General features: G+C 38.7%; 1 protein-coding gene across 1 annotated transcript; it reads left to right on the plus strand.

Annotated features, from left to right (window-relative positions):
- Positions 1-23,398: 23,398 nt before the first annotated feature.
- Positions 23,399-209,336, plus strand: OCA2 (OCA2 melanosomal transmembrane protein). The gene is made up of 24 exons (XM_050334190.1): positions 23,399-23,502; positions 41,446-41,735; positions 62,462-62,560; positions 63,164-63,352; positions 66,894-66,951; positions 67,847-67,919; positions 72,885-73,042; positions 74,217-74,299; positions 74,647-74,800; positions 89,337-89,408; positions 90,261-90,326; positions 91,417-91,473; positions 94,646-94,770; positions 97,704-97,842; positions 106,322-106,454; positions 118,206-118,353; positions 119,948-120,005; positions 121,391-121,499; positions 135,428-135,555; positions 141,632-141,691; positions 142,226-142,330; positions 156,224-156,317; positions 170,281-170,374; positions 208,793-209,336. The coding sequence occupies exons 2-24, from the start codon at positions 41,467-41,469 to the stop codon at positions 208,878-208,880; spliced, it is 2,559 nt and encodes an 852-aa protein (XP_050190147.1). The 5' UTR covers positions 23,399-23,502; positions 41,446-41,466; the 3' UTR covers positions 208,881-209,336.
- The last annotated feature ends 79,022 nt before the right edge of the window (positions 209,337-288,358 follow it).

Raw genomic sequence — 288,358 nt, forward strand, 5'->3', positions numbered from 1 at the left:
CCATTGTTCCTAAGGCAGCTGTTGTCAGTAAATGGTAAATTTGTTCTTGGATACCTGGGAAAAAATTTTGAGGAAGTTTAAGGGACAGGTGTCATCAAGGACCTGAATGTGAGTCGAAGAATATGATGATGCTTGCGTAACATATTGTTGCTGAGATTAGGTCATCTTACAAGGCTTGATCATGACACACTGTGCATCCAGAGTGGCCTGTTTGAATAAGTGATCAAAGTCAATGGCCTTTGGGCAGGTATTATGTGTTGACCACACAATGTATGCACTACTTTTTCAGTGTAGGAGAATGAGATTTAGTTGTGCCAAGGCACTGATATTTTACTTCAAAATCCAGTAGTAGGTGACATCATACCATTGCTTCATTAATTATCAGGATAGATACATGTGGTTATTTAACATTTTACTCTTCTGAGTGGATTAATGTGTTCTATAGTGTGTGCATTTGACTTCTCTTCCAACTAGATTTAAATATTAGATATGGTTACTATTATTTCAAAGTACTCATGAGACAAAGTTGATATTTCAAAATAGTGGTGAAACTATCTATTTGTTCTTAAGATGTCAGAGTTTTGAAATATCTTGGCTTTAGACGCCTCTGTTTAGTGCTGAAGATCTCTTGCAGTAAGTGCTACTGTCCTGATCTTCTGTCTCTTTGGAGATTCCAGAGTCAGGCCTGTGCTCTGTCCTCCAGATTTACTCTGTCTGCTGATGAAAAATGCTGTATCTTTTTTGAGTCTCAAAGATACAAAACTCAAAAAAACCTTAAGCAACCTCTTTTATCTTTGCTGCTGAATTGAATTTCCCCTGGGGGTAGAGAGTGGAGAAACTAGTACAGAAGTGCTCATGTGGTCATCTGTTGCCCTTCTCTGTGGTAACACTGGAGCCCTGTAGGCATCCAGCTTGATCAAAGAGATTCTGTAGTCAGCTTTTCAGGAAATGCGATGAATGAGTCATGCCCAAACCTCAGTCCAAGTTCAGTTGCCATTCTTGAGTTTCAAACCCCATTTCAGGAGCATATGGACTACTATAAGATGGAGAAGCTTATAACTTGCTTCTAGGAAAGCAAAAGAATGTAAAGAGTTTTTCTCCCAAGAAAAGGTAAAAGGAAGTATCGTTTATATAAGGAATCTGTTTGCATTGTTAATTAGTGAACTGCATAAAAGAAGTTTCTTAAGCTGCCTTATTTGGTTTCCCATCCTAACAGAAGAGTCTCAAGACACCTTTTTACAGTGGGATGCTTGTCATCTGTGGTCTGACTTACAGCATTGCATAGATCATCATGTTGGAAGGGACTTCAAGGACCATCTGTTCCAACCTTTATTGGCAAAAACACGATCTAGACAAGATGGTTCAGCATCCTGTCCAACTGAATCTTAAAAGTGTCCATGTTAGGGGATCTGTCATTTTTCTGCAGAGATTGTTCCATGAATAACTTTCCTCTTCAGTCTAATATGAATCTCCACAAGGTTAACTTGTATCCATTGCCCCTGGTCTTTTCCATGTGACTCCTTGTAAGAAGGAGTCTCTCTCTTCTTTGTAGTCACCTTTTATATACTGGAACATGGTGATAAGGTCTCCCCAAAGCCTTCTTTTCTCAAGGCTGAACAAACTTCTCTCAGCCTTTCCTCACATGGCAGGCCTCCCAGCCCTCTGATCATTTCTGTAACCCTTCTCTGGACCTTCTCCAGCCTGTCCACATCTTTTTGCATAGTAGGGTGTGCCCTCACAGGTGTTGACTGGGATAAAGACTACATTTGTCTCTGCTGGTGATGTCCGTGTTGATGCAACCCATCAAGGTTCTTGTTAGCCCACCTCTGGGTGCAGCCTGTCAGCCATTTCCCCACCTACCACATGAATCACTTCTCTATACCCATCACTTTTTCTAGGAAGAGGCTGTGGGAAACCATACCAAAAGCCTTGGAGAGATCCAGGTAGACAGTGTCCACCACTCGGCCCACATCAACCAAGAAATTATTTTGTCCTAAAAGGTGATCAGGTTTTTAAAGCACGATTTGCCCTTGGTGAATCCGTGCTGGCCTTATCAAATCATGGGCCTCATCTGATTTGTGATAGCCCCTGGAAGCGCTGTTTCATAACTTTCCCAGGGACTGAAGCAAGACTGCTGATCCTGTAATTTGCTGGATCATCCTTTTAAGCCCTTCTTTTAGATGGGGTGACATTAGCCTTCTTGCAGTCTTCTGGATATCCCCTGATCTCCACAATTTCTCCAAGATTATGGAGAGTGAGCCCACAACAACGTCAGCCAGCTCTCTTAAACACCCTTGGGTGGATAATGTCGGGGCCCATCAATTTGTAGGGGTCAAGCTCCTGTAACAGTTTCACACCCAACTCTTTCTTCACTGATGGTGAGTCTGTGTTTGCATCAACCTGGATTTTTGTTCCCAAGGCCAAGAGGCCCAACAGTGCTTCTAAAGACTGAGGTGAATAAATTGTTGAGAACCTCTGCCTTTTGAGTGTTGCTAGTGACTAATTCACCTCTCCTGTTGAACAGCAAGCCAGTGTTTTCCTTCTGTTTCTGCTTGTTGTTTACACACCTGAAGAATCTTTTCTTGTGGTTGTTGATTTCTGTGGCCAAGTTCAGTTCAAACAGAGCTTTTGTTTTTCTAACTGTACCTCTGCAAACCCTGACAATGCCCTTGTAGTTCTCAATGGGTATCCACCCATATTTCCTATAGCCTATAACCATCCATTTTAATCTTCAGTCATGTGAGTTATCCCATCATGTTTCAGTTATTCCTGTGACATAATAAATTTCTAACTGGGTGTGGAGCTCCAGTTCCTTGTGTTTGTACCCCAGGCTGCATGCAGTGGTATAAATACACTTGAGGTGTTGGTCCTGAGGAACATTTGTCACTGCTCTGGTTGGCCTGGCTTATTCTCCAGTTGGTTGTGGTGGTTTGAGGGTTGCCACTGTGGACTTTACCACCTGAGTCCTTCAGTTTAAAGCCTGCTTCACCAAGCTGCCCAGCCTTCTGCCAAAGATTCTTTTGCCTTTTCTAGACAGGTGGATCCCATCCCTCCTTAATAGGCGATAGTATTTCTGAGCAGCCAGTTATTGTTCTTGAAAAAACCATTATTTCAAGTGGTTAAAAAATGGGATTTGCTATTAATGGGCTTTTAGATGCAAATTCCTAGTCTAAGAAGGAAAAGGACTCAACCCTCAACAAGGAGTTTAGGGGACACAAACCATTTATCATGGTTTACGTTCCTTAACATGTTAGTCAGAGAAGTCTTCAGCATATATAGGTACTTGCCCTCCTTGCAAGCACCTTAATCAACAGACTTAAGTGCAAAACTAAATCATTCAGTACTCTTCTAGAAAAAGTGGAAAGAGTGGATTCCAGAGATCTCATTGACAAAATATTTTCTTTCCCCTTTTAGTTTAAAGAAAACTGTACAGATGTAGAGTTTCCTGTAGATGTTGTCTTTCAAGGTTAATTTGATGAACCTTATCCTTAAAAAATTTGGTGTGAACTAAAACATGTCACTGTGATTCTTTTACCTAAGTGGGGTTGAAGGTGTGAAATTAGTGGAAAAAATATTCTATCGTGGTGTCATGTCCTTATCTTCAGTGAAAATTGCAGTAAAGCAACACAACTGTGAATGTGACACACAAACTATTTATGAATTGGTGCTCCTGATACTGGGAAAAGATTCTGCTGATTTATGCGTGTCTCAAATTTGAATGCTGCTGGTGTATCTGCAAGGTTCTTCAGCTTTGCATTTAGTCATCTGATGGCCAGCAAGTATGATTATGCAAAGATTCTCAGAAACACAGAGTAGAATTGTCTCGGTTGTCTCCTGACTGTGGTCATCCTTGATCAGCTCTCTCCAGTGAGTTTGCATGTGGTGGACTAGCAGCACGACCTGAAAAAGGTTTCAGCAGAAGCATTTTGAGAAGTCTGTTTGGAGGACATGGATATAACATAAAGGAGGACGTGATATGGAGAACATGATATAAAATACTCTGAGATTCTCTTTTTAAAGTGGTCATTGTTAAGTGAAAAGAAACTTAATGGGCACTTGCATCTACTTAGTATTGATGATAAACCTTAATAGGGATGGGTTACAGCACTTTTAGAAAATAAAGTCCAAATTAGGAGTATAAACTTTCTTTTTTCCTTGTGACAACTGGTAAGTGTGCAAGAGCAAAAAGTGCTGATGTTTTTTGGTCTTAGTGGTAGGCTGAGCATTGTTATCCTGTTTGGCAGCAACTCACAGGGGGGGAAAAAAAATTGTGAAATCAAAATTTTACAGGTAAAGCTTCAGGAAAATCATTAAGGTCCCTCCTAAACTGGAAAGACTTTTGAGCAAGACTGCCACACATGTCCTTTCTGGTTCTGCTGCTTCTAACATTTTTCATTGGTTCCATCACACTGACCTAGAAACACTGTGGAGAACAGGTACCATGTCCAAAATGAAGCTGGTAGGAGAACGGCTGTCTGACCTGAGCGATGCAGAAATCAATGTGTTACAAAGTGCTGTGCACAGCAGGAGAAAGAAATCAAATGCATGAAATACTTGTGTTGGGAGACTGAATGAGATTTGGGCTGGCTTGAGTGAGTTGGTCTTCCTCCATGCTTCTGCAGAGGACAGGGGGGAAAACTGACTGGAAGGAAATGATCTGTGGAGTGCAAATGAGGCACATTCTTTCCTGTGATCCTAGGGACTGCTGCTTCCTTGCAGAGACACTGACCAGGCTCCAATCTGTGGTACTTGTGGTACGAGTAACCCATGTGGAATACTGCCCAGCAACCTTTAGAATTTTTCATTTTGGAACAAAGGAAGACATTCAAGTTGCACATGTGGACCTACTGTACAATGAGTTGTCGATAGCAGTAGGGGAGATGGGGGATTTAGGCTGGTGGTACCCAGGGAATGGTCATGTTGCCTCTGTCCCTGCAATGGAGTGACAATTTAATAGCACAAACCTGTTGCATGATGGAGCAAACCACAATCCCTAGAGGAAGAAATTATACTGTACAATGGCTGGTATGGTCTAGAAGCCAGATACCTGGGAGGATATTGGTCTCCCTGGGTGTGTGTGACCTTGACAGAGTGACAGGAATGTGGTGGGTTATTTTGACTGCTACAGTATTTTTAAGAGATGTTAAGAGTGTGGCTGTCTCTTCCAGCCCCCTTGACCCAGGACCCTCCTGCCTGAACTCTGAGGGACCCTGGGGCAGCAACGTGGCTGCCTCTTTCCCCTTTGCAGGTTCAACCAGTGGTGAAGCTGTGCGTGTATCCCAGAGACACACGCTTGGGCATGGACACTCACAGGACACTGACACAGCCAGTCCCACCCAGGAGGTAAAACCCCGCCTGTTCCAGCAGCTGATGTCAAGACCCCACTTGTGCCAGCAGCCAGCACAACGTGCCACACACACTCACACAGATCTCACTGGTAGCTGGCACTCAGTGCCTGTGGCACACGGGCATGTAGGATAGCAAGTGTTGCCACGCAGAGAGATAGGAAATAAAAGATTCAATAAAAAGGGATAAGAAGACAGGACAAACTGCAGTGAAATTGGTTTTGACTTCAGTCCTGGGTTTGCTTCCCGGTCTGGACTCCACAAATGAAACTGCCTGCATGCTGCAGGATGTCAGTACCATATTGATACTGTGTTTCCAGGATGGTCTTGCATGGTCCCAGGCAGTTTGCAGTACTGATAAAATACCCGTTTATAGGCATGACCAGGGAGGAAAAGCTTGTGGGAGATTTTTAAGCTTCCTCTGTGGTTAAGGCATAGGACCAGGAGTCAGGAGATCAAAGTTTCTGTGTTGCACAGAAAAGCTGTTTCAACACATAGGCTGCATTGATGAAAGCGATCTCCAAGGAGAGTTCTTTGATGCAACCGAGGCTTCGTTCTTGCCCTCTGTATCACCTCCTCATCCCTTATGGAGTGGTAACAATTGCTGCTAAGGCCTAATGGGAGATGGTAAAACAACTCTCTGTGGCACCTCTGGGAGATTCAGGTTCCTTTATGGTGTCAAAACAACCCTGAGGCAGTAGCATTTGCAGGAGTAGTCAGTGCCCCTTCTACCTAGCCTAAATCCACTTTTCCTGCTGCTTTCGGGAAAGAGGTGAATTGAACATACTGAGCACTCATTTACTGACATGACTAGTTTTGGGTTCATTTAATGAGTTTTCATTAACTTGTTTGTTGCCTGATGAAGACAGCAGTTCCTAATAATATCATAATGATGGTACTGCTATGTTGGGAGCAGTTCCAAAGTATCTGCTCTGGTTTAATCATCAACTAGCCTGAAAAGCCACCCTGGGGATGACCATCTGCTCTGAGAAGGACCTATACTATATAGGGGTGGGATTTTGGCATGAGAGAAAACTTTCATCTGGTGAGTTACGAGTTGTCATGAAGTGAAATGATGCTTTCCTACCCCTAAGATGGAGTTAGTATTCTCAGCGTTGAGCAGTCCTGAGCACCCTATGTGACCAGATCCACCCTTCAGAGATAAGCATTTGCATGTAACTCCGAAATGCCAGGTTGGCCATGGTCCCTGGAGATCATCCCTGGTGATGGTGCAGAGCTGTTTTCCTTTCGATATGGCTTTTAGTCTGATGGAGTTACATCAGTGGAGAGTAAAACGTCAGAAACAAAACCTGAAGTGAGATAAAAGTGAGTGTCTTGTGAAATGCACTCTCCTCTGTTCAAGTCCAACGTGGAGAAAAGGATTTATAATGAGATGTTCTTACAGGTGAGCTTATGAGAGACAGCTCTGCTTTAAAGAGTCTGGAAAGAAAATTCTTTTCACCAGTTTGGCAAATGCTGAGTTAAACCCTGTAGAGATGGACATGTTTTCTGCTCAACCAAACCAACACAACTGAGTCTGTGAATTAGAGCTGGGACATGTTAGGTAATGTGTAATAATGTTATAACTTTCCTAGCAGAACTATGTATCAAGTATGTGTGTATCATTAATTATAATTACATATTGCCATTAATTATACACTATATATGGGAAAAAAATGGGAGAGAAATACTTAACTTTGATGGGAAGAAAAAACCTTGTGAACCACTTTTAAACTTTACTGAAAAATCATAGCAGTCAAATACCTCCTTTTATGAAAAAATTCAAAAAACTTCCCAGTTTGACTAAATCAGTTTTGTCTCCATTACAGACATCATTCCCTGCCTTGTACACAGAAATAATGACTCCATAGCCCCATTTAAGACTGAGTTTTGTCTCTGCGTGGGCACGAGCGTAACTGTCCTGGAGTAATTATTTTTCTGGTACCACTTGAGACCAGACCAGTGCAGGATGGGAAAGTGGAGAAGGGGCATATGTGGTTACTCTGGAATACATGTGGAGGCTGGCATAGGTGCAGAGAGATAGAGAATTTTGTGCCATTCAGTATTTGTTTCTGTATGTAGATGAGAAATCCACACAGATAAAGGTTTATTTTTGTAATTGCCTCAGCTGAGTTGTGATTAACCCTAAGGATATGGGTTGACTTTTGAACATGAAACTCCTTTTGTGAAATAAGTACTGTCTCATGCTTCTTTTGACGTGGGTGCTCCTGCACAAAAGGGCGTTTGCTCTTGTATTTGCATCTTCTTACACAGAGAGCAATGTGACGGCCCTGATAGACCTCTCAGTATCACCTAGACACTGCTGTCCTTGTGCCCCTGAAGCAAGGTATAGATGTCCAGTGGCTCCCTGGCCCGTGCAGATGGGCAGCATTTGGCATGTGAAGCAACTGCAACTGCCAGGGGCTATGGCCAGGAGCGGGAGCAGTGTTGGAGGGGGAGCAGTGTCGGGCAGGCAGTGAATGCCACCCTTCAGGGCCCAGAGCTAAAAGAGTACTGTTGTTATCTGCATCCCTCCCTGGCCACATCCCATGACCTGTTGCGTGGAGCCTTTCAGAGTGGATCCAGGCACAGACAACAGGGCCGGGATATGCGTCTGTCTCCTTGACAGCGTGCGCTGTGAGCAAGGAACAAAAGTTCATGGATGCTCTACTCTTCCTGTGGGCCATCCCACTGCTGCTATAGAGTGTGGGGTAGGTTTGTTTGATAGCACTGGGGACTGAATGAACCACTAGTTCTCTCTTAGCCTCAACCTGAAAGAAAAAATCATGGGGTTGCCTGCCAGAGTTTTCCTCTCTTTTTTTCTTGCTGCAGCCCTGCCTGGAGGGGTTGCTTGTTCCTGTGCTTTGGAAATCGAATGTTTCATTAAAGTTTGATGGTTCATAGAATCATAGAATGTTTTGGGTTGGAAGGGACTTTAGAAATCACCTAGTTCCAATCCTCCTGCCATGGGCAGGGACACCTTGCCCAAAGCCCCATGCGACCTGGACTTGTTAATCAAGTTTGCTTTGTTCAGCTCTGACGTACACTGGCACAGGCTTCTCAGATGGTCAATTCAAAATGGCAAATCAATATCGAACAGCTAGCTTGCCACTGAGTGGTCAGTGTTGCTGGATAATGGTACTGTTCCTGTTTACCAACCGCAGAGGAAGTCTGCCAGTTGTCACCCTTACTACAGCTAGATGATTTGTAGATATAAGCTATTGACTAGATTTCCCTATCACCTGACAAAAGTTATGCTGGTTCACGTTGGTATTCAGCAAAGGGGTGTTTTTGCTTCTGTGTTTTCAGCAGCTCTGCTTGCTCGTGCTTCTCTCACCATCCATGCAGACAGGCCCACACAGGGGTAGGACACAAGAGGAGGAGCCAGGAACAAACAAGTAGAAAACAGGAGAAAGGAACAGAAGAGACGGATAAAGAAGGAGTTCAGCCACAGCTGGACTCAGGCTTGTCTGAGCCTGGTGTGCGTTTGCCCAGTGCAGCTTTGGGAAACACGGAGAAACAGCAGAACAGCCTCAGGGTGATGTGTGTGGACACCTGCCTTAAGGGGAAAAAATTGCTCCTGTTTAGAAAGACTCCTTGCAAAGGTATCTCCCTCTTCCCGTGCATTGTGCACAAGAGGTAGACCTCTCCCTCCGGAAGAATGCTCAGCTGTGTCACCTAAGGCTTCATCCCCACTAAATCCAGGTGTCTACGCTGAAGGTCTCCACCTGCGAGCACAGTGTCTGTTCTCTCTGTTTTGGGATGTGGAGGCCTATTTACTCCAGCTGATACAGTCTGGAGAGTTTTTAATCTCATCCTGCAGTGGACAGCAAGGCCGTGATTGGGTGTTCCTTCTGAGAGTCTGCTGACTGCACTGACCCTTCACCTCCAGGGACTACAACTGGGAGTTCAGACCTGTGACTTCTGCATAGACACTTAAAATTTGCCAGAATGCACCTGTCCCTACTGTAGGCTGGGATAATTTGTCTATTCAAAGTGGCTGTATTGTTAAAGTTTAGAAGAGCGGCTGGGCTGGACACCCAGTTTTCACACAGCAAGGGCAGCACAGTGTGGGAGGTGAATCAGTGGGTGGAGAAGTCGCCCCTTCCACCAGTGGAGGGCACTCCTGATGGGCTTCCCCGCCAGCCCCTCCCTCCCCGGGGGCTGGGTGGGCAGTGCTCGCCTGCCTGGAAAGCCCATCAGGAATGCAAAAGCCCCTTTCTGCTGGACTGAGCTGTGCAGGTTTCACACAACAGCCAGGCTGCTGCTGGCACGTTACTGCCGATTGAGAAATTAGTCTTTCCTCCACCTCTACAGCAGGGACTTGTTTACGTGGGCTATAATCTTATCTATTTACCTATCCACTTATCTGTTTATCTCAACTTCAAACCCGTAGTTTTCTCCATAAAAACCTTGATAGGAGGTGTTGGAGTCCCTGTTTTTGGTCTGAAAAGACAGACAATCAGAACCAAGCCCAGTCTGCTACCCACCTCTGGTGAGTCCTGTGGAAACCAAGAAGTTTAAAAACTCTGTGTTATAAAAATGGTAAGTTCAAGTCCAAACCCCAGTTAGCTCCTATTTCTCTGTACAGGCTTATAGACATGAAATCCTAAATCAAACTGAGTAACATCACAGCTTTCTCTTTGCAGTCTTTTCTAGATGTGATTTCATAAGTAACTAGTATTTCTTTTAATATCTTTTTGTTCCCATTACAGATTCTTCTGCAAGTGCAAGGCATGATCTTCCACATGGTACATCAGCAGCATGTTCAATGCATTCTTTTCAGAGACTTGAAGCATATGCTAAACACCACTTTCTCTAGTGCAAATATATCATACTTCTTTGCTTTTTTCCTTGAATTTACTCATGGAATTAGGGAAGAAAAATATTTTTACTGGTAGTATAAGCACATTCAACAACATTGCGTCTCCAGCTTTCACAATTCCAGCATATTCCTGCAATGAATGAGAATGTCACAAACGTTTGCTATGAACATGGCAAAGGCCACAGAATTCCACATGCCAATAGCCTGCCACTGATTTGGAGTGTTTCTGCCAACTCCACTGTCCATGTGTGTGCTGGAGTATGGTCTTCAATGCTGGGTTCACTCCTGAGAGCCTGAGCCTTCTCCAGCCTTTCAGTTTTCACCAGGATCTTTTCTGTTGGCACCTCTCCTTCTGCTTTCCAATGTTAATTTGTAAGCCTGTTGGTCCCAGCTCTCCACTGGCTGTATTTTCCCCTCCACCTCTGCCCCTCAGCCATCCTTTGATTGCCTTGGTAGGCACAGACTTTTCAAACAACTGACTGGACTTACTGTATTGCTCCAGCCACTATACTCCAGCCTCTGCACTGATACCTGCTTGTCTATAACCCATAAAGTTATTCCCATCCTTTGTGTTTCTGCCACAGCTTTTGTCAAGACCTGGTTGCTGGTTCTGCAGCTCCATGAGACAAGCCCTGCCTAGTTGTGCACACTTTTGATGAAGTTCCTATTGCTCTTACTTCATGGATCTAGGAAAATAATAATAAATTCTAGATACACTTTTCCTCCCATTTCTCATCTTGCTCAGACATCAGCCTCAGTTTCTCAGGACATAACTCAGGGTACTGAAGTGCATCTGGTGTCTTCTCCTTCCTAACCATGGAGTCTTTCAGGTCTGCTCAGCTGCTGTTTGCACAGGATCTGCAGATAGCCTACTTCTGAAACCCCTTTCTGTCATGAGGTGCTCATCTGTTTCCCACCCCTTTTTTTTTTTTTTGTCCCATGCATCCTGAATGTCTCAAGTTCACCTTTACCTGTATTGTCTAAGGATACTTTAGCTTCTTTTTCTGATGCTAGACAACCTTCTTCTGCTGCTGCAGACTGGTGAGAATCACTTCATTTAATTTCTTCAGTACTCATCTGGATAGACTTGACTCTTCCAGGGCTTTCATAATCTGGGAGGGAAATGCTGCAGCTTCTTCCAGCTTGGAGATGTACATAGCTTCAGTAAGCCTAGAGGAGCACAACAAGTCCATGGCATCAGCAAGAGTTTGTAGCTTCTGTGTGCACAATGGCCTACAGCATATCACAAAAATTAGTGACACAAATTACCAGGGAATGCCCTCACTTCTATGGCAAGTTAAAGGTTTATAGGAAACAGATGCAAATGCATGTCTCTAATTTTCTCTAATTAATTTCCTCTAACTAATTCTCTGGATTTCTGCCTGGCCTTCCACTGTTAATATGGCTATCTCAGTGATGTAGCACAAGTCTTCATGGAAATGTAGTTTAAATGAGGTAATGGGTGTTTGGTGAACTCTTACAGTAAATAGAATAGTCTGCGTCCCTGTGATGTGTGCCCCCTGGAAAAACTACAATTTCTATACAGATCAGTGATGTCTTACTTGCTCCTTATTCTGTATGCTCTCATCTGTGTTTTACATCATCTGTAAGGAGGGAAACTTCGTCTTTTTCTAAATTTTTACAGCATCTCCAGCTTTGGGATCCTTAGCCATGGCTGAAGCATCTAAGCAGTAGAAACTCAAATATATTATAAAGCTGAAGGTGAATAATTTATCTTAATAAAGGGATTATTTTTTTTAAAATCAGAATAATCTTTAAAATAAGAACTGGTTTTACTCTTGTGCATAAAATGGAATGGAAGAGCACCTGTATGTTTATAATCCACTGTAAATATTTTCATGACATTTAGGTTTTCTGTGATTAAAAAGGTCTGTCTCACGCTGGCAGATCTATTGCCACACGACAGCACTCAGGGAGTAGTCATACTGTGATACTGGGGATAGGTGCAAAGATGTTTGCCTTCACAAAACATGAACAGGCACTTCTTGAGTTACAGGGGTGTAAACAACTTCCTGTATCTTAAGCTATTGCCACCTTGGTGTTTGTAGACAATCAGATTAAACTGGAACCTGTTTTACAATAAAAGAGCATCTATTATGTGTGCTCTACAGCCTATGGGGAAAAAACCAAACCAAAACAAGCTCTGAAAAACACACTTTTGGACAATTAAGTACCTCCAGCAACAGCACAAATGGTACAATTTAGTAGAAATTGGTCCACCTTATTCCGTTTCATCACCAGACTCTTACAGTAAGCACCTCTCCCTAACAACAAGGGAGACAAACCATAGATGTGCATCCGTGATGCCCATCAGATGAGAACATTGGAGATAAGTATTCATGACATCATGGATAATCTGGAGGGAGCTGGAAGTGTTGATCTCTGATTTGAATCTTAGAAGGTCAAAAGTGGTTACTCATCTTTCAAGAACAATTTCTTCTTCAGGAAGGCTCGGCTAGCAGAAGCCATCATTGCTATTTAATAACGTGCAGTTCTTCGAGGCAAAATGTCAATAGCACCACTCTCTTTGTGAAGAATGATTGTTGTATAATTTTTCCGTTGTGTTATTCTGCTTGTAGCTATGAAATTAATGTAGCATCTGTTTCTCCAGTTGGCATATACCAGTATGTAGAGTGCAGATTATATTATCTTTTATCAGTGTTTTTGTTCGATACAGACAAAAGAGTTTGGCTGGTGTGGTGCTTAATTATCATCACATTGAGCACTGCAGTGGGATTTGTAAATCTTTGAAATTCCAGGATAAAGAAGAGAATGAGTGTTTGTCAGGATAATATTGTTAGTAATTTCTGATGGCAGAAAAAGTGAATTTCCCACCTCCCAACCTCCAAAAATATCACCAGATTTTCATAGTGAGAAGTGTTCTTTTATAACTTCTTATAACAGAACTTATCTGTTCTTTTATAACTTCTGTGGCTCTGTTCTCCTGCCTCCTGCTGAACTCAGGGGAGTGCCTGAAGTGTCTGCTCAGTGAAGCTAATCATGGTCTGTGTACTCTTTCTCTCTTTGACACTTGTTACAACCATCTCAGGCTTCAGAAGAGCTGTGTTTGGGCAGAAAGTAACGGGTGCTGGGAGTAAGTCGAGTTCCTCACTGAAATCACATGATGGCAAATCTGGGAATTCCTGCTTCATTTATGAGTGTGCACAGAATGCAATGTCACTCTCTCCCCATCCAGAGATGCTTACTACAAAGAACTGAACTGAATTCCACAGCGACAAAGTCGTTTACCCAAATAAACTCTCTCATCAGAAAGCACCGGGATCTTGTGGCTCCCTCAGTAGATGCAGGTCTTTTATTTTTAACATCTGTGCACCTTCTTCTTTTTTTTTTTTTCTTTTTTCCCATTTTGTAGGTTTTTATTTTCAAACAAAAGAACCGCTTCAAGAATTCTTCAAAAGATCAGGTAAAATGCAATTGTTCTGCAAGAAATGTTTTTCTTGAACAGTTTAATGCAGTTCTGTTATTTTGTGAGGATATATTTTAATATGTTTAATAAAATATTACTTATTAAAAGTAAAACTTTGCAATTAATGCAGGGTCTCTGGACAGTGTTTATGTGTTCCTGAGTGTTCAGCATTTTAAAATATCAGTGAGACACATGGAATTTATATTATAATAATTTTTTTTAAGTTAAGTTCCCTTTTACCTTTACATTGTCTCAAAAAATAACCTTTTCAAGAGTATTTAATATTTTAAAGATTGTTCTAGCTTTCTTTAGATTGTAGATTCTTTAGGGTCTCAAACTTATTGCAATTGGTAATGTACTTTTTTTCTTTTGCCCCTCATATTCAATTTATGTGTAAGGGAAGTAGTTCAGTCTTTCTTTTTGGATTAGATGTTCTGTAATGAAGCTTCATATTCAAAAAGTATGTTTATATCTGTGTTCAGAGCTAACACACTGATGTTGTGGAGTGAATAAATCTCTCAAGTAAAACGATTTAATAAAAAATGAATGACTTTTCTGAAGCATTCCTTTGCATGGATTTTACCCATGTTGGCTATATTTGTAACAAGCTGTTGTGATTTTTCCAGTCACCTTGCTGTAGTAGTCTGCCAGCAAGAGAGCAGTCTGCAGACCAACAATGGGCTGGTCTGTTCTGCTCAGCCCTGTTCTTGCTAAAGGAGGAAAAGGGTAAACCTGCCCCGCTGCCCAAGAGCTTGAGGTTTTGTAAATAGCTACGAATGTTTGGTTTTCAATGAAACTTAGGGCAGGAGGCCAGGGGATTAGTCCCTTAAATGTAGTTATATAACTGTTTAATGGGGAATATTTATATGTATTTTTTTTAGAATAAAATCTATTATTCATACGAATTAGGTGTTGAAGAGCTGCAACTTTCAAGAGTTGTGGTTCAGCTAACATATAGAAATCTTTTTGTTTTTCTTAATACAATCATAGATGAAAACCAGACAACTTCTACCTGAACTCTCACAGGAAGTGCTGGTCTTCTCACATGCTGCCATCAGAATTCTTAATAGTTAAGAGGGCAACTCCTGAACTGCTGCTGAAAGCTTAGCTTTCAATGCAGAATTTGATCTATTGGTAGAAGGCTAATTTGGACCTCATCAGTTCTCCCTTGAGGCATCCATACGCTTTCTTGTGAGTTAAGCAGGTCACCGTAGTGAATCCAATCCAGAAGAATTGCCTGTGTTACAGGTTTTTCCTACAGCTAAATCTAGGGGAAGAAATAGTTCCTCACTGCAAAGCTTTCAGACGCTATTTAAGTAGAAACAGGAAAAGTTCAGGCTTGTGGCATAATGTCAAGGGACAAAAAGGGTAGGAGAGAGTATTAGTCTTAAGGGATTTTACCTTCAGAAGGTGTGTTAAATAAAGCTATAGCCTACTAGACCCGAGAAAGTTAAATTTTTCCCCTCTTTTTCACTGATAGAGAAATAAAGTACAAAAGAGATAAAATGTATCACAGAAGAAGAGCCTTATAAGTCTGAGACAATGCAACAACTATTGCTATAATGTTTCCCAATAACAATAGCTGTAAAATACTGAGAAAAAACTCCACAGACTAATATGCTTTGTTTCTTTTATTTTTTTTTCCCCCTTCATTCTGGGACTAGTTGCTTTTGCCAGATCACATTTTCCCTTGAGGATTAACTTTGAACTGCCAATTAAAAGTTATTACTAAATCCTGTTACAGCAGAAAGCCTTCAGGTTCATACAGTTAAGATTTAGCCATTGCTCTTTCACAGAATAGATTAAACTGCTGGGATTTTGCTAAATTGCTTTTGTAATTGTGTACATTTTGTTGAATAGCCACATAGCCTGTATATTTTTTAAGGGAAACGATTGGAACTCTATTAGTTTCAACTTATTTCATTCCATCAAAAACAAAGGGGAAAAAATTGAGCAAATATTACCACAGTGTTAATAGTGCAATAAAGGTTGCCTATTGATACAGTGATGACCCGGATTCTTCTTCAAGAGCTTTAGAGAACCCTGTCAGCCTGTCCTACTTAGAAAAGCAAATTGCTGAACTCTGTGTAGCAAGGGTTAGATGACCTTTCCTACAATTTTTGGGCAAGGGAGACAGAATACTGCAGTAATCCTACTGTTTCCAACAGGCACACTGTGTGTCACTACTCTGAGCAGGGACAAACGGAGCATTATCTCAGAAACCTCAGACAGCTGTGTGGTAATGATTGGCAGATGTTTACTTTTTTTAATGTGGTCACTGTAGTATCATCAGTTGCTTTAAAATCTGTGTGTCCAGCTAGGAACAGATCAAATAGGAAAAAGAAATGAATCCACTGATATTTTATTTTGCCTGAGAGAAGAAAAAAAACATTCTGTGTCCATTAGAAAAGCTGTGTAGTGCTGCCAAAAGCATCCATTTGTGCTATGCTGAACATAAAAATGTATTCAGCCATAAATCAACATTTAGGTTTTCATTTTCCTCTCATTTCCATGCCTTAGCCCTGATCCTGTGATCTTGTTGAAAAGACTGAATTTCTTGATCTCTGCAGGAATATAACTGCACACAGCATTCTCCTGTCAAAAAGAGCAGAAAAAGGATGTCTTTTTAGATGAGAAATGATAAAAAAAGCCCAAAATAAAATGTGTTCCTGTTCAGCAAGTGAAGGGATGAACCTGAGTCTTTGCAGGGTACAATGTCTTCTGGATGATTAATGACTTTTTATTGCATGCATTACCTTGTTTTGAAGTCATCTTCATGACACCAATCAAAAGAAGTCTTAGACTTCAGAAATCCTTCTGCGACATTCAATGGGTTTAGGTACTAAGTCTGAAGTATTTCAGGAGCCTATAAAAAAGAGCAAAACAGGTACAGAAGAGGGGACTTTGATAATTGGTAGCATCAGCCACTGTGGGGATTTGTGGGGCTTTGGACTTCTCAGAGAAGATGGCTTTTAAAATGAACCATCAGTAAGTGCAAAAATTACCCTATCCAGGGACTACTGAAGTGTCATAAAAGCCTCTCATTATTTACATGGCACAGGATAAGGAAGGGCTTGAGAACTGTCCTCTGCAGTTTTTTAGTCTACTTGCCATTCCCTAGCCATCTTCACACACAACCCCTTCACCCCTCCACACTCCAGTCTCCATTCCTCAACAGCAGATATCCTTATCTTCTTTCATGGTCATATGTCACTTCAGAGGCTTGCAGTGTCAGTCAGCTCAATGCTGTAGAGGTCTCATTTGATGCTCATTCCCTTTTACTGATTTGCATAAACTCATGAATTTTTTACTCTCTTGGGAGGGCTAATTATTGTTGCATTTATTTGATCTATGACACTTCCAGTACACCCTGTGGATGCTGTGCTTGAATTTACATCTAACCATTTCTCTTCTCTGACATCAACTGCTTATAGCGGAGAACTTTACCTTTTTTACACATATCATTACAGTTACTGGTTTAATGTAACATAGAAGATCATTCTGCTGCATTTCTGTGTTAATTAAATAAAGCATCTTGGCATGATGAGTCTTACAACTTGTAATTTCTAAACTGACAACAGCATTGATTATTCTTTTTCAATAGACTGGGCTATGGTCGCTCTTGTTGCTTCCGACAAAGGGACAGTGGTTTTTCTTTTTCTCGTTTCATTGTTTTTTGGGTTTGTTTTTTTGCATTAGTTTCCAGCTATGGAATTCTGCTCAGCTCCAACAAAACTGCCTTCTGTTATTATTGCTGTGGTCTTGTAGCTTGTAACTCAGCCACCAGAGCTTTGGATTTGGAGAATGAGGTAGAGCCTCATGCAGCTGTGCTGCAGTTCTCAGCAGCCTCATGCTGGGGTGCTCCCAGGTTTCCCCAAATCCAGAGGCTTACTCTGGTCTCAGGCATTTTATCAATCTGTATAGTATTTTCTTTTCCATTGTTCATGGGATAATTTGTTAAAAATCTCATTTCTTTTCACCTGTCATCAGACCAGGAGACTTGAAGCATACATTTTCATCCCAGACCAGTGGCAGGAAGCCAGTACAGTTACATGACTTCTTTTGGATTTGTGGATTTGAGATTAGAGTGAATTTGTTAATTACTGTGCAAGGAAGCAGCTGTCCCATATGGTGTGAGGCACAGCTGGGATGTACTTTGTGCTCTGCAAGGAGCAGCAGCAGGATGAGTGCAGTGAGTGCAGCGAAGTGCAGTTCCAGCTGCACGATGTGGAAGCTGCTTCAGTGGGGGTGCTGGGAAGTTTACTGGTTTGTTTGAAACTAAATCAAAGCAGATATTAAAGTGTGACATCTGGTGCCAGATCCTGTTTCTTGAAGTGTCATAAAGGGCATTTATGGGTGATTTTTCCTCTAAAAGAGGTCCTCTTTCAGAGAAGTAGTGGAATGCAGCATTTTGTAATTGCTTCCCCTAGAAATACAGTTTTGCTATGGCTTTATTCGTTTATAAATTCACAATTAGATTTTTGAGCAGGACAGCTGGATTAGTTAAACTGCTTTGTGAATACTTTGTTTTATTCATTACACAAGCATCACAGATATGTAAGATTTTTCCACTTTCTTGGAAATAGGGCAGATACAAGGTGGAAAATGCCAGAAGATATGCCAAGTAAGATGGACATACTTTAAGAAAGAAATCTGGAAGACACAGAAGCAGGCTATCCCTCTGTGCTGAAAGATGAGCTGGTGAAAAAGACAACCAGCCTGGCTGGGGAGGGAGCTTTTTCAGGAACTCAGGGGGAGAAAAAGGGTGTATCATCTTTGGAAAAAGGGGCAGGCAACTCAGGAAGTGTTAAAGGATGTTATTAGGTCATGCAGAAAGAAAATTAGAAAGGTGAAAGCTCAATTAGAACTTAATCCGGCCAGTTCAGTAAAGGATAATAAAAAGTGTTTTCATAAATACATGAATAGCAAAAGAAGGGGCAAGGAAAACTTCCATTCTTTATTGAACATGGTGCATAATATAAATATCAAAGATGAGGAAAAGGCTGAGGTACTTACTACCTTCTTTCCCTCAGTTTTCTACAATAAGACAGGTTGTTCCCAGGTCAGCTGGCCTTCTGAGCCTTCTGAGGGATAGGGAGCCAAACAGCTCCCCTGTAATCCAGGAGGAAGCAGTTAGTGACCTGCTGAGCCACTTGGATCCTCACAAGTCCATGGGACCAGATGGGATCCATCCTAGGGTGATGAGGCAGCTGGTGGAAGAGCTCGCCAAGCCACTCTCCATCATTTACCAACAGTCCTGGGTCACTGGGGAGGTCCCAGGTGACTTGAAGTTGGCCAATGTGACACCATCCATAAGAAGGGCTGGAAGGAGGATCTGGGAATCTGTGGGCCTGTCAGCCTGACCTCAGTGCCCAGCAAGGTTATGGAGCAGATCATCCTGAGTACAATCACACAGCACCTGCAGGAGGGATGGGGAATCAGACCCAGCCAGCACGGGTTTAGGAAGAGGCAGGTCCTGTCTGACCAGCCTGATCTCCTTTTATGATCAGGTGACTCACCTGGTGGATGAGGGGAAGGCTGTGGATGTGGTCTATCTGGACTTCAGCAATGCCTTTGACACTGTCTCCCATAATATAGTCCTGGAAAAGCTGGCAGCCCATGGCTTGGACAGGGGCACTCTGTGCTGGGTTAGGAACTGGCTGGAGGGCCGGGCCCAGAGAGTGCTGGTGAACGGGGCTGCATCCAGCTGGCGACCGGTCACCAGTGGTGTCCCCCAGGGATCAGTGTTGGACCCAGTCCTCTTTCATATGTTTATTGATGATCAGGATGAGGGGATTGAGCAAATTTGGCAGATTGGCACCAAGTTGGGTTGGAGTGTTGATCTGCTGGAGGGTAGGAGGGCTCTGCAGAGGGACCTGGACAGGCTGGAGAGATGGGCTGAGACAAACAGCATGAAGTTCCACACGAATAAGTGCCTGGTCCTGAACTTTGGCCACAACAACCCCCTGCAGTGCTACGTGCTGGGGACAGAGTGGCTGGACAGTGGCCAGGCAGAAAGAGACCTGGGGCTACTGATTGACAGGAGGCTGAACATGAGCCAGCAGTGTGCCCAGGTGCATCAAGAAGGCCAATGGCATCCTGGCCTGCATCAGGAACAGTGTGGCCAGCAGGATGAGGGAAGTGATCCTTCCCCTGTACTCAGTGCTGGTGAGGCCACACCTGGAGTGCTGTGTCCAGCTCTGGGCCCCTCAATTTAGGAAGGACATTGAGGTGCTGGAGCAGGTCCAGAGAAGGGCAAAAAGGCTGATGAAGGAACTGGAGTACAAGTCCTATGAGGAGAGGCTGAGGAAGGTGGGATTGTTTAACCTGGAGAGGAGGAGGCTCAGGGATGATCTTATCACTTTTACAATTATCTGAAAAGAGGTTGTAGCCAGGTGGGGGTCAGTCTCTCCTCACAGGCAACTAGCAACAGGACAAGAAGCCATAGTCTTAAGCTGAGCTAGGAGAGGTTAAGTTTGGACATTAGGAAGAAATTCTTCACAGAAAGTGTGATTGGACATTGGAATGCACTGTCCAGGGATGTGGTGGAGTCACTGTCCCTGGAGGTGCTTAAGAAAAGATTGGATGTGGCACTTAGGGCCATGGTCTAGTTGATAAGGTGGTGTTTGGTCATTGGACTCAATGATCTCAGAGGTCTTTTCCAGCCTAACTGATTCTATGATTCTGTAAGTACCAACTGGAGAGATCACAGAATCAACTGGGTTGGAAAAGACCACTGAGATCACTGAATCCAACCCATGATGATGCAACTGTTCAGGATCTAGCACTACAGACTACTGTCAAACTGTTACTGCTCCTAAACTGCAGCTTCTCTTAAGTCAGACATTAATCACAGCCTATAGGCATGAGTGTAGTTGAGGCAGTAACTCGTCATCTACTTCATCTATAAAGATGTCATCCAGTAATTTTACAATTATGAAGGAGCTATTTTAGTGTTTGCACACCCATGTCTAGTGATTTATCTTTACAAACTATGTCTGTTAATTTTGGTCTTTGTGGCTCTTTACAAGGACACTTAGTTATAGTTTCTAGTACAGTTCATGCTATAGAAGCCACCACAAATTTCACAACACTGTGGAGATCTCACAATAGATGGGTAATTTAGGAATTTGCTTTAATCAAGCTATCTGGACTTCTGGAGGCAGAAATACTTGTCAAAATATTATCACTTATCATCAGTAATGTTCATACCATGAAACACTTCTGAAGATCTGCCATTTGTATTTAGGAATGTACGCAGGAAGATCTGTGGTTAGGGAGGCTCTTTAGAGCAAGAACAGTTTCTACCTGTCTGGTAGCTCTGGCAATATGGGTTGTTTTTACCTTTTCAAAGACAAAATTTATCTTCATAAATATCAGTTAATTATCTTCTAATTTCCTGATTAAGTAATTAATCTTTCTTGCTCTGTCTCACCAATAACAGGGAGAATTTTACTTGGCAGTCGGGAAGAGCCATGGGCTAATTACAGGGCGTTGAATACAGATATCACTGCAATTGGAAAAAACCCCAGAGTAAGCCGTGGGATGTATGTGGATAGACAGCTGTGTGCTTCAAAGCTAAAGCTTCTGAAAATTGGTCCGGGGGGGGGAGAGGCAGAAACACTTCAGCAGCACTTCTGTAGGAAATGAGACAGCTAAACACACTCACTAATAGGTAAAGAAAATTTATTGGGAGAGCTTAAAATTCTCTTAAACATGGCTTGAGCTTCAGCCATAGACCCGATTTTTTCAACAATAGACCCTGTTACAATCTGTTGAAAGCAAGAGCCCCTTAAGTGTTTGTTTGTTTTCTTTTTTCGTGCTGGTGTTTTATACTTGTTTTCATAACTTTTAATACTTTTTTTTTTCAAAATTTGCAATCTTGTGGTTGTATGCCCTTGCTTCATTTATTTTAAAATTTCATAGTGCACTGAAAGGGGCTAATTTAATATATAAACCCGTGTCTCACCCTGCAGATACAATTTCTTGTTGAAATTCTTTTTCATGGAGTGTTACACTAGGAAGCTCAGAGCACAGGAGAGACTAAGCCCATTAATGGCTCTTCCTGCAGCAGCTCGAGGGAGACTCTGGCAGAGCAGAGAACCAGTGTGTTTCTGTAAGTGTGTGAGGGGAAATAGGGGGTCTGTTTGTACATCCTCACTTCTTCCTGCAGTGGGTATTGGGTTTTGTGTCCAGCTGCTCCCCAGACTGTTGGTGTCTGACCAGGAATGCCTCACTGCTCTCTGAGGAATTTTACATAATGGTCTGGCTGGTCAGCTGAGGGATGAGCGTCAGTCAGCCAAGTGCTCTGGCTGCCGTCATGTGCCTTGGGGCCTGGCCCTTGCCTGGCATGCCTATGTGTGGTTTCAGGTGGTGGCTTGCAGATATGGGGTGGACGATAAACCTTTCAGAAGTGTCTTGATACAATAAGGAACTACATTAGTTTTGAAAACTGACCTTGTGAATTGATAGGGAGATATCCCAGTTCTGCCTAAACCCTTCGGGAAAGCGGATTAGGTGAGTGGTCCTCAGACACTCTGATGTTTCACAAACATTTATGATTGGTGTTGAGGTGAAATAAAGAATTCAGGAATAGGAGGCAGATGAAGACTCCCTGAAGGACAGTTTGGTTGTTGTTCTGAGCTTGGCCCTGAGATACACAAGCTCCATATCTGTGTCTCTCAGGAGCCATAACCTACCAGCTATTGGGAGCCCATTCCCTTCTTATGTTGGGTTCACATACTCAGCCAGCTCCTGGTCAAAAGATTGGGCTGCTTTGGGTACCCCAACTGATAGTAGTGTGGTCTGTCATTTGCCTTAGCTAACCTTGAAACCAGGCCTGGCTTCAGCAGGGACTGGACTAGGTGATCTGCAAAGGTCCTCCCAACCTGGACTGTTCTGGATTCTGTGTCCTCCTTTGCAGTGGGGTTTCAGGTAGCTTCAGATCTTCCACCTGAAGAAAGAAAGGGAAGAAAGAAATTTCAAGCTGTATCTTACCCACAGGAAATTAGTGCCCTGACCACAGGCTGACCAGTGTCCTTTTCCCTGAATCATGAGATACACAGAAACTGGTGTGGTAGACCAGTTTATTGAAACTGGTATAGCTCCAATAGCTTGTACTGGTAAATATTAGCAGTAGACTATCCAAGGTCAGGTCAAATATTGGTCTGGTGAGACATTCAGATACAGATAGTTTTGGATCAGAGATTATGCCTTAACTTTAATCTTGCTGCATTTCAGCAGCAGTGCTGTGGTTCTTACTCCACACACCACATCCTCACACGACTGTGTACCCTAATGACAGCCTTACAACCTAATGTACATGTGTTGCACTAGAAATATTTTTGCAAAGATTTCTGTAACGCTGACTTTAACTGAGGAAGGGAATGAAAGGAGAATTTCTTGTGTCATTGTGTATTTGCTGTTTCGTGAGGCTGCAGGCTTTTCATTTCAAATGCAAGTTTGGGCAACAGTTAGTGCATTGAGCCTGCCTCCGAGCAATTTTCCTAGATGTGTAAAAATGAAAACCAGGAAATGAATGGAGTTTAAAACAAGTAAATATGAATTTAGAATGAGAGAAGCATCTTCTTTGAAAAATCAGATATAACAGTCACACATACACAGCCCCTTGCAGTTAGAACTCTTGTTTGTTTTAAGAATCTAAAGGCTGTTGCTCTTTGTCTGTAACCTCAGTGACCTATGATGTGTTAGCATTTCTCAGAGAGGGACTGTCAGGCTGTTAGGGAGCATTCTTTCCCTCCTGAGCATTGTACAGTGCTGTAACATTTTTCTTCTGAAGAAGGAAGCTGAGTAATTTCAGTGAACAATATCGGCTTTGATATCAATGAATAACCTAATGTGGGGCTTTTTTTGAGTACCATGTGGTAAGAAATTTTCTTCTTTTCCCCTTGATTTTTTCTGTGCATTGTCCTTATTAGCTCCCAAGACCCACTGAGCAGTGAACTTTTTCAGACTATCCATGACAGTTTTTTCTGGATCTGCCCTGGTGGAGAGGATGACTTGTTTCAATCCATCCTTGAGGACAATTATTCAGGTGTTCTTAACTAGTGGTGACTATAGTTGCAAGTTTGTCTTTGCATATTTTCTCTTTGGCATGTGGGGCTAATCTTTCACCCATTTTCCTTTCCTCCATTTGATGTAACTGTTTGTAGGTGCTGGTTCCAGTCTAAATGGGTGCCTTTTAAGGTGCAACAGAAGTGTGTGTCTGAACTGAGTCTTCACACCACCTCCCTGTGCTGTGCTTTGGTTTGTGTAGGGGAACAGTCTCAGAATGCACAAACTTTACCTCCAGCTGAAATTAAAGCAAGAGATGCGTTCTCATCGCTGCTGGGTCCACAGAACCAGAGAAGGGATGGTCTACACTAATGCTTTCTGAAATGGAAATGGTATGGACTTGAGGTCCTCAGCACCAATCCTTCACCTATAAATTCTTGCCTATTCATGCCACAATACAGATGTGGCTACCAACACAGATGTAGCCACAGACAGCATGGAGAGCACTTTTGTCTTCTTTTATTACTATGGAACAATAGAACCAGGGCAGAGTAACCTTTACTAGGTCAGTTGTTTAATATCTCTATTTGGCCATGTTGACAGCAGTTTTTCCTTCCCTTCTATGCTGTCTGTGTGTGAGGCACTCAAATGCAGCTAATGTTTCAACTTCTAATCAAAAACCAGGCAAACTTTGCTTTCTAGTGGCATTGGATGCTTTAGTTAGGGGCCGAAAAGTCTCTCAATATTCTAAGTGGCAACTGGCAATCAAAAAAGTAGCATAACTTCACACACAATTGCACATAAGCTTGGTCTGGTGTTGAGTATGGACCTACGTATCTGGAGACTCTCCTCATACACTCCTTTTCCTGTTTTCAAGGAAATTCTCAGCAGATAAGTACTAATTTATGCATCACTTGGTCACTTCAGCCATCATGGGACATCTTTGGTGTTGTGTACACTCCAGCACCCATGTGTGCCAAATACACGAAGGCTATAACTTCAGAGGGTATATCTTCATAAAGGCTGTGTGGTCACAAAGCCCCAAGAATATAATTTTCTGTGCATCTGATTTCATACATAGCGCTTTCCTTGTCTTGGATATACGAGCTATTCAAGCCTTAGAACCCAGTGTGTTTGGTAAGGTAAGTGGTAAGGAGTCATTCTAAGTGACATGCCTGATAAGATCCTGATGAAACTCCTGCATTTACTGAAGATTGTATGACTGAGGATGTCAGCAGTCATACTGTTTTCTCCATTCCCTCTCACTGTTCCTCACAGCTCCCTTTTGCATCTCTTTCTTGTCTTTTTGCTTATTGCTTAGTTGGGCTCACCTATCACATCACCCATGCTTCAGCTTCACGAACTTAAATGGTCCAAATCAGATAATAGTAAACTAGTTCATTTACATGCATGTGGAAAACACAATGAAGCTTGGTGGTTTTAGTTAAAACCATTCCCTCTTGTTCTATCACTATCTGCTTGTGTAAAAGTCTCTCTCCACCTATTTTATAAGCACCCTTTGAGTACTGAAAGGCTGCTATAAAGTCTCCACAGAGCCTTCTCTTCTCCAGGCTGAACAATCCCAACTCCCTCAGTCTGTCTTTAGAGGAGAGATGTTCCAGTCATCTGATAATCTTTGTGGCCCTCCTCTGGACTTGCTTCAACAGGTCCATGTTTGTCTTGTACTGGGACTCCCAGAAATGGATACAGTACTCCGTGTGGGGTCTCTCAAGAGCAGAATACAGCAGGGACAGAATCACCTCCCTCGACCTGCTGGTTATGCTCCTTTTGATGCAGCCAAGGATGTGGTTTGCCTTCTGGGCTGCAAGAGCACATTATTGACTGAAGTCTAACTTTTTGTCCACCAGAACCCCGCAGTCCTTTTCTGCAGGGCTGCTCTCCATGACTTCTTCTCCCAGTCCGTGTTCATGTCTGGGATTGCTTTGACTTGCTGAAGTTCAGGAGGTTCTCATGGGCCCACTTCACAAGCTTGTGGAGATCCCCCTGGATGACATCCTTTCCTTCTGCTGTGTCAAGTGCACCACTCAGCTTTGTGTCATTGCAGTCATCCCACACTGCTGAGGGAGCAGTCGATCTCATTGTCTTTGTCATTAAGAAAGATATTGAAGGGCAGAAGATATAAAGTTATATGAGAAAGCAGCTTGCCATGAGCTTTCTACCTGTACTCTGACTGTTAAAAGGAAGAAAAGCCAGTCTATGTTCCTTTTCCAGAACCCCTTATTATGCCACACAGAGAATTAAAACCACAGAATGATTTTAATTCTCTTCTGCAAGGCTGTTGGACTATCCCTTCTTGTGCTGCAGTAGAGCACCTGTGCATGTGTGGGTGCTGGGGGCAGGAGCCTGAACCCAGTGAGCTCCTCTTGGGCAGAAGGGTTCCTTTTAGCAGCTTCCCAAGAAGCAGGGACTGAGGCCTTTCAGATTTGAAACAAGAGTTGGGCTGATGAGAGGAACAAAGGTAACTAAGTCCCTCTTTGACATGGCCTACTGGAAGGCATTTTTGCAGATTCAGCATCTTGGGACTGGTAGGGGAGGCTTCAGGCACCAGCAGTCATCGTCATCAGCTTTCTCCTCTACAGGGAAGGTGAGTGAGCTGCTCCACTGAGGCTGAAATCATGGGGGTCAAAGACACAGAGACATCCTGTTGGCCACAGGGGCTCAAAGGGAAAGAGCAGACTCATTCCTCTCCTCCCATGGAGGGTTTGTTTTGAGAGTCTTCTTTTATTGCTGGAAAATCCAATTAAAATACAATGTCTGGCTAAACTTGGTATCTTCATCGCAGAAGGGTAATAAGCTCTTTTCATTTTGTGTGTCTCTCAGCTAATGAGTTCTCCTCTTTTATAGAGAAACTCTGAAGACAGATTTATGTTATCTTTTTTATTATTATTAGAAAGGTAAAAAAAGATAGTCTGAATACAGTACCTCTCAGACACCCTGCCCATGTCAAGGGCTGCCAAAGCATGTAGAGTGTGATTACAGCTTCCTATTTCATTGCTGAAGTGGCTCTATAAATAACAGTATTAGATGAAAAATTGCTGGCAGAAGGATTGCTTTTAAAGCATGAAAATGTACTGAAAAATACTCCATAACTAGATGCTTTTTTTCACCTAAGCCTCCTAGAGGCTTTATAGGTCCAAAAGGAACAGATTACTGTAAGGATTTTTGAAACAACTTTTTTCTACTGTGATAACCATTTCTGTTTTCCCCAGTTGTTATCAAAGATCTGCAAAGCCAAGGTCTGAAAAACCAAATTCCGGTTGATACCGAGACTGATTTATTTCCTGAACTGAAAAATTAACCTCAAATGAATTTGAGATCCTGGACCAAAAAGAAATCTGTGCAGCCAGACTTTGATAGCATTTGGGGCTTGAGGGAGAATCTTGACTCCATCTCTCACATTGTTATCACACATTTGCACATTTCAGCCAGTTTTCCAAGATGTGGACTGAGCAGTGTGCCTTGTCTGACTAGATGTCCCCCCGATAACTCTCGACAAGAAGACATTACCAGGCTGCTGTCCTCGGTATTTTGTTTCAGTACTTAATCAATGTGATGACGTAAAAAAAAAAAAAAATGTAGGCTGTATTTCCTCTTTGAATTTATCTGGCTTCAGCTTCCAGCCTTTACTTTTTGTTATGCCTTGTCCCCTAAGTTCAAGCACCTTCACTCTGTGAAAGTGGCCTAGCAAATGAGTCATTGCTCCATCTTTTTTTTTCCTTTTAAAATTGGGATAGATGGAATACCTTTGATCTCTCTTTTAGTAAGGCAGTTCTCCAGCCCTTGAATTATTTTCATCAAGATTTTTTTTCTGTACTGCCTCCCTTCTTCCAAACTCTATTTCAAAAGTGGAGCTCCAGAATTGTACCCAGAACTTGGTGGGTAACAAATTCTTGCATGGAGGGGAAAAAGCAATCTCAATTCCTGCCCACTGTTTGGACTTGCCTTCAAGGGTTGTATTTGTCCTTTTGCCACGTGGTGCAGGTGATTGTAGGCTTGCTTTGTCTGTTAAATGCTGAAGTGTTTTTAGGACCACAGCTCTTTGCTATATAACTTCAATTTTTTTTTCCTGTAAATAGACTGCCTTCGTCATTCCTAGACCTATTATTTGCATAGGTCTGTTTACAGAGCTCTTTGCTCAGAACGGGCCCAGATCACTGCCTTAAAAACAGTTTACAGGTATAAAACATTCAAATGACAATGCTGTTCTTTAAGTAAAGTATCTCAATAATTTTTGGGCATATAAACCTCAACTAGAGATGCCTGTGTTTTCCAAGAGAAATTTCTTACACCAGTTCCAGCAATACTTGGGCTAAACAGTTGTTACTGTTTATCCTTAAATTTTGAAAGGAACAAAGCTACATGTTCTTTTACAAATATTTTATATCTGTTTATCAGTCATTCACAGATTGTAGGCAGCTTTTCCCCCCTTCATGTGAATTGGTTTTGTTTAGCCATATATTATTCTCTGCTCTATAAATCAACCCAGAGCTCCAACAGTTTGTCTTTCATGCAACAGAGAAGAAACCAATTAATTTTTTGATAATCAGACTATTCTGCCTCTACCTACAGAGTGCTTTAATGTACTATTAAAAAAAAATAGGGTCATAATTTTGGATGCAACAAATTTCATGAACAGTTTCAAAAAATTTTAGACATTACTAAGCAATACATTAGTTGAGCTAAAATTCTGAGCATCAAAGAGAATTGATTTGCTTTCAAATAACTGATATTTAGCTTTAAAATACAGACTACTTGGCTGTCAGAGAAAACTAATTATTTAGAATTTTTTGTCGCTCTATTAGCTCAGAATTATTTCTGCTGTGAGGAAACTTTTGCAGAACTTCGATAAATCAGAAGAAGACTCTTTTATCTAATGATTATCGATAATCTAGCAATTGTCTTGTTTGAAGCAGAAGAGACAAATGTTTGCAGTTTGATAAGAAATTCATACATATCTTTGAATAGTTCATAATATCTTCAGATCTCCTGAAGTATGATCCATGATTAAATTAAAGACTTTAGGATGCACAAAATTATCTAGTCTTTGTCTTTTGTTTTCTTATGACTGCTAGGTTAAGATTTACAAATTTCATCAGGAAAAGAAAAATCCCTATTCTGTGAACTTCAGAGAGACAAATTTATCTCTTTGAAGAAAATAGTCCTTACTCCCACCAACACTACCATTCATTTACACCACTTTGACAGTGAAAATAGGATTTAGGGTAAGTGCAAATATATCTTGCTCTAGCTATATGGTTGGGAATAGAGTAATTAATGTGAGTGTCAGCCCCTACCGTTTTGTCTCCTTTCCCCTTATTTGTACCTGTGTCCCACAGTGAGAAGAGGATGACATCTCCAGAATATAAGGATAGGGACAAAGAGCAGAGTGACAGCAATTGTCACACCACAAAGTGATAGTTTCTTCCAGCCCTCTGTTGAGCTCTATAACCTGCAAATTATATTTTCCAGGGGCTATATTTCAGTAGGGATTTTTTAAAGTGATAACGTGAAGTTGGAGAGCTAGAGACAGAGATAAAAGCTCTAGAAATAAAAAAGTTTTTGAAAGCCTGGAGCTGGCTGTGCCCACAGGTCTGCCCTGACACAAAATGTTCACAGTGCTCAGGCATGCTCAGCACAACTTGCTTGCAGCTGTTGTGCTGCCCTGCACCACAGCCAGAATCACTGTGGGATGTTTTCACTCTCATCTGAACTGTGAGAGGCTGAAAAACTTAGAAGAAAGGGAAAGGTGGGTGCACATCTCCTTCCCCACTCTGCTTAACTTCCACTTACTCTGTTGGTTGATTGTGAGTTTTCAGTTGTGTAAGGCTGTCATGTCACGTTGGACTTAGCATCTGAAAGCCAAAAATACTCGAGGGGCTGGAGGATCATGTGGCTATTCTTCCAGCCAAGTTTCCCTCAGATCTTTAAGCAGCTGCTTCAGAAATGCATTCTTGCTGCAGACCTTCTGGAGACTTGGAGGGATTCACATAAGGGCTCACTAATGACTCTTCTGTGCAGTGAACTTTGTGCCCAGGAATGCACTGTCTTCCATGAGTGCCAAAAAACACAGTCGCTCACTGGGGGCAGTTTGCTTAACATAATCTGAACAGAGAGGCCACCCTTGTTCCCCTTTCAGGCAGACACACTCAGGTGTGCTCTGACACATAGGCTGAAGATGTTGAGGAACAAAGGCTGTTACTGTTATTACTGTAATGTACTTCCTTGAAGGATCAAAATAACTTACAGCTTTGTTGAATGAAATCTGATGGACAATGTTATTTGGCTGACAAAGCACACCTTAGCCCTGAGACAAGCCTAAATGCATAGTAAAGCAGGGAGCAGAAAATTCCATCTTGTCTCCAGCAGCTACTAGGCTATGGCTTCCCACCCCCTCCTCTTAGATGCTTAAAGCAGTTCCCAGTTGCTGGAACACTTAAGTTCTTTCAACACTTTGGAGATTTTGTTGCTCTTCCCATTTACTGCGATACAAAAGTTCTGTTTCTGTGCTGTATTTGAAATATCTTCTTCCCAGGGGTACCTAAATACAATAATTCACAATTCACCCAAATATAATAATCGCATTCCCACGAGCATGAGAAGAGCATTGGCCATGGTGAGAAAAACACTGTGGTCTGCAGGGAGCAGTCCCAGAAAACAGAAATACACCAGTGTCAGCACTGCTACTCATAGACCTCTTCTTCTGATGTGGATTGGGGCTGGTCTAGTGTCCTTCCCTTTCCACGTTTCCTCTGCTTGAGCTGCCAACTTGACAACACGAAGGGTGCAATTTCTTTGTGTATTTTTGACCTTCTGGCCATGAGATTGCATCACTTAGGTTTACCTTGGAGTCATGAACTTGGACAACTTCTTTTGTAACCAAACCTCTCCCACAATCTAAGCATTTCAAACCTCTGTTTTCGTCTTTGAAAGGTGGGATACAAAGCTGCCTGAAGTCAATGGAAGGACTCTCACTAGCCTCAATGTATTTTGGATAAAGCCCTAAAGCGCAGCTCACATTCCATACATTTTATCTTGGATTTGGATTTTCATAAGCTTTAACACTCCAGAAAGCTGCCAGCTTCACAAATCTACATCCCATAGTACGTGTTTTCGGCTTCTTGGTTTTGTAAGAATGCTTTAATGCTGAGAGAACTGTTAATTTGTCAGGACTATAACATGAACCAATGAACTCAGCAGCACAGAAACATCAGTTTTCACTGAAGATGCTGTGTGTCCTTCTAGTGCTTGAACATTTGCACATAAGAAATATGAATGTACATAATAGAAAGCTCATTTGCAATGAGGGAGGTAAAGAGAGATGTACAGCAGGAGGGTGCTAATGGTGCGCCCAAGTCCAGAAAAGAAACTTGTGAATGCATCTGCTCTCATTTTTGCTCTTGCTTGCTCAGTGTAGGCTCAGTCTGTTTTTAATTCATACCCCAGAGCAGGTTATTAGAATAGCACTGAAATTTCTAATCCAAACTGAGACTTATTAGCTCAATCAGTTCTGACCCTGTCCTGGCTAAAATCAAAGCAAAACTTTGATAGGAACAGAACCAAATCCCTTTGGCTGTCTGGAAAGAAGAAATACTAATGATGTCTGAAATCAGTACAGCTACATCCATTTACAGGGTCCCTATCTGGCTCCTGGAGTGCTTTGCTCTTTGCCATGACTGTCTCAGAAGAGTGATATTTTTGCATTCATTGCAAAAATAAAAGTAAAACAGTGTCCTGTGGTGATAATTAACTTCTGAATATAGCCATGAAACTGTTTAGTACAGGAAGGAAACAGTTCTTTCAATAAATAAAAAGAAGTTTTTATAAAGTAAACAAACATTTTTTTTTGCAAACTTTTTAAGCATTGAATATGGAAATGAATATATACAAAATTCTTCACTGCAGGTAAAAATAACATGATTCGTTGGCACTGGCCATAATACATCCAAGATAATTAAACCAAAGAGGGGACATTAAGGGAGCTAGTTAGGTAAAAACTCCAGTCATATTTTCAGGCTATGAAAATTTTGCAGTCATTTTCAAAAGTATACTTATATAGTCAAAAGTAGTATGCTCCTTTGTTTACAACTTGAAGTTGCTGCACCAATGGGATTTCACAAACCCAACTCCAGTCTGATAATACTAGGGCAAAGAGATTAGCTGAAAACTTCAAGTCTATCTCACTGTTACTTCCATTCACACTTGGGTCTCCAGGAAAAGGATTCATTCTGCTTTGCTGCATGTTTGCAACAAAGGAGGAACCATCAGTATCATGAACTCTACTCTTCTGCACCTGCTGGTGTTATCTCTTTTCCATGGTACAGCTGCCAAGGCATATGGAGGCTCTAGTTCCTTTGTGCAAAGAGACTCCTTATCATCATCTTTTCCAAGAAGTAAATTTAGGCTAACAGCAGAGGAGAAATGTGACATGAGCTCTCGCTTATTGTCTATCAGTATTCTGGCTGCACCTGCAGTTTATCAAGTTAAACATACGAAAGATTGACACTGTGGGAATAACAATCATCTAGACATGTCATTCAGGTGGCAGTAACACATTTTTTTCCTGCACTTTGTTTTAGGGAACTTGGTGTTCAGCCTGAAAGTCTGTAGAATAGTTTGTTACACATCTGTAACATTTATTAGTAGAATGTGGGCGTAAAGCTAACAAAAATCCCAACCCTTGATATAGGTATTCTTTTTTCACTTTACTCCCTGATTTATTTATTTATTTCTGGGAAAAAAAAGCTGAAACTAACCAGGCTTATTTTAATGATTTTAAAATAGTGTCACCTAATCAATGCCTTCCTACTGTCTTGCTCATTACTAAAAAAGGAAGCTATAAAAACCTTCATTTGCACCCAGTAACAGGATAGAGCACGGCTAAATAGTTAGTTTGACATGTTTGAAGGATAAAGAACCTAAAGTAAAGTAACGTCACCAGTCTCTAATAATCAGCAAAGATCTGTTGGAAAACATTTCAGGTTTCAGAGTAGTCCTTCCTCACAGCCTTTCCTGTCTGGGTTGTTTTCATCCTGTACTGTGTTTGCTTATGGCAGCTGGAAAGACTGCAGACCCTTACAGAGGCTGTTGGACTGGGTGTTTTTTGCTCTTCTCTACCTCAAGACATCAAGAGTTACCCACAGAAGCTCTTCATTGTGAGTTGAGGTCTCACTGTCTTCCCATGATCATGCAAGAAAAGGTTATGAAGTGCAAAAGAGAAGTATCAAGCTCTCAAAAGTCCTCTAGCAGAGCTATAATGCTAAAATTTTACTCATTTGCGTGAATAATTTCACTTTCTTGCACAGAAGTGCCATGAAAGGCCCTGGTCATCTCAGCAAGCTATTTATCTTTCTTGAGACAAGGCATTTGCTGTTGATCTCATTTTAAAGGGAATACAGAAACATTATGGCATAAAAAGCAACTCTCACAGTTTAAGGAGAGAAGAAAACCCTCTCTAGGTTTACACTTGGGTCGTGACAGGAAGGAGACTGAGACTTTTTGCTTTCAGATCTGCCTGATTTCTCAGCATCTTTTCATCAGAATAAGCTGCACATGCTGTAGGGTGTCTAGCTATATTTTGCAGGTGTCTTCTAGGGTTTTTTTCAAAGTAAGACCTAAGTCCAAAAGAGTCTTTCAAAGTTGCACCATCCTCCTTCTGTTACAGCCTACTTCTAGCACAACTCCCTGAATCTCCAGGCTCCTAAATGTAGATAGTATTTAGCAGCTTTTCCCTCCTCTTTGTTTAAGTTGTGGGCACTGTTTTGATTCCAGTGAAGGTGCCTCACAGGTCCTGTGCACAGATCATGTAACTATCACACTGGAATAGCATTGGCAGAATAAGTTGTTCAGTGGCTTGTTGTGTTAACATTGATGTTCACCCTCCCTCCTCCTTTACTTGCTCAGTTTACGAGCAAGAAGTCTACTTCAGTGTATGCACTGGTTCAGTGATATGACAGCATTCAGCAAGACAGCATTCAGTAAGTCTTTGAAGGTCCAAGCCTCTGAATTGCTCCCAGTAATTGTACAGCATTACTCGGTGCTACAGGTTTCATGTTCCCAGTGACTCCAGTCCTTAATGCTAAGCTAGTGGTGTTTCTGGAAATGAGATCCCCAAAGCTGAGATGTCTTTACAACACACCGTGTCTTTACAGCATCTCCCTCTGCCCAGGTCTCTTGGTGGTCAGGGAGAGGTACAGACACTCCTAAAGCATGGTGCACTGACCCTGTCTCAGGGATCCACTGCAGCACGAGTCAGATGGTGGCTGTGTGGTCAGTGTCTCTCTCTCTCTCCATGGGTTCTACAGGGACCTAGGAGGTAAAAGTGATGGTGAGGGAGAGGCTGACATTACAACATATTGCAATTTGCTTATCTGTATGTGATTAGACACTTTAAAAGTCTGTCTCTTCATTTGAATGAGTTTTGTAGTGACCTTTCTGACAGATGTAATAAGAAAGGAAAAAGGAAATTACTGTTTAATGTAGGTTTTATCTGGATTTTTTAGCTTGTTTGATTGTCATTATGCTTACAGTGCTCCCTGTTCTTGATGTCGAGGCTGGTAGCTCTTCACTTACATTTTTCCTTCAGCAAAAGCTCCTTCTAAAGGACTCCCAAACCAACTCCTTAAAATAAACACTGTGCAAGAGCCGAGCACTGGCACATAGACAGGAGTAGAGATTTTTCTTTTAAAAAAAAAGTAATCCTAATTTATGAGGATCTTTTGCATAGGATAATGCTTACGTGGGGAAATGAATCTTTGAACCGGATGATCACTTACTGCCCAGACAATGATGGGAATCTGTACCATCTTCTGTTGAACCAGATGAGACTCCCTAAGAGGTAAATCCCATCTGGAGTACTGCGTCCACTTCTGTGGCCTCTTACATAAGGAAAAGGACCTGTTGGAGCAAGTGCAGAGGGCCATAAATGTGATCAGGGGGTTTGCAGCACCCTGCCTATGAAGATAGGCTGACAGAGCTGGGATTGTTCGGCCTGGAGAAGAGAAGGCTCTGTGGAGACCTTACAGCACCTTCCAGTACCTAAAGGAGTTCCAAGAGAGTTGGAGAGGGACTTTGTATATGGGCAAGCAGTGATAGGACAAAGGGGAATGGCTTTAAACTGGAAGTGCGTTTAGATTAGATATAAGAAAGAAATTCTTTATTGTGAGGGTGGTGAAGCACTGGAATAGGTTGTCACAAGAAGCTGTGGATGTGCCATCCCTGGAAGTGTTCAAGCCCAGGCTGGATAGGGCTTTGAACAGCCTGGTCTAATGGAAGGTGTCCCTGCCCATGGCAGGGGGCTGGGTTGGAACTAGATGGTCTTTAAGGTCCCTTCCAACCCAAACTGTTCTGTGATTCTATCTGTGAAACTCTTAAGGTCCATCTGGCCTGACTGCTGTAGTCTGTGCGTGAATCACTGCTGTTGCTTCCCTGTAAGACGCTGACAAACCACCTCCTATCACACCTGCACAGGACGGGACGCCCTGTCAAACCATTCCCGCATCTGCAGAAACAGCTTCTGCTGACTAGTTACCGATGTTTTACCCACGCACAATTAGGCGAATGCTGCAGTTCCCCCCGGCCCGGGGGCGCGGACCCTCCTCTGTCACTTGTCTTTAAAAACGGGACTCGCTAGTAAGGAGGTTTTTTTCCGGGGAAAACGCGTTCCCGGCCGGCGGTCAGGCAGCCGCTAGGCGGCAGCCTGTGCCCGCGTATGGCCTGCAGGGGGGTTTCTCCACAATGTTACTTTTTTTTCTTTTTCTTTCCTTTTTTTTTTTTTTTCCCCTTGTGGCCTTGAACATTGTCTCTCCTCTTAAGCCATTTGAATCACGTCTGTACAATAAATCCCTGAACTCCCTCCATACACCCTGTTACCAGCCAAGCCCAAAGCCATCAGCTTTCCTCAGCATCCCCCCCCCGGTGCAGACCTCCCACTTGCTCATTCTGACTCTCCATCCCAATTCACTCCCTTTCCCACCCAGGACTTTCTACCCCAGCCACCCTCTCACTGCAGTGAGGACCTTCATCCTGCAAGACCTCTGTTCCCATATCTCCCCCGAGTTCCCGTATCTCCCCCAAGACTAGGAGGCAGTCCCTAGGAGGCAAGGCCATGTCTCCAGGCGCAACAGCTGCTGGATTGCAGCATCGTCAGCTGAGTGTAGAGGAGATTGGGAATTTCACCATTTGCAGGGGCCAGGTTTTGACTCTGAGTGCAGCAAGTTTTCTCCTGTGTCCTGTTATGCTCAGAGTCCTCAGGTGAAGCTGTGGTGCTGGATCCTCATCAGGCTTGTTGAGCTCGGTGAGCAGAAGGGAAGGCAAGCAGCCCAGACACTAGCAAAGTCAAGGTCTTTTGTGTGCACCAGGGGCTGCTGCCATAACACAGCGGTAAGGTCTGAGCTTCTGCTTTGAGCATCAGGATCAAAGAAGCACTGCCTGAACAGCAAGATCTGAACAGCAAGGTGTCAGAACTCTAGCTGAGCTGGGAAGTCCCTAAGAGCCTTGCTCCAGCACAGGCTGCCTCCCAGCTGCAGGAAGGCAATAAAGTGCAGCAAAGACCATCTTGCCCCAAGATTTAGGGTCTTCTGTTAAATTCCTGCAAGGTGCTGTAGCTGGATCCTTTTCTCACTTTACCAGACACATGAATGTCCATCCCAGATGAACAGCATAAAATGTGAGGCCATAGAAGATGGCTCGATGCTGCCCCACATCCAGCAGGTCTGGCCATGTAACACATGGATCAGGAAAATGTTTTAAGGCAAATATCCTCCTAAGGAACCCTTGCTAAGGAAATGCAGCAACTTGCTGAAAGTTTTTAAATTCTTCCAGTTTGTAATTGTGATATTTTAAACACTTTACAACCAGATGAGAGAGAATATAAGGTATCTGGGCTTTAATTGTTTAGTGTGCCTGGGAACCACCACCTGGGAATAGCTTTTCTGGGGACAATTTGAAGCAATTTCTTTTTAGGCAGATCAATGGAGACAGCTTCTTATAGCCCATCACTCCACTTCCACCTGCTAAACAGCCTTCCCCACAACCCTGGTCCAAGAATTAATGGAGAACTTAAGTGGGGAGTCCTAATCATCTTCATGATTAGGACATGAGCTTCAGGGAGTCTTATTTGTATGTTTAGTGTATAATGATAAAGGTCTATTGCTATCATTCCTCTTGCCACTGATGGATGGCAAGACAACCCCAAAAACATGGAAGAGTCAGAAGTACCAACCTGATATAGCCTGTCCTGCAGCCCCACTCTGTACAACATAGTCTGTTGTCTTCCCAGTTGGTCATACAAGAGGGCTGCTCTGCACAGCATTATTCTGTGCAATCCCTTATGCTACCCTATGGGATAATGGGGATCATATATGTAGGATAGGCAGGGGTTTTTGTAAAACAGCATTACTGGAAGGGACTGTGAAATCCTGGATATCAAAGGGATTTATATGCCCAAACCAGTCTTGCTGCCTTCCTACAGCTAGAAACACTTCCAGTTTTAAAGAGAAAATACACCAATTAAGAAATACAAAGAATTCTTTTTTCATGTTGCAACATTAGACCCTTCAGTACCCTTCCTTTACTCAAAATAAATAAATATGAATTCGTGTGTTTTGACAGTGGCTCTGTGTGTGTGTGATTTTAGATTGTGACTCTAGGGATAGGTTTTCAGCTGAGTTTTCATCTACCTGTCCCCAGGATGGCAGGGCCAGGGATACGGATGTCAGTGGCCATGCAAAGACAAGCCTGTGATGGGAGGATTTCTGAGCTGTGGTACTGAAGTCTTACTCTCTTTCTCCAGGCCTCAGGCTAAGAATAACAACTCACCTCTGTGCTGCTGTGACCACTTGCAGGTGTCTTTCCCACGGGAGGCCAGTATATCACCAACTGTCTGACTTGTGAGGAAGCTGTTGGGAGATGCATACATGGAGGGAGATGTATATATAGGATATATGTGTCCCTCCTTAGCTAGTAGCTTTTTAGATTTTGAGTTTCTGCCTGATAATGGGAAGGTGACTTAGTGCAGAGGAAATTTTTTTCCCCAGTCTTGGTGGGAGAAGGGCTTTGCTAAATAAAAAGATGGGTGAGACAGGAAACATGATATTCCTGGGCATTACCCAGAGCAGTTGTGATATCTCGTAGCCTCATGGACCATAAGATTCAATTCTTAATTTTTGATTGCAAAAATGCTATGCTGTGCTTATTGATGCCCAGGAAAATAATGTTTTAAATGATGATATATTACCAGATACATAGTTCACCTGCAACATTTTGCTTTGCAACCAAAAAGCAGGCTACACAAAGCCTCTTAAATAAAATAACATACCCTGTTTATCTTACTTGCACCTAAAAGTTGAAGAAAAAATTACTTTTCCACTAATAGTTTTAAAGTGGATGCTCAGCTGCTTGGGCTGGGATGAAAAGGATAAAAAACATGGCTTAAATACTCTATTAGCTGTTTTTTTTTTCTTTTCTTTCTTTATTAGCCCTGTTTTATACCAACACAAGATGGATGGTTGCTAGATCAATATGTAGTTGTGGCTAAAAAACCCTTGCCGATGCATAGCTCCAGAATGTACCCAAAATGAACTTTTCTTGGTTAAAATCTCTCTGTACCTTCCCATGACAATATCTCACCTATGCCTAATTGCTGATGGAGGCATTGCAAGATGAGAAAAAGAAAAAGAAAAAAGAAATAACAGTGAAGTTTTGCAACTGCAGACAAATGTGATCATTTGAGAATTTCTTGAATGGTAAATGCAGTGATGTCTTAGAAGCTAGGATACCATGGAGATAGTTGCCTTAGCAATGTTTTAGCCATGTAGATAATCACAATCAAACCTGTCTCTTGTGGCAAAATGATGCTGCATTATTTTATCTTTTTGCAAAGCTTTTGTGAGTGTGCAGTAATGCAGTTTATGAGTTTTAATCTAGATATCAGATTTTCTCTCAAGCTTCTTTTCCTTGCCATTCTTCATTTTTTCACTGATGTTAATTCTGAAAATAGATGTCTTTCACGCTAAGGCTTTGTGCATATGAGAGCCTGACTGATTTAGTCCCTGTTCACCTCAAGATAAAAAAAAAATCCCACTTATGAGTTGAGAAGCAATCAATTTTAAAGGTTGTATTCAGGTTTTCATCTTTTAAAAACTAGTACAGCCTGAGTTGCTGTAGGTTTAATTTTTCCATAGCATGACATCATTTAAAAAAATCTGTGTCTTTTCACAGCAGGCACTCAGACAAACCAAATGTAATGAAAAATGGAATAAGTAGGCAGATATCTCTCTTATGATTTACAGAGTATCTGAATAAAACCAGTTTGTAAATATATAAAATGATATTGAAGACAAAAACATATATCTCTTCTACTTGGAGTTGGAAGTATTTGCATTTCTAAGTTATTTATTAGGAAGGAAGGAAGGCAATCTGCAATTTTAGAACAGGCAAAACCACTGCCTGGTAGGGAAGCAGGCTACCAGCAATGACAAGAAAGTGTTGGTGGGGCAGCGGTGGCCTCTGTGTGGTGTGTGTTGGCCCTCCCAACACCTCCAGCTTTAGATTCCACAGTGCTGGAGTGGCAAACCTGGCTGTCCCAGGCTTTCACGCAGGATTTTGTCTTGGATTTCAAAAGCTCTGTGATCTTCAGGCCATGGAGAAGCCCTGGACTGGCTCAGTGACAGTGTTTGGTTTTACTTCATCCATGTTTGTGCTCCTTACACCAGGTGAGAAAAGGGCTTGTCCCCTTATGGAAATATCGAGAGGAGAGTTATTATCCATTAAAAATCATGGTGTCTTTAGTATTTCTTGATATATGCTAGCCAAATCTAAAAGTGGGAATGCTCTGAAGCCAATAGCTGCTACCTTCTTAATTTCAGTAATTCACCACACTCTCCCTACCTTCCCTTTCATTTTTCTCCCTTTCAAGAAAATTAAGAAAGCACAAGTCAAAAAAGGCTTATTTATGTTGATCATTTCCAAACTATTAAACATAGACTTGTAGAGAAGCTCAGGTTGGAAGGGACCTCAAAAGATCACCTGGTCCAATCTTTTGTGGGAAAGGGAGCTTAAACGAGATGATTTAGCACCCTGATCAGTCATGTCTTAAAAATGGCCAGCAATGAGAGCTCTGCCTTATCCCTGGGAAGTTGTTGCTGTCATTCTTACTGTAAAAAGTGTCTTATATTGAGATGAAACCTATCCTCATGCAACTTGCACCCTTTGCCTCTTTTTCATGTGGCTCCTTGTGAAGAAAGGGCCTGTCCTCTTTTAGTCGCTTTTTAACTACTGGAACATTACAATGAGGTTCTTTTGAGCTTTCACTTCTGCAGGGGGAAAATACTTAAATCCTTTAGTCTTTTATCCAGCCCTTTGATCATTTTTGTGGTCCTCCTTTGGACTCCTCCAGTCTGTCCACATCTTCTTTGAATTGTGGGGACTAGGACTGGACACAGTACTCCAGCTACTGTGCAATTATGGGAAGAGTCAAGTTTGTCAATCTACTTGTAAGGATAGATGAAAAAGACTAGGATGTATGAACTAAGGGCATTGAGAATAGAAAGAAAAAGAAATGCAGGACTGGGGAAGGAAATGTCACCTCGGGAATTTCTGATTCAGATTTGGCTAGCAAGCCTGCCTTTGCTTGGAGCCAAGACCTGTGTTTGTGGTGGCTTGTATGTGCAGTCTTTTTTCAGAAGCCTCCATTACCTTCTAGCCTGTAAGGCCATGAGAGCTTAAATCTGCACAAAATCATAATTAGCTCTTTGTTATTTCTGTTTCAAGTGATTTCTCCTACTGGGACTGAAGCAGAGCCTATTACTGTGCTATTTTTGCCCCACAGCCCTGCAGGTCTACCTGTGTGTCCTGTGCTGAGATCTCCACAGGGAGGAGCAGGTATGTGCTCGGACAAGGCTGTGCTCCCCCGCCATAGGGATGTTGGAGGCTGACAGCCTGTTTCCTGAACTCTTGCTGTCCCCTGCAGTGGCTTTGGTACTTTATGCTGAAATATTCCCATGATTAAACTCCACAGCATGGGTTTAAGACAGGTTGATCTTTAACTCACTCATCAGATTGGATTTGTGCACTTTGTCGGATTCTGAAGTGTTTTTTATAAGTTTTAACACTGAATTTTAATTATGAGAACATAAAAGCTTTTTGACTGTTATGCACTGGTTTTTGTTGCTATAATCACCACTAATAATCATATAAGAAAACCTAATTTTCATCAAGGTTTGATTCACATTTCATAAATGCCCCTGGCAACTGCTGGAGTGAGTATCTGCACTCTGCTTAACAAGGGGCCATCATCCAAAGCAGATCAGCAGCATGACAGGGCTTTCCAATGGAACCTGGGGGCTGGGAGGAGAGCAATGTCTTCCATGAGACTGCTGCCACTGCAGCTGCTGGAGAAAAGCTGTGTGAAGCAGGTGTAAAGCAAGGTGGTGAAGCAGGTGTAAGCTGGGAAGATGTTCTGCAGAGATGACTATTGTGCCACAGATGCAGAGATGATTTTGGTTTATTTTATGGGACAAGTCAGTGCAAGTCAATGGGAAATTTGTGGGTAGACATGAAAAAAGTAGAAGACCCGTGTCTTTATTTGTTTCAATACTTCTTATAATGGTTAATTTTGAAGTTGCAAAGATGTTTAAAACATTGGAAATATTGCTGGTGGAAATAAACCAACAGGAGAAATATCCAAAGATACACTCAAAAAAATCTTCTCCTTGGCATTTTTAACACGCTTGCACTGAAGTAAACATTGAGTCAATTCAATTTAATCCTAATATATTTGTTTTCACTTTCTTTAGGAGAACGCCCACCAAGGACAGATGTACTTGGATAACAAATATGACAGTACAATTTCTAGACAACAAGAGATGGAGCTGAATCAGACATCTTCACATCAAACCAATTTATCTGAAAAGGTGGCAGCCAAACCAGTGACCAGAAGTTGCAATGAGCTGCATCTACTAAAAGAGTATCATGGCATGGTAGCAAGTCTTGGAGAGCCACAGAACCTCTGTGAAAAATCAGCAGTAGGGGAGGATGGCTGCATTGCTCTGGAGAAGGATTTCACTCCTGTGCCCATGCAGGGAAGGTAAGAATAAGGACAAAGAGAATATTTTGTCTCCAAATCCAAATTAATTTTTATTTCCTTTTAGAGCAGACATGTACATTCATTAGGTGAGTATTGTTTCTCTCACCCACATGGAGAACTGGAAGCTTAATGGGGCATCAGAGCAGTTGTAATTGCCATGGAGGGGTTGTGAATCACTGGATTTCTAAACAAATCCCAGCTTTATTAGCAGACATGGGCCAATTTTGCTCTGTTTTCAAGATCAGACAGTTGGCTTTTCTTCCCTACTTGGTGTCAGAAAACACAGAGGCATTTCTCACATCGCACTCCTTTACCTGGTTCAGAAAAATGCATCATAAAGCCATAAACTGAATCATTACAGCTAAGGTTGTGAACACTAAAGTGACACTAACAGCCACTAATGGCATCAGCTGTGACTGCTGACACACCACCTATCAAGTGTACAAGGTGTGTGTGCTCCTCATGTATCCTCTCCTGCATCAGCAAAGGTGCAGATTGGTGGGCAGAGGTGCTGATCTTTCCTGTTGTGACAGATACAACATCAGCAATTCTATTTGTAAGTATTTAGAAATATTTCATAGACCCGCAAATATTTCAGGTGTTTTTTGAACATTTCTTTTTCATCTGTTCACTTTGTTAAACCCCTTTGGTGGCAGGATGGAGCAAGCTTTGCGCCAGCAGCAACCACAGTGAGTGGAAGGCAGCCAGGGTGGACTGTCAACTTTGCCAGGTAGTTTTGAGAATTTTTAGATGTGATTTGACAGAGCCTAAAGTGAGAGAAGTGCTGTACCTAATCCCAAGCTCCTGCAGAGCACAGGCCTTGAAATGGTGCCTGGGGATGTCTGCATGGAGCAAGATGGCTTACATTGCAGGGGTGAGTAGAGTGCCAGCACAATTTCTGGAACCCGATGCTGGAGAATTTTGTTGCATGGCTACAAATTATGAAAAAACAGGGTAGATTTCAAAGCAGTTTAATGTTTAAATCAGATTTTTTTAACTAATTAAAATTAAATAAACACTAAAATACGATTTATTTAATGACACAATTAAGGTGAATTAGAAGTGTAATGCAGATAAGAATCCTTGGTTTTACCTGTAGTCAGCTAGAATTTTTATGCAAACCCCAGAATTTTCTTTTGTTTCTTCTCTCCTTCCCTCCCTCCTCATCATGTGGTTCTTCATAGCTGGTGGGAGTTGTAGTCCTGGGGCTCCCCCCCAGTTCTGGAGGGAAATTTCTTCTTGTTGATCCTTAACTCTTGCTCCTCCAGTATTGATTTTTCTTGGTTTTTTTGGAGATGAAACTTAACAGGCTCTTCTTAGCATATATTTTAACCAATATACATTAGGTGCAGTTAAATTACTGATGTGACCTCTATGACCCCTCTAGTATGACCCTTAGGCCATTGGGACTACTCAACAAAATGTAAATAAAAACATGGATGAACCTTTGTAGACTCACTAATTGTTTGATTAGTTTCATTAGAATGAGAATTAGCTTTTAATGTAAATTGTTCTTTTGCTTGTAAAGAAAACTATTCATGATTAGAAAAGAGGACACCAAATCCTTTTATTTTTTTACCCATTAAGAGGTTCACTACATTGGCACATCTGTATGGTTTGTTTTAAAGTATCTACTTAGTGTAAATTGCTGAATTATCTGCCAAAGATAAGGTTCCTAGGTTCTCTAAATTGTTCAAATGTACACCGAGACAAGACTTTCCAAAGAAACTATTTAACAGGACAAGGGATTTATCTTGGTCTCTAAAATTACCCTTAAAAAGAGTGTTCTTGAGTTAAGTGGGGCCCTTTTTCTGGGGACATAGGTATCCACCCCATTCTGGACTGAACATTTCCATTTGACTGCAGTACAATCCTGCAGGTATTTTGTGGTCAGTCCATATTCTCTCTGGCTGCCTGCTTGTCAAAATGCCTTCTCATTTACTTCGCATATTGAAGCTCAGTGCCATCTGACTCCAGCTTTTACTGCATTGCCTTAGGCTCTGGTGGCTCTGTATGAGGAAGTCTGGACCATCTACACTGAGTCACTTCAATGCCTTGTCTTTCCAGAGCATCCTTCCCCCTGAAATAAGCCTGTCTTGCCTTCTTGTGAGCAGCCTACTTCCTTCAGTCCTGCTCGCTGTGGGAAGTGTAGGCATGCCTCTCTGAAGTGGACTATGAATGAGCTTCAGTGGCGTTCAGTTCTGCAGGAATGCACCTGGCCTAGGTGTATGTTTGCACTGATTTGTGGTGTAGTTTGGACTATCAAAAATGAAGGTTTTAAAGTACTGAGAAATGCCAGCGAAATCTGTACTTTGATTTTTCATTTCTCTCATTTTGCCAGCCTTTAAACAACGGTGTGACCAGGATCTTTTTTATTGCAGTTGTATGAAAGTGACTTTTATAGTCAATGGACATTGACTGGTCCAAGCCAATTTCCCGAGCCCCTTACCTCGGAGGAAGATTCCACGCTGCTTTGTGGCAGCATGGGCAGTGCTCTTCAGGTCAGCACTGACATCTTCAAAGACACAGGCTGCTTCCTTTCATCATGTCTCTGTAAGTGTGGGATGTGGCCTCCAAAAAGCCCCTCTGATCTTATCATCATCAATGGGAAAAACTTAACAGCATAGCTTTATATTAAGCAAATCTGAAATCCTCCTTTGTGATCCACAGGAAGGGATGAAATCAGATATTTTTGACTTAGAAGTTCTTGAGTATCAAGGGCCTCTATAGAAATGAGATGAATAGGAATTCTTAATCCCATGTAAGCAATTACTTTGCGTTACTCCAGTCCTGTGTGATGAATTTGGATGAATTTGGCTCTAGAATTTACTGGTCATTTAATAGGATAGTCCTTGGAAATTTTTTTCTTTATTCTTTTGCTGCATTTAAATAAAGATAGCTATGTCATGCCATCTTTAATCTATATCTGAGTTTTTTTTAGACATGTTCTGTGTTAATATATTATGATATGAGATTTAAGTACCTTGAGAGCTAAAAATCAACCTTCAAAGCACTTGTCCTCTTTACTTCTGAGTAAATTTGAACGTAATTGTTGCCTGTTATTAAATCTGCTCTTCACTCTTGTGACCAGTGACAGGAGTCGAGGAAAACAGCATGAAACGGAGTCAGGGGAGGTTTAGGTTAGATATCAGGAAAAGGTTTTTCACCCAGAGGGTGGTTGAGCACTGTAACAGGATACCCAGGGAAGTGGTCACAAAGTGTTTGGACAATGCTCTGAGGCACACGGTGTGACCCTTGGGATGATCTGCGCAGGGCCAGCAGTTAGACTTGATGATCCTGATGGGTCCCTTCCAACTCAGCATATTCTATGATTCTATGATTAAGAAGATTCATCTATGGGATAATGGAAATTATTTTTTTGTTTGTTTGTTTTTGAATTTGCTTGAAATTGTTTTTCCTCAAGCGAAACTATTTGTTTCAGCATTTCTCCTGTCCCTCAGTTTCACTTATGTAATGCTCACTTACTAAAGAAAAAGTTAAAAAAATCAACCAAATCCAACTCTTTCTTTGTCCTGAATCTGTGGATCCAGAATCAGTAGGGAGATTGGTCTGCAATGAGAAGATCAGTGAGCTAAAAATGTCTATTGAATTCTTGGTTTGTAGCAATACAATGGAAAGATTGCAATTGTATTTCCTGTTAGTTGGAGAAACTGGGAGAGGATAAGCTATGTATTGTGAAAAGTCAATATGAGAGTGAAGTTATGCCTTTGGCCTTGAGGGATTATAAATATCAATTTTGATTTTTAATTATGTTGATGTATTGCTACTTTTAAAAGACGTTTATGAGATTTAGAATTAGATGTCAAGAAGACATGGTTTCTGTCTAAATAAGTAAAATTTATGTGACAATTTAAAAGCTTCTTCAGACAGGGGAAAAGGCTAAAGGAAAAAAAAACTCAAAACCAATAAAACCACATTTTTGTGTATCCTAAGACTAATTTTGATCTTTGGCTATTAGAGAAAATTGGGATCATCTTCTGTTCAACAGTCAAACAGGGAAAATACCATTTTCACATCATAATTGCCTGTTTGTGTGGGAACCATTCTGACTTTTCATGTCAACCACACAAACATTAGATAAGAGTTCAGGACAGACAGATGACTTCACAGCAAACTGCCACCTTCATCATTCTTATATGACTCGTGGTGATCTTACTTGCTGCCTATATGATGGCACTTCTGACTTTCCATTTCTTGTCAATAGTGAATGTTTCTGAGTTTTGATTCCCCATGGGTATCTCTAAATGCTATGACACTGAAAATATTAAAAAAGTTTTAAAGTCACAACTTTGCTAATTCATTTATTTTGATTCATTTGGTTTTAAATACACTCTCTCAAATATTTGTTGCTTATGTGGAGGCATGTGGCTCCAACACAGCTTGTCATGAGCAAACTGTGTAGGGGCATGGGACTGCTGAGACACTCTTAGCTTGGGTTAGAGCTCCCTGCTGTTGCCCCTACTGTGTCATAAAATACCATTCCAAACCTACAAAGCTCAAAAGAAACCGTAAGCAGTTCTAGCAAAACTTTAGGTTGAATGGTTGGAACTATAACAGAAAGACCACATTATGCACAGTGGGCAAACAAGTTATTGCAAGATTCTGCTGCCCCATTTTAATTGACTGTTGCTCCATTTCCTGGGAAAAAGGCATCTTGCAGTGGTAATAGAAGGAAGAGTGAAAACTGGTTATACGATGTAACTTAAGGAGAGGATTTGACTTCATTTGAGTGAAGGAACTCTGTTCAGCAAAAGACTGATTTTAACATAGTTTTTGTTTTTAATGAAACATACAGAAACAGTCCTCACTCATAATAAGTTTTCTTGAGTTCAAAGTTATTTAATTTCTTTATTGCTGTGTATTATTCATCATCTCAGTGCTTATTTCTTATAATTATTCATGGTATCTGACATTGGTCATGTAATACAATTTCTGTTCTGCCACTGACAAACTAAAACCATAGAGCTCCCGTGCAGCCACTCAAATGCTTTTTGATTCTGACAAAACATTTTGTAAACAAAACCCTGCCATTTTTAATGTTTTGTCTAAGTGTTCTGTTGAAAGAAACAGGGGGTACTAATTAACTGCTTCACATTTTTCTGATTATTAGGCTAAAAACTGAACTCAGCACTCAGTGAAAAACTTGCAGCGTACTAACCTCCAAAGATCAAATGTTTCAACTGAGCCCCTATGACATTGCACAAAACTGTTCAATTTGCAAGCAGCTGCTCTTTTCCTATTAGTTAATAATATGGTTATGTGGGGTTTGTCATTGCAAGATGTCTTAGGTCAGTTGTGGAAAGATGCCAGGAACATACAAGATGCAATCCTCTTTGGGCATGGACAGCTCTTTCCTCATGTAAACCTCTCTTTAAACAAGGAAAGGCTTTTAATGCCAGCAATGCTTTTTTTACATTGAAGGGTTAAGCCAACCAGTCAGTCAGACTTTGAAAAGAAATGTATTGCACAAGGACAGTCACAGCTGAGCAGGATGACATGCCTGGGGCTTAAATAGCTGAGGTGAGGAGTAGCTAGCCATGTAGGATGAAGCAAATAACTCACATAGTATCTCTCTGTGAAGCTTTTTCATTGAAAAATTGTTTTGTGTGCTTCGTTCCTGGCTGATGTGCGTGTGTGCAGGTGGCAGCTCTGACATACTAAATAATTTGCAGAAATGATAACTTTACATTAGCAGGTAGTCAAATTATACTAATTAATAAGATTAATTAATAATTTATGAGATTTCAATTTTCTACTATGTAGATATGCAAAAGTTTTATGTTAGGAAGAACAATTGAGTCTTTGCTGACAGAGACTAGGAAGAAGGAAAATAAAGCATTGGAAATCCATGGTCCTTACATATACCACTGCATCAGGTGGCCAAGGGGACAGCCAGCCCCTGCAGAGCTGTTGTTAGGCAGTAAATGGTCTGCACGAAACATGACAAATTTTCTGTGGGCCTAGACTCTGTGGCTGAAGGATAGAACGAGACAAGACCTGAAAGTGAAGCCAAAAATAGTCGAGAATGGGACTGATGCAGAAATTTTGGGTCATTTAAATTTAAGCCGTGAACCTCAATGAGCCTGAGGTAGACCAGAAGCCCACTGACTTTGCAGAGCATAGAGGGAGAGAATACAGGACGAGAGCAGCTTTATTTCATGGTACAATCAAAAAAGAAGTAGTGCTAGTGGGACTCCCTTACTGAGAATGTTCCACAGGGGGTGAATGTGCAATCTCCACTCAGCTCTGAGGGGTATTAAACACACACCTCCTAGCTCTTGAGTAAAATGTATGGGTCACCAGACTCCAAGGCAATCTTTTTTTATTTTCTTTTTCAATGTAACATCTGAAATACATAATAAAACATCAATTGAAGCAGCAACTGTAACTCACATATTTTATTTTCTAAGAAACTTTCTTGATAATCAGCTCTTCGGATTTTGTTTTTGTTTTTATTATTCTATTGGAAATATAAGGGCCTGAAGGAAGAACAGAGGAAGGGTTTGCAGTCTGTCCTAACAGTCAGGGTGATCAGCTGAGAGCTTGGTTAGCTTAGCTCATACTGAGCATTTGACCAAAAAGATTGCTTCAGCCTCTGCCCAAACTGCTGGAAAGCTGCTGTTGAGGGAAGAGACAGGACTCTGAGACACAGGTGGAAGAAGAAGCATTTGAAAGGAAATATATCAATAAAATGCAGAGACAGTAGGAATACTTGGAAGGATGAATGGGAACCCTTCCACGCAGCTACAGAAGGATACTGGGTGAAGGTGAAATATCAGGAAATACAGAGTGAGAGCAAGGTGTAGTGAGCTATGGAGTGAATTAGATAAAAGCAAGTTAATGTTGTTGTTGTAAGCCAGACTTTGATACAATCAGTCCTGGGAGATGATAAAAAATCCTCAACTCCACTCAGAACTGCAGATAAAGACAGTGCATGAACCTGTGAATCCCAAACCTAGAGGCCAGACAGCCGAGTTAGCAGCATTCCTTGCTTACCCTGCCTTACACTTTGGTCTTCCAAACAAACGAAAAAATGACATGTTAGCAAGATAAAAAGATGGAAGGCTATGATTCCTCATAGCATAAAACAATCTCACCTTGCAAGGGCTACAGAAAGAAACTGTTTCTTCCTTTCTTTTTTTCTTTTCATAGCTTACTGCTAAGAGCAGATGTTTTAGAACATAGTTCTGCTGGTGATAGGGATGTTTCAATCTGCCCAAAACTTTAAATGTCTCTCCTGTTAGAATTAATTAGCGTCAGAGTGTTTTGTCCTCTTGTGTTAGAAGCACTGGAAATCATTCATCAACTGCAGCAAAAATTTCCCGGATAACGATGGTCATGCATTTTAGAACTGAAGTTCATGTTAAATTGAATGTAGTTGATGGAAAAATAGATTAATGCAGATGGAATAAATTAGCCAGTGAAGTAAAAAAAAAAAAAAAACTAGGGTCACATTCTGTAGTCTGGCAAATCATATGGCTCTTTTAAAAACCTGCTATTCATAAGGAGCTCAAGTGATTTACTCTCTGAAATACAGAAAAAGCTGATAAATGAGTCCCCAAAGTCCTTACAGACAGTGACCAAGCAAGCAATTCCCTGCTTCATAGGGGCTAATGGAGCTACAGGAGCAACCTGCAATCATTGTGCTAATGGACCAACAGCACACAGAGACCACACAGAGCTCTGTCCACAGCAGGTTGGAGCTAAGTCAAGGACAGCACTGTTATCTGGGGCCAACGCTGTCAGAATTGGGTAGGTTCAGAAGTAAAGCACTTGGGTTTGTTTTTTTTTTGTTTTATTTTTTTCCCTTGTACATTTTTATATGATTTCTTTTGAGCAGGATGAAATAGGAAACAGATTGGCAGTTACAGCCACTCAGTTTCCAGAAGCTCAGCTGAAGCTACTGAGTCAGTACTCTTTGTGAATTAGCAGCATCCAGAAGCAGCTGTGAAAGGCTGAAGGCTTTTGCTCCCACTTTCAGAGCTGCTCTCTTTTCTGTGCTAGTCAATAAGGACAGTAAACACAGACCATCTGCCATTCACTCCCTGGTATCCTTGAGCTGAGTTTCTGTAAGGACTCCCTTGCCCAACACGGAGCTCTGTCAGTGGGGGATTCCGAAAGCATCTTTCTCAGATGGCCATGCTGGCAGCTACATTGAACTGATATGTCTGGCAGGGCTTTGTACTTGATGTTTGAGGAGGAAGCACTAGGCTTTTGAGGAATTTATTGTAAGAAGTATAATCCTGGTTTAATACAGTACTTTCTTGGGCAGGATAGGTAAATATTTTGCAGAGACTTTTCCACTCTTGTGTTCTTAAAAGTAGTTTATTTTCTCTGCTGCTGAGAAAATAAAAAAGTAAAAGCAGTTTCAAATACTGTTTTGTTTCTGATCTTTCTGGAAGTGATAGGATTCACTCTACCTCTTCACCCATATCAGTGACATGTGACCTGCAATCCTCTTTAGGAATCTATTGACAGCTGGTTCATCTTGTAAACCTCTTACGATGAAAAGCATAAACCTGAATTTAGCGAATCTGTCTGCTAAAAAGAATAGTAAAACCAGAATGAGGGTAACAAGGAATACCCTTCTGTTTTCTCTGATGTGTCTCTAATCTTCTAAGCTAAAGGAGAAAGGCTATGTTGTAATATTATATAAATATGCATTTTTTTGTTGCATCCATTGGCAACATATGTTTTCTTTGCTCAAGCAGACAGGATGGAGAATAGAGAATTCTGTCTCTTTATATTTGCTAAACTCTGTGTGAACCTGGGAAGATTTAGGTCATACACAGAATGCTTTGAGATGATCAAAATTAAGTATTGACACTGGCTTCCATATATGTAATGGAATTTATTTACCTGTACCCAAAGTTAATCATCAGGATCCTATCCATGCTGCATATGTACCTCCTCAGGAATGAAGTCTTCAGGGTGTTATGGGCTGCATCACATTCAGTGTTCATTAACAAGAAAGTTGCAAGTAGGAGCATACTTTGTCCTGTTGTGGTTACAGCACTTGGTTATGGACCAAAATAAATTAATACATAAACTGGAATAACACTTCAGAGATGAGACTGTAACATACTTCTTGCCATGAGGAAAAAATGCTGATGCAGTCCACCCTTTCTAAATCAATGTCCTCTTAAAATTTTGTCTATATATGCTTTTGTCTCAAGTTAAAATCTGTTCTTTTAGCTCTGCTGTGTGTCATGATATTTTTTTCTCTCCAGCCATACTTTTTCCTAATGCTACTGAAGGAGATAATTCCTGTAGCTTTAGTTCTTCCACTATTCTAATTAACTTTCATGTTCAGTAATCTTAAAATAGTACAAAATTATACTTTTCTCTGTGAAAATGTGGTATGGACCTCTGCTTCTCATAAGAATTTATCTTTGTTTGTTTTTAAAATGTTTCTTTGCAATTGTAACCTACTTTTAAGTGCCATGACTCAAACATAATTCCATTATTTGGGCTTTAAACTGTCATTTTTATGTAGAGGAAAAAACATTATTCTGTGTTGATTCTTGAGGTGCAGAAGGGCTACCTCTACAGTAACTTTTTTTAAAAAAATGTCTGATTATGGGCATTTCAGTGTCCTCTTTTGTTGTTGTTGTTGTTTGTTGTTTGCTTTGTTTTTGTTTTGTTACTTTGTTTATTGTTCTGCTGCTTGAATATCCACTTTTTTCCTTTGCATTTCCATATGGTCAGAATATGCTTCAGTTTTCCTTATGTCACATTCTGTGGATAATTTTTTTTTGCAAAGTGCCTGTGCAGAATGTATTAAAAAAAGACATTTGCTGATGCAGCAACTGTTTACAACAGTTTCTGGAGTTGTCTTATTGAAAAAAATATATGTGAGATGCTGTGTTTTGTTAGTTCTTTTTCTTACACTTCAGATTTCTCTTATTAGGAGGAGCTGTTGGTTCAAGAACACTAAACCTTTTTGATCCATTTGAGTTGATAATCAAATAGCTGCATAACTGTCTGGTCCAATACATGGAAAATGACAAGATTTTCTTTTTTCAAATTTAAATACTTTTTTTTTCATCCTTTTAAGAATGCTAACAGGTGTTTTTGATTGAAAAACTGGTAAATTATTCAGGCACTGTATTTGCTTGAGGAATCAAAACACCTGTAAAATTTCTTCTATCTTTAACTCTCTGTAGCAGCTGTGCTCCGCAGCATCTCTGGTGGTACAGAAGCTGCTGACATAACCATGTCAGGATGGGCTTTCCCCTTTTCTGCAGATAATCCCTTGCTGAAGAATTTTCTTTTAAAGTCAGGGGCACTGACACTTTCCCTTTTCTACTTTTTCTTTGGGAACACAGACTGAAGTTTTATTGATGTAACCTCATTCCTGGATGGCCAGGAGCTTTCATGTGTATGTGAAGAGTTATTGTCCACATGGTTACTGAGCACAATCCTATCTAATTTTTTTTGGATGATCGATGTCCAGGATTTATTTAGCTTTGGTACTGTCCTGATTTTTAGAATACACGTAGCCAGTAATATGGCATTTATCATCAAGACTGTGCTATTTCAGGAGCAACATGGAAAGAAATCACCTCTGTGAGACTATGGAGTAACCAAAGTTACTCCATTCTGTATAGGGCCAAAGGGAATGCAGTGCCTGAGAGGAAGGAGTGGCATCTGTGTGACTGGGAGGGAAGAAGTGCTATCAAGAAGTGTGATGTACAGTTAAACCATGTTGCTGGAACAAAGCCATCTGCCATGTAGGAAACGGAATTTCTCTCTGAACACTGAGAGGCATAATTTTGTGGGGTTTTTGTCTTTTCAGTGCACAGGAGTATGTTCTTACCTGGACAAAGATAGATCTTGAATCAGGAGGAAGGAAAGCTGAAATGTCATTATTATTCTTTGGTTTTGTGGTCAGTTTCACCACTTGAGAGGAGACTTCCTGGATGTAATTTGCATGCTACTTTTCGTGAGACAATAAAAGTCTCAGAGTTTCTTTAGAATTCATTATTTATAATCCTTGGTTTTTGGTTTGATTTGTTTGTTTAGCTGTTGGGTTTTTTCCCCTTCTTTTTAATCTGAGAATTAAGTTGAATATGCTTATGGACTCAAATTTTCTGTTTCAAATTTGTCTCCCATCAGCACTGAATCAAAAATCTATGTTTTAAAGCTGTTTGCTAACACAGATTGGATAGCTTCTGCTCTGATGTTTTAGCCTTAAGGTCCTACAAATACTGAAGGCCTTTAAGGCCGAAAAAGATATCTGGTAGCAGAACAGAACCCAACAACTGTCAAATGAGTTTCCTGAAACTCGTAAAGTCCATGTTGATTACAACAACCCTAGGGCTGTTGCAGGGAAGAGCACCATCTTTGTGAGATAAAACTGCATTTATTCTTCAATGGTTTCACTGAATATTCTGCAAATGTATGAGAAAATATTGTGTTGTTATAAGCTACCTTTTTATTCAGTTGGGTTTCTTTAATTTGTTCCTCTGGGATTTTCAGTGCTTTAAAAATTTTTCTCTTTCATATAAATCAAGGTGGAATGCAATACCAATGATGTGGAATTACTTTGTTTTAGAAGTTACTTGTTAGGCAGTTATGAGTAAGTCATATTTGGAAGGACTTGTTGATGGTTTTTTTGTATACCTAATTTACCTAATTCAACACTGACTGATTTTTTTGTTGAAAAGTCTTCCTTATGAAGAAGAGATTTAATCTTAAAAGGTACATGAAAAAAGGTACTTTTTAGTATACTGTAATACAGACATTGTTTGTGTAAGGCTTATATATTATTTAGTGAAGAAGTCTGTTATCTCAAAGTTAATTCCCCAGGTTCCTTGTATAGTCAACATGAGAGATGGGGAGGATGAAAATTATTTGAAGAGATCTCTCTCTTGCCAGTGACTGTAATTATCCTAGACCAGACTTTTAAATGACAAAGGTTATATGAATAACCTCAGTGTCTTGTGCTCAGCCAAACCTGAAATTTTCAATAACTCCATTAATAACTAAAATAATTTAAAAAGTAAATATAATAGAAGGACTTCCAATACAGTTAAAAAAATACCCATTACTTTATCAGCTTTATAGTGTTATTTCAAAATTTGGCAGCTATATCTCCCCCTAAAAATTATTTATCTGAAGATTTTACTGCTCTTTCTTCTCTGTCTACTCTATTTCATGCCCTTTCTTTGAAGCAAATTTTAGCATTTTTGCTGGGTCTAGTCCACCGAGATCAGGATATACATAAAGACTACGTAAGTTGTCCTAGTTATATTGCAATACCTCATGAGAACCTGACTATTTAACTGAAATTACCATGCTTGAACTTTCCTTGTTTCATTTCATTGTGACTAAAGGACAAAATACACATCCCAGTAAGCTTACAATAGTTTGGATCAATCATGTGTTTGTTTTTTTTTTTTAAAACAAAGCTTAATTTGAGGACTACTTGTTGGTTTTAAGACGTATGGTGGCCTGTTGCTTGCCTTCACCTTCTCTCTTTAACACCTCTCCAGGCACAGAAATCAGCCACATTTTTTCATGTTAATGAGCCTCTTTTTGTAGATGTCTGGCTTCCTCTTTTTTTTTTTAACTCTAAGCAAGGGATACAATTTTGTTTTTACTGGCAAATTTACTTTCTTATATAGAAATTGCAGTTATCAGTAATGTTATCCAAATTCCTGGTATGAAACATATGGAACTGCAATTTTCAAAGAAGTGTTTAAAAAGAGGAAAAATAGAGTCTTCACTTACTTCACGGCTCACAAATTACTCTTTTCAGTCTCCAAGACCAGGGTGAGTGGCATAAGAATATATTATGTGACTATGCAAGGCCAGAAGCATAATTACGTGTGACAGCTTGTCAGTACATTAATTGGATTAAGGAAAATTTTATCAAAATAATCCTGTTTTACGGTTGTGCACGAAACTGTTCCCTCATCTCAGAAGGGGTCTGTGATCTTGCTTTAATAATGATTCCTTTTCTTGTATCATTCTTCAATTCAGCTAGTCTGTAAGTAAAACCTGAACATATGTTCCCCCAAACCTTTGAGACTACAACATCGTATCACTGTAATTCTTGAAGAATAAACTCTAGAGATGGTCACATAATTCAGTTTTTTCTCAGACCTATCCCTCTGTTCATGTGTCCATCATCCAAGTGCCCCATATTGCATCTTTAAGAGAGTCTGTTCAGATATAAATTCAAAATATTAAGTTGTAACCAATTTCTTAATGTTTGATATTCTTTAAATTGCCTCAAGGGTTAGAAAAATATTTGATCCCCCTTTATTTGTCATAAATTAAGTTAGCAACAGAGCTGGTTGAGCTAAAACCCATCATGAATGCCAAGGAAAAATGCTGGCATTTAAAAGCCAAGTCTGCAAATTATGCTAAAGAATTACAAGTGCAATCGTGCTTTAAGTGTTGATAAATTGCTTCCCTATTGTAGATTCATTTTTCGATATGACTTGCAGCATTTGCAGATAATTCCTCTTAAAAGGTTATCTGTTTAACCCACAGAGAAATGGGGGTTTGGAATTTGGACCACTACCCAAACTGGCTACTGCTGCCTTTTTCAAATTTGCAGCTTGCTGGCAGTTGCTAACAGCTAACTCTTTTGGCAGCACCCGCTTCTGAAAACTATTTTCTCCATCAGGCTGTCTGCAGTTTTCCATGTGGTTTCCTGTAGCTTTCCAATTTTCTTTGCTGAAGCAGAAAATGTAGAGGAGGAAACAGCAGACACGCTTTTCAGCACAGCTTCTCACTCCTTCAAATGGCAGCCTTTTGACCTGCCCTGTCACTGTGGTCCTGCTGGATAGTCATGAAGGTCTGGGTTGGCCTGGGTGCCCATCTTGTCTCTGAGCCCTTGCTGAGTGTTGTGGGACAGACCCAGGCTAGGAAGGTCACTGCCCTGCCAGACCCACGCTCACCCTCTGCCCCTGGCTCCCTCCCACAGGGCAGCCAGACCTCGTGGTATCCTGACATGGGAGCAGAAAATGTGTGGAGAACAACTTAGTCCTCTTAGGTAGAGTCAGAGGAGCTTCAGGGCAGCTTAAGTGTTAAGTTCTTTGTTTTAGATTCACCCACTGCAATGAGGTCCTAGTCTGTTAACTACCTCCCAATGTCTTCTTGATGAAGACCTTCCTGACAGAGGCAGACAAAGACTCTTGAGGTACGTTACCAAGTCATGAAGATATCTGAAAATTTAATTTTGTTTTTTTCAGGAAAGTGCTATAACCCTACAAAGCCCAATTTGGTTTAAAAAAGGAACCACAGGAAGTACTCTATTTTTCAAGCTGTCTCTGAACTTAAAATTGCCCTTGCAGAACATGTGCACTCTCCAAATCCATCAGAAGTGAATGAAGCAAGCATATTGTGTGTGCCCTAGATAAGGAAGCATTTCCATCTAGGATAAGCTCAGCACACATCTTTCTTAAACATTTTCTTTAATTACTCGGGGTCTTAGCATGGAATACACTTATTGATTTGGAATCATAGAATCACTGAGGTTGGAAAAGACTATTCAAGTCCAACCGCTAATCCAACCCTGCCAAATCCACCACCAAACCCTGTCCCTAAGTGCCACATCTACGTCTTCTAAATACCTCCAGTGGTGGTAACTCAACAGGTTCTCTCAGCAGCCTGTTCCAATGTTTGACAACCCTTTCTGTGAAAATTTTTTTCCAAATATCCAATCTAGACCTCCCCTGAAACAACATGAGGCCATTTCCTCGTGTCCTGCCACTTTTTGCCTGGGAGAAGAGGCCAATGCCACCTCACTACAACCACCTTTCTGGTTGCTGTAGAGAGAGGTAAGGTCTCCCCTGACCCTCCTTTTATCCAGGCTAAACAACCCCAGTTCCCTCAGTTGCTCTTCATAAGACTTGTGCTCCAGATCCTTAATCAGCTTCTTTGCTCTTTGGACATTTTCCAGCACCTCTGTGTCTTTCAACATGAGACCTGTCTGTTGCTGTACTCTCACAGTGTCTTGCTGTCAGGTAGTGCCAGTGCCAGCCCCACACTATCCACCTCTGGGGATCCCTCTGGGGAATCTTGTACAGCCCTGTCTAACAGAAAGGAAAGTCAAAGAGAAAATGAGTCTATGTTAGGTAATGCTTTCATTGCTAAATTTTTCTGACATCTTAATGGTGCATGCTTTTAAAGGGTCTGAAGGTTATTTTTTGATTTAGGTGAAGCTACATAAAGCAGTCATCAGAAAACATCTGGAGCCTGTTTAGAGAGGTGAGCTGGGGAATCTTTGATCCCTCCCTTGGCTCCGAGTATATCAGCTGACCTTACTTCATTTGCGATGGGTAGTCATAACAATTTCTGCATGACGTCCTACCACTGAGGAGAACACATCACGGAGGGTTGAGTCTCTGTGTGGGCACATATATATCATAAGGTTGATGGAGGTATGCATGCATGCAGCTGCTTAGCACACAGTACATGTAAATGTTTAAGAGCTGAGTGTTATGATGTTGGTCAGCACAGTTTGTACCATGTAACTGACAAATAACCCAATCTGGTGGGAGAATGTGCTTCAAGTGCAGTCAAAACTGGTGTGAGGTTTTCTTTGTATGTTTGTTTTTTTTTCTTTTAATTCTGTTTTTCAATTTATTTGTGCATTATGCTTGTTTACAGATATGATAAGAGTAATCAGTTCAGTACATACGATTTAGTATAAATGTTCCCTATTCGGGGAATAGGAAGATTGTGAAATGAAACTTTAGCCTAAAAGAATGTAGAAATGATAAATCAAAATCATGCTGTTGTAACTAGTCTCCTGCACGATTAATTATCTCTCATATTCTTACTCTGGACTTCTCTTCTAGGAAACTTTGATTAAATTGTTGTATTTGTTATAACCTCTTGGCTTCGTAGTGTTTCTGAGCTTTTGTGTAAGAGGCAACCTCATGCTTGTAATGGTTTTAGTGATTACTGATTCAGGGAAGCATGTTAACTCTTTTTTCCGTGAAGAGATTCCACTTTTAATATTTTTTTATAAGTTGTGTTCAAAACTACTGTCTTGCATAATACATATGATTCTATACTCACATCTTCTTCAGTTCTGACCAAATCTTTTCCATGGAAGTGAGAATTACTGGTTTCTGTTGTCATAGAAATGACTCTCTTACTGATAGTTGTGTGCACAACGTGGCGTATGGGAGATGAAGCATTATACTAGCCGATTTTTAAAATGTATTCTTTTTATTATAAGGAGCGAAAACTTATGATGATTTATCTTTTCAATACAAGGCAAATAATAGGTTCCAGTCAAACCTTGTGATTATTTTAAGTGTTTGCAGTCTAACTAGGATGAGTATGGTCTTTTCCTTTCTCAGGTTTTTGTTTATTTCTTTTGTTGTCCTTTTCTGTGGTGCATTTGGGATTGAAAGGTTGCTTATGGATGAACATCAGTGCCACTACAAAGCCTTCCTTTTCCTTTTGTTTAAAGTGGCGGGTGTAAACACATTAGCAAATGCTTGAAAATGTGGTCAGAGGGCAGATCTAGGGCTCAATGGCTGGAATTAAGTTATCTCTTTGCACTTCATCTGAAATCCCCTGAAGATTTTGCAAGTTATCACCTACAGGTAATGGGAAACAGTGGTGTATTGTAGGTGAAAATTGCAGCCCTCTGACTAATATCTAAGGAGTCATCAGCCCATCAGTGGGAGCACTGGAGTTGCCCACATCTATTCCTTTACCTCTCCAAAGAGCCAGGAGGGCAGGGGGAAACTGCTTCTCCTTAAACTGCTCAAAAGAGTATAGGAAATTGAAGGTCATATCTCTGGTGTACAGCTGTAGAGAAGTATGAAATGCCACCAAAAGGGTGTGACCCTCATTCATCCACAGGAGCAGTGGCACAGCTACAGGTTTTCAGGGCTTCTACAATAGTTGCCCAAGGCTTGCAATTGGACCCTCACTTAATGCTGTGGGTGAGGTTCTTCTGCAGCTGCTGTCAGGCAATTGGAACTTCACCTGTGGACATCTCCATGACTTAGCAGAACATGCTGTATCATCTGGGGTGGGACAGCCCTCCTACAATGCTGTTTCTTACTCTAGGTTACTATGGAGACAGAAATTGCAATTTCTTTAAGGATTAGGCATGGGAAAGTATGTCTTGGACTGCAAGAAACCAACTCAGAAGACATGCTTCCTTGGAACAAACCTGTAGTCTTGCAGAGAGCACCAAAATCTGTCACAGCAGCAGCCATGTGGTTAAGAACACAATCTTCTGTTAGAAAGATTCCTCTTAATTAAAAAAACAACCCATGCCCAGCAGCATTAAATGTGAGAATGAATGTGCCCCAAGCAGTGGTTATATAGCAAGCAGAACATGCTCTTTTTCTGATGTCAGTTCTACATGGATCTTTCTTTGTGACTAATGTTTTGCAAGTCTTTGAAGAAGTCCTTGTCAAATACTTTTTTCATACGGTTTGATTTTAATTTTCTCCCATAATTTTCAACGGAAGTGAAATGAGAATGTTAGTTTTTTGTGTGTGTGAAGATCTGTGCATATCTAAATATAAACGTATACATGTGTAAATGCAGTCATTTCACATTTCTTCTGAGCAACCTGATCCAGTTGAAGATGTCCCTGCTTACTGTAGATGGGATTGACTTAATGACCTCTGGTCATGTAACCATGGAATGGTTTGACCAACTCAAACTATTCTATGATTCTCATATATGATGTATGTATGATTCAAATATATGATTTTTGGGTGTGAACCACAAGAGAAGAGTGGTGAACACAACTGGTGTCCAGCTAACCAGCTCCTCACTCTCACATAGTATAAATGCAGAGCAGTCTTCTCATGCTGTGAACAGTCCTACCCACAATGGGTGAATGAGCTGACCTGGTGATTAACCTCTTGGTAATGCTGTTGAATCGCTCAATAGACACGGATTGCCTGTGGGTATAACCAAATTTTCCAGGTACTTGATTGCGAAGAAACATTCAAAGTGTAAATTGATCCCATGTTTTGAATTGTGTCACACTGGTTTTTTTTCCTTATTTACAGTGTCGCAATTACCAGCTACTTGCAGTGTTGAGGGGCACCAAGAATGATGCTAAGAGGGTTTTTGAGCACTGTAGACTTGTTCCTCTATTAGCGGGCGATCCTTGGGCCTTTCTATGCTTTTCTTGAAGATGATCTTTGTTATCTTTGGATTAGGTGGATGATCAAACTGCACCAATAGCATCTCTGCAGAAGTATGAGGGGCACAGAGGGGCTTGCATTAGGCTCTCTGTTCAGGGATGACTTTCATTTTTATAATCCATGCTATTTTTGAATGATGTTTTTCCAACTTTTCTTTCTAGAGCTTTCAGCCTTTAAGATTCTTTTATTCTTTAATTAGCTTTATTGTTTATATTGCTCTCATTCTCTAATTAGAGTAATCACGTCATGGGGGAGTTAAGGCTCTTCTGCTTTTTCTCTAATTATTTTTGTTTTGTCAAGCCTGGCTGTTTCCTGCTGCTTATTCTTGTCTATGTATTTTTATTCTCTGCAAATTGATGTTGTCATGCACTAATTGTTTTCACATTATCTGAAGACCTTTTCTGTTTTTTCTGTCTTCATCATTCTTGGACATCTGGTCAGCTCCACAGTTCCATTTAAAAGTAGGAGATAACATACCAGCAAGTGGGAGTAATAGAAGTTCAAAAAGAAAGTGAAGGTGAAGTCTTTAACTAGCCTTCTGGATTCTTCACCTCAGGTTCTGTAACTTAAACCACCTTCCACCAAACCTTTGTCCTCTCTTTCTGGTTGCCATTCCTGTGGTTGCTTTGACTTCAGCACTTTTTGCGTACTGGTCATTCAGAGTAGTTGTGAAGAGCTGCTGAGGTGAGGATTGTCAGTGGATATATATGTGCCTGAGTAATACAAAGCAGTGTTGGTACCAACCCCTAACAAGTGGAAGAAAATGAAAGTTTTTGTAGAAAGTTTTCTGGTTAATAGTCTTGGAATTTGCACATGTCCTAGGAGGAAAAGTAGACAAGTCAGTGTGGAAAGGTTAATAATGTACACAATGTGAGATTAGATCAGAACAGCACAGAGTATATATTATTTGAAACCTTTTTTTTTTTCCCCTGTGGAACAAGTTTTGTTTAAAAGCAGAAACAGCTAATTGGTCTTCGCATGCGTTAGCAATTCTGATGGTGGACCTTAAATCTGTGCATTCAGAAGTTTATCACGATTGCCCCCTTTGGGTGCAGACTGAGTATAGCAGAATGCTGGGATTAGCCAGGAGCATATCAGCAGCTCTCGGTGAGCACACCTTTAAAGTCCTGATGGCATTCTTGGTATCCTTATGCGTTCCATTCTGTAAAAGCTCTAGGTAGCCATTCACATCTAAGACCATGATAAGATTAGAACAGCACTTGCTTCAAAATCAGAAGTTTCTCCACTTAAACATCTTTGTGTGAATGTTACTCTCCTTTTTAAAGATGTGATAGTTTCAGAGTATGCGATCATCTCTTCACAGATGCAGTGTCCGTGCAGTGACACTGACAGCCTGAGTTGTAATCTGCCCAACATTTGACCCGAGGTCCTGGATAATTCAATCTCTCTAACTCGTTTATTCTCTTCTGTTGAGACTGAAAAGATGGGGCTTTCAGCAGAATTTGAATGAGCGTTGTGGCCACTCAAGGTTGAAATAACCATATCCAGTTGCTCCACACCTGGTGTGTCTTCTGAATGAAAACATTACCGAACAAGCAAGTTGAAGCATTAACTGGAGGTTTTAATTTTTTAATTGTTAATTTTACAAAGTTTTACACACATCTTTACAAATCGCAAGGAATTTCTGTCCTCCATTGTGGTATAAAGTCAAATACACAAATCCTTCTTTTTGGACTGGCCTTATATTGAGAAGAAATTGAATTAACAGTCACCTCTGTTTATTTCTTTGGTTGTCTATGATTTTATAATGTCTTTTCCCTCACAGTCCAGCAACAGTAGAAGAAATTTCAGGTTTCCTCTACGTGTCTTCCTTTAGGTACAGACATTTTGACTGTATGTCTAGGAGATTTCTTTGAGGCCTTCTGGTGGTGGGTGGCTGCAATTTTGAACAAAAATAAATCTGAGTGTGTCCGAATAACACTGATTTTGATGGGAAATGTCTCTGAAAGAGCCAGGTCTTGGGAAGATGGTCTAAAATGACTGTGATTGCCCTTGATTGTCTTCAGATGTTTCTCAAGCTTTGGCATTTATGCTTTAGCAAAAGGCTTTTTAGCAATGCTAAGCTGCAATATGGCAAGAAGTAGCTTAGGCTCCGTTTAATTATGTGCAGTACTAGGACCAAGAGTTGACAGAAACTGTTTGGAAGGGATTGTGCTGCAGGAATGACATACTTGTATTAAGATAAAGTTTTCTTCCCTAATACCAAGAGTGCCAAGGTTACTGTAGAGATTAGTGGATTTGTAAATGGTGATCCATGTCTGAAATAACATTTATGAGAAATAAATTATCCTTTTTTTGTATATTTTCGGAAGCACATTAGTGTAAACTTATGTGAATGAGTCCCCGGTGAGCATAAGGAGGTAACTACCATGTCTAGTTCAAACTTAATGAAAGCCCTAATTTAGGTGAACACCATTGTTAGAGATTATTTGACTAATTAGATGAACTTACAGAAAAATGTTCCGTAGAACTGTAGTGAATCATTTCACTTTAGACTTATTATTCTGTTTTGGTTTTTTTTTTTCCCCTCCAAAGATATCACTTCAATTTTTCAAAATTATTCAGCTCGAGGTCAAAAAACACTGGCTTTACAGAGAAGACACCACTGCTGAAGGTTTCCTCAGAGGAAAATGGGTGAGTTACTTTCATTTTACTCAAAATATTTTTTCCTAAGCTCTCTTCTATTTAATTGTATGTGGTTCGTTCTTATATCCTGACACAAAACCTGCTGGGAAATAAAGTGAATGACAGGGGTTGTAAGCAAAGAATTACTCTGGAGGACCTTGGGAGGAGAGAAGAGGCTGTAAATAGGGAAGGATGTAGTATCTGAGGTCAGGGTGATTAAAGAGATTGATAGGCAACTGCAGGTTGTGTGCTCTTATTTCCTCCACGTGGTATTACATCAGGTGCACTGAAAGACACAGCAGAACTGTAAGAAAGATCCTAATAACATGATTTTCACACCAAATCTTGAAGCACTTCTGCCTGGTGTATCAGAGAAGTGATTGTCTCGGGCACACCAAAATGTCAAGGGTTCTTTGTTCTTGCTCTGCCATCTACCCAGCGGTGTCACCAAGGGGAGCTCAGTCTGTACTGAATAATTCTCTTTCTATGAATTTTTCCATTAAAATCTATCAATCACACTGAACACAAGGTTTTGCAAGGTCAGTTGCATCTACTACCTGTTGAAATAAAACACTGTTTTGTTTTATTATGTTTACTGAAAATGTGTGACAGGTTGCAGTGCGTGGCTCTTCATAATCCAGATTTTACCACAGACGATGATTCATGGGACAACAGCTCTGCAGAGTTTGAGCAAAGGTTTCAGTTGGAAAGTGAAATGACAAGTTTTTCCAGATCTGCTTCTTCTGAGAAATATGAAATCTTGGACAACCTTCATGTCAAGTTCAATTTATCAAAGATGAGGTCTGACTTCAAACATTCATTTATTTCTTTTTCCTCTTATATATATAAATATATATATTTATTTCTGCAGGTATTAGCTTATAAGCTGAGATGTCTAGAAAATGATTTATTTACACAAATTAATAAAATAGTTCTCTGTATTTAGACGTTATTTTGCCACTGATAATTATAAAAGTAAACCCTGTTGAAATCGGTTACAGTCTCTACCTAATGATTAATAACTCCTTGTTCTTACAAGCATCAGTCATAGCACCTATCCTAAACTGCAATTAAATACCTTCTATATTACTTTTAACATTTCTTTGAAACTTCTTAAAAGCCCCTTGGTTTGATTCCACAGCTTTTTTTTTATCTTCAGTTTTTTGTTCCTTCATTTTAAATAAAATGTGTCTCTAAAAGTTTTTTTGTATTCATTATAGTAGCTTTTCACATATACACAAAACAAATATAACTTAGCTTTTTTCTGTCTTGAACTACATTAACATATTTCACTCCTTACCTCAAAGCAGTTTTTTACCTCATTTAAGCATGGAGGAAACTGCATCTGTTAATATATTAAAAGACAGCAATGTGATAAGACCTTAAGTGCAAATTTTCACAGGATATTTTTACTGGGGATTTGACAAGCAGAACCTTTACTCTTGGGTTTCCCACTGCCCCTTCCAGGGTTTCAAGGGTTTTTCTAGCTTTGTTTGGTGTCTGCAGCTAGCTCTGCAGATTTTCACTGGAGCCCAGCACTGCATGCCCCCCTTGTTGATCCGTGGAGCCTTTCGAGCGAGATGTCAGTGCATCTTTTCCCTATCTGTGTGTTGTCTTGGCTATTCACAATTGCTTTCCTCCTTTAATTGTGCATATGGTTTTGTGTGGAGTGCTGCTCTCCTGCACTGCTGCTGAACAAATGGAGCAGGAGAATTTCAATGACTGCAATTAGTGTAATACGAACGTATGAGCAGGAGTATGGCAGGTGTCTTTCTTCACATTCATAGTAGATTTCCCTGGTATTTGATGGAACAAAGGTACTGATTATGAGTGTGTACTCCGTCGTTTCCTGTACAGCATAGGCTTGTAATCTGGGGAGGAGCACATTCTTCTGGCAGAACTTCCCTTGAAGCATTTCCATTGCTTCAGTGTGGGTTGTACATATGGGATCAGCTCCTTGGCTGTCATATATCAGCATAACTCTGCCGAGATAACAAATGAAGTTAAACTGTCCACCACCATATGTGGATCAGACTAAAAATCATTTGGTTTAGAACAGGGGGGTGAAATCCTTCATAGATTTATACTTTGTGCATTTCCAACTGAAGTCAAATAGGATTGTGCCAGAGGCGTATATCAGCACAGGATTTGACACAGCGTTTGTACTTGCACTGCTGTGCCAGATTAGCACTGTAGAATGGAAAAGACAGATTGCAAACCACGGGTGAGTCAAAAGCTAATCATGTCTCAACTCTAAGCTGTTAAAAGTGCTGCTTCCCTAATACAAAATGCCACGAAAACAAACAGATGGGAGGAAAAGATCATTCTAAATTCTACATTTAATAAAATAACCATTTCAAAAAACTTTTTTTATTATATCTTGCCAGCTTCTTTAGATGACTTTCTCTTATTTACAGACAAGTGGTTATGAATTTATAAGTGCTTAATTCATGGTTTTTTCTCTTATGTCTTAAAATCAAGTTATTTATGTTTTTGTTTCAATAATAATTTGAATTATTATTGTAAATTATAATTACTAAGTGCAAACAAAAAAAATCAAGTACATTAAAATTAAACCAGTCTGGACTAGAATTTATTAATTCATAACATAATAAATTTTCAAAAACACCAGAATAAAACTGTAATGTAGAGATGGGGAGAATAGACAAGCAGGATAGAGGATGCATGACTAAGTTGGCTCTAGGTATTTTCCATAAATCACACAATACAAAAAGAAGTTATCAGTTATGAAGTGTTGATAATGGTTTTCATTGTCATTCCTTTATTTTCAAGCCATCATTATCTTCTTCCCCTCTCTGCCATCTTGTTTTTCAGTAGAGCCAGGCTACCTGGAACTTCTAGAAGCCACCTAGCTGGCTTCCTTCCCCTTTTCCTCTGTCTTCTCTAGATTTTCATGCTGTGCAAAGTTTGTGTAAAGTTGTTACTGCTTGTATTTCACAGAGTACTGTAGCCCCTTTGTACCAGTTTGTCTGTGGCAACATATTTTTATTAGCTGCTGGTTTTTATTAGCCCCTGGTTGGAAAATTCTAAAGAAGAGGAGGACTTTAGAAAACAATGTTTTACAACAATGGGTCTCCAGTCGTTTATGTTTCTTTCAGTCAATTAATTGATTTAGGGACTTATTTCCACTGTGATTAAAAATTATTTCTGACACTCTTCAGACTACTCTGCTTTAATATTTTGTCCTATAGCATCGATCAATGCAGCTTGTTTTTGCACTATTGCTTTTTCAACTAATTATCCTGGTAACTTGAATGTTCTCCTTCTTGCTTGTCATCAGGTTTATATCAAACCTTACATTTATCGTTCTGTCGAAAAAGCAATGTTTGAATGTTTACTTTTGAAAAAATGGATTAAGAACATTGATGCTTTCAATTAATGAAAATATATAGTGAGGGCAAATCAACAGAAAGAGTTCTGTAAATTAAAATATCTGTGTGACATATTGATGAGTAGTCAGAAAATTATTAGTTGAGTTGTATTTCAGGATGCAATTAAAAAAAAGTAATTTAAAAGTGCTGAGTCTCGAGATTTGTTGCTCAAGAGCATGCATTTTCAACATCTGTATTTTAATTTAGAGTTATTCTTGCTTAACCCACTCAGTAGTAAGCTCTGACACTTCAGAAGATTTTATGGCATCACATTTCCAGAACTGGGCATTCTTTCAAAGGGCACAGTTGTGCTATGGAAAAAATACCTGGTTTTGCTAGTTGATTTATGCTCATGTAGTATATGATTAGTATATGATTATATGATAGTATTTGATTTAAAGAAACACTGTTAAAACCAGAAAATTCTTAAAGCTTTTTCTTGTCTTCAGTGGTTTTTTTCCCCAATACCTTTCAGGGTGTATATTAAAAGTCCAGTTTTGAGGAAGTCACCTGTGACACCATCCCTGTATGCAGTAAGCTGTGCTTTCTGCACAGCCACAACACCTCCCTGTGATGGCAATGCTCCTTTGCCTCTGTGGGAGAGACCAGAAAGAGCTGATGGGTCTCTGGATCTATCAGGAGCCAGCAGTAGCAGTGAATTGGCTCCAGAATCAAGCACCAGCTCATGCTGCAGCCTTCCCTTAGCTTTCCCAGTGGGTAAAGCCTCCTTCCTGTGCATTGAGATCCAGCTGGCAGCAGATGTGGGGCAGGAGCCTTTACAGTCACCAAGGCTGCCTAAGCCTCTGCTGGCCCTGGTGTCCATACTCAGATGTGATATTATCACTCAAAAGTGTTTACCATGATGTTTCTGAAATGTCAGAGCTACTAAGAGAACAGAAAGATTTGTTTTAAACTAACCATATAGTAAATATATGTTTCTTGTGTTTCAGATGCTGTCTAAAATTCCTAAAAGTTTCAGGCCTTTTTATCTTTGTAGTTGTCTGCTCTGTAAGTACTGAATTTGCGATCTTCCCCTGGCCCACATTTCCTTAGAATTAGTTCAAAATGACTTGTGATATTTTCTCTTAGCTCATAAAAAATGTTTCGAGGTTGAGGGCAAGATGGCAAAAAAGGACAGTGCTGTACAGGGCTTCATGCCTAATCAGAACCCTGTTCATGCACTAGTCACTGCTCAGGGCAATGTGGCTGGGTAAGCAGTTGAGTCGGAGGAGGAGGCAGCTTAAACTCAAATCTGTCCCTTATGGATGCTTGATGAATTTAGTATGTGTCTTTTCATACTGGCACCTACCTGAGGAATGCTCCTAGAAATAGATGTGCTGGGGAGGATAAACCAGCAATGGCAGCGCCACGCAGCGTCCAAGGCAGAAGGTCATGGGGAGGTGGGCCTCTCCTTACTGGAGTGGCCAAAATGCTGCCCCTCTTAACAAAATCTTCAAAATTAGAGAAATCTTAGACTGGAAGACTTGAGAAAAATGTCAAAAAGTTGCAGTTTATTCTTTTAGCTGCTGTTAGGAACTCTTTTTTAGGTAGCAGGGCTTCTGTATCAGGGGGAAAATATATGACACGCTACATTTCCTAGGGTATGGGTGTTGCTTTCCAGAGAAATCCTGAAGATTACAACTTTGTCCTAAGAGACATTTGGCTAAAATACATCAAAACATGTGACTTCAGTAGAAAGTTAACATGAGGAATATTACTCACCTCTGTTAAGTATCTCAGAGGTTCTTTACATCTGTAGCAGAAATACCTGAAAATACTGAAACAATCTCACAATTGAATGTACAATTTGAGAGAGTCTATTGTAACTATCTGAGATAAGTTTAGCAGGTATTTTTCAGTTTTTGTGTCACTAATGAACGTTTGTTTTTTATCCTTGCCCTAGATTTTATTTGGCATTTATCCAGATCAAGGTGTTCCATGGCAGATGTTGGCTGTATCACCTCTGGAAAGCTTCTGTATCCTTCTTTCATTGAAAAAAACCGTGATCTGAGGTTTTATTGATAAACTGGTTGAAAGGGTGGGTGTTTTCTGTCTTATACCCTGGGAGGACTGGGTGTCCTCAGAGACTTGGCTGCACTTAGACTTATCCTTTGATGCTGGCCACAGCCATGCTCCCTATCCAAGTCTTACTGAATGGCACCTGTTTGGGCCAAGAAACTGTTCAGAAGAACAAGCAACAGAACACCCACAAATAAAAATGATTCATCACAGGTGAATAGACATCTGAATGTGAAAAGTCTTTGAGTTAGTTATTCGGTTAGTATACAAACAAACAAAAATTACAATAAATTGTAATAAATTACATTTCTTGTTCCCACTATATTTTTAGTTTAATTGGTCTGATCCACAATCTGATTGACTCTTATTTCACTAGTGTTAAAAGAAGATTCACCTATTGATATATGTCACAAACTCCTGGAAGGTTTCTTGTTTTGAAAAGGTGAAGTAGAATTTAGTTTTTGTAATGCTGAGTTCTCCTATTTAACTGATCAGCTCCATGACTTTGAGCAGGAAGAGTCCATTTTAAGAAGATTTGATTATTAGCATTCTCATTGTGGCCAATAATGACACTATATAATGTGCTAATTAGTAGCGTAAATGAGGAAGAAAATGTTAGTGCTTGAGGGCAATTTATAATTAAAAGTTGAGATTGCTTTTTGGAGGAATCAGAGGGAGTTTTAGTAGGACCAGTTACTTCAAGTGTAAACTCCTATCAATATACTGTTCACATCAATATTTTTGTCCTCCTTGAACCAGAGGTATATATAGAGAAAAAGACTGTGAGGCAAAAAATATAGTCAGATTTTAGCAAACATTTGAGCTTCCTTGGAGGTCCTAAAAACAGGTTTTTCTCCCATAGAGTATAACTTAATGAATGAAACAACCTCTCTAATTCTTTTTCCCCTTTGAATATTTTTTATTTTGTAACTCTAGTCCTCTACTACACTCCTCCATCATTTTTCCTTACAGAAAATACTTTAAAAAAATTCTGTTTGTTGATGTTGTTAGAAGTGTATTAAGCATTTTAGCTCCAGGCAGTATTCAAGCTGTTAAATAGATGGATGAAGACCGGGACCATGTGCAGAGGCAGGCAAAGGAGCAGAATCTCTAGGCACAGTTGATAAAATGCTATAGAAAAGAGTTTGTTAAGGACTGACAACTTATAAAACTGATGGAGCACAGAGAGATAGGATGGATCCAATGTAGACAAAAACTGAACCGGATTGCTGACACTCAAAAAGGGAGAGGAAAGAAGTTATACAACACTGTTCCAATGGGGAAACCAATAGGGACAGAGTGGTTACTTGAGTTACAAGTGGCTCAGCTTGTTATATTGTGAAGCAATGATGGAGAAACAACCCCATAAGCTACAAACAGCAGTAGGAAATCAAAAGAGAAAACCACAAATACTAATGCAGAAATAACCACAGTTAAGGACGTTATGCAAAAATGGATGCTAAGACTCAGGGAAAAGGCCTTCTTTAAAATGGTAATATCCTAAAGAAGCTAGCATAAGTGGCCTGGTCATGAATCAGGGCAAATAATATGTAACTACCTCAGAAACTTGGTGAAAAATAATCGATACACATAGCATTCTCAAGGTACATTTTACAGGAGGCAGAAGAGGATATACAAGTAGATGTTAAAGAAAGCCTAAAGTCAGCCATCTGTGTGCAAATACAACAGAGAATCTCCGTCAAATGTGGCTTTTTGGCTGCCCCTGTACATTGAATTAATTAATTGATGAAAGGTAGAACAGAGACTAAATATTTTTTGGACTGACTCATCTCAGCTACACCAGAATTAGTCATCCTAGGCTCTCTTTATAGTTGATAGAGAGAACTGATGTTTCTCGTGAGTAATTCCTTTCATCTTTGCCTAGTGGTGTAAAATGATGCAATGAATTCTGTCTTAAAAACACCCTCTTTTCACAGGTTTTAAGGAAGTAACCAACTTAGATGCAGATGCCCACAGTACAGATGCATAAACTGTGGTGAAGGAATACCAATTTAGATGTCTAGCTACGGCATCCCATTCTATCATGTTGTCTACACAAGCCACATAAAAATGAAGTAACACGAGTTGACTCTTACACACTCTTCAATACCTTCTAGGACCAACTAGTCAGAACACCAAGATCAGAAAAAAACCAGCTCTTGGTTTGGCTGTGAGCAGCGGACCCAGTCTGGTGCCAGGTGTAAATACAGAGAGCCACTGTGTAATGCTTCACAAAGCAAACACAAATCCAAATCCCATAATAGGCTACCTCACAGCAGTAATGTAATTTCAAGAATAGAACTACATCAAAATTAGGCAGTTTAGCTGAAGTGAAATAAAAAAGAACAGCTTTGGCTGTAAATCATGTCAAGGAGATTTTTGCTTTAAAGGGACACACTGGAGGCCACATTACAAAGAAAAAGTTCAGAAGAGAAAAAGCATGCTTAAGTTGCAGAATAAAAGGAGATATTGAAAATAAAAAGATAGTTTCCCCAAAAGGTGGTTATATCTGAATGATTAAAATTTGGAGAAAATCACATTCTGGCAATTTTAGGGAAATAGAAAACAAAAGTAAAGCAGAACAAAAATATTCTGAAGATCAGCTTGATTAAAAAAAAATTGCATTTGGATTCATCTGAGCATGTCTGAAGTTTTTTTCTGATTTATTTTGATTCCACCTTTCATAAAGGCTGCAGTCTAACAATGAAATTATGACAGCATCCCTAAATATTGTTTGGAAGAAGATAACTCTGATGGGATTTCAGAGGCTCAGTGCAGACTGGTGAATGATGTTCTGTTGCACTTGCAATCAGAGGAGAACCCTTTTTTTTTTTTTTTTTTTTTTTGCTATAGATCTTTCTGATGGTTTTATAAGTGTACTGAATTGAATGAAAAAAGTATCCTTATCTTTAGAGGAAAAGAAGGAAGGAGACACTCTTCTTGAAAATAAGGTTTAATTTCCCCCCCCCCCCTTAATTTTAAGCATCCTTTCTAATAGCTCCTGAATGTGTCATCTAGGTAATTACAGGATTTATTTTAGAAGTATTGCTTAAAAGGAAGCTGCCATAATTATGTGCACCTGAAGCTTTTCAAGACATAAATTGCTACACTAGTAGTAAAAGGCAGACTGTCGGAAGTTTTCCCAAACCATTGGGTTAATGATTTCAGGTCAGCAGATCTTTTAGAAGGTATAATTAATGTCTCTAGTTAAAGGTATAGATATAGTTTCAGTTGATACTATTATTATGTATCAATCAGGACAGAAAGACTGTAATACCAAATGACACTTAAAATTTTCAGAAACAAAAGAGAACTGTTGTAATTTCTGCTTATGTTTGTTAAGGGCTGTGTGTGTAAATTCTCCCAGCTGGACTTGATCTCCTGATTTGTTGCATGTGAGGTTATCTTTTTATCCTTTCCTTTGTGATTCCTTTAAGCAAAGAGATGCATTAGGAGGTTAATTTTTTAAATGGATGGCATGTAGGTGTCACTGGTGGTGATTGATCTGCTTGCCTTGCTAAGCAGGGTGACATTTATATTACTTTGAATGCATTGGCTGCCCACCTGCCACTAGATCTGCTGGGATCTTTTTTAGATTACTGTGAGAGGTTATTCTTTACTAGATCCAGAAGGACCTCTGCATAATGTCACAAAGCTTTATCCATTAGGCAGTGATCTAACATGGATGGCCCTACTGGAGGCAGGGCAGAGCACTACTCTGGATCCCTCTAGCTATGCTGTGTTTTTTCTTCTCTTGTTAAAGTCTCTGAGTTCTGTGGGTAACAAAGCATCTTTTTGGGAAAATTATTTTGATAGGTATATGATTTTTTTTTTTTTACGGGTTCAGTCTTTGTAGTAAGGTCAGTTAAATGCTAGGTGTTAAAACCATTAAAATACTCAAGGACGTGATTAAGTTTTATGATTTTAATAGAACATAAACTATAAAATCAAGGGGGTTTTGTTTGTTTGTTTGGGGGATTTTAGTTTGTGTGATGCCTTAACTTTCTATCTGTCAGGGGCACAAAACAATTCGAGTATAGCTCTAGTACGGTAACAAATGAACTGTGAACTGTCTAAAAGCTCAGTTTCTTCCCCACCACCCCTGCCTTCTCCAACCCACATGGATGCTTCTTTTTTCAACCGTGCCAGAAAGTGGACTATTACAATACTAGGTTTAAATAGTCCTAGATACTTTGAGATTAATAGAACCAGAATTTTCAATAGATTTGTGGGTCATGGTTGGCTGATTTTTCAATTATATTGGATTAGGAATGTAGTTTGACCACACCTCATATGAGATATCTAAGGAGGAAAAAAAGAAAAAGTAGATGAGGGAGCTGGAAATGAAGGAGTCTGTGAGAACTTCAGCTAAGAGGAGCTTGAAAATATGTCTTTCAGATGTTTGAAACATTGTGAATAAAACTTTGCTAAGAAACAAATCCTCTGACTCTAATAGGATATTGATTTAGTTTTCCCTGTGGTTGGAGTTTCTACAATTTCTACACTATTTTCACCAGCACAAGTTCTGTGATGTTTAAATTGCTGAGCTAATGATACCACCTTTCAACTAGTACAAGCACTTAGAGACGTACTACTCTGTCTCTCTGTGAATTTCCATATGCTATTTTGAAGCTTTGTTACATCTACAATAGCTTCTGAGAGGACTGGTGATCCCAAAAGTCTCTAGAAAGATGTGTTTGTTTTGAAGGTACAACTTCTGTTTTCTTAAGAAACTTGCTCAAAACAGTACTGCTTGGTGAAGATGCAGACATCTATTCTGTTCTTTTCAGAGTTTCTGAAGCATTTCAGCTGAAGAACGTGTTTTTCAATATAAATTGACTAATCTATTTTTTTTTCCCCCTGGAGTTTGTATAGCCTATACTCATCTTTACTGGAAATTTACACCTTAACTTTATTAACAGCTATGAATCTGACTGACTTTCGTGATTCTGCTCTGTTGAAATTAGACATAGGAGGCCCATTTGGATCACATGTACTTGATGAGCAAACAGAAGAATACATCATAGTACAAATCAGCCAGAATGAAGATGCAGGATCAAGGAGGAGACGCCAGCAGCAGGTGATGGTCTCTAAATTTTCTTTCACTTTTTCTGAGATGTGTTTTATCAGTTATATTTCCATCACCACTGTGTGAATTAAGTGGTCATGCTTTTTCCTGCTGTGAAGTGTGTCAACTTCAGCATTAGAAAACTTACTATAATAAAAGTAAAGTTGCGTTTTCTTTTGCCTTTACAAGACTTCCCTTGGCTTCCTATATTACAATTTCGTAAAACTTATACCTCTTGGCTGCCATGGAGCATGGAAGTTCATGTGTTTAAAATTGCCAATATTTAAAAAGTTGTCTTTGAAGGAAGAAACAATTACACACTGCCTTTTTGCACTCACTGAAATACATTTTCACATTTTGTTGCAAATTATTTTCTCAAACATGTGCCACATTTATTGGCTTTATTTCTCTTAAGGCTTTCTCATTGTTGATATTGTTTGTAATGAGTTCCTTCTGCTCTTCCCAGACAATTTAGTGAAAAAGGATTTTTACAGCCTGTCATTGTATATCACTGAAAAATAAAAATAAGCCTCATGATTTAATAAATAGCACTGACATAAAAACAACTGCCTCTCATTCTGTATACATGACAGGTTGACCTGCCTCCACCAGGGCCAGCACAGCTGAACAATGCCATCAGTATTCCCACTTACGCTCCATCTCACAGTCTACAGCAAAAGACTAGTCCCACTACCTCAGCGTGGCAAACAATACCACAACAGCAATCACCCTCTTAAACCACCTAGCCCTGTGATGAGGAGGTTGCTGGCAGTGATCCCCAAGCAGCCTTTGTGCTGCTGTGGGGCAGCCAGAGCAGAGCTGACTGCAGCAGCCCACCTCTGCCAGCACACCAGTGGTGATCCATGACTAGAGGAACATTTTCTTTACTGAATTTCTACTAAGTCCTCTTCAATGATGTCTTGGGGGTATGATGTTGCTCTCTGTTGCACCTCTGGAGGTGTCTGTCATTTCATTGATTGAGTGAAGATATGAGGATGAGATTGCTCCAACCTCAGCATCTGTAACATACCTAATCAGGGGGAATTAATTTAGGCTGATATGTATTATGCCTGATCCACAAAAAATTCTCTTAAATAGTCAGGAGAGAGAAAAGGAGGAATAAAACCCTAGATCAGAGGCATATCACTGACTTATGTTAATATTGCCAAATGTGACTCTCTTGCAGGTGGTATACAACTGGTCTCTACCCTTAAGTTCAAGAAGAAATCAGCAAATCATCACAACTAGAACTTTTCAGATACCAAACAGGTTGGCTAAGAGAATGGAAAATGATCCATTGAAGTAGTAGTTTATATAGACTTGATATGAAGAATAGAAAATGTTTTTAAAATAGTCTGTCACTGCTTGATTCAGAGGGGCAGGAAAGGGTGACTTCTTGTCTCTTTTTAAAAGGATTTACAAGGCTGATTTGTACTTAAGTTTCTTTCCAAACAATATTATTTAGAGGGATAGAGTGAAAATGTTTGAGGAGTTTCTTGCAACTGTAAAGACATAACACATATATTTATAGGTACTCAAGATAGAATTAATGCACAAAAAAACCCCTAATGGTATTTCATTCCAGGAATAAGCAAAACTTCTTTTCCTTTCACCAGAGGCACCATCTTCATAAACATTCAAGCTTTCCTACAGGAGCCTGGAAGTGTTCCTCTCTCCATGAAGCATCAATACCTTCATGCAAACATAGAGGCACAAGTAACAGTTGCATCCGTCATCTTAGTCGGTGTCTACATGCTGATCATATTTGAAGTAAGCCAGTTCTGTACTTTGATTTTATTTTTTCCCCTACATTGTAAATGGATCACAAGGAAGGGTTTCATTCTTCGGTTTTGATATGATTTTCAAATGTGTACGCAACTTCTTCATGTACCACCAGTATTGCTAATGACATGAATAAGATTTGCGTGAGGAAATTGTTCTGAACTGTAACTGATTTTGGCAAGTTACAGTGATCTTGTACATTTTTCTCTTAGGTTCTAGAAGTTTTTTAACATTTCAAGAGAATTAGAGTTTGACCATTAGAGTGATAATACTTCTGTGTTGTAAAAGGTGTAAAAAATTTCTTTTAAAGTTAATTATTTTTTAAGGTAAGGTAAAAGAAAAACCCCTTTGGTTATTTGTCTTCTATAAAGTACCTCAAACGATGAATGTAGTGTAATTTTAAAAGGTTAAAATGAGCACAGTTTTTAGTAAGTAACGTTTAGGCATTCTTTCACTGTATTATTTGAAGAAAAATGAAGTCTGAGTTAACATGAAGTCAAGGGACAGGGAACTTTAAACATACATTGCAAATTATTCCAAAACCTTGGGGTATCAAATCCAATGAAAATGCATTGCATCACAGTAAGAATGGAAAATGTCTCAGAAACTGCACAGAACTCCAACAGTTTTCTTTGAACAGAAAACACTTACTGTCTGATTAACCTAAAATAAATAGCAGATGGGGAGGAACGCTTTTCTAAAAATTTATTTTTAATTCATATGAGCATCCACACTGTCAATGAATTGTATGAGTTGAGTCACACCTGATTTACATTAGTATGAAACAAAGAAATGAATCAAAGCAAGTTCTACAAGGTACTCCATAGTAAATATGTCCACGTGGTCATTTTTCTTCCACGTTCCTTGCATATTTTTAAGCTTTTCACCCTGTTACCCATTCAAATGGTAAGGTAGTTGAACACCACCTAATCAAATGTCAATAATGGATGCATGCAACATGTCAGATGCTTCAGATATTTAGATTATGTTGGTCAGCAATGGTGATTTCTTTATGGACCGAAAAATGCATCTGTGTACCTTATAAATGAGGAGAGAGATATAATATTAAGTGTGGAGTGGGATTAGGCTAGGTTTTGCTATAAATATATGTAGACATGCAGCACAGCATCAAAGTAACCTTAATACTTTTAAATGCAGCTTTTATTTTCCAAAAAAACCCAACTATGCAACCCTTCAGCAATTGCAAAAGCATCAGGTTTTAAATGTATGTAAAGGGTGGTTTTGTGTTTGCTTCCTGGAAAGCTGCTTTGGAACAATTCATGGGGAAAAGGAAATAAAGGCTTGAAACTGAAAAGCAGAGCCAGGGAAAGCATTTGTTTCCCCGTGGTTTTTAAGAAAAAGCTTTCAAACAGCTTATTAACTTATTGTTTCTGTGAAAATACAAGGACAGATTTCTGTTGGCAGAAAAATTATTTCTGCAAATTCAAAGATAGAAATTAATACTTAGAAGTAAACTTTTTTGAAATTTTAAGTGTGGGAAGTCGTGTACTGTATCATGATGTTAGCTATTTTCTCCATAACATCTGTAGGAATGACAAATTCTACAACCATAAGTTTTAAACTGTAAGTTTTTAAGCTGGAAATAACTATCACAGAAGCAAAACTTGAGTGCTGTATGCTTCCCTCATGGATTTCTTGCAAGCATCGGATGTTAATATTGTTACAATATGTAATAGTGGCTTTCCTGGTATTCAGTATTTATAACTTCAGTGACTGAAGTCCTGCTTTCTCAACACATTTCACTCTCTATCCCATTAGCTGTTATCACTGCTAGAGAAATCAATGGGTGTTACTGTGGGAGCAATTTTTCATGGATTTTCATTTTCAGTGTTGCTGCTCCCCATCTTTTATCAGTGTTTATTAGTTTCCTGTATTTTGTTAATTAATATTTGCAATATAGCTTCAAATTCAGACAGCGTTGACACTCAAACCAGTTTTAGAGCTGGTTGTTCACACATTTGCTTTAAAAATGAAGAAAGATAAAACAGTTTATCTTTTCAAATCATGAGAACCACACAAAGGTATGCCTCCTATTCCTTCAGCCCAGCCCTTTTCCCCAAACATGAATCATAGATCTTGTGCCCACAACCTACTCAACCACACCGTTCTCCTCTTTTAATCCTTCCTTCCACTTCTCTCTGTAGTCTTTGGTACCTTAGTCACCAAGGACTGTGCAGAGCAGGCTGCAAGAGCTTCTGTATCCTGCAGATACAGATGATGGGAGAGGCTGATGAAGTAAGAGGTTCCAGGTGGAAACTGAAGTGCATTTAATGTAAAAAGTCATCTCCAAACTTTTACCACTGTAAAGACACAGGGTAAATTCTGCTTTGAATCAGCTGTTTGTCTCTATGTTAGCATCAAATTTCTATAGCCAGCACCATTCTGTGTTGGTGAAGAAGTCTCAGAAAGTGCTGTTCTTCAGGAAACATCCTAAACTGTTGAACTTAATTTCTTCAGGCGTTTATTTATTGTTTCTTTTGAAACTGATTACATAAAATACATATATGTAAAATACAAATATTCATAAAATACAAATATGTTTCTGGTAAAAGAAGATGCCTCTTTCCCTCCTTAATTTCTAATGATTTTTATTTTCATGCTTACCACAAACAGGAATAATTCCTTACTTTGCAATTCTACTACTCTACCTCTTGAAATTTTTGTACATTGCTTTTAATTCTCTTTAGACGATCATCTCTTAGTTACATTTTCTTTTTGAAATCTGAGGCCTTTTTCTTTTTTTTTTCTTTTATGCAATCATCCTTTCCTTCAGTAACTAGGTATTAATTCTCTTGAAATTTATTTATCTTCAAATATCAATCAGTTCTCGCTTTGCATTTCAGTCTTCTAATTCCTTCCTTTCTCCCAAAGGAGAAAACATTCTGATTCTTGGGATGTTTTTGCTTAAATCTAATCTATGCAATTTTATAGACTTGATGAAACCAACAATGTATTTAATGTTGTTCTTGAAAGCATCCACTATGCAGGAATATCAAACAGGTGCATGTTAGAAAGAAAGGAAGGAAGGAAATGAGGAAGAGCCAGGTTTACCTTTTTTTGATCTCAGCTCTACTCTCTGACCTGAGGAGCTTAGGTCAGTTGGGCTAGAAGTATGTTTTAATGTTGGTCCACAGAGACATCTGGTGTAAAGTGCTGATGTACAGAGTTCTACCCTGATATTGCTCTACTAAATTAGTTCACAATGTATTTTCAGATAGGTTTTTTCTAGTGTTGATCCTCAAAACGTGTAGCCTATTTTTATTTATTTATTTATTATTTATAGTTCTTATACTTTTCTGCTCCAAATATCTTTGTTCTTTCAGCTAAGAGTGTATTTTATCCTTTGCCTTCTTTGATTTCCATTCTTTTTTCCAGAAAAGCATTTTCCTATGTATATAACTAAACTGACTACTTATAGTCCATTCGTTCAGATTCTATAACCAGTGGTGTATGCTTGTTTCTGGTCATACAGCATGCTCAAGGAAAAGTAGTGCAGGTAAAATCTCATTGTTAGATATTAGATAAATACAGTGGGATATCTTTGATTTGTCCCATTTTCCCTGTATTGCCTACATAGAGAATTGTATAATACATCGATTACACTAAAAAGAGATCTATCTGTCTATCTCTATCTTAAAATATCTGTTAAAATATTAAAGCGTTACTGGTATTCAGAAAAGCTCCTTGAATTGCTAAAGCTCTTATTAGTAATCATTAACTGCTCATTCACAGCTATGTTGAGGCTTCATTAATTAGAAATATGTAAGGAGGAATGTTAGACATCAGTTATAGCTCATTAATTCATTAATTGAAATGATTGAATGTGTGCCCTTGTCCAATATTTTCCTTTAATAATGTATTTGTTTTGTGTTGTGTGTTAAAATGGAGTGTTAGCTGTTTACGCTACTTAAATGAGCTAGCAGAAGCAAATACGAAAGTAATGGCCTTTTAAAAGCTATTTTATAAAACATTTCATTTAATCAGGAAAAAAAGGCAGAGTGAAATTTATTACACTGGATTATTAAAAAAATAAGAAAAAATAGGAGATAGCAATAGCACAGCAAATAGCAGAAAAGTGATACAAGCAAATATCAGAAATTCTGTGACTGTCTCCATGGGTCTGTTTTTTTATCACAGGCGTTATTATTCAGCTTCATATTCTGTCTGTCTTGTAAGTATTCGTAAAAAAGACCTTGCAGGATCTTTTAAATGGCATTTTAATGATCTGACATCTTGAATAACATTTACCTGTCTGTATTTCTTCTTAAAACACAAATACTTGAAAGTGCAAGAACTGGCCTTAAAAGCTCTAGTTTCTTACTAGCATGAAGTATGGGGTTATAATCACAATTTTTATTACTTTAATGGAAATGGGGTATGTCAGTGTCTCTCCATATTACTTTTCTATTATTAACTATCTTAAATTATGAATAAACATCCCCTAAGCTTAATTTCTTTAACTCAAAGCAGAGTGATTTTTAATAGCATCTAACCAGCAGAAATTAGCTCCAGAGAAAAAAAAACTTTTATGTGGTTTAGTCTGACCATTTTTCTAGTATTGTGGGCTGGTTGAACCAGTGTTTCCTTGCAGGAGACACTTTTACAAATGAAATAAGATGTTATTACTGCAGTCTATGCTCGCGCAGTCCAGTTTTTTCTTATTTCCAGTAATGAGGCTATAACATCAGAAAATTACGCTCTAGAGAGGGAATAGGCAAAGAGAAGAAATATTCATTGGTTATATGAAGTATAATGCTAAGTGATAGCAATAGGCTAATCTTAAGGGAGATTTTTTCCTGATAAGGAAAGTCACAGAAACTGTGACTGATCACAGATGTGATCAGCTTACACAGCATGGCTTCTCACTTCCTATCCATTCTTATATTGATCTGTCTTTAAATATAGACTGAGAAGAGTGTGGATTAGAATGTTCCCACCTCCACATATATCCTCCCAGAAGATTGGTAGCAAAGGAACGAAAGAAAATCTATAGCCATTATTGGAAAAGACGGTGTAAAAAGAGAAAATAGTGGCTGCTGCACTCTGATGCCGAAATTTTGCCCCAAAAGGCACGGAGAAACTGCTTTAGAGACAAAGTTTGTTTCTTTAAAGCAGGAGGTATTTTATTGCAACACGTTGGGGAGCCCTCCAGGTCGCCCTGGGCAAAGAGCTCCGTCGTGTACAATCAGCATAGCTCTTTTATACAGTTTTTGAGTATAGGATTACAACACAATCATGTATATTCATTAAGTTGCAACATCTACTTGTAATATTCATATATAGGTGGAGTCTGGGTGGAGTCTTCAATTTGGGGAGATTTTACGGTGGGGGTTCCTGTTGCCTTCCTCTGGGCGGGGGTCGTGTGTGAGTCTTCCTCACTGTAAACTTCTGAACTTTCTTTAGATCTTCTCCTTTTAAGGCAGTTTTGGCAAACATAATAAGGTCAGGCTGACTTTTTGGCTCATCCTAGGATTTGCTGATGCTACTATTTCCTTGTTTTGTGTTATCCTAATGGTTTTAGTATCCTATTATCAACACGTTCTGTTCCTTCAGACAATTTATTACCTCCGTGGTTTCCTAATACTGAGCTTTCCTGTAGTGCTTCACATTTTTATGTTTTAACTTTTTGTTTCTCGGAGATTGCTTCCTTTTGCGTGGCTTCACTCTCTGGCCCTTGTGGGAGAGATGATATTCCTGCTGCTCTTGATTTCACTTGTTCTGGGATGAAAATATTGTGAAAAGGAATTAAAACACTGCACTTGGCAGAAGATTAGGGTCTGATTATCAGAAAAAAACATCTACTCTCTTTGGTAAGTCCGAGTGATACCTCCCTGGGCAAGAATAAAAGTTTCCCCTCATCTGCCCTCCAGTCTGGGGGTGGTAGGGAGTAAAAGAGCCCAAAAGTCATAAATGCTGTGACTCTGGGGTGTTGCACAGAACCTAAACCCAGAGCAGTGAAACCTAAACCATAAAATTCATTAGTAAAACTTACCTCGAATAGAAATCTAGCTTCCTCTGGAACAGTCTAGCTACAATCCGTCCTGGGCAGCAAGCGGTTTTGGATCCAATTTGGAGTCCCCATAACTCTAAAGTATGATTACCATTCAGAAGCCTACTTTCCCCTCTCCCCTATTTGCAACAGTGCACTATAATGAGGGCACTCTTGCTGTCCCTATGAGTAATGCTTTTAGGACATAAACTGAGGGTGGTGCATTGGGAATGATATCAAGGCACATCAGGCAGATAGAGGCAGCGTAGCTTGGTGAGGTAGGTGCTGGAGTACTGGACTGAACAAGGAGATCCAGACATAGGGCAGATCCATCTGTCCAGGGTGTAATACTCACCAAGTGGTACCGTTGATGTTGTCCCAGAAAGAACATCCCGTCACTGAGCTACCAATTAAGTGGTACAGACAGTCAGGGTTTTCTGTCATTCCTTAATGCCTTTCTCTAATTTAGGAGGAGGCTGTGACCTCTGCACATTTTGAGAGGCTCAAAGTTACTTTAAAGCAGCTGTGCAGGAGCATCACAAGTTGTTTCTTATGCGGAGAATTGAATCAGTAACCCTGAGGTGCCAGGATTTCTGCTGCTTGTGTAGAGCAGAGCCACTGCCACAAGCAAGGAGACTATAAAAGGACAGAACCAGCATCAGGAAGATAAACTAGTGCTTTTTACCTGCCCTAACTTCAGCAAAGGAAAGATAAAGGAAGTGTAAAGGAGGCAAATTGCTGAAAGATGAGAAAGGGATGAATTTCAATTAAAACAAAAATGCAGTATAATAGCAAGCAAAATTCTCAGCTGGATCCCAGCTTGATATGTTGTAATAACAATTTTGTATTATTAATCCAATATGAATATTGATTTTACGCTGACTATTGCCTGTCTAATTGTTAGATCTATCTTGGTAGAAGTCTGGCTGTGCTCTAAATATGTGTGCTTTAAAGAAAAATACCTCATTTTGGGTGCTATGATGCTTCTGAAGTATGTAAATTGTCCCTAATTAAGAACTTAATAGGAAAAAATTGCCACTGGATGGTGCTGCTTGCTATTCTAAGGACTAGGTAGGATTGTCTGCTTTAAAGGGTATTGTTGCCCAGGCTCCACTTTTCACAGAATGTGATGTTTTTTAAAATAATAGGACTCATATTTTCAACACTAAATGCAAAAACTAATTCCCAAATGTCCATTTTCTATTTTCAATTGTCTTTTAAACCTAATTTTGAGCTGTACTTTGTTCAATTTGTGAAAGACTGACAGACACAAATGGTTTGCCCTGCCTTGCATACTATGTATTTTGTGGGTTGGTGTCTTTCCTTTCTGTTTGAGAGATGCAATAGAACATTAAATTAGCTTAATTGAATGCTGCTGTTCAGCTTCTACCTTGCCTACGGCAACCAGAGGGGTAGAGAGCCATGAAGTCTTAAAATTTTAACAAGTTGTTAGAACACACATACACTTCTAATGCACACAAACAAGGATGAGAACCACTCAGTTCTTTTTGAGGCCTCAAATGCTGTCTTTTTTTCAGCAAAAACAAGGCCAAAAGTGAGTGAAAAAACATGGAAGTGTAAAGGGCAGGCTTGAAGGGAAGTGTTATGGCATGATTTAAAGAGGAAAAAAATTCTGAGAAGAAAAGTAATGCGAAGAAGAGAGATGGCAGGGATGAAAGGCTCTCCAGAGGAACTGCTAGCTAGAGCAGAAAGTTCCTTGTAAAGGTAATGCAAGTACTGCAGTTTGCCATACTGTTGTTCTTAGTGCATGGATGTAATTCTGTATGGTTGTATTATCCTACTTACTAAAGGAGGCTGCCAAATATTCACACAAGGAAAATAAAGCATATTTCCTCCACAGTTTGGTGATTTGCTCTACGTAAATGCTTTACTAGAAATTCACAATCTCATTAGTCTTGAGAATGCCAAGAAAACTAGGGAAATACAAATGGTGGCAACTTCTTCAGTTTCAGGAAATATTCTGAAACTGCAAATGTGATGAGGGTCTTTCAGTCCTCACAAATGATGCTTTTAGGACACAAAAAATGGGGCTGTATATTTGGAATGGTGTCAAAGCATGGAGTGGAGTGGATGGAGTCAGCTCAGCCTGCTGAGATTGGTGCTGGAGGACTGGATTGACCCCTGCAAGAGGGTCTGCAAGACTGAAAGCTCATTGCTAGGCCATTCTATTGTTACACAATGGCTTTGTCATGTCAGCCCACAGCAGCAGTTTGGTTTATCATCTGCTAGGTCCTTTACTGGCTCAGGACCAGAACTCTTTACTTAAGTTACATAGCAAATGTTTTGTGTAGCTAAAATATTACAGGTGTGAGCTCCTTTTTCTTACATCAGAGCCATCACAACAGGCAGAGGTTGGAAAACATCCACTTGTGACTGAAGTGATATAGATATGACAGTCTCTTCTCTTCTGTATGAATCCAATAGAAATATTGACTAGGTATGATGCGATACCTTTTTATCCCTTTTTACTTTAATATTCTGAAGTGGGAAGTTATTTCAAAACCAGACTCAATTTAGCAGTCAAACAGTCATTTTAACTCTCATCATATAGGGTTAAATCCCCTTCTGGATACTCTGTCCAACATCTGTGCAAATGCTAATGCCTTCCTTCTTAGCTCTACACTCTTTTTTTTCAGTTTTGATTTTTTCCCCCAAGTTTCCAACACAGGGAAATACAAGGGTTTCAACAGTCTTATTCATTTCTTACACTAAGGATATGTGTGTCCCTTCATTGTTAAAGGGCTGTTTGGAACCTGTTAATTTAATGTTCCATATCAGCACGAAGCTTTAGTCCATCTGGTTTTCTATACAAAGAGCAAGCAGTGATATCACTGAGGAAGAAAGCTCAAAGACACTGACAATGCAAACTGTGCACCTTGTTCATTCAATGCTTTTTGTAGAGCTATGGAACAGCAAGTACCTTTGAAGAGTATAGAATTGATTTGCAGATTTTCTATATAGAAGAGGGAAAGGAATTATTTGCTTATCAATTCTGATTTCCTTTTATGACAGGGTAACCCACCTAGTCGATCAAGGGAAGCCAGTGATGTAATCTTTTTGAATTTCAGTGAAGCTTTTGTCTTTAATAAGAGCTTATTGAATATATAAGGAATATGATTTTTATTGTTACAGGCATCAGCCATTTATTGTGCAATTAATAAGAATGCGTGTTAGTACTAAAATATGCAGCTAATGTTTCTAAATCCACAGATTTCTCTAGTCTGCTTTTAACTGATCTTGATTACATATTTCATGTATATGGTAGTACTATTATACTGAATCACCATTGATTTCCTGTAAAAATGAGTAAGCTTTTGGTCCAGGATTTTATTTTTTTCCAAGCAAGGCATAATTATGTACAGCGATGTGTTTTTGACATATTTTGACGTACAAAAGTGAGATTAATAACAAGATTTTCTAAATATTTAACCTAAAGAGAAGTCTTATTATAGGATTCACATGTCTGCTTGTATAGAATACATATGGATAGTCCCCTAATCTGCAGATGAAGATAAAAATAGCTGTTCTTACTGTCACTGATTTCTGTGATCATCTATCAGCAGCTGTACCCTACATGCTTGCTTTAAGAGCTGCTTTAGCCCATCCCTGAACACTGCATCAGCATAAGTCATACTCTCTAAACTATGTCAAGCAGGTCCCTTCTGCCTCATTAAAATCCCTACAGAATTTACTTGCTACTGCTTAACTCAGTAATTCTAAGGCAATTAATTTTACGTTATCATTCATTTAGCACTTGCTGTTAAGACACATCCCCTGCAAGGGGGATACACGAGGCATGTTACTCTGCTTTCACAAACTGGTGCTGGTCAGACAGTCCCTTTACTGTAAGTGGCATGCAGAAAGTCAAGTAAATATATCTGGGACCACAGAGCTTCCTTTCCTGCTGCTCTGACCTCATGTGTATGTGACTATATCCTGTATTTCTAATCTGTTGCTTTACCTTCTGTCCAAATTGTGCAATTTACCAAAAATAAAGCAAATTTCTGTGGATTGAGAATTTGATGCCATTAAACTTTGAAGTGGATCTACAGCAGGACAGATTTCAAAGTATTGCAAGGCTTTTTTTAACACTTTTTTTCTAACATAAGCCCAAATTTTGAGTTATGTTGCTTGACAGTTAGGAAAAATTACCTAAATTAGTTAGCTTAATTACCATTGTTTTTCTGGGATTTTCTGTTTTGATTTCAACTTCTGATGCCAGTTTTGGACTTTGGCGGTAATTTTCCAAACTAAGGGTTTTTTTGATCCACTTATGAGTCAATCAAATATGTGTTCACATGAAAGACTGAAGTTTCATCTGTATCCTGCTAAAATAGCTGGAAGGCAAAGCAGACTACCAAAATTTATAAGGTGCGCGACAGCAAATTATAAGACAAACACCATCAAGGGATCTGACTGAGGAACATATTTTCAGAGGCATTCAGGCTAATACTGTCTTGATTATCTAGAGGAAAAACAAACTCTGTCTGAAAAAAAATCTTCCACTTCTGAGGATATCTTTTTTAACCCAATAAACCTTTATTAAAACATAAAAAGGAGGAGATACAAAACTTAAAGTCAGGAAAAAAAGCTATCCTAGAGCAAATCTTACTCCCCTTCTCTCCCTCCTCTTCCCCTGAGAATAAAGGATTAAACTAGAGACTTTATAAAGTCTAAGAGGGATTTGGCTGTTGATTTTATAATGAAGATCTGAGTAACTCTGGAGGTAGGTGAAAATTGCATAAAACCTCTGTGTGGATATAGGCTTGGTAATAACTGCTTCCTTGTTAAAATGCAGCAATGCTGCCGCTCTATCAAATGTAAAATAATTTATCAGTAAAATAAGTAGTTTAATGTAACAGACTTCTCTGGAGAAAAAATGGATAAGAAATGAATTGAGGCTGCATTTGAAACTTTATATTAAAATTACTGACAGTCATCTTTCATCTGCTGTTTATCACTTATAATGAAGGACTTGTGGAAAGAAAATTTATCAAATATCTTCAGAAGCGTACTTTGGAAATATGCCTGCCCTGGATTTTAGCTGGGAAATGTATGCTCCGAAGTAGCATACAGGTCACCATCAGTTGGCTTCTAAATAATTTCCTTTTACCTCCTGGGGCACCATACATGATTTAGTGTTTGGAATTTTGAATCATTTTTATAAGGATACTTTTGCAGTCTACCAAATGATTTGATATACTCCGTGTAAAGATTCCAAAGCACTTTCAGATAGATAAAGAAATTTAAATCTAGGGAAAGCCTAGGTTGTCTAAATCCAAATTGCATTATACCTCTGGAATTATATGTTTTTAATTCATATCAAGTGCAAGAACTTGTGGCATAAATTATCTGGATTGCTTTAATTTCTTACTTTAAATAAACTCCTGAATTAATAGTATGGAAACTGTTATACATAACTAGCATTCAGCAGATTGTGTTTATCACACAGCAGGCAATCATGAGACAAATTTCTACAGAAAATTATGAAACAAAATCACTGTAGAACTTATTCTTCATTCATTCTGAATTGACGCTGTAGCATTGACCCTAGGATGTTGCTATCAACACACCTACATTACTGATGCTGCTTTGGGTATTTTCATTACCTATATAAAATTATGTAAATATCCATTCCTATTTTTGCAATTACTTTAATCTCTTAGCCTAGTAGTATGTCCTGTATCAGTGAGCTCTACAACTGAGTTGTGCATTGTAAAGAGTGAAATCTGGGCTGTATTGTTTACAGTAGAGTTTGTATTAGAAGAACTGCCCCTTTGTAAAAGGCAGGCACTGTCCTTTGCTGTTGCATTAAGTCAGCACTGCTAGGCATTCTTCAGACAAAAATGATGTTCATGGTGAAGATGCCCTTACTACAAAGAGTATGAACTCTCCACATATATATTTATAGGTATTATATTTATATCCTATATATGTTGCTGTTTAATATATAATATATTACTGTATGTTAACATATATATTATATTTATATGTATCTATAAGGTTTGCAGTTGGATTGGGAGGTGGGGAGCTCTGGCATTCAAACTGATATACTAAAAGCTGTGTATGTCCCTCGTCTGTTCTGCCTTTCTCATCTCAATGGTCATTGCTTGTTTTTTAAGAGAATGCATGAGGGTATGTGCTTTCTCAGGCATGAGAAGGATCAGATGAGTACAGATGATTTCTCACTTAATCTTTAAAAATGTCTTTAGATTCAGAAGTCCACTAAATCTTTCATCTTTTCTGGGATTAAATCTCTTGTGTTAATTTATTTCTGAGTTCTTTCAATTCTCTGCCTGAGCTGTTGTTTATGGATACACTTTGAGATTCAACCTGTAAAGATACTCATCCTCCTGCCAAGCTTCTAAAGGGTTTGAATCAGATCTGCGCTGTTTTCCAAAACAATAATAATGGAACTTGACTTAATATAATGACCTCCAAATGTATATTAGATGGAACTGTGGTTCAAAGAGTGTGACAGCTTATAACCTGCATCTCTTAATTTCTCCATGTGTAGACTTTAAAAAAAGGCCTTTGCAAATATATTATTTGTTTGGAGTTCATTTTATATGAAAAAAAAAATTAAAGAGTAATCTATCCTTTCCTAAACCTTCCCAAATCTCATTTTTGAATATATGCATGTCAGAGTTTACATAAGTGTGCTTTCAAGGCTTTATGTTACTTTAGAACTTTCACTTGTTAAGTTGCTGGAGTGAAGAGCTGTACATTTGACAAGTCTTTTTAATAGAGTTTTGCACCTTAATATTCTTTGTTCATTTTTCAGGATATATTTTCGTATATCCTTCTTGGATATAAGGGATGAAGGAACTGACAGATGACTCTTTGTACAGTTTCCCCCTCCCCATCTTTCTCCAGAAATTAAAGCAAACTTCACCTATAGGTGACAGCAAACTCTTGGAAACTGAAAATACAGTCAACCCAGTGTATGCAATTAAATATACAGAAGTGACAGCAAGAATGCTTATGTGGAAATATGCAAAAAATCCATAGCCAAACAAATCTCAGGAAACCTATGATATCTTTCTGAGAACTGCAAAAGAGCTATCTAACGTGGGTGGTGATTAGATGAGGAGAAAACCTTCAGTCTGAGGATTTTGCAGTAGCTTACACTTGAACTTACTTTGCTCTGGTAAGAAGCTGATCCCCTAAATAACAGCTAATTAGACATCTCTACTTGGCATCTTTTATTGGAGAGAGCTGTAAGGTCTAATTGCTGCACCCAGTTGTCAGCCACAACAACTATCAAACATTGTCAAATGCTTCCCGCCTTTGAAGAGTCAGAAGGGTCATACATGTATGTACACATAATCCTCTGAAACTGGAAATCAAAAATGAACCTGTGATTTATCATGCATATTTTCTGGGGCAGCTGAAATCTATGTTGTATACTTTTAGGTCATTGGGACATAAAAACCTTGGTCTAATCTCCTGCTTTATCATATAAGTAGGTTATTCTTCAGTGAATTTCGAAGAAAAATAGGGAATGAGACATATTTTTTCTTTACTCCTGAGTTAGTGATTTAAATATTTATTTTTCTAGCAATTTGGTAAATTGTGTAGTTATTTACCACTTCTGTTAAAAATCTATGTTCATGAAGGAAAAACAAAAGCAAATTTTGCTTTTCATTTACAAGCAGGCAGGAAGGTCTTGAGATACCATCATCTTACTATTTCTTATCAGCAAAATACTTCTTATGAAGTTAGCAGCAAATAAAATATTTCTAGACTATCTTATTTCTTTCTAAGAATAATTCTAACTTGTGCTGGAGTAATATTTAAATATGTTAGTAGTAAAAGCTGTCAATTAGATTTGATCTTTTGTAGTGTGATCTTCATTAATTACATTCTTATTTTTAACAGAGTTATTTTACACAATCTGTGATCTTCCAGACATAACTACAAATGAGTGTTTGGAGAAAACAAAACATTTTCAGGGCATTCTTGCTTAACAAGAACCTACAAAGAATCAGTTGGAGCACCTCCTAGGAATGCATCTTCTTCCCATGGGCTGTGAAGGGAAGCCAATAGGGCTATGCTTTTTGATCCTTAAGTTAGGGACGATGAATTGTTTTCCTTCTTGGGTGAACTGCTGGCAAACATAAGAAATTGGTACTGAAGTCCCTTCTCTACTTGGAGATTAGAGCTGAGACTTCCTAGCAGGGTTTGCACAGGCATGGGGTTTTTTTTGTGGGTTTCTTTTTCTTTAGTTTTTCGTTTGGTTTTTGTTGTTATTATTGTTTTGTTTTGATTTTTTATGGTTTGGGGTTTTTTTTGTTTGTTTGGTATTTGGTTTGATTTTAGTAACATCCTATAGTAAGGCAAGGTAATTAACCATTCTCTGGTCAGAAAAAAAACCCCAAACAAACCAAGAAAAGAATCGAGTACAGAAATTTTTATCCTTTTCCTTCCTCCTTTTTGATAGTAAAGGGATATTTAGCAGAGTCTCTGGTCAATTCTTACCCTTTGTTGCAGATTGTTCACAGGACCCTCGCGGCGATGTTGGGCTCTTTGGCAGCTTTAGCCGCCTTAGCAATTGTTGGGGAGGTAAGTTACAGAACTGTAAGTGCTAACTATGTTTTTGGGTGTGGTGTCAGGTGTCATAAACTTTCATGTTTGCCCTTTTGTGATTGGGTACATGACAGAGCAGTGCTTTTTAAGGAGAGACGTTAGGACAGATACAGTGATGGAAAAACAAGTCAGGCAGACTACTTTATAGACAAGGAGGGTACAAGAAACTCTGTAGATGCTTTTTTGTTCTGATTTGCAGGAAGTGGAGTACAACCATTTTCAGCTTAATTCAGAGTTTGTTTAATACTGTTATTTTCAGTAATGTTAGGCTACCAAGCAAACCAAAATGGAAATACATTGCTTTATACTACCCCAAATAATTACACTTCGTGCTTGCATGTTCCAACCATCTTGTTTCCCCTGCTGCTTACTCTTAGCTGATATATAGTGAAAACTTAGATTGCTGTACTCTGTTTTTTTCATAGCCACATGATTGCTGTGTTCCCTTAAATTCCCTCCAGTTTGTTCACTGGTGAAGTGGTATGCTTTTGTTACCTTACCAAAAAGGAAACTGGAGTGTACAACATAATTTGGTTATTTTTTATTTCTGTAATGCTGTGTAAGGAACAATTTGACCAACCAATAGCCTAACATAGGCTTTTGATAATGACCCACTTAGGCTGCCAGCAGTACTTTGAATTAGTAATAATAATAACAGTAGTAATGGCAATAATACAGAGTCCATTTGTGCACCTTATAGGAACACTTACTAATTTCTATCACAGCTTATTTAAACAATTAATCAATTAAGTGGAGTTTGTCTTTCATAGCTAATCACAGGTTGGGTGTTTTGTGGTATTCACTGGTAATTGTATTTTTTGATTGCAGAGGCCAAGTATGGTCAAAGTGGTGGAGTGGATTGATTATGAGACACTGGCACTGCTCTTTGGAATGGTAACAAAGATGTACCTTTTGCTCTTAATATGCTGAAATAATCAAATTCAATATAGAGATGTTTCCTTTTAAAACATTTTGTTAATTGCACTTTACTCAGATAACTTACGATGAAAATTTGGGCCTTAAGGAATTTACCAAAAGGAGGATGATCGAACCCCTGAATGAGTCTTTTGAAATGTTGTTTGTTTTCTATTTTTTTTTTTTATTTTAAATCTGTTAAATTGTGTGGATAACATGCTAGAAACATCCTCGGGGTCTATAAATGGAAAGATGGGTTTAAGGGCCAAGTATTATCATTGTCATTTATCTTTTTAATTTTGTTTACTCAAAAACTTTCTCAAACACTCTTCTGGAAAACTGGTTTTCTTTGTCTCAGTCACTACTATGTTTGGAGTGACAAAAAAGCAAGCCAGAAGTGGAGAAGAAATATCTGATTAGATTATAATCATGTATTATCTTAATCACTTTGCCCAGAGCTATTTGTGGTAAAAAGAGTTTTCCAAGTGCTGTTAAACTCTAGCACAAAATATACAAGACACAGAGACAAAATTACAATTATCTGTTGCCATTCTGAGCTTTTCTTATTTCCTGACACTGCTCTCTGCTCTCCACCTTTCCCATGGAAAAAGAAAGCAAAAAAAATATTCTAATGGGAGCAAAGATAGAAGGACAGGAAACCCCCCAGTCATGTGGGAAAATGCAAGTAATTCTTGAAGCCACTATCTTCTGTACTCTGTAGAGAATTACTGCAGAAAGCAAACACACTTATTGGTTTTTCTTGATTAATGGCATAAGGGAAATGCATTGAGTACTTATTGAATGATGCCCACTTGGTCACTACAAATAAAATTCAACCCCAGCATGACATTTACAGACTGCTTATGTTGAGAAGTAAATTTCACCATATGATGCATTAACTAACTAGAGACATCTGGCAGCTGTAGTGGATATTCTAATATGAAGCTGATCAGACTTTTAGAGCTGTGTCAGATAAGAAGTACATTTTTCAGTATCACAAACTGCTTAATTTTGTTTTTGAGTAATAATTCAGTTGCAAGCTGTTGTATTTTTCTCCCTCTTTTGGTAGATGGTTTTGGTGGCCATATTTTCAGAGACTGGATTCTTTGACTACTGTGCAGTAAAGGTAGGCTTGTTTTGGTGCTTGTGATTATTTCTGGATTAATCAAGTTAGTGTTTATTCTAATCTGTTACACCAAGCACTATCTTTGAAGAACCTTGCTCAGGGTAATGTATACTTATCACACTAGAAATGACAGTGGTCAGCGTGTAATATTGGAAAAATCTTTTAAGGATAAAAGGAAACCCTTAATGCAATTCTATTTCTAGAGGAGATCGTAAAAGGCCCCCAGCAGGGAACACAAACACATGGACAGTATAGAGCTGAGTTATTTCACTGACTTCCCCAGGAATCACAGTTCTACCATAACTGAAATCTCTACTTATGCCCAGCAGTGGGAGAGAAGAAATATGGAAATTATCATTGGCTTTAAGATCACACATGAAATACGACCACAGACCTTTTCACAGTAGCAGAACAAAAGATTACATGAAAAGGGTAATTCATTGGTAGTCATAGTCTTGGATGCATAGAAATGTTTGGGTTGGAAGGAACCTTAATGACCTAGTTCCAACCTCCACTACCATGGCCAGAGACACCTTCCACTGGGCCAGGTTGCTCAAAGCCCCATCCAACCTGACCTTGAACACTTACTGGGATGGGCATCCACAACTTCTCCGGGAAACCTGTTCCAGTGCTTCACCACCCTCACAGTAAACCTACCCTCTTTCAGCTTAAAGCACTTCCTCTTATCCTATCACTACATGCCTTTGTCAAAAGACAGCTCTCCTGTAGGCCCTCTTTAGGTACTGGAAGGTGCTGTAAGGTCCCCCCAGAGTCTTGTCTTCAGACTGAACAACCCAGATCTCTTTCAGCCTGTTCTTGTAGGAGATGTGCTCCTACCTTCTGACCGTCTTTGTGGTTCTCCTTTGGACTCACTCCAGCAGATCCACAATCTTCTTATGTTGGGGACCACAGGGCTGGATGCAGTATTCCAGGTAGGGTCTCACAAGAGTGGAGTAGAGGGGAAGAATCACCTCCCTTCTTTATGTGCAGCCCAGCACACGTTTGGGCTGCTAGTACACATTGCTGCATCATACTGAGCTTCTCATCCACCAACAGCCCCAAGTCTTTCTCCTTAAGGCTGCTCTCAGTCTCTCTCCCCAGCCTATACTTGTGCCTGGAATTGCCCTGACCCCCAGGCAGGACCTTGCAATTGGCCTTGTTGAACTTCATGCGGTTTGCATTGGCCCCTCCAGGGTTTTATCCTATGGTACTCCACCAAGCAGATCTCTGAAGAGGCCAAAGTCTGCTCTTCAGAAGACCAGGTTAGTGAGCTTGCCATGCACCCTCCTGATTGCCACAAGGACCTTGAACTCCACCAGTTTATGGGCACTGCAGCCAAAGCTGCCCCTGAAGTTCATATTCCCCAGAAGTCCCTTCTTATTGGTGAGAGCAAGGTCCAGAATAACATCTCATTGTCTCCTCTATCCCTTACAGGAGGAAGTTATCAGCAACACAGTTCAGGAAATTCCTGGATTGCTTATGCCCTGCTGTATTGTCCCTCCAGCAGATACTGGGGACATTGAAGTCCCTCCACTGGGGCTTGTGAACATGAGGCTGCTCCTACCTGTGTATAGAGCACCTCCTCATCTGCTCGGTCTTCCTGGTTGGGTGACTCATAGCAGACCCCCCCTATAATGTCACCTGTCCCTGCCCTCCCTTCAGTCCTGATCCATAAACTCTTGGTCGGTTCCTCATTCATCCTCAGGCAGAGTTTCATGCACTCCAGCTGATCATTGACATAGAAGGTAACATCCTCTCCTCACCTGCCCTGCCTGTCCTTCCTGTAGAGGCTGTATCCTTCCATTCCAACCCTGCAGTCATAGGAGCAATCCTACCATGTCTCAGTGATGCCAATAAATAAATTATAGAAATGCGTGTGCCCTGCAGCATGCATATCTCTATAACTTACTTATTCCCCATGCTATATGCTGTTTGCATAGGGGGGAACTTAAATTGTGCCCCTAGTGAAGCTGATTTACTGTCTGGAGTGGCTGTAATTCCTTTGTGGTGATCTTCAGGTGCTCTCCTGTTGACCTGTGGTCTCTCTTCATCTTCTGATCATCTCTTACTGGCACTGCCATCAAACTGGTAGAAGTGAGATTGAGAGGATTGAGGCCCCTTTCTCTGGTAACTTTAGTTTAAAGTCCTCCTCACCAGCTTGGCAAACCTATGATCAAAGGTGCTGTTCCTCTTCTCAGATAGGGGGATCCCATCAGCCCCCAGTAGACTGTTTCTCACTCCTATGGTCTAAGCAGCTGAATCCCCAGCTGTGGCACCAGTCCTGTCATAATTTGTTGATTCATGAGATCTGACTGGCCCTTTCAAACCCCTTCTCTTTGACTGGGAGAATTGATGAAAAAACTACCTGAGCTCTAGAGTCCCTTATCACCACTCCCAGGACTCTGTAATCCTTCTTGATACTCTTTGGACAGGTTCTGGCTGTATCACTGGCTGTCAGTTTGCTCTCAGAACACCCACCATTCTGCCTTGAGGGTCAGGAAGGATGAGGGCCCTTGGCCTATGTAGATGTTCACAAAACAGTTCCTGGTTGCTGGGTTGTGGGGACTTCAAGTCTCTCCACTTGACATGTTCTGAAGGATTGTAGGGTAAATATTGCCCAGGATGAGGGACACTTACACCTGCTGCAAAGCTTCATTTTCTTCAGAAGGGTGGCAAGAAAGAAATCAAAACTGACAAAGATGACTGCTTTGAGCAGAACCCCTAAACAAAGAATATGTGGACACAACCCCTGCCTATACAGATGCCCAGTCTGTGTAGCCCTGGCAGTGCTGCTCTGAGGATGGGGGATGTGTGCCAGCTTGTGGAGGGGATGAGAGATCTGAGCCATGTTACTCTGCCTGGGCATACTGGCAGAAGATGGGGCTCAGCCCTGCTCCTGCCACAGACCCCGTTCATGGCTGGCAGCAGAGCGTGATATTTCTCCAGACTTGTTTCTTCATTTGCATGACGGGAATGTTTGCCCACTTCCAATAAAAGTTTTTTTTCTAAATTAATTAATATTGGAGAGGGTGCTGTTGGAGGTATGTGGAATAGTAAATGCTCTGAGCTCACTATAGCTCAACTTTGATCAAGTTGCTTTATCTACTGTTTTTTTGGAAACTACACTGGAGGAATCTAGTCTTTTAATTTTGTTTCTATTTGTTTTTCCTAGGCTTATCGATTCTCTAGAGGCAAGGTATGGGCCATGATTACGCTTCTGTGCCTCATTGCTGCAATTCTTTCTGCATTTTTGGACAACGTTACCACTATGCTTCTCTTTACTCCAGTAACCATAAGGTATTTTATTGTTATGGTTTTGGACTTGGTCTTTTATAGCCAGCAATCAGTAGAAAACATGTGTGCAAAATGCTTGTTTGGATTTTTTTTGATCATTTAAATGGAAATCAAAACTTCGAATACTCTTACTGTAGTAGAATAAAAAGATGGCACTTTCAAAGGGATGTGTTGCCTTTTCGCTTTGCATTAATATTGAGCACATATGAATTCTGTTATACTGCCTTGGCAGCTAACTTTTCTGGTTTGTCTTCATATCTGAACTGCAATAGCATATTGGACCATATACTCCCTAGTAGAAGAAATTTTTTTTCCTATAAAGCAGAGCGAATTTTTTAGTTAAAGCTATCTTATCCTTTGCTGGCTAATATCTGTATACAATTTTAGATGTTTTAAGGAGATTGTTATCCCTTCTAATACTAGTGACAAATGTATTAAAAAAAAAAAATCCAGATTTCAACTAACAGCTTTGTTTTGGAAAATGGGACTCCACATTTTCTTCCTGTTGGTGACCATGTAATTGTAACAGCCACTGGTTAATTGCTCAGTTTGAGATTAAATATTTGGAACTTGGAATAGAGAACAGTGAATTTAATTATTTCAGATTTCTTTAAATTAATAACACCTGATTTGCAACTCCATTTAATCAATGTGGGATTATAAATTACTCTTTAACCTAAATTTAACCTGTGTCTGGTCTGGCAAATCTGTTTAACCTAGTTCAGTTTTGGAAAGATCTAATGAGTTTTTAAAATGATCCTGAGCGATGTAATGCTTGCAGTCATTATCATGTTAAAGTACACAAAAATTCTATTAAGATATGCCCCCACTTTAAAATGCAGTGTAAAACGCTAACAAACAATTTTGCAAGTGGAATTTATTCTAGACTGGGAAACAGCTGGTTGATGAAAGCTCCATTTGTCTTCTGTCTGATTACTTTTTCAAGAGATCACTTTGTCCTACCTTAATCAATTATCACACCTCTAGCAGTAAGCAGCACTGAAACTACTGAACACCAAGGTTTTCTTTAGTTATGTTGCAGAATATTTTGAATAAACTATTGCACAGAGTATTCTGGTTTGGAAGGAACCCACAAGAATCATCAAGTCTTAAGTGAATGGCCCATACAGGGGATTGAACCTGCAAACTTGGTGTTAATAGTACCATACTCTATAACTAGGAATAGTTTGAAGTCCAGAGATTAATGTAGCATAAAAAGGTTTCCACAGGTAGAGCTACTGTACTATTTATTGTGTTTTCAAAGAATCATAGAATAGCCCAGGTTGATGGTACCTCGAAAGAACTTCTGGTCCAACTTTTCATGGGAAAACCTAGATGAAATTATCTGGCACTCTTCAGTCAAATCTTGAAAAACTCTAGCAATGGGACTCCACCACATCCCTGGGAAGCTTGTTTCAGTGGTTAACTGTTCTCACCATAAAATTTTTTTTTCTTATGTAAAGATGAAATCTCTCCCTTGTACTTGTTGGCCCTTGTCTTCTGGATCTTTCCGTGTGGATCCTTGTGAAGCCTGCCTTTGTAGCCTCACTTTACTTAATGAACTTTCATACTAAATGTATACTAAGTACTTTAGTTTTACACTAAATGAGCTCATAACACTGAAGGAGGAGGAAACTCAGTATGTGGGAAACATTTGTATTTGAATCACTATCAAAGCTAAAATAAAATTTTAACTCACCTACTAAAACCAAACAATTGCCGAGCTCAAAAAGCTTCATGCTGGGGGTCATTTTTTGTTTTTATATTATTGCCATTGCCTCGAGCTTCACTGTGTTGCACTGTGCAGTCATTGCCATGGAGATGAAGCTTGCAGAAAATCTTACTGGCTCTATGAATATGAGGCTTTCTATTTCCTCTAATAAGGCATAAACCATGATGCTTGTTTCACTCTGCATTTTGTAGTAAGCTGATAAAAAAAAGGTCATACCTACTCCTTTTTAGCTGTAGTCTATTTTCAAGATACTTTGTTATTGGGAACTAGGAAAGGCTAATGATCATACACATGAGGAGTTGTATAACCAGGGCAAGCAAACTGAAAACTGTGACCCTGACATGTAGCTAACACAGTCTGATGGTTTTATACTTTGGGCTTAGTCTTTCCTGACTTATGTCAGAGTTCTCATTTCAAGACATCACTAGGTCCATCAAAGAGAAAGAATCACTGAAAGAAAGTTAAGGTTGTATTTTTAAATATTAGGAAATCAAGGAGCAACGGAGTTAAAATACAAGTATGGTTGTGGTCTTGTACCACAATTGATACATTTGGGCCAGTTGTACTACAAAGTATCTTTTAACCAAATGGTTTCAAACTGTTGGGAAAGGAGTGTATTTTTGCACAGTTATTATTTTCTGCAGTTTTTATGTGCTGATATATATGTTATCTGATGGTGTTTTTTCTGGGTTTTAAATTGACACTTAGTGATAACATAAGTGAACCAAATTAAGCTTTTGTGCAATACACTCTTGTCTTTGAAATATAGGTTTTAATAATACAGGCTTAGACTGAGCAGCGAAGCTCAACCCTTCCTTCAGGGAATTGTGTGACAGCACTGCAGTGAGAGCAATACTGAGAGAGCATTCTTGCTACCCACTCTGTCCCTCATCCCCTATTAGATTAGGTAGAGGTGGTAATAATTTAAGTGTGACCTCCATCTTTGCAATGTCCTGATAAGTTGTGAGGAGGGTTCTTTATTCCAAAGTGTTCAGGTGTGACTTTAACTTTCAGCATTTATTACCAGAGCCCATGTTTAAACTCAAACGTCTACTTAGAAATTCATGGGTTATGTGGGTTTGTGCGTAAATGTAGTTTGTATGAGTTGAAGTAATCTGTGTGAAGACTACTTCCTGTAAGTTTTAAGATTTAAGGCAATTTATGCATAGTGTAAGAATTTAATTTCATTGTCTTTATATCACAGGCTCTGTGAAGTACTTAATCTTGATCCTAGGCACGTCCTGATTGCAGAAGTAATCTTCACAAATATTGGAGGGGCTGCCACCGCTGTTGGGGATCCTCCAAATGTGATTATTGTTTCAAAGCAGGAGCTGAGAAAGAAGGTACATACTGCAGTTTGTTTGACTACTAAAATTAAGTGGTGATATTGACTTATGCAATGTTGATACTTCTCTTCCCCAGACAGCCATATAAAGAGAACATAATCCACTTTTTCTGCCATGCTATTTCTTTCTTAGTAGGATGATCAGACAGAAGAGTGTGATCTTTTGGGGACAAAATAGTGATGAAGAATAGAATTTTTGATATGGACTGAGAATACCAGTTTCCCTTTCTTTTGTTGTTGTTGGTGAGGATTTCCTTATCAATGACAAAGTGAGGAAAGAAGCAAAACAACAGAGACCTGCAGAGGGGGTAACAAGTTGGAAAAAAAGAAAAATGAGAATCCACCCATGTTTTTAGAATAGGCTTTCTCTCAAAAGTTAAATATAATGAGACAATTTGCTTCCTTTACAGAAATTCAAACCAGAAATAATAGTCTATATGCAAAGTCTCATAACATGAGAGGCTGCTTTGCCCACGTCACACATGAGGCACTTTATCCTTCAGCCACAGTCCAAGGGGATGTGACGGGTGGGAGGAGGGTGTAGGCTTCTCCCATGCAGCATGGGCCACAGCTGGCTCCCAGCTGCCAAAGTTTTGGTATCTCCAGGCTACAGTGACAGATTGTAACTTCCAACGCTTGCCTCTTCCATTGTTTGCTGGGTGTCTGGTGCTGAGTGGGACTGTGGAACACAAGACACCTGCCAGCAGGAGCATCCCAGTCCCACCATCTCCTCCTACCCACATGGCCCCTCTCTGCCCTGTGGATAGGCAGAGCTGCTGCTGGCGGGTGTTCACATTTACAGCCTTCAGCATCTGCATGGAGCTGGTGTTTGCATGAGCTTACCGTGCTCTCAGCTATCCCTGAACACAAGGGCATTAAGTCCCCCTTCTGCCTCTGGCACTCCCAGTCATCTCTTCCTGGTTTGTTGTGGGGCATCAGGGAGGCAATCTGCTCAGGATGCAAGGGGCAGCCCCTTCCGTGTTGGGCCAGCTCTGTCCTCCTCCTGGCTCTGCATCAACACCAACAAGCAGCACGATGGAAGGGGCATTTATGTAACGGGCACACCCACAAGGACACCAGGCATGTGTTTTCTGGTTTGGTCGGGTGCCATAAATCCCCAAAATAAGTAAATCAATCTAAAGTAATTTAGTGTGAATTGAGGTAGTGTGAAAATAGCTGTGCGATTGGGATGAGGGAATTACAGTATAAAATCTTGGGGTTTTTAAAATTTATTTTATTTGGAGTAACTTATGTATCTATTGCCCTACAAAAGAAAGATCTCTTCTAATTAACTGAATACACTCAAATTAATTAAGTACTGTCCAGATTGGAAAATGTCTGAAAGTTCATAGTATTTAATAAACTGAATGTTTACCATCAAAATATTTGAAATGTACTGCAATTGGCTTGTTTGGAGGGTGATTTTGAAGACTGTAATATTCCCAGCTGAGGATTTGATAGCTACATTTCACATTTTAAATATGAAATGCATGCAACTCTTTAAAACATCTGATCTAAAAGAGAATAATTAGCACCTGCCATGCAGGTTATTTTCCAAAACACTCAGAAACTCATCATCTCTGTAGAACTTTTAGAAACAGCTATAAACATGGAAAATAATTAAACAATCATATTGAAAAGGAAAAATTTTACATTTCTTTTGAATTTTTAGGAGGACTTAGATATATTAATATGCTGGCAAATATGACATTATAGGAAATTCTGTATCTGAAACAAGCACAAATAACTTTCCAGATGTTTTATCTCTGGCTTATTTTTTTGTTCCATCACAGAAATAAGAATGTAATAAAACAGATCAGGTCCAACACAGGATCATAGCCCTTGTGCTACTTCTTTTCTATATTCTCAATTGTTATATTTTTGTATATAAATAAAAGAGGGTCAAAGACCTATCCTTGGCTCTGAGGCAGAGTGGCATGGTCTGGCTTATGTCCCTCACTGCTTAGGGCTCGCCCCTTCTAAAGGAGATTTGCGTGGGAGAGTGCTGGCAGGAGTAACTGGATAAATCCAAGAGTGAGGGCAGGGAGGGAGCTGGACCATCTGGCCTCTTACAGTCTGAGCTGTTCAGCTAATAGCTTGATTTTGTCCACCTGCTCCATCATGCTGTCTTTGAATCAGAAGGAGAAACATAGATATTGTCGTCTTGTTTGTAAAACTAGTTCTAGCAAAAACTGCTGTGAAGAAGGGTTATATGAGCCACCACAAACCTGGGTCTAAAATGCATGGGAAGCCTGCTACATTAGTACCAAGTAAAATTTTCTTTTTTTTTTTTTTAGAACTGTTCCAAAGGTAAAAGTTCTTGAATGCCGTTTTGGAAAGAGTCCTTCATGCAGTACTTTTTTATAGTATCTATTATGATTTTTTTCTATGGAAAATACCTGGTTTTCACCTCTTTTTAGCATTATAGTCATGTTTTTGGACATTCTAGGAATTTTAGGAATTTCCTCCTCTTGATATTGTCATTGAAGTTCCCTTTTTCATCCTCTTTTTCAATGTTATTTTTGCACAGTAAGTACAGAAGTACTTGGACAACTGTCCCTGCAAGAAGCTGAATAGTGAATTGCACTATGTAGAGGATTGGGTTTTCTGCTTTATTAGGTATTATCAGGAGGCAGATTTCATCAGTGTTCCTGAACTTTTACTGCTGTACAGCAACCTCTAAAAGCAGCCAAGTAAAATATTATGCAAGCTTAAACTTTTTTAGGAAACCTTGTCTTTTAAATCAATGTGAAATGAAGTGCAGTCTTGTTACTTTGGGTGTTGTTATTTGCTTAGAAAATGTTAGAAATGCTTTATTCTTTGTTTACTGTAATGCTGGAGAGATTTTTTCTCCCTAGGTTCAAGGGAAAACTCACATCATATTAAAAATACTTTATTTAAGCTTTGTTTGAATAAATGAGGGTTTTGTAACATTTTGCTCATTAAAATGTAGGGATAAGTCTTCCTATTTGTCTTGAGATGCAAATGAATGTCAAAAGAATTCTTTCATTGTTAATTTATAATCCTGACATTCTCTACTATCATGACTGGAATCAGTGGAACATTTGCATAATAGGAGAGGAACATTTGTAGTATTCTTGCTTATTCTTAGTGGGAATTGGAAGAAGTTTCACAAAATAACATTTATGTTGAGGTTTTAGGGAAGGAAAATAAGAGTTCTCATTAAGAGTAAATGTAAAACTTGTTCAGTGAATACAAAACTTTTTCTTAGTGTTTTATTATCTTCAGAGTGCTGCTACTGAGTGACTATTGTTAATAAAATTATATTTTTATCTTGAAGAGATATGTGCTTCAGACTTTGGGAACTCTATTTTTATATGCATGATAGAGCATGAACCAGTTGGATATGGTCATTGCTTTCAGAAAGGTTGAACACCAAATCCTCTTTATTTGGGAACTTCACAAGTATCTATAGTCACACCTTTGAAATCAGAAGTTGCTTGTGCTCTAAGCATAGGCTGTGATTACAAGTTCTTTAAATAATGGATGGGGAATAGGTCTCCAGAGCAAAATGATGTTGTGACCATAGTGATGGTGAACATGTGCACCAGCCTATCTAGCCTTAATCTGCCTAAAAGAGGTAATGATAAGGGCAAAGCCAGTTTTAGCATGTACTACTCACCGGATTACATCCTTTTATTTACTGTTTTTGTTAGCATGTGATAAAGCTTGTGCTGCTAATCTGATGTTTGCTGAGGATTTGGGGGTTTCAGCATCCCACTCAGAGTTATTCCTGCCATTTAATAGGAATCCCCTGCAAAACTCACAGACATCAGGTTTTCCTCTTCAGCCTTCATGCTGAAATTTAGCATGAAGTGATATCGGTTGATTGTATTTAATGAAAAGGAGGTTTATCAATGTCTCAGGTAAACATTATCCTCATGTAACTGGGTTACACGATCAGTGGTTTCTGGCTCAGTGACATCATGAGCAGCTCCCCTGAGACAATGTAGATCTCAGTCACTCAGCTGGAAGGGTTGTTTAAACCAGTGTAGAAATTACTCTTGCTCTTCTTCATTTTATTAGTTTTAAAACCTTAAGTAAAGGGCATTGTGGCTAGAAGCACAGAATTTGCTGCTCCCTGAATTGCTGCACCCAGCTATAATTTTTGTTTTCTCTTTGCTCTAAAATGGTAATTTTCTTCTGGAAGGGTCTGAATTACTAGAATTTAACTTCACATCTCCAAAAACTATAAAAAAGTAATGATCAAGAGCATTTTGATTAAAGCTAGCCTTTTGGAAAACAGTATGATACTTCTTCCTAATATGAAATTGATATATTTGACTTTGCATTTTAAACTATAAACCAAGGAAAGATGCCCACTTTGTTTCAGCTCTGAATCTCTAGGCAGTGGAACCTTTAGGCTGTTGTCTTGCTAAAACAAAATCTTTAGATTTTCTGTCGACTGGGGAGCAGGAGAAATTTGATGCAATCAGCATAGCCTCAAGTAAGGGACATTTGAAGCATGTTTTGTATTTATCTGATAGATTGAAATCTCCCAGAAGAAAAATACTTCTTGCCTATTGTGCATGTCACTTCTATTCCAATCTATTGTGCAGGAAAGGAAAATCTCTGTGAAAATGACATTTAGTTGTATGCAGCAGACATGTGGAGCAATTTAATGTGTTTTTACAATGCTGAATCCTGGCCCCAGCAGTGCAGAGGACTCAGGAGGTATAAAATGTGCTATTCACAGCCACACAGAGTATGAATGTACTCTGTGGAAATGCTGCATGCCCTTCCTGGGCTTTGGGAAGGGGAGCAGGAGCAAGTGATGAAGCTACTGTACAACCATTTTGATATCCTTTGCTGCACTGTTTGTATCTGAGGTGCAGAGACTGAAAAACCCTTTAATCTCCTAAAGTTCTCCAAGAGGCTGCCAGCTGGCAGCTACCTGTCAGAGTCTGGTGGGAAATTGTCCTTCTTTTTCCCTGAAAGCCCATTCTCTGTGCTGCAGAGAGGCCCAAAGCATCAGGATAGGCAGTTGTCTGTATTTCACTGTAAGCCTTAAAAAGTATCAGCCATAAAAAATGGCTAGAGGGTGTCAGTTATCCAAGGCTAGTGATCATCAGGATTCATTTTCACTCATTGTCTCTTGTGGATCAATACAAGGAGTTAATGGAGATGAAAGCTGGGAGCAAGGGATGGGAAGAGAATTAACTCCAGTCTTGGATTATCACAGGCAGTGCAGTCATGCAAGCTCTATTCTGAAATAAGCACACTCATGCTAGGAAACTATTTGTTTCAGATGAATTGGAAAGAGCAGGGTAGCATGTTTTCTATTTCCCCAGGGATCTTGGAGATAAGAAAGATCAATGGGGTAATATTATGAAGTTTAACAAAATCCTGAATCTCAGCCCAGCTACTCTCTTTGAAAAGTTTGTATAAGCCCTTAGATAGGCTGCCAAAAATCTAGTAGACAATTTTTTTTCCTCTTGTGATCATGTCTGCAAATCACTTCTAAGGCTTATCTACGTCAGCTCTTATGTCATAAAGCTGTGTTAATCCTGATTTTTTTAAAGAGTATTTGATCTCTATCTCATTTCAATTCCTTCAGCTGTCAGGCAGATCTGAGACCTCCTTCCTAACCTCAGCATTTTAGTTTGCCTTGTAGGTTAATGTGATTTACTTCATCAAGAAATTAGTTTTGTGGGTTTCAAGTGACACATTTCTTGTGCTGTATTTTTTCAGAAGCTTCTGCATTGTGGCATTGCAGTAACAAAGCACAGTTTTGTTTTATTTTTCACAGAAGTTGGTGTGATAACAAAAAAGTAAAGGCAAGTGAATTTGTATATCTGCATTTCTTTGCAATGGGTCACTTCCTTAAATTCAAGATCCTTTACCATGTGATGGAGACACCACATATTTAAACTCAAGAGTTACCAAGAATTCTTTTGATTCCTATTTATGTTTTTTATTTCCTGCTTTAGCTTGTATATTTATGCCTGTGTATCCTCACAGATAATTTCTACTACCATACTTGGCCTCATAGCTGGCTTCTTCATGATGTGGGCACGTTGCTGCCAGCCTAAGAAAAGATTCATCTTCACTGCTCTTTTTAATAAGACTAGTTTGAGTGCAAAAGTAATTTTCCTCATTCTGGCAATTCTGTATTGAGCGTATTCTGACCACTCCTAATTACTTTATTGCTCCTTGACCAGTTTCCCAGTCATTTTTTCTTTCACAGGATAATTTTTTTCTCCAGTCAGATTTAGGCATTATTATTTTGGCTGGTGTAGTATCTGGTGTAGCGGCTGGTGTAGCTTCAGTGTTTTTACAGCTTAATTCTCTTCAGCTTCCTACCTCTCTTTATGCCATTTTAGAGACCATACAAAACTGAATGCTGATTTTTGCATACTTTCTGAACTGTTTAATGGCACGTTGTCAATAGCTGAGAAATTTCTGAACCAAGGACAATTCACCTTGCTTTTAAGATTCTTATTTTTCTGGTCAAAATTTTCCGATCTTTCTCTTTGGCTATAATCTTAGACACAAATAAATGTAAAAGTACATTTATTGTCAATGTTAAATTACTTTCTTAAGGAAATAAACATGGAGAATATACTTTGGGGGCAGGTCTTACAAACACTGAGCCTTTGCAGGACTTCTTTTTGTTATTCATTGTTATTTGTAAATTTCCCAGAGTTATGAATGTTGATTTCATCCCTCACAAAAATGTCTTCTGTAGCTCTGAATTTTGACTTGATGCCCAGAGGCCAATCTTTCTAAGCATTTATAAAAATTGATTTGTAAAATCTGTCTTACAGAGATGCCAGACACCTGACTGGTTGACCTATTATGTAGGCAAACCGAATGAAGGTACATTATTTTCATTTGCAGTGTCACATTCTTCTGTCCAATTCTTAAAATAATCTCATTCCAATTCCTGAAGGGTCTTCCTTCTGCTTCCATAAAAGCAATGGCTGTAGTGAGCAAAAGGCCAGCAAATGAAGAGGTGTAAGAGTCAAGGAATCTATTATATAGCAACTAAGGATGATTTTCTTTAGCTCATGAAGCTTAAACCTGTATTTTTAATAGGATCAAATTCTAATCCTAGGTCTGCATATTTTTGGTTTGAGATTTATTTAACTGTCTGCAAGCTATGGATTTTTTTTTTGCCAAAGAGCACCAATCTTTATCTGGCTATGAAAGTTCTTTATGACTGTAATCAGTTCCCTGTGTCATGTGTCTTTTTATTATGCCCTGTGGTACAATATAGAAACTTTTTTCCCCCTTTTTTGAACCAGAGACATTTCAACTAGGAAATTTCCACATAAATTCTTTTAGTAGGAGACAATATAGTAGAACACACATTTAAGGTAGTAAGTTCCCAGTAGTCTTAACACACTGGAGGTAGTATCAGCTGATGCTGCAAAGGAAACTGTTTTTAATAGACATTGGAATTACGGAAGGATCTATAGGAAGCTCACAGTGAAAAAGCAAGGGACAATAAAGAATAGAAGTGTGTCACAGGGAGATACACTAACTTTCTAGAGTCTCTGTGCAATCAGTGGATGCTCTGAAAATTCAGTTTCGACAACCTGAGCTACCCAGGGCTTGTATTATTCTTTCTTACGTGTTCCACAGAGCTGCTCTGTTGGGATCACTGGTTCAGACAACCTCTGCTCTGTGAATATAAGACAGTTCCTTACTACCAGAGTACTTGAATGTGATCTGCCTTGGAGCTTTATGGATAACTTCTCTTGGGCAGGCAAGTCATGACTACAGAGAATCCCAGCCCAAAGGCTAACTCTGATCCATTACATTGTGTGTAATATGGAAAACAGAATAATTCAGTTGAAAGGTACCCTAGAGGTCATCTAGTCCAATGTTCTGCTCAAACTTTAAAGTTTTAAGGCAAGTTGTCACTATTCATTCTTATTGTTTGAAAGCACTGCCTTTATAATGTGTTCTGCTTAATATTTTTGAGAACCCCTTCATTAAATGGTTCCATTGTGCAAAATGTTTAGAAATGTGTTGATTTATTGACTAGGCAGAAAGAGAATATTGACATATATTTTTATTGTAGGAGAATGGTTCAGATAGAATTATTGTTAAAATATAATTGATAGAATTATTGTCAACAGTTTAACATAAAAGCTGGTCATTAAAATTTAACTATTCCAGAGTTAGTATGATTTAAAATTAATTTTCAGTGATTTAAGTGAGAAATGAAAGTTAATGATTCAGTTTGGGTATATTTTTATTATCTGTGTCAGGAACACTAAATGTGTTTCAGAATAACTTGTAATGTTATGTTTTAGTTGTCTGAATTATATTGTAACATGGCTTGTCTCCTCAAAACAGGTGAGATACAGCAGATACTGTACTTGGAACTTATTTATTGCTTTATGTTTATCTTTGATTCCTAAAGTACATATAGCTGAATAGTTTTCCCTGTAGGTAATATAGAAAAATAAGTGATTTTTAATTTAGTTTTTCATTTTTATTTTCAGGGTTTGGATTTTGCAGCCTTCACAGGGCATATGTTTGTGGGTATCTGCCTTGTTGTTCTGGTCTCCTTTCCTTTTCTCAGACTCCTTTACTGGAACAAAAAACTTTACAATAAGGAGCCAAGTGAAATTGTTGGTAAGTGTGAGCGTGAAAAAAATTATTATCGTTACATGATATGTGTTAGAATATGTACTAAATGGAAACTGAATACAAAGCAGTCTTCAGATGGAAGTTCCCATTCTACTTCAGTCTCTGAACATTAATTTTTCAACTAATAAGTAAGATTTTATTTTTAGTGGTGATATTTTCTGATTTTTAAAAATTGATGTTTTTCTGGTGCTCAGATTGAGGTTTTGACATGAGTTGTTAAATATATTTCAATATTTGCATGGATATTTTCCATTATTTATTATAGACATAGGCTTGAATACCAGAATGTTTTGTATTGCAACACATAACATCTGCACAAGGTGCTGAATTCACAACATATCTTAAGAAATATCCCAAGTTTCCCCTGTGACAGGCACTGACGCATTCCCTTGCTGCTGGTTTTCTTCCATTGGATTTTTCAGCAGTTTTTTTCCCAGTTTATGGTCAGTGCAAGACATTTCATCAAAGTAGAACTTTCCAAATTCTTTCCAACTTGCCTCTGTGGTTCTTCCAACCCTAAGTTTCCCTGGTGCATAATTTCTACAATTCAGTAGGACTAATCTATGCCTTTTTATGTCCTGCATCTCAGTAGTCTCTGAAGCTGTTAAAGCAGTTTCAATGACTACTGGCTATGTCAGGCCCTTTTTGTCTTCATGCTTTCATGTCTTTCTATTCAGTCATTTTGAATTTTTCATCGTTTTTCTAAGGCTTCTCTTTCAGTGATTAATTTAATAATAGCTCCAAAATGTTCCCAATGTCTTTATGAGGTAAGAAGGAATTCACTAAGTAAAATTTCTTAGCAATCTTTGTGAAAAGATAGTACAGTATAACTGTTTCTTCCATGGGATGGATTCTTTTCTCACCTTTGGCTGCAGAAGCCTTAGGATCCAGGCTTCCACTGACCACACAACAGATGTTTTAATGTGCCCTATGACATCTCTGAACCTGGGTTTAGGGCATCTTTTGGCATGGGGAGGACAACTTTTGATAGGGTTGATCTATCATAATCTGTGGAGAAAGATAAGTGCTCTTAAAAACTAATGTGATAGAACAGATATATTGCAGCCTCCCAAAAGGAATTCTTCCTTTTGAATATAAGGGAAATCCAAGATGACTAACTTGGTGTCAGAAACCTTCATGATAGGTAACTCATTTAGGCAAAACGAGTACCACTTGTAGTGCCTTGCCTTGTTCCAGGGAACATTTGCTTTAGGATTAGGACTTTATTAAAAAGGCAGAAGTGACAGTCCTCTCTGTGGTGGATTATGTCTCTTGAACCTGTTCTCATAAAAAGGTCAGAGAAGAGATTTCACTGCTTAGGAATTTCTTGTGAAGACATTTGATTTTGAGGGACTTCAGCACCCATTCAGCACAAAGTGCACTCACCTTACCTGTATATCTCTAGGGGCCGGAGTCTTTCTCAGTGTTAAGATCCAAAACATTTTTGAGGTGTTATAGAAGTTATACTACCTAACTGTTTTCTAAGAGAATTCAGGGGAATCTTTTTCTTGGGGACAAGTTGTATTATATATATGTGCAATTATACATTATTATATAAATGATTACTTTTCTTCATTGCCTGGAAACACATTAGTAAGTTCTTGGTATTCAGCATTTTTTTATAACTTCCCAACTTTCTTATTTAAAAAAATTGATCTACTTTTATTAATTTCTTATTTTCTAATAAAAGTCATAGCCTCATGAATATTTCCATGAATAACTAGGGCTATTATATGCTTACACTATCTTTAAAAATACTAGCTTGCACGGTGTCTTGAGACAAGTAATATCTAAGGAGCAAGAAAATTAATTCTGCCAACTCTAATGTTGATCCTGACATAATAGCATTATTCTGTGAATATATACTTTAGAAAATAGAATTGTTACTTTTTGCTTTCGGCTATAAACTTTTAAAGCTTTTGGATTTTTAAGAAATAAAGTATGCATTACAATTTTTAAAATTAATTTAAATAGTACAGTTTATTCACTAACATAGTATTTTTGCCAGTGAAGCACTGTACTAGTGAAACATTAGTTAGCATATTTCCCTCATTTAATTTCTTGGTATCTTTGTTATTTGCAGCTCAGTCTGTTCAGATATAGCAGTCTCCTAATCAGTGTACCATGTGTTCTTACAATCAGCTGCTTGTCCTTTGCTGCAAACCTAATCAGTCGCTGTTCAATTAGAGCAAATGCTGAAGAGCCACTCTTTCTACTGAAAATGTCTGTGAAAAAGGAAGAGAAAAAGACCAACACAGCTCCATTAGGAGATAGATGCCAAGGTTTGAATTTGCTGAATGGGTTCTAAGGTGCTTTTCAGGGGTCCTTTCATCTCAGGTGCAGTGGTTCTGTGATAACTTCAAATGGCTTGTTTGAAGCAGCTGTTTTAATCAACTAAACACTAGCCTTCTCTCACCCTGCCCTTAATTAGCAATTAAACAAGATATGTGAGATTTAATTAGTATATTATTTTCCATAGATTTTTTTTCCCTGTGAGCCATGTGCCTTAAGGGGTTTTTCTGTTGCTTTAGGCTACACAGATTGCTGAGAATGGATTAGCACTAATTTTAAAAACAGACAATGCTCATATTCTGAAAATACATTGTCAGCTTCATTTCAATGCTGGATGTTACCAGCGTCTCTGTTGCTTCCAGACTGAACTGGAGCACCTCTGCAGCAGTAAAAATGCACGTTGCTTCCTCAGAAACCACTGTCTGCCTGCACTGGCTTTAAGCAGGGCATATTGCAAAGGAAAAAAAAGAATCTGAAGAACTCAGCCATGAGAGAAAAAATCTAATGTCTTTTAAGAATGAAGAGATATTTTGAGGACTTTTTGATGTGTCTTTCAGCTTATAAACTTGCTCTTTGTTCTATGTGATGCAGGAAAAGATGCTAGGGTTAGAAGAGTAAGCTGAGAAGAATATATATATCTACATTTTCCCAAAAGTATATGTAAGTGGAAATAATAATATATGAGTGTAAGAGGAATTAAGCTTACCCACTTCCCCTCTGAAAACCTGAAACCAGAGTTTTTTGTTCCCTTAAGGGTTAATGATACATTATTTAGTTCCCGGGGAGCATAACGATGCACTATTATGTCTCTGCTATTAAGCTGTGGAGATGTGGACCTCGGTGTTTGGGAAGGTTGCTATCCCCAGAAGAGTGGGTGGTACATGGTCTGGTGACAAGTATTATTATTGCCATTTTTGCCACAGAGGAAGAGCTTTCTCCTAACACAACAACTTCTTTGGCATCAGCTCCCCATTTCTCCTTTGCTGCTTGCTCTTGTTTCCTATTGTTTTGCTGGCTGAAAGAGATCCACCCTTGAAGTGGTGATGCCAGGAGAGGGGGGAGCACATTATTCTCCCTGGTGTAGCTCACTGCAGCAGCTGGGAAAATACTGATGGTAGTATAAAAGTCAGCATGTAAAGCCAACAACAGAAGGAATTTTCTAATTAATCATAGTCATGTATAAAGTGCTTAATGTGTGAAAAACAAAGTGCTGTTTTCCACAACATGAAATGTGGTTACCAGATGAGTGAGCATCTTTCTTCCATGTGGAGCCTTACAGATGCTTCTCAAAGAGAAGAAAAGGGAGAAGGAGGAAGGGAAAATAGAAGTACCAAATGCAGTGAAAATGTAGAAATCTAGAAGAGGAAAGAAGTAGGGCAATGATAATTAAGGGTTGTCAGTTGTTCAATTGACAGGACTGTGCTTCCTGAAAGACGTCCAGGTATTGTTCCTGGATTTAAAGTATGTACTGCTTGCATCAGGACTCATGTGAATCTGTGCAAAGAACAGCAGAGCTAAGGGGATGGTCAAGAGAGAAAATAAGGTAAAACTGAAAAACTCATTTAACAATAATGTCTGGTGAGTTTTTCCGCTGTGTGTGCCATAGTGGTTACAAATGTCTGCTGTAGTGCTTTGTGCTGCAGGTGATTGACCAAGCACAGGCATCATCAACTGTAGTTGTAGCTGAAGAGATGGTATAGCCCAGTGCTATAGCCTGGTATATAGATGGTATAGCCCCAATCATTATTGCTTTGTCCTTGTGGACCCCCTTGCCTGTCATAGCTCTGATGTGCCTGCCTGAGGGAATGGTTCCCTGGGACAGGTGGCTCTAGTTAATGATTTAAGAGCTTTGTAATTTTCCTAGGGAATGGAGCATCTGGGTGGCCTCTGCATTCTCTAGCACTGGTGGTGCATGCTGTGCCCTCATGCTATGTCCCGCAGTATGATGTGAAACCTTTAAGTTTACTGTTGGGGAAGAACTACTGTGATGACTTGAAAGAAAAATCAATACTTCTTCAGACACTCTGAACTGAAAAAGCCCATATAAAATAATAGTAATGTCCAGGGCCACAAAGAGAGCGCAGGGATGCAGAGAGAACCCGGGATAAGGTGTTATGGAGCATCAGCACATGTGCTGCTCAGGGTCAGAGAACAGTCCTTAGTCCTCTTTTAGTTAGTTACATATTTGTAACTGTAGGGACCATCTAGAATCAGTGAGAGGTACATCAGTTATGTAGATGAATTAAGTATATTGACGAATCTCAGTCCTGAGGTGCATCTGTACCTAGGTAGGTACTTTAATAACTACCAGTAAAACATTATTAGTATTTAATAATGTGATGTTGAAAGTAGTGGGCTGTACTCACTTGGAAGCTGGTTCAAGCGAGGAAACCTGCAAGTAGATTTTGAAGAGAATAACGTCCAAACAAAGGAATATTTCAAGATGTTTTCAAGCGTTCAGCTCAATCTGAATGGCAGTTTTGCAATATGCACTGCACTCTGCTGTCCTCGCCCAGGGTCCTAATTTCACTGGAATATATTTTTAAATCTTGAAGAATCATATGGAAGTAAAATGTGTGGGCTCTTTTGTTTGTTTGTTTGTTTTTCCTTTTTTCCCACCTCTCTTTTCTGCAATCCAGTTGTATATATTAACAATGGCTAGTGAATAGTTAACATTCTGACTCTCCTACTGTGGATGTTACCATGCTAAACTAAAAGATTCAGCTTTCTTATTATCTTGGTATCTAATAACTTTCTGCCACATATTGTGTCTTATTTGAAAGGACTGTAGGACTTTCAGTCTCAAACTAGGTAGTCTTAATGTACCTTCAGATATTTTGTATACTCCTTTTTGGATAGCATATCAGGATCCACTAGGGCCATGCCTTTATGTTTGAAAATGTAAACTAAAAGCTGTCTTTTATTATTTGCATCTTCAATAGCTCTTCCAATGATGAAAATAAGTGTAGTTTTTTACTTGCCACATATTGAAACTTTCTATATTTTTAAATATTTTAGATAGTTTTATGCTTAAATTCCTATATATGTTCTTTGAACTGCTTTAGAGCTGATGGAGTATTCCCCTTGGATAGAGAAAAACATTAATCTGTCTTTTCTTGTCTTCAGATGATAAAAATACTATCCTGACATTGCAGAACAAGGGGAATATAACAATCTCATATTATTTGCTTAGTGCATCAATAATGTAGCCATCACAGGAAGGCAGCTGTAATATTACTTTACCTGTCTTAGGCAGAAAGAAAGTATAATATAGTGTCATTTTGAGTCAATAGAGCAGCACTTTACAATTTATTATACACATTTTTCATGGAAGGAATCAGTACAGAAAAATCACTGAGGGGAGGTAGAAAATTACGTAGTGGCACCTCCTGTTTCTTTCACAGCACTTGTGGCCCTCTGTTTTTGAACAGGAACCTCAACTGTGAAACAATTGTACAGATATACACTAGTTGGCATGCCCTGGGTATTCTCTTAACAGTGTTTTGGTGAAGCTATAACAAAGTTTTTCACTTTATTCCAATGGCTCAGAAGTTCATAAGATCTTCCTAATACACAGAGCTTAAAAGAACTATTCTGGTTAAGACTAGGTCTGTATTTGTTTGGTGTAGAAAGCTTTCACTGTGATGATGTTTCAAATATAAGTGTAATCTTGACAGATTATTAATTACTTCTGCCATTTTTATTTATCAAAATGTGTTGAACATCTTAGTCACCATTTTTACATTTGAACCATTGACAAAAGTTATCATGACTCTGAAGTGTGCTTCATTATTTTGCTCCTCATTTTGTCCTATTAAAATCATTAGAGGAGGCACTATCTTTTGGAATGATCCAAAAGAGAGTTGTCCTCTTGTGGCTCTATCTTTTCATGATTCTTTTTTTCACTAATACCATCTTGCAGCACTTCTGCTTTTCCTGGTCTTGAAAGGACATCAATAGTAGTTATAATTTGTGCAAATGCTTTATAACTGGAATGTATCTATTGACTTTGGAGCAGAGTACAGTGAATTGGAGTTTTTTTAATTGAGTCTTGTACTTTAATGGAAAAGATCAGCAAAATTGTTTTTCATTCTCAAGTCTGGCAGTCTGAGTTAAAATCTTTTGATAATGAGTAAACCAAAATTATTTTTCTAGATTTCATACCTAAGGAAAATTTTCTGAAACAAACTGCAATGGAATTTTAGATAACTGAGTTCTCAAAATACTTGACTCTTGACTTCCCATGACCCTGTGCCATTCTCAGTGTAACAGAACAGAGCACTGTGAGCCCATTAAGCAATTGCTAATGAGCACACATGGAACCTAAATATGTTCGTATTTCTGCTGTTAAAAGATGGGGAATTGCGGTAGATGAAACCAAGGGACAAAACCACAAGGACTGAAATAGGTTTGTGGCTGTCAATCTGACTTACTTGGAGATGAGAACAGAGCCCATATCTACCCTGAGAGAGAGATATCCCACCTGTCATTCAGGGACAAAACCAATGTGTGTCTTTATCAACCATCTTGGAATGTTATGAGAAATCTGACTCTCTTTAGTATCTGTGGATTATTCCATCTGAGTCTTATGTGACCATCATAGACACATTAAATTGACTATTCCCTTATAAGATGCAAGAGTGGACCTGTAGTGTTGTAGCTTCTTTCAGTAACTAAAATGACAGAGGGAAACCCAAAGCACAGTGAGGATAAAACTCCAGTTGCTTTTTGAAGGAGAAGGATACTTGATGTATGGTAGCTTTCGAACAGCCTAATCCTGGGCCTGCTGCAGCCTGCCCCAGCTTGCCCAGAGGACGACTCCTCGGAGGTGACTTAGGCATGTGCCACCCTCCGAGCTTTGCAATTTTCTGCCCAGGCCTCAACTGCTCTGCCACAAGGGTGAGGGCATCCTGTAATTCCTGTGCAATGGATGCAATCCCATGCTGGGTAACAGAGCTGGCATTAGATGCCTTCATTACCACATGGGGCCCCAGCTGTTGGACTGAATTGAAAAGCTTAAATAAATGCCCTGTATTGCTTTATGCACCATTGTTCTGATTTCTTGCATTCCATTGCAAGTATTTAGCTGAATAAGGCAAAGCATGTTTTGTCATAGTTTTGAAGACCCTGCAATGTTTATGCCTCTGCTTACCTTTATCCACTATTGGTGAACTGAACTGTTCAAAGGAAGAAAGAGAAGAACATTTCAGTTCAGGGTTTTTTGCTGTCCCTCCCTTCCCCCCCAAATTAGAGCCTTACGCTTGTGTCCTGTTGAGGGGTGCTGCCTCTAGAAGAAGAGTCATGAGCTATTGAGCTGAAATATCCCTCGAGGTGAATTTTTTCTACTCTTGGGAGTAGAAAACCTCTTGGATTTAGTTTCTGCACTTTTAAAATGGAGATAACACAATCTAATTATGCTTAGAGGATTGATTACGTGATATCAGAGATTTAAAAATTACTAAAAGTTATAGATATTACTATTATTAGATTAAGGTAGAATTCATGATACTTAATTTGGTTTACAGTTAACATTTAAACAGAAATATTCTCATTCTGAGTAGTTATATAAGATAAATAACTGCTTTACTGAAAATAGTTAAGCTACAGTAGCATGTGGAGAAAGAAAACTAACCAAAACATTTAGACGAACAGTCTTAGCATGTTGTTAGTCACAACCCAACAGTGCAAACTTGTATTGCTTGCAAAAAGATAGTTCATGTATTTATTGCAGGTGCAAGTTAAAACTTGCTGGTTAACAATAATTCTTATCATCTCATCAAGGTTGGTCAAGCTCTTCTGAGTATATTCAATTAACAAAGCTGGCCTTTTCAGATTCTGAGACTACAAATTAATTACACTCAGTTTTTGAGGATGTCTTCTATGTTATTGGCAGTCGGGTGGGAGGGAATGTGTGATTACTCAAAATAAATCTGACTATTACTTGTCAGACTTCAGAAATAATATGCATTTTTAAATTAAACTTAATAGTTTTGAAAATGCAGAAAATATTTTCTAAAATGTCATAGTCTAGGCCAGCAGCTCAAATTCCATTAATTTCCATGGGTTCAGTATGTCATATTTGTGGTCTCCATGGCAAAATAGGTTAAATGACAAAACCAGAACATATTTGCAGCATAGGCCTTATACATTTGATGATCCTTTATTTGATCCTATAACTAAGCCAAAATTATTATTTTCCAATTGTAAATGGATTTTCTGTGGAAAAAAAGGAGACAAAGAATAGAAGATAATTTTTTTGAAATAATGATTGCTGTGGTGCTCTATGGGCTTTATGAATGTACCATGTTCACAAAGATTTTAGTATCATAATAGGCTGAGTGTGCTGACTGAGCTGCAGCTGTCCTGTCTTCTTGTACTCCAGATCACTGCATACTAAACTTAGCTTTGCTTCTATCACTTTGACTACTGCTACTGCAATTGCAGTTAACTGTTAATTAAGCTGCTTTAATGATCAACTGCCATGCTACACATGTACCATTTCAGTTACTAGCAGCAGACCTAGCAGTGGTAGGATAAATTAGATAGTAGGCTGTTCCACCATAAAGTGAAAACACTGCAGGTTGGGTTTGTTGGACAAGTGAGAGGAGAGAGCTCAACCTTGTGTAACGTAACGTAGATCTCAGAGGTCTTTCCCAACCCGGTTGATTCTGTGGTTGGTTCTATGATTAGGTCTCATATGAGGAGAGGACAGGAACTTATTGACATGGATAAACAGGGTGTGAGACCTTCCTTTTCAGTGGCAGCCAAATACTGCCCTTGTGCTGTTTTGGCCATAATTTCAGAGTGATTGATAAGACTGTATAGTTGCATTAGGCCTTTGTGTCCATGTGTAACACAGTATGTCATAAAATATCAGATGTTCCAAAACTCTGAGGGTTGCTGACTAATGGTTTTGCAGACATTAAATGGGAAAAGTATAGCAAGAGGACTCAAAGGATTTTGTCCATGTTCAGCGTTGTTGCTGACTTCAAGGTCCTGCGTTATATTTCCTTTAAATCAAAAACTACTGCTAATAAATATGTATCACCTGATGCCACAATGAGCTATTACAATAAGAGTGTGCATGAAAGAGAAATATGAGAAACATTCCATGGAATGACCTAGAAAATCCCTTCAAAAATTATTACTGCAACAGGAGTCGTCATATAAAAGATGTATCAACTGTTCTCGTTTTCAAAGTAGAGTTTGCTCTGAAGTAAATTCCACAGCAGGTCAGTTTTTCACATCCTTGGGATATTTAGAAAACAAAGGAATAAAAAATCAAGAATGGTGTACATAAAGGCATGATCAAAACCATGTATACGATGTAATCAATATGCCATGAGTATATTTTTTAACATAGACCAGAAAGCAGCAGGCTGATCTCGCTCAACCTGGAGTTTAGCCCCAGGGCACTTCAGATGTGGAACAGGAATCTGCAATGTCAAGTCATGCTGCTTTCCTCTCCATCTGTTTTTTTTTTTTTTTGGCACAGATACGGTGATGATAGCTACCTCTTCCTTTCTAAAGGAGGAAAGATACTTTGTATGAAAATATTTGTTGGGGATTTGCATCTCAGTTAGATGGTGAATAACTCAGCTTCCCTCCATCAGCAAAACCCTTGGTGAAATTTCATTTGGAAAGGATGGGGAGAAATGTTCTGGCAGGATGAACGGGTGTCATCAGAAAAGTTGTTGCAGCAAAGACAAGCTATAGGGAACCAGAAGAGCAAACCAGATGATCATGCTTCATGAGTGTTTGACAGAGGTCTGTAGCTTCGAAACTATCCTCGGTCCAACTGACTCAAAAACCACATAAGAAAGAGGTACAGAAAGGACTTTTTTCCCCTTTGGGAGAAAGTGGAAAATTACTGCTTATATATTTGTGTGTATCACAAATGTTGAAGCAAAAGTAAATGATGACAGGAGAGCATCTCCACACAAAGTCACACGGATCCTTTGATAAGCATCACCTATCCATGTTTTAATATGTCTTTTGCGTCAGATTATGTTCCTGTCAAGGATCACCAAATATATTATGAAGGAAAGTAGCAGATTATGTACCTTTTTGATATCTGTGGTTCAGCTATTAATCCCTTCTGGGAAGAAGCTGAACAGCAGTTGTTTAATAACCTAGGATAGTCAATAGGTTTTCAATAGTGTGAATTTATATTTCTGCTCTTGCACTATAAAACTTAGGCAAACATTACCACTTTGACTGATGTGTGCTCACCTATAGACACGTATTATACAAAATGTAAGTTAATTCTTTTTCAGATATCTTTTTTTTTTTTTTAACTATGCAGGCTCTGGGCACACTTTTACTTTCAAATGTTTGAGCTCTGTCAGAGAAGGTATGATTCCTTTTCATGGTCAATCTTCACACGATTCACTCTGTATTATCATTATATATACTTAGTCACAAAGGAACATGGGGAATTAAATACATTTAGTACTCCTTTTGAAAACAGATGCCATGAACCACTAGGGATGTGCAGCAGAAAATGTTAACATCACTGCCTACATTAAAATGTGTTTAAATTTTTCTTGTTATTACATAATTATTTTTTTTTTATTAATAACACATGTCGTTTGTTTACATAACTTCCACATCCATCTTCTCCCAGGCAACCAGCAGTAGGACAAGAGGGCATGGTCTTAAGCCCTGCCAGGGGATGTTTAGGTTGAATATTAGGAAAAATTTTTTGCAGAGAGAGTAATCAGACACTGGAATGGGCTGCCCAGGGAGGCAGTGGATTCACCATCCCTGGAGGTTTCTAAGATAAGACTGGATGTGGCACTTAGTGCCATGGTCTAGTAACCACTGTAGTGTTGGATCAAGGGTTGGACTTGATGATCTCAGAGGTCTTTTCCAACTCAGTTGATTCTATGATTCTATGATTTTTTAGGATAAGAGCAATTCGCTGATTGAACAGGGATCTTAAAATATAAAACCTTGAATTCTTGACACACTGTTTTCAACAACATGAAATTTGAGAGGAATAGAAAAAAATTAAATTGATAAAATTGCTTGTATGAACATGCAAACATACTGTCTTTTCTGAACGCAGTGAAGGAGTGTTTTCTGTAATGCCTAACTACAAAGTGAACTAGTATCTTATTAGCAGTATATTAGTGTATACTGACAGTTTATTTTCTGATGAAAAATGAATGTGCTACAATTTTAGCCCTAGAACTGGTTGAAGGCATTTGCAGGCATTTGAAGACACTACTTATTCTTTTTGAAAAAGGACGTAGTGATTAATTTATTTAAAATTTTGAAAATTTTGTATTTATTTTTCATTCCCTTTAGGTCTACAAAATAAATGACAAAAGAGCTTCCTAAGTGGAAAATTTCTGGGAAACAGCTTTGAGTCCAGGGCTCATTGCACGTATTTTGTGCATCTCTTGTCTCATACACTGAAGGAAATTTGTTTCTTTTCAGAGTTGAAACATGAGATCTATGTTTGGAGACTGACTGCACAGCGCATTAACCCGGCCAGCAGAGAGGAGACTGCTGTGAAATGCCTCTTGATGCAGAAGGTGCTGACTCTGGACATGCTCCTGAGGAAGAAGCTGAGGACGTTTCACAGGTAAGCAAGGACCAACCTTGGTGTCCCACCTCCCCGACTCCAACCCTTGGAGGGGACAAGCTGCAGGCACAGGCCATTTGTTGCACCGTCAGGGAGCTCCTGCTCATCTCGGTCTAAAGCCAACAATGATACTCTGGCTTTGTTAATATCAGGGGTAACATTTTTGTTTGCTTCAACCAGCCCAGGGCTCATACTTAGTAACTTTAGTAATAGCTGATCAGGTATCCTCACTGGGACGAGAGGATACTTAGCTCTTTCTCGATCACATGGGTGTTGGGGCAGATATGAAGTATTTTAGGACAAAACTGATGTGTAAGGCCCAGAAAATATATATCAATATATTTCAAATTTAAAGGCCTAGAAATTTCATGTAGCTTTTGGTTTAAAAAGGTCACAAATATGTCATTATACTTTTTCTTGCAGTTGTGGCTTCAGTGTAGTAAAATGCTGGAATTTTTTTTTTTTTAACTGAAAAATTTAAGTATTATTTAGTGAATCGTTGAGTTTGAAAAACATATCCCCAGTGACTTGCTGTGGTTTAAAATTATTTCATAATCAAATATTTAGTGTGAACCTGAGTGCAGACATAATTATCTATTTATGTATAGAAAAGAAGTTTATATAAACTAGGACTAACAAAAATTATAACCTTGTTTTGTTTACATTCTGGTAAAACCAGATGTTATGCCACAGAATTAGATTACTGAGAATAGCAGTGAGAAATACTGTGCATGTGAATTGACTAAAGTGAAACTGTAATAATTAGTTTTAATGAATAAATATGTTTATATGAACAAGAAAATGTAATTATTATTTCTTAAACTATTCCAGTAATAAGATTTTTTACATTATTTTTTATGGTATTGTGTACTTTGAATTGAGTGGCAGTATTAATACTTAAAGAAAAAAGACTGTTAAAGTTACCTCCTTTTCAAAAGGTTACAACCGATTATTAGACTTTACAATACTCCAAAGAAGACACTTCTGAAATATAAATAAAAATTGTGTATTTAATCTTAAAAATTGGGATTCCTCCAGCGCAGCACATTTACAGCAATGTGAAAATTCATTAGAATTAACAAGAGTACTCCTGAACTACAAACCCCAAAGGTTTTTGCTGGAGGGCTGACTATGCTGATAACATGATGAAGTTATTTGGATCTTAAAAAAATTCATTATAAAATGCAAATGTGAAACATATGTGTTCTGACTTGTTAATGTTAGCACACGACCCTTGTTTTACTGCAAAGTGGCACACACATCAGCTCCTGAAACTACTAAGGGAACTACATATTGCAGATAGCCAGATCCTACGCAAAGGTCCATACCCTGGAGTCCAGCTCCTTCCCAGCCTGTGGCTCTCCAGGAGCAGAAGGGTTTTGTGTCTTAACGGAGCTTGTTACAAAGTGGAGTTTTAACTCAATGCTCATGGGAATTTTGCTGCTGGCTGTAGGAAGGATATGACTCGTTTGTAATATGAGTTACTCCACAAGAGGAAAGAGGTGATCTATATGTTATAAGAGGGATTTATTCCAACACTCTTGGCAGAGCTCTGATTTCACTCTGGAAAAAAGCAGGTGTCATTTTCTTTCAGACAAATTTCACAAGAAGATAAAAACTGGGAAACAAATATTCAAGAACTTCAGAAAAAAGTAAGTAGATGGCAGTTTTTCTCAGTATTCATGTAAATGAAGTTATGCCTTTTTATAGAGATAGTGCTTTGAATCTAATGGAAATTTAATAACTCTCATGATAGCAGAAAAGTTGGTGAGCAGGGTGGCTGGCTTCTTGGTGCAACAAGGCTGATGATAGTGAGGTTTTGTTAGGTTTTATACTTTTGTTCCTTGGAAAAATTAAAAAATCAATAAATGATTCATCACTGTTTTCTTACATTTTTTCATCTGTGTCTAGAAAGGCTCAGGAAGTGTCAATAGGTTGTTCATAGTCACTATGAATGATGATAGACTACACTCCTCCTAATGTACCCAGTGCTGACTCTAATTTACTACACTGTGTGACATTACTGCTTTTATTATTCAAGGAGGGATAAACCACTTGGATAAATCCCGCTCTTTTGACTGAGCACATATTCACACCACCTAAGCCTTTATGATGAAACTGAGGAGATGTAAACTCTGTAGTGGGATTAATGTCTCCTAAATTTAATTGTGTAAATGTCACAATCTCTCTATGTCACTGGCATCACTGATGAATTGAGACCTGTTTCTGAGAGCTCAGGTCCTTGACTGGGAGACACCTGTCCTAGGTGTCATACCAAATCACAGCAAAAGCAACAGATTTTCTTACAAGGCTTTACACCTTTTCCAAGGCATTGCATAAGAGACAATTTTTTAAAAGCAGAAAGATTTGTGTTTTAGTAGAGCTTTAAATTCTAAACAGGGGAAGAACTCAGTCTGGGAGAAGGTGATTTCCAGGGCTGGTGATGAAAGTGAGATCAGAGCAGAGAAGCAGAGACACAACGGGAAGCACTGGTTCTGACAGTTGAGGGCACAAGAGGATTGGCACAAGGAAGGAGAAGCTGGCCCCAGAGTTGTAGAAACTCCACAGAGATGATGGGCTTGGCATGTCTGTGAGAGTTGTACAGGGAGCATGAAAGATTTGACCTCTGCAGTAGTTTATATGTTTTCAAAGCATACATGAAAAAAAGGGATGATTTTGTGCAGGTCCATGAAACCGCAGAGTGCTTAGAATGCCTTCTGAGGTAGGAATTGCATTTCTCCTACTGAAATGAGGTTGTGATGGGGGTGGCTGAACACAACTGAATGTATACAGTAGGTGCTAGATATTTGTATCTCTTAAAATGCATTGGGCCACGTATTTGTGTTTTTCATAGGTATGCATAGGATGCATACATATAAAACCTATTTAAGTAGTTCTGTTCTTCTATGAAGAGGAGTTTATGATAAAGGATTAGCAGTTCGCACTTCACACATGCTTTTGTGAACTCTGTGCATAATAGATAGCTCCTTCTTTAACAGAGTTATTAAATTTTTTTTTCCTGTCTGTCTATCTACAGCACAGAATAACAGACAAAATTCTCCTTATCAAATGCCTGACTGTGCTGGGATGTGTTATTCTTATGTTTTTTCTCAGCTCATTTGTTCCAGGGATCTACCTAGATCTTGGTAAGTTTCATAGTTTTGTTCTATATTAGTAAAACAAGCAACCTCTCTGAAAAAAGCGCAGACGTATCTTTCTGAGTCTGGACCTTCTGGATCTTTTCAGAAAGCCATTTTTCATATGTCTCTGGCCTCACAATTCCACTAGGTTAATCAGAAGAGCAATTTCTCAGAACAGGTTTTCAAATTCAGTTTCTCAAAAGGTTTTCAAAATGCACTCACGTCCCAGTTACCCCAGGAGGAATAACAGAGAGTGCTAATGGCTTCATTTTCCAGACTTTCCGATACTAATAAGCTAACTCAACATTACTAAATGAGCAAATTTGACCTTGGCATCATTGCACTGTATGTTTGAGTGAATGACCAAGATGCATTAGAGAAATCAGGAAATAATCACTCCATGGAAGAACGAAGCAGTATAAAGAGCTTATTAAGTATAATAAGTATTACAGTTAATACTTATGTATAGAGCGCTCTCTGTGTAACTTCTGGTCTCCAATACTTTATCTCCATAATAAATCTCTTCCCAACACAAAAAGAGGAAGACACTGTATTTGTGTGAAATAAAAGTAGCTGTATGCATAATTTCTATATATAAACATATATGTGGAAGTTTTTATGCAGGTAGTTGTATATCTGTATTAGGACAAGGTTTGCATACCCTGAAAAGAGAACCAAATCAAATCTCACATTTAACTGAAGGACAGGAATAAAACCTACCTGTACATTGCCCAGTAAAAAGTTTTTTGGTTTTTTTTTTTTGTTGTTGTTGTTGTTTTGTTTTGTTTTGTTTGTTTTGTTTTGTTTTGTGGTTTTTTTTTGTCTGCTTGGCTGCTAAGCACTTCAAAGTCATGGAATTTCAGATTTATATTCTTCATGCAATCTGAATTTCCCCACTAGGTACATCTATCTCAGTGGCTGAAAGATGGAACAGTCTTGAAGAGAAATAGCTCATAATCAATAAATCATTGACTGGGTGTTCATATACACAGATATTATATTGACATTTATTTTTTTCTGTGCAAAATACAGAGCCAGTTATGGTTCTACAGTGGTAATCAGGTTGTAAGTAAGGCCTGCTGCTGACAGACTATTTGCCGTGGAAATGGGCAACTTTAGCCCATAAAGATTATTGGCTACTAAGAAGTTAGAAGGTGTATTGATGTATTATAACAGCAAAAGTACTATATTAATAAGGTGTAGGAAAATGGAGAAATTGAAGATATTTGAAGGCATTTGAAGTCATGGTGGCTGAGAACATAAGCTCTCACATCGGCAATTTAAGAAATCAATTTATACCCCTACTTTTCTGTCTCAGATAAGTGACACTGAACCATAAAGGATTTCTTGAATTAAACCCAACCAACATCTCTAAGTACTTTTGAAAAGCCACAGAGAGTCAGTAAAGATCAAACAGCACTGATTGTGTATGCTCTTGGTAAGATATTTTTTTCAAAACTGCAAAGCAGTTGGAGTTAATGCTAGAAGAAACATAACAACTAGTGATCATTTTTTGCCATATTTCATGCCAGTAAAATAAATGAAAACAAGTGGAATGTTTGGCTGTGTAGGTTTCTTTTATTCAGTAGCTGAGTAAGAACCTTGAAAGTAAATAGGATCTGTATGTGTTCTGTATAATTTCTCCCTGTTCTGCGTTCATGGCAAACTGTTAGATTAATGAATAAATGTTACTAAAGCATACACATAATTTCTACTAACAATTAATGGAATCTGTAAACTTCTACTGAGAAGTTGACAAGTTCCATTAATTTACAGGTCTATGGGTTCTCGTTGTTGATGTCCCAGTTCCACTATCTTAGTGATAGCTGTCACATATTTATCATTACTGAAGTAGTGCCACTCTGAGTCTCTGGATTTTATTTCTCCAGTGCATGGAAATGAATTCCTAATACACACTAAATCTTGTACTCTGTTGGTTTGGGTAAATTTGTTCAACATGTTTTTCTCATAAAAATGTAAGTAGATGGTAGTTCAGTGTTTAGCTTTGTACTAGAATAACGGTTTATACAGAGGCTGAAGTGTTGGAAATTTAATAACTTTAAATTGCATCTGGTAGAGTGAATTAGAAAGATTTTAGAATTCTTTATCACTCCCCTGCCTTGATACAATTTTTTCATTATGAACTTGGAATCATTAATATAATTTGATGGTACTGACATTTTAATTTAAATAATAAAACTTGCATACTTAGCTGCCTTTTAAAATGCAGAACTCTTTCCTGTTCAGTTTTCTTGTACTTGTTCATCAGTTTACTTAGTCTAATTCTATGAAAAGTCTATGTTAATAAAAAATTAGTACTGAATCTTTAAATAAACAGATACTACAAACTTTCAGATTCCCACAGAGCTTTCATTTGGCCCCATGGAACTCTATTGATAGATCACTGATAAAACATCTGAGAAAAGATGGCAAAGGATGAAAGTAAAGCCCCTTTGAGAATTGTACCTGACTCCTGTTTTGACTTTAACTTTTAGGCAGGCATGTCTAGCTTTGAACGATATTGAAATCCTCCAAAAGAGAAATAGATTTTAAAAGTAATGTGAAGCAAAATTTTGTTGAAATTTAAACTACTTTTTCTTTTTTGTTCTTGTTTTTTTTTTTTGTTTGCGTGTTTTTTTTGTTTTGTTTGTTTCATTTTTTTTTTTAAATGGAGGATGCTCAAAGTGATTGGGCCAGAAAGAATAGCAAAATCAATTTGTAGACCAATTCCTTCTCCTTCCTTGGGGCAGGTCCTTCTGCTTTGGTTTGGTTTCAGTCATTTAAATGAGTAGTTGAGCTGCTATGAAATATGTGCAGTTCCTTCTAGTATCCATGAAGAGGGATCCATTTTCTCTGTGGACCTGCTTTTTTCTGTCTCTCTCAGCAGTCTCTGCATGCAAGGTGGGCAGCCTGCTCCTTACAGATGCTCGCGCTCTTGCTCCTTCCACCTCTGGACGTCTCTTTTCCAGGGCCAGGCTCAGTATTTTCTGTCAAAGTGGAAGGTCATCTCCTCCTTTTAAGTGGTTGCAGCAGATTTTGTTGCTTTCACATTCAAGGAATAAGGTGCAAGACCAAGGGGAAGGATGAGATATTGCCTGTTTCAGAGAAAAGATACTGTCTCTATTTTGTCTGCAGACTGCTGGAAACTGGGACAGTATGCCAGGAGAAATACAACTGTGTTTTTGCCTTATTTACGTATTAATTCCCACCTTATTGCCACCGTTTTCCCTGTTGGAGACGTGATTCTTGTATAGATGAACCTATGGTGACAACATCCATGGCTTTTCTCATGTTCCTTTGATGAATTATTTAAGCAAGGGGACAGGGAGAGATTTTTTAGACTCACTGAATTCTTCCATAATTTAGGACTGCCGTTTTCTCACCTAAGGGAGCTGTCTTGGTTTTTTTATTTTTGTTTCTGCAGCGGGGTTATATGTTAATGTTAGTCTGTGAGTCCATTCTGCTATCTTTGCTGACAAGGATGTCTGTGATCCTTCAGATATCAATGTTCAAGCTAATTTCCTTCATCTGCCCATAAAATAATCTTTGGGGCTGATCAATAGTCAGTGGAGATGATCAACAGCTGTGATTCAGCTAGGTTTCAGCTTTGGTATGATTAAAACAGTGTTAGCAAAAATCTCATACTTAGAAAAAAAATATGATTTTATTCATTTAACTAACCAACACGATCACTAAAACCTTTCTGGGTAGTAGGACAAGTTCTATAATCAGCACTCCATGTCTCCTCTGTCAAGTAAACATCCTAGATCAAAATTTTCCACGTTGTTCTTATTCTAAAGCCAAAATCCCTTAATATTTACAAATTTTATCTTGTTTGATGACAATTTTTTTATGTAGTGAAATATAACTTCTCCTGCAAAACTTTCTCTTGTCCTCTAAATTCACATGGTTTAACTTCTGACTGTGGACTTAGTCTGCAAATTCTGCTGCAACTACTTTTGAAGGTCTGAAGCTCTTTTTTTGCAGTTTATGGTAACTAGCTGTATCTTGCATCACTGAAACATTTTAAAACTTGACTGGAATAGCGGAAAAGTAGGAGAACAATTGTTTTCATTTAATTTAAACTGACTTATCTTTGTTTGGTAGGCCGTGTTATGCAGAGCTCCTTTTTATTTTATTGCCAGAGCATTAAAGAAGAAATGTGTTCAGTTGCTGTAGACACAAAAGACTCCTGTTGTATTGTCACTGTTTTGGATACCAATTGTCATATTTTCTGACTCATTTCCATAATTTACAGAAAAATTGTTCAAATTCATGTGAGAAATTAAATACCTTAATGGGAAAGGGCCTCAACAAAACAATCCCCTGCTCCAATTATGCCTACAGAGAATGTTAGGCAAATTATAGCAAAAATTTTTTCTCAACTGCAGAGAGGAGTCACGCCTCAAATTCAGGAAGTGGGTGGGATTTGAATTTTCTCCTATACACTTTCTTTTGATTTTCATCCTGCTTTTGACTTTCCTGTGTTTAAGTAGACATTGCCAATTTTCAGCTTACATTGAAACATAGGTGAACCAATAATTATGACAGAGTTGGAACTGAGCGGCACTTGTCTGGTAGCTTGCTTGGTGAGGAAGAGAGGATTACACTGCCCTGGAGAGCTTCACAAACTTGCTTAAATTTGTTATTGAATCACAGAATGTTGCAAGTTCCATATCAATATTTACTTGGCTTAGAAACACTGATGTTAGTTTTCCATTACTGAAGCCTATTAGGATTTTAACAACTAACTTAACCTATTTTATTTTCTGCAACATTTTTCAGTAAGGAACTCACTGAAGCAATGATTCCTTGCTAACAACTTTGAGACAGGTCTGTGGGGTCAGTATGTGTAAAAGCTTGCCCAATGTAGCACTGCTGTAACCAGTGGCAGAAACCTTAAACTTAGGGATCTTTGACTAAATTATGTAATGCTATAAACTAAAAACCTCCAATATTGTGCAAGTGAAATAAATGTAGTCTGTGTGGTTTTGTTCTGAAGGTGCATTCTAATAAGCTGCTCAGGGTGAACTGTAATAAGCTTTTCCCCCCCAGCTTTTATGTGGGCTCTGGGACAGAGTAGGTACGTGCATTTGAACTTGTGCCGAGAAATTTCTTTAGAATGGTGAGAAAGATCCTGCCTTACAGTGTGCAGCAGAACTTCTCAGGTCCAAAAGGTTTATAAATGGTCATGGAGGAGCACAGGGCTGAGAAAGGTATGGACAGATCCCATTAGCACAAAAGGGGTGTCATCACAAAGGCTCTTATTTTTACACTTTAAAATTTTATTCTGGAACTGTTTTCTCATCTGCTATCAGTTATGCCACTATCCTGTATGATGGTGGAGTTGTATAAATATGATCTGACATTTGTTTACAAACAATAAAATTATATATGCAGAAACATACAAACTTGACTTTCAAAATTTAAGTGTTTGTGCCCATAGAGAGGAAGAAGAAAAGAAAGTGTTCATATTTTGGCAATATTTGCTTTCAGGTTAATTTGTGCAATAGTTAAAATGTTAATGAGGAGTTATTTTACAAAATATCTGACAAAAAACATAGATCAGTTTAATAAGCTGGTGTATAAAAAACCAGAAAATCCTGGTGACACAAACATCTCTTAAACTATAAAAACTGGAGAACGAGATAGATTTAATAAAGCATAGGCTAAATGCCAAGAATAACATTGTTAAGTTTAGCACATCTTATATTTCACTTTCTATGTCACTATATCCTCATTGTAAAAAATGCACAATTGCTCTTTAATTTGTCACTGAAGCTAACATTTATCTAGAAATTACCTAAGGTCTATGAAATTAATCAGTTTTAGCTGATGAAAGCTTCTAGGTATTGACTCCTAAGTAATGGCTCAAATGAAACTTTATTATCAACAATATTTGAAGCTGTCACAATGACTATTTTATTTTCTGAGAATTTATTGTTAGTCTAATTAAAAGTTGTATCAGTGCAACTGAAACAAACAGTTGTTGTTATTCCCTTTATGATAATACTAACACAGTCTAAATTATGTAGCTAACATCTTCATAAATGACTGGGACACAGGACTGAAAGGGACTTTAAGCAAGTTTGAAGATGACACAAAGCTGGGAGGAGCTGTTGACTCCCTCAAAGGCGGGGAGGCCCTGCAGAGACACCTCAACAAATTGGAGGGCTGGGCAATCACCAAACATATGAAGTTCAATAAGGGGAAGTGCCCGATTCTGCACCTGGGATTGGGCAACCCTAAAAGTTCATACAGACTGGGAATGAGATGCTGGAAAGCAGTGCTGTGGAAAGGGACCTGGGGGTCCTGGTCAATGGCAAGTTAAATGTGAATCAGCAGTGCCCTGGCAGCCAGGAGGGCCAACCATGTCCGGGGGTCATCAGGCAAAGCATCACCAGCCAGTTGAGGGAAGGGATTGTCCTGCTCTTCTCTGCACTGGGGAGATCTCACCTTGAATATTGTGTGGAGTTTTGGGCACCACAATATAAGAAAGATATTAAGCTATTAGAGAGTGTCCAAAGGAGGGCAACAAAGATAGTGGAGGGTCTTGAGGGGAAGCCATATGAGGAGCAGCTGAGGGCACTTGATCTGTTCAGCCTGGAGAAGAGGAGACTGAGGGGAGACCTCACTGCAGTCTACAACTTCCTTGTGAGGGGAAGAGGAGGGGCAGACACTGATCTCTTCTCTGTGGTGACCAGAGAATCAGAGGAAATGGCCTCAGGTGAGGTTTAGGTCGGATATTAGAAAAAGGTTCTTCCCCCAGAGAGTGGTTGGGCACTGGAACAGGCTCCCCAGGGAAGCGGTTGACAGAAGGCTGACAGAGTTCAAGAAGTGTTTGGACAGAGGCTGACAGAGTTCAAGAAGTGTTTGGACAGTGCTCTCAGGCACATGGTGTGATTCTTGGAGATGGTCCTGTGCAGGGCTAAGAGTTGGACTTGATGATCCTTGTGGGTCTATTCCAACTCATCATATTCTGTGATTCTGTGATCAGTAACCACTTTTGAGTTACTGATAAACCTTTTCTCTTTATTATCATCTTTTGTATCCCTTTTAGCTGCAGTTATTCATCCTGTGGACTCCTGTCTGTGGAAATTTTGTTCTTCCCTTACTGTTTTCCATTAACACTCCATCTATATGCTTTCTATGACTAAAGTAGTTTCTTTAGTTCCTGATCTGACAGTGGTAAACAGAGCAATGAATTGTAGCATCTGCAAGAGCTTTCAGCCTAATGTTCTAAGACATAGTAAGATTAGAGCCATGGTGTCAGAGACTGGATTCATATCTCACTGGCTTGTTTGATTGATGGGTTGAATAAACCACTTTGGGGAGGGGTTGGTGGTGAGAGAAGGGCTAGGTCTAAGCCTGGAGCCAACATGGCTGAGTCCATGCAGAGCACGTGGCAGGGGAAGCCATGTAGCTGGGCTGTCAATAAGGTCTGCCTGGTGGCCTGCCCACAACACACCTGCTGGAGCTTCCAGTTGGCTGTGGCATCCCTCACTTTTGGCTAGGGGGACAGTGAGTGGCAGTGAGCCAAAGGTCCTGCTTAGAAGGAGGGGCCAAAATAGCCAGAGTCTATAAATAGACATACACATGGTCTCCATCATCCCCTTGGCCTCTGCCCTCCTGACCTGTTAATATGTGACCTTCAGAGTGGTAAATATATCTCCTTTCTTTCTCTTTTTATTCTTTCTTCTTTTAATCTATTGTCAGTGTAGTTAGATATATTTGTCCTCGTTCAGTGCTCTTGGACTCCCTGCTTGTGCTTCATTTGTTTACTGTTTACTGTCCTGGCATGCAGTGGCATTGATTTAGGTTGTCTAGTACTTTTACACTGAGGTCCAGAATAACTCTGCTTGGGACTGACCTGCTGGCCCCTGAGTATGGAGTATAGAGAGTTGATTGCACTGTGAAGGTGCGAATTGTTGTTTTAAAATGAAAATGGACATAACTGTGTTTGAGAGATTGATTCATTGTCATGTTGAATAGATTCCTGATATAGTGTACATAAATATGAGTTAAAAGTTAATTTCATAATTAATCTGTAAGGAGAGAGTCGCAGTCAGCGCAGTCAGCGTTGACTTGAATTCAGAAAGACTGGTCCAGATGTTAGTTACTTATTGCTCACTTCTAGAAAAGTTAACCTTTCCTTTATCTTGATATTTTTGGCTTCTCAAATTATTTTCGGTTCAAAGAGTCAATAAGTCTATGGCAATAGAGTGTGTTTGTTTGTAGTGACCTTTACTGAGATAACTCTGTACTTTCTTAGACTTACGGATTGATGCAATATACACGGGTATACATCTGTAAGTACATTTTCCCTGTAGATGCAGTGCCTAGCTAATAGCAATCTCTAACCAGGGTTTCCTTCTTACAGTGCTCTATTTTGAATGGCATCCTATCTTATCTATAAAATGCATTTGTAGAGTTAATGGAGTTAGGTCTTGACATTACAATACAAGGGTGAATATGATTTCTGTGTTCTGACTTCATAGTATTACAACTATGCAACAAAATCCAGAGCATTCTTTCCTAATGCACAAGTGCTGATCTGGGATTATGGAGCAGCCAGTACTGTGCATCCTTTTTTTTATGCTATACCTCTGATTTTTATTGCTGCAATTACCTTTTATCAGAATAGGTTTCTGCTTCTTTTGCCTTGCATGGGGTTATAGTTTCCACTAATTTTTTACATATTCTTTTATTACTGTTGTACCAAGCATTTACTGGTGTAATGCAAGTCTCAAACTGTCACCATCACAGTTCTGTCACTATCACAGTTCTGTCCCCAAGGAGCAGCTTTAAACTGTGGTGCTAAAAATAACACAGAACAGAAAATGATTTCTGTGAAGCTAAGCCTGTGAAAAGAGACTGCTCAAAAGACTAGGAAGTTGCTTTGTGAGAAGCTAAGTTTATTAAAAAAAAAAATAAGATAAAAAAAAACCAAACCAGCAAGTACTACTTCTCAACATTCAGCAAAATTTCAAACTGCATGTTTTCAGGGATGCCTGATAAAATAAAACAAAAAATGTCAGAGACCAAAATACAGAACATTTCCTTTCACATTCAGAACTCTGGATGATACATATTTTTTGAGTAGAGCAAGCACTACTGGAAATTTGTCTTTGGTTTAACTTTTTTCACCCCAATATTTTATAAGCTTTTACAAGAGAATAATTAAACATATACTTTGTATAACATTACAATTACACCATAATATATTCAGGACTGGCATACATCCTTAGGCTACATTTTGAGGGGTTGTGGAGCTAACTAGATATCTTCTGACTAAGCTGTTGGGACACAGTTATAGATATTACTCATATATTCATTATTATGCTGTGTAAATAATTATTCAAAGGTAAGTGCCAAATACATTTTAGCTGGTAAGCCTGTACACCATTGTGGACTTAAACCCTTTTTGCAATTCACAAAAGGTAGCTGAGGCCTTTTTGACAAATAGAAAATTTTAAGGAGTACAGAAAATGAAAATCATACTTTTTTCAGGGACAAAAGTATAAAAAAATCAGTGTATCCTTCCCACTGTTTGCAGATAGGAGCATTATGTTTTCATTTGGCAGAAGCTGGTCTAGTTGATTTAAAAAAAACAAACACTCCACTTATTTCTCAACCACTATAAATATTTGACACTGCATATTGTTTTGCCTGAGTCTTCCTTGCTGCTGTTACAGCTCCTTCTCATTCCTCTTGTCCTACCCACTACTGCTTGCCACAAACAGGTTGCTCTCTGCCCTTTAGAGCAGACTGGTATTTACCCAAAGACTTTCCAGGACCCTTTTAATCATATTATCTTTGAGCTAAATATCCTGGATTCTCTAACTTTTTCCTCAAAAGTCAACTTTTCAGGCTGTTGATTGTGCTTACTTCTCTGCCTCAGATTTCTTAATGGGTGTGCATCTTAGAGAATATATTCTCAGATCTTACCAGGGATGAGGAGAACAGAGGTCGCTTCACAGAATTTACTATTCATAGTCCTGTTTCTGTATTTTAGTGGCCATTAGGTTCAGTTGTGATTGTCTGCATTTCTTGAGTCTTTTCTGCAGGACTATTTGGCACCCAGTTGCTTCCCACTCTGGATTTTTACAGTTTTATCTCTTCCTACCAAATGTATTTTTCTGCACCGCCTTGAACATCATGCTGTTTTGCCCAGGCCAGCACTGATCATGCAACGATCTCACTGAGTGACTTTGGTTTTCAGTGCCAATGTCTCGAGTGCCATTTCAGTTTCCAAAAAAGTGAAATTTTCCAGAAAAGTCAAGAAAAGAAAAAGTACCCTCAGTGTTCATAAATGCATCACCCCAAATTCAGTGCATGTAAAGTGAACATACATTTTCACTTTGTTCAGAGGAAGCTTGTTATGCTTTTCAGCTGGTAGTAGGTGAGACAAAATTACTTTGCTGAGGAATACAAATTTTTCTTAATGAGCATTTGAAAGGCCTACAAATTGCACAGTAATTTTTCTTCCATTTATTTCTCTTTCTCCTGCCTACCTACAAATTCTAAACTTCTATTTGATTCTATTAGATTGTTTTATGTTTGCAAGTTCTTCTGCTTGAGTATTTTAAAATAAGGGGGTTTTGAGTAGGATTGCAATTGTGTTCTGTGGATCATGAGCTATTCATTGTTCCAAAGGTGGTTTTTCCTACTGGGTATGAGAAAAGCAAAACACTCAAGCTATTTCTACTGTACTTTTTTTTCTGGCACTAAGCAGAAGACGTGGAAATCTTTTCTTATGAAGAATGCATTATAAATTTGCAAGGTGCCTTTTATAATAAAATTTCATTTTCTTTTTCCTAAAATAAATGGAAACTGTCACCCTCTTCAACAGGTAGAAATGGAATTTAGATTCAGTTTCTCTCAAAGTTTTATTTCCAGTAAATAATTTTATGTGAAACCAGGGCACTAAAAGGCAGTAAAGAAAACAGTCTGTGGAACTGTAAATGGGCTTTGCTTTCACTGTAGTGATGAGAAGTTATTTTTAAAAATCATTTCTATTTCTCTTCCTCACGGCTCTCTTTTGTGACCCAGGAAGCTAGAAGGAAATGACCAGAGAAACCAGTCTTTAATGTAGTCTAGTATTTTCAGTTCTTCAAAGTGAAGCAAAAATGCTTCAGATTTGATCCAGGACAAATGCAAAGCTACGCAAATGCATAGACCACTGGTATAGTATGTTCACTGTCATGAACATACTTAGGCCCTGGAATAGCTTAGAAAACCTGCCCACTTACAAAGTCATGCTATCCCTAACTTTGTAGCTTACTTTGACAAGCAGTTCAGCTGACAGCAGGTAGTCAAGCACTCATGGCACAAATGAACTACTGTGGCCTTTAGACTTCAGAAGAAGACTTTACTCTTGTCCAGCTGTGGGATGCTTGAAGTCCAAGTATGGTACTAAACAGCGTTGTGAAGAAAAATCTTGCATGAATTCCCCCAAGTTCCTCAAGAGAGGAGTGGATGGCTGTATCTCCTCTTTGCACACGTAGCAAGGAGAGCAAATGCACTCTAAACAGACCATGTGTGTAGACTGAAACAAGCTCTGGGCAGCCAGAACTGGCAGCTGATGTGTTTGAACTTCCCTCTGGAGGGTTGGACTTGTTGAAGCGCTGCAGGAGGACACCTGCCTCTGTAACCCCAGAGAACAGTATTGTAAGGCAAGGTGCTGTTTCCTCGTGCAGAGCTGCATGCGTGAAGCTAATGCATGCTGGTAACACTCATGGTGCCAGAAAATACCTGGCCCCATCCACCTCTCCTGCTATTCAATTGTATTTCATTACTATTAGTGATTACTTGTTATCTTCATATAGCTTCTTCAAGTTGATTTTTTTTTCATTGGAGACAGAAGCGTAGACATAATAGCAAGATATTACCACAGATTGCTCTAGAACTCTTGAGAAATTCTTTAATTCTTCCCTTTTTGTACTTATATACAAAATATATGTGAGAAAGTGTAATGTTGTAACATTTTTTTATAAAATAGCAGTAAAATTCTGCTACTTAACTTCAAATCTGCACGTATCTACTTCCCCTTGCAGTATTCCACTAACAGGAATTGCCATCTTCTTTATTTATTTAAAACAGAGTTGGGCCCACTGTTCTTTACTGGAATTCAGAAATCAGCCAAGAAAACAATCAGAAGAAAATTAGGCAATGCATTTCCATAACCCCTTTTTTTGTGTTCAGAGCAAATAGCTATTTAATTTTCATGAGCAGATTCCCTTTGGTTTATAAGACAATAATCAACTTTTCTGTCAAAGGAACACGGTAGACAGGAACTGACAGTTCTCTCCTCACTTTCCCCTGCTGCTTTGGGAACTCTGGGAGCAGTCCTGTCCCTGTCATTTGCAACTGTTTTTGCAAAGTCTGTACATGTGACAGCCAGAGATAGTGTAAAACCAGCTGGTTTAGCTCTCCTCACCAAAATGACCAGCGACAGTGACTCCTGAGATGCTGGTTTCAGTTTTCAGACTGTTTCAGACTGTTTCAACTAGTTCAGGTCTAGTTGCCTGCACTGAGATGTGATATGTTCTGCAAATCCTCCTTACTGATCACATTTAACCTGAAATTCTCATTTAAAGGGTGTAATATGTCACTGAAGGCTTCTAAAATGTACTTGAGAGAGTATAATGCATTTCTTTGATTAGGAAACACAATGTGACACTGCATAGGATTTTTTTTTGAGAAAATAGTTAATGTTTACAGCTTCCTGAACCTTTGGTGTCTTTATTTCTTTTATATTTAGATAGTATTTAAATGGAATATATCTTAATTTTAAAATGTATGTTCTTCTTTTAACTTAATGGAAAAACACTTATGCGTAAGATGTAAGTTGAATGGCCTAAAAATTTATGAGTCAGTCTGTAGCTCTGAATTTCCTTACAGCTGTTGAAGGCTTTTGGAGAGGGACCACTTCATTCATCTATCTACTTAATAGCAGGGGCCTATTCTCTCTATGTCAAATTTGGTATTTGATTATAAGTTCATAAGATAAAGTCATTTGCCAGCATGGATCCTTCTTCCTCAATTTTCTGCAATTCTGTGAATCCATCACTTTCTGACTGTGAATATATCAAATAGGGTGAGGTGCATGAAACAGTCACAACAAAAGAGCAGTAACTTGAAAAGGTAGAAGGCATTATATCCATGCCATTATAAAACCCCTTAAATTATGTGTCTTATTATTTTGTATGAAAAAATAGGCCTGCTATTTAGGGAAAAGATAGATAAGAAAGAAAGAAAGAAGAGCATAATTCTGAGAAAAAAACCACCCAACCTGCTTTTGTTTCATGTCTGAAATTCCACTGTAATTTTTAAGATAAATATACCAGAGAGGTCAAACAGCTCTAGAAGGCATTTTGACTGTGCAGAGAGAAAATGAGCCTTGCTTGGACAGTAGGTTTGCTGTTCTCTGTCTGACTGTGCAATAGATTTGTATTTTTTCTCAATCACTTATCTAAATATGTGTATTAAAACACTTCAGGATGTATAGAGGGATCCTGTCTGAAGAGAGTTCTCTTGCTCTAGGTCCCTCATCTGTTCTAAGAACACTTTCCTGTTTATCTTCTAGAGCAGGAAGCCAGTGAGTCTTCAAAGTCCAGGGATTCAGCCAGCCTTTCAGAAGCTGCAGAATCCTTCAGTATTCCTAAGCACCTAAAGGTTTCTCTGTTATTCAAAGCCATTGATTACTGGGGTAACCCAACTCTGCCTTATTTTAATTTTTTTTCTTTTATATTTTATTTTAATTTGAAAGCAGAAACCATTTGTTATGCAGTATCTCTGAACGTTCCCTGTTCCAGAGTCAGAGAAAAAAGTGTGGCAAAAACTTTGAAAATCACAATACTGTAATTTATATGTTGGGAGCACATAAGAAGTTTGTGAAGTGTAAAGTGTTATTCTCTCTTTCTCTCATGCAGGCTGGATTGCCATGTTGGGAGCCATTTGGCTGCTAGTGCTAGCAGACATCCATGATTTTGAGATGATATTGAACAGAATTGAGTGGGCAACCCTCCTTTTCTTTGCAGCATTGTTTGTTCTCATGGAGGTAATATTCTCTGATTCTAAAACCTGAAGAGTTACAAATAATTTCAAATGTGAATTATGTTCCTGGGCAGAGGCCTCCTGCTTGTTCAGTCCCACTGGAATATTGTTGGTCAAGTGTAGTTAGGGTAGTACAGAGAGGAATTTCAGATTGCAGGTACTACAGAGAGGAATGTAGTGGAAGTTGATTGGACCTCTATGATATTTAATATTTCACTATAAACTTGATCTCTCTCTCCTTATCCTGCATTTGCTGAAAATATCTGACACAATAATTTTCATATAAATTGAATTTTAGTTTCTGGGTTTGTCAGTGGTCTATATATGCAGATGTTTTATATGAATTTATGTGTTTGTTTTGCAATAATTTATACAAGTGATAGGAAAAATAACAGAACAAGAGTTAACTGGACTTGAAAACTGTGCCTGATGTTGTGTGCTACATGCTGGCTACCAAATGGCCGAAGATCGCAGAATCACAGAGTATGATGAGTTGGAAGGGACCCACAAGGATCATCAAGTCCAACTCTTAACTGTGCACAGGACCATTCTCAAGAGTCACACTATAACCATATTGTCCAAATGCTTCTTGAACTCTGTCAGGCTTGGTGCTGTGACCGCTTCCCCGGGGAGCCTGTTCCAATGCTCAACCACCTTCTGCGTGAAGAACCTTTCTCTAATATCCTGACCTAAACCTGCCCTGACACAAATTCAAGACATTACCTCTGGTTCTGCCTCTGGTCACCACAGAGAAAAGACCAGTGCCTGCCCCTCCTCTTCCCCTCACAAGGAAGTTGTAGACTGCAATGAGGTCTCCCCTCAGTCTCCTCTTCTCCAGGCTGAACAGATCAAGTGCCCTCAGCTGCTCCTCATATGGCTTCCCCTCAAGGCCCTCCACTATCTTTGTTGCCCTCCTTTGGACACTCTCTAATAGCTTAATATCTTTCTTATATTGTGGTGCCCAAAACTCCACACAATATTCAAGGTGAGATCTCCCCAGTGCAGAGAAGAGCAGGACAATCCCCTCTCTTGACTAGCAGGCAATGCTTTTCCTGATGCCCCCCAGGACATGGTTGGCCCTCCTGGCTGCCAGGGCACTGCTGACTCATATTTAACTTGCCATCAACCAGGACCCCGAGGTCCCTTTCCACAGCACTGCTTTTCAGCATCTCATTCCCAGTCTGTATGAACTTTGAGGGTTGCCCAATCCCAGGTGCAGAATTGGGCACTTCCCCTTATTGAACTTCATATGTTTGGTGATTGCCCAGCCCTCCGATTTGTTGAGGTGTCTCTGCAGGGCCTCCCTACCTTCGAGGGAGTCAACAGCTCCTCCCAGTTTTGTGTCATCTGCAAACTTGCTTAGTATCCCTTTCAGTCCTGTGTCCTGGTCATTTATGAAGATGCTGACGAGCACAGGACCCAAGATGGAGCCCTATGGAACCCCACTAGTGACAGGTCACCAGTCTGATGTTACTCCATTCACTGTTACCCTCTGTGCTCCACCCATGAGCCAACTGCTCACCCACCACATGATGTCCAGCTGTGTGCTGGACATTTTGTCCGGCAGGATCCTGTGAGAGACAGTGTTGAAAGCTTTACTGAAATCTAAAAAGATTACATCAACTGCCTTCCCTTGATCAACTAGGTGGATTACCTTGTCATGAAAGGAAATCAGGTTTGATAAGCAGGAATTTCCTCTCATGAGGAATGTTTAGCAGTACCAATGACTGTGTTGTCTTTCAGGTTCCCAGAATAATCTTCTTCGTAAATTTCCCAGGCACTGAATGAGACTGACTGGCCTGTAGTTTCTAGGGTCCTCCTTTTGCCCTTCTTGAAAATCGAGACAACATTCAACAACTTCCAGTCAGCTGGGATCTCTCTGGATTCCCAAGACCACTCAAAAAATATTTCCTGGGCATGTGTTTTGAAAGGATAATATCAGTGAATTTCAGTTTGCAATGCTAATTTAAAAAGATATTCAGCTCTTAAAATGTCTGGATGTCTTGCTGTGTAGTTTTTTTTTATTCTCTGCTTGACAACAGTCCATCCATGTTTGTATCCCATTTGATTCCCTATTTGATACTTTTGTTTAGCCTGAGGAGTTATTTTTACCCCATATATTTGAATAATTTTTTCTGTGACTATTCACATTAACTTGTCAATTAAGCCTCTAAAAAGGCTGACTATTTTTCAGTTGTTATTTATTGGGTTTAAATGATGTAATAATGTTGTATAAACATGACTGACAAAACCCAGGTGGCCACTGACACTGCTGTAGCTAGTGAATTGTCTTAGTGAGTAGCCTTGGGCAAAGTCCACAATAACAAATTTGCTCACATAGTCTTTTTCCTCCCCACTGCCCTCCCAATAATAGGAGAGATACCAAGAATTTGTAAATTGGGATTTATTTAAAAAAAAAAATCACCAGAAGTAAAAGGGACAACATTTGAGGCAAATAGAAACAAACCCCAATCCAACTAACTCTAATTAATCCCAAACTGGAAGTCAAAATCTAGTAACCTCCTAGAAGATGAATGGAAACTGATTATCATTATGAGGCTTTTTTGTGAGCTACTAGGTATAAAATTGAGAAAATGTTGGTTTATTGTATGCTCATTACTACAGGCAATTTTTAGTTCTCTGTTTTATCAGACTCTATATACCCTTGCATTTTCTAGCTCTTATAGGGAATCCATACTGAAGCCATATTTATTTTGTCTCCAGCTACTATAACAATTTATTAGTTGCATTCCCTGATGTGTTTATTGTTTTAACTTTGATTGAATGGCTTTGATTTGAGTGTTGTGTGACTGCACAATAACGTAGTAAAACACACAGGAAGTTATTTACCATTTACTGCAAGATTTTGGATGCCACTGTTGTGATTCACTGAACTTCCTTTTTATGGCTTCTCAGGTCACCAGTGAATAGTTTGCTAATGAAAGAATATTTTTCCTGGCTGTCTAGGAGAACAGTAGTTATTCTAAGGTCATGAAGGAAATTTGTATAGATAATCAAGGGAAAAAAAAGGGAGACATTAAATTTTTCCCCATAATGAATGATAAAAATGTTCTATATATCATCAGTGCTAATTTCGATCTGAATCTATTGCTCTTTGGATTAGTAGATGACAGTCCTTGCCAAGGTATTTTTCTTTCCTTTAAGTTACCCATGTCAAGAAGAAACAAGAGAAAACAAAGATATTTGTGAAGTATACAAAATCTTTCATGATCTAGGCATTCAGTAGTTATCAGCTCATATTGTTCACCCTTGGTGATCCTTCAGCTTGGATGGCTCCCACTCTGAAGCTGTTTCCTACTGCTATAAGTGTTCCCTTTTCTGTTACAAGGCACGTTTAAAAACCTGTGTGGGACTTAAGCTGAAAGTCATTTTGGAAAATGTGATTTGAGTTCCTGAGCAACAGGGGAACTCCTGGTGGTTCAGCCTTTGGGGGCTCATCAGTCCAGTCTAGTGCATCTTTTACAATGAAAAATGGAAATCCTTTGGAGCTCTCTTGTTTTCTATTGTGTCCTTTGGGTAATTAATCTTTACAACTCTGTTTTTAGTCTTTGTCCACAAGTGGCTGTTACAGGCTATAAAATCCTTCTGCTTCTTCTGTCTCTGTAGCATAAATTCCTGTGCCTCTCAGGATTACAGTTCTTTGTTCACTTTTATAGTAGACATTGACATTTTACCTTAGTCCCTTCAGGCAGATTTTATTTACAACAGTCATCATGACATACTGTCCACAAGAGGGATTAATGTAAATTTTTGTGCATAAATTAAATTTTGTTTTAAAATGGCAGTAAAACTCTATTTTGAACTGAAATACACCAATTTTACCTGAAGACACCAATCGGTGCAAAAATACTTATTTCTCTTAGAAGACATAGGAATATCTAGAAGACCCTCTGTGCATTTTATATGCAGGGGAGGCCAGTGGCAGGGTGCTAATTGCTGACTTCCACTTAGTTGCCTGCAGGAGATTGGCCTGGAAATCATGGAGACATCCTAAAATTTGTTATGTGATAAGTATTGTCATCATCTCTAAAGAGATGGGCTACCTGCAGACTGATTCTTGCAGGAGTGATGTGTGTTCATCACTCTCTTCCCTCTTTTCTGAACATCTCTTTTTCTGAGTTCCAGAACAAATGTTGAGTGTTACTAAAAAGTAATATGCTCTGTTAATAGATAATCAATAAGGCAGCAATATTAACAGAATGTAACTCTGGGCTATAACTGATGACTATTACATGTTAAAAAGTTTATTTTTAAGTGTGAACACAAAGCAGTTGTAGAAAAACTATTGCCATTCACTAAGAATATTGCTTTTATACACATTTAAAAAGTCACTGTCATAACCTTCAAGTTAATAAAGCAACATAGAGAGCTTAGGAAGAGAATGGTAACTTAAAATTACCAACAAGAATTAACTTCTTGGAAAACTTTCTTCTGGGAAGTTAAAGTAGTGAAAAAATGACCTTTTAAATGTAAAGGGTATGTGTATGTATTTAAAAGTTTTGTTACTTGTTTTCTGCATGCTGTGTCTTTAATTGTAGATGAACCTTCTATTTTTCAATGTATTGTTCAAACCGAATAATATTTCTGGGCCAAATTTATGTGCTTACACACAAACTGCAAGTTGATGTCCAGTTGAGCTGCAGGTACAGGAATTGCCAGTCTGAATGAAAGCACCTTAGTAACTCTGACTATACAGTGTTATATACTACACCACTTGGTGCCTGTTAGGATATTTGTCCGTCTCTGTCATGGAATTTGACAGTGTGTGAGTTGAATGCTTTTTTTCCCCACTGATATCTCTGAGGGGCTTTGTCTGACCACCACATGTGAGGGGTTATGTGGAGTTGTGTTGTGTGAATGCCAACTCCTGTGGCTCTGCGAGGGAATGCAGTCAGTAAGTCAGGTGCTGCAGCTGAATGATTCTTTTACTTGACAGAAAAAAAAATGAAAGCAAGCCGAGCAGCTCAGTCTAGGCTGAATCAAAAATGATACAATCTTCTCCCCTGAGAAACAGAGGAGTCGTAAAATAGATACACCTTATTCAACCTGAAAATAGTTCTTTATTCTACTCACCTGTAAGAAAAGAAAACAAAACCAGAGTGAATTAAAGACTGGGTCTCATGAGTAAAAATCACCCTTTTACCTTGTGAGTTGAGGGAATAGGTCATTGTCCTTGGGTGTGAAGACTCAGTTTGTGTTCTGTCTACCCAAGGAGAAATCAGAGTCAGCACCACTGGGCTGGAGTCTTCCTATGTCTTTTCATCACTGGTTGCAACTGTGGTTGTATGGTATGCTATCTAAGTATCCTGTACAAATGAGAATTGTTCTCACAGGAAGGACAGAGCTCTCTGCTCCAGGCTGTCCTGGGGTCCAGTGTTTACAGGCCTTACCGCCTTGATTCAGGTGCCTAACCCGGGCATTGGAAAGCTGTATTTCCTGCCTTTCAGGTGCTGCTGCCTCTGTGCCAATTTCCATTCACCCAAGATCTCTCTCCTGGTTTTAGTAGATAGGTACTGGTTTTGGGTAGTTTTTGTTGGTTTTATTTGTTTGTTTGGTGGGTTTTTGTTGTTGTTGTTTTTTAGCAGGTCTGAGAAAGCCATATAACAGAAACATAATTTGTTTTCCTGTTTCTCCATCTGAGACTGAGCACAAGAGGCCTGATTTTATCTGACCTTTTAAACCCATGATATATTTCTACCTGTATTGTGGTTTTGGGGAAGGTGTTTTAAAATCAGTTGTGAACAGGTATTCAGAAAACATGTATCCGCTAAATAATGTCATCTTTAAATTTCAGCCATTCTCTCATCCTGTGTCCCATGCTCTTAAGTAATTCTACCATTTTTTTCAGTACAGCCAACCCACTTCTGCAAACACAGCTAACAATCTCTATTGTGTCTTTTCTTGCCTCCAATTACAGAGTTGCTGTAGAAGCTACATGAGTTGAATATCAATATCTTGTAAATGTGAAGGAATTGTTGCCTTTTCTTACATCCACTGAAAAAAAATGTAACTGCATCATGTACTTCACTAATTGATATCAATGTCTTTCTTTTTTTTAGGCTTTGGCTCATCTGCACTTAATAGACTATATAGGAGAGCAGACAGCTTTGTTAATAAAGGTGTGTTTAAAATATTAATAATTTTTTAACAGACCAGGAAAATAATATTAGTTCAATAGAATAATGAATAATACTTTGATTTTGAATTTAATGTTTATGATTGTAATCTTCCATCAGCAATATCAAGAAAGTATGTCATATTTTGACATGAATGATATTTAATATGTATATATATATGTCCACAGCCACAATAAACATAGTCATAAATGCAATAGGGAAGCCTTTTCTCTAGTCTAAAACTCCAAAAATACAAAAGTAAAAAAGTATAAAGAGTTAAAGGTCAAAATTTACAGTTGCACAGTGTATTTCTTGTATGAAATTTGAGTATTGGAAATATCAATCTTTGTATTTTTATTTGTTCAAAGTTTCTTGGAAAAAGAACAGTAACTGTACTGCTAAATGCATTTTCTCTAAGATGTCTTTCCTATCTCAGAACATAAAGGAATAATAAGTGTTGATAAATTAAAACTGTGATGAACGAGCAACACTGATTTCAAAGTTATAATTTTCTCTCTCTCTCTCTCTCAACTCCAGGTGGTTCCTGAGGACCAGCGCTTGGCAGTGGCCATCATTTTAGTGCTCTGGGTGTCTGCTTTGGCCTCCTCTGTGATTGACAATATCCCCTTCACGGCTACAATGGTAGGGTCTGTGCAGTGCTGCACATCCTCCTCCTGATGCTGGCAAGGGACTGAGCTTACTGATTACAGATTACTCTTTTTTTTTTTTTTTTTTTTTTACCTATACTGTGTTGTAGTTTACTTTATCCTCTGAGATTGAATCGTTATTAGGAGCTTACTCATACTCGAAAGGTATCCAGCTGGCCGTTGCTGCCAGAAGCTGCAGTTAGCTGTGGGACTACAGGCACTGTTTTGGCTGCATTTTTGCGCTTTCCCTTTTATATCCACATCAGTAGTTGAAAAGTAAACTTGTCTTTTTGATGGAAACTGTCACTATCCATCCTCTGCTATCAATCTTTTCCCTCAATGTGCTGTGTAGTTACGCTAATGCTTTTTTAACACCTGAAGCTTTTATCGCTACCTTACTTATGTAATTAGTTTAAAAACAGAAAATTATGTTAAGCATAGCAAATGCTTGTCAGAAGCTGAGCTTTAATATCAGAAAATTATCAAATTATAACAAATTAGGGCATGCTCAGATAGGTTTATTCAATCAAGTTCTCTGTTTAAAGTGAGATAATTCATTCTGTAGGAATGTTTAATTGTTGCAGCTCATTCTCAGCTAAGTATACTTTTTCTGTACCTTTTTCTTCCATTATTGGATGGTCATGTCCACCCTTAACTGTGTCAAGGTTTAAGACACTGCTTATAGACCATATAACACATGGGGTAGATTTGCAACTGTTCTATAAATATGTATTAATATGGTATTTTTGCTTTGATTATCATGGTGTTTCCTGTAAAATTATATTGATTTAACAACAACAGACTGAAGCAATAGGCATGAAGAGAAAGAGTGGTTCAGGATGAGTCACCTCCCAGCACATGCCTAAGGACTATTAAGCAATAATGCAGAAATCTTAGTGTAGAAGATTTTCACTGATATCCAGCTAGTCTATGAAAATTGGCTTGGAGCAATACCAAACAGCACCTACATGCACATCAAACAAAGGGTCTTTCATGCATTTTGAAAGGAACCCTCTTTTAAAGAGTTTTAAGGTGTGTTTTGGGGAATGGGACTGAAATGCAGGAATCCTTTGGGATGCCCAAAGACCATTTCTTTTGTATCTTTGAGGGTGGGAAATGCAAACAGACAGGAAAGAATCTATGCCAACATTTTAAACATTTCAAATTTATATTTTCTCATTCTGTTCTGAGGTAAACCTAAGAGACAGCTATGATTTTTTTTTTTTTTTTTAATAGGCAGAGAGAAAAGACAGGAAGAAAAATGCAGGCATATTCTCACCTATTTAAAAGAAGATATTAGCTGAGGAGTTAAGACATTAATGTATTATATGGCAAACTAAAGATGAGGCTAGTTCAGTGAATAGGCTTGAATAGGCTTGCACTTCAGTCTTTATTCTGCATTAGAAAATACTTAGAGAAAATTCCTAAGTAACTATGTCCCAAGTTCTTATGTAAGATTGTATAAACTTTCATTTAAAACTCTTCTTGTTTCTTTGGCACTTTGTTCCTACTGTTAAAATAAGCAGTATTTGGTTTTGAAAGGCTATTTGCTAGTATGTATGTCAAAGTTACGAACTTTTGATGAGTAGTATTAAATATATAGAACGTAGCCGTTTGGCAGAATGACTTTTCACTTTTCAGGGACTTCTATATATGAGTTTGGTTTGACATTCCCTAGTGAGTAGGAGTAATGGGGCACCTGGTATGATGTAGCCATGAATGATTCTGTCCTTTCCTGGCTAAAGGTTTCAGCTTCACAGAGGAGCCTGCACTTATAATAATGAAAGACTGAAGTACTGAATCCCTCCAGGTCTCCGTAAATCTTCTTCAGTGGTGAGCAAATGTCATGACAATGGGTCAATCTCTATTGTGTTTTTAATTAGTCATGGGCTTGATGGACCAGGTACTGGGTAGGGATGTGGAACACATCAAGTTCCTTCAATTTTTTTGAACCCAGAGATACAAAATATCTCGGTGGTTAATAATACATATCAGCTGTATGCTCTGACTGAAGAAAGAGTGTTTGGAGTATGGTATCACAAACCTTTGCCTATAATGGATTTGACAATGACCAGTAAGAGTTAGAGGGAAATCAGTCTCACTGAGTGACATCTTGTTTGACTTGTACAGGAATTCCTTAAGTATCATTCAGAGATGATGAAAGGCCTGGTGGTAGGTCACAGACAGGGATACCAATGGTGCCTTTTCTGCATTAGAAAGGTGAGCATACCATGATTTTTGTACCCTATTCCAGGGATGAGGCAGTCTTGCCATCCCAGTTCTCGTTGTGAGTGTCCAGTTGACTGTGGAATAAACTACTGTGACGGCAAGGGCATCTGGAAAGTTATACTGTTTCGTTCCTTCATCGGCGAGAAGGTTCAAAGGAAACAGGCCTCAGTTCATTCATGGGATGACCCCAACACTGCCTTTGTGTTGTTGGATAAGGTCTTCCATTCATCCCCTACAACACTATGCAGTACATGTTGTCCAGAACCGGAGCATGGAGAGGGAATGGGCTGCATACAATCAGTGAGTGTAGTGACTCAGAAATGGAGCAAGAATGGACAGGAGTAATGCTCTTCTATGTGAGGTGAATGATCCCCCTGGGCTGAAGGCACCATAGATGTGAAGTGGCTCAGCTCCTGTAACATCACATTACTTGCTTATGCAGGAGTAGCCCATATAATTGATATGTAGAGTGTTTTGACTGAAGAACTGCCTGAGAAATGGAAGAAATAGGAAATTCCATTAGAACCTGAGTCTTGACTTAGGTGCACAGCTGAAGGCAAGAAAAACAGAAAAACCTACAGATAGCTCTGTAACTGTGATACTGCGTTTCCTTAAAGAAAAAAAAAATCAGGATTTAAGTATGGCTGTCCAAATTTTTCTTGAAAAAATCAAGTTAATGTATGGTTGTCCAAAATTTCCTCTGAGTTTCTGTGTTTGTAATAGAGAGATAATCAGATTCGTAATGACTTCCTTTGTATACAGATGAAAAATAAAAATGAAAAAAATGTGAACACCCAATTAATGGACCTTGACGCTAGAAATTTCACTTTGTCTGTGTTTGGATAAAATTAACTGCTTCATTTAAAGTTTCAGATTTGACAGCATTGAAATTTGTAACTTAACAGGTAGTTAACTTACCTTAACAGGATGTAGATCAGTATTTTAAAAGAGGAATTAGACTAGGAGTATATCTGAGCCAGCATTACTAAGAATTCTAGGAAATAAACTATTTTATGAATTAAAGTAATCAAAACAGATAAGGAAAATGATTTCCTAGAAGAAATTCTAGGCATTTTCAAGAGTTTCTAAGTATCTATGTAGACAAATTAGGATTCTTTCTTATCCAAAAATACCATACATTATCTGCAGTCTTAAAAACAAAACATAAATGTTTTGGGTTATTTTAAGATGGATATATTTTGAAGTGCAAAATATTAATGTGTTTAAACAGAGTGAACATGTTGATGATTTTCAGCAATGTTTAGCACTCTCTTACTAAAAAATTCTGAAATGACAAAAATAAGATCAGTTTACTATTTGAAACACCTTACCCTGAAAATACCTTTTCACTGCAACACCATTGTTGGTCAAATTCTTCTTTGCTCTAGACAAGTGTAAATCTAGTGTAACACCACCAATAAAAATGTCAGTACCATATGGAATTCATGTACAGAAGTTGCTAAACTGAAATCTCTGCAAAGAGGTCAGAACATGGCAAGTATTTTTTGCTGCAGAGGATGCTGTAGAAAGATAATTGCTTACATGAAACAGTGGAATGAGTTTCTGAGGGCACTTGGCTCATCATAGGTTGAGTACTTTTACTGTTTCTGTCTTGCCAAAATTCTGTTTGTGTTAAACTAAAATAAAATATCGGAACTGCATAAAGACTACAAAATCTTCAGAATATCTTCTAATTGCTTGTTTCATATAATTTGTCCTGTATGCAAAGATCATGAGCTACCCCAAATCATGATGAGGGGATTGAAAATTGCCTGATGAACTGTAATCCCAGGATTTTTCCCTTCCCTTTAAGATTGAAAAGTGAAGATCCAGCTCCCTAATTAAATAGACGTCTATATGAGTGAGTGTTCATTGCACTTCTTTGCATAAGCATGACTGGCAATTGTGATAGCTATCTTCCAGTGATAAGAAAATCAATAATTTCTTGTCACCATGTAAAAAATGTACTACAGCAAAGCCTTTTAGAATTATACAATAGACTATTTCAGTTGGATGGGATCTACGACAATCATCTAGTTCAACCATCTGACTAATTCAGGACTGACCAAGAGTTAAAGCCTGTTATTAAAGGCATTTTCCAAATGACTCTTAAACGCTGACAGGCTTGGGGCACTGACCACCTCTCTAGGAAGCCTGTTCCAGTTTTGACCTCTTAGTAAAGGAATGTTTCCTAATACTCAGTCTGAACCTGCCCTGGTACAGCTTTGAGCCATTCCTATGTGTCCTGTCACTGGATCCCATGGAAAAGAGCTCAGAACCTCCCTCTCCATTCCCTTCCTCGGAAAGCTGTAGAGAGTAGTTGGGTCACCCCTCAACCTCCTTCCCTCCAAACTAGAACAACCCAAAGTCCTCAGCTGCTCCTCTCAGCATATGCCTTCCAGCCCTGTCACCAGCTTTGTTGCCCTCCTCTGGGTACATTCAAGGACTTTCAGATCCTTCTTACACTGTGGGACCCAGCACTGCACACAAGCACTCTGGGTGAGGCCGTACCAATGCTGAATACAGTGGGATATTTGACTCCTTTGAATGGCTGGTTGTGCTGTTTGATGTACCCCAGGATGGAGTTTTCCCTCTCATTTCCCAAGACTTCCTCCTGTGTCATGGTGAGCTTGATCATGCTGACCAGCACGCCCAAATCCCTTTCTGCAGGGCTGCTCTCCAGCCACTCCTCTCTCAGTTTATACTTGTGTCTGGCACTACTCCATCCTAGGTGCAGAATCTGGAATTTGGACTCCTTAAATTTGATCCCATTAGTTATAAACCAATATTCCAATCTATCTAGATCCCCTTGCAGAACTTCCTGTTCCTCAAGAGAGTCAATAGCACCTCTCAGTTTAGGGTCACCAGCAGACTTGCTGATGGTGCATTCATCTCCTGCATCCAGATCATCGATAAATATTTTGAACAGACCTTTCCCTAGAACTGAAGCCTGAGGAGCATCGCTGCTGCCCTTTCACCAGTCAGATGTAACCCCACTCACTGCAACCCTCTGGGCTCTGCCCTTCAGCCAGTTCTTCACCCAGCACACTGTGAACTTGCTTGTCCCACACCGGGACAGCTTGTCCAGAAGTATGCTGTGAGGGGCACTTATCAAAAGCTTTACTAGAGTCCAGAATAACTACGTTTCTTACCTTCCCTTCATCCACTAAGTGGGTGACTTTATCATAGAAGAACATCAAAGTAGTTAAACTGGACTTGCCTTTATGAACACATGTTGACTGTGCCTGATGATTGCATTGTTCTTTAAATGCCTTTCAAGAGTACCCAGTATAACCTTCTCTATATTTTTGCCAGGAGCTGAGATTCTGTAGTTCTCTGGTTCTTCCTTTCATGCCCTTTTTGTAGACTGGAATAACACTGGCAAGCTTGCAAGTCAGCAGGGACTTATCCAGATTCCCAAGACTTCTGGTAGAAGACTAGAAGGGGTTCTGCCATAACTTCAGTACTCTAGCATGAATCCTATCAGGCCCCATGGACTTGTGAATATTCAGCTTCTACAGTTTCAGTGTCCCAGATTTTGAGTTTGAGAAATACCTTCTGGTAAACTCTGTGAACTCTGACTGTATGTAAAAGGCTGTGTTGCCAGCAGCAAATCTAATCTGTGTTGCCAGCTGCAAATCTAATACATATAGATACACTTGGGAGTTTCCTAAAAACACCCAGAAAATGTTCTGTACATAAAAAATTCATAAGTCGGGAGCTCAGTTATTATGTTTCACATGTTCTAATTTTTGAATGGCAAGGGTTCTTGTTTTCATGTTGCATATCCAGCTTTATTTGTCTGCAGAATAAGTGTGACGAATGATGTATTGGTGCTCAGTGTGTCATTCTATTAAACCTCTGATATTTCTCCTCCTTTTTCAACAGGCTAAATTCACAGTGACATTCCTTGAGAGGCAGACTTATTAATTTTCAGGGCCTGGGTTTTCCTAGTATTGTCATTTAAATAGTCATGAATTTCTGCCATTAGAATTCTAGGTGATATGATTTTATTACCAGTATGCTCTTTAGTTTAATTGATATGTTTTATCAGCTATATATGCTGGAGCCATCTGTTTATATTTTTCTTTTATTACCAGAAGTAAAAATACAAACGCAGTAAATCCCCGTTTTAGCTGAGTTTAAATACTATTTCCTCAATATAGCGTAACAAACGATTTCTGTTAACCATCTGGCTGGCAAGGTGACTTAGTCTCTGACAGGTCTTTGTTAGAAAGTAAATAATTTTGTGCCCACTATTTACTGACTCTAAAGTATCAGACACTTTTCACTTGCAGTGCTGAATGTTTCTAATGTATCTCCTGTTAGTGCCAGGTTTATTTTTGAATCTTCCTTGCCTTCTGCCCTACCGGAGTTTTCTATGATGTCCTTCATTTCACCACTTGATAAAGGTGTAAGACTGGACTGTAGCTGTCTGCAGAGACAGAGCAATCATCAGCGATTTGGGAAGATACAAATTGTTTGTTTTCTATTAAGGTGTATTCTCTGTAGTTTTCACAGCAGACATCTTTGCCACATGCAGTTCTTAGCAAAATATGTGTTGTGAAGTCCCATGGTGCAGAGCAGCCATGAATCTCTAAATTAAAGGTGTGAATTGCTGTTTCATTGTCATTTTGCACAAATACACAAAATGGGCAGTATCATGGAAACGTGGAATGGTTTGGATTGGAAGAGACCTTAAAGACCATCTGGTTCCAACCCTCTGGCCATGGGCAGGGACACTTTCCACTAGACTAAGTTGCTTAAAGACCTGTCAAACCTGGTCTTGAACACTTTGTACATGTTGCTGACACAGATGTTAAATTGCACCAGTCCTAATATTGAGCCCTGAGGAATGACACTTGTCGATGGGCTCCACTTGGACATTGAGCCATTGACCACAACTCTTTAAGTGTGACAATCCAGTCAAATCCTTATCTACCAAGTGGTCTACCCATCAAATCCATGCCTCTCCAGTTAGGGAGAAGGCCGCCAAATCTGCCAAGCACCATTTGCACTTACTGAAGCCATGTTGGATGCCATCAGTCACTTCCTTGTTTTCCCTCTGCCTTAGTATACTTTCCAGGAGGATTTGCAAGGTTCCAAGGTGAGACTGACTCACCTGTAGTTCTCCAGGTCTTCCTTTTTTCCCTTTTTGAAAATGGGGCTTATGTTTCCCTTTTAAAATCAGTGGAAACTTCACTGGACTGCCACAACTTCTCAAATTTGAAGGATAGTGCCTTAGTCATTTCCTTGGCCAGTTCCCTCAGGACCTGCGGATACATTTCATCAGGTCCCATGCACTTGGACATCTTCTGGTTCCTTAGATGGTATCAAACAACTTTTTCCTACAGCAGGTGGTTCTTTATTCTCCTAGTCCCTACCTTTGCCTTCTGCTGCTTGAGCAGTGTGGCTGGAACACTTGCTGGTGAAGATCAAGGCAGAAAAGTTGTTGAGAACCTCAGTGATTTCCATGACCTGGATAACCAGGTCTCCTATTTCTTCTGGAAAGGGCCCAGTTTTTCCCTAGTCTTCCTTTTATCACTGATGTACCTGTAGCAGCTTTTTTTGTTGCCTTTGGCATCCCTGGCCAGATTTAATTCTGTCAGGGCTTTAGTTTTCCTAATCTGATCCCTGGCTGCTTGTACAATCTCTCTGTGTTTGCCTGTCCTTGCTTCCACTCCTGGGCTTCTTTTTTGTGTTTGAGTTTGTCCAGAAGCTCCTTTTTCATCCACATAGGCCTCCTGGAATTTTTACCTGATTTCCTCTTTGTCAGGATGTGTTCCTGAACTTGGAGGAGGTGATCCTTGAATATTAACCAGCTTTCTTGAGCCCCCCTTGGCCTGATGCCTTCTACTGTACTGTGCAGGGATAGGACCTTGTAACTTGTTTAAGTTACTCTTCTTGTATAACGAGGGTGAGTGTGATTATTTGTACAAGTGTTATGTTTGGGAAGCAGAAATAGCTGAAGGGGCTTCACTCTCTCTGAGTCTGCTGTCAGCCCAGGAGGAAATGCTCTCTGATAAAGCAGACTCTGATAGACTCCTCTTCGGTCTCCTCTCTGCAGATCTAGCATCCAGCTAGTAAAGATAAATCATCATTTCTGCTTGTATTTCAGAAGGTCTTTATAGGTTCTTCTTCGTCTTCTTGACTGATGGAATGCCATTCTCATGACAAGTTTTATCATAAGAATAAGTGAATAGGATAAAGGTCTTGATTCAACTTTCCTTGGTATTTTGGATTCTTGCAAAAGATCCTGTGACAGCAAGGTGTGAAAATGAACTGAGATGTACAAACTTCACCATCAGTCTCTTTTTACAAAAAGGGACTGCATACCACAGTATAAATGCAAAGATTTTTATGAGAAAACTAACAGCATTTGATGAAACGACCTTGTAGTAATTACTGTATATAATTCTGATCTAAACTGTTGCAGTTTTCTCTTTTTCATGGTCTTTATTTAAAGTTAAAATTGAGCTTCCTTTCTTTTTCATTGTTTCATCTAGCTTAATTTTTCAGGATGTTAGAAAGCTGAGAGGGATGCAAAGAAATACACTGTCCTGTAGAATCATATTTTTTGATTCTGAATTAATTACTAATAAATTATATTTTCTAGGGAAGGTGGAAAATTTATAACAATAATAAAATCTTGTTCCATTTCTAGAAGGTTGCAATACTGATTTAAGATTAAATGGTATGAAAGATAAAAATACCTACATTTCCATTTTTATTCTTTTTATGTTTGCAACATACCCTATGTACTTCCATGGTGTATATATATATATATATACATATATATATATGTAAACAAACATTTTCTTCACAAAGGTATGATTTTGATTATGATATTTGTATAGACAAATGTGCCAGCGTGTAGAACTAGCACTGTTTTTGTGCATCAGCTTATATGCTATGTATCTCATACACATAATATCTGATATAGAATCAAGATAAATGGCTATCTCCTTTCTGTATCAAGTGTTTGAGACACTCTTCTTTTTCCAAGTACAGTCATTATTTCTTACAGTTGCAGTTTTGTGTTTGTTTTAACACTTGGAGGCAGATAGTCTTGCAAAGCATGGGTGAGGAGCTTTGGCTTTGCTCTATTGAGCTGCATCACTCATTTTACCTAAATCTTGCCAATCAAGTTGCACTGAGGTGTGTTTCAGTACTGAACTTTCCAGCAAAATGAGCAAGTTTTCAAACTAGTCAAACAGAGATTTATTGTGGTAAGGCTACTGAAATAAAGGGAATAAGAAAATATTTTCCTGATAAGACATTATTTTTCTCCTTCTAATATTGATAAGGGTGCTGTTTACATAACCTGAAAAGGGAATAATGAAGGAAACATGAGGCTTCCTCAGTGTTGAGAGGCAGCACTTCATAAGACCATGAAAAAATCTGCATTCCAAATAAGTCAAATCAATATGAGAAAGATATTTGTATGTATCACAGCCAACCATATCCCCATTTGCAAAGCATCCTAGCTATTATTATGACTCAAATTGGAAAAAGTTGTAGAAATAATTGATGTTTTCAAAACTATAGAAAACTACAGTGAAAAGATTCCTTCTAAACCTTTTATATTTTGCATTTCTGTTTTTAGCACTTGGATTAATTAAAACAGTAGATTAAACTGAGTTTTGTGATTCTAATAGTGAAAAAGTATTGTCTAACACATAATTGCATGAATGAATGTGACAAAAAGTGTTAAAGGTAATTTTGGGAGAAAACAGAGTGGCAGGTTCCTGACCCTGTGCGTGACCCTTATCTATTTAAAATGCAAACACTGAGCCAATGAGAAATGTCCATCAGCTTAAATTGCTTTGCAACATGTCTCCAAGAGTTCTTGATGATTAGATGAATTTTCTTAATTTTTTTATATTTTTATGAGTAGGATAGTTCTTGGGATGGACGAACTCTTTGCATTATGCCTACTTTTAAATTAGAAGAATTAGATGCCAATGACTTTTGGAGACCTGTGGCATGAAGTTGCCACACAGGAGATTCCATAATGTTTGCAAAAAATTAGTATAGAGTATGGATTAATTAAATATTTCTATCTGAGACACTGCAAATTTAACTGAATGTTTTGCATTCACCTTCGTCTGGCTATTCAAAGCTAAAACTCATGGTGCAACATTCCTTATTATAAACACCTTCTATTTACAAAGGATATCTCCATGTTAAAAGGGACTTCCATTCCCTTTATACCTTGTAGTTGTTATGCTTTGGTATAGATTAATTCCTTTAGATGGGGGAAATGTTCAAATTTATAAGTGCACACAAATATGTCTTGCTAAGGTGAGTTTCAATGTTTGTCCCTTACTAGAGAAATGTACATTCATGGGAGCAGAGATTCCTGATCTAGCCCTACTGCCTGTTGATGCACTTAGGAGCATAACATCACCGATGATAATTTTGACAGATGATTAATTATTGTCAAGTCTTTCAAAAAGAATTCACAGTATTTCTAAGTGGAAGAAAAGCAGTGTTATGGCAAGGAGAGAACAATAAAACCAATGTGGATTAAGTGCGTATTTGGACTCCTAAAATACATTGTTGGGTTTGAAGAAAAAAAATAAGAAATGGAGATTCAAGCGCAGTACAAAATTGCACCTTCTCCTGGTATATTGCAATGTGTCTCTGAAAGAACACACATGTGAGTTGAAATCTTTGCTCAAGGGGGTCCTTTTGATTTTCTTCAAGGGGGTTCCTGCGTCTTCAGTCAATAGAAATTTACAGGACATTGAGAGCTCCTGACACTGAGTTCCTTCATTAGAGAACCAAATTTTCTGATGGCACTATTATGCATATGTGGTTGCAAATTCCCTAGCAGAGAATTACCTCACAGACTTTATGTCTAGGATCTCTGTTTAGCATCTTGCTTCCCCTGTCCTTCACAGTGCTACTCTTGGAGGGGCCACAGGGCTCTGCTTTCTGAAAACTCTCATTGGTCAGGTGTGAAAATGGCATTACTTGCTCTGCACTTGGGAGCTATCTGGCAACAGCTTTAAGACTGACCTCAACAGCAAGAAAATAGGTTTATCATTTTAATTTCCTCTGCATAATCACCTTCTCTGTGCTGCGGGGACATGTACAAGGTGGAGTCTAAACCAAAAAGGTGTTGCTAGTCTGCACAGTTGGGAATTGTGTCCTGCAACAAGTAAGTTACTATAGTACCTCAGGATACTTGCAAATAAATCTGAGAAACTAAATAGTTCAGTTTGGTTCTCTGCTCAAAATTATATAGTAGGGGAAAATTCTCTAATTAGATTGAGGAAGATGGCATATCCTGTGATTTTTAACATTTGTTGTTAATTTTTTTTTTTTTTTAATATTGAAACACAAAATTGCTTTGAAATAAATATAGGTTCACTTTGGATTGCATGTTATGTTCAAGCAGTGATGGTTCAGGAGAAATAAAGTTTGTGGGGAGAAATGACATCTTTCATTAATGTTTCATGGAAATAAAACAGACAACAACAAGATGTTGAGCATGCTGAGCCTTCTTTAGGCCTTAAAACAGAAATAGGCATCTTCAGGCAATGTAAAATTCAAGAATAATTGTTTAGACATTAACTATCTAGGTTAATCAGTTAGAGGATTTCTGAGGGATGAGTAACGTCACTGGTGGGAGGAATGGGGAAAGGGTTGGAATTCTTTATAAATCCTATATATTTCTCCATACCAAAAGAACGTGCACAGTCAATAAAGGTGAGCATCATTCAGCTATCAAAGTGAAAGCATTTTTCAGGAAGCAGCTGTTCCATCTCTGAGATCATACCTCTTGAGGGGGACCTGTGAAATACATTAAAATGACAAATTGGAGGATTAGAAGTCATAACTCTATTCACTACTGAAACTCCTAGACTATGAGAAAGCATTAATTTCAAGGCATATCACAGTTATTTCCACAAATCTCTTCCTTCTTGATCACTTGCTGTTTGACATTTGCTTATTCTTTCTGTTTCCCTTTTGGTTCCATGGACTTCTGTACATGTTAAAAACAGGAGAACAGTATTGTCACCTCTCCCCTTGCTAATGACCTTTTCTCTACAGGTACTGATTACACCTTTCTTTCAAACCAAGTGGTTACAAAATTGCCTTGCACTCAAACCATTTCTTCCTAACTAAGGTGAAAGTTGTTTAGCTTTGAAGGATGTTACTGGCTTAGATCTGGTGCTACTAGAAAACCTGCCTGCTATATTTCTGGGCTCTATACCAGTTGCCTAATGAAGTCTATTATGTCTCCCTGAAAACCTCATTTCACTTTTCAGGGAGTTTATTTTATTTTGTTTGCTAAAGTGTTTAAATGAAATTCATAAAACTTGCTCTTCTGGTTTTGGCTGGCAGAGAATTAGTTTTCTTCTTAGTAGTAGCTGCTGCAGTGCTGTGCTTTGGATTTACTATAACAATAATGTTGATAACACATTGATGTTTTGGTTGTTGCTAAGTAGTGCTTATTCCAAGTCAAGGACTGTTCAATTTCCCCTGCTCTATCAGGGAGCAGATGCACAAGGAGCTGGGTGGTGGGTGAGGGGAGATAACCAGGACAGCTGACCCCAGCTGGCCAAGGGGTATTCCATACCACAGAAAGTCATGCTCAGTATGACAACTGTGGGGGTTGGCCAGGTGTCACCGATTGCTGCCAGGAGGCAGGCTGGGTATCAGTCAGCACATAGTGAGCAATTGTATTGTGCATCACTTATTTATCTTGGGTCTTATTCCTTTCTCTATCTCTATCTCCCCTTTTAATTACTATTGTTATTATTGTTATTATAATAATTGTTGTTTACTATGATTATAATTAATTATGATTATATTTTCTTTTGTTTCAATTATTAAGCTGTTTTTTATCTCAACCCACAAGGTTTAATGTTTTTTTCTGATTCTCCCTTCACCCCCTAAGGCGAGGGGGGAGTACAAGATGGAAGCTGCATGATGGTTAATTGTTGTCTGGCTTCAAACCACCTGCAAATATTTTCCAGTGAATTAAATCTAGATTCTCTGGTAAATATAATGTTGGAATAAGAAGAAAAATAACTCATATGTGCTTATGAATTTAGAAGCCTGCCACATGGCCCTTTTTCATTTTTTCCCTAACACATCAAATCCTTTGGATTATAACCAGGATTCAGAATTTTTTTAGTTAGCAATACATGATCTACAGCCACTTTGCTGTGAAGGTTTGGGCATCATTTACTACCCTCTCCAGCAAGAAGAGGAGATACCTCTTGGTCCTCTAGGCTTCAAGAAATGAAAGGGGAATTGATTTATAGTTACTGTCAGTTCCCTGTAGAACAAGAAGGATCTAATGGAAGACACTTGAAGCCTTAAGACAGTCTCAGTTCTGGTAGCAGTACTTGTGTCAAGGCTTGGCTTAATGTCGATACCTTCTCCTTGGCTTGTGGGACTAGCACAGTCAGTGGGGAAAAGTGAGCCTAGATCAAACATATGATGCAAAGAGACTAATTAAGAAAAACAACTTCAACAACAAAAAGACTGCCCAAGAAATCCCCAACAACCCCTCCCCCTCAAGTTACTCTTTGGACTTACCGGTAGTTTAAGTTGTTTCCTTTAATGAACTTTATTTATATTGTGCTGATGGTTGGATAATGTCTCGTGATTCTCTCCATCTTTTCTTCTTAAACCACAGATTCCTGTGCTTCTCAACCTGAGTAAAGATCCAGATGTTAACCTACCTATGAAACCATTAATCTTCTCACTGGCCATGGGTGCGTGCCTTGGAGGTAAGAGTTTATGTGAGAAAGCTGACATAAGGTAATAGCCATGCAATTATAACATGGGTAAACTGGCACGATAGGTTCAGTCATTTTACTGTGCAGAGCATATGGAGGGCCTGATCCAGCTCCTTTTGACTTCAAAGCACTCCTGGATAAGGATCCCAGTTGTTGCTGCTGCAATAGGATTTTTGCAGTCTGTTTTTGAAGTCTGTATCTGCATAATCTACAGACACACAGAGAAGCAGTCCAGATGGTGCTTATAGGGTTCTGATCTTTTATGAAGAGAAAAGACAAAGATACATTTAGATTTTGGAACAGAGAGCCATCATTGCTCATTGAAAAGATGCAGAAACTATATAATAGCTGAGATCTGAATGCTTGATTCAAAGTCTGCTGAAGTTACTGAGAGGTTTTCTGGCTGGCTTACAGAAATGATTTGAGTATCCGTTTTCTGACCTTTTTCACTCCTCATTCAAAGGAAAGTCCTTTTGAAGTCTTTGGGAAATGCACCTCTAATAATGAAATTACAAGTCATTCTTTTAGTGCCCATCTTGGTGTAAACTGGGATTTTGTGTTTTGTCAGTGCATTAGTTGATTCCATCAGTTTTTTTTTTAATTAAAAATATGGCATTTATATTTTGTAGGCCCAGGATTTCCTCTCTGTTATAACAATAAGAGAGAAAAGCCATCCAGTAGTTTTCAAATTAATATTTACAGGGTTTTTTTGACATTTTGCTAATGGCTTGTGAAGGTATTACAGCACAACATTTCCAAATAACAGATCCACTAAGTGCAATTAAAGTGTGTAAGGTTTTAATGAGAAATAAAGTTAGTATTATTTTTTTTTTACTACTTAGAATTTTAATGCTAATTATATTGTGTTGGGCTGTGTTTTGATCCCTAAATATTTAGGTAGTTAGTTTATATAAAGCTAAAATGGGTAAAATGTTGTTTCACCCTGGATTCATGCCTTCTTTCCCTTCATACCTCTCCAAATAGTTTCCTTGACTTTACAGGGATTAAAACTAAAACCAGTTTTGCGTGTAATACAAGTTCTGGTTTGTTTATTTAGCTAAGTGATTGCTAGTACAAGTGACCTTAATACCTAACAAAGATTATAGTGATGTAATTTACAGATTGAATTTTAAAAGCATGTTGCAATTTCAGGACAATTTATACCAAACAGCAGTTATTCATTTGAAGAATATCTCTTTATGCTCACCATTACTCATCATTATATTGTGACTTTAATCTGTTTCTCATTAAAACCAGGGATTTGAATAATCAGCATATCTTTATATAGATGTTTGCCATAAAAATAATATCTTTCTTTGCATTTTGATGGGACTCAAAGTTCTTAGAGGTCTTTTGCAACCTAAATGACACTATGTTTCTGTGAATTTGTTGATCACTGAACATACTCTCATTTCATTAAATTTTCAGATTAAAAAAAAAAAGCATAAGGAGCATAAAGTTAGCCAGATTATACTGACATATTCTCAGTGGGAGGCACTTCACCAGCCTTGAAGCCTTAACAAGTCTCAGCTGATTTTCCTCCAGTATCTGCTATCGTCTTAACCCAGCTTCCCTTAATTTGATTTGTTGGAGGGGTGAATTTTAAGAGACTTCTGTGTGTATGCAGTATGAGACAGAAGTAAAAAAATAAACATTACCATGAGAATTATTTGAATTAAAGAGATTAGAGATCCATAGGAGATGCCTAGGTATGCTCCATACAAATATTTGGATAAATAGTTATATCATTATTAACAAAAGCCTAAACTCTTCAGACTGTCATCTATTAGGATAAAGCTGAACATTTGTGGTGTTAGCCTGAAATTTAATATGCTTCTGATTTTCCATTGTCAAAACAAAAAGCTAATGGACAGGAGCTTATTGCTGGAGAATAAAAAGTGTGGAAAAGCTTTATGTTCAGAAGATGTAGTCCTAAAAGGTAGGGGAAAGGGGCTTTTATTTTTTCTAAAAAGGAAGTGTTGATAGCTTTTAAAAACTATTTCCAAAAGAGAATTCTTATCAGCTCTGAAGTCGTGTGAAAGAATCCTCAAGGAAGACTAATCCCATTCTGGAGGGAGTAGATGAAAATGATATCATTGCTACCTGCTACTTAGGGCAAAAATTGGATCTTATCACTGTTTATGCAACCAAAGGAACTTGGATAAACAAGACATTTTGTAGAGGAGTCTGATGTAATAACACATTATAACCACATATTTTAGGGTTAGCTGTTTACTACATAATGCAATACTTAATTTCTGGTAATTTGATAGCATTCCTGGAGTTCAGGGTAAACACTGCTTATGTGTCTGTAAAAGGAGTGTCAGCACTAGTGTCTGTCTTGGAAAATGCCATGCAGCATTTTCTCCTAAAAAATTTCTAGTGGTTGCAATTACTTTTCTCCTATTGTCACAAAGTGCACAGGCAGCTACAGGTTTGGAAGATAATAGGATGAGAAAGGACAGTAATTTTCCTTCATTGCTTTAGCTGTTGTCCTGGAAGAATAGAGTCAGTTTCAAATAAGATGAAAAGACCTTTGATGGTATAACTGCCACATTGTTGTCATTGTCTCCCAAAAGAGAGCTGCTGCTGTTAAATTTGTGTCTTTCATGGCTTTGGGCTCAGACACAAGGACTAATGAAATACTGCTTAGGTGCTCCTTGTTCTGTAAAATGTGTCTCTGAAGGTGAGAAGGGATCAAAAATTCTGGCTCTTAATCAAGGAAGCCAAGCACAGTGATAACCATGAGCAGTTCCTGGTGAGAATCACAATTTTGAATTCTTTGAATATTCCTTGGAGTTCGGCTGTTGTCTTTGGCAGAAGTTTTCTTGTTCAGGTCAGGTCAATCACACAAGGTTAAGAAATAAACATGATAATTTTCTAGGGGATCTGGTTCTAGAAATTTAGATTTTTGTTTGCCCCAGCCTCCCTGTTTGATGATGGGGATACCGGAATGTTCGAGATGTTTATTCATCCACTGAAATTGCCAGATGCTCTCTGTTGAGCACATTGGAGCCCCTCATGTGATTGAGGGGTGCTCCCAAAGACAAGGTCAAATGAATTCAGACTTTTAGGCCTTTTGACTGGTCAAATCTTCTGAATTCTGAACAACCCTATTAATTCACATCTGTCTGGGCATTAGTGGTCAGGCTGATTAAGTATCTAGAAAAATTATGTTGCTCATAAAGGTTTTTTTATGTGTGATGTGCCAGTATTTCAATTACATTTTGACAATGAAGGGAAAGAAAACAGGAAATCTAAAAGGTATTAAAGGAAGCAAACAAGGAAGGAATTTCTGTGGTGTTCTGATGAATCTGTATCTGTATTTCTTTTGCAAGAGAGGACACTGGATAAAGCTTCATTCATTAATGCTTCCTATTTTAGTGCATGATAGAATTATGACACTTGGAGACTGAATTTTAGGTAGACGTTCCAATAGTGTCTAGGGAATGGTGCTCTGAAATTCTGGAGAGCAAGTGAAGGTTGCTAGCTACAGCAATTTCAGAACAAGAAGAACTTTAATTGCACTTTTTCTATTGACTCATGAGTTTTAAAATAGCATGAAATAAGGATTCAACTTAAATTGAGTAAGTGTACAGTCAGAAATTCACCTGTTAAGATAGTTCTATTGTGTAGAACTAGATTATGTACTGAGCTAAAGAGGTTATAGCTAAAACATTATCTGAAGGGCTGTTCTACACTTGACATTTAAAGAGCTGGCATTTAATTGGCTTCTTATCTCTTTCTTTTTTTCCCCCCATTATTTATAAACAGAATGCTTTTGAAAAAAAAATCAAATTAAATCTGAAGCGCCTACCTTCTGAGATCACAGGTGCTAGCACAGAAAAGTGCAAAAACTGCTGCAAAACCCCTTCTATGGTCCAGAGGGGGCATTTTCTCCAGTGTATAGTTTTTGCACAATTTTCCTTCTCTGTGGATTTTCTTGAAGGACAACATCTGAAAGTCATCATTTTCACAGTTCTGCAGAAATAGGCAGTCTCTAGGATGCATACAGCTGCGCTGTTCTGGACATACTACTCAACTGTAGGCTCTGCATCAAGACAGGAGGTAGGAAGAGAGGATTGCTGGGACTTTTCTTCTAACCTTACAGGGTCAAAACACAGGTGTGAAGAAAATTCATTATCCACAGGACATGTGCTAATTATAGCTATTACAGCTATCCCACAGTGTAGCTAAACAGTGGGATTTCTCTCTGTGGTCCAGTGTTGTAGCTATTCTGCCTCTCAGCACCCCTCCTTGGGTCCCTGGTGCAGATGGGGCCTTGCACAGTCGAGTGTCACTGATTCATTATTCCCTGCTGATTCTGCTCAATAAAATCCTAAACTAGTTTTAAAGCTTCAGGCACACTAAAGATATAAAGCTAGAAATATTGTTTATACTCATAAACCAACCCTCTTTCTTTGCAGTATGAGGAAAAAGTGATATCCTTCAATAAAATATAAAATGTATCATAAATATATGATAATTAGTATTATGAAAAATGTAGCTACTTTGAAGTTCTTTTATAGTTACAATAGATCAAGTTTGTATAACACTTTTCAACATGAAAGATTAAAGAAGTCTATAAAAATGGTATAAAAACATAGCCATTATTTAAGAGGAGCACTATTCAGCTTTGGTTTTTAATTTAACTGTTGTATAAAATGTGTAATTGAAACTCTAGGAAAATCTTTTGGTGGAGACAATCTACCTACTTTAGCTTGATTTTAACCAGGACATGGATATTGAAAGTTGCCGTTGTTTCTAAAGGAGTCTTTCAATGACAAGAAATCCTAGGGCTTAGTTTCCTGTCTTATGGGTGAGATACTCCTGATTTAGATAAGGGTTTTTTTTATAGATATAAAACTCAATCCAAATCAAAGGGTTATAAGGTGTGTTATAAGGAATTAGAGCAATCTTTCAAAAGGAAAGGGACATTGTTGCTTCTGACTTTGAAAGGCAGGCAAATAAAATGAAATTTAGGAAATCTCTCAGAGTTTTTCCTTAAAGACCTCGGGGTAGTCTTTAGCAGCATTATATCTGTAAATTGTACACATCTAGAATCCTGTGTTTTGGATGTTTTCCGCTAATGTCTAGTTTACTTTCTGAGTATACTTTGCATTGTTTCTGTGATGTTTGCAATGATGAAAATGATTTAACTCTGATTACTGTCCATTAAATGGCAATACTACATGTTATTCTTAATGAAAAGCTTATTCATGTTATCTGAAAGTTTTTGGGTTTTGTTATAATCTGAAAAACAGCATCATTGGATATAAGCGAGAGGAACCTTTTCACTCTATTCATACTTGAGAGCCCAAACTGTCCTCTTGCTGTTTTCTGTAACAGTCAGAATCTGTAAACCTTCTATAAAAATCCAGCTGCTGTTTTTTTTAGCTCCCTTGAGACATTCAAACTCTGAGTTATCTTCATGCTTTTTCAGTGTGAAATTCTTAAAGCCCAGCAGTGCTGAAAAGTCCTTGGTGCGAGATCCAGGCTTGTTACCAGAGTCCCTGCAGCTAGAGGATATTCTCTAATCTTTAAGATTACCAAAGATTATCCTCTGTGACCTGGAAGACATACAGAAGAAAGTTGTGAACCTAAAATGTAAAACCAACTAAAACTGAGTGTGTCCATTTTACCGACTTTGCCTGTATGAGGCAATATCAGAGACCTGTTTGGTTTTAAAACACTGAGTTAATATAGAAAATAACCCCCTATACTGAAACTAGTAGATTTTTCTCAGCAAGTACATTTTTCTAGGTTTAGAAAGAGTTACCTTGGCAGACACATATATAGATGTATGTATGGCATTAAGGGTGAAATATTAAGTATATGGGCTAATAGATCCTGTTTCAACTGTACTGATGAGGATTTATAGTTTGGATGGTAAATCTTACATTTTAAAATGGAAATAAAGAGATCTATATATAATACTAATTTAGAAAAAAAATTCTAGTAAACATCAAAATCACTTGGGTTATAGTGCTAGCATTACTGCTTCTATTAATGGTTTTAAATCTGTATAAAATAACTGTAAGCTATAAAGTTCTGCAAATTAGAGATAGGATAGTGATTGGAACTGGCATTGGAAGATCTCACACAGTATAGGTGGAAATGTGTTTAATTTTCTTTATTTGCTTTGTACACTTCTTTATCATAAATTACAGAAGATTTTTCCAGAAGCCTTGGCCACTTCTGTTTTCAGAATTATGTGAAAAAGACAACCTCATTATGTTGTGTTGGTGAGTTGCTGCAATATGAGGATACAGACTCTGAATACATGTCAGCAGAAGAGGTGTATTTAGTTAGAAGATAACGCTTGGACTATCAGACAGAACAAGGCAGGGAAACTATGGCAAGCTACAAAACACTTAAGTGCAGGAGATAATACTGGACTATCTGCTTTCCTTCTTCTGGAGATGCTTTCCAGGCACCCCTCTTCTGCACTGTGAGGAGAAAAAATAATCTTGGTTTGCAATATTCATATTGATTTATACTGAGGAGTCAGACACTCTGTATGACATGAAGGAAAGTTATAATCATGCTCCAGATATTTTTTTAATGTATATATTAATAAATCTCTCCAGGACAGTTGCAGGTAGCACACCTAAAGCAAAGAGAGGCACCAGAAGAAGTTGTGAAACTGTTTTAAACAAGGCACTTGAACTATAGCAAATCATAACAGGTAGGCTCTGACTGAAAGTCAGCGTGATTCAAGGCAGAATCTGAATTTAAAGCAGCTAGATATTTGAAAATGGAGTGACACATATTTTTATTTTAGGAATATTTTTTGTGTGCTGCTTAGCTTCAAAGTAAGTTATGATAAAGTTGAATAATGTACTTTTATGCCTGGTTTCTACACATTAAACAATTTTTCAATATTTGGTCCCTAATAGCATCACATGTGGCAAAGCTGTGAAATTGAGTTGACATAGTTTTAGTCTCTGAATCTAAAAGTCCAAGATAAAATATGTGCAAACCGGGACTTGTGTGCAACATTAAAAGCTTTAAATGGAACCTATTTGAATATGTGTCTCAGGGCATGGGGGGACGGCCTGTCAGAGTACACTGATGACATTATCCATCACTGTACTAGTTTTTTTTACACTTATACTGGGTAGGCTGACTTTGGGAAGTGGCTTTAGTGGTCACCTCAGGTCTTATGTATCTTTTACAGATGTCTGGATTTGACAGAAGCTTATTGATTTCTTTATGTCAGTAAAGTAATAAGTGCAGGATGTTTTCAGCAACTCACCTTATTTATTTCACACTTTTGGTAGAAAAATGAAAAATTTAAATTTCATCTTTTCCTCTCATAGCAAAAAAGAAGCAATAAGCATTGACTAGTGCAATGCTTATAGTAACTATATAACTAATAGCACTCCTTTTGGTGGTGTTGTGGTGGTGATAAAAAATGGTAAATTTTACCTCATTAAAAGCACTGGGTTGAATGCCGTTCAGTGAACTTTTTGAATAAGTTAATGCAAAATTTTCGTCCACATTCTATGATTTTTTTTTCTATAATGTACATGTTTATGAATTTATGTAGAAACATACGATTCAAAAAGTTTCCAAATCAGTAAAAAAAAAAATGTTGGTATCATAAGACTGCAGGCTATCTCAAATAACAGTATTGAATGACTTCATGCATGCCTGTCTTGACTGGAACTGCTAGCGACTTCTAACGGCCTTAATTCTGTTCTTTATTGACTGCAAATTTCGATAATCCAGGGCTTGTTAATTTTTACACATAAAAAAATATTAAGGTATTAGAGACTTGCATATTATTAGAACATATTAAAGACTTGTGGACACTTAACAGATGAATATAAATGGCTTTTTTTAATGAGGCAAATCTGGATTACTTTTATGTGAAACTGAAAATTTGTGAAAGCTATGAAGGCTGTCTCCTATAAAGCTAATCAAAACCAGAACTCACAGAACCGGTCAGTGTTCATTTTGGCAGACTTGTTACATTTGCTCAATCTATACTTTAAGTAGAGAAATGGAATATGGTATGGAAAGGAAGCCAGTCACATCAGTCTACCTTTATTTAATGATGTTGATTATACGGGAGATTGCACAGAATTTTCTTTTAAAAATGGATTGCAAGGAAGGAGCTGGCTTCCTTCAGTAAGTTTCGCTTTTATGCTGTAATGAGATGGCTTGATTACAGTAAAAGCAGGGCTGAGAATCCTCACCTGAAAATTATTCATGACTTTGTAGCAAACTCCTGGTTTCAGAAAGAGACCCCTTGTCTGGGCAGAGCAGTGAGAACAGCTGTGCTGTGTAAAACTGGGCCTGTCACAGATGTCTTCCAAAGGCCAGGGTAAAGCTCTTTTCAGGACTTTTGTTGGCATGAAAATAGGGTAGTCTTTTTGCTTTTGCACTAGCTGGCCAGAAATATAGGGAAGATAAAATGCAGAAAGATGAGCAGAGGTAGAGTTTGTTCTCCACCATCAGAGCATGTGGAAGGAAAGTGGTCTGTGATTCTCACAGCAAAACAAAACTTTTTGTTAAGCCACCCACTTTTTAGCTTGCTGTTACCCAAGGTATTATCTCCTTTATATTCGAGAAAGTTATTGTTTATGAAGGCTGCTCACGCTAGGTCAAACGGCTTTATTAGTGATAATCCCTTCCTTTTGATTTTTCAGTGCTTTGAGCAATAAATACTAATCCTGCCAGGCACTTTGAGGTGATTCTCCAGGCAAACACATTAATGCAGCAAACACAAAGGTTAGGCTTGCTCTTGATGGAGGAAATACCAAAGGGACTCCTGAGAACTAAGAATATTTAGATATAACAAATGTGCTGCTGACAAGTGAAAATCAACAGCTGAGAATGAGGCTTAAAGTAAGAGGAAGCACGTTATTGCTGCAAACTCTCTCCCTTTTCTTGTTGTGCTTCTAATCTGATTTCCCAGATACTTCCTTCAGTAACCCTTATCGGTTCTCCTAGCATTGATTTTGAGTGCATTGCAGGTTACAGCGAGACTTGGGCAAACTCTGGTTACTGGGCAGAGGCTGTCTGGGCCCAAGGCATTCTGTGTGGTGTGCAGGCTTTGGGTTCGCATTTGGCAGCCTCTGAAGGAGTGATGTAGCAGAGGGTAATAGCTCAGCACTGGGTTTGCAAAGAAGTAGCTGCAAATGGAAGCAGAAGTCTAGAAGAGGCAGGGCTGGTGGGTAGTGCAGGTATCAAATCACCTTAGCAAACCTTGTCAACATCTTCCTGCTTGTAGCTCTAAGTTAGCTGGAGATGCAAAGGCACTTTTTTATGTGTGGGGCTTGGATATTTCTTGATAGATTTATCCTTAACTAAAACTGTTGAATATTGCCTCATACTTGCAGCTGATTTCACATTACCTAAATATATTCGAAGTAATTTGCCTTGAGAAATACCAGAGAGAAACTTTTATGTCACCTTTTCTAGACAGAAGCAGAACTTTCTACTGTGTTTCTGCAATGATTGTGCAAAGCTAGAGCAGTTCCATGGAAAAATGCATAGGATCTGTGAGGATTCCTCTGGAATTTTCTCCTCTGTAGCTTAGGCAGCAGCATGTGTTTAAGCATCTGTATCAATCTATGATCACACTTCAAAGTGAGAATTATAATTTTTTTCATTAAGAAAAAGATCTCTCTTGATTTCATGCTTATGAACTATTAAGCATAGTTAGTGTTGACAACAGTGCATGTAGTCTATCAAGAATAAAAGGGAGAATAGATATTCAGGATAAAATGTGCTGCTAACCTCATACATATCACATGCTATTGATATTACAAAAATAACATATTCATTGTAGTGAATCAAGTTACTTAATAACTATCTGCCTTCCAATAAAGGATGAGTTACAGTAGGAGTCAACAAAAAAGGTACAATAGGAGTAATCAAAACAGATTGGTTATTGCAATATTATTGTTTGATACAGTTCACCCATGTGTTGTTTTGTTTTGATCATGCAAACAAGCAAGGAGGAGTCTTTTTAAGCTGAATTGTTCTTAAGATTGCAGATGATGTGAAGGTGAAGTCAAGATTGGGTACAGTCCTAAAAAATGCCTATTCTTAATTTGCACCAATTTGAATGAATTTAACAGGTGTAGGTTTCTGCATACATTAACCTAGTCTTGAATTTTGCATGATTCTGAGGTCATAGTGTTGCTGTTTCACTGCTGACTTAAACCTGTGCCATGGAGACAGATGTTCCTGGGAGGTGAAACAAAAGTTTGCCTCTGTTGTTAATTTCAGTGTAGTTCTTTGAAGCCCGCTGAGCCGGTACCTAATTAAACTGCACATACGCTCCAAACAAATGAAAAAGAAATGCTGCTCCCCTCAGATAACATTTAAGGTGACGATTTCTCCTCAAGTGAAATCTACTTGGGGAAATCAACTCACTGCTGAAGCAGAAACTCTTTCCGTAATACTTCATTATGTGAAGGCATTACTAGAGCCCATATACAGTATAGGAGAGTGCGTGCTGTTTGGAGATCTCAACTGTATCTACTCACAGCCGTGGGACAAGTGCAGTTTCAGTTCCCTTACTTTAATTTGAAGCCAGAGCTACGTTCCTTGTTTACAGTGATATTATTCTGAGAGTGATGACTGATTTTGCTACACATAGAGCAGAAACCTCTTATGAAATGTTTGGCGGCTGTAGACTAGTGATTACTTCGGAATTGAAAATTCCTAAAGTGTTCCTGCCTGACTTCTCTAATAACATCAGCTGTATTCATTTGTTCTGTTTTCACATTAAGCCACATGCTTTGTGTCTTGGCTTTCTCATGCCAGTAACTGCCAGGAGCCCTGTTATTCCATGTTCAATTTAATATTTTTAATCACACGTTAAAGTAATCAAGATATACTTTGAGGTAAAGACAGGGCAAGGGAAATGAGCTGTGCCATTTCTAATGACCAGTGCTAGACATTATTTTTTAAAGGTTTCTGTTCCTCTAGTAAGCTTAGTCATCCTTTTTTCTCCACACCTGAAGCTCATGTGCGTACGTGTGAGGAGTGATTCACTGTGTATGATAAGAAGCCAAGCTCACAAATAGCCCTTGATGTCTCACAAGAATGATCACAGTACTTTTATGATCACTAAGGATACATCCTTGTATTGATGTGCTTCAACAGAACTCCTCGTAGACAGACAAGACCTCTGCAATGAGCTTCAGCTCCTTCCCAATGTCAAAGCCTTAAAAACAGAGCAAGTAGGAAGCGGCTCACATAGCATAGATCCTGGCGGAACAGAAAAAAATAGGAATAAAAAAAAATAGAGGTACAAGTAAATATATGGAATAAAATGTCTATTTGGGATTGCAGGGAGTGGAGTGGAATGTTTTTCTCATCTCAAGAAATTTTCATCTTCTTTCTTCTTTCATAGTGGCATCTACTCAAGAGCTGTTTGAGGCTGCTGATGAGAAAATAAAACCAGTCTCTTGTTCTTAATAGGTGTTGCTTAGATCACTCAACTGAGACAACAGATACTCTTATTTAGATCTCTACTCCAGGATGAAAATCTCAGTTTGCTGTCTATTTTGTGCTGATAATTGACCATCTTGGAGTAAATAAGGATCATGCTTTCTCTTCAGACTCAGCTGGAAAAATCTTCGCCATACTTGGGCTTTTTATTGGAAAGCTTTGGCTCTCAGGAAATCAACTAAAAATAATAATAATAGAAAAAAAGTCCTGAGTGACTTTTGGGGGTCTAGTTTTATTCTCAGAGTTGTTTCTTTGTCCCTAGAATGACGAGTCAAAACTATCTGAACTATAGCACATAATTTTACTTGACTTTAAGAGTTTTCTATTATTTTTTAAGAATATTTTTGGACATCTGCTAATTTTCTTTGGATTTTCAGGTGCAGAAGGCCATATGGGTACCCTATGTGAATACTTGGGGTATAATACTCCTGCCTTTATTCAAAGAATCATAGAATTAACTGGGTTGGAAGAGACCTCCGAGATCATCAAGTCCAACCTTTGATCCAACCCCACTGTGATTACTAGATCATGGCACTCAGTGCCACATCCAGCCTCATCTTAGAAACCTCCAGGGATGGTGAATCCACCACCTCTCCAGGCAGGCCATTCCAATGAGTGATCACTCTCTCTGTAAAGAACTTCTTTCTAATATCCAACCTAAACCTCCCCTGGCAGAGCTTAAGCCCGTTCCCTCTTGTCCTACTGCTGATTGCCTGGGAGACGAGACCAACCCCCACCTGGCTACAACCTCCTTTCAGGGAGTTGTAGAGAGTGATGAGGTCTCCCCTGAGCCTCCTCTTCTCCAGGCTAAATAACCCCAGCTCCCTCAGCCCTCGAGTCCCTTCACCAGCCTGGTTGCTCTTCTCTGGACCTGCTCCAGCACCTCAATGTCCTTCCTGAACTGAGGGGCCCAGAACTGAACACAATACTCAAGGTGTGGCCTCACCAGTGCTGAGTACAGGGGAAGGATCACTTCCCTGCTCCTGCTGGCCACACTGTTCCTGATCCAGCAGAATGCCATTGGCCTTCTTGGCCACCTGGGCACACTGCTGGCTCATGTTCAGCCTCCTGTCAATCAGCACCCCCAGGTCCCTTTCCACCTGGCTGCTCTCCAGCCACTCTGTGCCGAGCCTGTAGCACTGCAGGGGGTTGTTGTGGCCAAAGGGCAGGACCCAGTATTCTGTGGTAGTCTTCAGTAAACTGATCTCTGAGTGACCTGAAACATTTACCAAGTCAAAACAATTAACTGGGACATTAATTGCACCTGTTTCTCTCTAAGTCAGACCAAAAGAGTTTCCATGGTGCTGAAATTTTTAACAGAACCAAAGTGAGAAAAGTAACTGTATGACAATGGGAGCAAAGGAAAGCTTCTGCTTAGAATAATGGATTGTTAATGTAGTGGTGTATGGCAAAAGAGATGACTTGCCACAATATATAAAAAAAAAAATCTCCTAGGTTGTTACCTCCTTTGTTCAAAATTTCAGTTAAAGAACAGAATGTAGGAGTCACTGTCACTTCCTGAGTCGTGCCTTAGATCAGAAACATTTGCTGAAGCCATCTGTTTTGTGGAAGTCAAGTATGCAGCAAATCTTAAGTCTGAGGTATGACTCATGCGAAAGATCTAGAAAAATGGGTCAGTCTTTCTGAGCTCTGAATACCTGACTCTTCTACATTGCTAAATTCTTGAAACTTTGGAGGAAACACAGAAATAAATTAATTACTGGAAAAGGCTTAGGAGAAGAGATGTGTATTGTTCTTCCAAGAGGATAGATGCACATTGTAAATGTTGCAAATTATTTTTTTGGTGTGCTCCTCACTTATGGGGACTTGTAGAAAGTAATCTGATGAAGTTCACTGAATGAAATTGTGTTCCATTATATATTAAAAAACCATGATGATTAGGTAAGCAAAGTTTGTGATCCTTTTGCCTTAGCAGAGAGATTTAAATCCGTCCATTCCCCTCCATTGTCTCACTTATTTTGGTTTAAATTTCTGTAAAAAAACCCAAACCAAATAAATCTCAGGAAATTTTTAGTTTATCTATAAAAAAGGCACTAATTTTCAATGTCATGTTTGTATAAAGAAAAAATGCATCCATTTTTCTTAGCTTCCTCAAACTATCTTGTCTGTTCTTTCCAACTCATCTGATGGTACCTTCTCATATGTAAAACTAAAAATCAAGGAGTTTATCTGAATACAAGTCTCTGGTGTGTCTTTTTGACAGAGACTGTTTTGGTGTTATGTTCCTTCCCTATTTTTCTGGCTTATGTAGAATCAGAGATTAATACCAGGTTTATATTTCAAGGCATGAAGCTCTTTATAGGATGTGGAGATATTGTCTGTAAGTTTCTTTCCAAGTCTATACAGCAGTAATTGTATTTCTCATTTCTAGCATCTTAAGACTTTAGCACAGAATAAACAGAGGAAGAGTAAGAAACAGAGCACAACTACAAACTGGTATTTGTTTTCTGAACTGCAGGTAATGGAACACTGATTGGAGCATCTGCAAATGTTGTTTGTGCGGGAATTGCTGAACAGCATGGTTATGGCTTCTCTTTCATGGAGTTTTTCAGGTACAATTTTAAACTTTTCACCTTAGATCTGGTTTTTTTTTTCTCTAGGCAAACCATGAATCTTCTAAGGGGAAAAATTTGGAGAAAGTGTCTACAAAATACTCTACAAAATTGTGTTCCTAATTTGGTTTTGGCAACTGAAATGCAGGTAGAGGTCAGATTACTTAATTTTCAGATAATGTTGATAGAACATGCATGAAGGTGATGAGAGCATAGTGTAGCTCCAGGAGAAACAAAGCCTCAGAAATTCCTGCTTTGATCACCCTCAATCTTCAGTTTTGTATCAATAGTAAATTGCTGCTTTACTATTAAATATAGTTTAAACCTATGTTCTTATCTGCACATTTTTGTGGATGTTCTATCATCAAGCAAAACTGGAATGTCCTAGTTTAGACTGAGTCAATTTTTACTTCGTGATCCCATGAATAAACCTATTTATCTAAAAGTAGTTCTTTTGACCAGCTGCTAAGCAAGTATGAGTGAAAGTGTGATGAGCAGCTAGCAGTAGCTCAAGTTGTTGCTTAATTATTGTTTAATTAATAATTGGTAGCTGTTGTTTAATAATAGGATTTTATTTGCAGGTCATTCATCAGCAGGTTTTTAAGGCACAAGGTGTATTTAATGCATTCAGCAGGTTGTTATTTTTCCAAACAGCTCCAGTTTTTGAGACTGGGGTTGAAAGATGTAAACAGAAACTGGCAAATAGAGTACTAAACATGAAGTTCAATTTTAAAGTGTAGTTGATTTAACTAAAACATAATTCCTTGCTAATTTTTCTGTGTATTTAGGGCAAAGGATACTGTTGAGTTCACACCAAATTTTTTTTCCTCTTTTTTTCTTTACATTGTTTTAGTTTCTCAACTTTATCGGCCTTCCTCTATATTGTTTACCTCAAAGCCTTAAAACCTCTGTTATTAATATGAGTAATCATATAGTATTGTCTAGAACAGAGCCAATGGTAACCCTAAAAAGAGGAGTGGTCAGAAGTGGTCCGAACTTCTGTTGCTAAAATTCTTTCTGTGAGCATGTGCTACTCATAGCCCAGTTTATCTCTTCAACCCCAGTCTTCTGATGATGTGTTTTAGAAAGGCAGTCTTATGTAGTACATAGTGATAGCTAACAAACTTCTTGGAAGTCAACCCTTTGCACAAAAAAGATGATGATACAGCAATAATGGCCTTTTGGATTGTTCTGTGCATATTTCACGGATGTTTAGCTCGCCATCTGCAGATTTAACTTGTACGTAGCATTAACAATGTGTCTCCTGTGTAGATTTTGTAATGAAATGTTCTTAAGGCTTCGGTGACACTGACTGAAGGGACAAGAATGTAAAGCCTGTCTAGTCTCGTCAGCACTGTTTACTGGAATGTGTTCTTTGGAAAGACTGATGACAGTACACAGATGTTCTGAAACTGCCTTCTATACGTATGCTTTTAGTGGAAACGATTACTGGGAAAGGCTGTAGCCATTGTGAATAAAGATTTGAGAACTGAATCCATAGTGGTTGCAGGAAGATAGCAATGGATGTTAATTAGAAGAAAGAACATAAAAGCCCACTTTTGCTGGCTGCCTCTCAATGACTGAGCAGGCAGATCATGAGCTCCTTCACAATTTGTGTTAGAAAATATTTGTTTCAGTCAAATGTGCCCAAACACACTCTTTTTTGAAGCTTCTTCTGACATTAAGAGGTATTACATATATCCCTTGAGGATTTTGATCCTTCTTTTATTTATGAAGGTTGTCTCAAGGCATTAAGTGAATTTTCTGCATTTCTTCCCTGTTTGCCCAGGATGACTCAATAGGTTTCGCATACCTATTGAGAGTCCTCTGCAGTACTTCTCCCAGTATAGACACAGATTGTTACTCTCTCATCTTGCAAAACCCTTTGAGTCATCAGAGAAAAATCATGGATCCCATGTGTGGTGGGAGATGATGACCCTCTGCTGGCTGCCTTTTGCTATGATTTCTTTATTGCAACCTGTGCTGGTAGTGTTCTGTCCCTCTCAAATATTTCTGTACAGGAAATGCTTGTGGCCTTACAAGGTTGATGTACTTCTCCCTGGAGTGCCTTCATCAGAAGAAATCTTGTGCTAGGGGGACACGTGAATGCATGATCACGAATGCTACAGCCTTTCAGAATATCTCTCTATCCTCCTGGGGAAGCTCCCTCCTTCAGAACATCTAATTGTTTCTTTCCTTAGATCAAGAGTCCTATCTGCTCTAAGACCTGAGTGCAGGTCTTATCTTCCAGACCGCTGGACATGACCAGTGTCACGACCCATTGAAGGGGTGCTGTTCATTATAAATTCTTGTCAGGCTGGACAAAGACACCAGTACACATGTCAAGGAACTCTTATGCTTTATTCCATAATTGTCTTCACTCTGGCTTAATAAGCCCTTAACTTGTACAGCACCCTTCAGCGAGCTCCCAACTCCCTCAACAAACTTCAGTAGGGAGTATAGGGTAGAGTATGATAGCTGTACTTTGTCAAGACAAAGCAAGGGAGGGGAGAAATGAAGGTAGAAAAGACAGACATTACCCATCAACACATGTAAAAACCATTTCTGTCTGAACAGTGCTCACAAGGGGAAGAGCAAGATTGTCTATAAGAAAAGATCTCTTGGTTGCTATGAATTCAACTTGCTGTTTCTGGACCTTGTGACCTTTTTTTCATTATTCATTATGCTCCACTGAAATAAAATGATTCACATGCCCCTTAGAATATACATTACTGTGACAGATTTAGACCATGAAAGTATTTTTACATTTCAATCTGTTAGATGTGGTGGTAGGGCAACTAAAAGGATCTTCTACTGGTGTATCAGCAGCAAAAGGAAGAATAGGGACATGTGAGCCTCACTGGTCAGGAAAATGACCTGCCAACAAAGAATGTGGAGAAGGCAGAAGCCACCAGTGCTGTGACCAGCAGCACAAAGTCCTGCTGGAGACCAGTCGCTAGTGCTCCTCAAGGTTCTTGTGATCCCCAGTGGTCCCTTCCAAACTCAGCCACTTAGGAATTCAGCTTTTAACCAGCCCCAGAAATCTGAAGGCAGATAATGAATGACTGCCACTGGATGATTCATTTGGAATAATTCAAATTCAAAAGGAAAGAAAATTAGATTATGACAAAAAGAAAATTGAGACTCCTAGGAAGATCAAGCTCAGAATTGCAATTTATTTAAAGATGCTCATGCATTTTTGTAATTAGTCCAGCCAAATTATGCTCTTTTCCGCCATGTAAACTTTATCATCAAACTGTATTTATGTGTTCTAATCTTTCCTCCTGAAAAAAACCAACTTAGATGTCCCTTAATATTTCATTATCCTTCTAGTAATTCAGAAACCAGAACTGAACATGACATTCCAGGCACAGTCCTCTTATTTTTTCACATTTAAAAAAGATGAGATTTAATACAAAATGTGGAGCTATTTGCCTTTTCTTTGTTAAGCTAGCCAATCTCAAATTCCTGTTCTATTTGCTACTCACTGTTAAATCCAAATCTCTTTCAGTTTTCATTTTACTTACATGAGTGTGAGTATATCTCTTTTCCCCTCAAATTCTTTTACTTTTCCTACACTGTGGAAACAAAGACAAATATTTAAGTGGCAGAAATGGAAGGAATTGTGATTCAGTGGAGTTTGGACAAGGAGATAGAGAGCAGTGTGGTATTTGCTGTACATGGTCAAGGGTAAACATCAGAACAAGCAAACATCAGAGCAAACAAATGACTGTTATGCCTCTGGAGAAAAGTGCAATTTTTTTTTGTAGTCTTGACCCTGTAGAAAACATCAGGTGTGTTAATGATATGAAGATAATTGCTCAGAGGAAGCATATATGAGTAAGTAGAAGGCAGGGAAAGATAATATGCCTATTATCATTTTAGTCTAGTTAACAAAGAAACATAAAACATAAATAAGAGCTTAATATAAAGGAAACACCCAAATGCAGGACAGAACTCTTTCTCTTGGCAAATGGTCAGATAAGGCCATTACAGTCTTGTTGCCTGGATGACTTCTAGAGGTTAACATAATGATTTTAATATCAATTAAGACTGTAGAATAATCAACAGAGCTTTGTTTTTCTCAAGGAATAAGGTAAAAGAAATTACATTGCAGATGTTTCTGCTAATCTAGATGCTTCATTTCATGACAGTTTTTTTAATTTTTACTAACATCTGTCTGAGAGTGTTTGTTGCAATATAGCATTCTACTAGGTCAGACCACCCTGTGGAATATGAAAACTATGCACAGAAATCTTTTTGTTACCCATGAAAATTTTTATTCCAGCTCCATAGCATAAGAAGTTCTCATTGCTGTAGGGGCCTTAATTATCTTTTTTCTACTTGCTAATAAACTTGACAGCTTGATTTTAATTTTCTCTGTAAGAATGGCATTTATAAGCTTATAAAGATACATAGTATTTCAAACATAAAATAAGTTATGTTCCTTCCTCGTATTGCAATTCAGTACCAATCACCCCTCTGTGTCCATGATGCATAATGTGGTAGGTTCATAATTTATCTGTGATTCTTTTTATTCTGACAAAAGAATAAAGTGAGTATTACGGGAAATACTCTAATTTTATTTCAAGCAAATTTTGACTGACTGTGACTGTATCATGGTGCCGGATATATTGGTAAGGGAAGAATGGATTGGATAACTCTATTTAAAGGGATAAGAATATGGGAGAGATGACCGAATAAATGAGGAAATCCGTCTGAGCAGAGGACAAGGGTATGAGCCTAAGATCCTAAATTAGAATACAGCTGTAAGGTCAGCTGGGCATGATCCTGAAGGCATTGTGCATATTCTCAGGTGTTGCATTTTTCAATCATTGCTCTCCCTTCATATGCCACCTGCAGAGAGGAATTAATATTCTCTGTCTTCTCTGGGAGTAACAATAATTTGGAAGTGTCAAAAAATATTGGTTTCTGATAATAGTTTAGGAAAGAATTTGGTTTGGTCATAGTAATAATTTTGGAAGGTACTCACAGCAAAAATATTTTCAGTAGGATATCTTATTTATCCGTGCTTGAGAGCACTCAGATGTAAAGACTGTGAAACAGCACTTCCCATACGAACTCTCATTCATGGACGTGGGAGGACAAATGTCATGTTCTTTGCTACCATCTGTGTATCCTATTTACACAACTTATTGTAAATAACTGTTATGTGTTAGACAGCTGTCGTCCTTTTCATTCCTGACAATTTAGTGACTTTTTCTCCTATTTTCTTGCTAGTAAAACCACTCTATGCCACAAATATGCTGTTGCTCTTCTAAGGTCGATTCTGATCAGAATAAAACCAACCCTGCATTTTGGGTATGGATTTTGGTGACGGAGAGTTTGTTTGAGCAATGTGGTATCCAAACATCTGAACACAATTCACCTGTGAGCTTCCTGATCAACTGTGCAGCTCCAGAAGGTAGAATTTGGGGATGTTCAAAAATAACTAAGGTTCAGTGAACTGCTGAGTAAAATTTTAGTGATCATGATACCAAAGTTATCTCTATCTCACTTTTCACTGCTCTTCTGATCAATAGGGAAGACTAACTGGTCATGGTTTAAATGTTGGTACTTGACATGATAACAGATTTCTTCTCTTAAAATAAGTGCAAATGCAGCACTTGATAAAGCACTCTCAAAAAACATGCATTAATACGTGAACAAGTTTTAGCCTTTCAAAACTTTTTCTTCAGAAAATTTCTACCTTTAAAAATCTGTATCTTTTGGGTTTAATAAAGCTTGGTTTTATCTTTATTTCTTTGCATGTGTAAGAAAAATATAATGTTTTTTAATATCTCATTTTAATCCTAAATTTCAAATGCAAAGAAAATCTCTAATTATCAGACTTAGGGAACTGAGTTTCACAAATGGGATCTAGATTTTACCATCCTGTTTACAGTTATGCTAGAAAGGGCAAAGCTACAAACATCTTTCAGCTGTTCACTCAACAGAGAAAGAAAGATAGTTAAGTACATATTCATCTTTCATTATTAAGTTCTAATCTAGTTTTCTTAAGAAGAATGGCAGTTTCCTCTAAGCTATCCACTAGTTATCCATTGCAATATTTTAAGATGTCAGTGTTGATCTAACTGATCCAACTCTCAAACATTGCTCTCAAGCAAACATTACTTTAACATCTGTGGCAGTTGAATAAAGTGAATGTTGCTTATTTTAAATACTTGTATAGCTTGAGTCAAACTGCATGGCAGTAAATATTCCTGAAATAGTGTGGTGCACACCATTTTAAGAATATTTCCTGAGTTAAGGGTGGTTTGTTTTTTTTTAATGTTTGTTTTGATTTTATTTAAGGTCAACAAACAGTGTAAGTGGAAATATAATCGAATGTGGATTTACCTTTTCTATTTTTAGGAAAAAGAGAGAAAAGTAGTATTTTGAGCCCTAAAGTAAGAAGGATATTTACTTTTCCAACTTCAAACATGATTTATCTGCACCGTGAAGTTTTCATGGAGCTTAAAATATTGCTATGTCTTCTAAGTAAAGCTAGTAACTTTGAATTGTTTGGCCTGTGGACATACAAGTATTACTTTTTTCTTTTCTTATTGCCGTGAAGTCTTTTGGATTAGCAAATTAGTTTCCAGTAAAGAATGATGGGATTTAAATACTTGTCATCTCACTCATCTTAAAATAAGGCTATGTGATTCAGGTATTAAAATTTTATTGTGATTTTTACTTTTAAATTCTGTGAAATGTATGTGTTTCATCCTACAAGATTTTGAAAAAGGACATTTAAAATGCAGTTGCAATGATCCAGTGTTCCATTGGGCTCCATAGGAAGCACTGATCCTCCAGACATATAGCACTTTAATATTATGGGAAAGGTTTGTGGAACTAGTATCTTATCATAGGATCAAAGAAAAATCATTGAAAGATTCAGGTTGGAATGGACCTTAGGAGATCTTTTATCCTGTCTTGGGCTCAAAGCAGGGTCAGCTATGGGCTGCATAGAAACAGCACAGTCTCTTAGGGCAACCTGCTCCCCTGTCTGGCTGTCTCTGTGAGGAAAACATTTATCTTCTCTTGTTTTAACTTGTGCGTTTTCTCTCATTGTCCTGCCACACACCACCACCACAAGGAGCACAGCTCCAGCTTCTCAGTCACCCCTTGCAGGTGCTGAGCACATTGCTAAGTGACCCTGCAGCTGCCTCTTTTTCAGGCTGACCCAGCCCTGCTCCCTCAGCTTCTCCTCAAGGGGCAAATGCAGCACCCCCCACTGCCTTGGTGACCCTCTGTGAGGTACCTCCAGCTGGTCCATCTCTTTAGTTATGGAGGACCCCAAACTGAACACAGTATCTGGATATAGTCTAACAGGTTGTAGTGGGTTGACTCTGGCTTCCCCCAGCCCCTCCTTCCTTCCATGGTCTCCCTCCTCCCCACCAGCAGTGCAGGGGGACAGGGAGTGAGAGTTATGGTCAGTTGTTTTCTGCTGCTGCTGCTCAGGGAGAGGAGTCTTTCCCCTGCTCCTGTGGGGTCCCTCCCAAGGAGACAGTCTTTGATGGACCTCTCCAGAGTGAGTCCATCCCTCGGGCAACAGTTCTTCACAAATTTCTGTCCCGTGGGTCACCTCTCCATGGGGTGCAGTCCTTACCAAATGAGCTGTATTGGCGTGGGTCCTCCACAGGGGCCACAAGTCCTACCCAGGAAAAACCTGCTGTAGTGTGCGCTCCTCTCTCCACGGGCTGCAGGTGCCTGGCAGGACCCTGCTCCATCTTAGGCCTCCCACGGGGTCACAGCCTCCTTCAGGCATCCACCTGCTCCAGCATGGGCTCCTCCATGGGCTGCAGGGGGGTCTCTGCACCCCGATGGTCCTCCATGGGCTGCAGGGGCACAGCTGCCCCACCATGGTCTGCATCATGGGCTGCAGGAGCCTCAGCTCCAGTGCCTGGAGCACCTCCTGCCCCTCCTTCTGCACTGACCTTGGTGTCCACCTTGTTCCCATGTTCTCACTTCGCACTTTCCTGGCTGGATTCCTGCCTGGGCTTCATCGCTCCTCAGGAACCGACTCAGGTGAGAGAGGGGTGGGACAGGCTGGTTAGCAGGTGCTAGAGATGGCTATATAAACATCTCCAGGGAGCAGGAGCAACTCGGAGCAAGGCAAACAGGAGCAGGGCATGTCAGTGAGGGTGTGGCACGGCAGTTTGCACAGGTAGGGTGAACAGGACACAGCCACCTCCTGGGTCTCTCAGGTGAGCTTGTTTTTTTTCCATCACATTTCAACTACAGCTGGTAATGGTTTCCAAGAAAATGAAAACCATTGCTACTGTTACCACTAGGGGTGTGTTGACACCTGACAGAACCCTCCAAGAAGGATGCAGCCATTCAGGTCTCTGGCCGTGCAGACTGTTTGAGCCTCGCATCAGTACCAGAGGACGCTGAGAGGCACCTGTGTGATGCGAGCAGGTGAATGATTTGCTGTGCGTGGTGGCAGAGCTCAAGGAAGAGTTACAGAGGCTGAGAAGCATTAGGGAAAGTGAAAGGGAAATAGACTGGTGGAGTCATAGAATCATAGAATCATAGAATTAACTGGATTGGAAGAGACCTCCAAGATCATCAAGTCCAACCTTTGATCCAACCCCACTATGATTACTAGACCATGGCACTCAGTGCCACATCCAGCCTCATCTTAAAAACCTCCAGGGATGGTGAATCCACCACCTCTCTGGGCAGGCCATTCCAGTGCCTGATCACTTTCTCTGTAAAGAACTTCTTCCTAATATCCAACCTAAACCTCCCCTGGCAGAGCTTAAGCCTGTGTCCTCTTGTGCTGCTGCTGATTGCCTGGGAGATGAGACCAATCCCCACCTGGCTACAACTTCCTTTCAGGTAGCTGTGGAGAGCTCAGGTCACCCCTGAGCCTCCTCTTCTCCAGACTAAACAACCCCAGCTCTCCCAGCCTCCCCTCACAGGACGTGTGCTCAAGACCCTTCACCAGCCTGGTTGCTCTTCTCTGGACCTGCTCCAGCACCTCAGTGTCCTTCCTGAACTGAGGGGCTCAGAGCTGAACACAATACTCCAGGGGTGGCCTCACCAGTGCTGAGTACAGGGGAAGGATCACTTCCCTGCTCCTGCTGGCCACACTGTTCTTGATGCAGGCCAGGATGCCATTGGCCTTCTTGGCCAGTTGGGCACACTGCTGGCTCATGTTTAGCTCCTGTCAATCAGCACCCCCAGGTCCCTTTCCACCTGGCTGCTCTCCAGCCACTCTGTCCCCAGCCTGTAGCGTTGCAGGGGTTGTTGTGGCCAAAGTGCAGGACCCGGCACTTGGCCTTGTTGAACTTCATCCTGTTGGAATCAGCCCAACTCTCCAGCTGATCCAGGTCCCTCTGCAGAGCCCTCCTGCCTTCCAGCAAGTCAACACTCCCTCCCAACTTGGTGTCATCTGCAAGTTTGCTAATGATGGACTTAATCCCCTCATCTATTTTATGCAGAGGTTTTCAAGATATTTTGGATTATGTCTTTCTTTGTGGAAGAAAAGGCGTAAAATATTCCCCCATTGCATCTGTGCTAGAGAATTCATTAAGCTAATATAACCTGTTGGCATAGGAGCAATCTTTTAAGACTTAATATTAATCTATAGTATTTTACAGTGTTGATCTACATTGAACAAATTTGCCTAAGTACACCTGGAGAGCATTACTTTCCAAACTTTGTATTTAAAATACTCAGGATGGATTTTTCTCTATGCACATATAGCTGTGTTGCGTACAGAAGGAGCCTGGAACTCCTACACAGGTAAAGTCTGGCAAGATTAATCCCTTTCATGCCTATTCCAACCAACATTTTCTAATTTTACTTCACGGTCAGGACCGATGGCAAGGGGAAGCTAGAGAGTAGGAAGGGAAAATTTAGATTAAAGAAATTGGGAGCTATGCTGAAGCATTCTGGAAACATGAAGGGATAGCTGTCATGCAATCTGTTTTGAAACACTAGTCCTTTTTTACCCAAGAGTAGAAAAGGCAAAGACATAAACCAATGTCTTTTGGCTTCTCCTAACAGACACTACTTTAAAGTGTTTTGAAGAAATGTTATCACTTTTTAAATAATAGAATAATATATTCATCTGCCTAGCTAACTTCTGGCCAATATTACCAACTTATAAATATGTATAGGCTTTCTTTAACTTCCAATACAATTAATGCAATTAATGACTAATTTCTTCTTGTTCTGTCTTCTTCACTACTCTGTGGTACCCCCAGTACCAGAACCCATCACCAGGCTCCATGCAAACAGAAAAAGATTCATTCCCATCATGAACTTTGACTTATGTCTGCTTATAACAAACAGAAATATGAAATTGATTTTACAGAAAAGGTAGTAAGAAGAATAAAATTTTAATTTTTTGAGTTCTAAATAAAACCCCTTGGCTATACTAGAAGTGACTTAAAGGTCCAGATGTGGTGTAATATGATTTGTCCCCCCTGGGCCCTTGACCCTGAACCTTTCAGTTTGCTTAATAGGTTAGTATGTGCTAAATTTCCGATCTGGTATTCCTCTCTGCATTTATTTCTTTCTTATAGGAATTAGGTAGGAGTAGGGGGAGAAGAGGTGAAGAGAGAAAGAAGGATGAGACAGGCCATCATGCACCCAGGTCTTATTTCAGATTGAAGTTGGTACTTGGCTAGAACATAGCCCGTTTAGACTCACTCTGCTCACATTCTTGGAGCAAGGTTTTTGCACTGCTGTCAACATCTAGCTTCTAATTCTTCACCTGTATGCATCTTAACCATCTACTCTACTACCTTTGTGTTAAATTTAATGATTTTTTTACATATAGTTGAATATTGAAATGTGAATCAAATGAGATATGCATCAGGATGGAATGATTCCTGTAGCTAAGCCACAGTTAGTGCGCTCTATGGGCTTGCATTTTAACATACATACGAGATCTCATTTATTGTCTTTTATTAGAGTGGTCTTGAATGAAAAAGTATCTTTTCTGAAATGGAGATTTAAAATATATCTTGTTTTTCTTTAGCCTCTAGTTTAATGCTGTTGTTCCCATAGCTGACTTTTTGCATGTGAAGAAGATGTACACATTTTCTGAAATAAATTCCTCTTTCAAGTTACAGAGTTATGCTGATCATTACATGAGTGAATATCCTAGCAAGAAAGATATTATTTATTTGTATCTTTTTGTTTAGACTGCTCAAATGTTTTTACATTTCTTTAATAATAGATAATAGATAATAATAGAGGGCTAAAGAGAAGAAGTTTTACTACATATAGGTGGGTGAGATAAATAGGTTTTGGGAAGTGCTTTGTAAAACTTTCACAAGAATAATCTTATTTTAAAATGAACAGAATAGTATTTTTATGAAAAAGTTCTTGAAGTATCTCCAAATTCCAGGATTTTAGTAGCAGATTATGATCTGTGCATGAAAAGTGGATTTGAAAATCAGAATGTCTGCTCCAAAGAACAGTATAGTGCTTCTTCAGTGTCTCTTTAAATAGTAATGTAAAAACTTTTAAAATTAATTACTAGAAAAATTTACATGAAGCAGTGTTTCACTGAGAGATGATGGAGTTTAAATAAAAACCTCTTTCTTTGCTGACGTGTCTGGCCATGAGGATTCACATTTTACCGCTACTAGTATGGGCTGAAATCATAGCTGACAATATTCACCTTTCTACCAAGCTTTTAAAAGGCAAGTAAATTACCTCATTTTTCATTTCACTGCATTCAATTTCCACCAGATCCTGTAAAACTGGTCCAAGTGGTACTGTATCTAAATGCACAGAATTTCATGGTTAGATATAAGATATGATTTAAATAGGTGTTATGCAGTTTTAGAGGTTTAGGAGTGAAAACAGTACAGCTCTATAGTGAATTAAACTTAAGCAGCATGAAGGCAGGAGTTAATTTGCAGCCTTTCTGCTTTTGCATTGAGGGGAATATGCTTTTGTTAAATGCTAAAAGGCACAAACTGAAGGTCATATGGACCATTATGCTGTTAGTTTTGTCATGATTGTGATTTAATTTTTTTTTTTCTAATGGAACCTGTTAAATCAGAGAGCAGTTAAAAGAGGTCAGTGCATTATTTTCCAAGATCATTCATCAATGTCAGCAGTGCTAATGAAAATGTGGGCCATGTGTCAGGAGTTATTGTGTCCATGTCTCTGCTGCTGTTGGGGTCTAGCGCTTGTGTTTCATTGCAGAACTTTAAATAAAAGGTTTAATGGTGCCTTACCTGGACCATGAGTGAGTTGGAGGGAGAAGACAGGAGTGTCTACGGTCTCTCTTGTGTGACTCCACTCTCTGTTGATCATGCCCACCTCATGCTGAGGTTAGCTGTGGGGTTGCAAACTGTGAGAGCTGTGTTTTCTGCTGTTCAGGTGGTCAGGTCAGATGGCCATTTAGGCCAGTGCAAAAAGACAACCTATAAAGAAGAAAAATATGAGCTAATAATAATCCTGCTAAATATAACAAGTTTTCTCTGTATAGACTTGTGCATGGAACAGGACTTGATGAAAGGTTTTTTTCTTTTTACACTAGCTTCACAGTTGTATTTTTGTTTTACGTGCTTAAGAATTTTTCATCTGTTTTCCAATTTCTCTGTCAGAAAGACAGTTGCTACTACATATGCTTCTCTTGATCTTACCCTTTTTGTTTTAGTCCTGCTGGGCCTTCCTGGGAGGTTCTAAATTGCTGTCTAGTGCCTAAATCCTTGCCCTTTGAAAAGCAAATTCAGAAATTGTGTTGAAACACTCTTACTTAGTTTGTTAAATAACTGTGAAAAATCGACTTACTGATGTGCTGGCTGGACTGTTTGAAAGAGTTAATTTGATTGCAGTCCCTTCTGTTCGTGAAACTTTGTTTACTGGTTTGTTTCATTGTGACGAAGACATTGTGACTTGAAGAGGATTCTCTTAGAAATCTTCTGGATTACATTTTTGCTTCTCCTAGTGTAATGAGGAGCTTTTTAAGAACGAAAAGTGTGCTTTTCTCAGCAAGAGTAGAGGTTTGTCTGTAGTGATAGTGATAAATGAAATGTTAAAGAAAGAAGGTGAGCAGTATAGCTATGAATAATCAAACCAGGGAGAGAGAAAATTGAGGCCGTTCCAAAACAGCAAAGGCCAAAACCCAGTAAAATTTTTAAAAATTCCAAAAAATCCCATAGAATTCTTTTGTATTTCTTCAATTAAGACTGTTTATAGTAGAGGCTATTTGCAGTGATTGGGAGAACAGTCAAATACAGGTCTTTTCCTCTGCTCTTCCTGCTTCAGTGAGAGCTTATTGTAATCACTGGTGTCTTTTATTTAAATTTAGAAAACTTTTGGATTGTTGTTGATAGCGATATTTCCATGAGCTATTTCCACTGATTATTGCAACCAGCATATGGTCATTAGTATATTAATAAAATTTAGTATTTTCTACATTTTCATAAATAAACTTTATGAGAATAAAAGCAGCTTAGATTATGTCTCATTTTAGACCTATCACTATATGGATTATTTGGTCTAGGTGCTAATATGGTAGAAAACATAGCAGTATTCTCTTCTATAGTACATAGTCTGTCACATTTTATTGCTTAAGTGTAATATTTTTAAAAAAATTGCTCAAATTTGTCACAGATATGGGAGCAAAGTAGGGCCTTTGAGATTTCTGGGCTTTAATTTTATAGCCTGTCACCTACAGATTGTGCCTGTTTGACAAGAAAGATTTTATTTTTGAAGGTTTTGCAGTAATATTTTTTGACAGATTGATTGTGTAAGCCTTTGTATTGCTCTAATAACTCCTTTTTAATGGGAGAACTTTAATTGATGTCAAACTCAGAAGTTCAGTGACAGATAAAGTGTCTTCTCTTAGTTAAGAGGTTAAAAATAATTGACACAGTTGTATGCACAGAATGAACTGCCATAAAAATATTAATTTCTATGACTATTCAGATAGAAAGAGATAGAAACGAATTCAAAATGAGTGGTCAACTTTTCTGTAAGTTGAGAAAGTGAATAGGATACTATTAATAAATACAATAAACAAGCATTACTGAAATAGTTAAGAAAAGTGTGGTAAGTCAGTGCTTGTCAAAATTACTGTTGCAGGCGGGGTAGAATTACAGGTTTTGAAATTTCTAAGTTTTCTGATTATGTAGAAATTTCAAAAATACTTTTCAGAAATGCAGCTAGAAATTTCTGAACTATTTTACTGTAGAAAAATGACTCAATTTCTTAATTTTTAATGCAGATGACTATTAAAAAATGCCTCCATCTGCTACAATACACTGATGTCTCATTTGCAACACGGTTTTCTGAAATTAAGAACATCTAGTTGGAGGAGCCCTGGAGAGGGGTGCAGTGGGATCCTGGGCCATGAGTGGAGGGTACCTCCAGGGAGGCTGCATAGGGACAGTGTGATCTGTGAGTGCCCTTGGGCCATGGAAGTTTGAAGTGTAATTGAAAATCAGATGATTTCCCAACATGAGCAGTGTCTGCAGGCTGTTCTGTCTGATATATATGGATTCATAAGACACAGCACAAAACCTGTATGCCTAAATTCATAAGTATGAATTATATGATATTATTTTAAAAGGAATTTAGCCTCGTTGGTGGCTTTTTGGATACTTGACTTGAAATGGGACTCATCACACATGAGTTCATCCATTTAATTCAGCCTATTAATTTGTATTCCTTCTGCATTCAGTGGAAAGGGAAGACTTTCCTGACTTCTTGAAGGGATATCCTGAGATGGGGAGAACTACCTTCTTGAAGTCCTTTTCTTTCAGCTGACTAAAGCCAACCCTATGCCATTGTGTCTTAAAGCTAAATAATGCAGACTGTAACTTAGGTAATGCAGATATAGATATAGTTAATATTTATCAGCTCTTAAATAAAGGCTGCCCCATAGCACATACACAAAAGAATACTGATACATGACATATTAATTTTACTACTTCCTGATTCATGAGAGCTAACTGTTAATTTGTCTTGACAAATTTTAGTGAAATTTATGCATGAATGTTGGTATGTCTATGAAAGTCATAGTAACTGAGAGTAATTCTACATTAATAAAGTGTATTTAATTAAAAAGTTAATATTTCAATTTTTTAATTAACAGTTCAGTTGAAAAACAAGTAGATCAAACCCACATAAATTTTGAAGTAATTAAGTCTTCAAAACATCCTAATGTAATCTTCAAACATTATTGACCAATTCAAGCACAAAATTTTCTGGATTATTTTTAGTTCAGAAAAATGTATAACAAAAGAGTGAATGCAAACCCTATTTTAATGCAACTTTTATTCTGACTATATCTTTCTTCTAACTATATACTTTGTCTTCATGTGACAAAAGTATCTTGATTCTCAGTACAATAGTTTACCAGAAAATGGGGTTTGGCTTCAACTACAATACTTGATTTGATAAGGACTAACTGTCTAAGCTCCCATCTGAGCTCCTGGTGGGGATATAAGGCCTAACCACACATACTTAACTAGTCCTGTATCCAGGACATCATCGGTCTGCTAGATATGACATGAGATACAAAGACCCACACCATCCTGAGATGGCGGGTGGAAGTTGACTGGGACAGTCTTCACATCTCCAATGGTACTGTGTGCCTTCACTTAGGCAATGATTGGAGCATCTCACAATAGAATCAAAGGAATCTAATGTGTGATTTGTCTCAACCTGCAGTAGACACACCTATTGTACATGCTGCTTACTGTGTTGCCTAGGTTTTCCGCCTTCCACTGTGAGAACTTGAACAAAGAAACTCTTTCACATACAGTTCCCATCTACATGTGCCTGAATCCAGAACTGACTCCCAGCATAAGTTTCTCATCAGGCATACACTGATATTGTGCAAAAATTCTTCAAATAAAAATGCAAAATAAAAAGTAATAACTAGGAGTCTTGAAAGGGATTCTTCTGCTGTGCCTTATTGGTGCTTTCTTTGTGAAGGTTGTGCATGGAAACTTAGGTAGCCAGTGCCAGTCATTGTATTTTACTTTACATAAAAAATATATGTGCAGGAAGCTATGTCTTTTGTTAGATTCCTAAAGAAGCGGTCTATGGTTTTCCTTAGATGAGGATTATCTAGGCAGTTAAACCCCAGATATGAACCTACTGTTCATGGATTTCATCATTAAATGTGTTTATGTATAACTTATTTGATTGAAAGCAGCAGAAATTTTTCTCTTACCAGAAATAAATTCCTGTTGAAAATGAGACAGTATTTTGAAATGAAAGCATTTCAGAATATACATTGCTATGTATATGCTAATACTTTTCATAATTAAGAGAATTAATAGAAGCATGATTTTTGTCAAAAGGGAACACATTCCGCTTCATATGCATACAGATGTGTATTCCAGCAGCAAAGCTGTTAGGGATTTAATTGACATTTAACATTAAAATTATAAAACAATTTTTTTGTGCAATAATAGTAAATCAAATGATGATTATTTCTTGGGGTCTTTGTGATGTAAACTATGATTTCTCTTTACTTTTACTACTGCCAAGACTTTTTACAGATACATATAAGATTTACAAAAGTGTGACTACAATGAAATTGGCTTTTATTAAACACAGGATAACCAGAAATATTTCCATAAATTTTGAAAATTGATGAAAAAACTGTCTGAAGCTCAAAATGGAAGAATTTGAAATTAACAGCAAGTCCACTCAATACAAGGTCTGCTAACTCAAAGGTTAATCTATGGTCTTTTCTTCTGTTCTCATGACCTTCATCATATAGATTTCATGACATTATTTATCTTCATAACTCAAATTCATATTGATGCACAAAAATAAGAAAAATACCAGATCCCATGGCTGTCCACTAATATGCCTAATTTTAATCATGGGAAAAGTCCATAAAATCACAAAAATACAGATGGTTTAAGTACTTTGCTAAACTGGGACCAAAAACATAAGCACATGGATTTTAAAAATGTTGTTCCCTACACAATGTGCTGGCTGCATCAGTGAGATATTTTGTTTGGTGGCTTTTGCATAAAAATTGTTTAATGATTCTCGCAGCAATATTTTAGCTTTGCAGCCCCTTCAAATAGCTTCCTAAAATGTTCTATAAGAAAAAGGAAACTGTTAGTCAATAAGAGGAGAATTTTCTTTCCTCATGTATTAGTTTCCTTGTATATCATTGTTGCAGTTGCTAGTGCTGACTCTCAATAAAGTAACTCTTGAATTTGCAATTTAGCATATATAATTTATGATGTTTGTTTTTTAAAAATTTCCTTAAAATTTGCTTCAGCTGGAAAGGTTTCCACATACAAGTGTCCACAAAGTATGTTTTGCTATGTAGGTGCTCTGCTATTTTGGGTTACAAAAATGATAATCTGAAATGAAAGCATCTGTTCTTTCTAGAACGTCTAACAATAACTTCTGTTTACATGACCAGCTTCAAAGCAGGAAATATCCTTACAGAATCCAATGGAGACATTAATATATAAACTTTGTTTTATTATTTCAGTTTGGAATCTCATTTCTTAAAACATTGTATCTAATTAAAAGTCCATATTTATAGTTTGTTAGCTAGAAATAAAACAAGATTATTTTGCTAGCAAGAAATTAAATATTTTTTAAAACTTTTATTAGTATAGAAGAGAATTTTTCCAAAAAAAGATTGAAATATTATTTTTCATGATCATTTGATTCAGAAAGTGTAATGCCAAAGTGGTTAAGATTGGAACTAACTTTTCATATAACAGGCAATTTTTCTATCTGTCCTGACATACAGATTTTTACTTAAATTGGTGTAGAACCTGCTGCTTTATATGAAGGTACAATTAATTTAGCAGCCCCCAAAAATTTGCCGGAAAATCTTTGGTCTTCTTGAAATTCAAGTGCCACATATGTATACCACAAAATATCAGGAAGTATACAGTTCATAGTAAGCACATGAAAATTCCTGATATGTAGAATTATAAAATAAAGACATCCTTGCTCAAGAGGAATCCAAATATCTAAGTTTAAAAGGGTTAAAAGGGTTCTTTACTCTAGAGATGGGTGATGAATGAGATTGCTTTGCAAGTAAGTCTTAGATAATAATGGGGGCACTTCTCTGTGGTGGCAGTGGGAGAAAATACATTGGTCTAGTTTATCTTTCTCTGCCATAAAAATGCGACTTTTTACAAAGAGATAACCTGTGCTTGTTACATCTTTATGCATACTCACAGTGGAAGGAGGGCACGATTTAACTATAGAAAAATTGGGTAAATTTACGTAAGTACCCCGAAGTTTAACTTTGTTAGTCTATTTAAACAATTTAAAAAAAAATCTCTCCTCCTTGAGAGTTTTTTTCTGTCTCTAAAATTCTCCTTATCTTAGCAAACACAGATATTAGAGCAGGCTGGTATAGACACCTCTGCAGATTCTATTTGTTGTATTGACTGGGTCTCTGCTGACTGCAGTGAGAATTTAGCCATCTTCCATGAGATACCTACATAATAGGCACCTGAATTTAGGTGGATGAATCTGGAGCTGCATACCACAGTCCGGGGCATGTCAGGGAACTTAGATGTAACACAGATGTTCCTGACCTTGAACAGTTGTAGCATAGTAATCATAATTACATGGCTAATGAAGCAGAATGCACTGGGCTCCATAATGCTGGGACTAGACTGCTGCTGGTACCCATGCTTGCAGAATTAATGCTAGCTCAGCCCTGTCCACACCATCTACATTGCACTCTGATCTGTGCTATAACTGGTGACATACACCCCAAGAAACCTATCTTACTGTAAAAAATAAGATCCCATCACTAATAGCAGCCACAGCAGAATATGGAAAAACCCAAACTGACCACATCCCTACACTCTCTAAGCACCTTCAGAAGAAACAGAACAAATCCTCCGACTGGCAGAATACCTGCTGTTTTCATGAGCCCTTGGTGTGGGAGGTGGCTAAGAGCTTTAAGGTAACAGCTGTTACCACTCCCAGTAAGCCTGAAAGTGGAATGATGAATGATGGGGATGATGGCCCATGAGCTGGACTGGCTGAAGCACAGAAGTGGAGGCTCTGGATGAGGGATCCCCAATTCATTCATTGTGCTGAGGTCCACACCATTGCTCTTAACCTCGTTTCTGAGTTAGGTGGGAATATCAGAGGCTGAACTGCTTTTGTTTTGTTGTTGTTATGGCAGAGGCAGATCTTGTCTCATTTTTAAAAACAAAACAGTGAGGACTGTGGTTGATGAAAGTACACTTTGGTGGTCTGATATGTCTCAGTTGAAGCTAATGGGCATTCTTCAAATATTTTGGGGGAGGGCAGAACTGTGATAGTTTTGGTAAACTCTGCTGTTGCTAATGTCTCTTTACAGGTTAGGCATTTATGGAGAAAACATGAGTCCTGCTAATGATACTGTTGAACAAAGAAAAAATATTTTCTATGCATTTTAATGATATTTCCAGAATCTCTTGTACATTTGTTTTATCTCTTCCTGTGGAAGGGCACATTTTTGCTTAATGCAAACATTCAGACTGTGTGCTGTCACTGTAGGCACTTTTGGATTAAGTACAGAGCTTGTGATGGTTAATAATGTGGTGTAAGGCAGGGTGTAATACAAGAATTCTAATGCAAGAAATTATTTTCTTCCAGATGGAGCTATACCTTGTGAATAGGTGATTACAAGGCTTCTTATAGAACAGCAAATAGCTCTTGGGCCTTTTGTCTAGCTTTGGGAGCAAAACAACCTGGTTAATTTAGCAACATCTACATCTGTTGGTTTCTGATGCCACGTTTTTTTCTTTCAATGCTTGTTTCATTCAAATGGAATTCACAGAATCATACATTACCATATGAGTTGCAGTGTAGTAGCAGGCCATATCTCCAGCCTGCAGGAGCTATCTCTCAGTTCCTGAGGCTACCATGACGTTTAGTAGCTAAATTGCTCTTGACTGCCAGGTTTGTGAACTGAAAATATCAGGGGCAAATCTTTCAGTATTGCAGAATATTACACTGTTCTTTTCATACTTATTCAATTTTCAGTTTGTGAAGTCTGGTGTGTTTCTTCTTGTAAGCACTTCATTTGGAAATATCTTGTGCTTCTGGTTTATGCCATCCTAGTACAAAGTGCAGTTTCACGAGGATTGCATTAATGTGCGTGTTCTCAGCTCCAAACTGCCTACAAGGCCAATGGCATCCTGACCTGCATCAAGAACAGTGTGGCCAGCAGGAGCAGGGAAGTGATCCTTCCCCTGTACTCAGCGCTGGTGAGGCCACACCTGGAGTACTGTGTTCAGTTCTGGGCCCCTCAGTTCAGGAAAGACACTGAGGTGCTGAAGCAGGTCCAGAGAAAAGCAACGAGGCTGGTGAAGGGACTTGAGCACAAGTCCTATGAGGAAAGGCTGAGGGAGCTGGGGTTGTTTAGTCTGGAGAAGAGGAGGCTCAGGGGTGACCTTATCACTCTCTACAACTCCCTGAGAGGAGGTTGTAGCCAGGTGGGGGTCGGCCTCTTCTCCCAGGCAATTAGCAATAGGACAAGAGGGCAAGGGCTTAAGCTCTGTCAGGGGAGGTTTAGGTTGGATATTAGAAAGAAATTCTTTACAGAGAGAGTGATCAGGCATTGGAATGGCCTGCCCAGAGAGGTGGTGGATTCACCGTCTCTGGAAGTTTTCAAGATGAGGCTGGATGTGGCACTGAGTGCCATGATCTAGTAATCACAGTGGGGTTGATGATCTCAGAGGTCTCTTCCAACCCAGTTAATTCTATGATTCTAGGATTCCACTCCAGTGGGATTTGTTGTGCTGAGTTGTGCACTTGCTGTTACCACAGTTATTGCCAAGGCCCAGCACAGTTAAAAGGCAAGACAGAGTAAAAGCATTGATCAAAACCATGGTACCTGTCGAGCCAACTTGGTAGTCTGAATATAAGATTGTTCAGTAGTAATGAATACAAAGAGAAGGCTGCCAAGGTGAGGTGTTTAACCTGCCCTGTACTTCTCACATGGTCAATATAAATAGAAGATTATCGTAGATGTCATACTGTATCTGGATGGATGTTAGGTTAGCACAAAAATATCAGTAGCTGTATTGAATTGGAACACTGGAACAGAAAACTCATCTCCTTAGAATAGTAATTTATTTATCCCAGTGTCCTGCTTTTGGCCAGGGCAGGGTTAATCTTTGCAGTAGACAGGAGTTGGTCTGGCTAAGGCCTGGAGGTTATTCTGTACCACCTCACATCATTGCTGGGAGGTGGGGGAAGGACTCTTTTCCAGGGAGGAATGGTTCCTTCTAGTCAAGAAAGCATAGCTGCGATTGGGTTGAGTTGGGCTCTGCAGTGAGCATTTTGCAAGTAAATAACCCTCTTTTTTGTACACTTTTCCTATTTATATTATTGCTGTTACTCTTCTTTTTCTTATCACGTTGTTGTTATTTGTTCTTATGTCAACCCATGATCTTTACCTTTTTTCCCTCCATTTCTCCTCTCCAATCTGCTGCAGCAGAGAGGGAACGATTGAGCAGCGTGTGATTTGGAAAGTCTTGATTGAGGCACTGAATTGGGGAGTATAATTCCTAAACCCCAACATCCATTTATAGAATAAAAGATAATAAACTCCAAAGGATTATGGAGATGTGCGAGTAAAAATTTGTGAATGACAAACAGAAAAACAGATCTCTAACAAAGGTGAGGAAGGATGTACAGATAAGTAGTGGCACTGATCAGAAATGGGGGAATCCCATGCTGGAGCAGTTTTCTTTCTGCTCTTCATTTGCTATTGTTCATATTGATTTGTAGCTTAACACTTCTTCTTATCTCCTCATACATGAAGTGTTTTACATACATTGGATATCTGGAAATCTTTTTTGCTGTCTCTACTATGCTTTGAAGTGAGTTCTGCCTGGCCCTGCAGGTGGCTTCACCTCAGTCATGAATAACTGACTTTTTGTCATTTGTGTCTGTACATGTGAGAACTGCATTGACATCCTGTGCTTGTACTCTTTAGAGCACAGATATTGCTACATATTTTACAGACATAGCAAGCACAACTTTTGTAGAAAGTAGCAACCTCTTTTATCAGACTTACTAAGTATAGGGGAAAAATGTGTGAGCTGATATGAAGACAGATAGGGACCTCACTGCTCATGTATGTATATATGTGCCTATCTCTTTTGGTAGCTGGACAGAGTGCTGACTGTTTCAGAGTGTTTCAGTTCTGGACACCCCGTGTTAGGTGATGTTAGTCCAACTGAGAGAGAAACACAAAGAAATATAGTATTGAACCACAAAGTAGATGTCTGTGTACTTCCAGTTGTGCCAGGACAAAATTAAGTGGAAGAAAACTGACAAGATGACTTTACAGGCAGTTTAGGGGTTCCCTATCAGTGTTAGGAAGCATTATGACCGTAAGGCACTAACTTGAAAAATAACAAATGGTGATGAGAGCTGACACCAGGATGCAGCTGAAAACATTGCTCTGTGAATAAACAGTGAGATGCTAGTCTATAGAAGTTGACAAAACTTCTGCTTTCGTAAGAACAGAACTAGTGGAGGGATGCAAAGAGAATCCTACAATGATTGAACTTTTGGAGCTGAAGAGTAATCCTTGGTATTTCTTGAAGTCAAAGAAAACTACATTGAGAAGCTGAAGTAGAAAAGCTATAAGTTACTGTTTTAGTTATGTGAATAATCAGGAAAGAACACTTACACACAGGGCTAATCTGCAAGTGCTTTAGATGAAGCTTGAAGTGTGAGTCCAAACTGATAAATGATGTGAGGGTAAGGAGTACAATGATAGTGCTATGCAGGAAGGAAGTAAATGGAAAGATTTACAGGGGAAAAAGAAAAGAAAATGGTGCTGGCTGTCACGTAGAGTAAATTGATAGCTAGACATCAGTAAAGACCTAACAGAGGAGTGCACTGAACTTTGATTTGAAGAGAGTGAGTTTAGATTAATTTGAGGTACCAAGATCAGTGAATTGTCAGCAGAGGGAACATTCCTGAACTGGTGAAATTATCCAGAGATGAGAGGTGGGGGAAATGGGAGAAGAGGATCAGGGACAGCATCTCTTTGGCAAGAGGATACAGTGACACACATGTGAAGAGAGATCTGTGAAGAGCTGAAAGATGAAGCGACCTCCAAATCCAAGAGTAGTACAGGCAACCATGACAAAAACAGTGACTGCTGGGGGGAACATTGCTTCTAGTTTCACTTAAGAGGTCAGTGGAGGGTTCTGTAGTAAGAGTGGTTTTGCTGGCAATATAATGAAATGCTCTGTTATTATAAACGATTTTAAAAGTTTCTGTCACTGACAGAATTGAAAAAAAGAAATGGATTGATGGCCAAGCTGAGGCTTGAAATGAAATCTCCTCTTGGCTGTAGTAGTTTACATTACAGCTTAGTTGAGGAAAATCCTATTTTTTGATATATATATATATATATACTAACATGGAGGAGAACTACATGACCTGCCTTAGATTGTAGAGCTGACCCCACCAGATGCTGTGAGTATTGCACAAGATTTATGCTCTTTACAAGGAGAAATAGGCAGAAGGTAATGTGTATCTTTCTCATTGCCCCTGCAGGGCTTTTTGACTTACAGCATAAACTAATTTCCTTTCCCTGCCACAAATGCATGTACATGCATACCAAGAAAAAGAAGCTTTATGTCTGGTATACTGACATTCAAAAAGCCAATGGTTAAATCTGCAATCGTTTCACATGTTTACATGGACTTCGATGTTCTCTCATTGTTCTCTTCAGACTGCAGAATAAGTATCTCAAATGATTACTAAGATTATCCCGTGTTTTCAATATTGTACAGCAAACCTAGTGAGTACATTCTTCTGTCACAAAGTATATTTAGTTAGTGTATATTCTGAAGTGCAAGCAATTAGTATGTCAATGCATAAAAGAGTTTGAAATACTAAATATGTGCTGAAGCTTATCATTAAATAAATTACTTCAGGGACACTTGTGCAAGTTGTTTATTTCCACTGTATCTATCAGAACACAGTATATTTGGTGTAAACTAATAATGTAGTTGCATTTAGAAAAAGTCTTCAAATACAATTTTCATCTTTAATAATTTTAACCAATGCATACAGACAGTTCACTTGTTCTTTGCATTTTGGCAGATATAATTCTTCATCGTAAGAATAATAGGAGTTTTCAGTTTAGAGGTACACTGCTGGAATATTAATTTTTGGCTTTGTGAGATTTCTGAAAAGTATTCAGAATATGTAACAGTTCAGAATATAAACTGGATGTAGAAGTATTATCACTTTGAGCCATAATCATATGTTATTCCCTACTTTAGTAATGTTTTCATGTTCAGTAGATATACATCTGAGTAGTAAACTGATTAAAAAGCTCATTACATTTGCATTTTGTTAGAGAACGTTCGTTAAGTCATACAGCTGTTTTACGATATTTTTGGTAAATGGAAGTTCACTTTTCTATTCCTCATTAAAGTCCGAGATATATGTGGAGGTGTCAACAGCAGCACGCTAATTAAATCACCTTGAAATTTAAAATGAAATTGTGATAATAATTTTTCTTTTTTTTTAACTTAATAATGGAATTTTAGTTTTTCTATTTAACTTAACAATTCCTTAGGGATTACATGAAACTTCAAATCAAAATGTATGCAAATTCATGCTGAATTTTAACTGCACATTTCTTTATCTTCCCTGCTATATTCCCACACCTATAAGCACTCTGATAATACATTCGAGACTAGAATTATATAATGCAAGCACATGCAAAGCTAGGTATCTCTCTCTAATCCTTCCTGAGTTATATCAAGTTATCTCCTTGTTACAAGCATGTTTCAGAAAAGAAGAATGCCTTTGAAAAGCTTTTTGTCCCTCCATTTCCATCAAAGGCTAGCTTACAATTGTGTTGCTGTGAATATGTTGTCATATTTTCCAACTTATGACTTCTGATTAGGCTTATGAACTTCAAACACTTTTGACGGGGAGAGAATGGTGGGGAAAGGGGGCTTGATTTCTCAAATATAATTAAAATCTCTGAAATGTCGTCAAAGTCAGTGGCTGGGAAGAGGGAAAGAAACCCTATTAATATTCCCACCGAGGAAAGAGGAGTCTGAGGCTATACTTCTTTACACACTGGAAAAAATCCATGCAGGTGAGCATCATTATAAGTTACAGTAATAAGATTTCTACTTGGGCAGAAAGTCAATCAAACTTAAGACACAAATTGGTACAAAATAGGGCTTCATTATTTTCTAGGGTTCATGGAGCTGCTTGTCAGTAACAGAGAGATTTATCTCACCTCACTTTTCCATTTTACAGTGTTGATATCTTTATTTCCACACTTGGCTGTCATTGTAGTTAATGGAAAGGAACAGCTCCTAGAAGGTGATTCATTTCAGAGTTATATGCCCGTGAGCAGGGTTTGAGCTCCTAAACAAATGGGTGGAAGATAGTCCTGTTCTGACAAACTGTGTGTCATAAGCTGGGGATAAATGGCTTGGTGGGAGAAGGGAGGAAAGGGAACTTGGGAAGGGAACAAGTTCAGCCAAGTAGAGATGATTGTAAGAAGAGAAGAACTGGTGAATTTCCATTTCTATGCTCTTTGTAATTTGACTCAGAAAGATAAAAAGCCAAACTTCCTTAACTCAGTTTCAGTTTCTATTCCATCTGGGAGATGATATAAAGTTCCTACACAGATGTTTGTATTGAGCAAAACAAATTTGAATTCTCACATGTGTAGTGTCTTAAGTGCTGATACAAATTGGCTTTGTTTTCCAAAAAATTCCTACTTTTTTCAGCTTCATTCAGTTGCCAAGTTGCTAGTTAATTATAACATGCTAAATTTGATTAGACAGTCACTATAGTTGCTGAAAAAGAGTCTTATTCAAATATTGCTGAAATTAGAAAATTATTTTCTAATTAAATAGGGTATTTTGGCAATTACTAGAATTAGACAGAAAGTGCTGGATTGAGAATACTTGCTTGGAGAAATTATGTATCTCTAAACACTGTTTTGCAAAACACTTTACAGAAGATCCAAACAAAAAGGTAAATTAGATGGCAGAAAGACACATAATTCTGGGAAACTTTAGAGTACATTGTCAGTATGAAACTTATACAGATTTGCTGTAGGTACCTTGACTAACAAGTGTTTTAAGAGAAAATATTAGTTCTCCACTTGAGCTTGCTTTATTACATGCTTCATGTTTGCCTGCCAAAACATCATACAGACATTTGGAGTTACATCATAATCATGGTTTTACAGGGCACTTCATCTTCTCAAATAATTTGATATTTTTAATAGAACCGGCAAAGTGCTTTTCCCTCTGTTACTTGATAATGTGTCAAACAGGCTATTCTGGTATCTCCCAACAAAATCAGAAGAAAGGAGAATTTACTGTTTACCTTATTTTCATTGTAATGCATTTGAAATTAGAACTGCTTGAAGGAAGTAGTGCTTTTAATGCAATAGTAAGTAGATTCTTCTTGTGTAAACTAGACACTATTTGTCACACAGGAGATGTAGTAGTATTTACTGTATTCTTTGCTTTTTACTGCTTGAACTTAGCAGTGAATTTTGATAACTTAAAAAAATCATTATCTTCCTGATTATATTCACACTCCGGGGTATTGTGTTAATGTAAACAGCACTAGTAAACCACTTGAATAATAACTTCCAATTCAACCTTCAATGAGGGTTACTTAAAAAGGGCTACTCTAAATTTTAAAACGGATATATAGCAACTTAATAGGCTAAAATGATAATGTTTAGGTAATGATAGTGGTTTTAAATTGATAGTGACTAAGAGATGCTTTTATGGGAGCAGATACAACACTTGTTCCTGAAAATAGATAAGGTTTTGTTGGGTTTTGGGATTTTGGAGTTGTGTGTTTTTGTTTTTGTTTTTGTTTTGTTGTTTTGTTTTGTTTTTGTTTTTGTGTTTTGTTTGTTTGTTTTTGTTTTGTTTTGTGTGTGTGTGTGGTTTTTTGGGGGGAGGGGGGCAGTTGTGTTGTTTGTTTCTTTGAGTTGTTGGGTTTTTTTATTGCAACATGTCAATTTTATTCTACGAACCTTGCAAAAATCTACTAAAGAAAAAGGAAAGTATTTATCCTAGGAAAGTTTGAAAGCCAGTGCTGAGTTGGAGGTTTTTCATGTTTATGTTTTTTGCCTTTGTAGTACTATTTGACATATATTACTAAATATTACTAAACAATTTAAAAAATATTTGTGTCTATTTCTGGGTTCATTTGTTATTAAGCCAGTTATTATTTTCATTACTATTTGATGATAATGAAGGCTAAACAAAAACTAGAAGAGATTCAAAACCAAGTGTCATACAGGTAAATCTATGGAAATTTTTTAAAGAATAGACTTTTCAAAGGCAAAAGGGAAAAAAACCCTCATCTAATTATTCCAGTCAAGAAATACTCACATTCCATCTCTGGCCCTGTAAGGATATTAATACCAAGTTCTTGCTTCAGATTTTGTTTCATAATGCTACAGCTGAAATGCATTAAAATGCATCATTGTACCTTCTTTCTGTATCTAAGGCAGGAATCTCATAATTGTATTGACCCTAGCTGGAAAGGCTAAATTCAGAGAAATAAACTAAAATGGAAAATATCTTAAACATATCTGAAAAAATAATCTTGCTCTTTTAGAAAGTTAATAGTGTGTTTCTGTGGTGGGATTTAAGGATAATACAGAATCACTTGATGACACTTAAACCAATCGTTTGTTGTTCAAAAGACTAAACCAGAAAAAGGGTGCATGTAGCTTGGATGTAAATGGTTGCCCAGACTATCTCTACACAACTCACTCACTGGCAAACTTCTATGACACTCCTGTGTTCTGTTACCAGGTCAGTGTAGGCTCATGAAGCAACACCCACATGGGTTTATACTCCATGCTTGCATTCCTGGAGTAGCAATCCATCTCTTCTGCTGCAGAGGTAGAGTTAGGAGGAGGGAGGCAGAAACTAGTGTAGCAACCACCTTATTTTTCACCCACTTGTTTAAAATATGAAGATTCTTAATTGTCTTCATAATTAAAAAAAAGTCTAATGATTTTATTCCTATTTTTCCTTGATTTCAGTCACTCTAATTCTCATTCCCAAGGCAGGCCTGAGTGACACCTGTCTGCCATCTGTAACAATTAGACAGTGATAATTCTGATTGACTTCAACATCTGTGAACTGGCTATGTAGTTAAGCCCCAGTTAAAACATCCTGCTAGTGGTACTTACCTCCTTCTCTATACTATATTTTTTCTATCTTGTCCATCTATTAGGTCTCCTCAGGGTGATCTACTTGTGGCTTTCCAGTACCTGAAGAGAGCTTACAAGACAGGTGGAGAAGACTATTTACAAGAGTGTGTAGTGGCAGGACAAGGGGTAATGACTTCAAACTGAAAGAGAGTATGTTTAGATTAGATATAAGGAAGAAATTCTTTACTGTGAGGATGATGAGTCACTGGAGCAGATTTCCCAGAGAAGTTGTGGATGCCCCATCCCCAGAAGTGTTCAAAGTCAGGTTGGATGGAGATCTGAGCAATCTATTCTAGTGGAAGGTGTCCGTGCCCATGGCAAGGGAGTTGTAACTAGATGGTCTTTAAGTTCTCTTCCAACCCAGGCCATTCTAGGATTGTCTTTCATCTCATTAGAAATGTTGGTATATATCTGTGACAATACAGAGGGATATATTTATATATTACTTGTTTTTTTAGTGCTTTATATATGGGAACTTTAACATGCTGTGGACTGGATGCACTTAGAGTAACATTCATTTTATTTATAATCTTAGTTTGCTAGTGCATTTAAAATTAGACCTGTAGTTTATAGAAGTTTTCCATGTAGTGAACATATAAGAGCTCATACCTGTGGTTTCTCTGGGATAGGAAGACCTGTACAGTGTAGTGCACCGTGATGGCAGTGAAGTATTTGAGGCTCCATCTGCCCCCTTATTTGCCTTTTTATGGGTGGGAGAGAAACCTCCAAGCACAGACTGCTGGAATGAAAATCTCCACTCTCTGCTCTTCACTTAGACTGTGTGGCCTATAGCATAGGGTTTGTGGTGGAAGGTTTAATGGCCTTACATCATCAACAGCCTTTTATCAAGAGGCATCTGCTGAGTTCATAATGAAAAATCATCATTAGTGCACAGGAAACATCCTTCTACTTCTTAATTCAAAATGCAATTACATTGCTCCTTTGTCCCAGTGAACTGCTGTATGTGTGCTCTCTATCATCACATTGGGTGGCACATGAATGGGAATCTCACAGGGGAGAGAAAGAGGAGAGGGGAACAGGGTGGAACATACTCTTTCTTATACAACATCTGGCTTTTAAGTAAAGTCCAGGGCTTTTAAATTAGTTGAGAGTGCTCTGATGAAATTATTAAAGAATTGACTGATTAGTTTCTTCTGTAAAAATGTCATTTCCTTTTATCTTGTGCTTTAATCAAAATAAAAGAGTACATTTGGAAGAAAATAAAACCTAAGAAAAGTGCCCCAAGATACCATTTGTGAGGGTGAGGATTAAGGGCATTAATGGAAATAACATTCAGGCAACTTCCATTCCTGAATTCCTGAGAAAAAGCGAGATAATACAGAGTCTGTAAAGGTTATTCAATTTGAAACATTTTGTTGCTAAAATAAACCCAGTTAATTTCTGCCATATCCATTACCTTTGATTTGTTTAGACTACACAGAAATACAGTTTAGTCTAAAAACATTGTGGGTACAGTTTGTTTCAAAAATACACAAAACATTTTATTTTATGAGACATTTCTATAGCAGAAAGATTTGATCTGTAAAAAGCTATTTTGATGAAAATATCCTTAAGCCTCAAATTTGCTTTTTGCAAGGCAAAAAAGCATATAATTGTCAGAAGTGAGTTTACAATATGTTAAATGCTTCATAAAATACAGAAACTATAACTGCAAACATTGCAAAACCTATTTCAGGAGTCCTAATTCTTTTTTTTTTTTTTTTTTTTGCACAGTAAACCTTACACAGTTTTGTATAAATCTATCTCATAGTAGAATATTTGTATCAGAAGCATTCAAACAATTAATGAAGACACATACTGTCAGGGAAGACATACTTCATTGCCTTTCTCTTCTAGTTGGCCATGATGATTTTAATCTTCTTAAGCTCAGACTCACCACTACACCTCATTACACAGATGGATGGGAGAGTAATAAGTATGGCTTTCCCAAGAAGCTAAACCAATTACATATATTTGCATTTCCTAGACTTTAGAATGGCGTGAAGGTTTCATAACAAAGCAACAAGTTGAGGACTAAACTTGTTTTGGGGTCTGCCTAGGGATGTGTAGAGCAAATACATTGGTAAGAAATGACAACAGATCCAAAGATGATTGCATTGATAAAATTGCACTGATTGCATTGATAAAATAAAAAAAATCACTATCAGATCATCTTGAATCTTTATGCTGCACTTTATCATGGCATGTTCTACTTCTTTAGTAGGATATGAAGTGAACTACTCTGTCTATAGAGAAGATGGTTCCCTGATCATAGAATCATAGAATCTTAGGATTATTTATGTTGTAATAGATCCTTAATATTATCAAATCCAACCATTAGCCTAACACTGCAGTGTCTACCTCCAGGGATGGTGACTCCACACTTTCCCGAGCAGCCTCTTCCAATGCCTAACCACCCTCAAAGTGTAAAAATTCTTTTAAATATCAAACCTAAGCATACCCTGGTGCAACTTGAGGCCATTTCCTCTTGTCCGGTCTCTAGTTGCCTGGGAGAAGAGGCTGAGCCCCACCTTGACACAACCTCCTTTCAGGTGGTTGCAGAGTAGGTTGCAGGTCCACCCCGAGCCTCCTTTTCTCCAGGGTAAACAGCCCCAATTCTCTCCTCCACTCCTCATAGGCCTTTCTTGCTAAACCCTTCACCATCTCTGTTGCCCTTCTCTGGACATACTCCAGCACCTCAATGTCTTTCTTGAAGTGAGAGACCCAGAACTGGACACTCAAGATGTGGCCTCACCAGTGCTGAGTACGGGGCACTTCCAGTCACTTCACTAGTCCTTCTGGCCACACTACTGATACAAGCCAGGATGCCACTGGACTTCTTGGCCACCTGGGCACACTCCTGGCTCATGTTCAGTGGCTGTCAACCAGCACCCCCAGGTTTTTTCAACAGGGCAGCTTTCCAGTCACTCTTTCCCCAGTTTGTAGAAAGGCATGTGGTTGTTGTGACCAAAGTACAGGAGATGCTACTTTGTCTTGTTGAACTGCATACAATTGGTCTCAAGCCCATCAATCCAACCTGTCCAGATCCCTCTACAAAGCCTTCCTACCCTGCAGCAAATCAACATTCCTACCCAACTTGGTGCAAACTGGCTGAGAGTGCACTTGATCCACTCCTCCAGATAATTGATAAAGATATTAAACAGGACTGGCCCCAGTACTGAGCCCTGGGGAACACCACTAGTGACTGGCACGTAACTTTGTTCACCACCACCCTCTGAGCTTGGCCATCCAACCAGTTTTTTACCCAGGAAACAGTGCATCTGTCTAAGCCATGAGCAGACATTTTCTCCAGGAGAATGTTGTGGGAAGCAGCGTCACAGGCTTTACTAAAGTCCAGGCAAAAAACATCCATGGCCTTTCACTCATCCACTCAGTGGGTCACCTTGTCATAGAAGGCGATGAGGTTGGCTAAGCAGGACTTGCCTTTAATAAACCTGCCCTCGCTGGTCCTGATACCCTGGTTGTCCTGCAAGTGTTGTGTGATGGCACTCAAGATGATCTGCTCCATGACCTTCCCTACCACTGAAGTCAGGCTGACAGGCCTGTAGTTCCCTGCACTTTTTTCTTTTGGTAATCATACTTTAGAAGGCCAAGGAAAGGCCCATTGCTTGTTCTGCATGTTGAGGTTACAGCAAAACACCTTTAGGAGGATGTTCTAGACTGTAGTAGGCACAACTTAACACTTTTGTGTTTTCTCACTCAGGGTATGATTTTCCCTATCTTAAGTTTACTACTGGCAGTAATTCTATGGGAAATCTTGGCAAAGACTCAAAACAGATAGAATATCATGAGAAATTATTATAATTTCAACAAGCAGAAGAAAATAGAATTGTAGGTTTTGTTCTGTGTTTTAAATTACACAGTAACTCCAGTGTATGGTAACTAGTAGGTAACCACACTGTAATTTTAATGTAATTACAGACTATATGAAATTCATAGCAATTTAATGTTAAAGTAATGATCACTTCAGTTTTAGCCACCTGTTTTCTGAGCTACAACAGGTGTCTGGATTTGAAGGAGTCATGGGCATGTGATAAACATTTTGAATATATTTTCTTTAAGCTGTTATTATTGTCCATATTTGCCATTCAGAAGAACTGGATCAGTAGGTCAAAGACAAGGAATGATGGAAAGGTTAATACAACCAAAATGGTAGGAGATTCATAAGATACTCTGCACTGAAAGAAAGGAAAGGAAGAAATGGGATGAATATTGTGGTTATATCCTTTCGTTGAAAAGAAAATTGCTTACTTTGCCAATTGAATTATGGCACTTCATTAGAAGGTGTAACTTTCATTCAGAACTAACCTTACATATGTCCTAAGAATGCCCACACCCAAGTCTCTTTTTTGAGGCTGCTTTCATAGACTTTTAGATGTCCTTTTGAAATGAATTCATGATTATCGTAATTCCAGAGCAAAGTGCTGCATACCATGAGAGCCTGTCCAAGATTGAGAAGAATTATGTGTCTTTTGTTCTTTGTTAAATATTTTCTGATGAAATTTCAGTCTTCAGGTGTGCAGATGGTACATACTTATCCTGTGTTGAATAACAGAGGAACAAGTAGGTGAGTGAGAATCACAGACTGACTGAGGTTGAAAGGGACCTCTGGAGCTCCCTCTCAAACTGGACCACCTAGAGCTTATTTCCCAGGCCCATATCCACATGATTTTTGAGTGCCTCCAAGGATGGAGACTTGTCGTTGTTTGTGAGGACGACCAAAATAACAAAACTGGGCATTCTATGATGATGGCCTAAATTCAGCTTTTATTGCTCCATCCAGAATATTACATCTTGTTCTTCACACAACTGCACTCACACACCGTCCTGTAGAATCTTACATACTAACACTAGTCTTAGCTCTGTTATCTATAATTTACCACTAGCCTTCACATATGATTGGATGTTCACCTCTTATTTACATTCTTTTCCATGGTGCTAGGCACCGTGGCCTTACTGCATCCTCTGACAGAGACTCCACAATCTCCCTGGGCAACCTCTGCCAGTGCTTTGTCAACAACACAGTAAAAAAGTGTTTCCTGATGTTCAGACAGAACTTCCTGTGTTTCAGTTTGTGCCCGCTGTCTCTGGTCCTTTCACTGTGCATCACTGAGAAGGGCCAGGTACTGTATTCTTTACACCGTCCTTTCAATAACTTAAACACATCGATGAGTTCCCCTCTGAGCTTTCTCTTCTCGGGGCTGCACAGTTCCGAATCTCATGCCTTTCCTTGTATTATTGATACTCCAGTCCCTTAATCATCTTTCTGGCCCTTCACTGGACTCTCTCCATTATGCCCAATGCCCATGTCTCTTGTACTGGCAATACCAGAATTGGATGCAGCACTCCAGGTGTAGCCTCACCTGTGCTGAATAGAGGGATCACCTCCCTTGACCTGATGGCAATACTTTTCCTAACGCAGCCCAAGATACCATTAGCCTTCCTTGCTGCAAAGCCACATTAGTGGCTCACGTTCAACCTTGTGTCCGCTATGAACCCTGTGTCCTTTTCTGCAAAGCTGACATTATACCTTCTACATAAATTATAGTATAAAACTGAGATGAAGCAAGAAAAGCAAAATTTTAAGCCTGATGCAAACTCCACCAGTTGAATTTATATTGTGCATTAAATTGCAAACACAAATAAGAGTAGAAATTAGTTTTAACTCTTACCCCTGTCTACCACCAAGATTCTTTCACTACCAGTGGTTTGGTCTTGGGAGATTTCTGCTGTTCTTTTTCCACTGAAGGTTCCCCATTTCCTTGGGGACATGCTTCTTCCACAGATTTCCCCATGGATGCACAGGCTGTGCAAGTTATGAGCTGTCAATGAAGGCAGTGCCTATAGGCAAGGTTTTCATGCATGAGAACATCTTGTATTTCATGTCCCAAATCAGGCAGAACAGGGCACTGAACCTGGGTCCTGTAATACTGGGTCTTACTGGCTCTTGAAGCATCACAAAACAGAACTTTAAGGTAATGTAGGAGATCAATTTGTCCAAGAAAACTCAATTCCAACTCCAAAGGCTTCACTATTATTATTTAGCAAATAATATTGGATAAATTTATAACCTAAGAAAACTGTAATATTCACTTCTGGAGAAACTTACTAAAAATAGAATTTATTCCCACAATAATCATACACAGGTTTACTTTTCTCTAAGTAAATACAGTGCCAGAGGCTCTGCAGTAAGGCAGAATTAAAAATATGTAGGTCATTTCCAGTGAAAAGCTTCACTTTCCTTGCTGTTCTTTTGCCCATGGTTGACTTCTAATACATATTTCAAAGTTCCCTTAAGAGAGTTTCATTTTCTTAATTTCAAAGTCTCATTTTGATTTGCTAAGAACATACTGAATTCTGCTCTCCACAGAGTCTGACATCTGTCCCGCCCTGGGACGATTTGCAAGCTCTTTGTTACTGGATCGCTGAAGTTATTAAGTAAAATTTTGTCCAAGACAAATCCCTGCGGCTCTCACTAGAAATACTCCATCTCACACTGAGCTAACATCTGTTTTTCATGTATATTTAAGCTGAATATTTAAGGTGAATACTAGATCCTGCCATCCTTCCCTTCCTTGAATCTGACCTTGCTTCCTCTCTCCGGTGGTAAAAATTCCCTCAGCTGGCTGTGGAGAGTCAGGATGTACTATTTTAAACCATGCTGGCTATGTGTATATCCCTGTCTGCAGAGAGGGAGAGGCAAGGGCACAAAAATTTTTATGCCAAATATCCTCACTGAGTCAGATGTTTTAGTACAAGAAAGGTTTTTATGATTTCTAAACTCTACTGATCCTTTTTGCTGGACATGATGCTTTTTGACTCCAAGGAGTATGCTTGAAATGAGACTTCCTGGAAGTAATTTTTACATTGTTTAAAATTAATTCTTAGACTTAATACAACTAAAGAAAACATTTGCAGCTATACACTGTGTTGTATGTGGCCTGGGACAGGAATTTTATGTTCCGTGGGGGAGACCAATGGTTAGTGTAAATAGCATGACAGGGCACTGAACCAACTCAAGTAACTGATTAACTCTGCAGTAACTAATACTTACTGACTGAGTTTATCTTCTCTCTCTCTGGTACGCAAATTCCACATTGAATTTGATCCAATTACATTAGTGCTCAGGCCAGCAAGTCTGAAATTCAGACCTCAAGTTGAGGGGTAATTGTCCATGCAATGAGAATTACAGTTTTGCATTTGTGCCCTGTGCAAACATCCACACTAAGTGAAATGAGGTTCCTCCACAGACTGGCTGTTTCTGGCTCCAGCTACACATCTGACTGGCACTGTGATGGTGGGGGTATGATCATAACTCCTGTATGTGGCCCTGTATAATTAATCCATTTTCCTTCATGCAGTTCCTCCAAGCTCGAGAGAGCTTTTTTGTTTTGTTTTCAATGGTCAAGTAGACCTTCAATCTTTCTGGGTCCTTCCCTTCCTTTGCCAGTCTTCACAAAGACATTACATTGCCATTCACTGCTGAGCTATTATGCGTTCTCCAGGGAGGTTTGTTAGGTTGCATTAATACAGATTAAGATCTGCTCTGTCCCCACTCCTCCCAGTGCCAGCTCAGTGTTTGCTAACTGTGAGGTCAATAGATTTATGTTTTCTGTCAAACAACCAGACGGTGTTCTTACGAGAGTTATAGCAATCTCCAGCCCACCAGCCTGTCATGTAGATAGAGCTGCAGGGAGCATTCATTAGATATACTGAAGGACACTTTTGTCTAAGTGAGATTAGGGAATGCTACAGATCAGATTTGCTGAGAGAAAAAAGGAAAGGGTCTGAGAAGCAGTTGACTAGCCAGTAAATTTACTTATTTAATTTTTGCCTTTTTTTTTTTTTTTTTTTATTATTAAAATAACTTCAGGAGATGCTTTAGCTCAACTGTTTTACAATATTATCAGCTCTATCATAATTTAGTGACTGAATAGTGATTCAGCTCTTTCAAGAAGCTAGTCATTCAAAAGCAACTCAGACTGGAAAAAAAATAAAACTTCTCTGTAGTATTATGCATGGTCATATGAACAAAAAGAAGAAAAATAAGTTCTCCAAACACATTTTAGACTTTCCAGGAAATGTTTGAAAGTTGTGACAATTCTATGACCCTTTCTAAAAATTTTTCACTCCTTTCACCATTCACCTGTTGGACACAGCTGGCTCTTCTCTCTACTCTCACTTTCTCTTTTCCCAAGTTCAAATAGCAGCTTAACACTAATGTCTTTGGAGCCAGAACAGCAATAATGATACCCGATACCAAAACTGCAGAAGAGGCCAGCATACCAGGTCCAAAACCCAAGAGAGAGAAAGGAGAAAACCTCTGGAGCCAGGCACAGAACTGTCCTTCTGGGCAGATCTTGCAGGCAATATTGGGCGATGGGCACAGGAACGCTTTCTGAACACATAGAGACAGTCCAGCTTCTTCCAATGAATGTCAAGGAGACTGAAATGAGATGATCTGTCAGCCCTGTCAGTTTTCTCTTTGTACATTTCCTGTCTTGCAAGGATTTCCTTTTATTCTTGGTTTGCATGTATTTCTACTGGTCAATGTGAGATTGGTTCACATTGATACTGGACCAAGAGTAGCCATGAAGAGTGGCCATTATGGACAAACTTGTTCTTTCCTAAATAATTCCAATGTATTTTTTAGAGTGTTTGTGTTATTAACTTCCTAGTTATTCTGCAAACTTTATAGATTAGAGCTGATTATTTTTGTGTTAGCAGTGACTTTCACTTCTAGTAAAGTTCCGTTGTTAGTAACTCGAACCAATGACTGTTAAAGGTGATAGCACTTCTGATCTGCTGGTCTCATCTATACTTCTGGCAGTCAGCTTTTCAGAAAAACAGCAGTGAAGGAAACATGTCTCATGAGGATCTCTAGGTTTAGAGTAATGTTGCAGCTGCAGGTAGAAAGCAGACGTCAGTGACAGATTAAGAAGTTTCATTTCAATTTTAAGTAAGTGGTTTCATAGCCTGAGAAAGTGGGGGCCAGACTTAATGCCCCGAGTTGTCCCTTCTAGCTGTAGATTCCTAAAGGAAGGAGCTGTTCATTCAACCAAGGTCAGAGAAGGGTGTCCTCCTGAGCATCTTTGTTAGTGCTTTGTAAGAGGGGCTTGAGGAACCTTCCTAAGGGCTCCTAATAAGTAAGGCAAAAAGGCACAATTAATAGACCCACATGGACTAAGTTGGTCTTAGTTCAAAGAAAAGCATAAATGAAATGCTGTACTTCAGAGAATATTGTCATGCTTTGCTGAGTTTTATGGAAACCTTGTCTGAACTTGACAAAAGAAAGTATATAAGGAGGCTCATTAGTGGCATGACCATTTCTCATCTCAGTTCTCCTTGTGATTTTAGTAGTATAAAAAAAATGAGTGTGATCACAGCAGTGGTTCCTCACAGATCCCAAGTATAACACAATAATGCTTTTGAGCTTCAGAAAATTTCTTTCTTTTCACACATCTGAAAGACCTACAAATTTAGCAGAGCAGGACTTGGCCAACTCCACAACATCCTTTCCACTTGTCTGTCTCTGCTGTCTCTGTTTGTCAGTTCAAAGATAGCCATAAAATCTTATTCTGTGGTGAGAAAGAAATAGTTGTTTTGATAGAACAGCAGTGTTTTAGCATTTTTACAGGAGCCTGGGGTTGACTTCCAACAGTCTGTTAGTACTCAAGTCTGTTAAACCTGGTGAGAGGTGTGTATGTAAGAGGAATGATAGCTGACTACAGATCAACAGGGCAACAATTTAAAGACTTTCATCCATATTAAGTTACAGAGTGCCATACCAGGGTTACACAACTAATCTGAAATGAATGATACACCCTTGAAAATCTATTCTAATGCTGCATAATTTGTAAGAATCATTTTTTGCTGGTATATTGCATGTTGAGTTTGAGGAAAAAACACATAACAATAAAACAACAAGGCACACCAGATTCTGAGACAGTGTACATTGGAGGAGACGTCCTGAAAACAATGAAGTTATGCAAATTTTGACCTTGTATCACTAAAATAGGCTGGAAGTAGAAATATAATCTTGAATATTAGACTGTCATATGCTCAGTACATCTATGCTTTTGGCATTGCTATAAACATATTTGTCTCTTGTTATGTGTAGGATAATTTAAATTTCCTTTTTGTAAATTGGTTGGAGAGCAAACTATTGTATCCTTGTTAATCTTTACTTGATTTTCTTGTTCTTTCAGGTTAGGTTTCCCCATGATGATTGTGTCCTGTACCATTGGGATGTGCTATCTTCTTGTTGCTCATGTTGTAGTAGGTTGGAACTCATAGTAATTTATACTTTCAAGACTCAAATAGGCTTTCTCTTTCATTTAGTTTATATCAGAATGCTAAGAACACATATGAAAGCAAAAAAATGTGTAAAACTTCAACATATGGTATTAATCAAATTGATTGTCAGCATAAACATCAGGTTTGGTCATTCTTAACCTTCTGTTTTATGAACAATTTGCAGAACTAGACAATCAAAGTTAAAAGAATCCATATATTTAATTATGAATGCAATTATTGTGCAGATAAAAAGGAAGCATCTCAAGGGAGTATGCTGTGCCTGAAAGTTTGTATTGACACAATCTGAGTACAGTCACAGATGAAAAACTCATTCACAATAGCAGATGTTCAGTAATTTCTTTTTAGGGTTTCATTTTTCTTTGTCAATATATTTAGCTATTTGTATGAAAGTAACTAATATTCAAGTTGTAATAATTGACAGTTAAGCAGAAAGTCTGTACACTATGAAAGATGTATCATTATCTACATTTAAAAATAAACACATGTCCTAAAAATGTGCTGTGAAAGGAATTATTATTTTGGAATTGGGACTGCATTCTGTGGATGCTTTGTTTTTCATTTTAAACATTTTTAACTCCTAAACAGTGTTAGGCTACCATTTTTTTTTCTTTAAAGTAAATTAATGTCCCTCTTCTTACATAAGCATAGACATAAATTGTGATAAAGCATTGGGCATCTTCCATTTAATTATTAATTCACTTTCCTGAAGGAGTACTCTAAATATTTTAATAGTGCAATACATTATATGATAGAATGAGATCATACTTTTGCTTTGATTTCCTTATCTCTAAGGATCATAGTGTGTTAAACCACATATTTTATAATTGGCTGTCAGAACAGGTCAAAATTCTCATTATGAATATTAAGTCCTGTGAGGTATTCAAGGGCTCAGTCCCCATCTTCCAAAACCTTAGTGGGTTTGGCCTGAATTACTGGTGGGTCTATTTTATCTTGAGTCAGAAAAATTGGCAGCCTGTTGAGTGCAACCTGAGTTGAAAGGCTGAATTACGGGGAGCCTTCTGTTTGTCCTTGACATAACCCAGGTGAGTGAGAAAGAAGCAGTATATCCCACAAAGGGGTGTGAGATTAATCATACAGCTCATTTTATTCATATGCAGATTGTATTCCTCACCATGACTTTTTTTAAAGTCTGAAATGTGATATTAAGAGGCTAATGGAAATGAAGCACAGCACCCACTCAAAGCAAGGGTTGCTACCACCCCTCCTAGTAGATTCAGTAACAGCGGAGAAAGTGTGTGGAACCAGAGGGGAAGAGATTTCTCCATTGCCCCAAAACCTCCCACCAACATTTCCATCACAATCCATGCTCAGCACCCTGGGTTGGTTGGTAAAGTCTCCCATGATGGAGCTGAGTTTTGCAACATTGTTGAGAAACCTTGAGGTTACTCTAAAAGTGACCACCTGTAGAACATAAGATCTTCTCCCAGAACAAACATAACCTCCACTTTCTTGTATACATATATAAGAAATGACCCAATCCCCCCAAAAATACCAACACAAAAACAACCCAGAAAACCCCACTAAAGCCCTGCAAAAAGCCTGGATCAAAATAATACAAAGCAAAAAATAAACAGATGAGCCTAAAAGACACTCCTCAGACAATTTGTCTGAAATTGAATTTGGACTGTCTCACTCTCAATGTCAAGAGCAGTTTACTGTGTAATAACTGGAATTCTGTTCCAATTAGAGGAACATTTATTTTAATCAGCTTAACATTGATTTCTGGTTAAAAATAGTTGCACAGTGTTTTATAACCCTCAACATTTCTCATATTGGAGCAATCCTGGTGCAGTCATTGGTTGTGCAAAAACTGTTGTATTATGTCCTAGAGAATGCAAAATCAGCTTCAGCTAAAACACAATGATTTAAGGTTTTCTCCTCTCCCCTCCCTTTCCCCTCTCCTCCTTATTTCTTATTGTGCTTTGTAAGGGATAGAAAAATGAAACAAACCCACATCCTGCTTCTGAAACACCGAAACCCTCCTGCCAATCCTAAGCAAACCCACGCTAATAATGAGATCATATTAGTTGACGTGAAAATACATGTCTGCATTTACAGTTTGCAGGAAGGAGGAAGGCAGAAGTGCAGCAGTTGATTTTCGCTCACTCATCTTAGCAAATACTTTGGAACACTTTGGTGAAAGAGAGATACATCAACAGGACTCAAATGGGATTTTCTTTCTGCTACGTAACTTGTCCTGTCAAAAGAAGACAAGTAGTGCACAGGGAGTACAAAATCATATTGATCAAAATTTTAGGCAACAAAACTTAAGTTTATTCTGCTTCTAGGATTTTTTTTTTATGATATACTGTTTTCCTGAGAATTTTCTTCATTTAAAATGACTTTCCTTCCCTAAACAACATTTTTGCTTCTTTTACATAGCCAAGAAGATCTCAGTAAGAGTTTATGTGACAAAACAAATTGTAAAAAGAAGACAAAATTGTCTGTTTACATAGAGCTTTATGGGAGTGTAGGGAAAATTACCTAGGTGCCTCAGACAATTTCAAGGTAATGAAGTACAATTTTCGTTGCATTCCATTATAGTTATCAACATAACCTGCACATCAGAAGGGCCAAGTTACAATGATTACGTCCTTGACAAAACTAGTGTGCAGGATTCCATAAAAATGGATTGAATCTGAAGAGTGGGTGGTGTTGCCTTAAGAGAGTGTGGAGAAAAAAACTCCAGGCCAATTTAGTGTATAAGATAAGATAAAGAGAGTAGGTCCATTAATGAAGCCTCAGGCCAAGGGAATACATAACATGCCCACACCTGCCCAGACAGTGGTTCTAATTTTTTTATAATAAGGCCCATCCAATCCCAGGTCTGCCCAAAACACCCCTTCGGGAATTGGGTTTGGGGTCTTTGGGACGTCTTCTTCCTCATCTTCATGTTCTTCATGGCATGTACAATCCATGGAGCTTCTCCAAAGTTCTGTGCTTGAAGGTCTCTGTGTCTGTGTGATATCTTCTGGTCCAAGCTTTTCTACAATTCTACCTTGAGAAGAAGACTAAACACACTAATGGAATTTAGAGCGATTGATATGGAATGGGCTAATAGGATTGGGTATGTGTAAACATTATGCTACAGAGTAAGAGATATAATACAGCTACATTAAAATCTGCATTTACTACACAACTACTTCTAAAATCCACAAAACTTAAAAAAATCCAAAAAGCTCTGAGGCATCAGTGGGTTAGGGTTCCAGTGAAATTCTCTCTAAAAGGCTTAACAAAGTATTAGTTAAGTAACAAATAATGTAGAAATGTATTATCTTTAGTATGCTTGTGGATGAGCTGAGAGGATTGTGTTCTTATTTTCACTGACATCCCATTGGCCTATTTGGTAATGTTTGTTTTAAAGCCATGTAATAAATATAAATGTCATGACTACTGTGAGATCCATTTAACCTTTCTGAATGGTGTAAAATGCAGTAAGACAGCAATACATGAATTATTGCACTACCGGGCAATGTAAGCAATGCCCAGTAAAAGAAACCATCTCCAGTAGATAAGCTGGGCAATTACTGAAAACAGGGAAAAAAATCAAGGGTATACTAGAACTTCACCAGATACTGAGCTATCTAACAAGAATAGCATTGAAAGTGGCTGAGGGTCTGCCTAGCCCAACATCTGTCCCTGACAATGGGGCTTAGCAGCTGCCTCTGAAGAGGAGTAGAGCAAACACAAAATTATGTTCTCTGTGACGCAAAGGTTTTTGAATGAGACATAGCATCTTTATTACATCGCACCTGATGGACTGTCCTTCTACAAACTTACCCAGCCCCTCACTGAACCTGTGTACATTCAACGTCTGTCATAAGAAGTTTCACAGATAAACTGTACACTGTGGGAAGAATATTCCCGATGTTTGTTTTGAACTTGTCTTTTGCGAATTTATTTTTATGACACCTCTCCCCCAACACCTTTACCAAATCTTTTGGTTGGGAAGGGGTAATGCATAGGCATCCTTTTTTCTAAATCATGATTTTATAGATATATTTCTAGTCTAGACATCACAGTCTATTTACTCAGTCTTTATAAGGAAACACTTCTGTTTCTTTCCTTATCCCTTTTTCCACCTTCTGAAGTTTCACTATGGCCTTTTTGAATTGAAAAGATGAGAAGTGGAAGAAGATCCATGGTAGGCAAGTGTCCCCTTGCAAGACCATGGAGGAAAAAACCTTCAGGACCTGGGTAACCCCCAGCCTCCAGTCTTAGCCCAGGATGGGAGTAGGCCCAGCCCTGGAGGCCAACACAGAGCAAGAGGAAAAGAGAAAGAGTTCCAGCTGTGATGAGAGTGCTGCAGAGTTATTGAAGAGACCTGGAACTCCAAGAATGGAGAAAGAAACTGCTTTTCCTCCTTGTACTGATATAAAGGGGAGAGAAGTATTTCTGTAAATACATAGTACTTTTACTTAAGTAAAATTGTTGTAGATATAGTTCTTTAGTTTTAGCTTGTTAATAATAAATGTTAATATTATTTTCCCAAATCCAGTCTCTTTTGTCTGCATAACCCTTCTCTCAACTAATAGTAATTGTGTGGGGGGTGTAAAAACAAATTGACCCACAGCAAAACCACGACATTTTTGGTGGAGAATGCAGGCAAGGGCTGCCCGTAGAGGCAGTGGCTGGATCAAACCCCGATAAGGGGAAAAGAGTTCTAGCAGAGGAGCTATTGGGGCATGTTGGTAGATCTTTAAACTAGCTTGGAAGGGGGAAAGAGACAAAACCAGGCTCACCAGTGATGAGTGATGGGAAAGGGTGCCAGAACTTGAAGAAATGAGCACTAATAGGATCCCTCAATTGTCTTCACAAGGTATTGGCTGCAATGTGTCACACTTGAAATGTTTTTACAGCCATATACATAGCATTAGGAACAATCAAGAGGAGCTTGAAGCTTTGACACAGTTCCAGAGGTTTGACATAATTGGCATAAGTGAAACCTGGTGGGGTGAGACCTGTGACTGGAGCATCCTGTCGGACAGTTACAGGATCTTCAGAAGGGACAGGCAGGGCAGAAGAGATGGAGGGATGGCACTGTATGTAATAGAAGGGTTAGAATGTACAGAGCTCACGGTTGACAGTGGCACAGTTGAGAGCCTCTGGTTAAGAATCAAGGGGCAAATAAATGCAGATGTCACCGTGGGAGTCTGCTATAGACCTCCTAGACAGGTCTAGGTGGTGAAGGACCTTGAGGGGAAACCGTATGGGGAGCAGCTGAGGTTACTTGTTCTGTTCAACCTGGAGAAGAGGAGACTGAGGGGAGACTTCATTGCAGTCTGCAACTTCCTCATGAGGGGAAGAGGAGGGGCAGGCACTGATCTCTTCTCTATGGAGACCAGTGACATGACTCAAGGGCATGGCCTGAAGTTGTGGCAGGGGAGATTTAGGTCAGATATTAGAAAAAGGTTCTGTTACCCAGACGGCGGTTGGGCACTGAAACAGGCTCCCCAGGGATGTGGTCATATCACTGATAGAATTCAAGAAATGTTTGGACTATACTCTTGAACGTGGTGTGACTCTTGGGGTCCTGTGGAGGGCCAGGGTTTAGACTCAATGATCCTTGTGAGTTCCTTCCAACTCAGCATATTCTGTGATTATGTGATTTCTTCTGATTGTCTGTTTATTCTCAATAATGATTTATATAAGTTCTTGCACTGTTATTGACAAATAAACTGAAGAGTATATTTTTATAGAACATATTACAATAACGAGCAGCATTTCCTGAGTTATAATTATTAACTCACATTGTTTAGTATGTAAAGTTAAGGTCAGTTTTGCTCCTGTATCTACATGACCTCACAGTGAATGTCATAGACCATTTTTTTCCAGTCACTAGCTCTTGCAAGCATTTTATGTAGTTCTTTTACTATTAACTGTGGTCTTCTGAATAACCCCTAGACTTCCACATTTAACCTTTTACTTAAAAATCTAGACCATTTAAAAATATGTTGACTATTGCAGAGCTAGCCTGATTCCCTCTAGAGTGTCATGGAAGGGTCATACCCCTTATTCTGTGGTAGTTTAATATTTTTAAGAGCTGTTGGACTGGATATATTTAATCTCTATAGCAACTACAGATCAAATCAAAATGAGTTTATGTTGTGGTTTTACCTAGCCAGCCAGCCCCTGGGGCTGAGAATGGTTTTGTCCAGGTGGATTTCCGGACAAGAAAACAATTAAAATTCTCAGTAACGCCTTTGCTAATTACATATTTAAGAAAACAGAAGAGAAGGTGGGTTACGCAGTTGAAATTAAGAGTGGCAGCCATGTAAGAGAGGTGGTGGTGGGCCCCGAGGTGGGCCAAGGTCCCCTCCTCCCCTGGCCCTGGGTCAGGGGCAGGGGTGGCACTGAAGCCCCCCTTCTCTCTTGTAAGAGAGTGAAGAAAAAAAAACTTTAGAGAAGGACTGACTACTTGGACAGAAACCACTGCAAAAGAATTCCAGCAAAGAGATAACAGAATGTTCAAGGCCAGAGCTGCAGCAGGAGAGAGAAGGAAAGTTCGAAGGAGGGGGGGCTGCTTCTTCCTCCTTTTGTTCTCTCCCTTCAGCAGGGAAAAGACTGAAAAATAATCCCTACCACCTGTAGAAGTTTGTTGGAGTGAGGAGACCCTCATGTGGCTCACAGAGGAGCTTGTGGATATACCTGGAAGTCAAGACTTCATGAGGGGGACTGAAATGAGGCAGAGTCCTGTTGAAGATTTATGACCCTGAGGCTTACGCCGGAGCGAAAAACAGCTCAGGTAAGCTTGGGATCTCAGTGAGAGATCCATGCTGTTAGTGCTGGAGATTTGTAACCCTGAGAAAACCTACTCTAGAGCAAGATGGCCTGGGTAGGATGTTGGGATCCAAGTGTGAGATCCATGCTAGACCAATGTCAGAGAAGTCTATCAAGGACTGTTCTCCCGTGGGGAGGGACCTCCACAGGAAAACAGAGGTGGACTCATAAGCCATTATCCCCTGTAACCCCGTGGAAGAAGATCCATGGTAAGCAAGTGTCCCCTTGCAAGACCATGGAAGAAAAAACCTTCAGGGCCTGGGTAACCCCCAGCCTCCAGTCTTAGCCCAGGACGGGGGTAGGCCCAGCCCTGGAGGCCAACACAGAGCAAGAGAGAAAGAGAAAGAATTCCAGCTGCGACGAGAGTGCTGCAGAGTTATTGAAGAGACCTGGAACTCCAAGAATGGAGAAAGAGACTGCTTTTCCTCCTTGGACTGATATAAAGGGGGGAGAAGTATTTCTATAAATACATAGTACTTTTACTTAAGTAGAATTGTTATAGATATAGTTCCTTAGTAGTTTTTATTTTGCTAGTAATAAATGTTCATACTATTTTCCCCAAATCCAGTCTCTTTTGTCTGCATAACCCTTCTCTCAACTAATAGTAATTGTGTGGGGGGTGTGAGAGCAAACTGACCCAGAGCAAAACCACGACATTTTAAAAACTGGAAATGTTTTCCTGTATGGCACAGTGAACCCTAACAGCAGACGTTATTGAGGTATGATTGGAAAAATGTTTCTCATTTCTGTTAGAATATTTGAATTAAAATGTAGGATTTAGAAACAGCCAACTGTCTTGAAAAAGATATAATGATTTATTCTTTGAGGAATAAGCCAACTCCAGATCATATCTATAAAAGGAAACTTGCCTAATTTAATGGATTGTTCCACAGCTACTCATAAGAGCTTATTTTAGTCCATACTAAAGCTTCTTTAACTACGTCTTCTTATCACCAAGTCTAGTTGTAGAAAGTAATTCTGGTTTTTCTTAATAAAAATTGAAATCAAAACAAACCAAGATTGAAATGTATGGTTAGAAATGAAAATTTCTTGACCACCCAAAAAGCAAAAGTATTGGCAAAAATTGTCTTCAGACAACTTGCATTGCAGACTATCTCCAGTAACTCAGAGTAATTTTATATTTAGTATATGTGAACAGGTTCAGAAATAAAAGGCTTGCATTTCCTGCTGTGTTGCTGGTTTTCTTTGTATCTTTTTATAGTCAAGGGATTTGTTTACATATTTGTTTCCTGGATGTACCCAACTGTCTCAAGTACTTTTTCTATCTGGATGCTTTGGACTTCGTAAAAGAAATAAATACTGTTGATCTCATAGCAGAGTATGCACTTGTATGCAAACACCATTTATTGTTTTAAAGATACTAACAAAAAATGCAGGAACATCAGCGTAACAGCTATCAGATGGTTACTCCCTACATCAACCACCATTAAAGAATTCATAGCTTCTGAACAGCAGAAAACCAGTGGCACCTGAAATAGACAGAAAATAAATATGCTAAGCATGAGCCCCTGTGTTTGTTGCAATGGGAAGCTAAGAAAATGATTGGGAACCAAGTAAAAAAAAACATAATGAAAGAGCTGAAGCATTAAATTAATATTTCTGATGTGACTTCATGATAGGAAATCCTAGCAACTCAGAATAAGTGCTAACCAGCTCAGATGAAGTCAGCATATCTGACTGAGTGATCTGACTGATCTGAGTGATTTATTAAGGACAAGTGCAAATGAGCAAGTGTTGGTGATTTACTGAGAAGAGGAATAAAATCTTCCCCCACAGATACTCTAAAGCGGGAGGATGACAGAAGAAACCTTTCTTCACACATTTCTCATTAGGGAGAATATTACAGGATTAGCAATATCCTAGTGGCACTCAAAATAATAAAAAACAAAAAGGGCTTTGCACTACATTTAAAGCTGACTACATGCTGTTATTTTCTCTTTACAGGTTGCTGTTGCAACTTTGATAGGCAGCAGTGATTTATAAGGAGTAGTTTCAATTAGTGCTTTGCCTAATGAATCAGTAATGGGAAAAAAGCCCTCTCAAGATGTGGTCTTGGCCATCATTACTATTATCCTGGCTGGAGTAAAAGACTTGCTGCTATTTTTAAGAAAATCAACACTTACTGTTTTGTCCATGGTGTTTGAGCTGACTAACTTTACAAGGTAATAGAAGGAAGGTTGCTGCAGAGTGCTACAACAAGAGGCATAATCAGTGGGGAGTTACAGATTTTTCTTTCTTTCCTGCTTCCTCCCATGTCTCCATTTTTCCTCTCAAATTTATTGTCCACCAGATCTTTTCCCTTCATACACATCTCTTATTTTAAGCCTCATTCCTTGTTCATTCACACCCTGTTTGCCAAACAAAACCCTAACTCATTTATGTTTGCCTCCCACACCAATTCAGATTTAAGAAAAAAGCTTGAATGACATTCAGTGCATAACGTGTGACTAGATAATGAACTGACATAAGGCAACATGCCAAAAAAGTATTCACAGCATTTGTTGACTAAAGATGGCTGCATTTTTTAAAGAAAAAAATACAGAATCATGAAAATGAAAACTGTGTGATGATGTTGGTGAATAAAGAAGCTGTCTTCCACTTGAATGTAAAACCTTTAGTTGGGTATTTTTTGATTCTACAGTCTTTGCAAATTCTTTCCTGTTCCCATATGCAATAAAATACTTGTTGTAATCTTATTTCCACTGTCAGTCTGGAAAAAATAAGTAGGTGGTCAGATTTTCTGCAATACAGGTTAGATTTGGAAATTTATTTCAAGATAAGTACTCCAAATTAATATAAATATTCTATATTTCCAGAAAATTGACTTTTTTTTTTTTTGCATTTTTATTGCTGTAAACAAGTTTAAATAGCAATAAAATCCAGAGATAATCTGTTATATATTCTGCATATAAACAGACAGGAGAATTTTAAGTATTTAAATTTGTAAATATTTACATTTTAGATTTAGTATTTGTTAAAAGAGCTTTTTAAACCTTTACAGTAAATTTCCCCTGAGATAATTAAATTTTGCATTACTTTTCTGTGGGCCGTATTATACATGATTTTTTTTTTTATTGCCTTTGTAAATAATTTGTCAAACTTGGCATTTCTGCACAGGAAAAAATATTAACCCACCAACTGTTTTTTCTGTTCATGAGATGGATATATGCACACAATGTGTTTGCTTGTTGCATACACAGATTGAATGAATTTGCAAGGCAAGCACTCAGGAGAGGAAGAACAGCAAAATAAAAGCTATACAACAAAGTTAAGATTTGTTCCTTTGTGTTTTATAGATAAAACGGAGCCCTGTGCACCACTTCTGTGATAAATAGCTGCATTTATTCTTTTTGTGTAGTGTTGCCTGCAGAAGTCCTTCTCGGATTTCAAATGTATGGTTTATGTTTTCTGTTTTAATGATGTTGTAATGTCTATTTCTTTGACTCTCAGCACTTGAAGAAAGGGAAGAGTTTGTCCCTGAAAAGGTGCTGAACTACTGAAATTGTCCCATTTGTACATGCAAATCTGAATTTGGAGAGTTACAAAATTATGTGTCCCCAAAGGGTTAGCGTTTCATAAAATAAAGCTATCTGTACAGTGAAGTGGGAAGAACACCCATATTTATTGGTAGAAAAGCCTTCATAAAATCTTCAGAAATCCGTGGGATTAGGGGCAGTGAAGGTGGTGTGTAAGCAAAGTTTCAGGGTTTCTGAGAAAGCTTTACTTCTCAGAAAAAAGTACAGCTGAGGATAACGGGTTGTCTGATGAAGATGGTATTCTTATTATGTTAACAGGTTTTGTGCTAAAACAAAATCTGCATTAAAGTCCTGAATTTTGTAAACAAGCTGTCAACAACACTTTTTATGTATCCACATTATGTTTTGGCTTATTATTCTTAGTAAAACTGATGCCAGCTTGTGCAACATTTGATTGTGTAATGCTAAACACGTTGCAAGGATAGAACACAAAGGGATTCATACAGTTTTCTCCTCTATAATGCTAAGCAAAGTATCTTGTATACCATAAATATGTGTCTAGCTCTTCAATATGCATAAAAGAAAAATGTCTCATAATGGCAGGAGGTAAGCAACAGTGAAGACACTGCATCTCGTGTTGCAGTTCAGAGGATGATAGAGAAAAGGGGTGGCAAGAGATTCTATGCAGCAGATGAGAAACGTATGCTCAGTTTGCAATCTGCATGCCATTAAACAGGGCAGTTAGAGTCAGACCTGCTCTCTCTTCTACATTTCTGGTTAGTTGGTGCCTAGCAGCTGGTGTGAGCTTTTTACTTCTGTTGCCTTTATCATCATTATATATCAGGGAGATGAATTTGTTAGAGCTGCTTCAAACAGCCCAGCAGTGACATTTGCTTTGGTAACTGAAGAATGACAAAGGAAGGAAATGAAAGGAGAGAGGATTTCTTCAGCCTTGCTCATGAGCCAAAGTAACCCCTCAGGATGGAGCTATTGATTTTGACATGAGATATCTGCTCCTGTATTTTGGTGGCTCCTCCTCACAAAAGCCCTGATTGAGGACTCTGCAATGATTCAATGATTTCTCCTCGGGTGAAATGGAGCAAGAAGTAGGACTTTTTAATTAGGACTTTGTTAGGCTGTTCAAGAACCAATTCGGACTGGTAACATGAAAGTAGCACCCCCTGGAAACCATCGTGAGGGTTGCAGATCCCAGTGGCTTCTTATAGCAGCTTCATTTCACACTGAGTTCTTCTGTTTTGCTGGAACTTTATAGTTACTGATTGCCTCCAATGACATACTCAAAACATCTGCTCAGGCCAGCCAAGGGGGCCATCGCAGGATCAAAAGCAAAAAACAACAAGCATAAAAAACCTCCCCAGAGAAGACAGATGTGAGAGAAGCACCAATAAACTCCTGGCTGCACAACTGTCTCAGCTTTCTAGGAAGAAATTATTTTTTTCATCATTTGACCTGAGGGAAGGACCTTCTCTGTGTTGCTGGTGCAGTCATAGATGCTGGTGGGGGTGGAATGAGACTTCATGGCTGTAAGCAACTGGCAGCAATATTGTCTTATAAGGTAATTTCTCTGAGGCTGCAAGAGTTATGGAAGGGAAAGGTAACTGAGCCATGACCAAAAGGCCTGCAGGGTACCCTAGCAGTCATTACAGTTGTTTATGTCATTGCAAATGCTGTTAGGTGGTGTTTAGTACTGATTTTATGCAAGCGTAGATGGTTGTGCAAAGAAGAATTCCGTTGTCACCTGTAAAATCTTCTGCAGAATTGACTCTGTTTCTGTGCACGTATCTAGGAATGAACCAGTGCAAATAATAAATAAAACCAAGGAAATGTGAAGGAAAAAGAAAATCCTATGGTGTAAGGATGGCCCATAGTCAGTGCCCATGCCAAATCTGGAAATAAGTCTAGCAAGTATAATGTGCACAAATGACTATGAGTTGGGTAAGTAGTTTTGAGGCAATACTTCACATGCATAGAACTTAGTGCAATTCATACCTCAGTGAAATTCTCCTTTTAAGAGATGTTTTGGTCCCTCTTAATTCTAATTCTAACTCTTCTGATCAAACTAGAGCGTTTTGTTGTTTGCGTTTCTTTTTTTTAAATAGCCTTATGTGTTGATCTTTTAAACCTTGCTCAGCTAAGTATCTGAAGCCCTGAAGTGGTCCTGTCGAAAATTTTTGCTAAATGCTCACTTTCCTCCCCATGTAGGAAGAGTTTTTGATTCCTCTTGTTTATTTCTGAGGAGAAGGAACCCTCCCAAGTCTTCCAGCAGCTTTTTCACCTCTATTGTATAAATGTGTACCTCTTTAATGTCTCCCAAAATAATGATGCTGTAAGCTAGTAGCTTTGGAAATGTTGTAGACTTGTGCTAGTCCTAGATGAAACAATACTTAGGAACCTAAGACATGAACCAGAATTGAAATTTAGGTCCTTTTCTAGAAAACCAGAAACTCTTTTATTGGAAATTCAAGCCAGTATACTAACATAAGGGGACCAGTGGTACATACATCTACAGACAATGGACAAGAGGGGTCAGAGAAAGCTGACACATAAAGATCTACTTTGAGGTTACCTTTGTCACCCTTGATGGTAACACTTTTGTGACTCAAAAGGAAGAAAGATGAGCCTGTATTTTCTGCCCAGAGAAACCCTGTCTGGTAAATCTATTATAAAGCACCTATGTTTTCAAGAAAAAGTGAATGAGGCACAGTCCTCCTTCTATCCACATCTCTGAAATAGCAGCTGGTTAGTAAGCTGATGGAGGCACAAATCTGCATTTCCAGCAGTATATTTTGTCTAATAATTAATAGCTTACTTGCTACTGTGTTGGCACAGACTTGGATCTGTTATTAATGAGCTTACCTCCACTGAATTTGCTTCGTTAAGGAAATTTCTGTAATATTGGAATATCTCCAGCTCTGCTGGACTGGGTTCATTAATACAGAATATAGTGAAGTGTAGCCCTGTAACCTTTAAGACTGACCTACTGAGGACCTTGCTCCAGATCCCTAGATCAAGACTGGTTTCTGTGATAAGGCACTGGTTCACACTAGAAATATAATTGATGCTCTGTATTCACTTGGCATGAAAAAGGATGCAATAATTACAACAGTTCTAACTCTGGTTTGTGCTGGTTTATTTAATGTGATAAATTGATAAAAAAGTCCCTTGTAGACATGAACACACAGTAGAAGAAAACCAATTAATTAGAACTTGGATTAACTGAGCATCAGAGTTTAGTGTGGAAGTGGTCCCTGCTGCTATACAGAAAGCCTTAGCCCTCAAGAGTCTGTGACTAAAGGACACCAGGCTGAATCACTTAAGTAGTCGTGCTGTCAGTAGACATTAATGAAATTTGCTTTTGCATACTAATAATGGAGACTCTGGCCTGTATCCTGTAAATCTTTATGAACTTCTATCTAAAAAACCAAATCAGCTGCAAAAATATTATTAGTAGGAATGGATGAGCATAATGGTAACTGCTGTTAATCTGTGCATGAGTTTTCTGGCTTATCAGATCTACCAAGATGCCCTTGGCACCCAAGCACTTGGTTCAGTGAGCTGAAATCCATGGTGCCTCAAATGCAGTGCAATTGCTATGAAACTGGAGAGAAAAGAGGATTAGTTTGTGCAGCAGTCTTGTCGTCTTTGATGTGATTCATAATTGCATTTGAAAGGCATTCAAAATATATAAGTATGAGGTTACCTCCCCAGAGTCCGACACTGACTGCAGTGGATCCCTGCACAGTGTGCAGGTGCGTGTATCTGCCATCTACCTTTGCACCTGAGCTTACGTGCAGTGATGAGGACTGAAGTTAGAAGCCCAAAACTTTTAAAAAGTCTTCCCTCAGAACCTCAGCTGTGTGTGTGAGGATCAAATGAAATTGCCGATACTGATAATAATATTCTCTCCTTTGCAAAGGAGAGAATATTCTTTTACCAGAAAATGTGCAGTTGAAGTCTGTATCTGAGATATCTTGGCAAAAGAGGGAAGCATGCAAGTTCTGGAAACCTTTGTTTGAAAACTGAACATTTATTGTTGATTGTAGGAGTGAAACCTTTCTGCAGTAAAACTTGAGGCTCCATTAAAAAGGTGCTCTGTTGTTACATCTGAGTAGAATCTCTTTCTTTTCCAACTTGACCATTGCTTTACTTTTACTGCTATTAGCTGTATTCCTGACTTGCTGGCTTTTCCATTTCTTTTACAAATATACTATACTGATACAAACATATTAAGTTCTACACTGCTGAGTCTATACTTTGGGGGGTTTTGTCAGTACAACTATATGGCATGATTAAAGCACTATGATTATTCTGTCATTATTCTTTCTCTGAGGCTATTTTGCCTCAGATCCACGATCATTTGATCTCACTAGAATCTTCCTACATTTACTCCTTTTTAATTATTTTTCTTTTTATTTTCGCTTCTAAGATGTGTACATTTTCCATTGCTACCTTCCATTTTTATCCTCCTATGTCCTAGACTTCTATTTTTGCTTAACTTCACCTAGCTACTTCTCCATTTTTCCTTGTCATTTTACTGTCTTTCTGGCATTTATTCCTCTTCTTCTCTCATCTATTTACAGGCTTCTTGAGGGTGGAAATTAATCCACTTTGTTATTTGCTTATTCTTTGGGGGTTTTGTTTGCTTTTGGTTGGTTGGTTGGGTTTTTCTTTTGGTTTTCTTTGTATTTTTGTTGTTTTGGTTTTTTTATTTGCTTGTTTTTCTGGGGGGGGTGTTGGTTTTTTTTTCCTTTTTTTTTTTTTTTCAGGTATTTACTCAAGGTAAATTTTAAAGAAATATATGCATGTTTGATGCCTGTCACCTTTAAGGAGGGAAGAGAAAAGATACTGTTACTTCAAAAGTTATCTATTACCCTGCCTTTTTTTTTTTTTTTCTATTTCTCTCCTAAGTTCAATTGAAAAACAAGATTTTGGCCACTTGTCTGGTACGGTCTGTTTAATGCTTTATTTTATCATAGAATCACAGAATGGTTTGGGTTGGAAGAGACTTTAAAGACCATCTAGTTCCAACCAAAAAATCCCACAGAGAAAAACAAAAATCTCACAGGCCAGGGTGCCACATTTTGACTGTTGATTGGCAGCAGGTATAATACTGTTAATTACATTCCTGTTGTTGTCTATGGACATTTGTCTAGGATTTGTATTGCTGCTATTTTCGTATGCCTGTCACCTTCCTCAAAAGAGAGGTTTAAAAATCAGAAAATCTGTATGTGGCAGCACATATATGGTGCAAACAATAAATGCAGCAGTACCTTATAAGATACAAATGATCCCAGTGGTACTTAAAGTAAGAAAGCCTTTGTGTTTCATGATAGTACAAAACGAAAGAAATGCCATTAGAAAACAATCTTAAGGATAGGCAAACAATGCAACTGAGTCTGAGGTGTCCATAAATTATAAACGCACTAGTTAGGATATAATTAATATCAGCTTGCTTATTATGTAAGTACTCTAAGCCAGTGTGATATACAACATCATTGAAGTATTTTGTGGCAATGTTTAAGCATTTTACAAAGGTGTGCAAACAGCTTGAGAACTAAAGGGACAAAGAAAGGCTTGTGCAGTTGCAGATGGGAGGCATGGGAAAATGTGTACACAAATCCTTGTAACCAAGTTTTAAGCAAAATAGTATTAGCAGGAGTCAGCTGGTAATGAATAAGCTTGGTAGTTTTGTTTATTTGTTTTTTTTAAAGTTCAACTCTAGACTGTGTATAGATGCACAGGTAGTTGCAATGCAGTGTAGCCTGTTGTGGAGTGGATCTAAAGGGCTTCTCTGCTTCAAAGCTGAGACCAAAATGAGGACCCTGGTACAGGATCAAAGTAGCACTGGCCCTGCCAGCTGAGAAGTCTGAGACTTGATCTGCCTTGGCAGAGTTGCTTTCCTCAGAGAAAAACCTGTAACCTCTAGCATCTTCTTGGTCTTCTAAGTCTGGTTATTCTCAGAAGCCAAATGCCTACAGCGACATCTTCCTGAGATACAGGGAGGAGAAAATATTCATTGTTTGCCTCCTCTGCTCATGAAGTCTCAGCAACAGAGATTATTTTTCTCTTTGTTCCATTTGCTGGAACTCCTGAATTTCATGTGAATGGATACTAAAGGCCGTGGCCTCCAGCCCCATGAGTATCTTCTTTCCATAGATATTAGTATGAGCAATTTTGATTATAGCAATAAATTTATTGCTGCCTGAGATTTAACTGATTGCAGGGCTTATAATCATTGCAGCACAGGAACAGCAAATATTAGGAGGGGACAGGAAAGAGACAGCCCCTGGAGATGTTGGCAGCTGTGGGGAGATGGTGGTCACAGCACTCTGTGGTTCAGACCGCAGGAAAGGCAGCCTGGAAGCAAGGTGGGAATAAGCCCCACAATGGTCAAGAGGCTCATCAGAAATAGCCAGCTGGGACTTGTGCAAGGATTAAGGGGTTAGGCAAAAAGCCTTCATCTCAGGTGGAGGAGAAGGAAAGAAGGAGAGGGGAGAAAAAAAGATGAGTGTGGGAGTTTGTTCTGAGTGACTAGCGTATCTGCCAGGAAGGGACAGGATGTCTCTTCAGCCTGTAGGAAAGGTTTGGCCCCATTAGGTAAAGGTTAACCACAGTCCCAAAGGCTTGTGCTGTGGCAAGTGTTTTATAAGCCAGCAAAAATCAGAATGTGAAGCACAGATAACCTCACTTTGGTGGTTCTTGCATTCCCTTTGGAAACAGCTTTTGACATCAACGTATAAACCTTTTATAAGTTTCTACTAATTCAGTCCAAAGAGGCATTCATGGATTCATCGTATTAATTTAAAAGTGTAGGATGCGTTTCAGCAATATGGTATTTGTGTACAAATATTCAGCAGCTATGATGAAAATTAATTCCAGGATTAGATTAATCTACATATTCATCTTCTTCAGTTGTGTTCAAAATAAAAAGCAAGAACACTTGAGAAATAAAGTTAGATTAACTAGCAATGTATGAATATTCTGGGTTTGATTAACTGTTTTTAAGACTACCATTTTTCTACTGAAAAGAATCACCATAGCACCATTCCTCTTATCCTGTACTTTATAGCAAAGGTTGGCTTTTATGCATCTCACTTGCTGCAGCCTGAGTTTTAAATTTGTACCTTATTCTCTCTTGACAATATTTGTCTTTCTTTCTTGCTTCGTTGGTTTCAGATAATTATTTATACCAATTTTACTTTTAGATTTTTGTAGTCTTGACAGCTTTGCCTACAGGAATATTTTCCTGGTTTACCGTACAGTTTCATAACCAGCTGTCTGTTCTGCTGAGGTCAGGTTCTTTAATAATTCTACTGTACTGACAGTAAGAGGTAACTTGTGGTACGAGCCTACACTTTGGGGTGCTGTCAGTCAAGTCCCTTACATTTCAAAAGTGGAGGTATTTTTACTGTCATGTCCCTGATGCTCTCAAAGTTTTTTTAGGCACTGTGACACTAAAATTTTAGCTCCACAGTTTTGGTTTAAATTCTGTGTCAGGGAAAAAGACAGACTTTGGTTGTTTACGGAAATGTTTCAATTATAATTTAAATGCTGCCACTGAGACTAGAAGAGCTATAGCTCTGATTACTTATAATGCTGTATTGACAAACCTAGGTGGCACTCAGGTCCCTATTAGTCTAAGCTAACACTGTAAGGAAGTTTAGACTGGAGATGTCCATCTCTGCACAATGGGTAGTGCTAAGACATTCTAAACAAGTCAAAACAAACTCTCTCGGAATTTACTAGCCAAGCTGGGAAGCGCCTAAGGAGTCACAGAACCTACAGACCTACCAAGATTCCAGCATGTGAGAAATGAGATAACATTTTCAACAAGTTAATCCTAGCCCTGCTGCAGACATTTAAAACGTCTGTTGAAAAAGAAAAAGTTAAAAATCATAGCTTTGTTTTGCTTTCTTATCCAAGAAAATGACAAAATAGAGTCTTTTTTTTTTCCCTGACTGCTTCATATAGTTCAATAAAACATTGACTGAAACAGTAATTTTAAGCCCACTGTTTTGTAGCATAGTTTTGTGGAAACGGTATAAATCATAAGGAACAAACTGATGAGTACAATTAGATATTTTCTATGAGATAAGTGATGCAGAGTAAATGTGACAATTTAACTCTCTAAGATATTCCAAAGTGCCTTTTCCTCTTTTTCCCTTGTTCTTTGTTTTGCTTTTATTTTTAATTTGAGAAAAGTTAATGAATTTTTTTTTTTTTTTTTTGAGTTTGTCAAACTATGATTGCAGGTGCTGGTAGAGAAAGGAGGCATTAATGGTGCTGGAGCCAGAATCAGTCACCAAAAAAATTACTATTTCCACATTTCCCAGTTCCTATTCAAGGGCAAAGGAGTAATCCATGTGGGAGACCGTTGCTTGCTCTTTCATCCACTACTGTGCTGAGAGACTCATTGGGCCAATACTTTAGATATGTTGCTTTTATAAAGGTGGTAAATCCTTGGCTCTATTAAAAATAATGGAAGTTTTGCCACCAGATTTTGAAATGCACAGATCTGTTTACTCTTAATTTCTGAGGGTTTGTTTTGTTTTATTTTGTTTTCCTCAAAGACTTCTCTTGCAGTTAGACAGTTCTACAGAATGTCACAGAGTTAATGGTCTCGGTGGGGGTCTTGCACTCCTGCCCTCTCTATGTAGTAGTGGATTGCCTCAGACAGTTGCTACCTCCCTTGGAGATGGGAAACTTCCCTAATACATTGCTTTACCTTACTCTTAGCAGCACCTGTGTGCCACAGAGGATGCTTCATATCCTCTGAGAGCTCAGATGAGAGAAGAGACATTTCAAGATGGGAATATACGAGTGGCTGGGCACAGCTGGTATTTTGACACTGCTGAAAAGTAAAAATCTTCTGTAGACATCTTGTCCAAAAAGTGTGTACACATACATATATGTATGTATATGTATAAAAAGTATGTACACATATATATATATGTATACCTGCATTCAAAATAGTTTTTATAACCTTTTCCATGTGGGAACCCTCCCTGCCCCCATGTCATGCACTAGCTGCTGATAGCATGGAATTCACTTGCAGTTTGCATGACTTACAGATAGCTGCCTCTATGTCTCTGTTGTGATGACAATACATTTGGATGAGTATGGAGAACTGGAATACAGAGTAAATTAGTATTGCTATTATTTTATTATTTGTGTGCTTACATTCTTGCGTTATTTTTTTAAAAAAAGGCCTGAAGCATATGTTTTACAATCCCATTTACTCCCATTAGCACACAGACACACTCTGTTTCAAATTGACTTTTAAAACAGATGTCTTCTCAAATTCATTTTGAAAATAGTTTGTCCCTACCCCGGGGAGATCTGGAATCCTTCAAAACCTACAGCAATTTACATTCAGAAAAAAATGTTCAAGTCAAGCTTTATCAGCTCATACTGTGCACAGTTTGGCGTGTTCAGAGTGGATTGAGAAAAAATAAGAGCTTTGTAACTTGTAGCAGCGTGAACATAGGACTGATACAATGTTCAGGATAAAAGAACAGCTTCTTTCTTTTAAATAAAAGGAACAAAATCAGTGTTTTGAACCTTGCATCCTCTGCCTGATTAGAGGTGTTAATTAATTCAGCATAATCACTGTCTATGTTCACAAAGTGTGGTCCCCTCAGGACTGCTGTGCTACCTCTTATCAGCTGCCTCTGAATGGCACCACTCTGCTCAGCTGTAGCTGTGCTTTGCAAAGCATATCAGATGGGGTCAATAGATCTTTTCAGCTCCTACTTTACAGCCATGTATCTGACTGAGTGCTCTTTAGTTATTCATATGCTTTGGGTAACTGGGCATCACAAGAGGAAAAGTCATTTTCCTTCTGTGTGTTTTAGTCATACACTGTTCCAGCCTTATCTTCACTTAAGTTTTAGAGAACTATTTTGGGAAAAGAGCAGGAAAGTTTATGGGGTCATCTGCAAACCCACTTACAAAGCTTTTCACTGCCTTTCTGAAGTAACTCCAGATGATCTCCAAGGATGGAGGAAGGGCTTTGAGCATCTAGGCCCTTGAGGTTCTCACAAGTGCAGCTACTTCTTGGCAGCTGGAATGTGTGTATTTCCTAAGGGGAGATTCTTCAGCCTTCTGAGTCAACAAGGTGGTTAATAAGTCTAGTAGAGGGGAAAAAAGGAACAGAGGCAATGGGGAACCCAGGCTTCTGAATCTGTATGGTATCTTCAAGTGCTGATAGATTTCTGATGACCTCCATCCATCCTTCAAGTCTAGAAGATTTCACTCTCCATTTTTGTTTCACTAAGCCATTATTGACATTACCATTCTTCAACACTGTCTTTGTTTTCTATATTTCCTCATGCCAAGTAATAGCTTTTATACCTTTTCCTTATCTGTTTCTCTTTTCTGTAGAACAAGAGTTGTCCTGAGAGCATTTGTTATTATAGCAAGAAAGTTGTATACTAGAGTGGATATTGTAGATTTATTTCATACTTGAAAATTACTTATAATTTTTTCATCTCAAAGAACAATCTCTTCTTCCTTTGCAACATCTCCCTTGGACAAAGTTTTCATGTGTTGGAGGCATTCTCCTTACTTTTTCTCTTGTAAGGGATACAGGAAGAAATAAAGGAGAATGTATTTCTTCCTATTCTGTTGCCCTGAATTCTTGTACTGCCAGGTCATAATTTTAAAAGAAAAAAATTATTGGGAAGAAAAAAATCTTAAATAGTAAACTGTAAATCAAGGGACAAGCACATCATTTGACTGCAATGCAATGTATGAGTGTTTCCATCAAGCTGAACCATGATTCATCATTGGCCACACACTGGCAGAAATATTCCCTGGTGCAGTCTTGCTGCAGGTCCTATAATTCATACCCCTTAACAGCTTCAGAAGCAAGCAGTAGCTTTTTAAATAATAGTTTGCAAGAATGATAATTACAGACCTGTCATACAGTGGGGAATGCTACAGAGGCATTCAGTGCACAAGGCAGACCTGTGATTTTCTGGAAAAAATCATGATTGCCTCTAAGGATGGTTGAATTAGAAATAACTGTTCCATGACATGTCAAGAGAGCAGCAGGAGATCAAGTACAGTCTGTAGCTGAAATACTTTAAAGGTGGACTGGAAAGCATAAAACTGCTTTTTTTGCCTTTTCCCTTCCATGATGCTTGAGATCTTTCAAAGAACAGTGGATTTCTTCTTTTCCCCTTTTTTCTTTTTATTTTCTTTTCTTTTTAACATTCTACACTTTAGATCAGTGTCATGCTTTAAGCCCAGCTGGAAATAAGCACCATGCAGCAGCTTGCTCAACCCCACTCTCACTCCCCTCCCACCCTGGTGAAATAGGGAAGAGAATCAAAGTAAAACTTGTAGGTTGAGATAAGAACAGTTTAATAATTGAAAATAAAGTAGAAGACAGTAATAATGATGATAATAAAAAGGGAAAAAACCAGTGATGTACAATACAATTGCTCACCTCCTGCTGACTGAAGCCAGATCCCCCTTTCCTGAACCCAGATTGCCCACCCCCTCCCTTCCAGGTAACTCCCCCCATTTACATACTGGGCATGATGTTCCATGGTGTGGAATATCCCTTTGCTCAGTTCAGGTCACCTATCCCAGCTATGCTGCCTCCCAGTTTCTTCTGCGAACCTCCTCACTGGCAAACCATGAGACAAGAAAAAAGTCCTTGACTTAGGAGAAAACAACTTACCAAAAACCCAAACCATCAGTGTTTTACCAACACCATTCTCATTCTGAATCCAGAACATAGCACTGTAACAGCTACTGAGAGGAAATTAACTCTACCCTAGCTAAACCCAGGAAAATCAGGTACCTGAAACAGTAATGCTATCCAAAGACAGAGTTAGCAGCCAGGCTCCCTTACTCCACTTACTACATTAACTAGAAAAACCTCTTATTTACATGGGGATCATCAATATTTGGGCTTTTCAGAGGCCTTATCAAAAAAGCTTAGAGGGAACTGAAACAATTTAGTACAGCAAGAAACAAGAGGCAGTTAAAAAATTTTGTGAGCATAATCACAGTTACCTTTAGCATGGACATGAGCAGTGTTTTGTAGGTTATGTAGTATGATCATTCCTGTTACAAAGAAGAAACAGCTGTAAGGGAAGGTCTCTCTGTAGCAGAACAAACATAACCTCTCTAACATTTTTTACTAATTTAGAGAGACAAGAGAACAGATGGGAAAAGGGAAAAGCTTTTTAAGCTTCCTGACTCTGGAGAAGGAAATCCATTTGATGCTGACAGGGCTGAAGATTGGTCTGCTGGGAACCTGTTTACTTCCTTTTCTGCCTGCAAAACCGCTCCACAAGAGGTCCATTTGTTGCTGTTTTGGATTTTCTTTGTCTCTCTCTCCCTGCTCTGCCCTCACCCCCCAGCTTTCTGAAGCATAGCTAACTTTCTTTCCTTTACTCATAAATTTTGCTGCTTGTTTTCATCACTCTGTGTGGCAGTGTTTTCCTATCAGAGAACATCTCAGATTGCCTTGCCATTATTCTGAGACTTGCCAAGTCTCCCCACTGACTTTTATCCCCTCTTCCTTTCTTCCATCCCTGTCTGACTCCACACTGTTCTTTCACTTAGAAAAGCCACACACTCTATGAGACCCAAAGTATGGAATGTCTCTGACTTGACTGTCATGCCTGTTAGTCAAACTTCAATCATTTTTTTGTTAAAGCTTCTTTTGACAGAGGATTTGTACTTAGCAGAATCATGAAAACAGCAGTTATCTAAATTATCACTGCATTACGTTTATGCTGCTCCATCTCCTCACAGTGATGCAGTCTAGACTATTCCTTAATTTTATGTTCTTCAAAGAAAAGAAGAGAAAAAAGAAGGATGCTGCAAAACCCAGAGGCCATGTAAAAATCTCCATTTTTCAGAGTGTGTTGGCTGCATTTCTGTCTTTCAAGCCTGTACAAGTTCTGCTGACACACTAGCGATTTAGTGTGGTGCAAAAAAGATGAAGAATTTCAAGGTGTTAAAGAAAAATAGTTTAAATCATGCCTAACTGAAAAGAAGACAAAGAAAGACAGAAAAAAATACAAAAAAGTGTTGTTTTCAGCAAGTAAGTTAACTTTTCTGTTTTCTCAAGCACTCATATCTTTCCATGCAAATCACTTTGGAAAGTAGATGTGCTCATTCAGGTTCAGCAATTTCAATGTTTCCATATTGCTGGTATCAGTCACATCAGCTGATATCAGCTGTTTTAGTGTTGTGTAGCATTTAGGTACACACTGCATCTGACCGGGGATATATGAAAGTTTTCATACAGTCTTGTTTCCCTAACTCAAAAAATTCTTGAGATAGGAACTAAAACTCACAAAGTCTGAAGTAGCTGATCTGTATAAAAGAGTACAAGTAGCATTCTAAATATCCAATAACCTCCTGATGACAGAAGTCTGATCCTGGTGAAAATGTGAAGTAACTGATGATATCTTGCTGAACAGGGTTTCAACACAAGAAAATTACAAGAAATAAACCCAAAAAGATTTTAAATATTAGTTGCAAATTTATTCAGCTTCTTTTATGTTTGAGCAGATTATGGTCTCGTATTTCAAAGCTGCCAAAAAAGAGTAGGGACAAACTCATGCTGGAAATCACAGCTTTTGAAATAAGTAGTATTCCTCAGACTTCTGGGAGATGGCATGCACTATTGCAGATGAAACAACAGACTGTGTCACACTAGCAGAGCCAAACCCAGTGAAAAATTTGAAAGTGTTAAAAAAATCTCTCAATCAGATGCAGAATTATTCAGATGATAAGGTGAACATTAAGACTTGAAGTACACATTCTGATACTCTGCTGGGCTATCATTTTCCCAGCTCACCAGCACATCATCAAAATGAAGCTAAATATGTTGAAACTGGTATTTTTCCAGCTGTTGTTCAGCTCCATGAACAAACAGGACTCCTCCTATCACACATTTTAAGGACAGGGATTCTTCAGATGCACTAAGTTTTGAGGACTTGCAGTTCTGGTGACTCAATAAAAAGGAAGAATAGGCAGAATCTAAGTGAGAACTTGTCATGATTTAACCCCAGCCATTTACCAAGGCCCATGCAGCCACTCACTCACTCCCCCATCAGCAAGATCCTAGAGAGAATCAGAAGGGTAAAAGCTAGAAAACTCAGGTCACGAGATAAAGACAGTTTAATAGGGTAAGTAAAAGTCACACATGCAAGCAAAGCAAAGCAAGCAATTGATTCACTGCCTTCTACGGACAGGGGCAAGCCTGGGAAAATATTTCTTTTGGCTACTTGTTGGCAGACACTGTATGGTGGTAGAGGACTATACTTTATGTTTCACTGCTGCAGTGATCTGACCAAAAAGAAGGCAGAGAAGACTTGCAGTGTTTGAGCTGAAAAAGACTTGAGAAATTGTCCTGGCTACACAGGATCCTGAGCCCCAGCTGATGAGCAGGGGACCCTTGCAATGCCATCTGGTCACCCAGCAGCAGATATATATGAGGAGGAAATCACAGAATCATTTAGATCGGAAAAAACCTTAAGATCATTGAGTCCAACAATAAACCCAGCACTGCCAAGTTCACCACTAAACCATGTCCTTAAGTGCCAAATCTACAAGTCTTTTAGGTATCTCCAGGAATGGTGACTCAACCACTTCCTTGGGAAGCCCGTTCCAATGACTGACCACCCTTGCAGTGAAGAAATTTTTCCTAATATCCAATCTAAGCCTCTTCTGATGCAATTTGAGGTCATTCCTCTTCTGTCGCTTGTTTTTTGAGAGAAGACACCAACCACCCTGCCCCTCTCCTCACTACAATCTACTTTCAGGTAGTTGTAGAGGGCAATACAGTCCTCCCTGAGCCTCCTTTTCCCCAGGCTAAACAACCCCATCTCCCTCAGCCACTCCTCCTAAGACTTGTGCTCCAGACCCTTCACCACCTCCATTGCCCTTCTCTGGACATGCTCCAGCACCTAAATGTCATTCTTGTAGTGAGGGGCTCAAAACTGAACACAGGATTCAAGGTGTGAATACTGCAGCAGGAAGAACTACACTGAATCTGCAGACAACTCTGACAAGTGCCACTGAGGTTCTGGGTAAGTTTTTTTATAAAGGCTGATTATGTCCTTCAATTTATTTCCATTTAATTTCCTTTCATACTTAATTTTCACATATGAACTTTAATCAATTTATCTGGAGTTAGTTGTGTGTCTCAGTTTGAGACAATTTGGAAGGGCACAGACCTTGGACAGAAGAATCATCCTTCAGATTCAATACCCCTGGCTTCTCCAATACAAAAAGAGAGGCCAAATGTGCCTGGATACAAGCGAAAAAACAAATTCTTTACCAAGAAGAAATGATAATAACAATACTGATAAAACTGGGTTAAACCAACTGATGAAGAGAAACTTCCCAAGCCCCAACCACCAGACCAAACCGAGATTGCAGCCAGTCTCCCCCCCTGGAAAAAAACTCATGTGTCCACAGGTGAGAGATCAGATGGCTGCCCTTCCATGTGGTTCACCTCTCCTATGCCCAGAAAACCTGGCAGAAACAGTTGGAGAGTCAGCACTGGAAGGATATGGCGGATGACTGGGATCCAATGCCAGCAGATGCTTGCGTGGTTCTGGAGTGAGGCTGCAGTGCTGGTACAGGCAGTCAGAGCAGGGCTGTGGCCCCCCAGGCCACTGGAAGGACCTGCAAGACACTTGTTCCATCCAGCAATGAGACTTGGTTGTTGCAATTTCAGTGTTTGTTGGTCGAAGTGGTTACTGTAGTCCTGTCAGTGTGGTGATCACGGTCTGGATCTATTAAAGTGGTGGTGGAAGCCTTTGGGTAGTGAGGGAATCCCCAAAACTCAGTTACATATGCTCAGGTTCAGGTGGGAACACCTCTGGTACCTCCTCCAGGATGGGGAGCTTTACACTGGATGATGTAATACTGTGAGTCATGGATGTTTCGGGAGTCTCTGACGTCTTCTAAGATATTGCATCTGTTTCTTAAGTCAGTGCAGCTCAGTCCACCGTGGCCCATTACAGCTCATCAACAAGAGATGAATACCTTCAGGCTAGGTGTAATGTTCCAGGGAGTCATCACAGCTGAGTCATCAGTGTAAGGAAAAATGAATACTCCTCCACCTTGCAGGATTTGCCTATTTCCATACCTTGTTTAGCACCCAGCTTGTAGCCTGAGGTGTTGCATGTGCATGACTTCAGCTCCTGGCCTGGGTGGGCACTCTGTATATTGTTAGCAAAGCACACATCAGCAAAGCACACTGCTGATTGAGCCTTGAGCACCAATAGTCCAGTCCCTGACAGCACCTGGGTGGTCACTGCAGGGTTGATTGAATGTTTGAGTCATTAATTACTATCAGTTCAGTCTCTTTAAGGAAGGCAGAACACCAAAAGGCCATATTTGGAGAAAAGAAAAGGTGGATACCAGGACTTTTGTGAAACCCAGTGCATCATGCAACAGGTTCCTTGGATAGCTTAAAACAAAAATTAAGTTCTAGTGACTGTTCTTGAATTAGTCCAATTTTTGTCTGTTTAATAATGAAGAGAGAATAACTTTCGTGCCTGTATGAAGTAGTACCTAAATATTAGGAGAAAAACATAATGCATTGGATCTGACGGTCTGAGAGAGGCTACAGCAGCTCCATGCCTAGGTTCAAGCAGTAGTGAGGCTGAAGACGCATTCCCAATAAGCACATTTACGCACAGCACGTTATGTGCATCATGATTCACATAATATACATGGTCAGCCACACAAATTCACAGACAGATGCACAGAACACCCACATGAGAACAAACAGAACCAACAGCCTCATCCTGCCTTCCTCTCCAGCTGAGCAGGATGGAAATCACTGGTAGAAATAGATGTATACACTTGTACAACATGAATGCCTCCAGCAGCTATGTTCCTCAGACATTCAGTCGGCCCAGTTGCTGGCTCCTGACTGAACATATGAGTCCTCAAGGCCACAGCAACCTTCCAGTTGCTGATACAGACTCTGAGCACACACACACTCTCACACGGACATAAGATTCACCCCTAGAGACCTGGACAATGGCATCCCTTTGGCAGCTGGCTGGGACTCCCCTGGTCCCCACTGTCCAATACACTCCTGATCTTGCTCTGGCACCCAGACAATCTACACACTAGCTAGCTAGGGCTTGATGCTCAGTAGCCATCACATGTGTACTCACTGACACTTGCCCCAGTTGCTAAGCTCAGACCCTCAACAATAGACAGGGCATGGCCCAACAAGGGTACAAACCATCCATAAACTTACAGGTGACCAGCCTCTTTCATCCCTTACCCCTCTACTTTTTGATAATTGTTCCCCCCCAGTTGTTTGAATCCAATATGTTCTTCTTCCCTAAGCATCCCATTAGGAGTCTTGTGCAATCCCCAAATGTTTTTCCCCTGCATAACCATCATGCGTCCTACACCTCTAGAGAAGAGACCAACCTCCCTCAGCTCAAAAGGTGCTTTGGAGTTGGCTCCTCTCAATGTATTTCACAACTGAGCTGTGGACAGGGTGTCCCTTCCTCAGAGTCCCTAATTTGGGGTTCCACCTGCCTTTGAGCCCCTGTGCTGCTCTGGGCTTGTGGAGATGGGCCTTTGGTGGGCTGGTGGATCCTGTGATGTGCCTGGGAGCAGGTGGAACAGCATATCATGTGGACTTCCCCTCTATGCTCCTTTGTGGGTGTGCAGATATAAACTTTTATCACATAAACTAACAATAAATATATTCCAACTACTGCACCACCTTTAACTTTATAATTCTTTCTTTGTGAATCTGAGTTCTTCGAAATTGTAGACTTTCTCTTCAGGCAATGATATGAGACAAAATTTACAAGAGGGTAGCTAAACACTTTAAAGGTGAATCTTCTAAAAGTGAGAATTACAATAAGGAAGTTTAATAAGTGTTTTGTAGTTCATGATTTAATCTCAGTATACCAGAGGAGATCTGTTTCCTGCAGATTTCTACAGACTCCAACTAACTGTACAAATCTGATTCTGGAAATGACCTCTAAGGCTGAATGTTTCTGTCTGAACCAGACCCTATCAACTTCAATGGGCTCTATGCAGGCTTAAAAAATTACCTAGAAATTCAGAGGTCATCTTCATGAAGCAAAAATTCTTCCATGGGAAACTCTTCTTGTATCTTTGTAAACAAAGTTTCTAACTTTCCTGATATTTCATATACGCCTCAAAGCCCCAGAATCTTGGTTCTCGTGTATTAATTTTCATCATTGCAGAAGGAAACTTGAAAATGCCAAACTTAGATTTGTGGCAACTTGAATAAAAGGAACAAAAATAGAGATTTTATTTTTTTTTTAACATTATCTTCACACTCATCTCTTCCACTGTTATTCCTTGGTATAGCATCAAGGCTGTTATAGAGAGCCAATATGGCAAGTTTTGAATGTGAATTATTATTTAAAAATTGCAGCAGACTCCTAGGACAAGCAATTAAAAACCCATGAAAACATCCTTACAATTAGATGCAAAAAGTAAAAGTTTGTTTCTGTTGGAAAGAAAGAGTTCTAAGGAACAAAGAAAAATAGCTGTTTTCATAAATTATAGAACACCTAAGCCTAAACCCAAACTCTCTCACTCTTCCAGTTCGACATTCTGTAGTTACGGTCCTCAGTGGAACTATATAATCAGGATTTATGCTTAAAATACAGAAATAGCATTTCAAGGCAGAATACACAGTAGTAAAATCAGAACATTTTCAAAGCTCAGTAAATACTAAACAACTCTTTACACTCAAGCTGTTGTGTTTCTACAAACCCTTAAGAGTATATATCTTTTTTTTTTTTTCTAATGGAAAGAGGTGCTTAATGGAGACTTGACTTGGAGGCATAGAATGTAGAAGCTGTTTGCTAATATCTTTCTTTTTAACAAATCTATGTTTCATAGCAAATGCTTGTGACAAATGCTGTCTTTTTGTTTTACTTGGAAAAGAAATAACTTACTAAAAATAATACTGAAAACCATGTGGGTCTGTAAGCAACACACCAGGAACATCTACCAATCCAGTAAGCTCCCTATGTTCTAAAACTTTTGTCCACAACCTAGAAATGTGGAAGTGCTTGTTAATGTTTAACACCTCAAGTGTGCTATATGTCTGTAAGTAATAGATGGACATTTTTACAAACCAAATCACTAAGGAGTAAGAAATGTCACATTTTTTTTTCTTCTCTTCTTTCTAAAAATACATTTCATCATTCTCCTTAATGATCTGGGAAGATTAGATGCATGGAGCTATCGTATGTATCACAATACATTTTCTAGATGTAAGAAATCAAGCATTTGACAATTAGAGTATCTACTCACATGCCAATATAGCAACAGAGGTGATATTTTCCATTGCAATTTGTCATTTGAAAGGTGGATCTTACTGTGGTGTTTCTTATTAAAATGTACCAATAATAAGATGAAATAGAAACTGGCAATTTTGTCATATCTCTAAGAGCAACAGTATGTCTTTTGACTACCTCTTTTCTGAGGTAGTAAAACTTGATATCAGATTCACTCTTTCCAGTGTGTAAGGATTTCATGATGTACTGTGTAAAAAATTACAAGTCTAGCTTTTACATTTGACCTCTGAAAAGTGGTGATGCTCTAGCTACTTATAGTTTCCTTGCACTGCTATTTTTCTTTAGGCACAATAAGAGGAGTTCAAAAGGGTCCTAGATGCATTTTGTGGTGTTGTGGATCTGAGGAGGAAACCATTTTTGTTGGTATTGTTGTGTCTATATTCAGAAAATATAATTTACTTCAACTGTCAGGAAATTACATTACCTTGAAAACAACAAAGCCCTAAATTGTTCCTATAATATGCATTATATGTTGAAGAAAAGGCAATAAATAAGTATCTAGTCTTAACTTTTTAAAACTCTGAAAATAAAAGACTGTGTTCATAGTTCTGTAAATTTCCCCAGATCATTGCCAGAAATGGAAAATGTTCAATGAAGGTGATCTTATTTGGAAGTGACATCGCAGAGATCAGAGGCACTGAATGGCTTTCTTCTCTGCCTAGAATTCACTTCCTTTGAGAAACCACATATGTTCAAATAAAAACATAGGCCAAATTAGGTTTGTGACAGGCGGTCCCCTGCAAATGTACATCATCTTCAAACACACATTGGCGAAGAGAGTTTAAATTTGTCTTTGAATCCTAATCCTCTCAGGATAACATCAGAATTATCCAAACACTGTCACAGCCTCTAAGTTAAGTAACATCATCCAAACCTGAATACATCTGTCATTGGCAGATTGCAGCTAACACGATGCAATTGGCACCATGCAGCCAGAGACTGATTAGAAAGAGCCAAATAGTTTTGTTGCTTAGTCCCTTCCTTTTGTTTGCTAATTAATTAATGTATACAATAAATTAAAAAAAAAATAAAAACCACAAGGAACTTTTATGGTTTCTGTATTTGTAATCTGTAATTAGGATGGATAATTTTTTTGCAGGTTTTCCTGTAGGTGTCTGCTGTAATTTCCCAGAAGAGTAGAAAAATGTGATTAGACATAATTTTTTACAATTCTGCAATAGCTCCCTACAAGATCGCTCTCTATTTTATAGATGAAATTTATTACTGGACACATTTTTCAACCCTCTGAATTCCCCTTGACAGCTAAAAATATTGGATGCTTGCTATTTCAGAAGTCTTCTATTTAGCTAAACCATTTGGAAGTTGTCTACTGTCCTCCTACTTTGAGGCTTCCCTGTGTCTAAACAAAGATTTCTCCTACACATAAATGTGCCCATCAGTGAGCGGTTGCTATTTGGCAGATAACTAACATCAGGAGAAAAAAAAGCATAGTAGATGGGTATGTTTCTTTCAGCAAATAAAAAGAGCCTCTATAAGTAGATGTAATAAAGATATCTGGCTTTCTCCATTTCCAGTAATGATGAGGACATTTGTTCAAAGTTAATATGTACTATACAATTAATTAAATATATGACTTTCCTTATTTGAGAAGCTGCAAGCATCATCACTTTTTATGGATGAACAAAGAAAAAACCCACAAGTTAGTGTTCTCCTGTTTAGGTCCTTTGCCCTCAAAAGAAGAAAACAACAAATGTGGGAAGTGTTTTAAAGAGAATTTGTCTTCTACTTCAGCATGGGAGAGACTATGTAGAACAGATTGCTTTTCTAAAACTAGATTTACTGCCATGTACACGTATGTTTCCAAAAGCCAGAACTGAATTCAGTGCCAGCTGGATGTACCTGTACTTCACTACACTCACCCTGCAGAGGTTGCAGCACCATGATGGACAGCGGTGATGGAAAGAATGGAGCAAGATGGATAGAGGGGTTTGTTGTTGGCTGATGTTGCTGGCAGTCCACCCACACCCTCTGCCGTATGCTTCTGTAGCACAAAGGAAGCAAAGTCAGTCTCTCAATCTAGGTCCAAATTAAGGAATTTGCAGTTATTTAGAAAGTAGAAGTGTAGAAGATCATAGACTGGATTTGTAAGAACAGAAAGGTGCTTGGTTTGCCTTTGGTGATGGCCAAGGTGGAAACCTGAGAGAGAAAATGATACTCTGCAAAGTAGAAATGTGGTTTGAAACAAAAGAGTGTTTGAAACTTACCCCAAAACAAGACAACTGCATCTCTTATACTGTTTTTAAGCAGCAGTCCTGAGCTGCAGAGATTATGAGTAGTGCTGTGTTTGGCACAGTGCTGAGGGGCTGGATGAGGCCTCAGAAGAGCAGTGCCTACTGACAGGCACAGGGCTGCCACTGAGCTTTGTGGCTGGGTGGTCTGGAGGCCAGTGGGAAGGCTGTGAAGGAGACACATGCCAGAAGCATCTGGGATGATGGGGGCTCTGAGGGGCATTTGTAGAGCCTTTGACCAACCACTGCAACCATTCATCGAGTCCACCCCCACCACACGCAACCTTTCAGGATATGTCTGGTGCCCTGGTAACATGCAGACCTGGCACAGGGAGCTGCACCCTGACCCAGACCCAACATCTAGCAGGATTTCTGACTGCTCTCAAAACCATCTGTGTCCCTCCCAGTGAGGGAGGCAGGACCTACTCCCTCTCTTGGGCTTCCTTTAGTATGGTGAGGAGCGACCAGCTCCTGACCCAGTCTGGAGGCCTCTTAAATGCACACTGAATTTTAGCAGGTAAGGAAGAACTCACACAATGTACAAGTGGTTTCACTATTCCTTCCAGGAGCACTGAGAAGTTATCACCTCTTCCCACACTGTGACACCAAGTGCCCTTTGCCCTACTGTGCATCTTCCCTGTCCTCAACACTTGTCTGCTCCCACTAGAGGTAAGATGAAAAGGCTACATTTGTGCTGTATGTACAAGTCAATAGTGCAGCAGGTCTGCAGATGAAAGCAGATGTTTGTGAAGACCTGAGGGATGCCTTTCAGGAGAGTTTATTTTGGACTAGCTTTTGCTTTCTCTGGTGGACTATGTGCTAGTTAGGAGTTGAAGTGCTTTGTGTGTGCTCCTGGCACACTTCTTCCAGTTTACTTTAATCCATGAGTAATCTAGTTCATGCCCTTTGATGACACTTTAGTAATGTGAACCAAAGCATAACAGGGAAATCTGCTTCAAAAGTGTACTTCTGGTGAAACACCAATATAGAGTCACTTAGAGAAACCTGGAAGACTTAGGCTGGAAAAGTCAATACATGTGACCTGCATGTAAATGTGGTCCACAAAGCCCTTAAACATCCCTTTCTCTAGCTATCCCAGGCCCTCTATGCAGTTTTTTGAAAGATGAATGCAGACTATACTGATCCCATTGAATATAGCAAGATATTTCCTCAGGGTGACATCTTCCATTGGCAGTAGTAGTAAGATCGACTGTGCCAAAAAATTGTAATAACTCAGGAAGGGATTGAGAAAAGAACAGAAGGGTTTGTTGAATTTTCTTTCACTATAGAATAATAAAAACTGAATAAATATTTAGATGCAGGAAATTGTTTTTCTTCCTAATGTATCTCTCATAATTTTATGGGGGTGCTGAGTGCAATTCCTCACAGAAGAGCTTCACACTGAATGTTTTGCATGTAATATGTGCCAAGCTTTTCCATAATCAACCATTGCTACTGCATTTACCTTATCAGACCACGACAAAGTTGAGCAAACAATAACATCCTAGCTGTACTAGTATCTGAATTTCTGATTTGGCCACCAAAATGAAACATTTGCAAACATTTACAAACTTTCAGAATAAGGCTCTTCACTTATAGGTGTTGCACATCACATGTTAAATATCTTTCAGTCTTAGAAAAGGAAAGAAGTCTCAGGGGTAATTTAACTAAGGACCTTGCTGCAAAATGTTGGTTTGAATAAGTTTGTAGGAATATTCATTTTACATAAAGTATTACAGGAAATATCCTGCACTTACCTGATAGACTAGGTACCTTCAGGGAGAGTTGCAATTCTTGCTCTGAATCAGGCAGATCGGGGATTTAAATCTGGGTCTCTCATATTTCTGACCAGCGCCTTGACTCATTGAGCAGGATTTGAGGGCTGTCGGGGAGGGAAAAGAGACAATGACACCTCATTTCCCTTATTTTTGTGGAGGGCATCAAAGTCTCAGCCCTTAAAAGCAAAACACCAAGGATGGGATGCAGACGTGTAAACATAAGCGTCTAAATTTGATCTCTGTTAGGATAGCTGAAGTATTTACACAGATCTGGGAGATAGGTCCCACATTGCTGTAGGGTGGGAGCCAAGTCTGCTAAAGGGATATTTAGATGGCTCTAGGTACCTACACTAAAACAACAGAACCTCAATCTTAATTTCAGAAATGCAAAGCCAAGATACTGATTTTTTTCTTTTTTTCTTATTTGGCCAAAGCCAAATGTTTATCCTACAAAACACATTCCCCAGTAATCTCCTGGTTTTATCTGGTAATTACTCATGTGAAAATGGAAAACAAATTGCCAAGGGCACTCCTACACCATTGCTGCAAAGAGGAAAAGACAAATTTCCATCCATCCACTACTTCACTCACAGATACTTCTCTGGGAAATAACCACATGAGCAGAAATTCTTCGAATGTCACAGGCATGCTGACCTTATGAAGCTCTCTAGATGTCTAAAGAAAATGAGGTGGTAGCACAGAGCAATGAATTCCTCATATAAGTGGAAAAAAACTCTCAGTGGCAACCAGAGTGATTCAGCAGCAGCAAAGGTTTTGCAGTGTGTGCTGCACTGGGCTTTCCTAAACAGACACTTGATGTTAGGGCAAAACCACATCTGGGAAGGTTGCTGAATTTTTCCTGTCAGCACAGATCATGTAGTTTATGGGCTTCATATAACAATTCCTCACCTTTTTTTTTTTTTTTCCAGTTTCAGCTATACTGTACAAAGCCCTCTTTTTTTTCCCCTGTAATGCATACAGCAGGTCAAACATATTACCACAGCCTCACTGAAAATACTGGTTGAGATACTCTCAACTTTAGTTAAAACTACTTTCAGCTGTAGTTTAACTACTTTCAGCTGTAGTTGTATGAGAAAATTGGGGAATAATCATAGTTTTAATGCTTAAAAATTGAGTTAATGAACAAAATTATCCTTATAATAGGGAGTATTCTGGTTTCCACATAACTGGCAGGTTGTTTACCAGGGTATTATTCGTAGGGCTCTGCACAGGTCCCACTGGTGAAGCACCCACTGACAGTAGTGCTTAGATGTTGTACACGCAGGAGCACTGCTGCTATCTTTACATGAGCTGTATGAGCAGTACTGCTTTTAATATATTCCTAAACAGGAGAATGAGCTGAGCAATGGTATATGCTCTGAGCAGACACCAGTGTTCAGATGGTAGGTATGTGGGTGTGTGGGTCACTGAACTCAAAGCTTTGTTTAACGTTACTGTATGCCAAGACCCATGTGAACATTAATCAGTTGTATTTTAAGAGCCCAACCTCACACGTTTTACACAAGTGTGAAGGAATCTCATGTGTTAGAAAGGTTGATAGGGTTTTCTGTATAGTCAAGGAGAAGCTGACAAGCATACCTGTTAGCTGCTCTCCATAGGCTGCAGTTGTTATTAACAAATGAACAACCCTCCATTCTACTGAAGTCCTTGGTCTAGAAGGATATCTTTGACGGTGTATATATTTTGGATTATATTTATCTTCTTCCATACTAGGGAGAACCAGTGTATCAGCACCATATTAAAATCTAAACTGAAAAATGGTTTAAGTGGCCTCTTCTTACCTGCTTTAAACTCATCCCAGGGTGTCTGGTAAGTTGTTGCTGTTGTTATTACTTGGATGTCAGTAAACAAAAACACAATGTTCTTGGATTCAGATCAACTCACAGTTGGGATGCTCTTTGTTTCAGAATAGGGAACAACACACGCTCTCAGGATGTGGGAAGCAACAGATTATTCTTTCTGTGTCACAGATAAAAGAAGTGGCACACAGATAAAATGGGTGACTTGCTTGAGTTCACATAGGGAGAGCTGGACTCTTTCAACAATATTTCGGTCTTATACCCACAAGTTCACCCCTTTCCAAAGAGAAGATTCAGAAAACTCCTGCCACTAAAGTCAGCTAGCAGCTCAGGGGTAGCACACCACTTCTATTTCGAGGAAAGAGAGGGCTGGGGCTCCTGTGGTCAGCCCAGCCCAGCCCTGCTGACAGGGAGCAGGGTCTGAGGCAGTGCCAAAATAGCCTGGACTGCCTCTTCTTTCTTTCCAGGCATGGCTGTCTTCTGACTGGGTATGAGAACACTCCCTTGGGTTTGGGGAATTACCTTATTACCCTTTCTTTTCCTCCTTAATACAATATATTGTACCTAATAATTTTTGGCTGCCATTGATCTCTGTTAGAGTGGCCTGAACATGTGCTGGCACAATCTTTTGGAGACTGTGGAGTACACCTAGATCTCTATTTTATCTCTGAGCATCCCATGATATATATTGATTGCTTATCTCAGCAATACTGAAAGAAGTTCAGAGCATCTGGAATCTGAAGTCCTTCCTGCATTTTTAGTGTAAACACTACCATACTGTTACATGGCAGACTGGCTGTGGGTATTGAGGCAAGATGCAGAATCGGGTTAAACATGATACCCCCGGACAGTGAACCTCATCAGTCAGCTGAGAAAGTTTACTCTGTATAGTTCAATACTCTCCACCTTCTTGCATGGCTACATCTGGGGAAGTCCTTCTGTCAATCCTATTACAGGCAGGCTACAAGTTGTCATAAGGGTTTACCCAGTGTGACATGGTAAGGTGCTAATTAATGTTTCTTGTCTTTTAGCAATACCCCTCTCTACTTGATATGGGAAAGGAAGAAGTTCCAGAAGAACTGTAAGACTTGGTCTCTGTTCAAAAGAATTATCTTTGCAATGAGATAATCCTCACCATTTCAGCTTAATCAAGGCTTTAGGCCTGGATTATGTTTGCAATGCAATGCAAAGTGATGACACCAGATCAGAAAATACGGCATATTTTGTGTGGTGAGTGATAATTTTGCATGTTGCAACAGGGCATCTGTCATTAAATATATGTGTGCAAACAAAGAGAAAGAAGGCTTTTTGGTTTTATTCTGGCTCATTATGTAGAACTGCAAAAAAAAGCTTGGCTATGGTGCTGGAGCTCTCTTCCAGGGATGTCAATAAGAAAAATAAGGCTTCAATTCATGAAAAAAAATCAGGTAAGTGAACAAGATTTCTGGTCTTCATCATAGATATAATTGTAGAGGAAGTTTTTGCACTCTGAGATAGATTTCTTTTTCTAAAATATAAATTTTTTTGTTCAGAAATTTAACTGGACAAATCCTAGACATTTCATTCTGGTGAGCAAGGAACAAATTAAAAGATGTCTATGAGTCAAAAATAAATCTGCATTTATTTATTTAGTCTTTTAAATTATGCTTAGACATATGTCCCCCTCCCCTCAAGTAATGCAGGAAAAATGATATTTGCAAGCATAAATCAAAATATTTTTTAAAAATAGTTATTATTAGCTGCAGGGGGAAATTTATTTACTGCCCTTAATAGTCAAATTTAAATATTTCCTTGTTTAGGTTTTTTTATACCTCCTTCTGACTGGCATCAGGCCATGGCTTGAGTTCATAAAATGCTGCCAGCCAAGCATATTCAACTCATCTTGCTTTTCAAATGCAAACCCAAATATTCTACAGATACTCAGATTTTCCTTTCTTCTTGCTCTGTTGGATATACTAAAGTAAAATTAAGTGACTCTTTTCCAAATACTGAAAAAAAAATATGAAAAATACTAAAGCATCAAAATTTGATGCATGATGTTAGATACATATTTGTCAGGAATGACATTACTCCAGCTGGTCTGACCTAGGGAAAGCCTTGACAGATTCCTAGTGTCCCTTTCATGACTGCCTCCCGGTGAGGCTCATTTCTGTTTGTGCCAGGCTCTTCTCTACACCTGCGGGTCTGCAGGACACAATCTTCCTGCAAAGGCGTTTGGCTCAAGCCCCAGTAGCCCTGAGGCAGGGCATTGTATGCTGCAGAGCTGTGCTGGTCACTCTGACATTGTTCATGTCAACACCTGGCCTGAAGCATTTTTAAGGACTGTAAGTAACCAGGTTAGCTGTCTCATTCAACCTGCCTGTGATTTATCTGCTGTCACAAAATGTGCTCAGCAGGATTCACAAAGTATATAGCAGGAGTAAGCACCCCACGAGGCTGACTGAGTATGTGCTAGGAGGGCTTAAGTTTGCCTGCACAGTGGTTTTTCACAGCAGAGACAGATGCAATATCTCAGATGCCTGTCCCCACAGCCAGCCCAAGAGGTGACACTAAAGTCCTATTTATGCTTAAAATTGATGTCTGCAAAAAGGGTTTTCAGATTTCAAATGCTCTGAATTTTTTCAGTGTTCGTAAGCCCAAGGACATAAAAGTAAAGTAACACTTTAAACTTGAGATACATAAACAAATAGAGTGGTGGCAGTTAGAAGATTATGGTCAAATTCGTTGTCCATAACATTTGGTATTCAATAAGCTCATGGGAAAACACCATTCCTATCTCAAGTGCTTTACAATATCATGTAGCTTCCTTGAAAATTAAAACTGCCAGCAACATATGTCAAATAAATTTAAAGCAGGGTTTTATGTAGTAGCCTGCAAAGTGAACATTGACTTCAGACTTGTTTGTGGGGCATCTTTAAGGAAGGCAAAATTGTTGGCTAAGAATTGTCTATGTATAATAGTGAATAATACTCATATACATAGCTAAACTAAAATTTAAACAACATGGTATAGGGAAAAGCAGGGAAAAAGGGTCAGTTGTCACCCCAGAGCAATCATCTCCTCTGAGAAACGTGGTATCTGAGCTTAAAGGTGCAAAGGCATGAGAATAACAGCAGGAGAACAATGCAGAAAAAATATCACCGCAGCAGTTTAGGTGAACTATTACAGAGTGAAAGACAGGCTACAGAATTGCAAATCTGAGATCTTTAGCATTACAAAGGTTAAGGCACATTGCGATGTGGGGGACTTGAGGTATTTGATGAGACAGTCATTATTCCTCAAAGAAAGAAAGGAGAATCGATAGGAAAATAAATAGACCACTCTTCAGCTTGACAGGGTTTTACAAGATCGCCTAATTGCTTAGTTTCCTCCCTTTGTATCTTTCAGAGAAATAATGATACCTGGCTCTATAAGTCACTGCTAAGAAGCCAGTTTGACAGTTTCAACTGAGGAGTTTAGATTTCAGCTTAGAGCCCCTCCAAGGGCAAGACACTACTGCAGGAAAGGAGGCAATTATTAGGTATATGGCAAATATGCCAACCGCTGTGGTTGGTGGGTGTAGAACTGTAGTCCTTTGAGGAGATTTGGAACCAGAATAATTCTGTGACTTTCAGGGCTTTCTGAGCTGGTGATGCTGTCATGACTGTTATCTACTGACATGCCAAGGTGTCTCCTTCTGCTAAGTGAGAATCCCAGCTGCTTGGTCAGCCAAGGCTTTAACTGTAAATAAACTCAGGACAGCTCTTTAGAAGCCTCCATCCTTTTGATCTCTGAGGACACACAAAAGAAGGGAGACTATTGCCATGAGTATTTCCTAAGTCAGAGCATCCTTGCTTAACCTGTCCAAGTTCTGCGAAACATATCTTTCAAGAGAAATCCATATCTAGTTGCTTAACATCAACTGATCTAATGGGTGTTGAAGTCAAAAATCTGGAAGGTTAAATAAGATCGAGCTAACAGCCAGGACTCTATTTGTAATGCTGTTTCTTGACAAAGAACGAGCACCTGGCAAAGATTTCTAACCCAAGGAACTTGGTAGAAGATATAGAGAGTGGTTTCCCTGGAGAATGATGTGATGCCCTTGGCATAGACTATGGTGGTCCCTGGTAGCATGCAGTAGATATTGATGGGTTTTTCAGTATCTGGCAATTGAAACAATATTACTTCTACTTCTTTCTTATAAATATTTTCAAGTTCTAGGAGTCCCACTACTATGAATTGAATGCAGACAGATTTACGTAAGAGTAATATTCTAAAACTGCAATCAGCTATGCATAAATTGCATAAAACGATGCTGGTACTGTTGGTTTCATGGCTCAGTGCTCGAAGTTTGTGATTTTGCATTGAAAACCCTTGAGAAATGCTAGTCTTCAATTGCTAGTTTGGGAGTGACACTAATTCCAAAATACCCAGGCAGAGTAACCACATAGAAAGCTGTCAGTGACAATACCATGAATATTCCCAAGGGCTTTGTCACACAACCTGTCCTGTTTTTAAATCAATTCCAGTTGATTAATAAAATAACAGATTAAAATGTTCTTTTTTCCAGCCCCTAAATGCAATCCAAGCATTGCTGCACAGCTCAAAATTGTACTCCTGGGATGATGTCCCTTTGGGCCACTTATTCCTGCATGTTTAGCCCTGTGCAGACTCTGCAAGCAAGGTATACACAGTTTTAAAGAAAAAAATAATTACGTCTTAGCCAACATACACAAAAAATAGCTGTGTTTACCAAGCCACTTGGTTTATTATGTTTCCCACCCCCTAAGACACTGAAAGATTGTTTGCCCGCCAGGTAGGCATTATTCAGGAAGAGCATTGAACTACTTTTCTCCATGGCATAGATGCTCTTTCTGAGTTGCTACCCTTCAACATTGCATTTGTTTGGTTGTGGTTTGTTTGTGTTTGTTTTTTTTTTTTTTTTATTTTTAAATACCCTTATGTGATACCCTTTCCTTCTTGAATACTTGAGATAGCAATGATTCTGTCTCAGAATTCTTACCTGTCTGCAACTTTATCTTCCTTATCTTTTCTCTACAGACTTTTCACAGCTCTTTCTTATACTGAGCAATTATAAGTCTGAGCCAAGGTGGTGCAGTTGGGCCACATCATTATGGGGTCTTACATTCCTGGCATAGCTGAGACAAGTTACAGAGGGGTGCAGAGATGGAGACCTATACCACCTTGCCTTTCATATTCTCCACCAGGAAGAGGTCAGTAAGGAAGGAACAGAAACTACAGCAAAGACTGTATATGCTGAAATTTCACTTTAAAACAGCTTCTAATTTGTATTTGAAAGAGCCTCTGAGGTAAATTCTTTGAGATTTTCCTGACCACTTTCAAAATAAAATGGTGTTACATATTTTACTTTGCACTAGAAATGTGATCCTGAAGTACAAGTGCAGGGTGATTAAAAAGATAAAGAAAGATCTTCACATGTGAGTTTGAGTCTCACAGGCCTCTTGTGCCCTCCTGGTCCAGGTTAGACTTTTATAAAGATTATAGTAATGTCTTTTCTTCTGCAGAATTGTTTATGAAACTGAGCAGTATTTTCAACCTCACATAAGATCAGAGATTAATTTATTTTAGAAGAGAGTTCTGAAGGTCTGTAGTCCACACCCTGTTCGAAACAGTCCTGGCTTCAAAGCTAGATCAAGTTGAAAATCTGCAAGGATGGTGATCACACAAAATCTTGGCAGATTATTCCCATATTTGACAGTCATTGGGATCACCGGTTTCTTTGTCTTCAGTCAGAATTTTTGTGGCAACTTTTGCCTGTTTTCTTTTGTTCTTTGCAGTGTAGCTGAGAAAGAACTGAGAAGTGTCTGGCCTCCCAAGGAGAGAACATGCACCAGTTACAATCACAGGGAACACAGACTCAGCTTGGGGAAATTAATTTAATTTATTACCAATCAAGTCAGAATAGGACGATGAGAAATAAAAACAAATCTTAAAACACCTTTCTCCCACCTTTCCTTCTTCCTGGGCTCAACTTTACTCACAATTTTTCTATCTACTCCTCTCTCAGTGGTACAGGGGATGGGCAATGGGAGCTGTGGTCAGTTCATTGCACATTGTCTCTGCTTTCCTCCTCAGGGGAAAAACTCCTCACACTCTTCCCTGGCTCCACACAGCTTAGTTACACAACTAAGTACAGGATCAGATGTCCAGTTGTTATGCATTGCCATTATTCCCTCCACTGGCTTTAATTTCTGTTTTCCATTGTTTTTCTCCTCTCACTTTTGGATGCACAAGAAGGATGCAAATGAAATCTGAACTTCTTCCAAAATGGAAGGAAATCTGTAATTTAGTTCAGCAGATTTTTGTCAATATTTCAGCTCTTCTGTTATAAAAAGACAAACTTCAGCTGAGAAAATGTATTGAATGAAGAATATACCAGCATGTTTTATAGTTTTCATTGCTAAACATACAAAGGATAAAAAGCTTCAGAAATTATATAAAAAACACAAGACCCTTGCCCTTTATGTTCAGTTTGGCTTGTAATTTGCTTAAAAGCTTTGCAGAGAGAAGCATTTATGTTCCAATAAAAATGGTTAGCATATACATTAGTGTACTGAGATTGTCTTGTTGGCATGGGCAATGAAGTTTGAGGTTAATCTCATCTAATCTAAATGACGCTCACATTAGATTTTGCCAGAGAGCTGCATAGAGAGGGATCCCATGCCTGTGCAGGCACTTACCTCCCAGATTTCTTAAAGGAGCATTATTTCCAGATGCCTTATGCTTATATTGTATCCTTAGTTCAACCCAAACATCAGAAAGCAATTAACTGTTTTCATCCCCGTTTCTGGCTGGATGCACAGGCAGTAGCAAGCTGCTTGGTTTTCAGAACATTTGACATGAAGGGCTGAATTTCCACTTCAGTGCGTGAGATTCATCCCTCTGCCTCCTATTAACATTAATGGGGATCCCTTCACTAAATCCCCTGCAGAACACTGAAAATCTCTTCCTGTTTATAACTCAGGGTCATGTTGTTGTTTCTCCCTGGATTGTGTCCTTGCAGAATTGTTTATGAAACTGAGCAGTATTTTCAACCTCACATAAGATCAGAGATTAATTTTTTTTAGAAGAGAGCTCTGAAGGTCTGTAGTCCACACCCTGTTCGAAACAGTCCTGGCTTCAAAGCTAGATCAAGTTGAAAATCTGCAAGGATGGTGATCACACAAAATCTTGGCAGATTATTCCCATATTTGACAGTCATTGGGATCACTGGTTTCTTTGTGTTCAGTCAGAACTTTTGTGGCAACTTTTGCCTGTTTTCTTTTGTTCTTTGCAGTGTAGCTGAGAAAGAACTGAGAAGTGTCTGGCCTCCCAAGGAGAGAACATGCACCAGTTACAATCACAGGGAACACAGACTCAGCTTGGGGAAATTAATTTAATTTATTACCAATCAAGTCAGAATAGGACGATGAGAAATAAAAACAAATCTTAAAACACCTTTCTCCCACCTTTCCTTCTTCCTGGGCCCAACTTTACTCACAATTTTTCTATCTACTCCTCTCTCAGTGGTACAGGGGATGGGCAATGGGAGCTGTGGTCAGTTCATTGCACATTGTCTCTGCTTTCCTCCTCAGGGGAAAAACTCCTCACACTCTTCCCTGGCTCCACACAGCTTAGTTACACAACTAAGTACAGGATCAGATGTCCAGTTGTTATGCATTGCCATTATTCCCTCCACTGGCTTTAATTTCTGTTTTCCATTGTTTTTCTCCTCTCACTTTTGGATGCACAAGAAGGATGCAAATGAAATCTGAACTTCTTCCAAAATGGAAGGAAATCTGTAATTTAGTTCAGCAGATTTTTGTCAATATTTCAGCTCTTCTGTTATAAAAAAGACAAACTTCAGCTGAGAAAATGTAGTGAATGAAGAATATACCAGCATGTTTTATAGTTTTCATTGCTAAACATACAAAGGATAAAAAGCTTCAGAAATTATATAAAAACACAAGACCCTTGCCCTTTATGTTCAGTTTGGCTTGTAATTTGCTTAAAAGCTTTGCAGAGAGAAGCATTTATGTTCCAATAAAAATGGTTAGCATATACATTAGTGTACTGAGATTGTCTTGTTGGCATGGGCAATGAAGTTTGAGGTTAATCTCATCTAATCTAAATGACGCTCACATTAGATTTTGCCAGAGAGCTGCACAGAGAGGGATCCCATGCCTGTGCAGGCACTTACCTCCCAGATTTCTTAAAGGAGCATTATTTCCAGATGCCTTATGCTTATATTGTATCCTTAGTTCAACCCAAACATCAGAAAGCAATTAACTGTTTTCATCCCCGTTTCTGGCTGGATGCACAGGCAGTAGCAAGCTGCTTGGTTTTCAGAACATTTGACATGAAGGGCTGAATTTCCACTTCAGTGCGTGAGATTCATCCCTCTGCCTCCTATTAACATTAATGGGGATCCCTTCACTAAATCCCCTGCAGAACACTGAAAATCTCTTCCTGTTTATAACTCAGGGTCATGTTGTTGTTTCTCCCTGGATTGTGTCCTGAGGGGATTATTTCCATTTTTATGCCCTTGCTTTCACATAAAATAGGGGGAGATGATTTTAACATTTCAGGTAGTATAATTTGCTTTTTATGAGTCTCTAGGAGATTTAAGATGATTAACATGTTGTAGTTCTAATTTTCCTCTAAAGTTGGCCACACCAAGAAACAGTTCCTCTGGCCCCCAGAGAACAACAACGAAAAAGGAGGAATAACATACATCCTCTTAGATGTCTTGTTTACTTTTATTGCAAGTTGCTTCAAGACCTGAAATCCAAATCTGCAGCTCATCTGGACTGTCACTTTGCAAGAATACACTATTTATTCCTGAATGGCCCACGTGTATAGATTTTGCTTTAATGTGCTGCTGGGAATGTTGACAAATTTTAACGTCTGGAAAGCACTCACAAATTTCATAGTGTATAGGTAGTCCTTCTGTTGAAGAACATTGCACTGTGTGTGTATATGAAATGAGTTACTGAATTGTCTTTGCAGCTGGAGATACATCATAGTAGTTAAATAGAGTTATTTGGACAAAGCTGGTCACAGCTGTCACTTTGCGGTGGAGCAAAGTTACAGTAAGAGTTGAAGGGAGAAAGCTCTGCAAACATTAAGGAGTAAATGCTTCAAGAAATGCCTGAAATGTCTTGTATGACCATACAGCAAAGTGAAAACATTGTGTTCAAAGGGTATGTTTATAGTAGTAAACAAAATGTGCCTAGGAACAATCCTGGATGTTGATTGGTACCGAGTGGTGTGCATCTCTGCAAAGAAACTGTATTACTCTCCTGACTTGTTTTCAGTTGGAATAGAGTTAATTTTCTTCTTAATAGCTGGTACAGTGCTGTGTTTTGCATTTAGTATGAGAATAATGTTGATAACACATTGATGTTTTAACTGTTGCTACGTAGTGGTCACTCTAAATCAAGGACTTGTCAGTCTTCTGTCAGAGAGTAGGTGCACAAGAAGCTGGAGGGAATCATGACCTGGACAGCTGACCCAAACTGGTCAAGGGGCTCTTCCATACCATAGAACATCATGCTCAGTATATAAACTGGGAGGAGTTAACTGGGAGGAGCCTATTGCTGCTGAGTCACAGGCTGGGCATCTGTCAGCAGGTGTTGAGCAACTGTACTGTGCATCACTCGCCTTTCTTGGGTTTTAGTCCTCTCTCATTTTCATTACAATTATTATTGTTGTTATTATTATTAATTTTTTTGTTTAAATTATTAAACTGTTCTTATTTCAACCCATGAGCCTGTTGCAGGCTGGGGTTAAACCATGACAGCTCCTAAAGCAGTCTGCCTGCCTGCGAACTGCACATGTGTGGTGAACGGTCCCTCTCATGTGCTGACTCCTGAACCATGCTTGGGAATAATTTGTATCACACTGACTGGTTTGGGTCAGAACAGTCCCCGAGTTCACCCATTTAACCACAGGGAGGGTTGTGTTCCTTCATTCGTTAGTATAAATGTATCTGTACTGCTTGCACACATATGTTTGCTAGCTTAAATAACTGGCATAAGATAAGTACTAAAGATCCATCAGCTCAGGGTTTACCTGAGGTAGCTGCTAAGGTGCAAACTTTTGGCTCCAGGAACTGACTCTATATGTGACCTTCTAGCAGCACACGCTGACATTGAAACTCTCCCATCCTTGTTGCCGTTGCTGCCCCTGCTATCTAGATTAAATCTGCCACATTTATTTTGTGGTGTGGACAGGCCATATGTTCCTTAGAATTTAATTTCCATTTTAAAAATCATTTGGGTGTTCAGCTGCCTTAAACATCCTGCAAGTCAGCAGAGTTAAGGTCACAAAACACTCAACAAACTCTCTGCAAGTGCTGCTCAGTGCCTGTCACAGGCACCTGGCAGCCAGGGGAGCAGTGCTGCAGCTTGCATCTGATCCTGGTAGACCATGCCCAGGCCCATCCTGCTTCAGGGCAGATTCTTGTTGTGTAGACCCCCAGTTTAGCCACAGCTTTCCATGGTACAATAAACAGATCTCTGCATATGAATTAGGAACTCCCATGCCAGTTGTCAATCTGCCCTTGCTCACTTAATTCAGTTTCTACCGTAGACCAGTCATACTTGAAGCACCTTCATTTAGTTGTCTCTCACATATGGTGCTTGGGACTGTAAAGAGCTTTTCAGGTGAACCTTGTGGCCTGTGTTAATCTCAGTGTTTCTGATTTGGTGTGCAGACTAGCTAATTTAAGATTAATTCAGATCTGCTTACATTAATCCACAGCATGGTGTGCAGCAAAGCCAAACATCAAAAGAACAAACAGCCGTGCAAACTACTGCCTGTACATGTTTGGATACTTACACAGATACAGTTTATTGCTCCTATGATATACTGGTTTGTATCTGTAGGTCAGAGAGGCTTGTCCTTTCCTGGCCCAGCCCTCCCACCAAGCACAGTTCCTTCTGCACTTATGAAACATCCCAGGTAGGCTCAGGTCTAAGCTTGTGACATAAGCTGCAGGATGTCAACTTCAGCAGTTGCCTGTATTTCCTTTGTTGCAACCATAAGCTCAGGGCAGAAGATGAAGAATAGTGCTTCAGTAAAAACTTAACAGGCATAGTGAAAATGTGGCTTACTCCCTGTTGCTTGTGAACACTAGTAGGGAATCTCTAATAATCATAAATGGCTAGGGCTCAGGATTGTGGTTCTTCACAGAGAAAAACCCCAAAACTAAAGACAAACACTAAAACACTTTTATTTGACTACACTATTAGAGCTTCAGTCAGAAGAGAGAGTCCTGTCAGCTGAGTGACTCGTTTTCATCTTCACATTCATAATAAATATAATTATCCTGTCTACTGGCAGTTCTACATCTTTAAATGTAGATGTAGCCTGTTGTAGAGCGTGCATAGGTTTTTAAATGGACAAAAATAATTTAACAACAGGAAGTTTTGTTGTATTTTTGTAGGAAAACCATTTGTGTCTTAACTTGAAAATCTACAAAAGATTCTAACCTTTCTCCTTCTCCTTTTCAAAAAAATACTTGCAGTTTAAAAAGAGGGGAGATCACATATAGGCAATGTTTAATTCTCAGTTTAAAAGCTAAGATCGGTGGTAACAATTAACATATGTATTTTATTGACTGCCCTATTTTTTTAAATTAGCTTGAAGCCAGATTCATTAGATGGTGGGAAAGACTGAAGCACAATCCCCTAAAAAACAGGGAAAACTCACATAAACATTTCCTTCTTTATTTTTTTTTTTCAAAATCCATTGTGTGCCAGGAATCACATTTCTTAGATTTTTTTTATGTCCCTTTTGGCTATTAAAATGCACTAGTAATTCTGCAGTTACATCATTCATTTATCATTGTCTTCCAGCACTTCAGAGCATAACTGTTTTTTTTTTTTTTTTCCCCACACATTTGAAGATGGTTTGATATCAAGGTTTTAAAAAAATCTAAAGGGGACATCTTTATGACAGCCATATCCTGGTAATGGACACAGAGATGCATCCTCTGGGAATGCTGGGAGCTTCTTTTAATTACCTGCCTAACCAAGGTCCAACTGATTTCACTTTACACCCTTCTCATTTTTCATTCAGACTGTATTCCTTTGGGGCAGACTCATTGCACTCTAATAAATTACATTTGCCAATCTATTGCAAGCGATGTTTTAACTCCTGGGTGTCTGTAGCACCTACATGTGTGCTCAGGGTGCCTACTGTGGTGTTGAAGATGACACCTCCTGTGATATTCAGGTGAATTGAGTTGAGCTTGAGTTGATGGACCTTGGCTAGCTCTGGTGTCAACAAGAAAACCTAAGAGTTTCATCCAGGCTGTGAGTTCTTATGTATTACCATAAGAAATGTTTGACCCTGTACTCCTTGTGTTTGTGTTTTATCCTTACAAAGGTGGTTGTTTGGACATGTGTTTCCCACATTTCTCGTGCTGTGTTGAAGCAAAGAAAACAGGAGCATAAATACAGGATAACAGGCAGCTTAGGAAAGTTATGTATCCCAGCTTACTTGTGTTAATACATTCTTTATGACTTGGATTTTTAAAATTTTCTTGTGATAAAACCAGGAAGTTCATTTTTTCAGGATGTTAGTCTACCACTTATCCTTTTGAAGGGGCTAAACCCACCATTGTGTACTCTTTGCAGGTAAGCACCAGAGGAGATTGTTTAGGGGAATAACCAAATGTTTTTTACTGAAGAACTTTAAGAATGTCTGCTAGGAATGTCATAGGTTTAGCAAGCCCAGATGTTGGGAGAAACTGAGTGATTTCTTGGGGTCCCTTTGAAAGTCTGCCTTATTTGAGTTTTGTATGAGTTAAAGTAAAAAAACCCACCCCAAATCCATCAGGGAGATCCAAAACCAGTTTTTTTCCTCTTTGCTCTAAAAGTTTGTAGAGTGCAAACCTGGAAAAGGGCTTTGATTATCCTACAAGTTTTAAGTGGACAAAATAAGCTGTGAGAAAGTGATCAAAATCAAATACTATCCTTGGAAGCCTGCAAAGATATTAAAAATATGACACTATAGATCTGGTTACTTCCTTCCTAATGGCTCTGTTTGTAGTGGCTTTAGGATGCTCAGGCACCATGTCAGAGTTCTAACATTTGTCGTTTGCCCTGCGGAGAAAAATTCCTACTTCTCTTTCTTCTGATACTGGAGTTCTGACATGAAAATGAGATACAAATCAAAGTATACAAGACAGATTTTTATGTCTTGTAAGACTACTGTAGCTTTCTACACGACTGACAGAGAACTATCCACATAAAGACAACAGATTTGGCATCTCAAAGAAGAGGGACACTTTCCATTTTTTCAAAGGTATAGTGCAAGGCTCTCCACAGATTTTCAAAAGCATGTCCTTGTATCCATTACGCTTGCTTCAGCTATTTCCAGAATTATTTAATGTCTAAGATTTGCTTGCTTTTCTTCATTAAAATACTGGAAATTAGGGCAAAAAACTCAGAGAAATGTTGCCTATATTCAGTGTGTTTGCTTCTAACCCTTTCTCTGCATGCTTGAGTGAGTTCTGCTTGTTCCCTCTATTTGTTGTCATTGTTTGTGCTATGTTTTGGTGGACATCTGGGCCAGGGTAAAAAAAAGGATAGAAGAAAGAGAGGGAAAACAGGTCACAGCTGAATAAATGAAGTGTGTGAAACAATAGCATATGAAGTAACAGTGAATAGCATGCTAATGAAATTTCCCTGTATGTTTTAATTTTATAGCATAGTATATATTATAACATCTATCTGATATAGTGTCCCCATCACTATAACGGTGATGATCTTGCATTTAGTAATAGTAGTAACTATGGAAAATTATTTCTAGCAAAGGTGTGCTTGGTGGAAGTTTGGAAAACAGGCAATAATTTGGGCTTTATGGGTCATCTCTGGGGGCTGCTAAACAAGTTCTGGGTCAGCTTTGGAGAGACTTGAAACAGCAGAGAGACTTGAAACACCTTTGCCTCTTGATTTCTGGCTTATGGCATCTCAGAAAGCTGAATACTCCCTGTAGGTAAACAATAGATAGCACTAGATTTCCTAGAGCCTTTCTAAGATGCTAATGCTCTTTGAAGAAGAAAAAGATGTTATTAAATGAAAATGAGGTTGTTTGTATTTATTTTGCAATGGAAGATACAAGGCATTGGAGAACTTGAATCCTGGTATTTTCTCTGTTAGAGATGAACAAATTGTTCCATCTTGTTCACAGAAAGTGGAAAGACATAAAATCTCTGAAGAACAAAACTGTGCTATACTAATAAAGCAATATTTTCCTTCTTTCAAGGGCAGATGTGGTATCACTGGACTGATGATTAATTTTTTTCATGTACTTCTGGAAGCCCTTGTGAGTCATGCTGATACCCTCTCTTTGGTTATTATTGCATTGACAAATTTTCTGATACATCAGGATTTTCAAGTAGATCTGTGGAGACGCATGCTTCTTATGGATTCATATTTGAAACTGATTCATTAAACAATGAAAAAAGCATATTTTCTTGGCATATCTCATGCAAAACCTGTTACAGAAACTATTGATTTTGATAGGTGTGATACAGGGAAGGAGTTTATGCCTGAATCTAATCCTGGACGTGCTTGCATAGGCTTTAGAAGATGTACAGTATGTGATGAATTTTAGCATTTCTGCACACCCTGTTCCATGCTCAGACAACCTGGTTGTCTGTATTCATAGAGGTTCAGCATGACTTTTGGCCAAAGAGATTAACTGGGGAGAGACAGACAAAACCCATCTATCCATATCAGATCTAATGCTGTGAACTAAGGATTAACAACTCAATATTGTTTGGACTGTACAAGTATGTTAGGGCAATTATTATCAAAGCACTGTATCTGGATGAACGCTGTCCTCCAAAGTGGATTTAAATTAAATATATGTACAGTTTATATTGTAGTGCTCACCTGTATTCGTGTTCTTTAAGGCAAATGAGATTGTCACTCACACAGGGATTTTTTCCTAATGACATTAGCATTTTGAGCACGTTTGAGTGTAACAAAGACCCTTGAAACAGCTGTGTTGATAGCAGTGTGCAACATGATCTTTGGTTCCTTTTTGGTATACATCTATTATTTTCATATTTACAACTGTAAAAAGCTTTTCTGTGTTTAAACAGCTGAATGGCTGAACTTTCCACTTTGCAGTGAGGTCAGCTGAAGAGGAATAGTCTTTTTTTCTTTTTAAGTTGACAATAATATATTCGTTGGTTTGTGTAAACTTACCCATCCCAGTAGTTCCAGTGCAAATATATTAATGGTTTGCCTTTATTATTTGCAGAAAAATAACCTGTTAACCTTGGAAGTGCCAGCCTGCACTGTGCTGCCCCTGAGGAGCTAGTTAGATGCCCTGGTGCCAGGTATGCAGGGCATGATGAGACAAGTGTGCAGAGCCAGGACAGACAGACATAATACTTTCTCCCATTTACAAGCTTATTCTGATCAATCTGAAATTTATTCAGGGGCTTCTCCTTACCTTTCCCTCCTGACAGTTTGCAGAGTAGGTCTGTTCCTGTATTTAGGACCATTCTCCCAACTTACAGGCTCACCCTCCTCATGGTCACAGTTTAAACTGTGCCACTATTGTCCTTCTGTCTTAATTGTCCTTTTGCCTCTCTGGTAAGCTTTCACCATCATTCCTCCTGGCCTAGACTTCATCAAATCAGGTCAATCAATTATTCTAATCTCCTCTTGGATAATAGAATCTTTATCCTTCTACTATCTTAGCATCTCCTTCTGCACCTTTTCCAAATTCAGTTTATTTTTTCTAATCATAGCTGACAAGAAATGTGTGTTTCATGAATTGTGTAAGCAGCACTGCAATAGCACTTATATTTCTTTGTCTCCTCAAACATCTTAAGATACCATTTCTCTTTATTATATGTAACCTGGCATTAATTGCACATAATTATGGCGTCAGAGACTAGACTTTCCAGAACTCTGTCCCTGGCTCTCCCTACAGTCCATCTTTCTGTCAGAGATGGGGGGGTGGAGGGGAGGAAGGGATGTGAAATTCTCCTGTATCTTGTAATATTTGTCACAGAATGGGTAAGGCTGGAAGGGACCACAGTGGATCATCTGGTCCAACCTCCCTGCTCAGTCAGAGTCCTCCCAGAGCACATTGCACAGGATTGCATCCTGATGGTTCTTGAATATCTCCAGGAGCTCCATGTCTCCCATACTGAGGAGCCCAGAACTGGACACAGCACTCCAGGTGTGGCCTCACTGGGGCTGAGCAGAGGGGCAAGATCATCTCTTTTGACCTCCTGGCAGTGCTCTTCCTGAGGCACCCCAGGATATCATTGGCCTTCTTGGTCACAAGAGCACACTTCTGGCTCACAGACAACTTGTTGTCCACAAAATAATATGGAATAAAAGATTAAGGAGAACTGCAGCTTATAATTTTCCTGGAAAACATAAAGTTGTGGTGATAACAGTAACAAAAAAAATCTGTTGAGCAAAATGCTTCCTAATATCTTCCAAAAATCTCACAAACACTTGAAAGAAGCTTGAATAATAATTGCAGGGGGAAATGGGGAAACGAGGATGCAGTAAAAATGGTATCATGATCACTTGCTAATTTTGGTTACTTATCCTATTGGCTCATTGACCCTGTGCATATTCCTCTGTGTTAATCACCATACATTGTATATCATAATAGCTAAGAAGATCAGAATTTTCTTACATTGCTATTTTAGTAGGCTTTTCTGGGTAATGTTTGAATTCTTTGGTAACCAATAAAATATCTTACTGTCAGAAGAGTTTTACATATTTTTTTTTCTTGCCTGCCACCGTAACCAGTAATATTATGACTTACAAGTAATGTTATGTTCCATGTAGAGATTCTGAGTGAAATAGATGGACAGTGAAAAAAGTATATTTGTCTTTCAAAGAGATTATTTTGTGTTGTTAGTCGTGGCTTTTTATTGAAAATTGTGCAGAATAACTGCAGTTGATTCTGCCCAGGAGACTTATTAAGGATGTTTCAGTGGACACTGTTGCAAATCTGATATTAAAATCTACCCTAAACTTTAAAAAGTTGTTCTAATCTACTCCAAGTCTGCTGTTTCCAGCTGTGTACAGTTTGTAAGATGGAGAATGCACAATGTAAATATATTCAGCAAAAAGTATTCCATAATGGACTTTTGAAAAATGCTGTAGTCCAGTAAGAATAATTCCTTTTGAACAGTGAATCAACATGCACATAGAACTTTGCACTAGGATTGTATCTTTTTCTTCTATTTTCTGTGAATTGAGAAGTTTAAAGAGAATAATATGTGCACTGCAAAGGTTTCTAGACCACGTTTATCTTCTTCAAAAAGAATGGAAACTCAGACCTGATCCTGTAGCAGATATTATAAACTGAAATATGGAATTAGCAAGATTTCACTCAAAAAGGAGAGAGATTTTTCAGACTATAAAAGCTATGGTAATGTATCTACAATCTTTGGCCAAGCATTCTGCCCTGGTAACTTCCTTGCTCAGATAGGACTTACTGAAAGGACTTCTCAATGGTCCAAGGAGACTCAGTATGGAAAAATTGTTATGTGATTAATGTTGAGAAGGGTTAAGGACTAGGTCTGCAGAGTAACCACTTCTTAAATACAGTGGTTTAGACTGATACTGTTTTGTGAGTTTAGTGATAGTAGTTTTCAGACATTTCAGTCTCTCCATCTCAAGGTATTTCCTGTAGCACCTGCTTATTTAGTTTAACCTACTTCTGTGTTAGTAGGGGAAGTTCAAATTCGAAGAGGAGCTTCTTAGCATATGTGCCCATGTCACATTTGAAAGAGTAATATCCACTCTCTGAGAACTCACCTTCCCTAACTGAGTTTAAATCTAAAATGTCCTTGGTATTGATGGAATAAAGTACCTTCATGTTAACACTCATCTTGAGAGCTTTTCTCTAGAGCTCTAGATCAGCTACTCTCTGTGATCTTTTTCAGCTTGACCTATTCTGCAAAGTTAGTAATTTAAAAAGTGATCCAACAAAATACTTTTCTGGAATTGACGCACGCTTCAATAACAATCGTTTGATTAACAACTGAAATAATTGTGCCGACTTTTTCTGCAGAAATCTCCACCTTTTTTTTAAACAAATTGTCGAAGAATGAAAGAATGGCCCTGTTATCAGGGGAGACAAAAGATATAGTGGGTCTCCTGCTTTGTACAAAAACTATAGCATTAGTAATTAGTGGTAATGAATGAAAAATAAATACTAGTTTTAGAAGTCAAGAGCACATAATGGTGCTGAGGAAGTTCTGTATGCTGTGACAGCTGTGCCAATAACTGTGCATTGGGGAAGTTCTTAAAAAGTTTTCCCTCTATCAATTCTTCATGAAGTACGAACTAAAGAAAGCCAAAAGATTTCTCTGTTGTGTTATTTTAAAAGAAAACTTACACAAGAACAAAAAAGAATCTCAATAACCACCCTTGGTAAAAAAGGGATATCTCTACATAAAATGTTTCTGAAGACGCATGCTCCAGGCCAGACAGGGACAAGCTATTATCCATGGTGTTGCCAAGCAACACTTCTTTGCATTCTTAAAATTAAAATTACTTCTCTTTCATTTTGCAGAGCAATGAAGTTGAAAGGGAGGGGGCACACAAGCCTTTCAAGTGAAAAAAGGAGCTGGAACTTTGTGTGGTTACTTATTCTCCGTGTAATTGAGTAATGCATGAACATTCCTGTTCTCTGGCACAAAGATTCATTTATAATGGCCATGACTGTAATGAGTGAGCAGGTGTGTACATCAGATGGAGCACACCAGTGTATCTGTATAGATTTATCAATTCCAAATCACAAAATCTAGGTTGTGGTTTTTTTTTTTTTTTTTTTTGTAATCACCAAATTGTTCTGTGCTAGCATGTATCTCATTCTGGAAAGGGATTTAAAATGGTGATAACAAGTGACTAACAAGGCAAAGACAAGAACAGTTGATCACCTCTTATCAGCATCATAGGACACCAGCTTCAGTCCAGAGGACTGGCTCCATAGTTACACAAAGAAATCAACTAATGAAGTCCCTGGATTAGGGCTGACACATTTACTCCACTAGAACCTGAAGAGAGACGTTTTCTTGGCCTTAGAGGAAACAGGCTGTGCAAGAAGTTTGGGAGATTGGAGAGACCTGACATTAACGTTTAGATGTAGAAAGTTGATCTCTTATGCATTTCTAAGGGCACAAAACTATAAAGAGATCCCAGAAAACCCACAAGTGCAGGTAACCAGGTTGAATTATGGATTGAGATACTGAATTCCAGGCACAGTAGGTGTCTATATGTGAGACAGATGTCTAAGCTGGTAGGATGGACCAGTACAGTAGATGTACTTGAGTGGGATATCCATCACATTCTCCAAGGATTGCACAAATGCCAATGTTTTGTCACCTGAACAGTTATCTTTAGGCTTCTTCATCTTTACTGATCAGTTCAGTGACCTAGTTATGGATGACTATGTGAAGATATAGATCAACATTGATGATAATGAGAATTTAGATGTATGGCATACAGGCTGATATCTATGATATAGACACCTGATGATGTCAGAAACCGAGGCCTGATGCTCCCCACAGGCAATAATTCAAATGTCTAAATATTGGCATCTACCTGTGTTTCAGCTCTTTGGAGATATCCATCTGGCTGGTACCCATACAACATACCCTTCCTGGAGGATACAGCCCTACCCCTGCCATTTTTACAAGCCTCACCCACACATCTCAGACACTGTATGATTTCTAAAGGGGTGCTGGATGCTTTTGTTTAGGCAGGTCTCTGTGGCATCCAGTGCTTTGTTCTACTTATATGCTGGTACCCATTCTCTAAGGATCCCTCTAGTGCAATTACAAAGCAAATGGTGGGATTCATTTCATCAAATTTCAGAGATTTAAAGTGTAGGAGAAGCTTTCAGTTGCCAGACAGAGCTGCCTAGCCCTATTTTCATCTGTATTTTATCCAGTAATATCTGAAATTTCTGCCTAATCAGGCCTGTTAGGTATGATACAGGACCTATAGAAGGACAGGTCTGGAAACAAAGTGAGATAATTTGAAACAGTAATGACGCACCTTTGTTTAGGTAACTGAATTGCATCCTATGTGTCTATATCTAAGCTACCAAACCCATTAAGTCTTTTATAATCTATAGAAGGAAACAGACCCCTTAGAGGCATGATAAAAATACAAACTACCGATATAAATGTCTGTTCTGCATAGCCCAAATGTAGACATACATTGTAATTGTCTAAAGCAAGGCAAGATGAACATGGCTGGAGTTTCCCACTTAATGTCACCTTAACTGTAAAATAAGGATGCCACTAGAAAGGAAGGTTACATCGGCATTCTGTTTTCTGAGGAAACACTGCTTAAGAAAACTAAACATACAAAGTCTATTATTTAAATAATACCAGTACCTACAGCTTGTTCAAATCAGGTGTACTTTCATGTGAAGGTTTTTTAACTGATTTTGGTTCGTGCAAAACATAGACTAAAAGCTTGAACAAGATGTTTTCAAATGCAGCTCTGGATCTATTTACTTTGGTAAAGAGGAATAAAGATGTCTGAAGAGGTGATAATGTAAGAATCACCTATGGTCTTCATGACTACATAAATGTTACTGTTAGTGCCAACTATATACTGGAGAGATTAATTACCTCTAAAACAGTGAGCTAATAAAGGTTAATAGTCAAAGATAGAGTGACATTTCTTATACTGACATCATGTCATGCTCTCTGAGCCACTGTGTTCCTTTTACTGTTGGTAGAGTTGAAAATTATTCCTGATCTCATTGTTCTAAAGTTTGTTTCTGTGGTAACGTTTAAGCATCTTTAGTGAGGCATGAGGTGTGAATAAGTATGAAACAGTGTACACAGTAGGTGGCAGGATTTCCAGGTTTGAAGGGATTGTCATATAATCATAGAATATCTCAAGTTGGAAGGGACACATAGGGATCATCAAATGTAACTCCCTGCTCCTTACAGGACTGCCTAAAAATAAATCATGCTAATAAAAGCATTGTCCAGTTGCTCTTTAAACTGTAACAGACTTGGTGCCATCATCACTTCCCTGGGGAGCCTGTCCTAGTGACAGACTACCCTAATTTTTTCTTACAAGCAACACAGCCATACCTGTGATGGTTTTCCACAACAATTTTTCCGTTCTGTCAGTTTTCTGCAGAGCCCTATAGAAAGTAATCTGAGGTTAACCCCTTTTCATTTGTGAAGCTAAGCTAATTTCTTCCCTGGCAGAAATTGCTAAAGTATAGGGGGAAGTTCCATGACCATCTCTGATTACAAGCAGAAGATCATTACTCTATTTTGTTTCCCATCCAGCTGACTGAGAAGAAAATTCCAAATATAACCCAATGGAGAACAAGGTCCTAAAAGGGAAAAATGTTGGGAAAGGAGTGTTAGAGTAATAAAACTTAAGAGATATCTTTACAATGCAGCTGATGTAGGACATAATGAAATTAATATTTCTAAGAAAACTTCCATACACTAGCAACAGAAAAATCTCTTGACCTTTTTTTTTTTTTCTCTGAAAAGAAGGCCAATGCGTGTGATTGATTCTCTTACATTTTATTTGAAATATGTTCTTAGTCTGATTTATAAAATGCATCATATTCGTTGAGTTGGGATAGAACCCTGAGCCTTAATTAATGCCAGTGCATCTTGTTTAGAAACACCTTAGGGTTTCATTTATATATTCCCGTTTTTTTCTCATTGTCCTACCTCTTGTTCATGACTTTAATGAAACACTTGGGTGACCAGTAGAGATTATACAGTGTATGACATTTGCAAATGCCAGTTTAATAAACATCTCTGGAGATTATGTGTATAGTCATAGGTTTATCTGAAGACTAGAACAATGAAAAGCAGCTGTTCCTTTCCAGTTACAGCTTATGAACAGGTATAACCTATGAACAGCAGATACACTGTTCTGCACCTAGCTAGACAGTTTTCCTTCTTCATGATAATTACCATAGATTATTCTTACAGAAACATACATTTAAAATTTTAATTTTAAATACAGGGATTTGTGTTTTTTTTGTTTTGTTTTGTTTTGTTTTTTTTTTTTAATTTTGGTGGGGGTATTGTTTTGTTTTTTGGTTTGTGTGGGTTTTTGTGTGTGTGGTTTGTTTTTTTGTTGTTGTTGTTTTGTTTTGTTTTGTTTTGTTTTTAATTGTAGCTTTCTTCTGTTCTTGAACCTACTTTTTCCTTAGTTTTTCTTGTATCTCTCTGACAGCACCAGGGAAAGATTTGACTTCTCCAGCGCAGGCTGCTCAGGAGTAGACATAAGCATCACAGTCACTTCTTCAGGCTCTCAAGAAAGAGACTCAGCCTCTGGGTGTGCATTAATGTCATTCCTTGGGCTGCAAAGGTGACTCTTACTTCCTAGAGTAAAACACTATAGGCTGAAAAACCAAAGCTGCTCCTCAAAATAAACACCATATTGTAGTATTTTTAATAGACATACTGCAAATCACAGACTTTCTACAGGACAATTGCTGCTGAATGCCTAGAGAGGCAAGAGGAATTATTGTAGTGCTGGGGAATTTCCATGGCTTCCTTCTGATGGATATACTACAGTGTTGCTGGCAATGTGAACTTGCTGGAAGAGGAATGTAACTGAGCTTTTGCAGTTTAACATTCAGGAATGTCTGCCAGCTGGTGGAGAAATAAAAATGGATGAAACACAGGAGAGTGGAAGCATGAGAATATGCAGGAACCTGTCATTTGGCACAAGGGAATAATGGAAATTGTAAGACAGAAGTAATACTGAAAGGAAAGCAAATTTAATTTCAGCCTGTATAAAATTTTGAAACAAGTAACTGTTTTTTTTTTTTTTTTAATTTTTGTCTGTTGCCCCTGAAACATGGTTGTGAAATGAGTTCCCATTACACTGCTGAGAATCCACAGAGCAGCTTAAAGGACTGTATCATTTGGTTAGACTGGGACTTAAAAGAATCATCACATTCACATATTTTCTTGTAATAATTTCCTATTTTTACTAATTCTCAATGGCTATGTTCAAATAAAAGTATTAGATCCATCAAAAAATTCTGTTCCAAAGGAGCATCTGGCACACAAATCATCATGATGTTGCATCATCTGATCGGTTCCTCATTCTTAATATATCCCGCACTGCATTGTTTTTTATCAAATGTTTCAAAAGCAAACTATACTTTTCTTGTGTTTGAATATACAACATTATATCCAGAGGAAATTTTGTCAATCATTCTACTTTCTCTCCAGTATTCACATTAAAAAAGACCCTGATTTCTCCAAAGGACACGATATGTGATGAGACGGACATGTGTCATGACTTCATTATTTTAATGTGCTATGAGTTTGTGATGGGAAAGCTATTGAAATATGCCCTACTAAGACTTTTATGTCCAGTTTAAAATATCAGTAGTACTGCTATAGCTACACAATGAACACTTGAAACGAGAAAGAACTTGGGATGAAAAGAGGATGATTTTATTTTTTACTCCTAACTTGTTCCTCATAAGGGAACAAGACACAATGGGGTTTACCTGCGATATCTCTGTAGTGGGCAAAAGCTGTAAGAAGCATTTATATTAATACTTCATTTGGATCAGAGTGTGCTTTTCAAGAAAATCTCTATATTGTCCCTATTTACCTTCATATAGTTCATATTCTACAACAATACAAATGTGCAAACTGGATTCAAGCATTTAATTTAAAGCAAAGCATGCCCAACTGCTAATTGCTAATATGGCATCAGGTCAGAGCAACAGTTTCAGCCAGTGTAAAGGAGTCCCTTCTGAAGTGGATATAGAGGGGTTGTCAAGTACTCAGTACCAACTCTCTACAGGGTCCTCTCCTACTGCCCTACATTGCTCACTAATGAAGCCATAGTCACAGACCTTGTCAGGCAGTGACCGAGAAAGAGGAAGAGGAAAAAGAGGAAACCACCAGAGATTGATTGAAACCTTGAAGATCCCTAGGATTTCAAAGTCCATAATGCACTTGGTATGATGAAATTCACCCCCCAAAAATTACAGGCATGAGATATCAAAACTGTGAACATAGGTTGTTCAAGGTGGAAGCCTGGCTAGGTGTTCAGCTCTACAAGAGTAGAAAGGAATTTTGAGGTGACTGAAAGAGTTAATATTGGGGTGTGAATTAAAAAGAAAGTAAAGCAAATAACTACAAGTAATTTCACAGCCAGTTTACAGCACAAATTGTGCATGCCTAACATGTCTGAGCATGGTTTCTCCCTGCCAGATATACCTACTTGTTATCAAGAGGCAGTCTCACTAAAAATATTTATCTATATAACGAACTCTTTTCCCCAGGCCAAATGGAACTGAAGGAATATAGCAGAAGATACATTAGGAGGCATTTATTCGAATTCCGAGAGAGATCATGCTATCTTTGCCAAACACTGCCCACCTGTAGGCAGTGTCAGTTACAGGGTGTCAAAGATTGCCAGCATAAAGTGTCCTTGGGCATCCTTGGTAATCAGCAACAACTTAGAAAGGATAGAACAGTGAAGAGCTTGAGCAAAATGAGAGAGGCACTGATGCCTGAGCCTGAGCAGGGTCTGATCTCCAGGAAAAAACCTTTGTTATCTTTAGGGACACAAAATATTTCACTCTTATTAGCCTAAAGAAGAGGTTGATCAATATAAGTCCACTGTCATACGGAACTTTAAGAATTTAGTTCTCCTTAGAGTTTGCAACTGCTGGATAACACAGGCACTCCTGTAGGTACTGGGGCACATCATGAACAAGAGCCCAAGCTAGATGTACACAGAATCAAATCTGATTAACTAGCTTGGTTTTAGCATTTTGTGAATATAAATGCACCATTTAACTTTGGATCTGAGTTAAGAATCAATGACATGCTCTCTCTGCAGACTGCTAGCTCAAGCACAAAACCGCAGCTGCTGTTGCAGCAATGCAGCTATCAGACTAGAACCAGCACTAGTTCCCACTCCATCTCCCTGAAACACTTTCCTTTGTGAAAAGTGTTAGGTAGCTAGAGGTAACTAATTTTGATCCCCTCCCACATTCTGAAGTCACAATTTGAATCCTTAAAGAACACAGGCCTTCTGTGGGTAGAGGCAGATGTCTCTATGCATTCTTCTTCCCTTCATCAGTGCCCAAGTTCTAGTAAGAAACCTAAAATCATTGTTTTCTAGCTCTTTTTAAGTGCCTTGCTTTACTGAATCTTCACACACATAAGTTCATACTGGATTCCCACTGTGCAGAAGACAGGATATAATTCAATGGTATCTTGATCCTTTAAGTCATGTTTCATTTTCCTCTGATTTCCTCTTCACATCTCCCAAAGAAAGGGCTAATAATTTGTACACTGGGTTTTTTTTGATATTGTATATTTAATATTTTATGCTCAGATAAAAGGTATTAGCTCTTTGAATTTTTGCTCTTTATCTTGTGGAGAGGCTCAGGGGACTTGGTTTCTCACCCTGGCACTTGTCATCTCTTTACGATCACTGGCATCAACTCTCAGATTAGTAGTTCATACCTTTTCCCACAGACCCTTTCACACACTGCTCTTAAAACAGTCTTGTAATGCTCAATATTCCACTTTTTGCAACCACTTTGCCTTCCTCCTTCCTTTTACAAACACACAGTTTTCTATGTCTCCTTCCATCTAACCACATTTCTCCTCCTTTCTGTGCTGTCACTTCTTTCCATTTCCCTCCTGCTCAACTCTTCTGCTCACCTCCCATGGTCATCTTCGTTCACTTCCCTTGTCTTTGTCACTCCTTGTTGTTTGCTACAGCTTCCCAGTTACTAAAAGGGGGGTTTCATGGGGAAGTTGAAATGGCTGTAGGCTTAAATATTGCCTGAACTGATGTCTTTGTTACTGTGGGACTAGTGTGTAGTTTTCCCAGTCCCACAAACTGCCACACTCCCTACTCTCTCAAATTCCTATATACATTGAAGATTTTCTTTACATATACACATTCTAATTTTTTACTTTTTTTCTTCTGGAATTCAACTTCACGTACTCTTCTGGAATACAACTTGCCTAACTAGAGGCAAGAAACATGTCAATAAAAAATAGTAGATTCTCATTTGATCACCTAGTTGCAGGAGCAGAATATTAAGACAATGCCCACTACTATAAAAATTATAATAAGATTTGGAAATCTAGCAATGCAGTTAAAGTATTGAGCAAGTGTAACTCCTTGTTCATATTTTTTTCTTTGCTTAGGGACATGAGGTGAATATAACTGAAACAGATCACAAATTTAAAATGAAGAGAAATTTAATCTGAGATGTAAGGCTCAGCTCTGATTCTCCTGTGTGCATCCTGAAAAATTTTCTTGAATATGAAGTAACCACTGCTCCTGTTGCCATGTTAAAGTGACATGCAGATAGAGGACTTTAGCGACATAGCAACACTTCTGTACTATCTCATACGATATTTTTTTTTATGAAAACGACTTCGATGTTTGGATGCTATTTTTACAACTATTCATCAGCTTCTCTTCATACTGATTACACTTTTTAGTTAATATATACCAAAATTGTTTCCAGGCAAGTACTAATTAGTGCTATCTTTATGGACAAATAGGAGAACAGAAAGAAAACCAGTCTGAGTATAGAGTTTTGCCTTTAACCCTTTCATATACAACTGGGAAATGTCTTCAGGGCTTCAGAAAGACAATTTAATAGCAATTCTTTGTACTGCTTTTTTGTCAGAGGTATATTAACATCAACTTATTACTAAACCCTAATAATGTAAGTACAATGGAACTAATATCCTTATTTAAGTGGTGGAGAAACAGCTAAATCACCGCAAAAAACATGGTTTCAGTTATTTCAGGCACACATTCTACTCTTCAGATTTGGGAACAAATAAGGTGAAATTATAACACAAATTCAAAATATTGAAATTGTAGCCACTCCATTCAGAGAAGAAATGGCAACGAAATGAGATTTTTTGATGCTGTTCAGAGCAGAACTTCTGCTTAGTTTAGATAATTTAATGTAATTACCTTTTCAGTTTTTAGCTGGATTTTGTAAGGATATGTGGCTTGCAAAGATTCTGGTGTGTATCTGTCTGTGTGTGATCTGGACAACTTTTAAACTATGGATCAAACTCATTCACACTGACAGACTGGATGAGTTTTCTACAGTTATGAAAATAGGAGCTCAAGTTCAGAATAGAGATACTTTGTTTTCTCAAGGAAGAAGGGCTAAAAAAATCCCTCACCTCTATTTTCTCATCAGAGAATTAATATATGCTTGACTATATAATTTGTTCAACATTTTACTTCCACATGGTTTTTCTGCGACTTGTTTATTCTATGCCTTTTGGCCCTTGCCTGGGTAAGCATAAATATGATTCAGCACACTTTCTTTCTTCATCAGTGAGCAAGTCCTTAGGTCACACTGAGTTCAGTAGGATTTACACACAGGGTATCTTGAATTAGGTAGCAACAAAAAGGATACCAAAAGAAGAGGGCTATTTGCCTCTTCTTTGTGCTTCTGAGTGCCATGAAATTCACACTGGTAATGGCAGCACTCCAAAGCTGTGTTAGTGTGGGTAAAGTGATTTCAGCCGTGGCAGTAACCAAGTTTGCCTTGTATATGCATGTCTTTTTGATGCCACAGCTGGATTGATATGGACAAATTGGCTTGGACAATCAAATTTGCCTAAAACAGGCTAGTCCTACAAGATTTGGGCAGACTGGGATTTTTTTAGACACACTGTTATAGTTAACTCTAAGTCTATCTGCTCATTATACTCAGATCAGTAAATAATCAACAGTGGGCAGGTTATTACTGCAAGTTTACAGAGAACCTTGAAATGAGACACCTGAATTTAAATACTGCCACTGTTTTAATACTTGTGGGTATTCGCTAGAGATGAAGATGAAAATACACATAAAACATAAAACTTTTACAATTACCCATTCTGGAGTGGAAAGCAATATTTATTTTGGTCTTAAATTCAGCCATACAGCTAAACCCCAAATCAAGAAAAATCTTAAAAGAGCTTAGCCTTGATACAGACTTTCTGAATTACATGAAGGTTACAAACTTATTTAAGGATTTTATTATAGTGGAATGACATCATCAGCAGGATTGAGCCAATATTTCTCCAGACTACAAATGCAAGACTCATCTTGGCAATGTCATGATATAAAAATGAAACCTCTGCAAGTTTTGCTAAACAAATGAGCTGAAACTGGAAAGTGCAAACAGAACTAGCTGTATTTAGTATATGTCAGTGTGTTATGAAACTAAAAGAAATGTAAGTACCTGCTAGGACTGTGTGAGGTAACATGAAACAGGCCATGAACTTCGAGTAATTTATTAAATATATAAAAATTGATTACATGGTGGGTGGCTCTGAATTAATTATGTATTTTATTTGATATGTTAATTATTGCTTTAAGTTATTTAAGAAATAAACAACCAGGTGTAAGCCTTTAACACACTTAGTACTACTCCTATACCTACTTATTCTACTTTTTCCTCTGCTATGGGAAATGAATCTTTTGATTTTGATTGGACAGACAATCACTTTAAGATTGAACTTAAATCAAAAAGTGAACTTTAAGATTTCTTTCATTTTTAGCCTGCAGTTCCCATTATCTTTCTGCCAAAAATAAGTTAACTGAGGATATGTATGATTTGCTTATTACCGAAGATATAACTTTTTTTTTTTTCTCCAGTAAATAACCCTCTCTTTTCTGTGTGGTCTATGTGAACAACTCTTAGTAATATCTAAACGCTAATATGTTTGGGTTCACACAATTATCCAGGGCAAACCAAAAATAATACATCTGATTCTAGCAATGGGCATGGGGCTAAATCCTTGGAGATACAGAGAACTATTGAATAATCCCTTTTTATCAATATATTGTTGTTCTGAAATAAATTCACCCTAACTCAGCCAAGGACTTGATATTTTTGGAGTCTCTCAGCTCTACAAAAGAGCGCTTTCATGAGATAAAATTCATATACAGACCTTGTGTTGTCTCTGTGTACATAAACACAGTCATCTGGTAGGTCGAAAAGCCAGTGTTACTTTTATGTTTTATTGCCTAGAATTCTGATGGTCACAAAAACATGTATAGAAACACCCTTATAGTAAGCTATACTAGCATTACTTGTTAGCCAGACCTTCAAGTAAAACATTAAATACTACTGTGATGTGGCCAATGAAATCACAATGGGAGAGTACTGGGATCTCCTTCTCTTTTATTATGTGCCTTTATATAGTCTATCAAATTTTCATTGGCAAAGCAAATAATTTACGTTATTTCAGATGCAAATGCCTTCATTTGGATGTGTGGTTCTAAGTCTGGAGGCAGTTTATTTGCATGTTAACAGTTAATCTCATCTTTAAACGCTTTACTGAACTGAGACTTCAGTGGAACTATGTCAGTATGTGCTGTCCTCTGAATATATGGCTTTCCTGTACATGCCCTGTACTTACTGAATTGACAGCAGTTGAGTCATGGCAAATGTGTTACATGAAATTGCACAACATCAATACACAAAACTCACACAAGAAAGGTCATTTATTGGTTGTGTTTTGCTGAGGTGAGTATGGACTTTTGTGTGAGCATTGATTTAAATGTTTACCTCATTTGCCAACATAAATTTTTGCTGGTAGCACTTTTTTTCCCTTTTGTACATACTTTTCTAAAAGCTTCCCTACATTAACTATTAGTTATTTCAGAAAATAATTGCACCATGGTTATACTTACACTAAAACACCTCATCAAGAGAGCTCTGAAAGCCTGCTGCGTTTGTTAATTTTGTTCACAAGCATTGTGGCTTTCAATATTTTCTGGACATTTTCCCACATGTCTAAAAATTAACACAGGTCAATATCAATTTATCAGTAAGTGGTTGAGATGGTTGAAATAAATGATTTAGTCCTTTGTAAAGACATAGATGGCTGTAGGGTAAAAAACCTGTGAATTAATAGGTGTCCTTGTTCTGGCCAGGACAGGGTTAATTTTTGCAGTAGCCAGGAGAGGGCATGGCTACGACCTGGAGGTTATTCTATACCATCTCTTGCCATTGTCCAGGAATGGTGGAAGCAGTCCTTTCCAGGTAAGGATAGCATAGCAGCGGTTGGGTATTGTCAGGCTCTGCATGGTACAGGGGTGAGCATTTGCATATAAACAGCTTCCCTCTCTTACATTTGTTATGAATATTGCAGTTACTGTTCATTTTCTTATTCCAATAACTTGTACTTACCTCAACCCATGACCTTTACCTTTTCTACCTCCAAATCTCCTCTCCAGACTGCTGCAGGGGAAGGGGAGAGTGAGCGACTGGTGGTTGGATTGGAGTGGTTCAGTGGGAACACTAAATTGGAGAATATCATTCCTAAACCTAAATATGTCATAGGAAAGACTCAGAACCTACAAGAACCAGCTACCTCATTTCTTTCGTTTAATGTGCCACTTGTCTTCAACAGAGATGTGGAGGAATAATAACGAAACTAGTGAAAACAAAAGCAATTTTGTTTGCAAGATACATTAGCCTATTTTTCTTGATGGCTTACTGCAAACCAATTTTTTTCAGTGAAGGAACGTGGCAATTTGTCCTCTGGTCTCTCCTGATTTTTAAGTATTGCAGCACTGCGTATTTAGCTTGTAAGGAAGATATCCTGTGACTCTTTTTACTGATGAGTTTGCTTAAATCTATTCCAAAGTTGTGGTGGAAACATGACTCTAAGCTATATTGAATTAGGTTGATACTTCAAATAAATCAGCAGGAAGATGATTTATATTTTTAACTTTACATTTTCCAGTGTATAGGACCCCAACAATGGTGCATGGAACCAATGAAGGTGCTTTACTTTAAAAATATACAAGGCTCCAAAAATTCACCTGCTGAATTTTTAGAAGAGCCCTCAGTTCTTTTAACACCTCAAGAGAGATCACATAGGAGAAAAGCTGCACACATTTTCTCAGAGGGTGCTTTTACTGGTAAACTTTAGAAAAATAAGAGTATTTGGCAAAAGTTTGAAGGGTAACATTCAACCAAAATAAAGCATTCCACAAAGCACTGACTGAGCACATGTTAACACATACAACTTAGCAAAATCCAGCCCATCTGGTCCTAAGTTACCCAAAATATTTAAAAAAGAGATTAGGAGCAGAAGAACTAGTAAAGAAAGAGAGAGAAAAAGAGAAAATTATAGGAACCAACACTGGAGTCCCATGAGAGTTCAGCTTCCACGAGGCCAGGTGGCAGGGTTGAACTTTGTCCCCCCTGTGGTCATACTCTCCCCAGCCCCCTAGTGGTACTTGTATTAGGCCAGCCAATCTGGATCTGGGTCAGGGGCTCCAAGGTGTGGTATAGGGGAGTGCTCCTGGTGTCCAGTGACCGACAATTGCTCTGGGCTGCCCTGGGGGACTTGCGGTGCTGCCATGCGGGACAAGGCACCACTTCACCTCCATGAAATTTGACCTCTCCCTTCCCACCCTCCCCAACTTGAGTTGGTCGAAGCCAATAATTAATGTAATAATCCAGTGTCTCACACAGTGTAAAATTAATTCTAAGATTAGATTAAATATTTTAAAGTCTATTATAGAAATAATGATTTGGGAAATGTCCTTTTATTAGCTTAAAGCTAAGATTTCAATGTATTTTGTCTCCAGATTGTGCTACATAAATGATTGCTTAATTCAATGAAGTTTTTGCATAAGTATGCCTGCCTGTTACCAGCCTGAATTCTGTGAAGGTTGGTAATATTTTCAAATGAGTAATTATATTATTGATACCAATGTAATAATGAAAAATCAAATGGCCTTACATTGTATACAACACTTAATGGAAACAGATGTCATTCGAGCTAACAAAAATACTGACACCTACAAGAGTGCCCAGAGAAACTGAAAGCTGAATAGTTTATCCTTGCAAGGGAAAGAAGGTTATTACTTTGAGAAATTACAGCTCTCCTTTTATTCTCTCTACTGATCCAGCTCCTATTAAAGTCAAAGGAAAGGCTCCTGTTGGCTTCAGTGAGAACAGACTGGAGCTTTGTAATACCTGTGAGTCTCTGAAACAGAATAAATCTTCCTCTCTCATTACTTTAGAGCTGGCTGATTTGTAAGTGCTGAGTTCTACTGTCACCTTTCATTCTATGCAATCCAAAATATTACCCAAGCAATTGTACTAGCCCCAGGATAGTATCCAAGCTCAGCATCTCAAGTGAAATTGGTGCTATGGGCAAAATGGTGACACAATGGATAGGACAAGATTAATGGTGCTTCTTAGTTCAAGGTGCTTCAGTTCAAGGCACAGCTACCAAGAAGTGGAGGCAGGAGACAGAGTGAACTGAGGGTAGGCTAAACAACAAGTTCATTTTTTGTGACAATAAAGAGATTAATTGGAACAAAAACACAAACCAGGCTGGGGATAGATTATTGCTTATACATAAGGAAAAAATTGGAAAGTTTGCTAGCATTTGCTCATCTTTATACATAGAAAATACTCCTTGTGAGTTCCAGTACAACATTTAAAATGCACACTATATGTTTACTCAGTTCCAGCTGGAGTAAATCCATTTATTCTCAGGTTTGCAAACCTAACCTGATGTTTAGTTCTTTGTTGAATCATGAACTAAAAAGGAAACATTTTCAGGACAAAAAGACTCAAAGATGGTATAGAAGAAAAATAGAATATTGCAGGTTGTCATCTAAAATATATTTATACAGAATATGAAACAGTAACAAACCACTTTGGGGAGGAGTTACGATTACAACTCTCTGACCTACTACCACAACACAAAGCCAGCACTGAATTTTAATGCCTTGAGAAGAGATATGTGGAGTGGGAAATATAACTTATTCACTAGAATTTCTGCATGCATATTATTTCTGCATTGCTTTGTCAGCTACCTGATAGTGTGGGGTCCACTACATCCTCCTAAGTGTCCCTCAAAACACACACAGAACAGTGAGTTTTAACAAACGTATCTATTCTGACAGAAATATGTTTTGTTCGAAGGTGCATTCAGGCAATATTAGCTAGGCCAATATCCAGATGGACACTCTGGATACCTTGAAGCCATACCACAGAGTAAATGTCTTCTGCAATCAGTGTATTGCTGTATAATGAATGTCAGTCAGCTTTTCCCCCACCTCCACTCCAGTTGCAGTGTCTCAATCTTACCAGAAGAAAACCAGAGCCTGTATGCTGCACAGAACCTGAGGTATAATCCAAAGAGGTTTATTAATTTGTCCATCTGGGGAGTAAGTTTTGGGTTCATTTTTTTTTTCCTTAGGGATAGAACGGTTCCTTTTCTTCCAAGTAATATGTTTTTAAGTCCAGATGTGTATTTATGAGTATATTTGTGTCAAGCTCATCAAGATAACATTTTTTCTACAATAAGAAATCAAGAAACATAATACTTGGTAATTTGGTACATCTTAGTAGATTTTTTTAAATATGAAAGTTTATGACCTTTTTCTTGATGTGTATGTACTGAAGAAAATGTCACCTCGGTTTTCCTTCTGTCACACCACTTACTGACATACCACTTACCACTGGCATTGTCCCCACCACACCTCTGGTTATTCTCCATTTCATCTTTTCCTTCTGACTATTCAAGAGAACAAGAAGAGTTAATGTCATCTAATGAATCAGCTGATACAGGATCAGCTTTAGGGCAACTATGTCTTGCAGATCTTCTGCAACTGAAATCTCAAAGATGTTTAATGTTGAACTTGTTTCTTCAGTATTTTCTACCAGGTACTTCTACTTGAAGTTGTTCAATGCTCTTTTTGTGCCGCCTAGAGAACCTGAGCACCCAGACTTGGTACTTACGTTGTCATGAGTAAGTGGGAAACTCAGAAAATTGATTTTTTCAGCTCTCATTCTTTCATGTGGTCTTCTGTGGATGTAGTCCTTTAAATTTTAATCCTATTTTCACTTTGTTTGTATTAAAATAAAGCACATTGAATTTTAGCAAACAGAACTTGTGAGTCATTGCAGCTGCTTTATGATTTTTGTATTTATTTGCTGAATTTTCTAAGTCTATAAATTGGAAACAATTAAAAAAAAGAATAAATGGATTACTGATAGAAGTTTCAGTTGAAAAAAAAGAAAGAAGAAAAGTGAATCCATAGTGTAGTCAATCAGGAAATATTATGCTAATTACTCTAAAGATAACAGCTGTTCATCCTCTTTAGATTATTAACACCTTCTACAAACCAGCAGGTAAGCATCCCATGCAACACAAACCTTCCACGTGCAAACAACTGCTGTTCCTTCACAGGGAAGTGGATAATATATTCTTCTCTCTGACAGAACAATAGGTGAGCAACAGCAGGCAGAACAGAAGCTTTATGACTTTCAAGATTTTGTTAATGTCGTTGGCACTGCAAACTGTTCTATACATATGCTACCAGTAGAAAACAAATGTGGTTCTTACAAAGCAAAAATCACATCCAGCCCTTTATACAAAAATAAATGACTAGATCATGCCAGCTGGTATTTTTTTTTCTCTTTGACTTTACCTGATGGTAAACCATCAGGTAAAAAAAAGTAGTGAACCCAACATTATTTCTGAAGTGGCTTTGTGAAAAGGTCAATTTTTGACTTTACAAATCAAATCTGTAGCCAAATTATTATGGTGCTCAGTCCTTATTTTCTGAATTATAGAAGTATCTTTCAGCATATTGACACTTTAAATGTTCTGCTCATGTTATAGAACAGGGGAAAAGAATGTTGTTTTATGGAGAAATTCTTCCCTACTGAGGAAATCTGGCTGTGATCTGGAGAAAGGTGGAACAGTGTTTTATCTACAAAAAATATGACCTGAATAGTAAAGAAAAAAACACTCTAAATCTCTGTAATGTAGGCTTTGAAAATGGAGTGGTTAAGTCCAAGGAAAAAAAAAATTCAAGCAAGTTGCAGAATTAGCAAGCTCATGGCCTCTCTGATATGTTGCACTTGGAGTTTAATTCAAGTTAATTGAAACATTTAAAAGTTGTAAAAAATATGACAATAAAGGTGAAAACAAAGAGGAAAGCCACTAAACCTCTAACTCCAAAGTAAATGGGATAGCCATGTGATAAAATTATCCCTTAGTGCTATGTTATGTGAATGACTCATAAGACAAGGAGGATGCTTTGCCTGCTTGCTTTGGCAAAGCTGTAGGTAGGTGCCTTTTTGCTGATAACCAACCAGATATACAGGTTGTGACCCTCAGCATCCCCCACTCCTCTTCACCCCTCACACTAGACAGAACATCCAAAATTGAGATTTTCCACATACTTGTTATATAGGCAGTTCCTGCCTAATACCTTCCCACCAAACTGCTCTGCATCTGCTGTTCTTCCACCCACCCTTCACTATTCAGGTACCTGAGCTATTCTGTATCATTTTGCCTGTGGTGGGGCACCCCAAGAACAGCTGTGTCAGCAAAAATGAGAGGCAGTATCTCTTGACAACATTACGACTTTCTGAACAGTTTGTTTGTCATTTATTTGCAGTACTCACAAAATTTGCAGCTTCTCTGATACTTCTGGTCAGCTTACAGCTAAGGAACATCCTCTTAAGAGGATGAGTCACTCTGGGTGATTCAGCTCTGCATCACTATGAAGCACTGAGGTGCATTTTGCATCATGCCAGCTGAGGAATGAGCTCAAGGAACTACCAAAACACAAACTACCACCTCTCTTACCCAGAATCCATGTACAGAGAATAACAGGATCAGGTATCCTGGGCAGAGTATTGGGATGCTGCCTGTTTGAGTAGGGATGGAGTCAGAAAGGCCATGATGCATCTGGAGCTGAACTTGGCAAGGATGCAAAGAATAACAGTTATGTCATCCAGAAAAGGAAGCATACCCCCACAATGAGCATGACTGGTAAACTGCTAACAATGGATGAGGAGAAGGCTGAGATACTCAATTGTTTTGCCTCAGTCTTCAATGACAACCTCTCTTCCCACACCTCTCAGGTGAATGGACCACAAGGCAGGGACTAGGGGAGCAAAGTCACTCCCACTGTAAGAGAAGTCTCACGATCATGTGAAGAACCTGATTGTGCAAAATTCTATGGAACCTGATGAGATGTATCCCAGAGTCCTGAGGGAATTGTCTGATGTAGTTGCCAAGCCCCTCTCCATGACATTTGAAAAGTCACATCAGTCAGGTCAAGTTCCAGGCGACTGGAAAAAGGGGAACATTGCACCCATTTTAAAAAAGGGTAGAAAAGAGGACCCCAGGAGCCACTGACCTGTCAGCCTCATCTCTGTGCCTAGGAAGATCATGGAACAGACCCTCCTAGGAGATATGCTAAGGTCCATGGAGGGCAGGGAGATAATTCAAGACAACCTTTACCAAGGGCAAGTCTTGTCTGACTTACCTAGTGGCCTTCTCTGATGTAGTGATTACATCAGTGGACAAGTGAAGTGCCACAGATGTCATCTATCTGGACTTCTGTAGGGCCTTTGGCACAGTCCCCCATAACATCCTTCTCTCTAAATTGTAGAGAGATGAATTTGATTTGTGGATGAGGAATTAGTTGGCTGGTCACATCCATAGGTCACATCCAATGTTTCTACACCTTGGAAACATTCAAGGCATGGCTGGATGGGGCTCTGAGCAACCTGATCTAGTGAAAGGTGTCCCTGCTTATTGCAGGAGGAGTGGACTGGGTGACTTTTAAAGGTCCCTTCCAAACCCTAGTATTTCCCAGCCGATTTGATAGAGATTATTTTCACTGAGTCTTAGATGTTTCCAGCGTAGAAATTTGAGCTAGTTTCCTGTGGACCTCTTGTTAGGCAATGGGTGTTTTTAGAGCAGAAGTAACTTTGGCGAATTGAAGTGCTTAATTTAGGATGAGGTGAAGTAAACCACAGAAAGAGTTCCACACATAATAAAGTGAGAATAAAGTAATTCACTGAGATGTAGTGTTTGTATTGAATTGGACTAATACCATCTTTTGTATTTAACTTACAGTAATCTTTGTTTAAATTTTGTTGAATATAAAAATACAGTACAAATGCATCAGCTTGTAATTCTATTTTAACAACATCTTGTGCAGTAAGAACATCTTTAATGCAGAAAAACTTTCAGAGAGGTGACATTTTGTTGAACAAGAAACCCTGCCTCCTCTGGTTTTAATAAAGGACAGTGCTCTTAGAAACCTCTGCAAGATTTATTTTGTTCTAGACATCTGAATATTTGTTAGAAAAAGTTTGAAATTAACCTATTCATAGAAGCTTGCTTGGATATTAAAAATCTCCAAAATTAGAGTGATTTACTAGCTGCTGTGCCAAGTATTATGTGATGCTTGGCTTTTGAGTATAGCTCTTAGCAATTACTGTTTTAACTGGAGTGTAAAATTAGGTGTCTCCAAAGTTTTTATCTATTGATTACTGTAGTAGAAGGGAAAAGGGACGGATAGCTCTTGAAGAAACCTTCTTCTGTAAATATGATATAAACATGTGACATGTGGATGAAATAATACTTACAACACAGAAATCTAAAATAATGTAATGACACATTTGTGTCGCATTCAGGATGGGATGCATAGAAAGAATTTCAAATAGGAGTTGTTTCTGATATGTACTTGGAATGTCTTTAACCTGTACTAACTTACACAAAAGTTAGAAGCATATGAGATTGATCTTTTCTACATACAGGAAAATACTATGGTTATGATACCAATGACATTCAACATTTCCTTCATTATTTATTCTGTAGGGAGGTTTTTGACATTTTTTAGGTGAGTATCCAAATGTTTTCTAATGGATGTATACATACTTTTTTCACTTTTAGTGGTGGAGAATTGGAACATTCCATGGAAAAACCCCCACTTGTAAAAGGTTATATTTAGGGAAAGGTTATAATGTGATTTACAAATTGCCTTTTTTGTAAACAGTCCATGTAACAAAATGTTCATATCTCCTTTGACGTAAATATTTTCATGATCACTCCCAAACAAAAGCATCACATCCTTCCATCCTTTTTACTGAACTTGTATTTTCATGAATACTTTAGTATTATTTATTGTGTTCTGCATGTCAGGTGGTGTCTATACAAATTGATTTGCTCTGAAACAGAAAACCTAGACAAGAAAGTTTGGGGAATAAAGAATTTGGGGAACTCAGTATGAATCTACATTTTGTTCATTTCCTTATCCAGCAGGAGCTTAAAAAAATATTTCCAGGTTAGCGAAAATTGTCATGTATTGTTTTTGTAACTCTGTTTTCTTTTATTTCAGATCATCTTGGGTTTCCAATTCATGCATATGAAGCCTAATTTGCAGATGTATATGGTAACATTCTGTTATCCCATAAGAGATTAGCTAAACGTCTTGGAAAGCCTGGGATGGTTTCCAATAGGTGATATAATTAGTAGCATCTCAAGTGGTGGTGGTTTCAGAGGAAAATAGGAAACATATTTACTTTTAGTACTTATTTAATCATCAACTCTGCTAAACTGGTTTGGCTTTTTTTTTTTTTTTAATGTTCTTTTTCATTTTGTTTATTGTCCATTGCTCTTTTTTTTCTCTATTTTTCTCTGCTGCAGGAGGACACTGTAGAATTTCCTGAAGGAGACTGCCACAAACTAGCTTGAAAAGGTCTGTCATAAAACTAATTTAATCTTCTGTCCGTAGTTTCATGGGCCTTGGATCAGCCCTGGAGAGACTGGTCATCTATTTGAAGTAGGTGTTACTTCAAAAAACACAGCTGATGCTTCCCTTGCTTTGCTCATTCACATAATGTAACAGATTAACCACAGCAAGGGATTGGTGATGTACAGCTGAGCAAAGACATAGTCCTCTTTGGGAGTCTTAAATACCATTTTGCAGTTTTTGCTCTTGGGTTTCAAACCTACAGAAGAAACTAATATCTCCCTGCAAACTAAGAGAATTCTGGGGGACACCGTGTGGAACAACGGAAAGGTTTTTGTGCTCAACTCACTGCTTCATCATTCTCCAGCCAGGCAAAATCTAAATTTTGCCATCCTTCCTTGACAAGTGAGGATGCAGACAGACAGTCATTTTGTATGAGGCATACTATGGCTTTCCCTAACTCCTCAATCTAAAAAATGTCCCTATTGCTTTCTTGTAGGAGATCAGGAACCAGAAAGCCTCTGGCCTTCACTGAAGCCAGGTTTAGGCAGCAGAGACATTTACTGACAGGTTCCAAACATATATATATATATATATATATATATATATATATATATATATATATATATATATATATATATATATATATATATACCATGCACATTGACTTGTATTACGCCTTCCAGGATAATTTACAGAGGCATAAAGGATTTTTCCAGACCTTGCCAAAGACTGCATTCAGTCTTGATCTTAGGAGTGCTGAACCTGTCTGCAAACGTGGAGTGGAGTCCCCTGGCCACTCATTTTGTTATTCAAAGCAGCTTTGGAAGCAAACTGTGTAAGCAGATAGAAGCTAGGTTAGCTAAACCTCCTCTTCCATACAGAGCAGTCAATTACACAGTCCCTGGCCCGCTCAGCCAGGCACTAGTCCCATACAACCCTCACATCTCTCACGGAAAGGTATGTTTTTGGTGACATGTGATAGCACTCCCAATAGCTACAGGGGGTCATCAAGAAGATGGAGTCACAATTCTCAAAGTGGTACATGGCAGGAGAAAAGCAATAGGCACGAGCTGAATCAAGAGAGGAGAAACTTCTTCCTGAGAGTACAGTCAGGCAGTGGAGAGGTTGTCCAGAGAGGCTGAACAGTGGCCATCCCTGGAAGACACAGCTGTGTAAAGCCCTTAGAAATCTGGTCTGATCTCACATCTCACTGTGCTTTTGGCGAGCCTTTAAACCAACTGACATCCCAATGTTTCTTCCAACCTAAATTTTCCTATCAGTGTTATGAAGTTCTTTCAGCTGCTTCTCCTTCTGGACTGTTTTTTAACCAAGATTTCGTAGGCTGCAGCCTTTCCAGATTGCTTAGCAGGGAAGCAGTTTTGATTCAGGTTGTTTCTCTCTATCATTCTCTGTGAAGTAAAGTGTCTTTTATCATTGAGTGAGGAAGAAAAGGTAAAAGTCAAATGACCCGAATGTTAGGATGTGCAGCATAGATCTCTATATCTGGACTACTTGTCTAGACTCACACTGTAACTGATAAAGAGACATTTTTGGGATTACTAATCTCGTTTTAAGGCAGATGTCTGAAATAGGCTGTCTGGATGACACATAAAGATATTTTTCTCCACTGGCTATGCGGGATGAATAGCTTAGTTATAGCTCTCTATAATACAGTTGCCCTCAAAGAGTTAAATGAGATCATTCATATCTGAAATGCCTGCAACTACCCACCACCCTTGCTATCTGTGCTCTACACTGAGGACTGCATAAGAGACCAAAACCACCTATCTCCTGAGATCTTTTGTATTTGCAAGTAGTGACATGACTAGTCCCTGTGGGATTAGTTCAAGGGTAGCACAAATCTGTGGGCAAAAATATCTTTGTCTGTTGCATAGAAACCACAAATACAGAGCTTTTGGTAAACTCCATAAAAGAGTGTGGCAAAACAAACACCTGAAGAAAAGTACAAAGATCAGTGTTTACAGAGCCGTTGTACTGTCTGCTCTTTTATATGGATCCGAATCATGGGTCATTTACCGGCACCACTTGTGTCTCTTAGAACGCTTCCATCAGCGCTGCCTCCGTACAATCCTAAACATCCACTGGACTGACTATGTGACCAACACACCTGTCCTTGAACAGGCAGCAATCACGAGCATTGAGGCCATGCTGCTGAGAACACAGCTGCGCTGGGCAGGGCACGTCTCCAGGATGCAGGACTACCGCCTCCCTAAGATCGTGCTCTATGGGGAACTTGCCACTGGCTGCCGCAAGAGAGGAGCCCCGAAGAGGAGATACAAGGACTGCCTGAAACAATCCCTCAGCCTTGGCCATATTGATCACCACCATTGGTCTACCCTGGCCTCCAATCGGGAGGCCTGGAGACACACCATCTATAACGCTGCTGCTGCTTTTGAGAACACACGCAGGATCACTCTCGAGGAGAAAAGACAACGCAGAAAGAATCGCGTCTCGTCGATATCACCTGGGGAGTCTTTCTGCTGTGCCTTCTGCAACCGGACTTGTCTATCTCGTATTGGCCTTTTTAGCCATCAGCGCGCTTGTAGCAAGCGTGGGTAGAGCCCTTCTCAAATCTTCATTCGTGAAGCCTAGCCATGATGATGATGATGACAAATGACTGACAGAGTTTCAGAAACAATTTAATGCCTATAAAAAAAAATTGTGATTCTTGCAAATCTACCATCATAGCGTGAATCTGGTGGAAATAGTTTAGCCTTGCCCCTGTTTTATATTCAGTAGATGACAGCTCATTTTTCAAGGATTAATACTTCTAGGAGTGGGGAAAGGGGAAGCAATACTAGGAAATTGGCACTGCAATTATGTGCCTTAATCCTACTAGCTAAATTGTAATCCCAGATTACTCCTGCTTGCAGAAGGATCAGGAGTTTATATCTGATCTACCTCATGTTCCTATTTATTAGTTTTATGTACAGTTCCTCTAAGTACTTTTGGTATATGAAAGAATTGTATGCTAGGAAACCTGACTGGGATTGTAAAGTTTCAGGAGGGGGAGAGGAAGACAATTTTAAGCCTGGGGCCTGAATGATCTTTTACGTATCTTCTACTCAGATACACACACAAGGCTGCAGGATACCTGGATCATGAGAAATTAAACACGCTATCTCCCTCTGATGATTCCAGTAACTAATGTGCAGACACCTTTCATATTACAAAGTACCATCACATTAAGTTGATCAATTTAGGCAAGTGATGTCAGTTGTATAGTGTCGTATTGTAGCAGAAGCCTCAACTTTGAAATAATAGGACTGTGTTAATTTACTGCATAAGTAAGGTAATAGCTTAGAACAAGATTCATTTTGACTTTGCTAAAAAACATACAAGTTCCATTTTTAGTTAGGAGTTTTTCATAACTATATTCAATCTTGTAAGTCAGAGCGAAAAACTTAATACTTTGGTTATGTTCAAATAAAGTCAATGGTAAAAACACAATTTTGCTCTTTATGTTCCTTTCAGCAAGTAGTTTATGACTCACGAATTTACTTTTTATTACCTGGTATTATTTTTCTGTTATTTCCTCCCCTCTCCCTTCTGTGTGGTTTTCTGTGAGTGGTTTGTGGCAGATAATGAAGCCACTGCATTTGAAATCAGTCTCATTCTGGCCAAGAGATGCATGAACTTTTTCTTCCTGATTGAATGAACACGTGACAATCAGTATGATGTGTACCTAAGAGAAAAAATTATTGAAGACTTCTGCAGGTAAGCAAGGAATATAGAACAAGTAGAAGTTTATATATTGATGAAGAGGATCTGGTAGAATTTTTTAAATTTAAAACTTATATCTCTGTCTTTAAAACAATATCTCTGCTTGCACCAAGCTTCAGACTGCTGGAAGTAACAATAAACTTCACTAAAAATTGCCTTTCATCTAAATTCGAGAACATGTTAAACCAAGAATTTTCTTCAGCAGAAGAATTGGACTCCTCATTTTTCTCCCCTTCTTTTTAAAAGAAGTGTCCATGGTATTTGTGCCATGTTCCACAAAAATTTTGTCTGATTCCTAGTTCTGCCAATAGCCAGTAGTAGCAAAACTTCTGTAGACACCAGCCATGTCATCATAAGATGCTATCCTGAACTTTATAACACAGGGCTAAGCATTGTTCCCCGTAAAATGGAGAAAATTAGATTCTTCATGACCAGGTGTAAGTATCAAGGATCATGGAAATTCTTGTACTTTGACACTAGATTGGTGTCTTCTAAACTAATCACCCTAATGATCGTTCCCCTTTCAGCTGATGAGGAGGAACAGGCAGTTTTAATGCATGATTAAGAGCTACTATTTTAGGTAACTTCAGGAAGAGTTCAATAGCACAGTTTTTTCCTTTAGGACAAAACTGGTGCTCACTAACTCCCCTATATATGTTTTATGTGGTCAGATGAATCTTACCTTGTGAATTTTATACACTCCTTAGAAATTATTTCTGCCTTCTTTTCCACCTGTGACCCAACAAGCAGAGCCACCTGACTGCTTTGGAAAAGCCAGATGGCTTTTTGAAGCAGACAAATGCTATGACCTGAAAGCTTTGTCTTTTCATCATTCCAAAACAAAGCCATAGCAGTAGAGGAACAGCCTGATCTTTATATTGATGAGCATTACATCCATGATGGCAGTGGTAATTCCAGCTTCTTTTTTCAACCAAAACCTGCAGCAGTAGCTGGGAAAATTTATTTAGATTTTGTAGTCAGTGGTAGCTGTATATTTCCTGATGAAGTAAATTATACTTTTTAATTAAAATCGGTATGTGTTCTTTTTGTGCTTTTCACCTAGTAATTATGATCCTCTTTTTAAACAAAATCTGTATTTTCAGATAATCAAACTATACAGTTATCATGTGATTACAGTACTGCATATGCACAGAAAAAGACAGTAATTATTAGAAATCTCCCTTTCAGGATGAATAGAAAGATTAGCATGGGAAGGAAACCCATTAATTTGTTAATTTAAATAGACTCTCCCCAAAGCCACCTGATTAATTTAGTCTGTAGTGATCTGGACCTCCTGGAGTCAGAAATAAAGGATCAGTGGGTACTGGGGGTACAAGTGACTTCCATGCTTTTGTTTTTACTATTTCACAAAATCCGTCTGTTGAAATGTACTGTCATTGAAATATAAAATTTACTCAGCACAAGCAGACCTCCAGTAATGCTGGGCTCCCTCCCCCTACCCCATGCCCACCAGGCTAGAACTCACCATGCAGGACACATAGAAGCTGTTGGACATTTCCAAATCCTGCAGTACATATTTACAGCTACTCATGCTTACAGATAAGAAGAAATTAAATTGCCTCTGGATAAACACATATTTCATTAAAGCTGGAAAT

This window comes from Myiozetetes cayanensis, unplaced genomic scaffold, assembly GCF_022539395.1.
Source record: "Myiozetetes cayanensis isolate MyiCay16 unplaced genomic scaffold, myiCay2020 scf5-8, whole genome shotgun sequence".
Taxonomy (NCBI): domain Eukaryota; kingdom Metazoa; phylum Chordata; class Aves; order Passeriformes; family Tyrannidae; genus Myiozetetes; species Myiozetetes cayanensis.

Coding starts and splice junctions, on each gene's coding strand:
- OCA2 (XM_050334190.1), top strand. CDS start 41,467: ATGTACTTGGATAACAAATATGACAGTACAATTTCTAGACAACAAGAG. Junction 97,843..106,321: donor AGCAGGAGCTGAGAAAGAAG/GTACATACTGCA, acceptor TTTTATTTTCAG/GGTTTGGATTTTGCAGCCTT. Junction 170,375..208,792: donor TCTTTCATGGAGTTTTTCAG/GTACAATTTTAA, acceptor TTGTTCTTTCAG/GTTAGGTTTCCCCATGATGA.